The 225,066-nt window shown below is 41.7% G+C and overlaps 3 protein-coding genes and 1 long non-coding RNA gene across 5 annotated transcripts in view; 1 reads left to right on the top strand and 3 right to left on the bottom strand.

Annotated features, from left to right (window-relative positions):
* Window positions 1-15,106: 15,106 nt before the first annotated feature.
* Window positions 15,107-22,972, bottom strand: LOC146961877 (uncharacterized). The gene is made up of 3 exons (XR_015035226.1): window positions 22,852-22,972; window positions 22,089-22,184; window positions 15,107-21,549 (listed from the first exon to the last, which is right to left on the bottom strand). It is a non-coding gene; the product is annotated as an uncharacterized LOC146961877 (long non-coding RNA).
* Window positions 22,973-25,921: 2,949 nt separating this feature from the next.
* Window positions 25,922-33,958, bottom strand: ddx1 (DEAD (Asp-Glu-Ala-Asp) box helicase 1). Its single transcript, XM_085770819.1, has 26 exons — window positions 33,910-33,958; window positions 33,737-33,788; window positions 33,526-33,589; window positions 33,410-33,439; window positions 33,176-33,272; window positions 32,899-32,946; window positions 32,675-32,758; window positions 32,443-32,526; window positions 32,278-32,354; window positions 32,114-32,186; window positions 31,930-32,006; window positions 31,721-31,835; window positions 31,352-31,490; window positions 31,031-31,091; window positions 30,760-30,858; window positions 30,514-30,603; window positions 29,947-30,135; window positions 29,748-29,799; window positions 29,431-29,577; window positions 29,221-29,312; window positions 29,061-29,133; window positions 28,843-28,915; window positions 28,431-28,473; window positions 28,227-28,322; window positions 27,245-27,365; window positions 25,922-26,461 (listed from the first exon to the last, which is right to left on the bottom strand). The coding sequence occupies exons 1-26, from the start codon at window positions 33,923-33,925 to the stop codon at window positions 26,331-26,333; spliced, it is 2,223 nt and encodes a 740-aa protein (XP_085626945.1). The 5' UTR covers window positions 33,926-33,958; the 3' UTR covers window positions 25,922-26,330.
* A 13-nt stretch (window positions 33,959-33,971) lies between these two features.
* Window positions 33,972-182,169, top strand: nbas (NBAS subunit of NRZ tethering complex). Of its 2 annotated transcripts, none has more exons than XM_085770806.1 (53): window positions 33,972-34,358; window positions 34,931-34,982; window positions 35,542-35,578; window positions 37,777-37,854; window positions 38,544-38,591; window positions 39,849-39,892; window positions 43,694-43,827; window positions 45,190-45,323; window positions 49,347-49,445; window positions 51,284-51,422; window positions 51,520-51,585; window positions 51,697-51,825; window positions 52,270-52,333; window positions 52,851-53,044; window positions 54,820-55,095; window positions 60,565-60,690; window positions 61,029-61,180; window positions 61,343-61,474; window positions 66,899-66,977; window positions 69,124-69,228; window positions 69,740-69,876; window positions 73,130-73,216; window positions 74,473-74,626; window positions 78,822-79,007; window positions 80,732-80,905; window positions 81,339-81,472; window positions 84,610-84,672; window positions 86,313-86,435; window positions 86,538-86,640; window positions 86,818-86,895; window positions 87,036-87,190; window positions 91,603-91,715; window positions 94,063-94,176; window positions 97,659-97,772; window positions 99,952-100,109; window positions 102,005-102,088; window positions 103,705-103,881; window positions 104,577-104,690; window positions 105,884-106,007; window positions 110,677-110,753; window positions 111,893-112,030; window positions 121,264-121,487; window positions 121,725-121,835; window positions 128,224-128,474; window positions 132,807-133,147; window positions 135,032-135,256; window positions 138,630-138,832; window positions 142,705-142,794; window positions 143,925-144,108; window positions 163,686-163,825; window positions 168,692-168,839; window positions 169,882-170,016; window positions 181,021-182,169. In XM_085770806.1, exons 1-53 carry the CDS (start codon window positions 34,266-34,268, stop codon window positions 181,294-181,296), a joined length of 7,116 nt encoding a protein of 2,371 aa, XP_085626932.1. In that variant the 5' UTR covers window positions 33,972-34,265; the 3' UTR covers window positions 181,297-182,169. The 2 variants fall into 2 exon arrangements, with proteins under 2 accessions (XP_085626932.1, XP_085626933.1); XM_085770807.1 differs by having other exon boundaries at window positions 34,148-34,358; window positions 86,313-86,432; window positions 86,535-86,640.
* A 42,040-nt stretch (window positions 182,170-224,209) lies between these two features.
* The window catches only part of lratd1 (LRAT domain containing 1), a 2,497-nt gene continuing 1,640 nt past the window's right edge, over window positions 224,210-225,066 (bottom strand). Inside the window, exon 2 of the mRNA XM_085770928.1 lies at window positions 224,210-225,066. This exon is cut by the window's right edge and continues 946 nt beyond it. The gene's annotated coding sequence lies outside the window, so the exon portion shown is untranslated.

Raw genomic sequence — 225,066 nt, 5'->3', positions numbered from 1 at the left:
TTGTTTCTTCAGCTGCTTGGTAAGAAGCAGACAGATCCTTTTCAGGCTTTTGTGCCAAGCAGTTTGCTTCTACAGAAACAGTGTCGGTCATGTAATGTGGACCAGAATGCTGAAGGTGGTCAAGGTCAGATTTGTCCTGACAAAGTTTTAAATTTCTGTCTTGATAACATTTGGGGCAATATTTTGGATGAGTAGATTCATCCATAACTCTCGAGTCAGGGAGCTCAAAAGGCATGTTCAAAAACTGGGTTTTGTTAGTTTTTAAATACGTACTACAGCTCCTTTCAATTTCAAGTGCAAAGACACTACGGCAAAGCTCGTTGTTGAACTTCAGATGGAAATTGTACTCCAATATCTCTGTGATGAATTCTTTTTGGGATGACGCCAGTGCTGCAGCAAGAGTGCTTATTTCAACCATAATGCCATTGGTCAGAAACTTGGATGGATCAAAATTTTGTTTTATTCCAGATCCCACATTGAAATCAATGCCTGCTTTCTTGCATCTGGAATAAGAGTAAAGTGGACAATGCTCCATATGAGGAACTGAGAGGATCTGTTTTGTTTGATTACTCCGCAATTTCCACATCAACAAATTGAGTTCATTATGATGATTATTGTCAGTGGAACTTCCCACACTTTGGTCAATCGTTGGAGCCTGGGAAGACGCAGTACTACATGTATCTAAATTTGGGTACTCCTTGTAGTCCATCACCAGTGATGAGAAATCTTGGCTTGTGTGTTTTAATTTCTTGAAACCTCCTATATTTGAGAGATTTCGGTGCTCCACTAAAATAGGAATGCGGGTGAGGATAGTTTTACAAAGGTCGGCGTCTTCATTTTGACAGTCCAGATCAAAGTTGTGTCTGAGGATATCCAGACAAATCTGATCAAATGTTCCACACAACTTTTCTGCAAAGTTTGTCACTTCAGTCATTGCTCCATTTGTCAATTTGTTGATGTCAAGTTTTTTCATTTCTTGACTGGAGATTACATTGAGCTTCAGACCAATGTTCTTGCAGAAGGGATAAAGGTCCACTCTGTGTTCTTTAGTTTCAGCATGTGGATCGGAAGAACATGTGGGAGCAACATCACACTCTGTTGCACTAGACGTACAGCTGAATTCAGGTGTAACACTGCCCATGCTTTGATTGGCCATGTTGACTGATGAGAGAAAATCAGGAAGTTCAAAAGCCTCTTTCGAAAGTTTGACTGCATCTTCACAATTTTTCAGCTTTCTCACTCTGTTCATGAGTTCAGATGCAAAACTTTTCCTCTGGTCTTCACTGCACTGGCCAAAGTCAAAGTTGTACTCCAGAATCTCCTTGATGAAATCTTCTTGAGATGAATTCATTGCCAAGGCAAATTTAGAAATTTCGAGCAGGACAGAAGTAGTCAAAGAGTCGACACTGAAGTTTTGCTTTGGGCCAAATCCAACATTGTATTCTAGGCCTAATCGTTTTGATATTTCGAATGTGCCATACTGTTTGTCTAATGAGAAAAGGATTTGTTGTACACGGTTTGCACGCAACTTCCACGTGTTGCTCTCTGTTTCCATTTCCTCTTCCTCCATGTCATATTTGAATGGCACATACAAACATGGCATTGGAACCTCTGTCTTCTCTTTACCCCCAGACAGTCCTCTTTGATCTAACTGATCTTTAACTGTTACAGTTGGTAAACAAGAGGAAACATCAGTGGGGGTGAAGAAAGTTTCATGTGTACCTACACAACTTGACTCTGGGTCACTGTGGATGTCAGAAGTTGTTGGCTTTTGTAAGTCATCTTTATTGTCATCATTTTCTGAATCTGTGGCTTCATCTGAGTCTAAAGGACACACGTAGTTGCAATCATCCTCCACTGTTTGACTGGTACACACATTGGAGTGATGAGACAGTGCATTTGTCTCTTCCTGTTCAGCATCTTCTGGTCTGTGCCGTTTAGTGACACATTCTCTTGTTGTTGAAAGAGATCTTTTTTCCTGTTTATGTTTTAGATCAGACTGATTTATTTTGCTCAGTCGGAAATCAAACAGACGGACTTCCACTCTGGGCAGAGCTAATCCTTTTTCAAAGATATTTTTCTGAACTGAAAATGGCTCACTTTTAAACTCAGGACTGATTTTGGTACCAGTGGCGAGAAGTTGCTTGTCCTCTTCCTGCAGCTGTGGGGTTGGGAACCAAACTTCATTTTTTTCCTGTTGACTGTCCTCGTTGTCCATCTTAGTCTGCTGGTCTTTTCTGCATGTAGGTAGAGGGTAAACGTATTAATGACACAAACTATATCTGAGCCTTCAGTTATGCTCAATGTAAATATGATAGCATCACATTTATCTGATTATAATATTGAATAGTTTAGAGCAGGGGTCCCCTCCCCAAACTATGGCCCAAGGCCACGTCCGGCCCACCTAAACAATTGGAGTGGCCCACTTAATAATCCCAAACAATCCCTCTCAGCATGGCCTATTTTTTAAAATTGCATTTTGCATTTGATGATTAATGTTGTGTTGTTGCTACTAGGTACGCGTCCTGCATCCCTGACACATTAAAATCTCAAAGGACAAACTCACTATCCATGCGTCCCGGGGACCCGTGTTTAAAATCACAGTACTATCTAGAAAGGAAAGTTGATGTGGCCCCCCACCGAAAAAAGTTTGGGGACCCCTGGTTTAGAGTGACAGAGAGAATTTGTAAAATTGTGTGTCTTATTGTAAATGTATTTGGATATTTGGAATACTAAAAAACAACAAAAATATATGTCATGTCATCAGTCATTATGTTGAGCCTTTAAAGGAACTTGAGGCAGGATCAAGTAATAAGACTCATTAGCGATACAACGACCGTTAGGGTAAATGCAGCCAGGGCTCGACACTACGAGCTCCTTGTCGCAAATGCGAGTAAAAAACAGATCAGTGCGAATTGTGAAATGCAATTAGTAGCACGTGTGCAACTACCGAATTTTACCGTTCAATAAATGTTTTATGATGTGTTGCGAACGTTTGGAGGTTGTGGCCGGTTGTGCACTTGAATGCTGCCTCAGCTGAAAAAAAGAGACTGCACGCGGAACCAAACCGAAGCGCAGCGCCCTGAGCGGAGGCGGGAACTGCCCATTGGTCCGACCTCCCATTGGTTCGACCTCCCGTTACTCCGATAAAATCAACCACAAGTCAGACCAATAAGAGGTCGAACCAGTGGGTGGTCCCGTTAGTTCGAACTGTCATCGCTACTTTGTGACAAGCTCTTCCATTGATAGGAGCATGCAGCTTTCTCTCTCTCTCTCTCTCTCTCTCTCTCTCTCTCTCTCTCTCTCTCTCTCTACGCACATCACACACATACACGCGCGGCCCAGAATATCACCATATTCAGTCAGAGAGCCAGATCATGTCAGATCGCGCACAACCATCATAAATGCTGATCAAGATGTGTAAACTGATAATCAAAGCCCCCCCTCCCAGAGTACAGAGTAAAAGAAATACACTTTTTTTTCTCCTCCCCCCTCCGCTCGAGCATGGCTGAACCTGGCCGGCTTGAGCTCACTTCACGGGCGCGAGGCTGCTGCAGCCGCTGCTGCTGGCAGCAGACTGAGAGAGAGAGAGAAAAAAAAAGTAAATTTGGCTTTGGTTAGGTTCAGGCAATGAAGAAAGGAGTTGGTTAAGTTTAGTAAAAACAGCAGGTAGAGGCTAGACAGGCTGGAAGCATAATGAGCGTTATATGTTATTAATATGAAGTGCTTGTTTTGCAGTTAATTATGCACATGATCCGTTTGATCCCAGAAAGGAAAAAAGGATCAATGCGCAGCCTTCGTTTCCTTTCTGATTGCTTCCGTCTGTCTGTTCGGAGTGGGAGAGAGAGACAGAGAACCCAATCCACCTGTCTGTAATGGAAGTTTGATTTGATATGAGTGTCAAGGTTTAATTACGGACACCAATGAGCGCGCAGCAGTGCGTAAAAGTCGTGCGTAATGACAGCTCCTCGTTGGTGCAACACAATAAACTGCACCTCTTCTTCCACTTGTGTCTTATTGACAGGTGGAGCCTATATGAATAATGATATAAATGCATAGTGAACGGTAAGAATGGAGAGTTTGACTAATAACTAGTCCAGTTCGAACTAATGAGGACCTCCCATTAGTTCGAACTCTCATTACTCCGATTGTCGGACCAATGGGAGGTCGAACTAATGGGAGGTCGAACCAGTGCCATGGACCCGCGGAGGCAGTTTCAGATCGGCGCACATGTCAACCGGTCTGCCCGGTCACATCTGGCGCTGTACGCTCCCTGTGTGACCAGCCAAGCCCCCGCGAAGGCCCCGCTCCGCCTCCGCGGGCAGTGCGTCCGTACACGTAGTGTAAAGCGAACTCGTTCATATGCTCACAACCCAAAGCAACGCCGTAGCCGCGAGCACTCGGTGTCACGGCGATGTTGTTGTTTTTTTATTCCGTGCATGTCCGTGGAGTTGTGCGCTGCGGTTCTGTACGTTGCTGTGCCAGGCAGCTGTTTCCCACGGAGCTCGGCCCCGTTTGAACGGAAGCCCGTACTGTATGTGAAAAGACGTCACGTCCGCGGTGTAGAATGTGTAGAAGAGAAACACACACCACTGACTTGAATAATCGGGTCAGACAAATGTAAACACACAAGGCTGAACGTCACTGGACATGTCTGTTGGGATTACACAAAAAAGTAAAGTAAGGTAGAGCTGTCAAGATGTATGCAGTATACTGTAGGCTATCACTAATTTCCAATGTACAGGTGCATTAGAATATCATGGAAGAGTTTATTAAGACCTATGTCACTAATTAAATTCAAAAAGTGAAACTAACTAACACATTATATAGGCTACTGTATATGTAGACCTGAAATTCAGTATTCCCAAAAATGTAAATACTACAAAGGACCTTTTATTTATTTTTTCTTTAAAGCATTTTTAATATAATGTTGTCCATGTGCACTCAATACTTGGCTGGGGCTGTTTGATTTGAACTACTGGAAATGTACTTTTCCATGATATTATAATTATAATTGAATGCACATGTATTATGTTAATGGTGAGTGTCACCGCTCTAAGATCTTTTTTGGTCCTGACCCGTTGGCATCCCTGTTAAAAAGCTATGAATTGAACTGTTTTGCTTATAGATAGATATCACGTGACGTCACACAGCGTTCGCAGCCGGTCACAGCGCCATCTTGGGTACCGACTTCCAAAGGCAGTCTATGGGCTGTGACCTAATACATCCATGGCTGTGACATCAAATCTCACAAAAATAGTGGATAAACCTTTTTTTATTACATGGCTCTATTGAATGTCGTATTCCGATAATTTATTGATATTTCTGATATTTATTTACATCTTGATTTTGCATTTAACAGTCTGTTATTCCTGTTTAACAGATCGTTGCTAAGTAAATACACTAGGTAGGGACGCCGCTCTGATCAGCGCAGCACAGAAAAGAGAAACTATGCAGGATATTTACTTTCTGTTTCATTTTTTACCGTCATTAAACAGCTTGGGAGACATGTACGCCAAGGGAGGCTGCCTCACTCTACTGAGTGTGAGCGGCACGTACGTTCATGTTGCTTTCGTGAATTGTAAACAAACAGACGCCCCCTCGGTTTTAGCGTCCAGCAGTTCAGCGGCTAATTCACCAGCAGTAACTGTACCGGAGAGGCTCAACATGAGCTTCATTTGAGGAATAAACAGCAGCTTTTACCTGACGGGAGACCGACGCCTGAGCTACGGTAGCTAACAGCTAGCAGCTAGCAGGTTTTTACCTACTTTTCCTCTCTCTCTCCCTCCCTCCCTCCCTTTCTTATACACGCACACACGGCCCAGGTTGTCTGTCATATCTGTTGTAAACCTTGTAACAGCTTGTTGAGTACAGTTAACACTATTGTTGCTTCGGTTTGAGTGTGGATTAATTGTTAACGGTTTGTGATAACGTAACTGTATAGATGGCGTGGATTGTGATGAGAAGGTGTTGCACATATTTTAAGACTTATCTGTGCAAACCATTGTGCAAAACCTGTTTGTTGTGCCTTTTTGCGTTATAAGATGATTTGCCGAATTCTTCCATTCCTGCAGCCTTTTGTCTCAATGTTAACGGTGGCAAAATGTCGAGATATTTTATTACTTTATGAAAATAAATGTCTGTGAGTTAAAAAGAAGTGGGCTACGCATTTCTGATTTGATTTGGCTTTTCGTGTATTTGGAGGAGAGACAGAGCGAGCGAGAGAGAGAGAGAGACGAGGAGAGAGAGAGGTCCGCTGGGTGAGCTAGATTAACTTTTAACGGGAGAGAGAGCGGCGCACCGCGCTGTCAAAGATCGTCTCAGCAGAAATGGTGTGTGCTTTCAAGGCAAGGCCATCAAAATGAGAAATATCCATATCCAAACTACATCAGGCAGCAGTCATTTCTGGTCAGAGAGGATGTGGCTGCACTGATCTGAATAGAGGTTAACTCAGTGTTCGGTACCCAGCATGGCGGCGGCCAGGTGGAACGCATCGTGACGTCACCTACTGATAAGTATCTATTGAGAGTGAGGAGTCACGTGACGATGGTTGGCCATGATGGAAGGAGACGCTATCGGTTGCCAGGGGCAACGTCATTAGAACAGCACAGAGACGCGACTAAATTCTAGCTCTTTTTTGCGCCAACAGATCAACAAATTACTAGAAAGAATAAGGAGAAAGTAAATCACTAGGAGCAGTTTTTAACACAGCAGTGATTTCCGGCATTGTAAAACAGTAAATTACGGAGTAGACGATTTTGTTTTGCCCATAGACTAGTATGGCTTTTGCCACCGGAATCCTTCCATCATGGCGGAGAAGGGGGGCGGGGCTCTGACATGGATGTATTAGGGCTCTGAGCTGTGACGACAACTCCTCACTCTCAATAAATGCCTCCTCATTGACCTCATATCACGTTATTATTTATAATTATTTGTGTGCTACTAAAATTATTTGTGTGCTACTAGATTTTTCAACTTAGTAGCACACGTGCTACCTGGGAAAATGCTAAGCGTCAAGCCCTGAATGCAGCCATCAGTCAAGCTGGAGCGCGCATGAACTCTCCACAGCAGTGCAGCTGATGCTGTGACAGTGACACTATGGCTGAAATGGAAACGGCATACTATACCAGTGTTTCCCACTAATAAGCCGCCACAGTTTTGTTTGGGCCCGCCACAGTCTCTCACAGAAAAAAAAACAGCGTTTCGACTCTCATATCTGCCAGTCAGCCCCTCCACCTGCCGTCTCTCTCGTGTGCGTGCAGGCGCACCGCACGTACACACACAGACATGGGCACATAGGTCGCGCTTGGCCGTTAATAAACGGTAAATGCGCTATACCATGCTCATTGTACAGTGCTCAATTTACCGCGACACCCAGAGGTTGACCGGGCATCAGGTCAGCACACGGCCAGGGCTTGACGCTTAGCATTTTCCCAGGTAGCACGTGTGCTACTAAGTTGAAAAATCTAGTAGCAAACAAATAATTTTAGGGGCACGATGAAAAGTTACCAAATAATATGTTTTTCTTTAATAAAGTGATATGAGGTCAGTGAGGAGGCATTTATAAGCAAAACAATTCACTTTACAGCTTTTTAACAGGGATGCAAACGGTCAGGACCAAAAAAGAGAGAGGTTGTCCTTTGTAATATTTACATTTTTGGGGATACTGAATTTTAGGCAAGGCAAGGCAAGGCAAATTTATTTGTATAGCCCGTTTTTACAAACAGTTTGTCTCAAAGGGCTTTACATGGCATCATAACAACATCCTCTGCCCTTAGACCCTCACATCCACTAAGGGAAAACTCCACATCCACTGAGGAAAAACTCCAGAGAAAACCCTTTTAGCAGGGAAAAATCGGAGAAACCTCAGGGTGAGCAACAGAGGAGGGATCCCTCACCCAGGACGGACAGACGTGCAATCGTTTATAAATAAATTATATAAACAGTTTATAACAGAGAATGTGGGAGACATGGAAATGTTAACGACAGCTGAAGAAGGAAGCTTCTGGTAGGCAAGGGTGGCAGGAAGAGCAGGCCAGCTAAATGGGAGGACTGGATGGTCTTCATTTAATGTTAGCCATAATTATTACTATTAAAATAAACTGAATAAATAAAGACATGAAAAGTTAACCTTCCTACGTATGATTACATATACAATGTGTTAGTTTCACTTTTTGAATTGAATTAGTGACATAGGCCTTCATAAACTCTCCCACAATATTCTAATGTAGGCTACCTGTACATCAGAAATAATAGAGTGATAGGTACAGTTATGGTGCGTTCCAGGCAGGCTTTTTAACCCGTAAGTCACGACTTCAAGTCACCAGTTACGAGTTTGTAGCGTTCCAGGCAAGTTACGAGTTACGAACTGGGAACTGGGAGTAGATCGATCTAGTACGAGTTCACAGGTGGGAAGTTACGAGTTTGACTGTACATTCTAACGGGTAACCATAGGAACAGGTCGGAAAAATACGAGTTACGGGTTGCCTGGAACGCACCATTAGGGTTGGGTATTGTTTGAAATTGAACGATTGCGATTCCGATTCCACGTTTCTATTCCGATTCCTATCGATTCTCAATTCCGATTCTTCTAAAAATGGGGGTTAAAAAAGTCTGCATGGTCTAAAATGAGGGAGCACCTGAGTCATTTTTCCCACAGAATTTAGCAGTATAGTATGTAAAGTATATAAAGTCCTACCTTAACGGTACTGCATTAAATGTTTTCTTGCACATTTGTCCCACACGGTCAAATATCTGGCTCTACTTCACGCACACTGTCACAAGTGTGACAAATATATCGTGTGCAAGGGCAGCAACATGAGTAATCTCTCTAAACAGGGAGTACAGTATTTGATTTGTCTTAGCACAAGTAATACATTCTAAACTGAATGAATATGTTGTGTCAACAAAAAATGTTCCAAAATATAGCAATTCATGTTCTGATGTCCGGATCGATAAGCGGAATCAATAAGAATAGAACAAACTCTGCAGTAGTGAAAAAGGTGACAACATACAAAACTAAAACCCTATTCATCCACTTCTACTACCCTGATTGACATACAAAAGGTGACTGTAGCCAAAAGGTGACCAGTTTGCAGGTGTGGAAGAGAAGTCTGTGTCCCTATTAACATGTATCGGCACTGTTCATGGCGCTTTTGGTGTGAACGCACAGTAAGGCTTGGAGCATATTGGAAAATATACTGTGTTGAATTTGCAACTCACCTTGATCAGCTCAGCTGTGACTTGCTCCAACATCTCAGGGCCACATTTTGTACTGGCGTCTTAGATATCCATCCAATCAGTGATGGGATTGTGCTGGTTTAACGCAGCCCTGAATGAAACACAATTTTGATATTTGTCAGTTCCCCCGCATATTGTTTCCACAGAATTCATAAAAGACTGAGAACAGCAGTAATCTTATTCCTGACCAATTTTAATACACTGTATGGGAGACGATGGACCATAAAATATGTTGCAAAATATTTTGTCAGAGAATGAGATTGTGATATGAGTCAAGATTTCAGTTATGATGGTAATTTGTGTGCTATTAATTTGAGTCTGACAGAATTAGGAATATGTGCAATATGTAAAAAAAGGTAGTTCTACATTAAAGACCCCCTCCCATGAAATTCGTGTTTTTCGTGCTTTTCACATGTTCCTGTGGCATTTTTCTTATGTTAGAGGACATATCAGCAGAAAAGGAAGTGCAAAATTGCATTTCTGAGTTTTTCTGCCTTCAAATTGCTGTGAACCAATGGCAGACGCAAACTGGCCGTTTCAGGGAGACTGGAGCTGACGTGTCACAGCTCCAGGGGAGGGCACTAGTAGGGCTGCACGATTATGGCCAAAATGATAATCACGATTATTTTTGTCGATATTGAAATCACGATTATTAATCACGATTATACATTATGTTAGATAAAACATGTTTTTATTGCACTTTCTATTTGAAACAAACAATAGGCTATGTGAACAAGGCTTTCAGTTCAAAATAAAACGTAAAATAAAAATAAATAATAGCCTAAAATAAAATTTACCCAAGACAAAGGGCTAGCGAAAAATAAATGCCATTGCAGAGTGCAGAGGTGTCATTCTGTACAGTAGCGTACAGATACTTGTGTAAAAAACAAAAAATAAAAAATAAATCTGGTAGAAGTAGCTGCTGATTCAACTCCTTTACTCAAATAAAAGTAAGAAAGTACAGGCTCTGAAATGTAATTTCAAAGTAGGCTATAGGTAAAAATAAATTTTTGCCATCAATGATACACAGAGATGTGTGGGCAAGAGTCTGTCTAGCATGGACCAAAGCACAGCACCGACGGTTCAGCAGCAATTTGGAACGAATTAAAAACATTTAATGAACAGACCAAGTGTTTTCACACAGGCAGCGTCCAGCAGGTCGGCCTAGCTCAACTGTGCTGCCACCAAAACGGCCATAGATCGCCGTTACCGGCCGTTATGATCACGGTCGGAACGTTTTATTTACACAACGTATGTAATTAACAACAAAACGGCCGCGTGGGGTGACGGGGTCTCGGTCCAGCTTTGAGATCATCCCGCAGCGCTCGCTTGTTAGTTAGGCAGCTTCATGGAGCCCTGACCTCTCGTTCGCCCCCTGGTGGTTGGCGGACTATTGGTTGAGAAAGCGCTTGATTTGATATGCAGCACAGCCCGTTTTTTTACATGTTAATAATCGTGACGATCATCTTAATTTAATCGTGGCAGCCAAAATCGTGATCGTGATTAAAATTCGATTAATTGTGCAGCCCTAGGCACTAGTGCTACAAGCTCCCGCCCCGCTCTGCATCTGGCTCAGAGGTGAAAGGCTTGGCAGCTCGGTGGAGCTGTCAAGGTATAACAGGTATAGCTCACCTGGTAGAGCAGCTTCCACTGTGAGCAAGGACTATGTTCCAGTCTGGGATCAAATCCCAGTGTGGAGTTTTACGCTAAACGCGCTGAATCTGTAATTGTACAATGTCCAGCTGTCAGCAAGCCAGGGGTGGGGTGCGAGGCTGGGCGGGTGCAGAGCAGCGCAGTCTCCGCCCACCCTCCAGAGGTGCATTGCTAATGAGCATTGCTAATGAGCTGGTTTTAAAATGACCAAAAAGGGTCGCGGGAGGGGGACTTTAAATGGCTGTAGGATAAAGGAGTGAAAACATTCTGAATAAAACGTGCATTCAAACTGATCTTTTTCAAGGGGGCTTAAAAGACTGTTTTGGAGATGACCCTGTCCACAGCACAGTTACACTGATTGGCTCCAGTGCCAGTTCTCCCATCTGTGCTCCCAGCTGGCTGATCTGAACTTACTGCAGGTAATACATGGACAAATTAAATACCTCACTTTAAGCAGACAATACAATAGATGTGTGAACAACAGTTCAGGGACACTCAACCATCAGTGCCAGTAATGCATCCAGCCTCAGGGGGCACTAGTCCACCACAGTCACAAGAACAAGACATATCACAGGAAACTGACTTGGAAAAGGCAGGCTTACAAACAAGAACATTGGTGAGTTTGCAAAAAACCAGAGCCCCGATCGAGGAGGGAGGCGAGCCGCTCCGGTGTGACGCCTGTCTAGGTGCAGGTGATCTCCACAGCAGAGTTTCTTGTTTTTTGTCACCGGGACCTGTCAGTCGGGATCGGGCCAGCGTTTCACATGCCTCCATATGCCATCAGTGCTGACGGTTATAAAGTTGCGTTCACGGCAGTAATTGGCAATTATTTCTCAAACACTTAGCCTATGTTTAGTAAACTGCAAGAGCATTTCATGAGATCGCTGGGTTGATGATGATTTTTTCTTTTGCCCGTATGCAGCTCATAACATGCCACCATAAATCACAACTTGGTAGAGGCTCGCCATATCATTCAAAAAGTACTGCACAGGGAATCATTTATTGTGCTTACCTATGTTTATGTTTATTAGACTTCCATTAGCTGCTAGGCTTTCCAGCAGCTACTTTCCCTGGGGTCTTGATCACACAGCAACTGAAATTATAATACAATACACACTTTCATTAATACATTGACATAGTACATATTCACAACCATTAAAATACAACACACACATCTCAACACAAGACATAAAGAAACAATCTCACAACACAATTCAAACAGACACTCACAAACAACTCTAGACTACAAGAACACAAAGACACTTGCTCAAAAGACAGTTCTATACAAAAACAAAGAAAGGCACTACAGCCAACATCATGGCACCTCTACATACTCATGAACTTCATGACATCACGTTCTCAAGGAGCATAGTTAAGCCATACAGTTTTATCCTTCCTGGGTAAACAAAAATAATTTTAGCTTCTTCTTAAAGCATACAATGTTATTATCCAAGACCAAAAAAAGTGGTAATTTATTCCATGCCGCCATTGCCCTGTAGTTTAATGTCTTCTGTTTTAAGTTTGTTCTACATAATGGTAACAAGAACTGACCTTCTGTCATCTGCTTCGTGAAATGATTGTGTGTGTCTGAAAAAAAAGATAAACTTCTGTGCAGTATTTCTGGTGTTTTTGTCATGACTAATTAAAACCAAGCGAGCCGCTTTGTTCAGGGCCACCTGAGGTCTAGTCATATTTCTCGTTGATGTATAATCCAAGTGTGTCAGCACTAGTGCTTGTACTATTTGTTTAATAGTCTCTTTTACAAGCATGAGTTGTAGGTAATAATTTTTATGATGTATCCTGGTATTTCTATTTCTTGTACCGTTATGTATTAATATACAATGTATTACTATCTATTAATTGCTACTTTATGTGTTGAATCTGGTGTGTTTATTGTGCCAACTGCTGTTGTACACTGAATTGCCCCCTTGGGGATATTAAAGTTAAATCAATAATGAACTGATTAGGTATGCATTTCCTACAGTGTTGAATCACAGCCATACCTCTGCTCTGCCCATGTTCTGCATTATCTGGTCCACTTGTTTATTCCAGGACATTTGACTGTCGACAGTAATCCCCAATAATTTCACTTCTCTTATTGAGTCTCCTATCTTGTTTATTTGTCCTAAACAGCCAACAGCGCGTATCACTACTGTTATATTAGTAAATTATAATTTTAAGGGTCTAGGGCATGTAATGTCTACTCACGTTCTTATATTTTGCCTCCCTCTGACCTTTCCAGATCCTCAATTCTTCTCACCATCTTCCTTGTGGAGGAGACCACTGATGGAATGTGGAGTCAGAAACATTTGTCAAACATATGTTCCACCATTTCAATCATTTATTTTTAGATCATGTTAATCTAAAATGTGAAGAATGTGAAACCTGAAAATACATTTGTTCAATTTTGAATAATTTACGGTATTTTTTATTGGGGGGGACAATTCATGTTTTTTCGAGGGGGGTCTGCACTCTGCACAACCTCCTGGTGGCGGGAAATAGGTATTGTTAAAGTGCCCAAGAACTGGCATATTGGCGAACGAGTAAGCGCGGTGTTTTCAATAATTTAAGGACATTTCTAGCTCACCCCCTCGTTATTTGCATCATCGTTGACCCTTTTACAGATAAATATTAACACAAAGTAAAATAAAAACAAAAAAACAGTTGTCTACAATCCAGAGTCAAGTCTAGCAGCTGAACACTCTGGGGGTAGCTGCTGAAAGAGGTTCATGAATGGCGTATTTATATCTATAATATCCATGCATTCTCTCTCCGCCATGACTGAAATAAGACGAGAGGCTGAGGTAAACTTACAAAACAACGTACAGCCACTTGGTCTCCCTTGTTAACACATGCGTGGTTTCTACACTTCTCGTTTTGCTCGACACTGTCGGACACGACACAAAAAACAACAGGAAGCAGGCCCATCTTCATCTTTTTACTGACTGCTACAAACCGATGCATGACGCCCCCTACTGCACTGGAGTGTGCATCGTCATGACTTCTGCTTACTCAAATAGTTTCAGATAAATAAAGCTCTCTGGATCAGTACCTCATTTCCCCTATTTTGAACAAGCCTTTTTACTCCACTCAGTTCCTACATTTATTTTATCTTTATTCTACCAGGCAGATTGCTTGAGATGTTTTAAAAAAAATCTCTTTTACAAGAATTATTATCCTACCTAGATCTAGAGCAGGGGTCTTCAACGTTTTATTTAGGACCCAATTGATGGAGAGATGGACCCCTGGCTACATAAAATTGTGTATTAAACTGGGCCCAGTGCCACGTATAAACATACCTTGTCATTGTGCATTCACTACTAAGTTTTTCAAAAAAAAAAAAAAGATATGATAATCATGCAGACAAGCTATTCAAATTGATGTTTTTATTTGAAACATAAATAGGATGCCCACATGTCCTTGAAAACCTGGAAAATGGTTGATTTTTCCAGTCATGGAAAACATATGGAAAATGGGGGAAAAAAATCAAATGTCCTGGAAATGCTTGAGTTATCCTGGAAAATGATTTATCATATTAGTCTCTCTCTCTTTGACTTTTCCAAATAAGAACCTTGCGAGAAAACTAGCAATTTTCTGTTGATCAAAAGTTATCATATAATTTCTAAGCATGTAAGAGAATATTTATTTAGAGCCATAGACAGCACATAAATATAATATGTAATAATAATGATATACTGGTATAGCATTATTATTACATATCAGCTGAAAATGATTTCAAGAAAAGAGTGGGAACCCTGATAAATGTGGAAACTAAAATATATAAAACACTGCCTCATTGACCAAAAATTCCATGACCCCCCTGTTGAAGATCTCTGTCCTAAATGATGAATGCCAGATTGTCGGGACTTCAAAATAAAAGTTTCTTCTACTACTATAACTTTCCCAACATTTTACCCCTTAATTTAGGAGGTTCCTCTAACTGAAGAGGGAAAAAAAAGATAAATTAGTGGATAATAAGAAATAAGACTACAAAATGAACACTGACATGTAGGAGCCGTCAACCTTGTCTGTTTGTCTTTGTGTTTGTGTATGTGCTGTACTTGGACAGTTAAGTAGGTGATAAATACCACTATCATCTGAGACTTTTCAGAACATGTAGCCTATAAATATGATGTTGTAATTGCTCACATTGTCTGTCCTCATCTACCCCTGCCTCACTGAAAACAAAAAACAGAGATTCCTTAGCATTCATGCTATCTTTTTTCATAAAAATAATCTCATTAAGACAAGATGCCATTCTCAAGAGAGATCTGTTTAATTGGTAGGCATACAAAATATAGACAATACACAATGCAAGGAAATGTTTGAGAAACTTAAAATAAAAATGGTGGCGACTAAGACAGCAACAAATAATACAAATGTCTATCAAGATCTAGATAACGTTTATCATTTTCCTCTAGTGTCTCTCTTAGTTGGCAAGTGCATTAAACTTAATGCAGTGACACATTCATTTCGTTGACAGTGATTTTGACAAGTTAAGAGGACAGTTCTCTAATTTTTATAAGAAAATATTCCTGTCTCATAAAAAAATAAAACAATCAGCATAGCATTGAAAATAACATTGTACAAAGCAGTAAAAATGCATACATAAACAATTTAGTGGAAACCAAAAAAAGCCCCCCCCTCCCTCCCCGCTAGATTACAGTAAAATAATATATACCAAGAAGTCCAGTGTAGCAGTCCACAGTCTGAGTTTAACAAACATATCAAGAACCACCATTTAACGTTCAATCAAATCAAAGGCACTCTCCTTTAAAGAAATTGAGAAAAAAAAACACTTGTCACTTTTTTACGAACCATTCTTTCAAATATTAAGATTCTTGTTCCTCTTTGATGTGCACTTTCTCTTCCTTGATCAATGTGCTTTCAGTGTCTTGACATATTGTTATTATGGAGTATCCCTGGGATTCTGCTGCTTCATCTGGGATTTCATACTTGACAGCCTCAGTTTTAATTTCCTTTTTCACTCTGCTCTCAGCTAGAATAGCATACCCTGCAGATGCATGTGGTTCAACCAAGTTGTAGTGCTCGGCATCATCAGTTTCTGTTTTAATGTGGTTTTCTGACATGACATCTTCAGTGTTCGATTCTGTTTTCACACTGCTCTCAGCTAGAATAACGCATCCTTCAGATATTTGTAGTTTAGCCACATTGTAGGACTGGGCATCCTTTGTTCCCGTTTCACTGTGGCTTTCAGAAGTTGGACAAATTATTAACAAATTATATCCAAGAGAAGCGACAGGTTTCTCTATTTCCACACTGACTGTTTCTAGTTTTGTTGTCCCATATTCTGAATCATCTTCCTCCTTTTTGATCTGAATGTCTGCCCAGAGAGGAACATCATCACCCCCACCTACTGGACTCATTTGCATAAGTGTCGCAGGATCTACTTGGGAATTTGTGTCCTTCTCATTGTGGCAATGTACCTCATTTGTTCTAATATCAATTGGGTGGGCTGAAATGACATCTGGGTGGTATCCCAGTTGCTGAATAGCTCTACGTTCTTCATTTGTTGTTACAACTGATTTTTCCACAGGTGATTTTAGCCTTCTCTTATGTTGTTCCTCTTGTACCACTGCTTTCGATTCTTTCTGTTCAAACACAAATGGCAGTTCGAAGACCTCATTCGCTCTGTGCATATATTTCCGGTAGTGTTTGGTCATGTTTTTGACTTTGGCTGCAGTAGATATAGAAAATTCCCACCACCTGTGATGTTGCGAGCTTAGATCAAAGTTATAGTCAAGGATGTCAGCCAAAGAGCTTGGGAAATACACTCTCGCTTTTTTACATAAAAATTTATAGATCTCCATCACTACAGCTCTAGTCAACAAGTTTAAGTCCAGTTTTTCTTTGTCTCCAGATTTTGATGTCACATCTAAGTCCAGCCCTATCTCTGTGCAAACAGGATAACAGTCATCACTACCATGTGCAAATCTCTTTGATTTTACAGCATCAGAGTTATTTTTCAACATTGCGGCTTCCTCTTTCTTTGCTAGAAGTGCTAGCTTTCTTTTTTTGGTTGTCTCCTTCCTTTCATTCTCCTGTGTGGCAGACTCTGCTTTCATTTTCCTCACATCGCTATACTCTCTCTGAGAATAGGGTTGAAAATCAAAAGGTTCATTGAACCAGGTGGGCCCATCACCGGACAGTGGCAACATCTTGCTCAACATCTGGGAAATATTCCTGTATCGGTTGTGCGTGCCAATGTTAAAGTTGTGTTCAATAACGTCATTAATCAGCTTATTTTTTGTGCCACACAATTTTTTGGCAAAAGCAGTGATTTCCTTCATAATACCACGTGTCAACACATCGGGGTTGAGTTTATCTTTTGGTTGGTCTTTGTCCACCAATAGGCTTAGACCTACTTCCTTGCAGAACCGGTAAGTGTCCATTATTACCTCCTCTGTTGCTTGGAAAGCTGATGACAGGTCCTTTGTTGACTTATGTTCTGAGCTGTTTGCTTTAGAGACTGTGTCAGTCGAGGCAGAATTTCTGTCTTGAGAACATTTTGGGCAGTACTTGACTTTCACGTAAATGTTTTCCTCTATACATCTTGTATCAGGAAGCTGAAAAGGCATTTTTAAGCATCTGTGTTTGCTAAGTTTGAAATTAGAAGCATGAAGTCTTTCTGCAATTTTCTGTGTAAAGGCATCTCGGCAGTGTTCATTGCTGAAATTAAGGCACAAATTGTATTCCAGTATCTCTGTGATGAACTCCTTGTAGGATGAAAGCAGTGCTGTAGCAAAAGTATTGATTTCAAGCACGATGCCATTGGTCAGTAATTTTGGATCAAGCTTTTGCTGTATCCCTGATCCCACATTAAAATCAATGCCCAACTTCTTGCATCTAGAATAAGAATAAAAAACGCAATGTTCTCCATGAGGCACTGTGAGGATCTGCTGAATCCGATTTTCCCGCATTCTCCACATCAATAAATCAAAGTCATTGTCTTGTTTGGTGTCAGTGGAACTCACTGCATTTTGCTCATTGGTTGGAGCCTGTGAAGAGCCAGCACTACATGCATCCGAATTTGGGTTGTTCTGGCAATATGTCACTATCTTTGCGAATTTCTTTACCTGTTTTATTTTTATTTTCTTGAAGCTTGCTACGTTTGATAGACTTCTTTGCTCCAGTATGAGAGGAATTTGTGCAACAATAGCTTCAGCAAGGTCAGAATCTCCATTTTGCTCATCAAAATCAAAGTTGTGTCTGAGGATATCCAGACAAATCTGATCAAATGTTCCACACAGCTTTTCTGCAAAGTTTGTCACTTCAGTCATTGCTCCATTGGTCAGTTTAGAGAACTTAATTTTTTCATTTGGTTGACTGGAGATTACATTGAGCTTGAGACCAATGTCCTTGCAGAAAGGGTGGGGGTCCACTCTGTGCTCCTTAGTTCCAGTGTGTGAATCAGGAGAACACAAGGCAGAGGCATCACACTCGGCCATTTCTGATGAATTGCTGACTCCAGGTTTGACACTGGCCATGTCAATTGATGACACCAGACAAGGAAGCTCAAAAACCTCTTTTGAATATTTGACTTCACTGTCAGAATTCGTAAGTCGTCTCACTCTGTTCATGAGTTCAGATGCAAAACTTTTTCTCTGGTGTTCACTCCACTGTCCAAAGTCAAAGTTGTACTCAAGGATCTCCATGATGAAATCTTCCTGGGATGAATTCATTGCTAAGGCAAATTTAGCAATTTCGAGCGGAACAGAAGTAGTCAGAGAGTCAACACTGAAGTTTTGCTTTGGGCCAAACCCAACATTAAATTCTAGACCGGTTCTCTTGGACCAGGCAAATGCACAGTACTCTTTTTCTTGGAAGGAAAGAATTTGTTTAATACGATTCACACGCAATTTCCACATGTTGTTGTCCATTTCCATTTCCTCTTCTTTCATGTCATATTTGTACAGCACATTTCTTGGAATCTCCGTCTTCTTTTTATCTCCACACAGTCCTTTTTCATTACACTGTCTTCCAAGTGAGAAGTTCACCTTTGAGTTTACAACTTGTATACTTGTGGAACAATCAGTGGTGGCGGGCAAAGGTTCATGTGCACCGAGACGGCTCGATTCTGATTCACTATGATTGTTAGCACTTGTTGGGTTTTGTAAGCCTTGGTTCAGACTGATCCTTCTGTAAGTGGGATAGAAATCCTCACTTCTCCGCTCATCTTTTTTAGATTGCAGTGTCAGTTGTCTTTTTGCGCTTGTCTCTTTCCATTCATTTTTCTGAGGAGCACCTAGCTCTTTCGGTTTACTCACATTTTTCTGATCTTTATGGGGATGTGGTTGAACAACAAACTTGTCATTGAACCATGTGGGCCCACGGTAACGTTTTGCTACTGCTCTTATAAACAGCGCTGCAGGATCTACTTCATGACTTTGCATGCCAATATTAAAGTTGTGTTCAAGCACATCATTAATTACCTTAATTTTCTTCCCACATAATGTTTTTGTAAAATGAGACACTTCCCTCATAACTGCCACTGTCAATACACTAACATCCAGTTTACTTTTTGGTTTGTCTTTGTCCACAAACAGGCTTAAACCTATTTTCTTGCAGAGTGGGTAACTGTTCATTATCGTTTCCTCCGTTGCTGAGGAGGAACTTGCTTCTGCAGAGACTGTGCCAGCCATTGCACTAGGGTGAGAATGAATCATATTCCCAGGATCAGATTGATCCTGAAAATGTTTCTGCTTTCTGTCTTCATAACATTTTGGGCAAAATTTATATTTTGGATAAGTAGTTAGATTCATGATTGTTGAATCTGGCAATTTAAAGGGCTTGTTCAGGAATCTCTGTTTGCAATTGGTAGTATGACACTTCTGAACCCTTTCCAGAACCTGCTGAGCAAAGATACCACGGCAGATCTCACTGTTAAAGGTAAGATCAAAATTGTACTCAAGTATCTCTGTAAGAAACTCTTTTTGGGCCGATCCCAGTGCTGCAGCAAAAGTGCTTATTTCAAGCATGGTCCCATTGGTCAGTAATTCTGGATCAAGATTCTGTTTTACTCCAGAGCCAACACTGAAGTCAATGCCTAATCTTTTACACCTGGAATAAGAATAAAGTGGACAGTGTTCTAAATGAGGCACTGAGAGGGTCTGCTGAATTTGGTTAGCCCGCAGTTTCCATGGCCATAACTTCAGCCCACTTTCTTTCTCGTTCAAAATGGAACTTCCTACATTTTGCTCTACTACTGGAGCCTTGGGGGTGCCAGTACTACATGTATCTAAATTTGTGTAATTCTGCCAATCGATTATAAGACTGGAGAAATTTGCCAGTGTTTCCTTTACTTTCTTTGAGTCTGTTATCTTTGAGAGATTTTTGTGGTCCCGCAGAACAGGAATTAGAGTGAGAATCGTTTTAGCAAGGTCAGAATCTCCATTTTTCTCATCAAGATCAAAGTTGTGTCTGAGGATATCCAGACAAATCTGATCAAATGTTCCACACAGCTTTTCTGCAAAGTTTGTCACTTCCATCATCGCTCCATTGGTCAATTTGTTGATGTCAAGTTTTTTCTTTTCTTGCCTGGAGATTGCATTGAGCTTCAGACCAATGTCCTTGCAGAGGGGATAAAGGTCCACTTTGTGTTCTTTAGTTTCAGTTTGTGGATCAGAGGAACAGGCAGGAACAACATCACACTCTGTCCTTGATAAGCTGCTGACATCAGGGTTGACACTGCCCATGCTCTGTTTGACCATATTGACTGACACAGGACCAGCAATCTCCCTTGAACATGTGAATGCATCTTCATTGTTTTTAAGCTGTCTTACTTTACTCATTACTTCACAGACAAACGTCTTCCTTTGGTCTTCGCTCAACAGGCCAAGGTCAAAATTGCACTCAAGAATCTCCATGATGAAATCCTGCTGGGATGCATTCATTGCTAAAGCAAATTTTGCAATTTCAAGCAGAACTGAACTATGCAACGAGGCAACACTGAAGTTTTGCTTTTGGCCGGATCCAACATTGAACTGTATGCCCATTTGTTTTGATTTGTGGAATGTGCAGAGCTCTTTGTCCACTAAGGAGAGAATTTGTTGTACACGGTTTACACGCAACTTCCAAAAGTTGCTCTCCATTTCAAATTCCTCTTCCTCAAACTGACATTTGTCTGCCACATTTCTTGAAATCTCTGTCTTCGCTTCTGCATCATTCTGAAAACTTGGGAAACAATTAGCAGTGAAGAAAGGTTCATGTTTGCTTAGACAGCTTGATGCTGAATCACTGTGGATGTCAGACCTTGCAGGAATTTGTAGGTTATCTCCAGTTTCATAATTTTCCGAGTCTGTAGTTTCGTCTAGGTTTAAAGGACCCACGTAGCTGTGATCATTCGCCACTGTCTGACTGGCACACAAACCAGTGAGATGAGACAGTGTGTTTTTCTCCTCTTCTTCATCCTGTTCGGTTTTGCATCTTTTGGTGACAGGTTCTCTTATTGGTGAAAGATCTCTTTTTTCCTGTTTAATTTTTAAACAAGTCTCCCTTATTTTGCTCACTTGTTTCAATTGTAGAGCTCCCGTACTTGACACTGTGCTGATGTCCATTTTTCTTTTGCCATGCAGACTGCTGATGTCCCCGTCATCCATCCTCAGTGATCTTCTCGATCTTCTATGACTTACTTTCCTGTATGTAATTGAAGGGGAAAATGTGTGAATAATACATAATACATCACATGATATGTGAAATAAATTTCACATATCATAAGCTTCTTTTCAGGAGATTACGTATAATGATTTCCTAAAAAGTAATGTGCCAAACCTAAATGTATTTCATTTATCTTAGTAATAATATGGACACTGGACTTAAGAGCAGCCAAATGAATATTATAATAATGGCATTAGAAGTGCATGCAGCATGAAAAAACTGAAAACCTGCTTCTATTATATGGGCTTAAGTGGCACTTGAGCAATAGGAAGCTCCTTTAAATCTAAATAAAGCGGAACCCTAATTAATGTTTTTGCTTAGGCTTGTATGTGTCCGACTATGTCAAAATGACTGCTAGAGAAAAGGTCTATTCAGCCAGGTTATGTGGATGAAACCAATTTAAACCAAGGTTCAATCCCATCATTACATTCAAAATGCCAAAGATCACATAATTTAAATTTAGCAAGGCCACTCTCAAAGGGAAATTAGCCAATACATTGCAGACTCAAGATACATACCTTGTTAAACAAAGTGAGTTTTGCCAAAAACTCTGCTTTCCAACATGTCTGAGCCACACTTCATCACAGCCATCTGTTAATGGTACTGGTGGAGACCTGTGTGATCAATTTTACATGTACATTAATACATGCAAACAGCATTTGCATTGCACTAAAAATTATGAACAATAGCAGAGTTTAACATTGACAATTATGGAGAAAACTGTGATTGTTTAGCAGTCAATTGAAGTGCAGACAGAAATGGAGCAATCAGATCCCCACCACCACCACCCCTGTTACGATGTGACGGGCTGAAATTATCATTATAGGTAGAAAAGTCATTAAATTACTGATGTGCCTTAAAGGGGAAACACTGTATGGCATATTAGATAGATTCTACTTAACAGATTCTATTTAACATACTATTTGATCAATTTACCAACTCCATTTCTAATTTTTCCATTAATGATGCATGCTATGCACACACACATCACTCATCACTATTGGCCCAAAACCATCAAAAAAGACTCTGCAGCTGCTCAAAACAGGCACACAGAGAGACTTATAAGCAATTCCGCAAACATAGAGATAAATACGCATACACACAGGCGTAGATACCGAGTGAGGAAAAAGTTTGCTAGCCTTGGCAGATGGTTGCATGTCTAAATAACTGTATAATTTAGTGAATAAGACATGTCAAAGTCAAGATCACTAAATTGAATCCAGTGTGTACTGCTGTGTCAGCAACAAGGTCAGCTCTCTCTAACCCTTCAGGCCGAGCTACCTTTTATTTTCTTCCGTCTCTCCAGCGATGTCTTCCACTCCGGGTTGATCTCCTCAAATCCTGGCTGAAAGGAGGAACGAAGGATGGAGGAACCAAAGAAGAGGGTAGGGGAAGAACGAGAGAGGGAGAAGGGGTGGGAGGGGGGTGGAATTAATCTGCTAACCCTGTTTACACTTACAGTACATACACAGTCACACACACAGTCACACACACACACACAGGAAATAAATAAAAAAAACAAAGATTTAGGAGTGAGTTCCTCATCCCCACAGCACTCTGAACGTCAGCACGGTAAGAGAAAAACACAAGTATAGCCGTGGGGGAAAACAAGCCGTTCCCCCAGCCCGCTATACTGTGAAAGCACAGCATTAATTTAAACTTTTGTCTAACGCTAGTCCGCTGTTGTCTTACTTTGAATCACTTGTATCTGCTGACAAAGAGCTATATGAAAAAACTCAGTACAATCACTGTAGATTGTTGTCCGTACATTTTTAAAGACTGGCTCGAACTCAATGGCCCAAAATGTCATTCCCGGACATCTTGCCATCTTAGTCACCTGGGACAATATCAGTTTTGCTATCTATACAATGAATTAAATATAACATAATTTCAGTATACTACCTGACACTTAAAGGGATACTTCACCCAAAATCAATAATTCACCAATTCTCTATTCACTGTCGTGAATAGAAAGGAAGCTACTATAACAAGAGATTAAAAAAAATTTCGAATAACTTTTCAATGTCACGGCTTCAGGATTTTTTTTTTTTTTAAGTATATTTTTTGGCTTTTTTTGATAGCACATAATGAGATAGACAGGAAAGGGGGAGGCAGAGAGGGGGAATGACATGCAGGAAAGCTCTGCCCCTCTACATGGGGCGGCCGCTTTAACCACTGCGCCACGCACCGCCCCGCGGCTTCACGATTTTGGTCAGTTCGGATGGAGGTATTTGGATGTAACGTTATGTTTTGGACAATTGGCTTTATGCACAGCTCCACTACTTCCTGATCTTAAGTCAGCTCCTTTATTTCCTGCCTTACATTATTGGACAAACTGATTAATTCAGGTGTGTCTGACCTCACAACAATGGTCAGACACACCTGGATTAATCAGTTTGTCCAATAATGTAAGGCAGGAAATAAAGGAGCTGGTTAAAGTCCAGGAAGTAGTGGAGCTGTGAATAAAGCCTAAAAAGAGCTCAAAGCGAGGCTACTCTGTAAGAGCCATGGGGGACAACAATATATACAGTACAGGCCAAAAGTTTGGACACACCTTCTCATTCAATGTGTTTCCTTTATTCTCACTTAAGGCACCAAAACTATGAATGAACACATGTGGAATTAACAAAAAAGTATGAAATAACTGAAAACACGTCTTTTCTTCTTTGTCTTCTCTTTCTTCCTCCTCCTCCTCTATCTCTGCCCCCACCAATTCTAGTTTCTTCAAAGTAGCCACCCTTTGCTCTGATTACTGCTTTGCACACTCTTGGCATTCTCTTGATGAGCTTCAAGAGGTGAACCTGACCTGAAAATGGTTTTCACTTCACAGGTGTGCCTTGTCGGGGTACATTAGTGGAATTTCAGTGAGAATCTACAATGTAAATAGTCATGAAAATAAAGGACATGCATTGAGTGTGTCCAAACTACTGTATATATGATATATAGCTCTTTGTCAGCAGATAGAAGTGATTCAAACTAAGACATGACAGCGGGCAAGGTTTAAAATGCAGCGCTTTCCCATTATAGCGGACGGGGAGAAACCATAGGAAGAACCTCCCCCTCCCCCACGGCTCTTACAGGAAGTAAGTGGGCGTTCCCATGGTTGCAGAGCTTGGACATAACGTAACGACAACACGGCCACCTACTGTCGGTCCCTCGAAAACTGCGGCTGAATCTCGCCCGTAAAATCATCACCGTTCGTCATATTTGCACTGACACGGCTCCCAGTCAACAATTAACCCACTTATAATGTTAAGAGTTTGAAAAGAGCGGGGGAAACTTTCTTCTCTGGTTTTGGTGTTTATGTGTGGCAGGCAGCGTTACAGCGCCACACAGGCCTGAGTATGTACTACAACGTTGTGAGTAGTTTACAGTGGATCCGTGTGCATGCAGATATTTCTGGAAACGATGCCCTGTTTACGGAGACTTTTTCCCCCAAAGCTCAGTTTTCGTGTGGATAAGGCCTACATACACAATCAGCGACGAAAACACGTGCAAAAACCATTGCAAAAGTTGCCACCTAGTAGATCGGCACTTCTGCACCTCTTGCACACACAAAAAACACTAGTAACGTTATAATATGTATACAATGGGGTTGAAGCTAAAATGCATGAAAATCAAAGCACCAACGCGGTCACGTGGCAAGCCAGGCAGCCGTAACGCGAATGGCGCCCAAACATCTACAAAACTTATATATAAACGACCAACCAGCACAACACCGCTCAGTGTCGCAATGCATCAACATATAAACGTTATACATTCAGTATTTCAACACAAAAGGCCAATTTAACAATCAAAACAATTACAAAAGGAAACCACACTTATTTACACGACTTACCCTCAGCCATTGGGAACAAGACTGGAGTGGACGGCAGAGAGGGGAGGGGCTACGGAAACTCTGGAAGTACAATAAGAAAGCGAACTTTTAATGATTCCCACTGATTACCACCTATGGTTACCACTAAAAAACTAGTATCTCGCTCGCTACTAGACCCTCCTCCAGAGAAGAACGAATAAGAATAACACACAAAATCAAATTCACTTTATTAAGACTCAGTTACATCATGCAGTGTGCCCTTGCTTGATGTATGATGAATGAATAATGTGCTAAATTCAGAGTTTAAGGTGTGTTTGTAGTAATTTGCATTAGGTATGTTGTCCCACAGATTGCCTTGGTTACAAGAGGATGTCTAAAAACATTAAATAACTGTAATAGTGTAAACAACAGCTATAAAACTGTGAAAAGAAACCAATTTTCTTGTAAACATTTCCCCATCACCTCATGAAATGTTGTAAAAAAAAGTACTACTTTTGAGTGGTAAATAAAGAGAGGAAAGATGCAAATCCAAACTGAGCAGGCTACGATTTATTTCAGAAAAGAAAACACCATGCCATTTAATAACCATGACATTTTAGCCAATTACGCTATGGGTAAACTGAAACATTTCATGCAGCCGTATTAATCAACAATATACAAAATCAAACAAATTCTAAATGAGGGATCTGATTATTCTCAAGCTGCTGACTATACTGGAGTTTGACATACCCAGTGAAATGTTGGCATCTTTAAACCATTGAACATACAAAAAAAATCCACAGTTATGTTAATTATGAGATATTGGTGGGAACAGAACTTGAAATATAATTTCACACTGCTGCTTGTACAAAGATTTAGAATCATGTAGCTACAACATGGGAAAATGTCCCATTTTCTTTATTCTGGATAAGCAGCCTACAGCATTGTGCTAGTTGGGGTGCGTTTAGAAGGCTCTGAAAAGCTGGTTTGGCATGTATCCAAGGTGGAGGAAGGACGTCTGAGCTTCCCTCTCAAGGCCGGCCAGCTCCTGGACTGTTGGTGCTAGTACATCCACGTGACCCTTGTAGTTACCACCTGGGGAAAAGCGGCAGATTTGGTGTTTAAGTTCAACACAAATAGTGGTTCCCTCTATGACAACAGTACACAGCTTGAATTTGAGGGTGTGCAGCTCTTGAGTTACAGGCAGGTAGGGCTGGGTTTAAAAAAACGACTTTCGGATTAATATCGATCTTCATTTTAAAGATCTGATATCGATTCATAAAATCCTTAGATCAATCTTTTTATGTTTGCCATTTCCTGTTAGTTAGTCAGATTATTTAGTATGAATATGAAATTAAACATGAAACTGTACTGAAGAATTGCACTGTTAAACTTCTGGAGTGGTTCATGTTAAATAAATGTGCATAATGTATGTAATGTATGCTTTTGGGTTAACTTTTAATGTAGCCCAAATGTTAATATTTTTAATAATGCACCAGGTAAGAGAGTTTCCATCCTTGTACAATTTGCAGCATTAGTTCTGTGAATCTCTTTAATAACCATGCAAAATTGGTACTAAAACTGAAATTACTCTAAATGAATCGACATTGAATCGAATCAGGACCTTGTGAATCGGAATCAAATGGATTCAGTAAATCAGTAGCGATATCCAGCCCTACACGCAGGTGAGAGTATCGCAAACCTGTATGCACGAGGTCTTGGCTTCTCATGCGATTAGATTAGTTTTGAAATGGGCACTTCTGAGTCTGAGTGACACCACATGGACTATGTTTACAGTCTACGTAAATAATCAGTTCATCAACCCCTTCATCTTTCATGTCATCCCGGCCCCACCCTTTGTCACTCTGTCGCACATACCTCCCATAGCCCGGCGTTGGCCGTAGGAGACCTTCCCATCAAACTCATCTAGAGGGACTTTGATGTCTGGCTCACACTGGGTGATGGTGCACTTCAGATGCTCCTCGATGTCTGACAGAAGCTGTGGTCAGAGACACAAACAGAAGAATGGAATCACGTCATACTATGAGAGGGAAGAAGTGTGTGTGTGTGCTTGAGCTTTCAATGGTATAAAAAAGAAACAAACTTTAAAGCAGAAGTAAGCAATATTTTTGTGTTAATATAAGTCTTAAATAGTTATATCTTCCCACAGCAATCACTTACATAGAGTGTTTGGACCGAAACACGGGTCTGTCAGTCACTCTGCTCTGCTCTGAGCCGAGGAGAAAACTTTTCTTGTATCCTACAAGTTTTATCCAATGAGGAGAGAGAACGGCATGCAGGGCTGTGTGTGCAGCCAAGGGATGCGCGTGAATGTGGTAACGTAGGCACGAGGACCAATAGATCCATGACGAGGGCGGGGGCTGCTAACTCCATCGGCTGACAAGAAGTTATGGTGCGTTCAGGGCAACCCGTAACTCGTGTTTTTCCGACCTGTGAAGTCGTACCAGTTCGATCTGGTACGAGTTCACGGGTCGGAAGTTACGAGTGGCCGTTATAGTGCACTTTCACAGGCATCAGGTCGGAGAAACGCAAGTTGCGGGTTGCCTGGAACGCTACAAAGTCGTAAGTCGTGACTTGAAGCCGTAACTTACGGTTTCAAAAGCCTGCCTGGAACGCAGCATTAGCCAAAACGACCAGATCGCTTACTTCTGCTTTAATGCCACCTAGGGTTTCACGGTAACAGTATAAGATTATACACAGAGACACCCCTTCAAAGCCAAGGGTGGCATTTCTGCCAGGATGACTCATGCATCTGCTGCCGCAAATCACTTGAAAAGCAATGGTGTCATCTTTCAACCTTAACTTGTCTAAAGAGTTTGCATAATGCTTTCATTTTCACCTCTTTCTCGTTGTACCAGATGGTGCAACCGCCGTCCTCCTTCAGTCGGGTGTTGTAGCAACCTCTGCCACGGTTTGCGCAAACATGATACCACACCTGCACAGATTAAAACATGTTTAAAACATTTTCAAAAAAACAAACAAAAACAAAAACACACACTTAAATTAAATAAATACTTCAATGGATTTCTATCATCCACCCTACCTTCTCTTTTTCCATTGCAACTAAGGAGATGGCCAGGCCCATTCTATGGGTTGAATTCAAAAGAAACGATTAATTAAGTCCACATTGTCTGTCGGCTGAATTGTTAAAAAAGTTATTTTTCGTGCTTTTATATCTTTAATGAACAGGACAGTTGGAGAGAGACAGAAAATGGCGAGACAGAGAGAGGGGGAATGACATGCAGCAAAGGGCCGCCAGGTGGAACCGAACTCAGGATGCTGCAGTGAGGACTACAGCCTCTGTATATGGGACACCTGCTCAACCCACTGAGCTATATGACGCCCCGTGACAAGTTACTTTATGTGAAGATTTCAGGGTGGAAATGATGATGAAAACAAAACTGTACAATTAGGAAAGGTCAAGTAAATGATTCCAACTCCTTCGGTTAATTTACCTCTCCGCTCTTCCAACTCTGCCGATACGATGGACATAATTCTGCTTCTCATCTGGCAGGGTGACGTTAATCACTGGAGAAAAATACATGAATGCTGTGAGAACTGGTGGCAGGGAGGGGGGTAACATATATGAAATACAACACATAGTTCTGCTGTAATAAACATTGTTTATAATCAGCGTTTGAAAAGGTATGAACATCTCATATGTTCGTCTTACCGTAAGGAACTCCATGGATGTCAATCCCTCTGGCAGCCACATCTGTGCAGATCAAGAGCCTCACCTCTTTTCTCTGGACAAACAAGGAAATGTTAAGAATAGGAGGATAATATGACTTCGCCAGATCATCACAATCATCGTTACGCTTTTGTTCTTTTACCTTGAAACGCTCCAAGTTATTTTTCCGCTCGTTGGGTTTACGATCACCGTGGAGACAAACACAAGATAACTGGTGGGTTTTACTGTCTGGACCTGAATGAAAGAAACCAACACTGAGCGAGGACGCTGAAATTGTTCCCATTTTTTAAAACTCCTGTATCTTGATGGCTGAGAAGTAACAAACAATCTAATTGGCACTGTTGCCTCCTACCTCCTCCCTGCTGAATGAAGTACTGCTCCATGTTGTCACAGTCGATCTTTGTGCGACAGAAGATTATGGCCTGGTCCATCTTGTGTTCTTTGATAGCCCTCACCGTGTATTCACCCTTCAGCACCTTGATGGCTTCTGACCACATTTCTAAAATGCAACACACACACTTTTTTTTTCATTGATGCTTCATTCATAGCTCTGAAGGGAAAAAAAACGCCTCGAGGTACATCTCATCTATTAAAAATGTTCAAAGGCTTGGTCTCAAGAGTAATGACAGGGAGATAAAATCAAATATTAAAAAAATAAGCTGGTTTTACCTGCAGAACTGCCTCCTGGTCTGGTGTTATCTTTGGCATGGACTTCATCAGTCTACCACCAGAAACCAGATCAAAAAAGAAAACGTCTGTCAGTGTCAACACATCAATCTGAACCCAGAGCTACATTCATGAACACTTCAGCACTTTTGATAATGAGTGCTGCTTTTTAAATATCCTTGGCCCAACATGTGGGACTCACCCGGATGTGGTTCTTCCCCAGGCGCTCCCACAGACGATCATTCTTAGGGTTAACAGGCACCACCACATGGTGGACAGTTTCTGGAACAGAGTCCTCCCCCTTCAGATCCACCCATGTGGGAAAGTGCATGATTCGCTCGGACAACTTCTTCACATCAAAGGAATGCAGAGTGGCTGAGCATACAATCACCTGTCAGACAAGGTAAAATACTTTATCACCTTCAGATGTGTAAACAGCATTTTCTCACAAATAGTTACTAAAAATCAGGAACTACTAAAAAATGTTTTAGATATATTATTTATTATTAGATGTAGTTTATTATGACTTATAATACAAACACAGAAATGCTATTATAAGCTGAAATATACGATCTGTGATATTTACTTTCTAACAGTTGAAATAGTACCGATTTGGGGTAAAAAAAGCGATTTGCTTTACTATGACTATGAAGCATATTTTGTCCAATGTGCAAATTGCTTTTTTTAGCTGTATGTATGATGCAGTATGACTACTCTAAGTAACTTGTTCAACTGTCCCACATGCAGCTTAACCAAGGTGAAGTGTTACCTGCAGTCTTTTGCCATCAGAGGTGACCTGTGGGATTTGGTTATAGATTCTGTTGATAAAATCCGTATAGCCTGCGGACAGGAGGCCATCCTGAGGACACACAGAATACAAATGAGTTGTTAGTGGCATCAGGGACATCTATGCTGTACAATCTAACCATAAGAACAGACAGTTATTAAACATGCTAGGCTGTAGACAACTGCTGCCTCTGATTTAAGAGGGAGCAGAGGAGTTTTCTGAACATACACACTCATCCAGGACCAGAAAGCGAACTTGGGACAGACTGAGTTTTCCTGTGGATATGAGGTCGTCCAGTCTGCCAGGTGTTCCCACGACAATGTCAACCTGATGAACCGGAGAGCAAAGTTAGCATGTAGAGGATAAAGAATATTAATAGATGGAAATTGAGCAGAAAATGACGAAAATAATAATAATAAAAAAAAAAAAACAGTTTGAACTCCACAGGTAACAGTGCCTTGAATCAACTGAGTAATTGGAGATGGTGCGTATAACATACCCCTTGTTCCAGAACAGCAAGCTGCTCCTTGGCAGCCACACCACCAATCACCAGCAGTTCCCTGCAGTGACAAATTGTTCAGTTAGTCCCTGGTGCCCACATTTATACTTGAGCACTAGCTCCATCTACTGGTAGAAAGGTGGAATAACACAGTGGGAAAGGCAGGTAAATGTAACACACAATGAAGAGGTGCAGTAGTGTGGAGGACTGTAAAGGAATTGATGCAACACATGTTTGATTTTCATATCATAAAATAGTAAAAAATCACATTTTCTCAATATATGTGCCAGATAGTGTAAATGTCAGCTCAGTATAACCTACCTGAGTTTGGGGTTGTCCACATATTTCTTGAATTGTTTGACATTGTTGAAGGTTTGCTCAGCTAATTCCTTGGAAGGCTCAATGATCAGGGCTTTGGGTGCATTGGATACTGCCTTCACCTGACTGACTTTGGCAGTGCCTGCGCAGAAAGAAACAGGACAAAAACCATTGTGACTTCATTTTAATCTTTTTTTTGTTGTTGCTTTATACAGAATTTGTACCTTTACTTATTTCTTATTTTATCGTGGAAGGTATTCATGCATTATTTCTCGAATTTGTCCTGAACATGAAATTCTCTGGCTACGTTTGACTCTCCTTTCTGTATATTTGGTTTGTTGCACCTGAAATCAGGTTTCACTCATCATGTACCTGTCTGAGAGGATTTCGCTGTGTGACCCTCTGCCGCTTGACTCAGGGCAACAAATCCAGTCTTTGGAGGGTTTTTAAAGTTTTCGCCTCCGAAGTTGAACTTCAGCTCTGCATTCTGCCAGACAATTAAAGGAGCAGTTAAGTATGGTGTCCATCAGACACAACGTGGTTTCTTTCTACCAGTATTTCAAATGATTCTCTAATTTTACCTTCAGCACACAGGAGGCATAGAAAGCCTGATTCCTCAGATTTTGAGGGATATCAAAAGCCACACCGAGATCATTACCTGGAATGAGAAAGAAACACAAGCACTTTGTTATTTGACATCAACCACGGATGTCTAACATAATGTACATTTCATGTTACTGAAAAGTAGAACAACTGAGACAGCACCATTTTTGGAGAAGGAAATCTGGCTATTGTCCAAATCCAGGTAGCATCCAATAGTGTCATGCATGGTAAATTCCTGCAAAAAAGCAAGAAAACAAAGAGTTACTTACTGTGTAAATTATCCTCATATTTGTTTACAAATCTCAATAAAATGATTTCTCTGTCACCTCTCCATAGCTGTCAAACTGCTTGTTGTTTGATTTCTTTCCAGTTCCTCCAAAACCAAAACCATGCTTATCAGTTCCTGTAATGAAAGGATTAAATTACTGAGAGTTTATTTTAGCCGTTACATGTTATGCAAAATAAAGATTGTGAAGAGTAGAAGAGCATACCCAGGTCCAGTGCTGCCTGAATGGTGGACCATCCGATCCGACACAGGCCCTGATCGTGGCATGTCACCTCATAGTAGTACTTCCCTGAAACACATGGAGAAAGACTAGTGACTTTTTCAAAGAAATATATTATCAAATAAATATCTGGTTCACTATGATGAATCTAATCCTAAATGATCTTGTTTTAAATCTCCACCAGCAGTGTGTGAAAGTATCTGTGTGCATTACAGACCTTTGGTGACGCCCTTTGTAGAGCGGCAGCCATGCCACTCTTTAAACTCCCTGCTCTGACAGCACAGACCATCTGGACCAATTGCTGGACAGGTAAAATGACAAAGTGACAACGAGGAGAGGTCAGGGAGAGCTTGAATACATATACAACCGCACTTTTAAAAAAAAAGGTTAGACTGCCCTCCAGTGTTGTGTTATGGCATCACATGATTAATTTGTTCTTACCAAAGGCTGTGCTGCGGTCGTAGGGATTCATCTGCCAATTGTTGAAAACTTGGGAAAAAAAAGACATAAGTGTAGGAGCAGGTCAAACATCTGCCAGGCATAGACAAATAATACATTCATAACATATAACTAATCATCAATTATGATTCGGGCCAAGCAAAGTCAGACCAGATACATTGTTACAACATCCACACATTTTAGATTTTATATAGACACACAATACATGTTTAACTTGTTATAAACAATTAAGTCACTAATAATAATGAGGTTATCTCACTGGCTCCACCAGTCTTGATGGAAGCTTTGCCCTTCTTGCCCTCCTGATGATCCTTCAGGGTCTCATACACGATCTGGATCACAGGAATACTGAAGGCCTGAGGATGACAAGCATTATAATTGAGTGTTTTATGGTACTTGACCTGATGTACTTTTTACAAAAATTAAATTAAATTAAATGTGACCTGCAGAGGTAAAGTTGTGTTGTGAAACTGTGTGACTCTCAAATACTTACACCCGTTTTACCACTACCAGTTTCTGCTGCCTAAAAAAAACCCAAGAAAATAAGATTGAATGGTCTGCAAATGTATACGCAATTTATAAGAATATGAACACATAAGTTAGACATACCATAAGTACATCTCCTCCACCAAGAATTAGAGGTATGGACTCAGCCTGGATGTCAGTGGGTAGCCTGAAATCCAATGATTGAAATACAAAACATCAGTGTCAGTGGTTAGATTAACAGGCAAAAAAAAAAACTCATTGGCACAGATCACATTATGATGATTTGGCAGAACCGATGTGCACGTCCAGCAGCCGGTCCACCCGAGTCACTTACAGCCAGTCCAACTCCTCCACAGCCTGCCCAATTTCAGGCATAACCCCCATTTCTGTGGAACAAAGGTCATATTTAATTATTCTGTACGCACATATAGCTTTTAAAAATCGTTAGGCACTGAAGTCAAATACGTATGCGACTTCAATAAAATGAAATGGAGACAAATTTCTTACCAGAAAACGCTGCCATTGCTGCTGCTACGAATACAACCCAACCGGATGTAACGTGTTCACAGTTTTCGGCTCGACGCAGCCGGGTGTAACTCTTTTAGCGGTCCCACCTGGCAACATCATAACCATTGGTTCCGGATATTTAACAAATCTTTAAAAAAAAATGTGACCACTAACACGGTTTGTTGTGTCATGTGTATTTCACACGTTCATATGTTATGATTATATTATGGTACGTGTGGTAAAGATGTAAAACTTTTTTTCTCTGCGCGATTCTATACAGTTTCCAAACGCGGTGGCTTGATTTATTTTGTCCCATGCCAACCGCCGTAGACTTTTGACAGCTGGTTCAGGTAAATATGGCTGAACAAAACCTGATTGAAGACGAAGATGAAAATATTTTATACGACTTACTCGTTATCACGGAATGGCCGCCAGAAACGGACACCCAGGTAAGTCTAGTTTCCACTTACCTATGTTCAGCCCGCCGTGCAAGCCCTTTAATGGACATTTTATGTGTAAAACTCACCACCGAAAGTTAACTGCCATTAGTTGTATGGGCTCAGCCACGCAAAGCCACGTAGCACAAACATAGCTGCTTTTAGTTTGCTAAACAATTAAATTCTCACACCACACTGCAGCGGAGTGTAGCTTTCATTTTGCACCACTATTCGTAGACATGCACGTATATTTCACTTAATTCTACGTTTATTTACATAACTCACATTTCAGCCCCCTTAGCTAGCATACAGAGTATCTGCCTTGTCTCCTGTAACGTTACATGTCCCCACACACAACTTTAAATGAATCCATTATTCTCATAACCCGTGTGTGTTTGAAACTTTTGTACTTTTTCGTTGATTTAATCTGTGAAATGTGCTATACAAATAAAAACTGCACTTTAGTTGCTTAGATTGGAAAATACATTGTAAATAGTTAGGAAGTGAAACTGATTGCAGCTTGATTGCTGGGGGAACAAAATGCATGAATGGTGAGCTCACCTGTGACTTTCTATCCTTTGTAGTTGCGAGGCAACAAGGAGCACAACACCTCACTTGTTGCAAAAGCTGTGACAGGTAAGTTCTACCTTCCCGCGTGCTGCGTGCATAAGAAGGCACTGAACTTTACCAAACACTGTGTGAACAGCAGTAAATTTGATTTTGGCTTTGGTTTTTGTAAACAGTTTGCTTTGACAAGATTTAAGTGTAGGATTAAGCAAGCAGTTTCAGATTCAGACTCAAGCAACGTTTTTAATCCCCAGAGGATCAGCCTTTTGCCATTTTTACACAGTTAAGTTATATGTCAGAGGCAACACAGTTATGTCAGCATGGACGTTAAGATAGTGAGTGGCTGTATCGTCAAATACACAGATTTCCCTTCTCAATTCTGCAGTGGAAATTGCCAGATATGTCGATGACCTGTAGTCCTAGTGTTAATCCTAAAAAGCACTGCTGTGGTAGACTACTTTTGATTGCATCTGGGTAAAGAGACCGATCCCAACAGCTGTTGGCTCTGTATTAAACCCAGTCCCTTTTTTTCTAATGAAGAATGTGACAAGAGAATCTCTAATCAAACCTAATCATTATCACACATTTATTGTAATTCTGCACACTCACTGTGATGAATTTCTTACAGGGCCATTCCGCTTAATCCTGCAATATCTGTGGTACAGGTAAGTTCATCATCATTATGTCGTATCCAAATTAAGGCTGACAGGCCAGTCTCTCCAAACTTACCTGCTGATATAAGAAGCTGTGTTAGATGGTTGTTTATTGCTAATATGAATTTTCTTAACAGATGTACAGTATGTGGCTATATTCACTCTTGACTGAATCGCACAATCAATATAACACAATTATTTCTTTTAAACATGGTTAACATGTTTATATTTAATTTAGGTGATCAAATGTAAATGCAGTTTGTGCCATGCAACCAAGGTCTAACACCATCTGTTATATAAAATTGATCTTACCTTTAGAACTGTACAAAAAATTATTTGGTTTGATGGTTAAAAATTTGACAATTACACAATGCTTTTGGATTCAGTCTTATAAGACGTTTGTCTCTTCACTTTATAGCATAACACAATTTATGGCAAAGTTCTGCTGCACAAGTGTGAATATTAGTACTTAATTACTACACTTAATTGGGTTTGTCCAGTAGTTCTCACACTAAGTGTTATAAACAAAGCTGAGTGCATTTGAGCTGCATGATATGAATGTGAAAATAAAAAAATAGTGTGCTGATGCCATGGCACTGAAACATTTATCATTAAAGTTCAACACGGCTCCCTTTCATTAGTTTGTTCCCCCATTATTAATAATATATAAAAATTTTGGGATGGGCGTTTTTTTAGCTTCTGAAGTGGAGCATTCACCGACTCAGTCAATCTCTACTTTCTAAAAGTTCTTGCACCAAAGTTTCACAGAAGCAATTTTTTACTCAAGAAGCTTTCTTAAGATGTTTTATTAAAAATAAGAATTAATTTAAAAATACTGACCTTGTTGCATTGCGCAGTAACTGATTTAATGTGTTAACAGATGGCTTGATGTGGCCTGTAGTGAACTGTGTTGTCTAACGCTCTAGCATCAGTCCCTGCTTATCTTGTCAGCAGGTGGTTTGTTTGTACCATCAATAACCTTCTTAAATATTTAAGAACTCCTCTGGCCATTCTCAGCTCCATTTCTTTTTTGGTGGATGAAAAAGGGAACTGGAGTTTTATTTGAAAGAGCCAGAGAGAGTAGGCAGGCTGTCCCTACACCCACATGCTGTGACATTTTCTTCTGTAGAGGGGGACAAGAGAAATCTCTGGTAATTTTGTTAGAATTGCCAGAATAATACAATGCAGTGTATTAGTGTCCAACAACTGTTGTTTTCCCTTCTATTGCACAGAATCACTGGTACCAGCTGCGCTAAAAAAAATGTATTGTACTGAAACTGTAATGAAACACTAAAGTTTTAAAATTTAATTTCAACTAAAAAATTAAGAATTACTTGTCACGATTATATAAAGTGGAGTAAAACAAAGAAATGAATTATTTAGCTTACCAAATCACCAACAGTAGCACTTAAAATAGCAAATAATAATATTTGAAAGAATTACTGAGACCAATGCGATACATTTTTTATTTACTTCAGAGCTATGTTTTTGACATTTGTGTGAAAAAGTAAATTCATGCATTCAGTTCAAGTAGGTACTGCATGTAAATCAATTAAATTCTAAAGAATGAAAATTGTTTTTTAATGGGAAAATCAAATTCAACCTAGTTCCTTTTGACACTCCGTTATATTAATTAATACTTTATTCTACATTCACAATTACAAACTGGTCAGTTGTCAGAGTTCTGTGACTCTGATTGCAACTGTAATACTGTTTAATTATCTATTTTATTTTTGGCTACATTTGTTAATTATTGGATACTTGTTTCTTTCTATGACTTTGAAATCATGAAGAGCTCTAATGGATATAATGGAAAATTGAATTAAAGGGTAGTATAGGCATCTATAAGCTAGATAGCTTCAGCCTGCACCTTTTCGATCTATTTATGAACTAGTTGAATGAATGATGGTTTTATGGAAGGTTGACTGACTGTGATTGATGCTCAACTGTAAATAATTCAGTGTAAAAGATCGAATAAACTCCTAAACTGCAGGCACAATAGGTAAATTCATTGAGAAGCATGATGTCATTCGCAACAGTGTGTTTTAAGGGGAAACTCTTACAGTAACTTTAAGTATCATTGCCAAAATTCTGCTCGACAAAACTTGTGGTAAACACAGCCTCTGTTTATTGGGTTTGAAACATTTTAACGTCTCGAATTTCTTTGTGTTTTGTTTGTTTGTTTGTTTGCTTGGTCCCGTGACTCTCAGCCCCTCCAGCTCGTCTCTGCCTCTCGGTCTTGTCCACCTGGCAAACAAGCAAATCAACTGGCAGCTGGTGCTCGCAAGGTGCAACACACACACACAAACACACTCACACACTCACACGCTCTCTCTTTGTGATCAATATCTGAATGTGGGCTACTTTGTTGCTGACATGCACTAAGCCTTGCCCCCTCCTGCCCCCCCACCGCCCACCTGCCTTTTGCGTATCCCCCTCAACCAATCATTTAATTGTGCTCATTATAAACAGACAAACCAAGAAGAAAGGCGCTCTTTAATTGGCTATCGATTCAGCTCCCTGTAATACAGTGTTAAGCGTGGTCAATTGACGCTGGCTGCAGATGCCCATTAGTTTGATGTTCTTGATCCTTCCATTTGGTTTCTGTCCACCCGTACACCTTTCTCTCTGATTTCATTCCCTCTGAAACTATCTTTGCTCTTTTTAATGCCCCCAATTATTGTAGTTCCTCCTCTCTTTAAGACATCCAACCGCTGCTCTTGTCCTAGACTTTGTTTTTTCCATCCAAACTGCATTGCGACACAAACTTATACACACAGAAACATTCTTTTGTAGGCCTACATTGCTGATGCTAACTTTTTATCTTCCTTCATCACACAGTCTTTATTCCAGCTTGATTTATATTGTTCACATTGACATTTGTTTGCTTTCCCCATTTACTCTTCTCATCTTCTGCTCCCTCTCATTTGTCTGTTTCTCTTGTTCATTCCTGACCAGTCTCTTGTTTTCTCCTCAGTAATGGCAAACTCTTGGCAGTGGTTCAGGACCAGTGTGTGGAGATTAGGTAATTATTGAACTCCATCCCGCTGTTTGAGGCACTCAATCTGTGTGTGCGAGTGATAGAGAGCCTTTTAATTAATGGGGTGATTTATCACTTCTCTCTTACAAAGTGCAGCAGTCTCAGCAGTTTTTTCCCCCCCAACGCAATCAGTCACAGTAAAAAATATTTGAGTCAGTTTAGCATACCCTTAATACCTCAGGGAGAATAAAAGTAGTGTTTCTTTATAGTGTTCCTAAAATGTTTTCATTCACGTGTGTATGTGTGGTAGAGAGAGAGATAGAGAGCAAAGAATACAGCAGTATGTTTGTGGTTATTTTGAGTGGTTGTAATTATTTTCAGACACAAATCCAATTTCCTTCTTACACAGAGAAAAAATTACTCACTCAGCAATGTGCTCTGTTGACACAATATGATGCTTTAAATGGAGCAAAATTGAAATGAAAATCAATAGCAATGAACCTGGTATAGAAATACAGCAGACAGTATTCAGATCATTTTTTCCCTCAGTTTATTGTGTTGTAGATTTATTTATTTTTTTAACGATAAAATAGCCATTTATACCCAGCAATCTCAATGTGATATAGTGATGCCTTTAAAAAAACTAAACAAAACAAAAACCTTTTTCTGTAAAGAACCAAAACTGAAATGAATGTCACTTTCTGAAGTCTTACTCTCCGGCGGCAAACAAAAGACAAATTTGACTACACAAAGCCTCGGATGAAAACATTGTTCTCCTTTTGATATCTGCATGTAATTGGAATTTAAACATTTAAATATTTCCACGATGTTCGCTCAGCTTATAATAGTTTTTTGTTTGACCTATTGTTATTGAAAGCAATCAAGTCTCTCTGCTAATGCCTCCATCACTGTGTTTGATATTGAAGGTTTTTCTCGAGTACTTTTTTTCCTACAATGCTGTCGTTTAAACAGTTTTACAGCCTCGCTTCATGGCATTAGTTGGTGTGAGTGGGTGTTAAGTCAGCTCAAGGCCTTATCCACCGCTTTGTTAAGAGTCTGTCTAAACACTGTCTACTCACTGTCTGCTTTATCCATTGAGCTACTTGAGTTGGCAGGCTATCAGTGGCTGTTATAACCCACCTTGTACCAGGTCCTATCAGGCTACGTGTGTGTGTGTGTGTGTGTGTGTGTGTGTGTGGTGGCAGTGGCACCCTCGGGTGTGTGTATAATTGTCGTGCAGTGTAATGACACCTCTTTTTCACTTTCTTCTTTTGCCTCTATGTGTGTGTGTGTGCTCCACAGGTCTGTGAGAGATGACTTTGGTTCAGTCATTGGAAAGTGCCAGGGTAAGACCCCCTCCACTTGTTCTATCAATCACATACTGTCGTTTACAGCTAAATTCCCCCATACGGCACCATTTGCTTTAAAAATGTGATGGCCGCTGTTGTGTAGTGCAGGCAGAGCAATGATTCATAGACTGTCAGGCAGAGGTGGAGTTTTCCCTTCAGTCTCAGACAGCATAGAAAGAAACGCAAAGTGTTCAGCCCACATTTGATTGTTAACCTGTAGATTTAATTTACACGGTGTCTGTTTCTGTGTTTATGTTTGTATACATCTACCCCGAGTTTGTTTCAAACTGAAATATCGACCACGGTGGCTAATTGGAACGTGCGAGAGAGAGGGAGAGACTGAACCGCAACAAAGATAATCACCCTCATCCCGTATGCTGCCACTCATTAAACACAGTCTCACACAAGCTGATAAAAATAAATTGCCTTGATTGTTTGATTAGCTATTAAAATGGTCTGCTGTTTTGGCTGCAATTGCTCTAAACTTTCTCCCAAGTTCAGATGGTTTAAACATGATACAAAACAAAGTACAATACTTAAAGGTGTTTCCTATGAATGCACTTTTTTTTTTTTAAACTTAAAGGGATAGTTCAACATTTTGGCAAATTGGCCCATTGCCATAATCCCTATAGTTTTAGGAGTAGGTTCGTTACCTTTAATTGTCGGGTCAAGCTATTTTTAGAACGGCGGAGCAGAGCCGTGAGCTGCTCAGAGCTATGCTACGGAGACTCATGGGATTTCTTGGTTTCGCTCATCAAACTCATCAAATACACAATCCATCAACGCCAAAACGCTCTCGTGGACAAGTTGTGACCTGCACATTCACCACGCTATGAGATAATAACAGAACGTTACGAGACAGAGTTGTTTTCGAGGTAAATTCATGCAAAACTGCTGATGTGTGTTTCCGTCGGGGGCAGTTTTTTCGGCAAGCAGTCTCTGCATTTGCCTTGAAAACAACTCTGTCTCGTAACGTTCTGTTATTTTCTCATCGCGTGGTGGATGTGCAGGTCACAACTTGTCCACGAGAGCGTTGTGGAGTTGTTGGATTGTGGATTTGAGTTTGATGAGGGAAATTAAGAAATCCCATGAGCCTCCGTAGCGTAGCTCTGAGCAGCTCGTGGCTCGGTTCCGCCGTTCTAAAAATAGCTTGCACCGACAATTAAAGGTAACGAACCTACTCCTAAAACTATAGGGATTATGGCAATGGGCCAATTTGCTAAAATGTGTCATGTGTCATGTAAACATTCATAATCATATTGACATTCATTACATTCATGGTGGCGCGCCCCCATATGTCCAAGCAGTAGATAAATGTAAGATTGAATGTCTGCAACAACTATACAACTTTAAAGCCACTGGTGCAGAATTGAAGACACAGCAGAAAGCAAAATCAGCCAGCACACTGGAGTCTCCCCCGTAGATCCAGCAGGAAGACATTGTATTCGGGCTGAAACTAACAATTTGAAGCCATCAGGATCGATTCAAGAATCAGAAACAGAAGTCAGAATCGTTTGAAAGAAGCTATTATCACAAAAAGTCTGAATCTGCTTGAAAAGCTTCAAACTTCAGAACACTTTTCTTTTTGAATGTATGCTTTTCATTCACCTTTTCTGAACATACACTGGTGTACACAAACACATCACAAAAGCAAAGTCAGTAAAAAAAAACCTCAGAATGAGGGTGTTTTCTGAGAGTGTTTTCTGTCTTCACTTTCTTTTATTCTTTCTTTTTTTCCTCGTTTATTTTTCATCGTTGTTCCCACCCTTTTCTGTGTCTCCGTCTCTCCCTATTTTTGTTCTGTTTTGGCTAAGCCGTTACTATGGGCCGTTGCTCTAATGGTTCATAGTGTGGGTAACGGTAGCCCCTGGGCCTGTGTAAACCTGAGCCTCCCTCCTGTTTTTCATACCATTTCATCTCTCTTTTTCATGTTACTTTTACTTCATTTCATTTCACGGAGATTTGTCCTAATGGATTTTGCTGTGATCCTGCCTTTTAATGGCATTTGCTTTTAATGGAGGAGCGTGCGTGCGTGTGTCTTACAGCGTTTGCCCATGCATGCCTTTGTGTGTATTCATCCCCATGCACGCACACGTTTGCTGCATCCACACCTGTGTATCGTTCTCTTGTCTTTTTGTCTTCCTCCCGCCCTCCCTCCCTGTCTGCTCCTGTTGCAGTGGAGTCGTCTCCCACCCCCGTACATAATTCATAAGTGTTGAGCTCTGATAAATGCATCTGCGAGGCTTTAGATAGAAGGCTTCTACTGGGTCGTTGGGTGTAATTTCCCCCCAACTTCCGCCCCCTACCATTGCTAGGAGTGCAAAAAAAAAGAAAAAACACACACACACACACACACACACACACACACACACACACACACACACACAAAACACAGGACAGTAGCATCCAATTTTCCAGCTACCCAAAAAAGCCATCTATGTGGAAATGGAGCCCTCTCAGCCACAGAACATCATACTGTATACAATTCATAATAGGAAGCCGGAGAGCAAGGGAGGCTGTGCAAGAGTGAAATAGAGGAAGACTGGAGCAAAAGAACAACAACAGAGCAGAGGAAACGCTTGGTACCAATGGCTCTCAAAATGGCTCCATGTTTTTGTCTGCTCCTCCTCAGCTGAGAGTCTCAAAGGTGTGTTAAATTGCCCTCTTCCTCAGATGCTCCCTGATACTTAAGCCTTAAAATTTGGGGGGAGCTATTATTTCTCTCAGCGGGTGCCCGATTCATTGTTTTCTCTCTCTCTCTCTCTTTGTCTGTCTCGCCTCCCACTTCTGTCCCTTTGTTCTTCATTTAAAATTCTAGTCATACAATATCCGACGCCTCCATTTGTTTGCAGTATTGCCCACCAAGGGTTGCTGGCTGCGGCGTTATTCGGCCAAGGAATTTAATACAATAAAAGCCAAGAGGACTGTTACGCGATATCAACAAAAACATAACTTCTTTTTCATAACTTCATTGCTGGGCATATACGACGGCATCTGTGGTGGCATATGTTACACACTGATATCCAAATGCAAAAAAAAACTCCTCTGCCTAATGTTGTATCTAGTTGTAACTATACCGAAGTCTTCCATTCAGCTTGCACATAGAGATTGCGTCCAATCCCGCCTCCCTCATACTATTAATGTGTCATAAGATAATCAGGTATTCACAACAGACTCTGGATCAGAGACCTGCCAGACTGGCCCAGCCCTTCTATCAGAGGCAGCTATGACAGCGAAGCCTTGAGAAAGTGCCAGCAGGCAGAGATGTGCTTTATCACAGCGATATGGTTACACTCACAGCACTGCTGAGCCAGCAGATCGGTAAAACAGTGGCCTATACTTCAACAAAAGCGGGATTTATGATCCCTCCCACCCTCCCCCACCCCCACTCTGCCTCTCTTCCTCTCTTTCAGCCCCCCCCCTTCCTCCTCCTCCTCCTCCTCCTCCTCCTCCTCCCGTCTATGGGAGCGACAGTGTGTGCGTGCATGTCTTTGAGAGACAATTATTGAGATGTATTACTGTAGCTATCCTTCATAGATGAATTGGATAGGTCCTTAGACACACCGTGTTGATGTATGGCATTAGCTTTATCCTTCTTCTCCCATCTGTATTCATCATCGGCACGCCACAGAACACCAGGGGATTATTCGCGGAGAGTTTTCTCATCTGGTTTAATAGGAAATCCTCAGCTCCCCGAATCTCCTGGCTCTTCGTTCCACTTATCTCGTCTGTCTTTTATATGTGTGAACTTTGAAGTCTTCTTTTCTTTTTTTTCTCCCCCTCCCTCTCCCGTTACAGTGCCAAAGGATCCAAACCCCCACTGGCGAAGGGTGGCGTGGAGCCATGACTGCACCCTGCTGGCGTACGCCGACAGCACCGGCACCGTGCGCCTTTTCGACCTCATGGGCAGCGAGCTGTTTGTCATCCCGCCGGTAACCGTTGCCCCCGTCCCTCCTCCTCCTCCTTCTTGACGTCATCAACAACCTCTGCCCCCTCTGTTTTTTTTTTGTCGTTGTGCATGCACTGATGCTAATTATAAGTGATTAGATCAGGCGTAGCATATTGAATCCCAGCATTCATTTGGCTTCCTTTCAATGTTATCTTCCTTCCTACATATTCACACAGGATCTGTTCAATTACAGTTTGATGCGTCTAATTTGACTCATTGTAAACCCTCCTTCATTTGACATCAAAAAGCGCTGCATGGGCTGATTTTATTGATGTGGTTGTTTGAATCAAACCATTGGACAGGGGAGTACAAGACTTGATGCTGTGCTACAGCTGATTGGCAGCTTTTCAGTGACACACTTATTAAAATTCAGACATCCATAATCTTTCCTCTGTAAGTTGGGCCGTGCTCTTCTGTTCCAGTGCAGCATAGATTTATTGGGCATTTTAACTGCCTGTCACATTTTGAAGAGAACGTCTCCCTGTCAGACATCCTCTGTGCTCTTTCTTTCTCTCACGCCTGCTTTCTAATTCATTGTCTGTAACTTTTACTTCTCCCCCTCTTTGCTTTTGGTGCCCCATTCCTCTTTTCTTTTTTTTTCACATGCCTGCTCTCTTCCCCAGATCCTGCTTTCTTTCTCTCTTTCGTTCTCATCTTTGGGTCTCTCAGTAGCTCTCCTCAGTCTGTCTGTAGCCCCCCTCCCCTCGCTTTAATGCCCTCTCTGTGCCACACAGTATCATTCCTCCCATCCTATCCATCATCCCCTTCCACTTCTCTCTACCCGTCCTGTCACAGACTATGAGCGCAGACACTCGTTCTTCTCCCCAGCTGCACTCATCTTCTGAAGTCTGTGATCCTCATTCCTTCAGTGCGCCTCTGCTTTGTTATGCATCTACGGTGTGCCTGCACACTTACACCAGCAACCCCCTGCTCGGCTGCACTGTTTCTCTTGTTTGTCACTGTTAAGTGCACACACTGGTGCTATTTCCGGAGATGATAACACAGTCAATTTGACAGAAAGTGTGCATGGATGAAAGAAATTAAAAATTTGCCTCATCCCTCCTTCCCTCTCCCATCTCTCTCGATTTCCGTCTTTCTTTCGCTTTCTCTGCCAGTTATTTTTTGTTCCCTGTCCCATCAGGTTCTTCCTTTATCTGTCTATTTTATGTTCTTTAACAAACACTGTTGGTTTGATGTGATTTTCGTGTTTGCTTTTGTACAAACTTGGTTCAGGCCGCAAAGAGATTACACGCATTTCTCCGTCTTTTGATTCCTCCCACCATTTACATCAGTCCTCTCACGCTGCCACTGACTTTTCTTTCTCATGTCTCTTCCCTTGATCCAGGTGGTGAGTTTTCCTGGGGATTTCAGCTGCGCGGTGGCCGGCCTGATCTTCTTGGAGTACACGACCAGTGCACAGTGGTCGGCTGAGCTGCTCGTCATCACATACGGCGGCGGGCTCAAGAGCTATCTGGTCAGGTGAGAAACAAAACTCCTCACTCAAAAAAAGTATGTGAGCCCTCTGGAATTAAGTATAAGTATAGGTATCCGTAGGTAATTATAGACGAACATAATCTTCTTAAGATAATAACACCCAAACACTTATAATCCTGCCTGTTTTAATTGAAATTAAGCATTAAATATCCCCAGTCCTGATGGGAAAAGGTAAATGAACTCTTGGATTTATCCGCTTGCTCAAACCTCCTTCATCACTAGTCATCCCCAAACAGCTCTTCCAGAGCAGCTCAGTGTTCAAGAGGAGGTTTGGACCCTCTGCAGTAGATTCACTTTGATGTGTGGAGTCATTCAGTATGTTGGAGTTCTGTCCTTGTCCCAGTTTACATGCAACAGGGAAAATCAAATCATTTACGGAGTCCGCCTCCTCAACATAGGTGGCGATATGTGTCGTTTCAGCGGGTTAATACAGACCCCTGTCCAGTTGACTTTTATGTCACCGAGTAAAAAACTGAAAATAAATAACTCCGGTGCCGTGTTTCGGGCTGAAAATAGGCTGTACCCTATACACTCAATCAGTGCTGACGCTGCTTTTTTCTTTAAATTCTCTTTGACGGGTTTGGGCTGGCTTCTCTGCTACACTTTGTGTCACCTTTACTGTTGTGGAGCATGCACACGTCCAGTTTAACTCCGAATGAGAGTCCTGCTGTATCATCTTCTGCTCAGCTCCAGGAAGTGAACGGCCACTCTGACATCAATTTGTAAAATACCTTAATAAACTAATAGTAAAACTAAACATGTCCTCCTCAGCGATGGCGAGCTGTTCAGGCCCAGAGGCAGCAAATGTAGCGCTGTGTGTTTTCTAACAAACAATTCACCCTCAGCTTCATCAAAACACAAAACGTTTTAGTGGTGTTGGAAACAGATTGTGTTTGTTCGTAATTATAACTTAGATGATGCTCCAACTATAATTTAAGATTGTTACATTAATGTGGATCATTTTGGTGGGTTGAGTTCCTCTTTCTTGCCTGGGGTTGTTTATTAGTCAGCGTCAATTTCTTCAGATCTTTTCAGGGCGATTTTGAGCAGTTCTGTTATCCCCTGATTTAAATGTGCCCACTTCACATTCTTTACACGGTGCTTATTTTCAGATCTAACACTTCAGCTTGAATTTCAACTGCACACAGTTCTCACACTTGAACTATCTTTAATGCTTCTTCTTTTACTGACACTTGAAATGGTTTTGACACTTAATTTGTCAACTCTCATGTGTTCATCCTTAGTCTTCAACTGCTTTCAGGGACAACTCAATTCCTCTCACATTTTTGTGTCAACTAACATTTCGGCTGCTTTCATCTCTTTCTCTTCAACTGAACAGTTCATCAGCTTTGAACTTTTTCTCTTTTCTGGCATTTCAACTTCTTTTACTCCTCGCATCTCACCTGACACTTCAAAGGAACAATAACAAAAGAAAACTTCTTCGAGCTCTTACCCACACAACTTTCATTGTTAACTCAGAGTCTTCTCCAGCTGCTTTCGGTGCTTTCACTTCAGCCGACTTCAGCGCTCACTTTATGTGTTTGCACTGGTCCCGATCCCTTTCAGGAATCCCACTTCAACTGTCGCTCCTAGCTCAGTTTATCACTCTAAGTGACCGTTCAAATGCTGCTGACTGACATTTCAACTGCTGCCTCTGCTTACGCTCCAGCTGACGCTACATCTGGTGCTTCAGCTGTTTTAATCATTGACAGTTCTGCTGCTTTCATCTCTTCGTGTCCACAGTTGAACTTTCACAGCTTTAACACTCACTGACAATTCAACTGCCCAGGGGGCATAAACTTGAAATTACACTTTCAAATGTCGTCACCGATTGTACTTCAGCTTATTTCAACTGCTTTTCTCTCTGAACTTCAAAAGACACATCCAAGTTGAAGTTAATAGTCAATGCTTCAACTGCAACTGATCCTAGGGAGTCGACCTAAACTATCATTCAACATCTCCTATAAAATTCAAGACATTTTAACACTTTTTGCACTTGTGATGTTTGGCTTCAAGAACACACCTCTTACTGACTTAAAGCAGAAATAAGCGATCTGGTCGTTTTGGCTAATGCTGCGTTCCAGGTAGGCTTTTGAAACCGTAAATTACGGCTTCGAGTCATGACTTACGACTTTGTAGCGTTCCAGGCAACCTGTAAATCGTGTTTTTCCGTCTTGTTGCCTGTGAAAGTGCACTATAACGGCCACTCGTAACTTCCAACCCGTGAACTCGTACCAGATCGAACTGGTACGACTTCACAGGTCAGAAAAACACGAGTTACGGGTTGCCTTGAACGCACCATAATCTCTTGTCAGCCGATGGAGTTAGCAGCCCCCGTCCTCGTCATGGATCTATTGGTCCTCGTCCCTACGTCACCACATTCACGCGCATCCCTTGGCTGCACACACACAGCCCTGCATGCCGTTCTCTCTCCTCATTGGATAAAACTTGTAGGATACAAGAAAAGTTTTCTCCTCGGCTCAGAGCAGAGCAGAGTGACTGACAGACCCGTGTTTCAGTCTAAACACTCTATGTAAGTGATTGCTGTCGGAAGATATAACTATTTAAGACTTATATTAACACAAAAATATCGCTTACTTCTGCTTTAATAGTCAGCACTTCAGCACTTCAGCTATATCAAATGTTCCAAAGTTTTTTCTTTATAAATGTTTTTGCTTTGCTAATTTTGTATTGCTTTTACCTGTTTAAGATCGAGCCACTCACCTTGACACCTATAGCCATCCTGGGCAGCCCTGTTATTTTCTGATTTAAATTCATGTACTGTATAACCTTTACTGAACCATGCACCTCATTTGTGGGATTAGATGCTGCTTTCTTGTCCATATGTAAAATGTTCACCTCTCTTTGAATACCAATGCCCTCGCTTGCCAGTCTTCCAACCTCCCACACAAACACACATTTTGAATATTCGATTAATGACATTTGATTTTGCCTGCGTGTGCTCGCGAGAGTCTATGCCGGTGCTTTCCTCATGGCTGCCCCCGCTTCCTTCTTTTTTAATTTAGCATTATATCATATGGCATTATTTCAGAGATTTCCCATTTCATTCTGTGTGATTGCTTGCTGTAGTCACACAGGTGTGCTGACACTCCGGAGACACGGGATGAGATTATGAATGGGTGTTCAATCCCCATCAGTTGACATCCTGCAAGCCACACTGGCCTCCCTTTAATTTAAATGTGCACGATGATTTTTGTAGAGAAGAGTTGAAAGTGTTGATTTATTTTTCTATTACTAGCTGATAAATGGCGTTACAGCCTTTGAAGCCATCAGGGTTTTTATGTGTGTGTGGGAGGAGGTAATTAAGATGTGTGAGACATTTGCACCAGATTTACTCTGAAACTACTGGCTTGTTTTTAAAGGTTCATTTTCAGTATGGAGCTTATACTCAGTCTTCCTTTTCATATGACTGCTTTCCAATATTGTCGCTCAAACACTTTGAATTAGAATTTCAGAATTATAGCTGAGCCCTGACAGTAAGTCATCTCCCTCTCTCTCACTGTGCCATTGCTCCAGCATGTATGCGTGTGTCGATGCACGTACGACTGCTTTATTGTAGAATTTACACCGAAACGTTTAGAGGAAGCTAAAAGGTGGAAACCCTGCAAATCTCTATGCCGTTTCCTCTGTGCTCTCTTTTCTGTCCGCCTTTTCTTTACCTCCGTCTCCCCTTCTCTCTATACAGTTTGCTTTGCAAGGAAACATTTCCCCAATGAGAGATCCAACAAATTACACAACAAATTACATGACATCTCCTCTAGTACCAATTTAATTTAGATTGCCCACTTAAATTAGATTATATATTTTGCCATGCCTCATTTTAATTGCCGTTGGAATGGAAATTGCTCTGTCATCTAGCCCCAAAACAGCTTTGTCGCACCATTAACATTTCCAATACTAGTGTGTTCATGTTTTGGTTGTTTATGTGCTAGGGTTCATTTATAGGTGACTCGTCGTCCAAAATTTCTTTCCCTCTCTCTCTCTCAGTGTGGGAACCAATCAGAACTTTCAGGAGAACCACAGCTTCAGTTTCTCTGCCCACTACTCCCATGGCATCACGTCGGCTATTTACCACCCAGGCCACCGGTAAGTACCACATCACCGCCGCATCAGCCTGGAGTGCTTGTAGAATATATTTAAAATAATGAATATTTTTGAAAATGAGCATTTTCTTTTCCCCAAACTTTAGCTTTTAATCTATCAATGTCAGTGTAATTACTGCTTGTAGCATTCACTTGACACCCTCAGATATTTCCTCTTGTGGTTGCCACAGTCTAAGCCTCCTTCTATTAGAAAACTGTTTCATCAAAAGTGTTTTTCATACATTTGTATTCAGACATGCTTATGCATCATTTGAATCAATTTTTATCCTTAAACCCATTGCCGATGAAGCAACGTGACGCCATATACGGCTTAAATATCAAGATTTGAAAGTTGCTGAGTGATTTCAGACGCTTTCATCATTTGACATCTAGGGGCAATATGAGTACACATTACATGTCGTCAATATGCTCGTAAATATGTATTATATTGATTTATGTGCTAACACAGAGTTTGAGTTTACTGCATTACAACTCGCTTCAAATTAAACTTTTATTTTGTTTATTTTGTTGCTTTGCAGACAGGGTATGAGGATGAAATACATAGCATATACCATAAAACCACTACCAGATAAATCCTAAAAAGAGTTCTCATACAGCCATTTCTGCATAGGCATAAAATGTTACATTATGAAACGGGGCCAAAAGGCTTACTCAGGAATAAATGAAGCAATCACTTTAATGCAATACCTGCAGGAATTGACTATAGCCATCCACAGTGTCCTTGGCCCTCTTCACCACTTAGCAGTCAAAGGTTTCGGTTAATTATGTCTGGCTCACACTCCCATGACCTTACTGTTTTCACCACGCTACCCTAGTCTGCGCAGACCAGATTTAGTTTGGCTTGTGAAGCTTGGTTTGGCAGCTTAATGGATTTTGGCAGCGACTGTCAAATGTTTGCCAACTGATAGATGAGATGAAACTTTAATGATCCCTGTTTGAAAACTGGGTCAGCAACAGAGAGAGCAGGCTAAAGGTAAGAAAAATACGAGTTGAGCAGCTGCGTGTAAAAAAAATAAGTTCAGCAGCTTAATCTACACATGAAAATAGGATAGACAATATTTGTCTATCAGTGAAAATATGATATATTTCATGTTATGAAATGCAAAGATGGGATTGCAAATGCTCAGATAAAAATTCCAGATGTGTGATGATTAGGCATTATAATCTTTTTATGATCAGAATTACAGGCACACTTAATATAGTGCATGAATGTCCAGATGTGCACCAGTACATCATCTGTTTTAATGCAGCTGGAAAAAAACCTGCTGAATAACATTGTACAGACATGGTCGTCTATGTCAGACTCAAGCTACTATGGTAGATTTTTATCTTCTTTTTTTTTTTTAAAATCAGATTACAGACTCACCATCAGTTCTTGGCTCTTACTGAATGTGCAGTCTCTCTGCACCAGGGGGCAGTGTTGAGCTGGAGAGCACACTGCCCCCCCTCCCCTCAAGTTCCCAGCCGCTGTCGCATCTGCTCTGTTTCACTGCAAAGGCAAACCTACAGATCACTGTGGTCATTGTGATGTTGTTTGTGTCTTAACTGTGTCTGGCAATTGATTTCCCAATCAGACTTTTATCTCTGATAAATAACTTTTTTAATCCACTACTTTGCTAAATGGCACTTGTGTTGTGTGGACGCTCACAATACCTCAGCTTGAACCCAAGATTAAAGATGACCTCGCAGTGACCACCAGCTTAATTCCCTTTCCTTGTTATGTAGTGCTAATTGATCTGCTGGGGCATGATCATAGAGATGGTAACTAATTGTGAGTGTGTTTGTGCGTCTGTGCGTGCGTGTGTGCTTGTTGTTTTTCAGATTGCTGCTGGTCGGAGGCTGTGAGTCGGGGGATGACAGTACGTCCAAGGCCTCTTGCTGCGGCATCACAGCCTGGAGGGCTCTCTCCGGCTCGCCGCACTACAAGCAGGTCACCAGCTACGAGGACGATGTCAATCCAGTGAGGAGACCCCGCACTAAATCGCATTTTCACACACACACAAGTACCCGCACAGTATCTAACACACGCTCCTATCATCCTCTGTGTCACCTGTTAGAATCAGAAGAGAGGTTTCTTCAGGATGCCCAGCTTCAGGCTCTTTTCAAGACAAGTAGATGAAAAGGTAGCGTCCCTTCTTCTTTCTTTTTTTCCCCCTCATTAGCAATTAACTATTTAATTGGAGGGACCAAGGGAGCATTTTCTTAATGAAACGACCTGCGTTTGTGTCATCCAGGACGCGGTGTTTCGCATGAGCCTGAGCCCCGACGGCACCCTCCTGGCTGTCATCCACTTCTCAGGTCGTCTGTCTCTCTGGGACGTCCCCTCGCTCAAACAGAGGGCCACATGGAGCCAGGACCAACAGGTGCACCTCCAACTGTGTGACTGTGTGCCGTGTGTGTCCTTGCATGACGTTGCCTATGCAGAATAAATCTATGTCCCAATATTTCGTACATTAGGTGCTTGGCTGACTGTATTAATGTAATCTCTCCCTGGCCCAAGTGTGTGTGTGTGTGTGTGTGTGTGTATGTTCACATTAAACATTAAGTGAGGTGGCTTAGGGAGAAGTTATATTTGCAGAATATTTTTGCCGATTTATGTAGCATGTGTAGCTACATGTTCTGCTTCATTGCTGGTCTGAGCTACCAGAGCCTCTCTGTGTGTGTATGTGTGTTACTGTGTATGTACTGTAAGTGTAAACAGGGTTAGCAGATTAATTCCAACCCCCACCCACCCCTTCTCCCTCTCTCGTTCTTCCCCTCCCCTCTTCTTTGGTTCCTCCATCCTTCTCCTTCGTTCCTCCTTTCAGCCAGGATTTGAGGAGATCAACCCGGAGTGGAAGACATCGCTGGAGAGAAGGAAGAAAATAAAAGGTAGCTCGGCCTGAAGGGTTAGAGAGAGCTGACCTTGTTGCTGACACAGCAGTACACACTGGATTCAATTTAGTGATCTTTGACACGTTTTATTCACTAAATTATACAGTTATTTAGACATGCAACCATCTGCCAAGCCAAGGCTAGCAAACTTTTTCCTCACTCAGTATCTACGCCTGTGTGTGTGTGTATCTATCTCTATGTTTGCGGAATTGCTTATAAGTCTCTCTGTGTGCCTGTTTTGAGCAGCTGCAGAGTCTTTTTTGATGGTTTTGGGCCAATAGTGATGACAGCTGTGACAGCTTGTACAAGCAATAATCCATGTATGAGTCTCCATCTCATGCATGACAAGTGATAAATTTGTCCACAGGTGTAGATATATTTCTGAAGAAGAGAAGGAAACCAATTCAAAAAATGTCAATATGGGTAGAAGAAGATTCAAAGATTTGGGGTTTTGGCTTTCATCAAGCATCTCTGTCACTGTCCTCATGTCTCTTCTCTTCGTTACCTGTCCCAGATAAGGAGCAGTACTACCCGCTGGTGGACGTGAGCTGGTGGAGTGACAACGTGTTGATCCTGGCTCGCTGCTCCGGCTCCGTCACCGTGTCGTCGGTCAGGACGCTCCGCAACCTCCTGGGAAAATCCTGCGAGTGGTTCGAACCCGCGCCCCGAGTCACGGCGGCGCACGACGGAGGCTTCCTCAGCCTGGAGGTAAATGTCAAGACATCGCTCTGCATGTGTGGTTAAGTAAACAGATAGAGGGGGTTTGTAGGAATGCATGCGAGGCTTGTGTAAGCATCTCACAGCACTAGTCATACATTATAAATCCTCAGGGCTTTTAGAGGCATATTATAGAATAGGGGACAATTGTTTTTTTTTTATCCTTTCATCCATTTTCTAAACTGCCTCTTCAGTTCAGGGTCACACAGGCTCGGATGCATCTGCGTCTCAGCAGCACAGTTAGATAAAAAGGGAACACATTGGACAGGTCACAAGTGTGTTATGGCGGTTTAAAGTCTTTTGTTTATATTGTAAAAGACAGAGAAAAGTGCATTCGAGGACACCCTTTCTGATGCAAAGTGAGTCAGTTGTACAGGAAAATCAATCGGCGCACAAATGTGTACATCGATTTGTGATAGACTGCTCGTACTATGAGCTGATGTAACTCCCCGAAGGACAACACATTCTGACAAACAGAGATCTCAACCTCAATTGCTGTGTTTTTATTCACGCAGACCCATTTCACTTGTTAACGTCAGCGTATGAAAGCATGAGCATGTGCATGTAATAATAATAATAATAACGATGGTGGAAAAGTGTGATGATGAAATATGTTTCCTTGCTTCTTTATCCTCCCACAAAGACCCTGATATCACATCACCCCTCTCTTTTATTTTAGTCTTTGCTTCTCTTTGTGTTTTTTTTATCTGAAAGCATTGGGAGAGCAAAAGAGATACGTCTCTTTACCAGCCAGCTGCCAACTTTTGGGGAAAGGTTTCATCAGCCTGCCTCAGCATGGTTGGGGGGGGTGCTCATTGCTGTATCTCCAGCGGAGTGTGTATAGAAATTATCTTGAAGATGAGCCCTGCATTGTGTGTGTACACCTCCATAGATATGCAGTAGCGTAACCTTCTCCTTGTGTGTAGGATAAGCCGGGTAGTGTGTCAGTGCAGCACCATGGAGGCTACCTCACCTCCTCATTGATTAAGGTGCTTAATGTTTTACAGGTGCTAAATGTTTCATAAAACCCCAACCGAGAGCAGCGCTCCGCTGGAGGGGCCAGCATTTCATGTTTTCCCTAAAAAACCCACATAAATAAATAAAATGATAAAAAAATATAAGGACTCGCTTCAGCAGTGGAGATGGAAAAAAGGGCGTATCATTTTTTCACCAACCGAGGCAATCACAAGACTAAAGAAGAGGACAACACAAGCAGAAGAAACTACTTTGACAGCTTGGATTTAGATTTTCTATCGAGCAACTTGACCTTGCTGTTGTTTTGTGCTCGGATAGCCTGCTGATCTAGCACGAGGGCGTGAAATTGTGTGGAGTGTGTTTACCCAGAGAAAGCAGAGTTAGATGTAAACTGAGCTGCATTGCATTACATGCTTCATTTTTTATTCTTTACTTCCTACTAGAAAATAAAGTGTCCATACTCAGCCTCACAAAGTTGTCCTGGGTGAAAACATACGTCTGACTTCATCCAGATGGGTTCTTCTGTTTTGAAGCCCTCACTATGGTTTGGATGAACAAGGCATGAGTCTTTTGCTGTGGTTTAAGGATCTCTTCTATGTTTCAGTATACTGTCATTCAAATTTATATATAAAGCAGTTGTATAATTTTTTTTTCTTAATTTTACATCATTCTCTTGTGCACCTTCATTTTGCTTCTTTATTTCTTCTGCTTCCAGCCTCCTCTTAATTTTTTGCTGTCTGAGTGTGCCCCCATCCTATTTGTAATGCCGGATTTTGTTATTTTTGTCACAGTGTGAGGTGAAGCTTGCCCAGAAGCGTGGGCGTCTGGAGAGCAACCTGAGCGGTGGGGCCGGTGAGGATGAGGAGGGCGATGATGGAGGAGACTCTGACTCAGACGACGAGTCGTCAGCCAAAGCCCGCTACTTCGGCTACATCAAGCAGGGGCTGTATTACGTGACGGAGATGGAGCGCTTCGCCCCGCCACGCAAGCGCCCCCGCACTGTGATCAAGAACTACCGTCTGGTCAGCCTTAGGTCGACAACACCAGAGGAACTGTACCAGAGGAAGGTAGGAGGCCGACACAGCTTGTATTAATATTAACGTTCACATGCACATGCACATGCTGATGATCAATCTAAATGTCTAAAAGTGTTTAAGGGATAGTTTTGGCAAATTGGCCCATTGCCATAATCTCTATAGTCTTAGCAGTAGGTTTGTTACCTTTAATTGTCGGTGCAAACTTTTTTTAGAACGGCGGAGCAGAGCCGCGAGCTGCTCAGAGCTATGCTACGGAGACTCATGGGATTTCTTGGTTTCCCTCATCAAACTCATCAAATACACAATCCAACAACTCCAAAATGCTCTCATGGACAAGTTGTGACCTGCACATTCACCACGCTATGAGATAATAACGAAATGTTATGAGACCAAAAAACTGCCTCCGACGGGAACAGGCATTAGTGGTTTTGCATGAATTTATGAATTTGCATGCTATTTCTTTTCTAAAAATAGCTTGCACCGACAATTAAAGGTAACGAACCTACTCCTAAAACTATAGGGATTATGGCAATGGGCCAATATGCCAAACTATACCTTTAAACTCAAGCTTGATGTTTATGAGGACAAGGGCTTTGACATTTGTATCCAAAACAGAGACTTCCTGTTAGGCTTGAATCCTCATTGTTACATGACACTTTAAATGTTGAAAGTGATGATATAAAGGGAGAATAATGAGAAGCCCATGTTTAATTTCCCATTCCGTATATGAGAATAACCTCAGCCTGTATATCTCTATCTTTCTTTCGTTCATTTTCAATTTTGAGAGAGCTTATGCAGCCGCATGCTTCACTGCACCGTGTTTGTGCGACCGCTCCAAGTGCTTCTGGTTGAAAATCTCTGAACTTTTCCGAAAGCCGCTGATGTCGTCACCGCAGTTCTCGCCCAGGGGGCCAATCAGATGGGTTTAGACTCAACACCCTCATCTCCTAGTAAATGGAGGAGAAGCATATTTTGGCTATTTTGTCTACCAGCCAGGGGCTTTAAAATCCGTCTGACAGAAAAACAGCACACAGACAGACAAAAGCACAGTAGTGACAGCACATCGGTCAGACTCTGACTTGAGATGGAGATATGTTGTCTAGATCTAGAAATTGTCATAGAGGGTTTCAGGGTGGAGCAGTGGCTGCCTGTGTGGGTTCTCTCCGGGGTTTTCCGGCTTCCTCCCACATCTCAACGACATGCGCGGTCAGCTGAGTGAGTGTGTTGTTTGTCTCTATATGTCAGATGGGATCGGCTCCAGCCTCCTCATGACCCCTGCATGAATAAGCGGTACAGTGGTATTGTCAATGGATGGATGTTGTCATAGAAATAAAACCCATGTGCAGCGCTTTGAGGAAGTGTTTGGACAAATGCAATGCCAGGGGAAAAAAAACGCCACATGGACAGACACACACCCTTACCTGAGCTGGTCAACGCTGTCATGACCAGTCAGCGAAGAAGCCTCTTGTCACAGAATGCATATTTCATAACAGTATTTCCTAACCTGTGCGGACAGGAACTTTTTTTGACAAGTTAGGTTGCAGTGTCAGTGTGGTAAAAAAAAAAAAAAAAAACAGTAAGAGGGAGGCAGTGTCTCCACTTTTGTGGAGAAAATAAAGAATCATGTTTTTGTTGCCGTTTACTTATTCATTGCAGCATACACAACGAAATGCTTATGTGCTTAGGCGACAAAAGCTTTCGACTGTGTTCATGCTGGAATGCCTTCATGTTTGCATTTGAATGTTCTTTCAGCTCAGCAGTCTAAACAACAATCCCACTGCTGACATGCACTTCTCTTTCTTACACAGTATCATAAATTTATTTTGCCAAAGAAACTGATATTATCCATTTGGTATTTTCAAAAATGCCTCCTGCCTAATTACACTGGGCCTTTTGTTCGGGCTGACATAACATCCGACTGATTCATGAGTCACTGTAGTGCCAGCAGTCAAGTTTTAAGAGCAGTTCTCAATTGCCTTCAATAGAGGATATCGCGTTAACCATAACTATTTATTTGTTTCTTGCCACTTAGCAGCAACCGAAGGATGTCGAATGAGTATGTTTGGTCATTGACTGAATTATAACGTGGCTGATCTGCAAAACCGGTTCCCGACTAAATAAATCCTATGCCAGTTCAGTGAAGTGCTATTGTTGTGTTGGATCAGCTCCAGAGTGCTGCTGAGGAGAAATGAAAACCAAGCAAGATGCTCAGTCTGCTTTAAGGCTATTTCTCAGTCCCAGGGGGTTTTCTGAAATGCTAATTGCTGCATTAGAAATATGGCTGTTGTTGCTACTCACTACAAATTGCTGCAAAGACAACAACATGCTCTATCATAAAGCACAGCGAGAGGAGTGGTATCGGCTCTCGACGGTCCCAAGTTTGAGCATGGTTCATCAGTCATTTTTATGACCCATCATCTGCTGCCTTCTTCATCATTGTCATCATCATTAGATGCCATTAGTCATCACCATCAATCCTAACAGTGGAGAGTTACAAAGTAATATATCATTATTATCTCTTTGTAACACTTGGGACTGCAGTACTTCACCAGCTGCTTCTGCTGCTGCTCTCCTGTGAGCTTTGTTGTTTTTTTCCCCCCTCCACACATACAACATGTGGGCGTGTGAGTGAAAGGGAGGAAAGGTGTCTGCACATATGTACCTCCGGTTTATTGTGTGTCAGTGCCTACACGCTGCTTGTGTTAGATCTGTACAGTTTGACTTCTCTACACTCCACACATCAGCGCTCTCTCACTCACTCACTGTAAAAGAGACTGACAGAATAACTTGATCTTTCCTCAAAGATCCACCTCAGTCAAGGTTGCAGTCCAATTGGCTGTGAACGGACCAGAACAAGCGATTCCGGGTTAGGCCCTCTGGTCAGCCTCTTCACGTGTTTAAAGGTTTTGATAATGTGTTCAATGCCCTAACCTGTGGCTATATATGAGGAGCGCACTGGCAGGGCTGCTAACAGTTTTATTAGCTGGATCCAGAGAGAGATGGAAGCAGTTTTTGATGTCCTCCTACGAGAGGTTTCACTGTGTGGGGTTCTTATTGCCCTCGAGGAACCACAGTCTGGCTAATGTGTTGCTTTGTACTCCTACACACAGAAAGAGATGGATACTCGGTGTGTGTTTCAGCCGGTGCGGTTTGCACACATGTACTTTAATACACATTGTGTGGGCCTGCATGAAGGTGTCATGATGTTGCGGGATCAAATGATTTTGTGAGACACAGATATGACATATATGTGCTGCCAGACTAATTTATTGTTGATGATAATACTGGCAACAACAAAAACAAAAACAATAGCTACCTCCAAATATATAATATGGAAGGGGAGCAAGAGTAGCCTATAGCCATATGCTAATGACACTAGTTGCAGGGCTCTCAAGTCTCACACGCATTTCAATCAGTTCACACCCTCACACGCCACACATATCTCACGCTGAGAATTGCAGATTGCTCCGTTTAGTCCATCCATACAGCTGGCTTGAATCAGCGACCAATCAGCCAATCGGAATATTGGCTGAGAGTCCAGCTGCATCGGGTCCAGGCTTCAACACCAGGATCGGACCGGTTCGGTCGGGTCTTTGAGAAGTTTTCTAGCAGGAATGAAGCAGCTTAGAAACTTTGAGAGGTTTTCCTACATTCACAAGAACTTGCAGAAAATAGAACCGCATTGAAGTTAGTTTTAAGTTGGATATTGGCGGTTCTAGTGTGAATGTAGGACTTTAGAAGCCGGAATATCACTTCCTCTGTCTGACCAAATGGGGACAACAGCTACGTCCCCACTCCAAGCTATAAGTTCAAAACATGAGAGCCCTGTAGTTAAAGCAGAAGTAAGCGATCCGGTCGTTTTGGCTAATGCTGTGTTCCAGGCAGGCTTTTGAAACCGTAAATTACAGCTTCAAGTCACGACTTACGACTTTGTAGCGTTCCAGGCAACCCACTCGTGTTTTTCCGACCTGTTTTACCGGTGAAAGTCACTATAATGGCCACTCGTAACTTCCGACCCGTGAACTCGTACCAGATCGAACTGGTACGACTTCACAGGTCGGAAAAACACGAGTTACGGGCTTCCCTGAACGCACCATAACGTCTTGTCAGCCGATGGAGTTAGCAGCCCCCGCCCTCGTCATGGATCTATTGGTCCTCGTCCCTACGTCACCACATTCAGGCTTTAAACTTTAAAACTTGTAGGATACGAGAAAAGTTTTCTCCTCGGCTCAGAGCAGAGCAGAGTGACTGAGAGACCCGTGTTTCGGTCCAAACACTCTATGTAAGTGATTGCTGTCGGAAGATATAACTATTTAAGACTTATATTAACACAAAAATATTGCTTACTTCTGCTTTAAATATATTTTAATTTGCTTCATTTTGATCCAAATGGTAACAGATTGGCATGATAACATGTGCACAACAACAATGCTAAAAGTAAGGTTGGTAAAACACTTGTCGCACTCACTCACTCGCTAACATTTTCTCTTCATCACCAAACATGCACATTTTCACCACCTAAGTAATCCCCATTATTAAGTTTTTAATATGCACTACTTTGGTTATTACCAAATACCTGCCTACCTGACAAACAAATAACATTTCTATAAGTCTCACTAATATTAACAAATTTTAGCATGCTAACATGCTAATGTAAGTTACTGAAAATGATATAGACTTGCCTGCAAAAATACCAACATGTTAGTAGTAGGCTACTATCATTAGCATGTTAGCTAGCAGAAGACTTTTGGTCTTTGTCCTTATTTTTTTCCAAAGCAGCATGCAGTTGGCGATTTAAATCCCAATGTCTGACACATTTTTCTTAGTTTAGGTTTTCTCCAACTGTCCATTTGATTTTCTCTATAAATGTGTTATTCCTCTTAAGCCATGAATCTAGTTCCCTCTGTCAGAGACCAAATTCAAACTGTCACATTGCTGCACAGATTGAAATCATCTGCGCATTGGAGCTGTTCTTTATTCAGCCTTTGAGTATTCATTGAGCGTACTCAGGATTTCCAAAGTGCTGTAGCTTCTGCGCAGGCTCATTCAAACCTTAGCTTCTTTGTCTGTGTTATGGAAAATTGACCAGTGAACTTTTCTCCTGTCTCCTTCCTGTTATTTTCTTGCTTAGAAATCTGCTTGAAATTCCATGTGGTTTGAAAGCATTTAACGTATTTTATTCATTTAATTCTGTGAAGGTACACGGTGCGTGAAGACTGAATCAGTAATATACCCTAGGGTTGATAATTGGATATTAAATAATGCGAAGAAGGTACCTAGCAGAATATTAAGTGAATTAATTGTTTTGGAACCTTTAACTTAAATTTTAACATCAGAAAACAAACTGTGCTGGCCAAACTACCTGTCAAATGTATTGTTCTTTTCATTTTACAAATGTTAGGATGCATCACGTAAAATAAATGTTAACATGTTCGTATTTTCTAATTGTATACATTTGCTACATACATACATACATGTACTTTTTTGTTTGTCCCACAGATTGACAATGAGGAATATGGTGAAGCCCTGTCTCTTGCCCAAGCCTATAATCTGGACTCTGACCTGGTGTACCAGAGACAGTGGAGGAAGAGCACTGTCAGCATCGCCTCAATACAAGATTATCTGGTGAGATATGAAAGAAATAAGGGAGATAGGTATGAGGACACGAGGGAAGGGGGATAAGGGATGGTTAAGAAGTGCGCGAGATGAAGAATGGTATCAGAGTTGTGGTGTTTATCACAGTATATTAGATGTCTAGTAAGAAAATGCAGTAAATGTGTTTGGGTGAGTGGGAGAAGCACATGCTTAAGTGCAGCACAGCCCCCTTACTCTATTTCACGCATCATTTTTACCAATTTGTAGCAAATTTTCACACCCTCCCCTCCTAATTCTGTATCTCATTTTATCCCATAATTTCTTCTGAACTCATTCCTGCTCCTTCCATTCCCTACATTCCAACCCAGAGCAAGATCCGCAAGCGGTCATGGGTGCTGCACGAGTGTGTGGAGCGAGTCCCGGAGAATGTTGATGCGGCCAAGGAGCTGCTGCAGTACGGCCTGAAAGGAACTGACCTTGAAGCCCTCATCGCCATTGGAAACAGAGAGGATGGGGGCAGGTAAGGCATGCCTGAGCGCACACCAACGCAAACCTCGCGCATACGTAGTCTGTAAATGACAAAATGAGTTTTGTCAGCTTTCTCCCGAGGCTCATTCTGCCATGTTATGTTTATCCATACTTGCTCTTTAACTAGGTGTGATTCCTTTGCTCGCTCTCACAGGTTTATCATGCCAGGCGATGTTGACCTCGACGACCTGCCTTACGAAGACATGCTGTCGGACGATGAGGAGCTGGACATGAAGAAGGAGAACACCAAGAGGCGAGAGCTTCTAGCCAAGGTCGACTTTAGCAGGTACATGTCCAGTCAGATGGTCGGTTACTCAGCTCGGCAATTCAGTCGGGCAACAGATGATGGCAGGAAGTCACAGCAGGCAGAAGAGCTGCCAATGTTCAAAATGTACAAAGAAGAGTGGCTGTATTTGAACAAAATCACAAGGACTGACTGGTGGTTACAGACACCATCCTTCAGACTTTTGGCAAACACCTGCATTGCTGGTACAAGTTACCAAAGCCTGTATTTAGGGCTGCAACTAACTATTATTTTCATTATCGATTAAGTGTGTTTCCCAAACAACAAGATGACGTCCTAAAAAATGTCTTGTTTTGTCCACAAACCAAGAGATACTCAGTTTATTGTCAAAAAGGAACAAAGAAACCAGAAATAACCACATTTAAGAAGCTGAAATCAGAGAATTTTGACATTTTTTCTTAAAAAAACCCAAACAGATGATTCGATTATCAAAATAGTTGACGATTCATTTAATAATCTATTATTGTGCGATTAATCGATTACTTGTTACAGCTCTGCCTGTATTTTAAACCCAAGCCCTTTGCAGTGTAATTCTTCTTTACATCAAACTGCTGGCAGCTGATTGTCAACTTTCAAGAGAAGTAACTGAAACCCTACACACCAACACCAGCTATTTAGTCTCTAAAGTAGTTGTTGGGTGAGTGGGGAAACCCCACCAAGTGGTACCAGACGCTGACCCCTCTGAGTTGGCAGGTTTTCGTGTACTGTAATGTAAACAAAGCCTGAATTAAGAAAAAGGGAGATTGTGGTGAAGGTATTTAAGGTGCAGGCAAGGGAACCAGGAGGAAATGGGAGAGAAGGCTGCCAAATTTAACACTGATTGTTTGATTAGGTCACACACCAGAGAGGGGCTCATAAAGGCAGGGACATTAATGAGGATGAGGGAGAGTGAGAGGGAGAAAGCGTTGGTAGAGATTAGTGGGTAATCTGCTGGAGGTAATTTATGCCTTTGTTGTCGAGTGCCCAGGGAAAGACTAATGAAAAACCCTTTAGTGATCACTAATCACCTCTCATACACACACACACAAGCACACACAAAGCTGCGAGTACACACGATGCCCATGTATCATGACACACTCTCAAGCTTAAGTTCATGCACGTTAAGCGCACACACATTAAAACGTCCAAATATAAACACAAGAAAATAAGAATTTAGTGAAATAAATGATGCACATTGAAAATGCAGATCCATACTGTGTTTACACAAGCCAGCATTGTGCATACAGGTATTTCAAGCTTCAGTAGCTGGATTGTGCCGTCTCTATTGTTCTTCTCGTATCAGTTACTTAACAAGTGAGCCTCCGGTCTGCATTTGAATGAGGAAGAGCAGAGGCAGGGTAATATAAATCCTTTGTAACATCGGTCCCACAGTTCCCTGTTTAGATTTTCCTTTTTCCCCTGTTTGCCCGTTTGATTTTCTCTCTGTTTAGCTCATTGTCTAATAAAACTGTTTAGGTTCATTGCAGACCTGCCGTCCATGGTAGATAAAGTAAAGATGGAGGATAAGAAAAAGATATAAGAGGGAGTAAAAAGATCGATAATTTACAAACATTAAAGGAAAAGGACCTTACATAAACCTCAATGATGACCGTCCTTTAAATATACCTATTTTTCTCCTTTCTGTATCTTTTAGTCACACGAGTCCCCAAAATGTGTTTATGGGGTGTGTGTGTGTGTATATGTGTACGCGTGTGCGTGTGTGTGTGTGTTAGGTGCAGTGAAGCCCTTCACTAATGGATCTAACCATGTTGCCTTGAGGCCTGTGGCCAAGGCCCAAGACAGATAATAATTCTCTTAATTTCTTTTTAACTACACCACCATTACAGAAATGGCTCGATATCGATCACAGCTGCTCCGACCACGTCTGTGTGTGTGTGTGTGTGTGATTCTCTTTTGTGTAGATAAGGACTGTATTTAACCACCGACTGTCACACTGAGTGAATCTTTTGTACCTACATATGTTTTGAGGTTGTCAGTGCTTAGTGTGTGCATGGAGTTGAAAGACTCGTTTAACCAGGACTTTTTTCTATCACCCAGTCAATATAATGAAATAAAGTGTGATTATTCCTCTCGCATCAGTTTAAAAAAAAAAGAAAGGGAGCAAAGACTTTGTAACTTTTGGACAGTTCTCCAGGAGAGAATCACATTTCCTATAATTGGAGTCAATCCCACTAAATCAACTTTCACTCTAAGATACTAAGGGGTTTTCATTCCCCTCTTAGTTTTAAGGACCCGATAAATTGATGGATGCTAATATACTCCAGCCTCTTTTGTTACTTCCAGCTGCACTCCTATAGGCAATGTGTTGCACTGCATTCACTTATCCCGAAATTTAATGTCGCATAAAATACAGACTTCCTCAGCACTTGGTTATTGCTGGGTTTTTTTTTACTCCTAGCTGTCACACACCCGACCAGCGTTGTTTGTCTTGCATGTTTTAAAACTGTCCTCTCGACTGCATGCAGATAGTTTTATCTTTTAGCCCCTTTCTCCTCAGTCTGTGTGTCCACAATAAAGTATAATTCAGAACCCGCCAAGGGCCATTATAACTGCTGCTCCAGCTCTCTGCATATAACAACAAGATGGACAATACTGCAGGGGTTTTGTGTGTGTGTGTGTGTGTGTGTGTGTGTGTGTGAGAAAGAGAGAGAGAGGGAGATAGTGAGTCAGACAAAAAAGAAAGAAAGATGGGGTGGAGGAGTGTGACGATGGTTGTGCAGTGCGCTGCAAGGTGTTTATGGTCATATCTGATCTGATTCAGACCTCAATCAGAATTCTCATTTTCTCATTTGCTCCAGCGTTGGTCTTGTGTGTGTATGTGTGTGTGTGTGGAGGGGGGGCAACTTTGCATGCTTTTCCTGTGTCATCCATGTGCAGGTGAAGGCATGAGCCAAAGTGTTTTTGCCCGTTGTCCAATTTTGTCCCTCACACTGTGTGATAATCGCTTTTATCATGCACCGCATTTCTGTGTGAGCGTTTGTTTCTTAGTGTGTGTGTGTGTGTGTGTGTGTGTGTACATACGAGAGTGTCGGCCTGTTTATGCATTTCAATCTCTGTCCGGTACAGTCATATTCAGGGTGTTTGTACAGAGATGGAGGAGCAATTCCATCTGATTGTAATAACCTGCAGTTCTGATAGCTTTCATGCACACAGATGCACACAGATGCACACACACGTTTTGAAGCAATCAGGTTGCAGTCTCTTTACATTAAACGGCATGTGCGATGATGTGTAACAGTCTAAAGCAGAGTTCAAATTGTGCACATTACGTCCTAAACCTTACAGCCCCTCAATCGCCATTTAGATGTGGCGCAGTGTGTTTGTTCATTCTGGCCCCTTTCTTAGCCATGTTTTCCCCTTGAGCCACTGTTTATTGTAAGGGCAATTCAGGGAACCAATATAAACCTTTACAAAGGTGCAGGCGCTCTGCTGCCCTTTTAGTGTACAGCCGGGTTGCCCATTTGTATGTGTAACAGTGTACTAGCCACGCTGTTTATGCTGTACCTCGGTGGAATTCAGCTGCAGGATTAGCAATTTAGAAGCAAGAGGCATGGACCTGAATTGAACATTCAACCACCTCTAACCTGTTTGAGGCCATTTCCACAATATGACCTCCTCTGAGGGGAAAAAAAAAAAGTTTAGGACTTTTAATCAGTGCCTGTTGTTAGATATCTAACTAGTTTGGTTCCATAGGATATTTTAAAAATGTGTGCATTTCTAGGATGGTGATAATGAGGCAACAGCCACGTTAGCCGCTCTGGTTGTTGGGCGCAGCAGCACCACTGTGACCCATATGCTAATGTCACATAATGACAATGCAAAAAAAAAAGTTATGGTAACACTTTACTTGACGCCTATCTCTTTAACCATACTTATAATGCGTTATAATGCAGTTATAGCACTGTATAACTATAGTTATAAACACTCATAAGTGATCATAACACTTTATAACAATAATCTTAACACACTATAAAGCATTTTATCATGACTTATAAGGTCAGGTATTATAATACGTTATAATTGTTAGTAACTCGCTGACAATGCCCACAACGATAATGCATTATAAATATAGTTATAATTAGCTTATAAACGTGTATAACTATCATTATAAACACTCATAAATGACCATAAGGCTTTATAACAATAAGCATAGCACATTACAGAGCATTATAACTCTATTATAATACCTGACATTATAAGTCATGATAAAATGCTTTATAGTGTTTTATGATTATTGTTATAAAACATTATGATCATTTATGAGTGTATAACTATAGTTATACAGTGCTATAACTGCATTATAACTCATTATAAGTTTGGTTTTTAATGCATTATAGAGACAGGCGTCAACTTTTACTGATTTTACTTTTCATCTAAGAAACAGTCTCAGAGTAAACTAAGAAGTTTGTCAGAACTTCACTCAACCAAATCTTCAGTGAACATGTCCTGTCGCCGCTGCTTTCTTCCTCTGAGACCATTTTTGTTTACGTAGAAGTTTATGATTGAGCCATCATTCAAACCCCCGAGAGGGAAAAACACTTCTCTAACATCTCGTCTCATCTCCGCTCCATCTCTCCCCTGCCACGTCCTCTCCTTCCTCCATCTTCACTTTTCCTTCTTTGCTCTGAAGAGGCAGAGCAAAGCAATAATTACCACCAGTGTGAGTGCTAAGCCGCCACTCTTTGATGTGCCAGAGAGTGTGTTCAGCCAGTGTTAATCTCTGTTAGCCTGTGTAGAGGAACCCCGATAAGGCCTGATAGCGCACTCTGTAATGAGGGATTAGGGATTAAGACAGCAGAGGAAGGGTCAGCTCCCCTGTGGTCTCGCTGCGGTTGATCCAGGCCAAGTTTTTGGGCTCGGACGGTGTATGTGCTGAAGAGTGTTTTATGTGTGAACGGGTGGGGTGCACATGGCCGACTCGCAGTAGTTCTCAGCCTTGTGGTTCCTCTCCCTTGGGTGTACTTTGAGTGACTGAATTGTAGGTAGATCCCATATAGCCCAGTGCCTTGGTGTTTGTGGTCATTCAATTTATTTATGGTCGTGATTAAATGACTTTGAAAATGGATTCCCTGGGCAATCACTCACCTCTCAGACAACTAGCATCCCATTCATAACCACTGAAGGGTTCTTATGGTCATAAGGAGTTTGAAATTGATTAGGTCTGGAGGGCACCATGTGGTATATAGTAGTTAGCAGGTGTACTGTAAAGGACAATTTACAGTTAATTCAAAGCTAGAGCGTGTGTCAGTGACTCAAACCAAAGTTTAATTTGACTTGGGAAAATAAGAGCAAAGACTTTTCAGTTCTGGAGGTCTGTGTCAGTTGTGGTGTTGTGTTGAAGTGTTTTTTGCAGGCAAACAGTTGATCCGTGTGTGTCTGTTTGTGTGTTTGCACATGCATGCTCAGATTGACTCTGGAGCAGAAGGAGCTGTGTCGGAGCCGACTGAAACTGCTTTCCTACCTGGACCGGCTGGCCACATATGAGGTAATAACAATCTCTCACTATTATTGAAAGACACTGAAGAAACCCTGGAAACTACATAATTTGAAGACATATCAAATTTGTCTAATTTAACTGAAGATTATATTCATTTTTGATTTATCTGTTCTTTGTTTGTTTTTTTCCAAAGGCACCCAGTTGTCCACAGTGATTCAGTTTAGTCAGTCTCAGTTTCCAAATCTGAATCAACCCATAGGTGCATAAATCCACTAATCCGGAAATTAAACACAGTTTACTCATCAACTCTGGAGCTGTTAAGCCAAAGTACACTCACTGCAGTCGTGTGACAGAAGAAAAAAAAAAAACCTTTGATTCACAGTTACACACATAAAGCATGAGAAACACAAGCTGTTGTGCAGAATTTGTATGGAGCTGAAAAAACATATAAAACATATATGTCTGTTCCACCGTACGCCGCATGAGATAGATGCCTGAAAAGCACAGCTGAAAAACATAGATAGATCTATCTTCACGTCGATCCCACACAGGGCAGTCAGCCCACAAAATTTCTCCTCACTTATCATGGCTCCACAGTGTTCAGTGGGTGTAGAGCAGAAGTAATTGATTGGATCAGCCTTCTACCTGTCAGAGGTGTGAACCCAGTGTGGTGCTCATTGCAAATTCATGATGCGGCGCTTCCTTTGTATCCTTACTGTCTGTCTGTGTTGAGATGAAGATCAGAAAATAAGCATCAAAACAGACAAAAAAATATATAAAAAGTGCAGTTCATGTTCAAATACATGTGTTGATGGTTTCAGCATCTAGCCGGTGGGCCCAGCACAGTCTGTTTGGATGTTTTCCAGACTGATGCCTCATTATGAAAATTAGATTTAAACCTCATAGGAAGGAGAATGTGTCTGAAGTTCTATCAACAACCATTAAAATGATACTAATGCTCAAAATTATAGTCACTAAAGGACTATATTATGTGTTTACATGATCAGATTTCATGTTTTTGTTCAACAGTCTTTATTGCTCAGTGTTTACCCGTTGGCAACTCCATGCTTTCTCCTTTCATATCCCATCAACCAAAGCACAGAGTGCCTTTCTCGTCTGTTTTTCAGTCATACTTTCCTTTAACCTGATTAATCTCATTAGGAAGTAGAAAGAAACTGAAAAGTTGATGCACACATGAGCGGCATTTTAAGTAAGAAGACTGCGAGAGAATTGAGCGGTTGGGTAATCTGATCGCTGAGGGAACATTCTTTCCCAGCTTTGACATAAGAAAATGTGGTTTTACTATTATACTAATAGGCCGACAGCGCATGGGCGCCAGTGCAGCACAGATAGATACCTTCTTAAAGTGAACTTGAACTTTGAGACTGGCAACTACTTAACACTCCAGATTTCAGATTTACGATGAATAGTGTTAACATGCACACCCCTCTCATCCACAGTAAATCACAGATGAATGGGACCATACTTCCTCCTATGCTAGAGAGGAGAGATGAGATTTTGCCCTGCTAGATATTCAACTCAGACAGAATGACGTCTCTCTCTTTATTCGGACATTGTCATGGTAACTGCAGCACTTGTCAGATTCCTTTTGCCCCAATCCATTTTCCCTGGCTGTCTATGAATATGATATTAGGGTTTTTATCATCCCGACTTGGGCTGCTCAGTCTGCATACGGCCCATTCAAAGGCTATCCATCAGACACACACGCAGCCTCTCACACACACACACACACACATACACACACACACCTCTATACAAAGACGCACACTCATGGAGGATGCTACAGAGATTTAATGCACACAGACACACATAAATCCTTCTAAGCCAAAGGCCAGGACAACAAATGTTCCCTCCTGACATATGCGTATGCACATGCACACACTCGCATACCTTCCTCATATATTTCCAACTAAAAGGACAAAGCAGTTATATGCCAGAAAGTTAAATAGCATCTCTGTTGATTTTTTGCCATAGCGCACTCATTTTGCAGTCGTTTCTTTTCCTCCGAATTTGACTTTCTATCCGCTCATCACCATTCTTCTTTGGAAAGATGACTCTCTGCGTCACAGTTTTCTTTTTTATGAACCATGGTTGTGTTCCATCTTACGCTTTCCCTCCCATCCCTCTCCGTTTCCCCCTCCCTCTCTCTCTCTCTTTCACTCACACTTTCTAGGAGATACTTGGCGGCCCTCATGCAGCAGAGCAGAAATACGACGCTGAGTTCTTCAAGAAGTTCCGCAGTCAAAATATTGTTTTGTCAGCAAGAAACTATGCCAGGGTAACATCAGACTCTCACCTCCTCCAAAATCTCTCACTAACTATCTCACCTCATCCTTTTGTTTTACCAATGTGCACCTCCATGGCACTGATGTGACGTATACATTCATTTGGTAGTTTGTAAAGGGACGCCTTGCAGTCCAATACAATACAGTCCTGCATTATATCTTCAATTCATGATGGTTGTAATGTTCAGTTTTGAGTTTTAAATGTTTTAAAGATGTGATGACTTTGATGATAATTCTGGAGGCTGTAGTTTGTGACAGCGATGAACTGTAGTGCAATATACAGAAAGATGCTTCTTTTCTTTAGTCAACCTTTACTAAATTAAGCATATTCCTCTGTATGTCTCACAAGAGGGCTTTTGACCTGTTTCCTTTTAAGTATATTGTATTGAAAGTTACTTTAGTATAAATAATTACATTTAGATTTCCATCAACTTTCTGATATAAGTCTTAGTAATGTCATTAAATAATCAGTGTTTCTTACACCCTACATTTGTTTGTCTGCAGGAGAGTAACGTGCAGGCTCTGGACATTCTCTTCACGTACCATGGAGCAGATCTCCTCCAGCACCGGCTTGCTATCCTCCACAATTTCCCAGAAACCACCTCTCCACACGAGTACACCATCCTGCTGCCTGAGGCCTGGTGAGTATCATTTTGAAACGTGTTTTAATGAGAAGGAAACATGACATGGATCATGCAGCCGAGCTGCAGTCATCAATATCAAGTCGAAGCAAGTTTGATATGTGGAAAGTTGAAATAACATGACCAGAAAATTGGACTCACATCTTGTGTGAGCAGGGCGAGGATTTATATTTTCTGAATTCCTAATTTCACCACTTTATATTCTCAACAGTCCTCAACATTTTAATTTACACTAAAATATGGAGACAGAAAACAGTAATATACCGTTGGGTTGGTAAACATGAAAGCACTTCAAAAGCACTTGAAAATTCATTCCGAAAATGTTCGAAAAATTACACTTGAAGTCGAACTGTTAAACCTGAATTCTCTGTGTACAACAATTCACACTGTGTAAATAGAAACAGCGGTGTGAGAACACAAGCACCACCACAGGGACACGCATCCTCTCTGATGTCTGAAACTCAACATTTACACCTATCTGGAATACACAAATCTCATTTTTCACTACATCGCAAATTAAAATCAGCCAACACTGGAATCACATCTCTTTTGGAGTGTACAATCAAAGGTCTTTCTCACTTCTTCTTCTTCTTCTTCTTCTTCTTCTTCTTCTTCTTTGTTCTCACCTTCACACAGCAGAACTGTTGTTTTCTTCCTGCATCCTTGAAAGACACACACACACACACACACACACACACACACACACACACACACACACACACACACACACACACACACACAGCATATTCTTACATTACACAGAGTACACACAGCCACAGCTTGGGGCTCCAGCTTTCACTCACTTGCACACAAAGCAATTAAATGAAAGGGAAGATACTTAAAGGGATAGTTCAACATTTTGGCAAATTGGCCCATTGCCATAATCCCTATAGTCATAGCAGTAGGTTCGTTACCTTTAATTGTCGAAAACAACTCCATCTCGCAAAAGTCCATTATTATCTCATAGTGTGGTGATTGTGCAGGTCACAACTTGTCCACCCGTTTCGGCAGAAGCCCTCTTCAGGGTAACGAACCTACTCCTAAGACTATAGGGCCAATTTGCCAAAATGTTGAACTATCCCTTTAATTGACACTTTTTTACATTTACATATAAAATGTAAACATCTTGAAGTGATACACGACCAGCCCTAACTATTACAACTGTGGCTTTTGTCCGAGCTTTTGCTGCATAGTTCATTTCTACTCTGGTTATGAAAGAACTCTAAAGGAGGGGAGGAGTGTGATGGAGGGATGTTTTAGCAGGGAAGAAATAATTCCTCACCGCTTGCGTTTCACCAGTAGAGGTGACACACTTCTCTTTTCCTCTGGTCTTTTCTCCCCTTCCTCCACCGTTCCTACGCATACATGACCATTTAATGTATTCAAATACCACATATACATTTCTACAAATAAACACATGTACACAAAACCAAGTCCCCTGGAGTCATGAGCTGAACAACATATACCATATAGAAATAATTGTTTATATGATTCTCACACATAAAACACACACACACTCCACCACTGCTCCCCCCCCTTTTTTTTCATCAGCATCATGTCTGTGTTTGTAGGGAGGTCAGGTGGCTGTGGCTCTGCAGTGAGCATCCATCATGGCTTTGCCGCTGTGGGGCAGTTTCCTATTTTCCCCAGCCTGCGAGCACCAACTGCTGCTCCAACAGCACTTGCTCCTACACTGCAGCAGACGGAGCCAGCTCAGGCCATCTGTTTTGGAGCTCACCCGCCTATATACTAAAGTCTTGGCTTCGCTGGAAGGGGGGAAAATATCCTCCTGTAATATTGATCAGGTCTTGGAGGGGACCTCTAGATGCGTGGAGGAATGCATAATAGTATTGTTTTGTTGAAAACTTCGCCTGTAGCTCAGAGAGGCTCGGCCAAGTGGAAATGAAAATAAGCTCAAATGCCAAGTCCAACTTTGCTTTGCATCTCCACTTTCCCGCCGCCCCGCTTCCCTGCCTCTCCCCGGCAGAGGAGTAGATTAGAGGAGCGGGAGTGGAATAATTCGTCCCTTCCATCGATATCCGAGCGCTCACGCTCTCCATCCTCTAACCTGGCTGTCTTTAATGAGGAAAGAGGACCAAGGACTTAGGGAACGACAGGAAAAAAAAGAGAACGAAAATGCCTCCCCTTTGTGCTGACATTTTAGAGGAAGCAGCGAAGCCTTTTCGATCTCTGTCATTCCAGAGTTAAATTTCCTATCTTATTGGATGAACTTGGGTCGGCCTGTTTGTAAAAATTCCCCCATCCCTCTGTCCCCTGACATAAATCACATCAGCTACTTGGACACTTCTTATGTATTTTGTGATTGGATAGAATTTATGGCCATGTTGAAAAGCCGCCGCAGCGCGTGTGCACTCTGCCTTTAACTGCACCAAAGCTATAGATGATTTGTAGCCCGCTCTATCTCCTTGAGTTTTACAACCGCAGTACATATTTTTCTGTCTACAGACAAATAGATAACAAAAATAAATGCATTAATCCTAGAATAAGAGATAAAACCGCTTCTGTTCACTCCAGTGTTTTGGTAACGGTAGTGCGTGCGTGCGTGCGTGTGTGTGTGTGTGTGTGCATGTCTAAGTGTCTGAGTCTTGTCAGCACTGACACACGAGGTTACAGAGTCATTCTTCACTTTGGTTCCTTTCCTTGTGTGTTCCCTATTTATCTTGCTCAGACCTGTCACAATCAAGGAGACCAGGAAGAAGTAAAGCTTAGCACCAGCCTGGCATTTGGAAAATAAAAGTCCTCGCTATTTACAACTGAAGAACGACAAGGAGCTCTTTTCCAAAGTTCTTTGACTTGTTTATTGTTGTGCTTTTGTTTTTTGTTTCTTTTTGTTGTTTTTTTGTGTGTGTTTTTCCCTCCACCACTCGTTTCGTTCCTTATTATGCCCCGTTGTTTCCATTTCCCATATGTTTCTGCCTCTCACCACAATTTTCCTGTGGTTTATGACCATGTTTAGCCTGCAACAGTAAATGTCTCTGCTGATTTATCAGGTGCCATTACAGGTGGTTGGGAAGGTGCGGTGCGGTTTATTTTTCGACACCTGGTCTTTGCACTGTTGTATGTATGTGTGTGTGTGTGTGTGTGTGTGTGTGTGTGTGTGTGTGTGTGTGTGTGTGTGTTTTCATATTTGCATATTTCTTTAATCACTCTGCTCTTCTCTTCCTCTGTATCTTTCTCTTAATTTGCATTTTCTCTGCTTTATTCTTTGTCTCTTTCTCCTTTGTTTCCTCAGCCTGGATGACAGAGGTGAGTTGGTGTTGATTCCGTGGGACGAGCAGAGACACAGAGAGACGGACTGGTGCGAGGCAGAGGACTGCAGGTAAACCGTTAACATCAATCTGGACACAAACACACTTCTGTTGTGGCATGGCACACAAAGCATTGTAAGAATTCAACCTTGGACAATACTTGGACTTGGACAAATCCTGATAAACTCTCTTTGTGCTTATGGTAATAAAGCCTCTCGTAGTGTAGGATGGTTAAAATTCATGCTCCATACAGGACAGATGCTTCTGCTGGCATCGTTATGTAAAACAAAACATGACATCCTATTATCCAAATGTTAAACAGAACCATAACAAACTAATACCAGATCTTGTTCGCTGCCAATTTATGCCATTTGCCTACTTCTGTTGGGAGGCCAGTTTCATTTACTATTTTATTTAGCATGCTCTTTTTTTATATTTCTCTTTGGTGTAGAGTCATTATATCAGTTGGCAGTTGTGGTATGCTTGGCCAGGAATAACAGGGTGAAATTTTGATACTGTGTGGAGTTATGTTGATGCCAGCAATGTTTAAGACTGTTTAAGACAATGTTAATGACATGTTTTGTCACCCACACCTTCCTTTTGTTCATCCTCCGCTTCTCTGTGTTATCCTCTTTTTTCCTTGTTTTTCTTTCTTCTGTTTCAGTTTCCTTTGTCCTCCCCTCTCCTTTCCCCTGTTTTCTATAACCCCTATCTACTCCCCTGGAAGGATAAGGCTGGTGGTGCTTTGTATTTTTGTTGTTCTCAGCAAATCCCACGAAAAGACCCACAGTGTGTTAGTCCGACTATTAATACTCTGTGACCCTTTCTGTGACCTTCAGCCCACTGACGATAGAAATCTTAAAAATGGGTCATGGAGGTATTACTTTTCTTTTTTTTAAGAATGTAAAATTATTTCCTAAAACAGCTGGGAATGGTACTTTTTAAACTTAAATCCGACTAGACTAATTAGTGCATCTGTTGGGGACTATGTTCAGCTGTGGATTTGACGCTCTTGAGAGTATTTCCATCAGCAAGACAGTGTGTGTGGCATCGGCTCTAAGCAAATTGCAGTGCCTATGTGTTCACACTGTTAAAAAGGGACATGTCACCCAGAACAACAGTGTGACTCAGTGATGTGTTTTTAATTTAAGTTTCTGGGCAACAATAAGAGCTCTGTGGTACCGAGGAATTAGGCATGCCAGTCACAGATGGAAAAGGAGGAGTGATTCATTGTCGATTTTGGTCTTTTCACAGGATTTGTGTTTTTATCTCCAGCCTTCCTAATACTCATGCAATCCAAACTTCCCTTCCTCCATGTCTTCCTCAGAGCGATGCTCGACCAGCACCTGTTTGATGACGACAGTTTTCTGTACGAGGAGGTCTCAGGGCTGCTCAGGTTCCGCACGGACACTCCCTCCATTGACCTGCTGACCGACTGGTACCAGAGCAGAGCCCAGGATATCGAGTCCTGCTCCAGACAGGTATGAACACCCTCAAGTCTTGACAAATGATGGTCAAACATCCGCATACTACACCGCTTTACACCTCCGACCTTTCCCAAAATCAACAATCCGATATTCATTTCTGCGTCTTGCTGTGATTGGTGGTCCCGGTGTGGTGTGGTTTTTTTTTTTCACCCTCTACACACAAACATCTCAGTCGCCTTTATTGCTGGAAAAATTGAGTGTAACACCTTAAATGAGGATATATGAAAATATGTGGTTTTGTTGCCCCCCCCTCACCCCCACCTTTTTTTTTTTTACGCACATTTTTTTCTCTGTCCTTGGATTTGTCTGTTCGAAACAAACACTTTTTTTCCCCTCTAACACAATCTGATAACACTTCTTCCAAACTTCTTTTCAAATGTATCACCAGCTTTCTCTTTGAATCTTCTAATTGTGGCTTGAAACTGAGGAAAGCTCTGTTCAGACAGCTGGCTGCCATGGCGACAAGGGAAGTGTTTCTCAACAACATTTACCACCTGCACAGAATTATGTTTTTTTTAGTTGCCCTCGCTTTAACCTTGCAGTTAGTTTATTTGTCCCTTGTTAATGATAAAAAAAAAAAAAAAAAATCAGCACCAACTGGAAGAAATTTCTCTCTTAAGGTGCAACGTTGCACACCCTGCTGAGGCTGCTCTCAGGATCTGTGTACTTAATTGAAACTTACAGCAGGACAGCAGCAGAGAGGAAGTAATGGACATCTGGCAATTGGGAGGATAATTGCCGTTGCACACTTCTTTTCTTCGCTCTCTCCTCTTTGATTGGAGCAGAAAAATGTGACAGGCTGCGATTCAGACTGCAGAAGAGATGTTGCCAACCTTCATCAGTCAAGGTCACTTTGATCCTATCTGTGACAGTCATTATCATATTTGCCATATGGACTTCTAATGAAGAGTAACCAAAGCTTCTGTCATTTGCGTTCTGTTGCTGTAACTGAAAAATATGACTTGATGGGACTTGTTTAGTGGAGTAATGGGATGTAACCGCTGGAGCTGCCCACTCTCTCCACCCACACCATCCACGCCGTGGCTCTAGCCCCCCACCCATCCCTCCCCTCTTTACCTCCTTCACAGTGATGGATCAAGGTTGTCACTGTGCTCTCTTTGTCTTTGTGAAAGGACTAACTGGGGTGCACTCATATCTTTCCCCTTCATTTCTCCATTTTATCCCTTTCGCTGGGCGCGAGGAGGATGGAGGAGAAGAGATTTGGGGGTCCATTGCTCATTTTTGAAGACAACTGGGGAATCGCGCCTTTCATCATCCACTCAAGAGAAAGAGGGGAGACTCTGGAGTGTGTGTGTGTGTGTAAAAAGGAAGTCTTTGTTAATCTCTAGGAATCACACCAGCTCTCTCTTTCAGTCTTTCCCTTGTTCCTTTTTAATTAGACCTCATCTTCCTTTGCTCTCTGACGCGTTACTCCAGGAGCCTCTTGGGACCATCCCTAACTCTTGTGTCTCCTTGCTTTTTCACACACTTGTTCCTCTCTCTCTCTCCCTCTTTCTCTCCCTCTTTCTCTCTTACACACACACACACACACACACACTCTGAAATGCGACAGAGAGAGAGAGAGTGCGAGAGAGACATTGGAACAGCTCTGTTGCCATTTTCTTCCTCCACTTGTTTCCTGCCTGCCTTACTTTTTCATCTCATTTGTTCTCTCTCGTTTGCACCCCCCTCCCGTCCCTCATCTGGCCGTGTTTATGCTTGGAAGAGTGTTTTAATGGAGGAAAATGGGGTTTGATTAAAAGGAGCCACATAAGAGGAAGCATGAGTGTTCTGAGCCAGTCACTGAGCGGCAGGAAGCGAAGCGCTGAATGGGAAGATTGACAAGATGACTCAGAGAGAGAGAAAGAGAGAAAGCAGAGAATAGAAATGCAACCGAAAGAAGGAATAAGAAAGATAAATGCTGGGGGAATGCTACCACCCTAGTTAGCTTACGGTGTATTACAAACATAAAGAGAGGATGACAGCACTAACAGATGTTGAGGTAAAAACAGAAAGCAATCTCATGGAAAGAGCTGTCTGTGGGAAAGAGAACCATCAGATATGAGAGAGGGGTGAAAGGATAGAAATGAAGGATATTAAAAGTAAGTGTTATCTGAAACACTGCTGGCAACAAAATGGTACAAAATAAGAGGTTGGCTCTGTCTGGAAAAGCAGACAGAGAGGGGCAACGGGCGCACTTATGGCGAAAGGCCAGACTGGGAGTTCAAATGAAGACCAACCATGATGACTGTTGCACGGTTATATTACAAGGTGGGAGGAAAAAGAGAAGATGGTCCAGAAAGAAAAAAAAGAGCCTAGTTAAAGAGAAAATGTAAAAAAAAACAACAACTTACGTTTAAAATAAAGTAAATAAAATAAGATAGGACAGGCAGGAGAGACAAGGAAGGATCAAATAGCTGGAAAATTAAACTGAAGACGACTTGAATCCTCTGAGCTGGTGGCGAGAGGGAGGCAGAGGACACTAGTTGTGTTATAGAGCAGGGACTGACGAGGGGAAGGCATGGAGATGAGTTGGTAATTAAAAAGTGTGAGATTTAAACATCTGAATTGTCTGCGATTAGCTGGGGAGTCTGTCTCTGGAGAGCGGGGAGAAAGGAGGTGGGAGGAAAGGAGAGAACAGGGAGGATCTTTACTCACAATTAGATCAATAGACTTCTCTCTCTTGTTGTATCGAATTGCTCAGGCTCTGACTCAAGGTGAGTTGGGTTTTTCCTTGTCCGTGCGCATGTGTGTGTGTGTACATTTCACAAATTAAGGCATTTATTTGGCGAGCAATGCTTTAAGATAAGCTGAAGATGACGAACTTCTGTTTGTGTGCCTGTACAAGCAAGACGCAGCGCTAACCGCTGTGTCAATGGGCTCTCCTTCTCTAAAAGGTGAAGAGAAAGCAATCATCGCTACAGGGCCTAGTGGCATCTGCTATTGATTGGCTGGCATCCACAGGTGGCTGAGCATTGATTGGCTGGGCGTTCTGCCAGCATAGAGGTGGTCGGATATCGATTAGTTGCTCTTCTGGATGGAAATGTATTGATTAGAGTAGCGGGAAGCCCAAACCCTTCCCTCTTTTATTGTCTAAAGACTAATGATTGGATATTAGTAATGACTGATGGGTATTACCTGGTTTTGGAGTAGTAGGGGTGTTGTTATTTTGTTAATGTCATAGAGATCTCAGCAGCAGTTTTTCAGTGATGTGCCGCATATAAACAGTTTCTTCTTTCGCCTGCTGACCGAGTATCTTTGACTTGGTTAAATGGGGCGGAGGAGGAGAAACAAAAGGTACATCATGCACAGTACATACAACACTACAAAGAACAGCAGCAGTTATAACCACAGAGGGAATTGTCATTGCTCCATTGTTACAAGTTGTCTTCCCTAAAAGGCCAAATCACAAAAAAGAGGATTTGGATGGGTTGGTGTTAAAGGTGAACTATACAGGTTCAGTCACTTTTTTGGTGTTACGGTTATTTTTTCCTCTACAGAGCTCCCCCTACAGTTTCAGAATGCATATTTTCACCGTCTAAAAACTCACAGCTAACCCTCCTCCCTCCATGTGCATTTGTTTTCAATGAAGACGGCGAGTTTCGTGGAGTGATATCTACCGAGGTAATGTTAATAAGAGATCACGGATTACCGAGCCTGTTTGTGTTGTAGTGTCGTAAAGCAGTCCATGTTTCTCGCTAGACGAGATCTGGGACACCGGGTTGGAGGTGCTGATCTTGCAAGGTTGGTTTCCAGCCAAGAGACGCTAGGAGGAAGACAGAGAGCCTTCATTCTTCCTGTAACAAGTCATTTAATCATTACAATGACTCCAAAGCTGTTTAATTAAGGTGCAGATCTTGCATAGTTCCTCTTTAAAACCGTGCAGCATTCACCTTGGTTGCAGGAGGCTGCTTTCACCTCGGTCCAGACTGAAAAATGTATGACAAACTGTGATGGATCGGCATGAACATTTGTACACATGTTCATGGCATTCAGTACATTTGCAATGCATGTGCACATCCATGAGCTTTGTGAAGCCCCTGGGGTGGGCTTCTCTGTCTCAGCCTTTCTTATATATATGTTTACAATACACATTTGCAGTCTCACAGAGCCGCTAATGTAGTTGTCATCGCCTGAAACCGCTCAGCATGGTGTCATCACTCACTGACATTACTCTCCTCTCCGTCAGGTGGACTGTGCCCTGTCACTGGTGCGTCTTGGGAAGGAGCGGGAGATCCCAGGGCTGGAGCTTTTGTGCGATGACTTGGTCACCATGGAAACTCTTGTGTATGAGACATCCTGTGAACTGAGCCTGACACTTAAAGATCTGCAGCAGTTAAGTGACATTGACAAGCTCTGCCTGCTCATGAAAAATGTAAGTGACATCATTTTCACATTTCACATTTCACATTTCAAACCTTTTTGCCATTACCTGTTTCAGAATCAGTAATCTAAGTGAAATTCATTTGTTATACGCATATTCTTTATCATAAAATTAATCAAGTACGTGTGATTAAATATTTGCATGCTGCTGTTCTCACTGTTATCTTGTTACTAATATTACACACCCTCCTTCTTTACAATGGCGACACATGATGTTGATGTGTCACTGGCATATTGCCCTTTGACATTTATTTATACGTATTCTCTCTCATCTCTTCATTTATTTAATCTGTATTTCTTTTTAATAATCTCTGCTGACAAAATATTTCACTTCAAGTTCCATGTGGTTACTTTTGAAGAGCTAATTTCAAGTGTTGCTATTGCTACTCTGAATTATGGGATAACAATAGCCGTTTAATTGCCAGACTAGATGAAACACAGCAGCTAATGTCGGTTATGTAGTATTAGCAAAACTTACAAATGGCTCCTTTAATCCTCGTTCATTGCTTAAATGAACATAATGTCTGCCAACTGCCACTTGAATGGGCAACAAAGCAGAAAAGTTGTACAGTTTAAAATACTGAACAGCAGCGCTGCAGTAAATCATATTCATCCCTTAAAATCGCTGACATTTGACAACACAAACTTTCCATCCAAAGGCAGCAAGAGAGCTATGAAAGGCCGTCTGCAGCAGGTAGTACAGTTACAAGTCCCCTTGGAGTACATAATATGAGCTGTCCTCTAAATTGTCTCTAATAACTGCCAGCTTTAGCCTGCAAGGACCACTGCCAGTAGGATCTGCCATACAGGCAGGCAGCCAGCTAATGTTGTTGACTGCACTAACACATGCTGTTTGACTGGTACTCCCTTTGGGTGCTGCGTGAGTGTGTGTGTGTTTGCGAATGTTTACCAAACTCGCCTAGATTAAATCTCCCTCTTTGCCTGTGTCTGATGTCTTTCTTTATCAGAGGCACAGTACAGCAAAGTAAAATGTTTGCGTGTGGGTGTGAGAGTTAGCATTTAGCTTCAGATTTATTTATTTTTAATCACATTGTTCCTACGGATCTTATCTTATATAGTCAGAGCTGAAGGTGCAAGGCCTGCAAACTTGACATGCATCTCTCTGTACAATTACAGTAAGAGAAAAACCCACATACTTTTACTGGAGCTATTATGGTTCAACTTCAGGTTTAATTACATGGTATAATTTCCTGTCAATGTAATTTGAAGTACTTAACATTGTTCTGAAAAAAACATTGAAACAAAACAATCTCTAAATTGCTCCCACGTCGGTTTGCAAGTATTGTTTTCAATTTAGTTTGCTCATTCAATCAATACTTACACTGCTGCTGTATATGCGAAGTTTTCAAAAGTATGTTACTGAAAGACTCTGAAAAGACTTTTATTGAGGCCAATATGGTATTTAATATTCAAGATTAGTATCATGTTTTTTTTTTTTTTTTAATTTTCAGTCTTTCTATTACAAGATAATTTACAAAATGAATGATGCGCAACAAAGACACAGAGGTATGGTAATAAAACGGTGCTGAAGGTTAACCTGACCTTTTTGAGTTTCATTTTGTCAATATTAAAGATATGATATAACTTTACCAATATGTCTCAAGAGACGGTAGGCAGTGGCTGCTGGGGAAAAACAGAAACAATACTTATGTATGAATAAGCTGCTCTTCTAAGTGAATGTCTTTCTGTCACCAGTCTAACAACGAGCGCTATGTAAAAGACGCCTTCCAGTGGATGGTGCCGTTCCTGCATCGCTGCGAGGGGCAGAAAGAGGGAGCGGCTAAGTCTCTTCTCCGCGAGTACCTGGTCAGCCTGGCCCAGCAAGACCTCAGCCTGCCCCTCATCATCTTCCAGCACTCCAAACCTGACGTAAGTGTCCAAACGCACACTGCACACGCGTGCGCAAGTGTAGAGGCCGTCACACTTGGCCGACCATAAACGGAGGGGCAGCAAAAATGAAAGCACGCACTCTGTCTCCTGCTGTTTGTGCCATGTCAGGGCCGGTGTCGCAGCCCTGTGCTGTAAATGTTATATTTATGACAGCATAAGGACGCAGCCAAGGACAGGTCTGCTGGCTATTAGAAAACATGCAGCACACACACATACACACACACAAATGCTCAAAGGGAAGAGAATGCTGTGAATGAAACATGAACTCACTGTGTGTTTGTGTTTGCACATGAAGACCGCAGGGTTAGACATGACTTTATACACACACACTGACCTCTCCTCTCCTCCTCCTCCTCCTCCTCGTCCTCCTCCTCGTCCTCCTCCTCCTCCTCCTCCTCGTCCTCCTCCTCAGTGCCAGCAGAAGATCGTCGGGGATCCAGACCAGCTGATGGCCGTTGCCCTGGAGTGCATCTACAGCTGCGAGAGAGATGACCAGCTCAGCCTCTGTTATGACATCCTGGAGTGTCTGCCGCAGAGGGGCTACGGGTCAGACATGCACACAAACACCAGGCGTCACGCATGATCACACGCATTCAAATGGTCAAATATCATCTAATTATGTAAAAACAATAAAGCAGCTCACCTTTTGTCTCATCCAGAAGAAGACACTGGTCCCACCCCTCCCGTCTCCTCCCTTTCCCTCCAGCTTAATTTTTCCACCCCTCTCCTAGGACATGTCAATAAATGGACCTACAGTATCACCTCTGTTTCTGCCTGCCTCCCTCCCTCTGCACCTTTCCTTTCCCTTTTTCTTCTCTTTCTTTGTCACGCTTAATTCTGACTCCACGGAGCCATCAGTTAGCCCAGCTTCAGTTTATGCTGCAGTCTGCTACCTCTCTCTCCTCTGTGACACATTTTATTTCATATGGCAAGAGGTCCTGTTCTTTAAGTCTCTCATGAGGCTGTGTGGGTATGCACTGCATTTGAAGCAGGGTGAGCGATAATAAAACACTTGCAGGAAAAAAGAAAGAGCACAAAGGAAAAAAGTCTTGATAAAATGGGACCTGTAGAGTGTCGGTGTAGCTTAAATGAGCTAAAATATCACGTTCTTAGAAGGATTAGTCATCCTGTGTGCACCGTAATTGGACAATTGAATTACTGCTTTAAGGGGTGGTTGCGATGAAAATAACAAACTTTTTAACAAGTTATCGTTTGACCTTTTCAGCTGGCTCACATAGCTTGCTTTACAGTACCTGCGCTGTGATGTGCCTTGCTGTGATAATATGTATTTCCATGACGTACTCACAGCAGGGGATAACTGCATTCAAACAAGGTTTTATAGTAGCGCTTAGGAATAGAGCCACTATAAACCAAGGTGTATGAGGTCAAACTGAACAAGCCTAATGCATGTGACTAACGTCCTGCTATGCTGGTTCAACGCTAATGAGCTATCAAGTGGTGTGTTGCTCGTTTATAATATAGACTTGTACGTCTAAAGATTTATTTCACTTTCAAATTAAAAGAGTCATTTAGTTTTCTTTCAGTTTTCCTCCACAATGTTGGATGGTGTAATTGCTGCATTGAGCTACTGTTAATGCGAACAAAACTCTGTTAGGATACTATTGACACAACTAACCCTTTTTATGGACACCTAAACGCTAATAACTTACTTCTGTGTTATTTTAATCATTCTGTTCGTTGTGACTAAACAGTAGCTTGTGAAATATTGGCTATCTAATGCTAGCAAGGTGATAATGTTATTATACATCTCTGTTTACACAACTGTTAGCAGCAATGAATTCAACATAACAAGAAAGTAATTAGTGTTGCTACAGATATGTAATAATAATCTTTGTGTCTTACTATGACTTTTTAGGGTAGTTAACTAGCTTGACATGAAGTGCTTGTTTTATGCTAGTTGGCGCTCGTTTGTACCTAGCTATGCTTCTAGTTTTGTGTTTTATTTGATCATGGTTAGGAAATGTATTTCAAGATAATTTAGCTGTCATTCCAATACAATGAAGGCGAGTAAAATTTTTGTGGCTCTCACAGTTATTGAATACTTCAGCAGTTGTCTGTATGAAAAAAAAAACAAAAAAAAACTCTGAATAATGTAGAGAGTTTGTTGTCAACAGTTTATGCCAGAACCACTTCCCACCTCACAAAAATACTGCAGTTGCACTGGAAGAGCCTTGCAGGGCTTCAGAAAACTTAGTAAGAGCAGATACACAACACCAATCATATGCTGCTTCACATTATTTCAGTGTTTAGAAAGATAAAGAGCTTCTAGGTGACAGTGTGGGAAGAGAAAGCAGACATAATAGCAGAGGTGGATATGCTGTAATTTTTTTTTTTTCATTGTTCTGATTCCGTTCAAGAGAAGAAGTGTAGATCATCTCACTGAAAACATTTATAAACTGAGGTTTGTCAGTTATCAAATAGATTGTGTTACATTTCCCTGGTCACTGAACCAAAACCGGCAGAGACTGAAATCTTCAGTGCTATTAGGATGTGTTCTCCTAATTGCCATTTAATACTGGAGTTTAGCATTTGAGCTTATTGCCAGCTCAAGACAGGTTATTAAAAATATGTGACTGCATATACAGTAATACTCAGACATATTTCTTTATAAGTCAGTAGGCTACCACACTGCATTTCATACCAAGCATTGCATACCAAGCATTGCACTAAGCATTTCACTTTCCCAGACAGGCTTCCTTTCTGCAGTGGTTGGATTAGCAGTGCTGCAAGGCTGTACAGTATATGCAATGCATTCAACTTCACATTTCTCCCAGGAGTGATTTCTCCGACTTACTAAGCTCCAAAATTGCCACCACAGCCTAAAATATCACAGATTTGCCAGTGAGGAGAGAAACGACAACGGAGTAGTTTCAACCCAATTTTGTGAATTTCTTTTTTTTCCCTTCTTTTTTTCTGTGAGACAGCTTAATTAGGTCTAAATCTGCTCAGAAGAATGAAACATGCGTTCACCCCGGGTGTGTATGGAAGTGCAGAAATGGGCAGGGGATTAGAGGGTGACAGAGAGAGAGAGTGAGAGAGAGAGAGAGAGAGAGAGAGAGAGAAAGGGGATGAAAGAGAGGAAGATCAGGAGGTACAGCAGCAGAGACAGTCAGAGAAGAAGAGTGATGCTGAGAAATTGGTTGAAAATTCAAGATTGTGTGTTTTTTATAAAGTAAAAAGGAAAGAAAAAAGGGTTTAAAAAAAGCAGTAAAAGCAGACCAACACACTCATGCACAGATGTGGGCCGGGCTCTCACACACACACACACACACACACATGCACACACACTTCCGTGCACTCAAAGAAGGTTGTTTCATCCGGGTCAGTACTCTAGTGGGGGACAGGCCAGTCTGACCCAGAATCTATTGCCTCAAGGCAAAGCATCATGGGGTTTTATTTTTAGTGCAGAATCAGTACAACCTCACAGTGATACCACACACACACACACACACACACACACACACACACACACACACACACACACACACACTTACACACACACACACCATGCATATAGTATAGATACACGGTGTATTGTATAAGCACACAGACACTTGCTCACTGTGCACATTCCTTTATGGATAAAAGAATTCTACTTGTTCTTAACGAAACCAATGCTTTTCTGTGTGTGTGTGTGTGTGTGTGTGTGTGTCATCTTGCAGGCCTGAGACGGACATCACCGCCTCCCTCCATGATCAGGTGGACAAACTTGAGAAGCATCTCAGGTACATCAACACACTCGCACCATCCTTGAGCAGTTCTTCGCTCCCTCACTCGTCTGTCTTCTTTCATCGACCGATCATCACAGTATCATTTTCCAAACAGGAGCCTGGTTCAGATTCTCAGATTTGTTGCTTTTCTCCTCTTTTCTCTTACAGTTTCATGGTTACGTATAATTGAATGTCTTTTGGTTCTGGGCTATTGGCTGAACAGAACAAAGATTCAGTCTGGCTCTTCATCCGTACATTTCTGTAGTACCCATTTTTAGAGAACTTAAAGTGCTGAAGCAGCCCTTCAGTTTCTTGATTAACTCTGCATTGCTTGGGAAATGTTCACTTCGTAGTAGTGCTTATCACTTCCCTCCCCATTATGGACCTGATAGAAAACACACACACAGACTTGCCTACACTCACGTTCGATATCAAAGGACCACCATCTATCCCATGGTATTCCAACAACCTCTGGCAATTCTTCTGTTACAGGTCAAAATCACCTACGTCTCTCTCTCTCTCTCTCTCTCTCTCTCTCCTTCTGTCTCTCTCTTTCTCATTCTCTCTTCTCCACCCCTCTCCTCAGGGTGAACTTCTGAACACAGAGAGGAAGAGGGAATAAGGGGGGAGGAAGGGCGGGAGCCTGAAGGCAATGGGAATATGGATGATGATGAGGAGGAAGAAGCAGCAATAAGAGAGGCTGCGTTAGAGCTTAGTGTTGGCCTTTATAGACAAATATCCACGCATATTTACACACAAGCACACACAACCATGCACAAACACACCCTGGGGAGCTTGGGAGAGTGTGTTCATGTATATGAAACATTGTGACTCACTCACATACACACACACACACACACACTCGCACTCAGATGAATCAGGCAGTAAATGTGAAGTGTCTGCTCTCCGAGCGCCTCCAGAATAAAAGCTGTTTTCAGCTGCTGCCACTACCACTTTCTGGCACATTAATATGTGTGCAGGGAACATGCAGACACTCCCACATACGCATTCACACTCAAGCAAATACACACGGTTGTAAATATCAGGGCTTGTTGTCTGTCTCTGTCTGTATTGCTCACACACACACACACACACAGCCACACGTAGACGTAACACACAGGCACCTGTTTACTATGGTAATGAGTTGCGGCAAAGAGCGAACATCTGTAGCAGCACGACCCTGTTGAGACTGGGGGCGCCATGCTAATCCCACACCATCACACACATGCACGCACACACATGCATGAACACACACTCACTCTCTCACCTGGTCATATAAGATTTCCATTGTTGACACACTCCTAGATGCACACAAACACTCTTAAGAAGAGGTGCTGTCTTATTGGTGCATTTTATCATGTTGCTCTTCAGTCTTACTCTACACTTTCTCCATCTGCGCTGTGGCTTGCAAATGACTCCCTGCTGCCAAAATAATGAACAGCTTAGAGCGCACACTTCTCTGTCTTTCTCCTCCTTACTCTCCCTTGGATTTTTTACATTTTTTTTCAGGTTCTCTTTCCCCACGTTTCTTTCCTTTTGGCATTTCCCGATGCCTTCTGCCGCCAACCGTCATGTCTGCTCGGTGTGCTGAAAGAACACGTTGATTCATGCGACTCAAAAATGTACGTCTGTTTTTATGTGCTTACGCTTCAAAGTGTGGTGGAGGTACTGGAGAAGCATGGACTACAGAAACCCATCTCATATGTGAGGAACAGCCAGAACAGCGAAGAGGAAGCCCACCAACTGATGGTCAAACTGTGCCGCCACACTGGCCGCAAGTACGAAAAACACACGAATACACGTTCATACGCTATATCCTTCAAGATCCCATTAACATTTTGTATATTATTTACACGTGTGTCTATGTGTGTTTGTTCTAGAAACCCTCCAGTAAGTGAGACAGTGTGGAAAGGACTTCTCCAGGATCTGCTTGACATGCAGCAGAACGTTTACACCTGTCTGAAACAGGAGGCATGTCACCAGGTACTGCACATCTCACGGTGCCCTTTAATTCACCTGTATGCCCCCCCAGTTTACACATTAAACTGCATGTTTCCACCTCTTCAGCCTGCATTCAAGTGTAAATTAAATAAAATGACTTTCTACCATGCATCAAACAAGGTTAACCCCATCTCCTCCTGCCCCCTCTGATTGCATTAGGTCTTCGTTGAGTCCTTGCTATGCTCAAGTCGTGTGGAGAACGTGCGATTGGCAGGGCAGCTCATGCACTGCTCCAAGGTATATTGAATATTATTTCGCGGCTCTGCCCCAGGGTTACACTGATACTCCCCACTGAGGTCTCCAAATATTAAATCACCCATAATGAATTCTAATGCTGCGGTCTCATTGATGTCTTGATTGTGAATTAATGTTTCCAGGTCAACCAGGATGTTCCCGTCAGCTTGTCATTCAGGGGTAAAGGTTACGCTCGGAAGGTGGCCTACGACAACAGTGTGGAATTAGTGTTGGCTGCTGCCAGAGAGTACTTCAACTCCTCCACAACGCTGACAGACCCATGCATGGACCTCGCCAGGTGAGGAAAGGACTTTTTAAAGGAAAGATCTCCATGCTTTTGAGGGCTGGCTTGGAATCTCGCATCTTTAAGGGAATAGTTGAGGTTTAGAACCTGACTTTACATGTGTTTTTTGTATAGATTAGAGTTAAGGTAAGTGTTAGAAATTCAGATTTGAAGCAAATGAATGAGTTGGATGCAATTTCCATTCAGACATGTACAAACACTGCCATGCAGAAGTGTTCGTACACCGTCTGAGATGGTGATCTTGCTCATTGGTGGATGACTATGTTTATATGTTTACAGTACGTGGCTGGCCAGGGGGCAAAAAAAAGAGTGATGGTGGCTGCTCATGTTTGCTCTCCAAAATTATGTTAAACAAAGTTTACACCAGTTATTTGTGTGTGTGGCTGGTTTCAAAGTCTCAGAGGGGGGCCAGTGGGTGTCTAACCTTACCGTCTGTTGCGAGTGGGGAAGTGGGACAATAATTGGGTCGTCATTCATTTATAGCAACAAATACATAGGCCCCCCCTCCCCTCCACACTCTCGGACAACATCATCCATTGTGCAACTCCCTCTGTGTGTGTGTGTGTGTGTGTTGCACGTGAATTGGAGGTACGAGACAGAAAGTAGCTTCTGTGCCCCGATGCTCTGAAATTAATAGTCCGTACAGACTGGCAGCTTGTGTCCTTAAGTTTAAAATAACTGCTCCACAGACACACATTTTATCCTTTGTGCTAAATACCAAAGACACACGCATGCTCGGACAGACACACAAACCGCACCTGCCCGTGTCCTGAATGGATGTGGTCAGTGGTGCCAGGCAGGCAGGCGTTTCCTCAAGGACAAAGAGACTTTCAAAAATAACATGGGGATCCCCTCCAACTACTGAAGTAAAGAGATTTCAGTGAACTAAGGAGAGACAGAGCACACACACACACACACACACACACACACACACACACACACACACACACACACACGGACTGAGAATTGTTAAATTACACAAAATAAAGACAGAAACATCTAGCTTAGTTTTCGGTCCTTAGTGAGGAAAAGTATTTATGACTTTATGACTTTATTTTCAAAGGATAGCCCCTAGAGATGTACCATCTCATCAAGGGGATCCTTATTACCAACAAAAATGCAAAACAGCTATTTAATTCATATTAACCAGTATTTTTCTAATCACAGCGAATCAAATGACTGTGTGTGGTGTGAACAGGACCGCATGTAGCGACAACCCCACAGAGAATTATTATCCCAGGCTGCGGTTCGCTTTGGTTCTACTCTTTGGTTTCAGCTCATTATTTTGGTTTTTACGGCCAACAGCTTTTGTGTTTTGGTTCTTTTTCACCGCTCTCGTCATCTCTGTCTTTTTCAATAAAAACAGAAAGATAGACTCGCTGTATAATACCTGTGAGGTACCAGATGGCTGACAGAAGATGTTAGTGACAGGCCGGTGAACATAGCGGAGCATGTAGGTGCTCAAGAGCCAGATATTTCCCTCAGGAGTTGGTGGAGACCAAAAAAGAGCTAATTTGACTCAGATGCCACAACAAATAAATGTAATGTTGAAGTGACTCTGCTGGGTGTGCAACTTGTTTCGGGTCTCAGTGTTGTGTCGACAGTTGCAGGTTCAAGATTTGACAGATAAAAAGACAAATAGTCTTAATTTTAATGTTCTTTCTCTTCCTGTTTCACCAAAAATAATTACATATTGCTGGGATGGGGGGTATGATATTTTGTTTTAAGCTATAGTGCTCTCGCGAGTTGGTCCCAAGGAGTTTTTTCCGACATGCATGTCATTACCAGAGCCGAACAAGATAAATAAATCCATCATTCACAATGTTTTAGTAGAATTGACAAATTGACACTTGATAGACTGAGAATCTGTGCACTTTAAATTTCCATTCACTTTGAACAGTTCGTTTCAGTTTTACTCTTTAACAGGCTTATGTATTCCTGTCGGAGTTTATGTTTGCAGAGCTGCTCATGCAGTGCAAATATCACGTGAATATATAAACTAAATATCAAATATGAGCTTAATGTCATCCACTGTACCAAAGTGACATAAACGTGATTAAACTCAGTGTTACTCAGCGCTCGCCCACTTAAATTCATTCAAAAGGTTAATCTGTAAATTGACTTGTACAAAAGTTCAAATGTTTTTGAATATGTCATGTTGCAACCAATCTATATGATAAGAGGATCACACAGTCTGACTTAGTGCCTGAAGATTAAAAGTTGTATAGATAGATAGATAGATAGATAGATAGATAGATAGATAGATAGATAGATAGATAGATAGATAGATAGATAGATAGATAGATAGGGAAAGATGTCGAGATTTCGTAACAATTAATCAGAAAAAATGGGGAATAAAAGTCTGATTTGAGTCCAAAAGGGATGACGTGGTTTGTTGCTGGTTGTCTCTGAGGTTTGAAAAAGCTCATCTCGCAAGACCTTGAGTAAGAGATAGATCGATGAAAAGAAAGCAAAGGTGGACTGGTTTACAGATATAGAAACTGCTTCACTTATATTAACTTGTGCTCTTGTGTGCATTTATGTAGTCATCTGCTAATTAAAGAATACATAGGCTACTGCTGCTGAGCACTTTGTGACTCTTGAAACTGAAATGGACTTTTTCACCATTGTCTTTTCTAAGGCTTTCTCCGTGCACAAACACACACACACACACACACACACACACACACACACACGCCTGCAGACACTTCACAGCATGAGTACATAATCAACATGCCCTCTTTCCGTCTCTCATTCGCCCATCCGCAGCCCTTTCCTCTCTTCTCATTTGCCAGGACGAACCTCTTGTTCCTGGCAAGAACACCAGCCAAGCTCAGAGAGTGGGAAGCTGAGAGTTTTACAGAGTGTGTGTGTGTGTGTGTACACGTTAACTATATTGAGCCATGCTGTTTATAAGATGTATGGTCCAGATTACTCAAATTACGCGGATAAGGACCCTTCTTCCCAGTTAGCTGCCTTTGTTCACTCATGTGAGGGTTAGAGGGAACTGTGTGTGTCGTTTCCTTGAGTACACATCCCAAGGACAAGTTCCTGTCCTCTCCACTACTGAAGCTGACGTTATAGTTCCTCTTTAAGATGCTGCTTTATGTGGGATTTATGTTATTTAAAAATTAATCATTTTATTATTTTTTTCCCCCCCTCGTCGCTCTGTCTTTGCTGTATTTCACTTTGCCGTATAATTGTGTGATTAAAGAAAAAACCCCAGAAAATGAGTGTATACTTGCGTTTTAAAGAGACACACATACAGTATACTCTTACATTTGCTAAGTGGTGTTCTACATAATCCTATTAAGAGTAATGAGTGTGGATTGGGTTGCAAGAGGAAACTCCCCTGTTGTGGATCTGTCAAATTAGTCTAGACTTTGTACATAAATCGGTTTGAGTAGCGCCGCTGCGTTTCTGATCATGATGTGGCTTGAAACTCTTCACAGGCTTGATAACCACTTTTTTGCAACAGCTTTGAAATTTGGTACCAAAATAAGCAACAACAACAAAAAAAACCTCTTTCAGTCCTTCCTTCTCAGTTTGTCATGCAGTCAGTTCAGTGGTTCCTGCTTTGCAAACAAATTCTGCAATACTGTCAGATTAAATGTAAGTGACCTGTTTTAAGTGCCAGCGCTCATGTTTAAACCCGATTCCTCTGATGTAGAACAAAGTAGATGATTTTATTGCCTTTAACTTCACCTTTGCTTGCTGATAATGAAGGCCATAGTTGCACTTTTTAGGAAATAGGCTACACCTTTTTTTTTACTTTCTAGCCTACAGTTTGAAGATGAAGATCAATATATATCGCTTATATCGTTCCATTTGGTATGAAGCTATAGCCAGCACCCATTTATCCTATCTTCTTATTAATACTTAACGTATAGTTTTTGTATATATTAAATATTTATAGCAGATATAAATTATTAATTGGTGAGCCTAAGAGGTGCTGATAAGTGGATTTTGTTACCTTCAGACAGAGCCAGACCTGCTGCTTCCCCTGTTTCCAGACTTTGTACTGTACTAATCTCAGATAACTAGGTATGGTGTATTCTTCTATTTAAAAAAAACAACAGATATATGTTATTAACTAATGTGATTATTAATTAATCCTCCCGTCAACTCTCCATAACAAACCAGAGCAGCAAATTTCTCAAAATGTCAGACTTTGGCTTCAGACATCCTCTCCTGGTTTCTACACTGTCATCTGATTTGTTAGATGAATAGTCCAGCTGATCGGTAATCGTCTGCTCCCTTTCAGTTGATTTATTCAGTACAACACTTAAAGTATGGGATGTCATGGCCCGACATCCCATACTTTATGTTGTACCTTGTTCTCTCCCTCAGGAAGCAGGAGTTAAGAGTCATAACGTGTTGTTTTAACCGCTTGTTGTCTCTGCCAGGGCGTGTCTGCAGCTGATCACAGACTGCCCTCCGGCCATCCAGGAGGAACTGGACCTCATCAATGCTCTGAGCCAACTGGAAGATTTCAGTGTCAGCATCCTCCCGCTGCAAGGTACAGTAGTGACGACAACTGTGTGCGTTTGTGTCTTGGAAGAAGAAAATGTCAGCGTGTGTGTGTTTTTAAGTTACTGAATTGGTCGTCTGTGCCGTTCAAGGTGTCATTCATTCAGGTGTTTTTAAACTCAGGACATGTAGAGAATATAAGGATGCCGACCCACACCTCCCTCACCCAACCTGTCTCTCTCCCTGCTGTCTCTTCCTCCAGCCCTCCATATGTCACTTCCTCTTGCCACTATATCTAAATATATGATTATTTATGGATCAACTGTTGAGCAAACAACATCTGCCTGATGGCCTAATTAGGATTGAAGTGTTTGGTCTCTGCATGTGTGTGCTCTCCTGCATACACACACTTGTCCTTCCTTTTTTTTTATATATATATATATATTTCTGCTCCATCTGTAAACGTGACCAATCAGCATTCACCGTCGCGCTCTTTCTCTTTCTCTCTCCTCTGGCTTCACATCCGTACCCTACTGGCATGGCTCTTCGTTAAAGGAAACTGTGGAGCTAAAATGAACCGGCTCGGCCCCTCACCGCCTCAACTCTGAACCGACGTGTTGTTTGCCCCCAAGGCCTCCACTGCCCACTCCCCCCTCTTTCCCCTCGTCAAACTGAGCCGCCAGCATAAAACCACTGTGACAGAGAGGGCCATACTCTGCCACCTCTCTCCCCGCCTCCTGTCTCTCCTCTCTCTCCTCTCTCTCCTCTCTCTCTTTCCTTGCATCACTTATTCCTTAGTTTTTTCCCCCCATTCCTTTTTTTTTTTACCCCCTTAGCCTCATTTGTCTTTCCCCTCACTCCCTCCTGTCAACTTGGATTATTTTTTCACTGCCCACTTATTCCTACCTGTGAGACAAAGTGAGAACAGGAGCGGGTTTAGGAGGAAAGTGGGAAATAAAACATAGAAAGAAAGACATTTCTGGTAATGTTATTTTATAATCGCGACATTTTTGTGTGGAATGTTTTTATTTTTTTTTATCAGCGATTATTGTGTAAGCCCATTTCTAGTGCTCAGTACAAGGGCACTACGTACTCACGCACACACATGCACACAAACACATTATTTTCCTTTTTTTCCTGAGAAGTAAAAGCCCCATCCTGCACACACTCCGATGAACGCAAGTATGAAGTGAAAGGATTTGATCACAGGTAATCCATCTTAGGCTGTCTTCTGCAGCCCTCCTCGACAGCCTGAGGCGCTGCTTCTTAGACACCACCCGCCCCAGAATCCCCTCTAGGCCTCGCCCAAAGTGATGCCAAGCCATAAAGATCCCCAGCATGGTGCCGAGAGAGCACGGAGGCCTGCAGAGACACTAAACATGCCTTTTCTCAGGTTCTCAGTGCAGACTTGGAAAAATATGGAAATTCATTTTTCAAAGTTTTTATTTTTTGAACTCAAATTATGAAAGTTTTAAACCTGTCAACAACAAAAAAAAAATCAATCAGTACCAGTGAATTGGCAAGAACACATACTGTATACTCCTAGGTGTTTGTCAAATTAAATTCATACACTACAGTTAATGTCAAATAACAAGTACTGGTTGTCACACATCATGGAACTGTGTCGACTAATACAACACACTCAGTAGTCAGTTTATTAATAGCACTTTGCTAAAACTAATGCAGTAACAGTCCTACAATAAACGCAACCTAATAATCAGACTTTAAGTGTGATTGACAAAGTATAAGAGACATCTCCAGTATAAAAGTAAGTAAGGTGGATACTGGATACTATAAATAGGTTGACATGAGTAAAAAGAAAATTATAATCTGCATTTTTATTCATATTTATCAGTTATTTTCCACAATTCAAATTTGATACATTGTTATTATTTCTCCAAGGACTGCAACCAAAACATATTTTAGGAATTTAATCTACTCATCATATTTATTTCTTTGGGTCTAGAAAATATCAGCAAACAGTGAAAGACAGCCATAACTATTGTCCATGTCGTCTAAGGAGATGTTTGTCTTGTTTTGGAGCACCCAACATCGTAAAAGGTTTTCAGTTTCATCTCAAACTCAAATAATGAAAATGTTTAAAATGATGCAAAGTATTTCAATCATCACGGTGGAGAAGATGCAGCCAGAGGTTTTGCATGTGAAATAACTTACTAAAGTATCTGAAGCGTTAACATTGTTTCCAACTTACTGGCATGATGATCCCTTATGTTTACCCTGCAAAAATGTATTTGCTGTGTAGTGTGCAAACCTTTTATCATTGTCTTGACTTGTTTTCACTTTAGATCATGTTTATCTGTAACTTGAATAGAACAATTTGCAAAACATATCTGACACTCCTCCTCCTCCTCTTCCTTCTTTGTCCCTCTCCCCAGTGCGACTGCGATCAGACCGGCTGTCTCTCATAGAGGAGTGCGTCGCCGAGTGCTCCACAGCGTACAGGCAGTCCACCACTCTGCTGAGTCTGGCCACACTTCTCCGAGTTGCAGGTAACCTAAGGATCATTTATCGACACCACTGACCTCATCACGTCATCATTTCCTCCTCCTTTTTTTCCCGATTTTATCATGTTAAGAATGTGTTTGAACATTCAATGAAGCAGACTTCTTTCTTCCTTGGTGGCAGCTTCATGACAAAGCTCATGAGATTCAGTGAGAAAGGACCGCCTACACCCGGCACAGAGACGTACCCCAGTATGCGTGGGTACTTTCAATGAGCGCACTGACAGTTCTCACACAAGAGGGAAATTCATCTTCATGAGCGGTGTTGCAGCTTGCAAGCAAAAATCCATACTAAAGCACTTACTCTCTCTCTCTCTTTCACACACATACACACACAAACACACTCTCTCACGCACTTACCATGAGGCGCTGTGCAAATTTCATCTAAACTCCTTTTCTGTGCTCAGATTTCATGTTTTTATCAGTCAGCGGCAGGTTCAGCGTGAGGCCATTAAGTCGCAGGGATGGGAATTGTTGGATTTCATGTTGATTCTGATTGGCAGCTGATTTTCAGATAGCGACTCTGTCAAAGTTAACTTCCCGCTCTGTTGTTGGACCGTTTCATCCTGTGGTCAGTCTTGTCCCCGCTGCAGCCTCCACACTTAGCCTTTGATCCCGGTAGAGATTTAAATTTCAGACTAGATGTTGTGATTTCTTCAACTGGAGCCTTTTCCATCTTAGAAAAATGCTTTGGGTCCTTGGGATTGTTGCACCTAGAAGGCAGCCAGTGTTTGGCCTCTTTGAAGTTCACTTCTTGATGTTGCTTTAAAAACTCATAGATAAAAGTATTGATCCTCAAACATCTTTTAAAAGTGGTATACTGTAGGCTGGCAGGGGGCTTGTTATGGTATGGTTTCTTAGACAGAGCTTTTTGTAATGACAAGTTAAGTTACTTCAAACTTTAAATCATGTTTTCATCTTTTCTCATCTAATGTATCAATTTCATGTTTTACAGAAAAACTTTTAAAAGTCGATTAGCCTCTTGCAGGATTGTGGTTGTTAAGGAGGAACTCAACTGAGAAGTGAAATGTAATTGTATTTCGTAGGAATAGCTATTTTGTATTTCTGCTGTTTGTTTTATTTCTACTTGTAGTATATAATCTCAGCAGCATTGAAAACGGCTGGGTACAGATGGTTCTGTATGTATACCTGCGAAATTAAGTAAAGGTTGATGATTCGTGATGATGAGGATGATGAAACTGAACCAAGGGGCAGAATTTAATTTACATCTATTCCATGATCTGGCAGGTATTTGACTATGAAGCATATGCAGAGTGAAAAGGTGAAGTCAAAATATTTGGATCAATTCTCAGTGCACTTTGAAACCATTTACACTTAAAGAGAAATCTTCTCTTGAAGCAGCATCACAAACCTTGCCAAGTAAACCTCTGACGAATCTCACTGAGTTTAGTAAACAGATTTCATCTCTTTGAGCTGAACACTTCTCTCATTAGGAGTTACTGTGATTATTACCGTCTCTTGAATGAGGAAAAATGTTCACGTCAGTTTCCATGTGATAACTCCAAATGTAATTTTCCTACTTTTAATTTGTTTTATTTATCTCTCGTATCTCCCCCTTGGATTACAAACTGCAGAACGCTATCACAACAAGCTGTAAACACTGAAACACACTGACCAGCAACGGTACAAAATGTTAGATGTCATTTGGCTGATTTTAAAATTCCCTTTATGAAATTCTTTTGGAAGTTTAAAAGTATATATCGGTATTTTGTATATTGGGACCATTTCAACTGCCAATCCCGTCCTTCAAACACAACTTTAACTCAAACTGACAACTTAAGGGAAAGACCCAAGATGCCATCCTATTACTTCTTATCCCCCAGAATGACACGAACATTTCTGTCAGTCTGTCTCCAAGTTTGTTTAGTCTTTCTTCTTCAAGAACATGAGCTACGACTCTTCTGTGCCCGTCTGTTGCTCTGTTGCTTTCCTCTCTCCTCTGTCCTCTGTCTCTAAACTCTCGGAGGCCTGTCACCAGCGAAAGGAAACCTGCTAACCGGCCTCGTGGCATTTCTGTGTCTGTGCTGCTCACATTCAGTCAGCAGGCAGCTCTCACTGTGTGGTTTCGAGAAAAAAAGAGAAGCAGAGCAAGATGAGAAGAGGAATAAACAAATTTTTAAATAAATAAATGCAGGGGGGAGGCTTTTGAAGGGCGCATAGCTCCGGGGCTCTGTGGTGAATATTTAATGCAGGTATCACCAGCTCACTGGTTTAAAAACCCTAAGGGTTTAGTTCCTGCCTCGGTCTACAGAAATGCTCCGTAAATCATTTAGTCTTATGGGGAATGGGCAAGAGAGAAAAAACTTGTTTTTGTCTGAATGAATCAATAATTATGATACTTCCAAATGAGAATTAAATTGTGCTGACTTGGAGAGGATGCTGATTATCTGTAAAGAACCGCAGGAGATCATTTCATCGCAGCTGAACTCGAGTGTTTTTCTATTTGTTGTTTTTCTGACATTGCTCACCTTTTCATCCCTTCCTTTGATTAGTCCATCAAGGGCAGGTAAAGGCTTCAATTGGACTTCCAAGATATCTGATTTAGATCGGCCTGAAATAAGGTCAGGGGGATGTCTTGATAAAAGCATTTGCTCTAAAAGAGCATTGGCATGCTGACACACACACACAAAACACAAATAAACCTCCACTATATTGAGGTCTTGACGGCTTTTGAAGACATCCTTTCACCAGTCACCCTGAAAATATTTGACCAACACCTCTTTCCCCCTCGCTGTAAACACCCTGTTTCTATATGTTGCTCACTCAGTCAACACACACACACACTCGGGCCAGTCCAGCCAGTCCAGTGGCATCGCATTTCTTCACCTCGACCGCCAGTTCTTTGATCTTCAGTGTACACAATTTTTTTTTCTCAGAAGTCCTGTTTTTGCCCAGGCCTCTTTTGATCGTCCTGTCCTCTCCTTTTTGTTTACTGAGCTTCCACTGAGATCAAAGGTGGTTCTGAGTCGCCACATGAATGTTAACAGCACAACCGATCCCACTGACACTAAGATATCAAACTGAAATGTATTCCTGTTTAGCGAGACGGCAAGAGGGGCTTCTTTTTTTTTTTAATACTCCCTCTTTGAGATGATCAGACATGGCAATAACCTTATTTATACTAGACATTGATTAATATGTAGACTCTGGCTTAGTCTGTGGTGCTGCTAATACATTTAGATGTCCCTACGTACCAACTCTGTGCCTCTGTGTGTGTAAGAATGTAGTCAGGTGGAGATTTAATAAGAGGTTTATTAAGGCAGATGTTTTTACGTGATATGCAGGATTATGAGATTTGCTGTGTTAACTTTGACATGTTGACAAGATTAAAGATTTCTCAAGATTACAAAAATACATGTTGAAAATACAGAACATTTTCATGTCTGTGGTTTTCGTCTCTCCAGGGCTGACGTCTGATTTAATGAATATCTCTATCTCTGCGTGTCCAGGAGACGACCAGGCCGCGAGGAAAGGCCGGGTGCTGACCCTGCTGGCCGAACAAGCTCTGCAGTGTCTGGACTTCAAGGCCTCGTACATCCACTGTCAGGACCTCATGGCCGCAGGTTGGTAGATGACACGGGAAACCTGTGATCGCAGCACACGCAGCCAGGTGGTTGACAGAGGAACCACAAGGTGCATTGAAGCCTGTGGAGAAGCTGATGTGACCTTCCCTCCTGCCGGCCTCCTTTATACTCAATTATCACCTTTACACGAGGGAAATGCTTCCCCATCTGCCAAACGTACTGATCACACCACATCACATCTGTCTGTCTGTCTGTCTGTCTGTCTGTCTGTCTGTCTGTCTGTCTGTCTGTCTGTCTGTCTGTCTGTCTGTCTGTCTGTCTGTCTGTCTGTCTGTCTGTCTGTCTGTCCCTCTGTCTGTCTGTCTGTCTGTCTGTCCCTCTGTCTGTCTGTCTGTCCCTCTGTCCCCTCTGTCTATCTATCTATCTATCTATCTATCTATCTATCTATCTATCTATCTATCTATCTATCTATCTATCTATCTATCTATCTATCTATCTATCTATCTATCTATCTATCTATCTATCTATCTATCTATCTATCTATCTATCTATCTGTCTATCTGTCTATCTGTCTATCTATCTGTCTATCTGTCTATCTATCTGTCTGTCTGTCTGTCTGTCTGTCTGTCTGTCTGTCTGTCTGTCTGTCTGTCCCTCTGTCTGTCTGTCTGTCTGTCCCTCTGTCCCCTCTGTCTATCTATCTATCTATCTATCTATCTATCTATCTATCTATCTATCTATCTATCTATCTATCTATCTATCTATCTATCTATCTATCTATCTATCTATCTATCTATCTATCTATCTATCTATCTATCTATCTATCTATCTATCTATCTATCTATCTATCTATCTATCTATCTATCTATCTATCTATCTATCTATCTATCTATCTATCTATCTATCTGTCTGTCTGTCTGTCTGTCTGTCTGTCTGTCTGTCTGTCTGTCTGTCTGTCTGTCTCTCTCTCTGTCTGTCTGTCTCTCTCTCTGTCTGTCTGTCTCTCTCTCTGTCTGTCTCTCTCTCTGTCTGTCTGTCTTACAACAAGCTCCACCAGAGTCAATGGCATACAAGTATGTTTCTGAAAACATTACACTCTCTCTCTGTGTTGCTGTTTTTCAGCCCTTGGATAGCTCTTTCAGTGAACTAGCTACAGTATCACGACCTTGTCTGGTGTGTTTGTGTTCTTTGATCTTTCTTTAAGTTGTTTTTACTTATGGTTTCTGGCATTTGAGATTTTTTACTAGCTCTGAGCCTCTTACACCCAAAAAATCTAGGTTGAGTGATTTTGTGTCTGTTCATGCACAAGAAACAATCACTGGGAGTACGATATCGCAATAATATTCCAATCTACTCCGTCTTCTCCTCAGACTTTTCCTAAAGGGATTTAAAGTGGTCACTGAGATAATGATATTTTCTTTCTGACCCCGTTTCATGTTGCGTCTCAGAAAAATTAAAGTGAATAGAGTTTCACAGAGTCCTCCCACAGCACTGAGTAACGGGAGACAGTGCAGATGAGAGAAAAAAGGTGTCTCGGAGAAAGGGAAGGTGTAATCAGATAAGCGCCGGTGTTCTCTGTCTGAGAACGCGCCGGGAATAATTGAATCTGTTTGTGAGAATGAAGTCGGGGCAGCATGTTGGTTTTTGACTGTGATGAAGCTGGAACAAATGTAGCGCAGTTATTACGATGTGTCTGGCTGATATTTTTCTTCAAGGGGAAACGTGTTGCAGACTTAAATACGAATTAATATCCCAAGGGCTCGGGAGGTTACGCTTTATTGTATATGTCAGATCTCAGCTTTCCTGCCTTTGCGTTTCTGTCTTTAAATTCTTCGAGTTTGTACAGTACGAGTGCGGTGTGCTCCACTCTGTGTGTTGTGATGTGTTGATAGGCTTTCGTCTTCTCACTGATTAGATTCCGGGTGGAATAACAGAGATGGAAGGACTACGACTGAACTGAAAACTATTGTCGCTCTTCTAGATTTTAAAGATTTTCTTTGTGTGAGATGAGAGCAGTTTGTTTCTACATTGACAACTTGACCTCATGTCTTATATCGTTTTCATGGATTATTTTATAGTGACTGCTGTTATCTAAGTACTGCAGACCTATTCGCTCTATTTTAAAGCCACGTCGTCATCATCTTTCCCGGCCTCTCCTGCCTGATTTCACTTCACTTTACCTCCCGTCCTTGTTTACCTCCACCTGTTCCTCCTCCAGGTTACAGTCCAGCGTGGGAGGTGTGCAGTCTGCTCGGTCAGTGTGAGGGCTACGCAGATCTGAAGGCCCGGCAGGAGCTTTTAGCCTACTCTCTCACCCACTGTCCCCCAGACAGCATCCATGCCCTCCTAGCTACCTCCAGTGACCTGCAAACACAGGTAAGCCTCTGGTGTACCATTAAGGTTTGATGAATATGGATTTTTATGGAGGAGTACTGATTCTTCTGTATATTTTCCCTTATATATTTTGCTTTGCGTGACAGTGAGACTTTGAATAAAACAGTAGATCCATAAATTTGAAGGTTATCTGATGCCCAAACTCACAGAGCACACCAAGCTTTATGATAAGCTTGACACAGTATTTTTCAACTCTGGAAAGCCATCACTGTGGACATTATTTTATCTTGCAAAGTAATACGTACTGATGAGTGAAACTCTGGGCCGATGTTTAAAATAACAGTTTGGCTGATGGCTGATGCTGGTACCAATGTTTTTTCTTTGTTGTTTATTACTCTTTTGTGTAAAGGAAACCAAGAAATCTTCATTACCTACAAAAAAAAGACATTTTTGTGAGCTTTGGAGGCATGACTTCAGAGAGAAATCTGAGGAAAGGGGCTAGGACTTTTGACGTGTGGCCTGCTCAAACCGTTTTTCCAGGATCTCCAACCCTACCTTCAACTTTAACAATTTGAACATGAACTCTGGCATCTTGGCGGAGTCACGCCCCCCCAAAAAAGAGAAAAAATTACATGCTTCTGGGAGTCATCACAATACTGTATGCCATCGAACAGATAATCATCAACATTTGCCACTGCCATCAGTATTTTCCGATGGCTGATGGCCAGTCAATGAGGCGAACTTTGACTGATACCGATGTTCAGCCGATGCTGGTGCATCCCTAGTAATACACCATCTTCAAAGTGCAGTGAAATTGTAGTCCAACAAGGATTTCCTATTAATCTGTAGTATCCTTATGGTCATTATGTTGAACAATTTTCTGTCCAGTTTACATTAAAAATACAACGGGGGTCAAGCATCTCAGGCTGAGAAGCAGAGGCTGACAGAGTGCTTTCCATAGCTAGTATAAAAAAAGAGTTGTTAAAAGGCAGACCGGGGAAGGAATTAATTTGTTTACGAAAGGAACTGGATAATAACTTTTCATACTGGTGAGAAAACACATCACATCAACCTGACTTTCCGCTGGGAGGCTGATATCAGGTATTTTTTATCTTACAGTAAAAGTGGATCCTTGACGAAGACCTACTGTTTCTCATACAGTACTGTTAACCAGAGTATCAAGGGGTCACATGAAGTTTCACATGATGGGACTTAGGAAGGAAAAATACATGTGCCACAAAACTTTGAAAAATTTGAACCTTTTCACCAAATTGAAACTGTTGAGTTCCACTCCCATCGAGCTGACCGGCTCTCCCTCTCCTCTGTTGCTCACCCTGAGGTTTCTCCGATTTTTCCCTGTTAAAAGGGTTTTCCATGGAGTTTTTCCTCAGTCGATGTGAGGGTCTAAGGGCAGAGGATGTTGTTGTGATGCCATGTAAAGCCCTTTGAGACAAACTGTTTGTAAAAACGGGCTATACAAATAAAATTGCCTTGCCTTACCTTGCCTTGCCTTGCACTTTGTCAGATTTCTAAAGAGAAAAAAAAAGTATTCAGCCAAGGTAATGCAACTCTACTTGCTGCTCATACAGTAGTCATCTGCAGCCTTTGGGAAGAAATCCTGAGTATTTTTTTTGCTTTTATTAAGATGTACAAAAACATGAACAAGGTGGTGTCATACCAAAGAACATACAAATGCAATACACACAACAAACAACGTAAAATATAAGCCTATCCTTAACACCTCATAATTAACCTGTATACAGTAGATTCTCAAGTGAAGTCAAAAATAGATAAACAACAAAACACACCATGGTGAAAACGTCCTCCTTTCACCTGAAGCAGTCAGATTGTTTGGCTGGAGCAACAGGTTGTATAAGAAAATAACAAATCTCATCTCTTGTTTTCCTCCTCCCTCCCTCCCTCCGTCTGTCCTGCAGGTTCTGTACCAGGCAGTTAACTATCAAATGGAGCCTGTTATTACAAACAGTGGACGAGAGGCTGATGAGACAGACTCTGTGAAGGTTTGTGAGTGTGTTGTGTTACATCTCAACATGGGAATGTGTGCGTTTTTAAAACAAAAATCTGTATATTGATATGCATGCTGTTCACCTGCCCTTTTTGTTTGAGCTGTCTGCTCCTCTGTCCCTGCGTGGGTGTGTCTCTGTCCTTTTTTCGTTGCGTTTGTGTGTTTTCCTTTTGCTCCATATTTGATGAGGTGTAAATCTAGTGTTAAGGTTGCTCAGCTCCTTTGGTTTATTTATGCCTCCCCTTCTCCTCCCCCTCAGCACCGCCAGCTTTATGATGCCTTGAGTGGGTGTTAATGTTTCATGACTTGCATTGCATCCCCTTTGTGTGCGGATGGGTGCTCATTTGAAGCTGTCTGTTGTCATTTTATTGTTGTATTGATGTTCCTACTCCTCACCCGTATATTTAAGCCCTCTAGATGTGTGTGTGTGTGTGTGTGTGTGTGTGTGTGTGTGTTTTTAACAAACATCTTGAGTCCATGCATGTTTGGGTTCCTTTCATTCTCTGACCCTCAATCCCCTGCCGGATAAAGTATTGATGAAAGGCACTAAACGATGCTCAAGGCTCAAGCCCACTGACTAAGGAGTTTCTTTCCTATCTTTATTCAAGAGCATTGTCCTTCATTTTCAGAGCATTATTTTTTCATTTCATGTTCAGATTCTGTAATGCCTCTCAAAGCCTCGCCCTTTCTCTCAAAATATTCCCATCCCGATCTCTGCTCCTGGTCACAGCTGTTTGTCTGCACTCAGATATACGCTGGTGCCGCAGAAATGTCCTGAGCTTTGGTTCGAGACTTTCTCCTCACACCCTGTCTGCTCCTGTGCGCTCACAGCACTTCTGGTCTCAGACTTCTGCTCCCGCTCTTGGATTTTTGGGAATTAACCTTGTCTAAAATCCCCCAGCGGGGCGGCAAGGAGGTGCAGTGGTTCTCAGCAGGACGGCACCCCTGGGTTGTCTGTGTGTATATGTTAGCCTTATGATTGACCGGCGACCTGTCCAGGGCGTACCCCGCCTCTCGTCCTTAGTCAGCTGAGATATAGGCTCCAGCTCCAGTGTGACCCTAGTGAGGATAATCGGTACAGAAGAAGAAGATGAGATAAATTCCCCAGCCAAATGAACGCTAGATGTGACATTGACCAGTTAAATTGTTGGTGCGTGTACTTTTCTTGTCATGATATTAGTGCTTTACCTGCATAATACTCTATTTTCTTCAATGCAGGGCAGGGGGAGCATTGTGCTGCTTCAAAGGTGCATGTTGTAATTCACCTGCATGGTACACAAAATGACCAACACACAGAGCCCTGCACTAATTGGAGTATTTCTATTAACTACCTAAACAGAAAAAAGCAAAAAAAAAAACACTTACCATCATACCATCATATCTACCACACTCATCCTAGAGAGTCCTCAGCTCAGAACTCCTCTGATGATGTTTTTCCATGTGCAAAGTGAAGGTGTTAAGAGGCTGCTTTAGTATTTGTATTGGATGAATTCCAGTTATAAAGGCTCCTGTAGCAGCCACCACTGCAGAGACATCAGGCTGATAAATTAGAATAACATGGCTGTCCTATTTTTGTCCATGCTGTCATCGCCGCCACCTGCTTGGCCCTAGGCCTGTGCACCCACTGTGGGCTCCCCTGTGGGGACAGCGGGGGACCTGCTGCACAGGACTACAGCTAAGACCATGGAAGTGCTGACCACCACAGGACTGACCACCAAGGCTGTTCTGAGCGCGGTTAGCGACCACCGCTGGTGGAAAGAGTCGCTCAACTACCTCCGGCCGCTGCATGTAAGAACACTTTTTGTCTTGTTTTTAATTTATGTGATCGGCGGTGAAGCTGAGGACAATTTACCACACCAGGGACAATAAAGTAACTAACGAGTGAACTAACTAATGAGCTTGTGGGTTTAAATGTGTGTGGTTTGTGTGTGGTGTGGTGTGTGGTGCTTGTATGTGTGCTTATGAATGCATAATCAGTAGTGTACTGTAAAAGGCACAATGAAGAAGCCGACAATAAGAGTGCAGTTTCTCTTGATGTATTTTTTTAATGTCTGTTTTTACCCTGTGTAGCCTATGGGCTGCACAGTGTTATGTGTGCGTGAGAGACGCCGAAGCCCCCCCCCCCCTCAATTTCTCACACACTGTTGCTCACAGACTTCATAGTCTTCATCCAAAAACAACCAATCAAGAGCTCATCTCTTGCATAATTAATTGGCCCGCCTATTGAATATTGCAATATCTGGCTGTTGCTGGCGGCTGAACTGGCTCAGCGGTCGCCGGGCTGGAGATTGATGGCGTCTCTGGTCATGGCAGCCTTGTGCGATGGTGACGGCGGGAGGAGAAAAGGGGGGAGGCGAGACTCGTGGTCACGGGCTCCTAAGGAAAGTGAAAAAAGCGCAGAGGATGTGAGGTGTGGGACACACAGAGATGACAGTGCTGTGGGCATGTTGTGAAAATTTAATGATGTTTTGATGGCTCCTCAGGGTCAGGGAGCAGGAGCCACCAGTCAGGATGGGGCGTGTGAGAACTCCAACCTGGAGCGTCAAGGCTGCAGCCCCTTTTATCGGGAACTCATTGAGGATCCCTACATGGACCCGGTGAGTGGCTTAGGACCAGTGTGGCTCAGGACTCATTATTTTCCCTTCCTCCTTCCATTTCTGTTGTTCTTAATTCTCCTTTTTACCTCAGGCCACCTTCCTAAATTATTGCAAAAATGCCTGAGTAGCTTTATGACTTAAGGCATTTAATTCGATTTTTTTTCCTTCTTCTCCTATGACTTATAAATTCCTCCAAAAACAGTGCAGAGACCAAATGAATATTGATCTCAGCATGCGATTTTAATGCCAGAAGCAATTTGGAACTTTGCTTTCCAGGAAAAGAAGGATTCACTCAAGACTGATAGTATGATAGCGAACAAAATGAGAGACACGGTGAAAGATATAAACCACCAAGAGTGGAGGTTCGGGATGTATTCGATGAAGGGGGAGACCATAAAAAAAAAACTAAAAGAAAGAATGTTGACAGAAGGAGTTATGGAGGTAGAAAAGAACAAAAGTAAGAAAAGGAGTAGTTTGACCTTTATGCCTAGAAAATGGTCGCCCCGGGCTATGACTGGGCTTTTTACTCAGAGACACAAATCATGTGGATAGCTAAAAGAGTGGACGCGAGGGGAAACAGAGAAGGACGATACATCTCTTCTCATGACATTTTAATAGGCCTCTCCAAATCCTTTCCTCTGCTCCATCTCCAGCCTTCATCCATCTTCCATCATCCATCCACCAATAATGGCTCCCCACGTCCGTCTGTCTATGAGCCGGCTGATCAATGGGATTGGTTTTTACCTTAACAGTTTCGATGAAGGGAGTCGGGTGGGAGGAGAGGCTGATTGAGAGAGAAAGAGAGACAAATGCAACAAGACGGAGCGAGAGCGGCGAAGACAGACAGGAGACATCCGGTGTTCAGGCGGTAGCTCCGAGGCCTGAAAAAGCACCAACTTCATTGTTCACCTCTCAGACATTTGAGAAATCGCACAGCGTGTAGGAACTCTATAAATGAATTATAAAAAGGCCTGGTGTCGAAAAGCTTTTTTTTTTTTTAGCTCTGCAGTTCATTTGTTTGCTCAATCTGTCATCTGTCCGACTTCCCGGGAATTAAGACCCTCGCTCACCTTAATCACATCTCCCTGCACAATTTCTGATCTGCTCTCCCTGCTGCCAGTGGGGTGGGGGGGTGGGAGATTCCTCTTGTGTATGTTTTATGCATCTTTTCTGTTCTCCGTTTGTTCCTGTAGAATCAAGACGTGTATTTAGCCTACAAAGACGTGCCGCAGGAAAACTTTGCCGAGGTTTTGCTGAGAACGGGCAAACTTGCTGAGGCCAAAACTGAAGGAAAAACCCTGTTTCCTGCTACAGAGGGTAAGCAGAACAAGCCTACAGTGTGACACAGTTTTACACACGAACACACACACACACAGATTCTTATACAAATTAAGAAAGTGTAGTGTGAAATGCTGCAGCCTCTCTATTAAAACAACCCAATTTCCAGACAGACTAATCCCAACTCAAACCTCACATTATTCTAACAACACTAAATGTAGGAATGGAGCAGAGTTTCTGCCAGGTTACTTGATATTCAGTTTGAGTCGCTGTCTCACACTTTGAGCCGTTTTTCCCACATGGCTCGTGTCAAAAAATCACTTATAAACTGTAGCGAGCTTGTTTTCAAAACTATTTGAGCTGCGTGTTACGTGTTGCTGCTGAAGCAGTCTTGACTGAGACTGGGGTGTGATGGAAATAAAACTGAACTTCTCCTGCACGACAGACAGACCATATTGTTCACCATCTGCAGTTCCACATTTTTTTTTTTTTTTCTCTCCTTGATTTCCATTCACATCACAGTTGCATAAAGCAACAGTGCCTTTCCCATTGTTGTGAATATTTCTGAGGATTATTCATGTTGTTAAAATGAACTCCTTTGGAATTGTCAGTGGACAAAACCATATTCATCATGTGAGGGAATAAACTCCTCAATATCCATAATCCATAATTCCCCAGGCTGTTGTAATCTACACTTACTGAGCACTTTGTTAGGAACACCTCAACCAATCATTTGGTACCGTCGGTGTTTGATGTAGAAATCATGCAGATACAAGTCAGGAGCTTCAAATAACGTTCACATCGAACATCAGAATAAAGTAGAAATTACGATCTCAGTGACTTTGACCATCACATGATCGGCTGCTTTTGAGTATTCTCCAGGGATTTTCACGCATTGAGTTTTTACTTTTGTGGTGCAAAAAGCATCCAGTGAGCTTTGCAGACACAGAAGCTACAAGGTCACAGAAAGGTTGTGTACACCTCTGGAGAACTGATGTGATGTAATCATGTTATCATGAAGCAGATCTCAGTGTTTCATCAATGCTACAAAGAACTGAGGCTGTTTTGTGAGCAGTTGGGAAGCCCTATCCATTACTAGTATGCTGTTCCTAATAAACTGCTCATTGAGTGTCATTTCCTGATTTTTGCTTATTTGAACCTTCATCTTATTTGCCAACATGTTTTTTTTCTTTTGCTTTGGTGTCCAAACTGTGAAGTTGAGTGTTTGAGACAGTGAGTGAGAATGATTTAACCTGAGCTGTTCCTCAGTGCTTCATCTTCTTGTAGTTGCGGTGTCCCCCACCTCACCCCTCTCCTCCTCTCCTCCTCTCATCTGTCTAGCCACGGAGACCCCGTGTACTGGACTAGGGGACAACACGGGGGGGAAGAATAGCCTCATACTGATTAATTAATGTATCTCCACGTATCCCACAGCAACAGTAAATAATGATGTGTCACCACTGCCATACCGGAGAGATAGCATCAAGTCAAAACATCAAGGCCACGCTGCGTGATGGATCACAGCAGCTTCACCAGGATCGATGCAACTACAAAAAATACAGAGCAAACAGATGTGTGTGTGTGTGTGTGTCAGAGTGTGTTCGAATACTAATTCATGGACACTAAAGGATGCAAGGCACACACTTTATCCATGAAGTGCTAATGTGTTGATATACATTCACACATACGTTCACACACCCATGTGTTCCACCAAACCCACGCTCCGTCTTCCTCCGCACCACTGTCGTTCAGTTGAACATCTCTCTTCTTAAAAGTCACCTTCCCTTCGGAGCTGCTGCGGAGTGCGACGTGTCAAGAAAGAGAAAAGCCTGTCTGGACGGCATCGCGTCCGATAACAACCTTCGATTAATGAGTCCCCGTATCGGCCCGCCACGCCGCCTGTCCTCAAAAACAGACTAGGAGGTGGCCTTTAAGAAAATAAATACATTGATTTTCCACCTGCCCCAGATAAGGTGGAGGTAATTAATGATGACACAGGGGGAAAGTAACTCAATGGGATTGAGCTGAGTAAGGTGCAGACATGAGCACTTGGTGTGAGGAAACACATACACACCTATTTACACACACAGTACGCAGTGCTGCCATTGGCCACACGTTGACCAGACCATAATCAGTTGTTTTTCACACTGCTTGCACAGTTGAAATGGTAATAAGTCACTGTCTCACCGTCCCGCTAACAATGTGCCCGATTTAGCTGACACAGGACCACAAGCGTGAGTGTGTATGTATGTTTGTATGTAGACACGGACGTGATGTCTCTTTATCACTCTCTCTGTTTTTCTACCCTTACACACACACACACAAGTAGAAATATTGTATGCTTTTAAGTCAGGGTTATCTTCTCTGTGTGTGTGTGTGTGCGTGTGTGTTTACCCCTCTGGTAATTCCTGTCCCGATGGTATCAGTAGCTTAAGAGAGGCGTGTAATCAGCTCATTCTGAGGTGTAGCTCATTGAAACCCGGGAGGTAAGAGAGGAGGGGAGGGAAAAATGAGAAAGGGAGGAGGGTGGGCACTCAGTTTAAGAGAGCTGTTATGGCTCTTTAAAGTGGTGCATCACTCCACCTCTGTTAACACACACACAGTGAACGTCTAAAAAGTACGTGGCAGGTATACCGGCCCATTGTGTGCACATACTGTATGCATATTAGTGTGCATTTTGTTCTACAGTGTATATACTGTACTGTACGTCTCTTCCTTTGCCCCCCTCCCTCCCTCCCTCCCCCACGCCTCCGTCTCTCTCCCGATGTCCATGCTCTACTTTTCTCTGTCTGTTCCATTTTGTCTCAGGCTCTTATCACCAGCACAGGCTTTTGTTCTCCTTGGGTCTGAGACTACAAAGTGATTCTGTCTGCTCTCTGCTTCTCTCTGCTCTTTCCCTCCCGCTTTCTCAGAGACACTGAGTGAGTTAGTGAGTGATTAACAAAGGCTGCGTGTGTGTTTATAGTTTTCATCCATCTATTTTTCATATATTTTCATATGGTGTGTGTGTGTGTGTGTGTGTGTCCACGTGCACTTGTGTTTTAATGTCGTGCCCCTGAGGCCCCACAGTTTGTGATAAAATTGCATTCTTTTGCCCAAAGTTCTTTCCAGCCTCCAAATCCCATCAGCCTTAGAGGCACTGAGAAAACGTGGACTGTGTCCCAGTTCCATAAGACACACTAATTCTAAACAGGATTTGAGAATATTTTGTTCACATTTGAAAAGTGACAAAATCAGACCAGCTTGTGTGCGTATTCGACAATCCTTGATTTTAAAATATAAATATCTTCCCACAATGCAAATTATGAAGAGCGGAGATTCTCACAGCTGTAGAACATTACAAGTAATTGTAGACGGTGGTGATGAGAAAATGTTTGGAAAAAAAACATGTTCTCTCTCTCTGTGAGGTTTAATTGGCAGTCGCATTTCGAAGTTGCAGTTTGATTCATGTATGTTTTCGCATTTTTTGCATAATTTCCCGTTAGCACAAGATGATTAAATTCATTAATTGCACAATTCTGCAAAAACAGCTCTTTTTTGGCGCTTTCCACCATATTACAAAGTTTTCATTTGTCATGGGGATGCAACTGTACTGCGAGTAATGACTATTTCTCATTAATGAATAATCCTCCTAGTTATTTTCGTGATTAATCAGTTGTTTGTTTGGCACGTAAAAGTCAGCAAATAGTGAAAAATGTTCATGAGGAGTTCCCAGAGCCCAATGTGATGTTCTCATGCATCACGGTTTGTTCACATAGTGATTCTAAACCAAAACAGATACAATTTAGTGTCGTAGAAGACAGAAAAAAACGGAGTATGGGAATACTTAGTTTATTTCCCAGGTCATTTATTTGTCATTTATTTAATATTATAGGCTTTTTCAAAGATCTAGTAAGTTAAAAGTTAGTTAAGGTAAGTTGAGTCAATGTTAAATCATTATTTCCAATGAAAAAATGATCTGTGATGTCTAAGTAATATATAGTCTATACAGATAGTATGTATAATATAATGGTTTTGGGGTACAGCCATGTTTTTTAGTGAGAAAATATATTCAGTCGGCAATATGTGCTCTTTCAGATCACTGGTTCAAACAGACAAGTCATTACCAATGAAACACAGATCACTTGATTTCTATAGTCAAACTCCTCTTCCTGTTTCTGCTGTTGATACATATGCATAGGCTGATTTGGCATTGGGACAATTCAACTTTAAAGTGCACTTAAATGAAGTTTGGACTCATCTGGAGAGCACTTATTAGAAGTGGGTATGTACTTACTCTGTGAATAATAAATGGTCTCTCTATGCAAAAAAACCCTGCAGGTACACGTATGCATGCGCACACAAACACACACACACACCTGTGCACAACCACCCCACTTTTGTACACAACATATGCAAACGCACGCACACGCAGACATGCTGCACACAATAGCCCAGAGAGAGGATGGACAGAAACCCAGAACTCAGGGGGGGTTTTAATGATGCCTCTTGACTTTGTCTTCTACCCCTTTTCTTCTCACCTCTCTCTATTTTTACCTTCCCTCTCTTTTGTATGGTCCGCAGAGAGGTGTATTCTGACAGCCGCTGTCGTCTGTATTCAACAAATGTGGGATGAGACTTGTCCGAGGGGGGAGGGTTGGTTGTTAATCCTCAGTTCTTTAGGTAAAGTCTTTTCTTCCTCTTCTCTCTCTGTCTCCATCCTTTCCAGTTTTGCTACAGCTGGCCAACGATGCATTTCCTAGGGACATGATGCTGGCTCTGTCCTACTTACTGGCCCTGCCTCAGGTAGGTGGACACAGTCATACAACACACAGATACAAACACACAAAGAGAGCTTTATTTTAGACACATACTCTGATCTCAGTAACAATATATCTGAGATTCTGACAAATGGTTGAGTGATTTCATATCCTCTATTGATTTCTGACACGTCTAGATGAGCTATTGTGGATGACAGTTTATCATCAATGTGTCAGAGTCAACTTCAGACTGAAGGGTCACCAAAAGGATGTTCCTCGTCATACAGTACACATCATATTCCAAGTAGCCACATGTTTCCCCTTAGTTCAGTCAACATTCACACGTTCCACAAACAGGGCCACGTCACGTTGCGTCTCCCGTGCCAGCTGTCAGAATAAGAGTCTGATGCTCTAATAGCGAGGAAAATGAAAACGCAAGACAGACAGAAACCCTATTGCGAACCGCAATAGATTGTGTTCAAGTGGAGGTCGTGAAATCCCTCATGAGTCTTAACACTTGCCGCATCGCCGGCGAAAACACTAAACTGCTGGAGTGGATATTACAGAGATATTTCCTGGAGAGCTTGTTAGCTCCAATCGGATTAAAGTGATGTTACTGACAAACTGACTGACTGCGTGGGAACTGCATGGGTTGACACGGCACCATGAGAACCGACCTTTTTCTTAAATCAGATTTCTTAAACACCAAAATCGAGATTCTTCAGTGTCGGTTCATGTGTGGCCTGTTTAGAGTTGCAGAAAAACAGGTTCATTCAATGCATTTGCTGCAAAATCAAGCCTTACTCCCGCACTCACATCAAAGCTCTGTTTATTGGGTCAACGGATCGGTCGGATCGACCTTCATCAGGACCGACATTTTTCAATTGTTGTGGCTTCCTTTTTAATACTTCAGTACACCACAGTTGATCACATGTGCAGTAATTAGAGGAAGTAGCATCATCATAACACTAGAAAGCAGAGAAAAGAACTAGATACTCAACACTTAGAATATTGATCCAACAGTAGTAAATGCAAGACCACAATAAAAAAACTTGTGGCAATCTAGAAAATTGCCATTCAATGAATTTGTCATGTTTTTCCCTTCTCTTACAGCCAATATTGAAGTGAATATTTAAAATGCATCTCTTATACTTTCTTCTCATGTTTGTCCATTCATACATGCAGGTCTTGGACGCCAACAGATGCTTTGAGAAACAGTGTCACTCTGCCTTGTCGCTCCAGCTGGCAGCCTACTACTACTCTCTCCAGCTCTACTCCCATCTCAAACCCTGCTTCAAGGACAAGAACCACACTCTGTACCAGGTCAGCGCTCTATAGCAGCTTTGTGTGAATCAAGGCGATGGGTACTATGCTGACCCATTTTGGCTGAACTACAGCAGCAGCAGCAGGTCTCGGCTTATGAGCCTGAATGTTGCTGACTGATCAGGTTACACCATTGGTCAGCCAGATGCTGCATGGCTAAGTGTTGGAAGTTTAAATAAGCTGGGGGTGTTTAAAGTCAGTGTTGCCAGCCCATGCCTTTGTTGCTAAATTTACAGACTTTCCAGTCTTTCAAAAAAGCAGCTGATGGAGAATCCAGTGACTTTTTTGCAAAACTTTAGCTGTTTTCTATTTTGAAAAAAAAAAACTATGTTGTGAGCAAGAGGCTGCACATCTCTTTGTGTCTCCTGTGTTCAGTGAGGAAAGAGGTGAAACAGCCATTTCTTAGTCATGCAGAGTCTGTGCTCTGTCTGACAAAAAATAAAAAATGAAGTAAAAAAAAAAGGGCTGAAAACTGGCTGATACTAGTCTGAATGCAAATACAACACAGTGCGGTCAGGAGTATGCTGATTATCATGTTACATAATCTAACAACAATTTAGCGAGTTTTCCAGCAGGCTTATAGCTACTTTTCATTCAAAGCAGGGTAAAGAGTGTTTTCACCCCTGTCCTCAGTGTTGCGCACATTCACCATAGATGTCCCAGTCATAAACCTGGTTTTGACCTGAAGTAGTTGTAATTAATGGCAGTTGATAAAAATCTTAAATTGTCTAAAAGCTAGAAATCCATATACGTAGATGACCCAAAATGCCAAAAAAACAAGACTTAAAAGTAACAAGCAATATCTGAAAACAGCAGGCATTTGGCGTACAGATAGGAAAAAAAAAATCAAAAGTTTAAAGCTGTGGCTTCAACCCAAAACATTGAGCTGTTTTGAGCAGATTGGTTTTTGAAGAAGTTTCTTGAAACCTAAGAGGCTTGGTTCAGGTTTTAGCTCTTTAGGCAGAGGATTTTTTCAGCAGGGGACCATCAGCACTACAGCAAAACACTGTGTTGCTCATGGTTAATGTGTGTCACAAGGTAATAGGAAGGTGTTGAAGTGAAAATGGGAGGGTGGGTGCATATGTTTTGACAAGATCACAGTGCGCTGAATGTTCATCCTTTTAGTGTTAAGGTTTAAACAATGTCTTAATCATAGCAGCAACTAAAGCAGACAGTTTTGCATAATGGAAACGCTGTTGGACTCGTTGGATTATAAAGTTTTGACTGTGTCAGTTGCAAATGAAATGTATCTGTTGGAAACGATGCCCGGCTAATGTAAGGTGGGTTTTTTTGCACGTTAAGTTAGAAAAAAAAAAGCCAACACATAGGCCGAGAAGAGAAGAACAAGTGATGAGAATATAAAAGTGAGAGGAGGAAAACAGCGGCGGCAGAGGAGAAGCGACAGGGGTGTCTGAGGGTGATTGGTGGAGAATAAAGAGAAGAAATGGTTCTGACCTTTTCCTTGAGTGGACTGTGGCTCTCACAGGTTTTAGTCCAGGTGGAAGGAGGGGGAGGTAAATTGTTGAAATAAAAGAACGGAAGCAGGAGAGAGGTCAGCAGAGGAAGTGGATAAGTGTGTCCCAGTTGACATTCAAGGTCAAGACTGTCCACAAAAACACACACTGGAGATATACTACTACACACACACACACACACACACACACACACACACACATTCGTCCTCTACGCGCTGACACACTGCATCGTAATGGCAGTAATCAGTGCCCAAGTCCATTAACTTAAAATATATACAGCTCTCTCTTCCGCTCTACTCTTTGGTAGTTGTACTGTAATTTTTAGCTCATTTCTTCTTTTTTTTATCTGTCATTTCCTTTGAGTTCTTCTCCTTTTTGCCGTGTTCTACCAGAGAGAGTGCTTGTTATCGTTGTGTTCCAGGTCTTGCCTTCACTCAGCTCTTAATGATGAGTTAGTGGCAACTTTAACTCGAACACTGATGGAAGCAGGGGGGAAGAAAACCTTTCAAACCTGGATTTTTCTCCTCTCCTCCACTTTGTCCCCCCCCCCCCCCCCGCCCGCCCTCTTTTCCTTGTTTTTTTTCTGTCAGTTAAGTTTAAAGAATTGCTTTGTCGGCGTGACAGTTGTGTTTTCAAGTGTCTCCGTCTTACCTCTTTCTGTCCACATTCTGTTGCTCGTTGTGCGTACCGTTCCCCCTCCTTCTACACTCTGTGTAGTCTCCCTCCCCCCACGTAGGCCTGTCTCCCTCTTGTCGAATCTCGGGGCCTCTCCATCCACAATACTATCTTGACTGTGCATGCTTTATACATTTCTCTTGTGCTTTCTTTAGCTCCCTCGCGTTCCCTTATCTTTTAAGGGCACACATTGTACAGCGTGCGATATTTAATTTCAGATACGTATGACAGGATATCTGAATTTTGTGCGTGCGCTCGCTTTGCATTGCAAATGAGTCCGACAGGAGAAAAAAACATGTCATACACCTAAACATGTGTTTTTATTGTTTTTTTTCTATAAATGTATGCGTTGCCTCGTCTGTGAGGATGCTTTTGTTTGTTTTTGTGTAAAGTGTAGCTGCAGGGTAACATGTTCATGTGCACAGAGTGTTAGATCGGTTTTCATGTGACAGCGGGTGGTGTGTGTGTGTGTGTGTGTTTGTGTGTCAAGCTGTCTCCGAGTGTTTCCCAGTAACGCTGCGTCTCAATAACTCTCGTGCTCCTTCAATTCTCTCGTCACTATCACATAATTTCATACCCAAGCAGTAAGACACCAAACACTCAGCGACTGAAGTCATTCAGTTGTACTAAATAGCAAGAGACGTCTCTGAGGGTTTACATGAGGTGTTTGATGTGTTTTTAAGGCCTCAGTCATCAGACGGTTTCCTCGCTGTACCGAGCATGTCGCAGTTTTGGAAGTGAAGAAACTTTGAAACTTGTGATGAAGGAAACAATTAATTAAATTATCTTCATTTTCACACCATGTTGTATAGAAGTAAAACACCTATCACATACATTTAATAAAAGTCACTGGAAACACACATACCATACTGTACATACATATTCATACATGTCTCCCGCAGAGACGTCACATCTCATACTTATGAAGCCTTTGACATTTTGTAGGATTTAACACTGCATCAGTTATACTGTTAATTATCGCAACAGTTCATACACTTACACATAGGATTTCTTGTCACTTTTTGACAGTTCTGCTAACTTCAAAACCTTAACGTTTGTCATAGTTCCACTATAAATGTGAATGTATAAATGTGAACGGGCAATTACGAGAGAACCCTGAACATTTTTCACACGACATACTGTATTGTTGCAAATTGAGTTTCTTTTAATTCCTTAAGATTTGATGTCTGTCATTTTACAGCCGCCATATGTCACCTGACGAGAACTGTAAAGGGATAATTCCCCGTAAAGACTGTGCCAACAGAAGATGATCCCTAGATCCCAGTGTTTACCTTTGTGAGAACAGTATTATAATAATATCCCATAATGCCTAGTGGAAATATGCTTTATCCTACCCTTAATACCCTTGAATACTGTTAAAGACACCTTAAGTATGTTTGCTCTGGCTGTTGGCAAATACACTAGTGGTTCCAGAGTCACTCTAATATTTCCAGTTTTCCAGATTATTACGTAAGGGATAATGTATAGTTCGGAGGTTGTTATGGAGAAATAAACCCCGACAGGTTGTATGGAACCCCGACCAACTGTACATTATCCCGCTTATTACACGGTTTACGAGTGAAATAATTAATTTGAAACATAATGTTGATCAAAATACGACTTTCATCGATTTAAAATTGCATTATCGAATCTGCAAGACCGGTCACTTCCGCTGTTTTGCCGAGCCTCCTCCCGTTCGTGCATTTGAAGCCTTTGATAATCAATCAGTGGATCGATAGATTACCATACACGTGTTAAGATGTGTGTATTGTGTGTAGTCGTATCTGTCATAAACAAGAGATTAACTTTACTGTTTACGGGGTGCGTTTGTGTCGCGGAGTCGCAGTGCCACCGAGACGAGAGGAGAGCTGACACCGGGTCAGAGGCTCTGATGCAGGTCTGGTTTCCAGCAGCGATGTGGAAGGAGCCTCCACTCTCCTTGTAACAAGTTACCAGTCATTTATCTAACATCACTATTAGTCCGAAGCTGTTTAATGACAGTAAAAATGAAACACAAGGTAAATATCCTGCATAGTTTCTCTTTTCTGTGCTGCGCTGATCAGAGCGGCGTCCCTAGCAACGGTCTGTTATACTTGACGACGGTCTGTTATACAGAAATAACAGACCGCAGAACGCAGCGCTGGACCAATCAGAGAGCAGCATTCAATAGAGCTGTGTAATAAATTGTAATATTACTGTAGTCGGTCTGAAGGTGTCACCACTCTGTGTTAATGCTGCGGCTTTATATCAACGAAACAATAAAGCTGTTTCTGTTCCAGTGTTAAAATACAGTTTTTTCAACTCTACTGTAGTAACTCAGTTCTCCACAGCACGCAGCTCCGTGTGCGTCTCTTGAAGAATCTGTCGCCCACTATTGACTCTCAAGATCTTTAATGCTGCTTCCCCATCCGATTACACCTCCGAGCCATGTTGGAGCAGCATCGGGCTTGGTGACGTGGAGGATGGGTTTCCATTATTCCCCAAGGCAAAATGAGCGGCTTTCCACTTTCGTGCACGGGAAGTTTTCATTATAGCAGCCAAAGTGCTTGTTTGCAAAATAGAAGCACTCTTTACCGTAATTGTTCTTACTGGTGCTGTTTACACGAGATTGCACAATAGCCCGTGTTTATGTAAGTGTTGAGGTCTGTTTACCTGTTCTTGTCAATGTGTGAGTATTTCCTGTGTTTGTGTGTGTGTATGTGTGCAAGTGAGTGAAATTGCTTGTGCTTAGCATAATTGTAGCTGTGAATGTGCAGCCACTGTGCTGCAATGTGCTGAGTAAAGAGATTGAGGTTTTTCACTCGACCATTCATCTTTGCCTGCAATGGAGTATTGATCACTCACATCTCTGCTACACACACGCACAAACACATATTTATAGAATACACAATTGTAGTGTGGACACACAGAGCATGACTTTAGAGTTTATCATGCAGAAAAACTGCTTAGCTCTCTGATTATCTCATTACAACATTTAGCTTTATAATTAAGCACCACAAATCACTGTTTAGGCGCTTTACCTGCAATTTATACATTGAGATGGAGTCAGTGAATAGGAAAAAAATATTTCCACTGTTATTAATAATGTATCTTCGTTTTTTATTCTACCTCTGACAGTGTGGGTGCAGCGTTTAGTTTTCTAGACTGGGAACATAAATCACTCAGGTTTACCAAATCGCTCAGCAGATAGAAGTTTTATTAGCAGAAAGTTTTCCTAATACAGTAGCAACAAGATGACTTGATAAAACAGCACTTTGCTTACAGATACAGTAGTGACATTCTGCATTGCCTGCGATCTTCGCCAGATGCTTTTCAATTCATGGCCACAACAGGATTCAAGCTGCCGTGTGCAGGAGCTGACCTTGAAAGCGCCGGACCAATGAGCCAGCTCCCTGTTGTTGAATTGACTGGAATAATGAGGCAGACTGACTGAATGACTTTCCCATCATCGGAAAAAAAAAGCACCACACGTCCAACGACTTCTCTTTCCTCTTTTTTTTTTGTACAAATTGTACACTTGTACAAATTGCACCCTCGTACCACAATCATTAGCAGTCTATATTTTACCCATGGGAGTCCTGCAGAGCCGAGCAGAAGCAGAAAGGCCCCTATTAGACAAATATGCACTCTAAATGCACTGTTGCAGGAGACTGGGAATGTTTGAGACCAAGTAGTCTCTCTGAACCTTTGAGTAGATGCACTGGTTTGACGTGCTAATCTGCCCCGGCTCCTCTTGTTTGTTGCTTTGCAGTCTTCTTGGCAGGCTTGTATCTCGCCTGTGATCAGTCCCCTTCATGGTGTGTTATGACCCACAGTGCAGCCGAGCCTGTTTATGGTGGTGATTATTCCTTTAAAAATGGTGCCCGGTTCCTCTCCCCTGTGCATTCTTTCTAATTATGTGCACATACTGTATACACCATTTGCTGAATTAGTGCTAATGAGGCCACTGACTGTATAACTAAGTGTTATGCAGGACATAAACACAGCTCATTAAGATCATTACAATCCTCCGTCTGTAGAGAACGAAGGCATGACTGTTTCTTCATAACATCAATATGACATTTAACACACAAACAGAGAGGATGTTGTCAAGAAACCAGGTGAGGTTTAGCAGGATTGTGCATGTGTGTGGCACTGATGATCTAATAACTTGCAGGCAATGATATCACACAACATCTTCAGCCATTACTGGAAGTAGTTCTTATAAATTAAAACAATTTATTACACCAATCATACAGCCCTTGAATTAGATCAGGGCTCATACAGTAGGTTTGGCTTGTTGCCTCTCTTTTGGTCCACTTGGGTTCAGACTGAATTATCTCTGCAGTTATTGCACATGTGTTGCCTTTAAATTTTGTACAGTCACTCGCGGTTCCCAGGGGATTTTAAAAAGGTTTTTATGACGATAACAGCAATTACTGGATAGAAAATAAATCTGCCGATACAAATTGTATATAACATGTTAATATAACATATTAAATTTCATGGTACTAGCAGTCAAAGAGAGGTTTACACAGCGGCCACCTCTGCAGGTGGCACCATGGATGGCAGAAGGGAAAATACCACTGTGTGATATTTAGCTAATCACAACAATAAAACTGAGTGGCTCAGAGACCTACTATGACAATATTTATTTCACGTGTTTAACCAGCCATCTTTGGAAAGAGGCAGAACGATTTTTGATGGGCGCAGATACTGGAATATAATAACATGGGAAATTAGGATCGAAAATGAGAGAACAAGCGTGGCTGAACTGATTTGAGACCAAGACGCTGCCTTTTTATTTTTACACTGCTCCCTCTTAAGAGACATCACAGGAAGGAGGAGAGCAAGGAGAAAAGAGCCTGTGGCAGCAGTGGAATAGCTGAAGGGGGAGTTTGAGAGAGTTGGCTTCCTCCCAGCTGCATAACATCACACACTCCCTTATGCAATTATACTTTACATACAGTTTATGCATTCTCTTTTTGAAGAAAGACTAGAAGTGTCTTTTCAGATGCCTTGAATTTAAATAAGCAAGTAATTAGATAAGATGAAGAGAAAAAAAGAGGGATGCGTGTTGTCTGTGCTTCATTTGCTGACAACTGGGATTTCAATGAATACTTATTGGAAAGAAAAGAGATCCCTGAGTAACGGAGGAAGGGGTTAAATTATTTTTGAAAGATGCGAGAAAAAACTATCGTAAGTAGCGTTAAGGAAGGATATAATCCAGATAGCCAGAAGGACAAAGTACTGCAGATGAATGACAGAGTGAGTGAGACAGAGAACGCAAACAGCATTTCATCATGAAAGCTTTATTTCAATAAAGTTCTTCAAACATGGGCCTGTCCATCACACTTCACACGGACTTTCTTCTCTCTCTCTCAGTGTTCTCCCTTTTGTGTCATTCTTCCTCATCCAAAATGGTGCCAGCATTATCAAATACAATCCTCCTTTTTTCCCCTTCTCTCCTCTCCATCACTTTCTTCCTCCCAACTTCTATACTTTCCACACTTTTATTACTCTCTCCTCTCTACTTCTTCTCCTTTTCCGTCCCCGCTTTTTGAACTATGAATCTGCCACCGTGACTGCCGCTGTGGTCACATCTAACGACGCACACATGCACACACACACACACACACATCCAGGCTGAGACCGGGAAGAGACAGACGCACACACCTCTGTTTTCGAGCTCACACATTTCCAGCAGCCATAATTACCTTATGCAAATAAGATCAACAAATAAACCATCTCATTCTGCTGGGCGACAGCATATAAGATGCCAAAAACCAAATTCAGGAGCTCATTTAATTAGAACAGAGGTGATGAGAGAGATACAACATTTACCTACCGTTCCCTGCGCGTGACACTCTCACAAATGCGTATCCACTGTCTTATTCCCCATAGGCCTGAATCACAGAAGCAATTATGGTTCCAGGTACAATTACCCATATTTTCTCAGCGTGTAGGAAAAAAGGGCGCATATTGAATAGCCTAGATTTAACTCAGGTGCAGTTGTCAGTGTCTTCCTGGAAGCAAACTTTGATGGAAGGAAAGCCAGGCTAGTTGGTGTGCCCCTGCCTTTTTCCACAGATTTTTTGAAAATTACAGCCATTTTTGAAAATTGCCTCATTAGTTTGTCACGGCGAAGCGGCGGAGGGCCTGTGAAGTTTTATATACCACGCAGTGCAGGGTGTTTGAAGCTCTGTGTGTGACATAGTTAAGTGATAAGCCTTAAGGGCAGTTTGCTTCTGGTCAAACCTGGCTTAGCGGTGTATCCAGGGTTGCTCTATGTGTAAGGGCAGCGTTTGAAAGCAAATTAGTGGTGAAAAGACAAGAAAAGAAGAGTGAATCAGTAAAGAGACCTTTTTTGTCAAGGTTGGATTTCATGTATATTAAATAAAAAGGGTATTTAGGCAGTTGTAGCATAACCTTCTATTTTCAGTTTGCCATTATAGAATATTGAGTATAGATTCACGAAGGAAAAATTTTATCTTTTTTTTTTTTACATTAGTACATGGCTGCCACACAGTATGTACATCTAATTTGAACACTTTTCAAAGCACCAAAGAGATTTGGTGATTGTCATTATGAGGAGGAAGGGTTTCATTTTTCATCAAATCAGCTTGTTTAGAATGAGTTCTATCTCAACAAGCAGCAGAGCATCTTCCCAACAGTCCACCCTGTTGTACCAGTATGTTCCTACAGTAGCCCAGACTGGACAAATGAAACACTGGCTTCACACACTGGCTTCATATTCTTGGTTTATAGGCCACCATACAGTAGATTTGCATTGATCTTCGGAAAACTAAGGATGAGGAGAGGGATATTTACTAAATCCTACACACTGATCACACACCGGTCCTTTATGTAGCCAACATATTTATTTCCTTACAGCAAAGGGCCAGGGAAGGGATCTGCCTGTCCAGTTTTGTATTTGCTTTTATTCAGACGAGTGGCCATGATAATAATTCTCAGGATTACCAAATTTTTGCTTTTAGCACAATATCCATCCAATATCCTTTTACTCTGCAAAGCCACCAGCATGAAATAACACATTCAGCAGCTGTTTGTGTGGAAATGTGAGAATTATTCTCTTCTTCACAGGCCGACCCGAAGGAGTTGATTCGATTGGTCACGCAGCATGTGTCTGCGTACTCGGGCTGGCCAGAGGAGCTGCAGAAATTGATCAACCAGCTGCATGTTTACAACGAACGCCTCACAGACTTCACCCAGGCCCAGGTCTTACAGGGGCTGGGCCGCGGTGTGGATGTCCAGCGCTTCAGCTCCGACTCCCACTACAAGAAGGAGACCATCCTCGGCCTGACAGAGTAAGCAGGGGAGGGAATTAGAAGAATATCCTGCCAACACTATGTTTCCTCAACTGAATCAGTCAACTCTGCAGTTGAATATAATAATTCCTACATTTTGTTCACTAGTTAGTAGGGTGTGCTTTATTTGCATCGTTACCATTATACTATATGAGTGGGAGTGAGTGTCCTCTCTACATCAGTGCTGTGAAATCTCATCATTATTTTCCTCCTCTCTGCTTGTGTGTATGTGTTCAGGACACTGGATGACAGTGTGTACAAAATCGCTCTGTCTCTGGCTAAGCGTTACAGTGTTCCTCTGTGGGAGGTCTACATGACTCACCTGGAGTTCCTCTTCACGGATAGCGGGTACCTACACACACACACACACAGCCACAAACAGCCAAATACACAAACAGAAACACCACTACACAAGCTCTTCCTCAGCTGTTTAAATCTCATTTCACTCATCTGTGTTTGTCAGTTCACATCATTTTTGTCATCTCATCATTTGGAAACATTTAGGCTGTGGATGTGCATTTGAAATCCACTCAGATTTTTTTGTGTTTTGATAAACGTGATAAAACACATATGGCATGTTTGTTGTTTTATTTGTACCCTTTGACCCTTGTTTTGGGAAAAAAAAGTGAGAAAAAAGTCAATTTAGGTGGCGTTACAAGTGTTACAAAAAAACTCACCTATATGAAAAAATATACTTTAATGTTGTGAGTACATGTGTGTATAAGTGTGTGTTTCTGTTTTAGAGAGAGAGGGAGAACGTGAGAGTGTCAGAGTCTATTTCCATAATTTATTTGCTCTCTGACTTCATAGCTGGGGATCTGACTAGCTCTGCACGTTTCCTTGTTTTAATAGAATGCCTTTTCAGCAGAGTCGAGGTGTGTGTGTGTGTGTGTTTGGTGCACACATGTGGATCTGTGATAAATATCCCTCCTGTCGTATTCTGATATAAGGAAATGGTTTATGGACTCCATTTAACAATAAATTACAACCTATACCTTTTAAAACCCTACCGCACTGTGTGTGTGTGTGTGTGAGAGAGAGAGAGTGAGTTTCTACTAAAAATCTTGAGATCATGACAAATGTGTGAAGAATATTCATACTATAATCTTGACTAGAAGCCGCTGCAGTATGCGTATTGATTTAACACATGGATGCATGCAAGGACTGTTATAAATAGATATACATAAAGCAAAATGGGGAAGACCTCAGGAAGAAAAAAAGCATGCATTTAGAAGCATAGGTGCTATATGAAACTTAGGCTTTTATTCATCCCCAGGAAAAGTTTAGCCTTGTATATACTATACCTAAGTTCTGGTGCCCTGTAGCTCTTGAAAAAAAGTTAGTATGCTAATAATATGGTCAAAGGGTGAAATGCATAAACGTGTTCTGGCTCATATGAATACAAATTGCCACTTTGCTTCCACAGTTAAGTATAACAAACACACAGGATGGAGAGAAAGGTCATTAGGTAGAGAAATACCCTCAGCGTGATTCAGTGTACGTAGGGAAGGAGGAGCAGATGGATGGAGGAAGAAGAGATGGATGATACGACCAGAGTGTCCTCGAGACAGTCCTATTAACACAGAATAAACGCTGTGGAGGAATCAATGCACTGCTAAACACCGCCGTCGTCAGCTGTTCTCTCTCTGCATGTAGGTCTTTGTAGATTTACGCTGGAGACCTCTGGGACATGAATTTCAGCCAGTTTCTATTGACAGTTTAATGACGGCTAGTCAACCATTTATATGACCTGTCCCAAACTGAAGGGTGCTGACGTGCTCTCAGAGGAGTCTCCTGACACTTCACTTGTTGCCTGTGTCCATCTTGTCGAAGCTTCTAAATATTGCACCGGTCGCTCAACCAAACCGTCCAGATCGATTTTATCGATATTCAGTTTCAACGGCTCCAAACTCCTTCAAAAATAATAATTTTTGCTTTGCCAACTGAACATATGCTGGACACAAAACAGGCAAAATGTCCACCAAAATATCCCCATCTGACACAGCTTGTTTCTAACGTTACTGTTACCAACTCGTCTTGCTGCGTGTGTTGTTGATTTATTTTGGTTGAATGGATAAACCTTGGATTACTTCAGGCAGCGTACACAGATAATGTGTTCCACATCAGTTGACAGATAATCCACAAAAACATGAGGTTTGACATTTCAAACAATACAGCTCCGAGCTCATTTCCGTCCCAACCTGGGCAGCTGCTGACCACTTGTAGGCCTACTGCTGTTTTCCACAAATCATTATTTTTTGCCCATGATGAGAAATAAACAGTCCTATGTAGCACCTTCACCCTCTGATTCATTTTAAGATGCATTTTGCTTCTATAATAATGAGCAATCCTCAGAGACAGAAAAGATGCTTTTGAATTTCATACCAGCTCTTTTGAGTTTGGTTTGGTGACCTCATCTGGCACCAATGTACTATGTATAAATTACATTAAACATTGGCAGTGTTTTGTACCATATAAGTCCTAATTGTTTGGCTTTAAAGCTGCCTAAATGGTATGGTCGTATCATGTGTAACACTGCAAGTTAATTACAGCCTCTGTCTGCTATTCTTTCATTGCCAGGATCCAAATACTGACTGTGAAGGCACCTCAAATAAACTGAGTTCTCGTTTTCTTTTATAAAATCTATTTTACTTGAATCGTACTTCCACTTTCCACTTAAATCTTTCAAGGACCTTGTGGTAAAATGTGCAAGTTATATCAATACCTGCAATGTATGAGCTATATATGTAATAAAATAAGAATATTACTGCAGTTATCCCTGTCACAGCAAAGCTCCCCCTCCTCACTCTGTCACTGCAGTTTTACCTCAGCTGATTTAAATCATGTTGCGTAATCTGTTTTATTTTTCATTTAGATAAATATGAATTATTAGCGAGTTGATTTTCAGTGTCCTTTATTTCTATAAATGAGACTCTGTTTTGGCGCATGTACGAGATTGTTGACATGCTGCTTGTCACCTGTGTGAAAACACATGCTGTTTTCCGCATTATACTGTTGTAGACATATAACATTTAATTATCTCAAATATTACAGCAGCCCTGTGTCTTGCTGTGCTGTGTGTTTATTTGAGTGTGCTCCGCATGCTGATGAGTTTCCCTGGCTGGAATTAAAAAAAGAAGAAAAAAAAGAAGCACATTTGCAGCTCTCTCAGGGAATGTGTATCTTGCTGTTGTTAAGGTTGGGTACAGTGCGTTCTGTGTTTACCTACAGTTGGTACTGCTGGTTCTGCTGTTTAGGGATTGTTGGTGTGCTACACACTATCTGTAGAAACTCAGCAAGAGCATGACCATGACCATGGCCTAGAGCTGTAAGCATGCTTCTTAGCGTTATAGGGCAGAACCACAGAGAGCGGGACCTCCCGGACTGACAAATACCACCACATAACCTTTAGCTGAGCGGTGCTTTCAGTTGTATAAAAACAGTATTTCTGACTGAATGGAAACAGATTCTTCTTTAAGTAGGACATGTCACATGCGGTACGGTGCATGGGCGTTCGTCACTTCAAACGGAGCAGTCAGTCCTTATATGAGATCAGCTCCTTATTTACCTTCTGCACTCTAACTTCCTCATACTAGCAGTGACAAATGGCTATGTTGCTTTCTCCCTTCACCATCTCGGCTTCTACCCGGACTGTGTGTGACAGTATTTTTGGAAGTGACATTTAGTATGCTCCGTGTGAACATCAATTTCTTGTCTGAAATTGAACACATGTAAATATAGCTAGCAGATGGGCTCTAGGTATGGCAGTGTCAGGCAGGCAGTCAGTTTGTCCACCATGTTGCTGAAAAAGGCCATCAATATGTAAATTTGTGTGGTACAGTAGCTGTCAAAATACCTGCAAAACTAATGATATTCACACCACCCTCAGCTGTATTCCTGTTAAATGCTAATAGAACCTATTAACATGCACACTAGCTGACCACGGTACAACGTGATGAGAGAGCGTCTTATTCAGTATTAACCCTGATATGATCTTTGGCAACGTGGACTCATTAGCTTTGTAGCAACTTGTTATGGTTGAATTATCCCCTACTTTAATAATATAGTTCATCCTGCCCAACAACATTGTTTCTACACTCAGTGAAAATATTTTCCTCAGGATTTGGTGGTGGAGACCAAAAACCGAGCTAAAAAAGAGTGAAATAGACATGAATGCTAATGTAGTTAAGTATCTGGTGTAAAAAAAAATCACAAATATTTCTACAGCTTCTTTCCATGTTCTCAAAAGGGCCAAAACTCAGTTATTTCAGGTTTCAAATATGTTTAAAAATTTTAGCTAAATTAAGTTTTGGTTTTATACATTGGGGAAAAAGAAGGCTAGAGTTGCATATCTTATGCGTATGGATGTGATTCCCTTAATGACTGTATAATAACAAACGTGTGGGTTTTTCTCCACAGTGAAATAGTGAGTCAGCTGTGCAGAAAATTTCCATGTGCAGTGGTCCTGTACTAAACTCTACAGTACAAACGCACTTTTAAAACCCCCTGCTGGACCATAATTTGTAAACAAATTAGCAGCTCAGATCATTAAAAGAAATTACAGCTTGCATAAATCCAGACAACAATGATGTGCTGAATAATCATCCCTGCTCCACCAAAGCTCCCCTAGAGTTTAATTCTGGCTGTCTGATTACCATGGTAATTAAATATGCCTCCAAATTTAAGAATATTTTGAGCCCACTTTTGTTAAGACGTGGCATAGGAGACAACAAACAAAAAATATGGTAATGTTAGATGGGGAAGGAGAGAGGAGAGGAACAGCTTGGAGAATGAGGAATACTCAACCGGATTAAATCGCTTCCCCGCTCAAGCTTTTGAAACAAATAAGAAAAAGATTGTAATGAGAAGCTCTTGATATTACAGCCACATGAACACAACTGAGATGGGTTTGCAAAGTGTGTGTTGCATACAGAGGGAAGTGCCACCAGGCGAGCTGCGGTAACCAAAGAAGCGTGCAGTAGAGTAGTAATAAAACTATCAGGGACAGAGATGCTGGAACAAAAAGCCGTGGAAAAAGAAGAGAGGAGGTGCTCACAACCTGAGCCAAGAGAGCCAATGAACACCTTTTGTCAGTGGTTTGGGACGAAACACTGAGAGGATGATGACAGCCCGGCTTTGAAGAGCTACAGTGACACACTCAGCACAACCGGGCACAAACCGCTGCTCACAGCTGTCTGTGTTCACGCCTGTTTGCACTTGCCAAGGAAAACTCATAACCCCCCTCAAACAGTCCGAGTTGGACGAGCCGTTGCTTTCATTCGCCGTTGTTCTGATGCCTTTTGAATCACTGTGGAGCTGATGTGAGAAAAAAGTGAAACATCAGAAACATCGATCAGCATCGCAGGCCGCCTGTTTGTCTGCGCATTTGGGAAAAAGACGTGAGGGGAAAGTGATGGTGAGAATCTTAACTCGGAGTTGACTCCTCTCTTATTCGAGCCCCTGTTGGGTGGATGATTAGAGTTATTTACATTATTGAGCTTATTGTGAGCTGCTGCGCCGCTGTCGCTGGCTATATTTTTTTCATTAGTGAAAAGCCTCCCAGGCAGCTCTGATGGAGAGCCCAGAGGAAACGTTGTCCTCTTTGATGTCGTCCCGTTCTGACAGATAAACAGACTTGCACTCACATTAACACACTCGCAGAGAGCCGCAGATTACTCAAAGCACCTCGGTGACTGCCAGCAACTACTGTAGCTTTACCTCCCCTTTGCCTTTTCCTTCTTTGTATCTCTCCTTGTCTAACTTTTGTTCATGCTTCTCTGAGAGTTTCTTATTTATTTATTTTCCCCCCTCTCTCCAGTTTTTTTGGTTGTTCCTTTTTTTTTTTTTTACTCGTCCTCTCCTTCTCCAGGACACCTGCTGCTGTTGACTTCTACTTCTGGCAAAGCTTGTTTTCTTGAAAGCAAAGGAGCGCTTTAGTTGTGCACAACTTGGAACAAATCACTGAGTAGATATCTGCATGTCTTTTTGCCCCCCCCACTCTAGGAACCCAGCATTTCACCCTCATCTTCAATGCCTTCTTTCCTCTCTATCATTTTCTCTCTGTCTCGCTCTCCTCTCTTTTCTGTCCCAGTTTTGGCCCTTTTTTTTATATCAGAGCTGACCAAGTTCTTCAATGTATTCTCAGTAGTAATCTATGAAACACTCCCTTGTTTTTTTCCAAGAAGTGTAACTTCAGTGATAAGTCCACAGATTGCCAGGCTGTTTTTCCACAGCTCTGTTCAGATATGGCTTTGCAGCAAACAGTCTCCAGCGCTGGTTGTCTTCTTCCTTTGATTTTTCTGTTGATGGAATTTGGGTTTTTTTTTTTTTTGTCAGTGTTTGCTGTTTTGTCTTATCTTCTTCAGGCATGGTGGCTATTGCTGCTCATGTGAACAACTTAGATCTTCATATGTTTTTATCAAACAAGTCGCTGTTGCAGATGCCAGAAACTTAAAAGTGTTTCACATCCTGTAATCCAATGGGTTTTTTCTATGGAGAAGACATATCTCAGACAGCAGGTGTTTACAACAGCAACTGTAAGAAGAAAAAAAAACACTTTGAAAGCTTTGAACTTAGGATAGGCTGGATAATTGTGATATGTATTTATTGGTATGAAAACTTTTTATATTACTTTTCATGTGAAATTGTCAACAGTTAAATTTATTGACTCTTGTGTTTTTTTCCCTTCTCCTTCCTCTCTCTCCTCCTCCTCCTCCTCCTCCTCCTCTTCCTCCAGTCTTTCCACCAAGGATATTGAGTCTCGGAGTGACTCCTTAGGTCTGTTTCACACTTTGAAGTGTGACCCTCAGGCCTTTTACTGCCACATGACCAAGTACGTCCTGCCAACTGTGGAAGGGACCGACCTGGGTCGCCTGCTCTACTATTACACCCTGCTGGACGCTGCAGGCTGCCAGCCGTACGTCACCACAGCTATCAAGCCAGACTCCCACGTCAAACTGCTCAAGAAGCTTCGAGCCGTTGCCAGTGGTGAGATAAGCACCGTTTCATTTTTATTTCTCTGTCATTGTAATGCAGATGGCATACAGTAGCTGCTGCGTAAGTAGAAGGTGGTTTACAGCAAGGTCAAAAGGCAGAGATAATGTCTGTTACAGTAGTATCACCAAAACACAGCCTCATGAACCTGTGAAGTTTGCCTCTAAAATCTGATCCAGTCAGGCCTGAATCCAGTAATAAAGCAAACTACAACCATTTAATCAGATCAATTTAATAACTTAGTCTTGCTTTAAGACTGTGTAATTTTCTTTACTTATGAATCAAGAGGAAATTTCATTTAAAAAGGGAATTAATTAGGTCTTGGTCTACAATACACTGTGTAGAAACATATAATTTAGAGTAATACTATTCATAATGGCACAGAATTGACAAAACAACACCGTTTCTGAGAAGTAACACGCAAAAGAGCCCTTGGATACGGAGGATTAAAGCAGCTCTGTTGTCAGTGGGAAATCAGCCATAAGCCTTTAATGTCAAGGAATCAGGTCCAGTGTTGAGGACTTGAATATAATCCCTCTTGACATGATTGATGACTCATGGACCAAATTTGACATTCCTTCTGGCTGGTAGATAACCTTTGTGTCACAGACTGTCATGTAAAGTCTTAAAAAAAAAAAATACAAGAGCTGAATGCGTAAATCCATGTCACATTTCTGCTGCCAGAAAAAATTCTTAGATTTCTCCACAAGTGACAAATGAAATACTCCCGATGACACACACATGTACACACATTATCTTTTATCTCTACTGCTTCTTGTCATTTGATCTTAACACTCCTTTTCTTTCTCCTCTCAGCACTCGTGTAAAAGTGTCCAAAATTGAAAGTGAACCGAATTAAAACAGACATGACCATTCACTTTTACTTTTAAACAACAAGGAAACCAGTCCACCTCTGTCACTATGCTCCCTGAACAGAAACAGCATCACAGTAGGATGCTGTTTCCACTCACGTTCCTGTGGATGCACCCTCTCCAAGGGCGTCGTGTCCAGGTTGCGGCGTGTCACCGGTTCACTGCTCCGGGCCAAAGTGCTCAAACTTTTTGTTGTGCACGGGTGAAGGTGGTGTCACTACTCGGCGAAGTTCAGTAAAGTTCAGCCGGGTGTCAGCTGTGTTTTCACGCCTCGCTTATTCCTGCTGCTCCAGATAACACCACAGCTTTTACCAGTGACACATGTCACCGTACACACACATACACAAATCATATACACACACCTCTGAGTCATCTACATCAAGAGTCGAGTGCAATTTAACATTAAATAACAAAAATGGACTTTACATCTAAAGTGCCACTGTCGCTGCATTTCATTTTCACTCCCACACTGTTACCCAGCACGCATCACTCACTTCTGTTTATTAGCTAACTGTTTGCTAAGGCCCTTACTTGATTATTTCAGCCTTTTATTTTCTCTTATGGCAGTAATGCCTCAGTAATTCTTATAAAACAGTGGGTCCTTGATATCAGACGGTGGCACACAAAAGCTGCAGGCTGAAGTGTTATAGGCAGAATTTTTCACATGAAATAAGCTAAATTCGTCTCAGTGAGGTGGCTGGAAACATGGTCTCTGGTTGACTGCCAATCTTAAAGATTTGGTGTGTGGTTTAAAGGAGAACTATGCAAGCCAGATGGCTTTTTCCGCTGTTATATATCATATACGATGTTATGACGTGTTTATCTGTGTAGTCTTAGCCGTCATAAACAAAAAATTGCCGGTTACGGAGCGCGTTTGTGTCACGCAGGGACAGCGGGGCGGTGACTGAGTACAGTAACTACACCGATATTACAAGGTTGGTTTTCAGCCATGAGACACCAGGTGGAAGGCAGAGAGCCTCCATTCCCACTCGTAACAAGTCACAAGTCATGTAGTTAACTATCACAATTAGTCCGGAGGTTTTTAATTAAGGTAAAAATGTTGCATAGCCACGGGAAAAATCCTGCTGAGTTCCTCTTTAATACTAAAAGTCACAAAATCCTGCAGGCAGTGTTTTAATAAAGAAGTCAGGCAATAATTGGCTTTTCTCATCATTCTGATCTGATTTGACTCTGCACACAGCATGAGTCTGCAAACAGCAGAACACAGAGAAAGGAGTTGGTTACCTGGCTCAGAAACGGGAGGTTTGCAGTTTGTTGCCCGCAGCTCACCGGGCTGCTCCTTCTCGTTACATTAGGCTCTGCAAAATTTTCAAACTGATCCACTGGCATGAAATGACAAAAAAAAAAAATGCTATTTTAACAAGAGTGGTGACTGCTAAGCCTAAGCATATTCAATGCCTGAGACCACTTAATAGGGAAATTCAAGCTGTGTTTTGCCAGTTTAATGTCTGTAATGTGAAGCTGCTGCAGGAGGAAATGTTCTGTTTGCATTAGCAGTAACTTAATACAGCGTTTCTGGAGAAATCACAACAAACAGCAGAATGGGGCTGATTGATTGAACTCTGAGCTTCCACACTGTGAAACACTACAGTGGATGTTGTTTTGTTTTGTTTTTTTCTCACACAACATCATATAATATTATTAATATTGTTAGTTAATAATGCCTAGTGGAGCCTGGGTACTATTTTAGCAATGAAGATATTCTTTCTAATGGTGCGGTTGTGATTTAGAAATAAAAACACTATAAAACTCATTTCTGACACTTTTGCTCTTGACCATTTGGAAAGACTTGACCGGAACACCACTCACTCACCCGCCTTTTAAAAAGCTAAGTGTCTCACTTGCTACGGCCCCATGCATGGCTGTGACTCATGTGGGGATAAACTACAACTGGACATTTGCTATTTAACATTGACACACACATGCACTTCACCAAATCGATGTATACTCGTGTACTGGTACATACAGTACTGTCCACTGACATTGTGACATTAACACTTACAAACTAACACTCTCTCTCTCTTTCTCACACACACACTTATACACATACACTCATGTAACTGTTGAAACATAACCCACACATTCACACTCCTGCAACTGACACGCAGGATGTTGCTGTGTCCCTCGGGCCGCCAACTTTCTACAAACGCTCTTCCAACTTCGAGACAACCGCACTCAAAGTGACTAATTTGCAGTCCTGAACAGACAAATCTGATCCAACACACACACTTACAAAGGCTTTCGGAGACAGGTGGTGCGTGTCCGATATTCGTCACGATATTAGACACAGTACCAGGTGACTGTCTGTGTTGGCTCTCCTGGTGAAGGGGATGAGACGCCGCTTGGGTGTGGAGCAGACGGAGACAGAGAGAGGAGTGGGTGGGGCAGAGGAGAGACAGACAGAGAGAGAGAGAGAGAGAGAGGGAGTACATGTGTAAGTGCATGTAACTCTTATCTGCAGTTTAAGTGTCCGTCTGGGCCTGTCTGAAAGTATCGTCTGTGGTGTGTGTGTGTGAGGGATTCCTAGCAGCGTTGACAGAGCCCTCCCCACAGGCAGACCGGTGTTTAATATTTAAAACCCAGACAGGCTGCGGTGTTGCCACAGTAATGTGTCTGTCTAATAGAGCTGGAGAGCAAGAGCACGCCACCAGCCGCTCTTCTCACACAAACACACACAGGACTGAAGTGGTAGGAGATAAGATGCACATGGACGGATCCACAGACAAACTGTAAACCCCTTTGCATGCAGACACCGACCGTCGGCACCACTTCTGCACCCAGGTCACACGTGTTCACCGTTGTTTACTTCAACCCTTAACTGTCGACTGTTATTCATTTCTCTTTGTGCATTCCTGCCATGCGATGCAATATTTAACATCCGACCCATTTAAGATCAACGTCATTAAAATTCAGAGTTCAAATATCATATAAAAACAATAATACAATATATTCTGTATATGAAATTCAATTTGAAATAGGACTCATTTATACATTTATACAGTTACATGTTTAAATTCAAGGCTTTTCACACTCATTTATGTGCATAATGCCTGTATGTACAGTGTGATATTTCTGAATTGTCGTATTGTGTTGAAACGTGTTATTTATTGTTATATATTCCACAATATAAAGCTTAACATAAAAGCTGACCTTGTGTAAATCTCCTGCTGAGCTTTTGAATATTCTTCCCTTGAATACACCGACTGAATATGTGTATTGTTTGACACTGCACAACCACAACAAATGGGGCAAAGTGCAGCAGAAGGTCATGTGCACAAGGACAATGAAGGAGCCTTTTACTGCACATGTTATTTTCATTCATGTATTTTCCACTATTAGCACAACGTTTGGATAAAAAGTAAATTTAAAAAAATGATCTAAAAATGTCAGTATTAACATAAGGCTTAACAAATGTCCATCTCCCTCTTTAAAGGCTTAAACTACCGGAAACTGACGGATGAATCCTTGGATCCACTGACCACTCTGCAGCCAGTTCTGACCAGTCAGAACGTGCTGTCCATCTCCAAACTTGCCAATCGCCTGCCTGTCCCCGGTGGTGGAGGGGCCACGGTGTCCCCCAGTGCCGTCCATGCGATTTGGCTGCAAAAGCTGTTTTGGAAAGGAGACCCCCAGTTGCTGAAACGGCCCCCGCAGACCGACCAAGACTACCTGCATGCTTACGACACCTGTGCCAAATATCTGGACCGGCTGGTCCCCGTTGACGCCGTCGGCTTCCTGGATAACGTCACCTTCTCACCCGATGCAGCCCAAAATGTAAGCCCAGACCGGATAAACTGTTTGCTCTAATCCCAGCTATTCTCTTGTATGAATTACTGTATTCCAGGCAGACAATAGTGTCACACAGGACAGCATTAAGGAGGCTCTATTTTCTATTAGACAGGAACTGGTGGGGTTTGGGCGGACAGACACTCAGTAATTGCAGCACAGAAGGTAGCTGTTTCCAGGCTGCCTCCCAGACAGGAGATATACTGTGTGAATTGAAAGATTGTGGGGATTTTCAATCACTACATCAAAGTGTCGTATCCGTAACCCGATACCTTTCATTGTGCGGCTGGTCGTCTTTCACGCCTCCGGCTAAATTTTTAGGTTGTCAAAAAACCCACTTTCCTAATTTCATATATATATAATTCTGCTCACATCCACACTCTGTCGCCTTAAAGCACATACCAGTCATGATTTATAAAAGAAATTATAAAATTGCAGAAGAAATGTCAGCCACATAATTACAGCACTCTGAAAAACTGTCCTGCAGAGGACTTAAAGTGCCTCAGTGCACCTTATCAGTAGTAGCCCTCTGTTTTTTTGTGTTTTTTCTTTCTTCTCACTGGAGCCCTGCCACCCCACCTCTCCAGACACTTGCCTTTCTGCTGTTTTGTCTTATGCCCCTTTCTCTTTCCCTGCAACTCCAAGAGAGCTAATTGATCCCTCTCTACTTCAGAGCCAATTAAACTTCAATTCCCAACAGGCACTGTTTTCCCACTGTGCTTTTTAACATGTAGATTACCTCTAAGAGTCCCTCTGTCTGTTCCCCTTAACCCTCACCCTCCTTTTTTCCCCCAATCATTTTGAACCATCAAATGGAAAACCTTGACCCCTCTGAGTGTTGGGAATACATCTGACCTTTCACACCCACGGATAGATTGATCCTTTTCCCACAAGGCCAAGGGGCAGATGGATGGCCTGGACTTATCTTACCTCATACTGGACATATTTTTGAAGGGAAACAGAAGGTTGGCATTTTCCCCACTCTGAAGTATTGATCTCAGATAGCCTCTTTAGTAGAGGCATCCTCCTTTCTTCCACCTCCAACCTTTTTTTTCACACTTTTTCCCAAGGCTTTGACTGATGTTGGCTGTGAAATGCCTATATCTAATTCTATAGGCCAGAGACCGCCTCACATACAAAACAAGAGACTACTTACAGTACAGTACTGTACAGCCTCACACAAAAAATGCATACACACACTTAACCTTTAAAGAAATTCTTCCAATTTTCCAGGAAACTTTATTTGAGTGATCAGCCTGTCCTGGCAAAGTGTCAGTCAGCCTGAGTCAAGATATCTTGCAAATGCAGTAGTGTGAGTAGCATGTGTCTGAGTGTGCGGATGAGGAAGCTGGAAGTGTGAAGTTGGATGATTTTTAAGTGTTCTCTCGGTGTGAATGTATGTGTGTGTGTGTATCGTGTGTGTGTGTGTTTGTGCGGGGCTTGTCGGTGCCTGTGTGCTTCCATGCAAGAGAGTAAAACCTCCTACAGCCAAAGGCCCTCTCTTCTCCCGATGAATGGTTAACCTGCTCTCACCGAATAGAATCAATTTCACCGGGCTGGCAGCTATGATCTCTCTCTCTCACACACACACACACACACACACACACACACACACACACTTCTCACGCACATGCACACATAGTTCTTGATGGTATTTTGGTGCAGATAGACGGGGTTATACCTGCCTCTCTTCGACATGTTAAGTGTGAAATTAATGTGCATAACCTGTGCACCTCTCTCTCCTTCTTTTTTCTCTCTCTCTCACCCTCTTCGTTCAATATGACCCTGATCCCCTCCCCAATTTGCCTTCCTTCCTCCCCTCCTCCCCCCGTGTTTTCCATTTTGTCCGTCTCCATCCCATTTCGTCTCCAGCTGAGCATCCAGTCGAGGTCGGAGGTGATAAAGCGAGCCACCAAAGCCCTGCGCCAGCTGGCTGAGAAGAGCAGGAAGAGAGGAGGCGACGGGAGCGGGGAGCAGGAAGGGATGGACCCAGCAGGGATGACTTTTGATGAGGCTCTAGCCCACCTGCAGCAATCACAGGCCCACCTGGACACTCTGAGCCATGCCTTCATTCTGTCACTCAAAGACAGCCAGCAGGTAGACCCCATCTGCCATTTTTAAAAAATCGTTTTAAGAGCAAGAAGTCGTGTTTCTGTGGGTGGTTCTGAACACACAAAGGCTCCATAGATATGGAGATTTCCCTGTTGCTTCATGTAAATGTTGATAAAGGTCTAGGTCGACGTAGGCAGCACTGTGATGAGCGATCATTTCAAATCAGGCAGCTTTGTGTAAGAAACTCATAGAAACTGGATTAACACGGTAAAAAAAATACTATAGTGACAGTGGATGAATACTGCATGTGCTTCCTCACCTTATAAAAGTTGCAGAAACAAACTTAGTTTGGACTTGATGAATGTCAAGAAAAAAGAAATTCTGGTAACTTTATAACTAAAAGGACAAGTGCTTTTTTCTTTTCTTTTTTTTGCTTTGGATAAAGCAAATTATTTTATGATGTAACATAAGGCAATGCCCTGAGGCATGGCTAATCATCCACTTGGAGACAATTGTTAATTTTAGTGTCTTTGTTCTTGTTAATGATGAATTGACCAAACATCCACTGATTTACAGTCTTGCCACACTCACACCCTTGATCCCTCTCGTATCGTTTCCTCGTCTGTTCATGAGTTCACCTTTAGTTTGACACACAGGTTCTGCACTTTTTGGGGGGTTTCTGTGTGTGTGTGTATGTGTTGTATTCTGGATTGGTTCTGCTCGACTAAGCTCTTCCCAGCCTCCCCGGGACCAGTCAAGGATACATTAATGTAAATCTATGGGTTTCTATGAGCCCGGCCGTATGGCTGTATATACAGTACATCCTCCATGCTGTATCTCATTAAGCAAAGTCACACTGACTTACCCTACTGTCACCTTTCTCTATGTGTGTGCGTGTGTGTGTATTTGCACAAAATAAACGCTGAGATAGAGCGGGGACGCTATGGTTTGGCGAGCCGTGTGTTGCTATGCAACCATGACATACCCATGAAAACTGGTCATTTCTGAACCCCACACTGTGCAAGTTAATAATATTTGGCCCCTGTTTTATCTCTGTTTAAAAGCACATACCCTCCTTAATAGAGAGGAAGATATAAGAATTACAAGGCAGAGCTGTAGCCTAAAGTCACAGGCGTGCACGCACTCACACTCACACACACACGCTGCAACCTCTATAATGTAACTTCCCTTCCACTGGCGCAGGATGCGATTGTATCCTTGGAGATAGATAAAAAGGATATAAGAACCAGGAAAGGGCAGATGGGTAGAGAAAGATAGATAGACGGAGCCTTGTAGGCTCTGTTTGGCCATACTGTGCTCATTTATCAATGTAGGAGACCAGCGGCGGGGAATAAAAGTGGACCGTGGAAGAATCCACCACAGGCACCTTGACCTTCCATGAGGACAGCAAATTACACACTGTGCAGATGAAAATGTGTCAATACCCTACCCCTAGAAAAAGCAGTGGTGGGAATATCTGTTTAAAATGAACACATTAATTAACTTCTGCCCTTCCATACAACAATATTCAAGTCTTCTGACAGAGCTCCATGAATTTCCTTCAACTTCCTCCAGCTCTTCCAGGTGCTCCCCCCCAAGGCCTGCTGGGAGATCCAACCCTGCTCCATGTCCCGGGCCTACCTTAGAGTTTCCTCCTAACTGTTCATGCCCATAAAACAGAGAAAAAGAATGAGCTAAGGGGCATCCCCACTAAACGCCCAAATTAGCACACTGGAAAAGCCTCATGCTGCGACATACTGCTTTGAATTGCCATAACTGGTGCCTCTCACCTTTGATCAGTTGGGAATAACAGTGGCCATGTGCTTCATATTTTAAGAGACAGCTGTGATCCTACACCTGACACCTAGACTGACTCACACTCAGCTGCTGACTACTACACTTTAGAGATCACAGTGAAGCCAGAAGAATTTCGTCATCTACAAAAAAAAGCAGTCATACCGCTCAGATGTTACACACCAGGCACCTTTCAGCTGGGCCTTGATATCCTGCACATGAATACGAGTGTCACACCTCATGAATGTATGATGCTTGCATCACAAATATTAGGAATGAATGACATTTTACATGAATATCAATATCAATAACCTTCCCTGATCTACCCTGTGTATAAATATTACAAACAGGAGAGGTGAGAAGGGGCAGCCCTGTCGGAGTCCAATGCCGATGCTGACTGTGCTCGACTTAATGCCAAGCTTATCAACGTCTCGCATAGATCATACAGGGGATCAACCAAAGGACTCACCCAGCACCAGCATACAGAATACTCTGAGTGAAGAGATTATTCTTTAGAGAGTTTTCAGGTTGATTTCTTAAAGTTTACCATCCTGAATATCCAGAGACACCAAAAGAAATTCATGATATAGCTACATCTGTCGTTACTCCTTGCCAATCCCTTGGAAACCTGCCACACGCCTGAGTTGTCACTTGACTGCAGACTTGCCCAGTCTTGATATTCCTGGATCTTGGGCGCCCACCTGGTAGAAATCATACTATCTATGAGCTAAGGCAGAGTCCATACTGCAGTGGCCTGGGTTAGAGTGGCTTCTCTCTCTCCACCGAGTTTCCCCTCTGTTACTGTTAGTATAATAAATAAGCAGAAAAGTCGAAAACAAATCTTTTTTTTTTTTTTTTTAAGAAAAAATGAAATTCCTAGATGTCGAACTCTTGAGTGAGACTCCTTTTCTGCGAGTGTCAACAAGCGTATTCTTGTGTTGCCTCTACGACCAGCAGCAGTCTCATTCAGATTACTGTTTGCAGCTGCGATTAAAATGAGAGTTTTGAACAGTATCTGTGTTGATTCCGTGGGGGAAAAGGTGAGAGTTGTGCCTGTTGAGAAATAAAATCAATTTTGCAAAGAAAACAATGAGATAAAAGGACAAATTGAACTGAAAATAATTTGAAAACACACACACACAGGCACACACAACCAACCAAGTGCCATTTCCAGGTTGAGATTCTCAGCGCTTTTTTATTAGAAGAGAGAAAAACAAGCAAGAGGGAGCAGGGCAGTGGAGAGGGTGAGCGGGTTCAGGCCAGTGTTGCCCTCTGGGTTAATACCTGCAGAGGAACTTCATTCACTAAACTTTGCACTTCCTCCGCCACACCACACTTCTTTCACTCTGTTTTTCCTTTTTCTTCAGTCTTCTTTTGCTTTTCCCCCTCCCACATCTTGTCCTATGCCATTTTCCTCCTACATTATTATTGGTGTGTCTCTTTTTGTTTTTTAGAATGTTTGAAAGTTTGTTTTCCAAGGCTATGCATCATGTATATTATAAATTGAATTATATTAGTCTACCTCTATACTGTTCGCTTTCTTTCTGTCTTTTTTCCCTATGCAGTATTTCCCCCTGTCGACTCTACCACTCACCATCACTCTTGTTTTGTTTCTCAATTCCAGGAGCAGCTTCGGGGTTACAGTCAACTTTATGATTTGTCACGATCCGAGAGGTCAAAAGTACAAGAGCTGGCTGTAACCATGGCAACTGATGGGCATCCTCTGGAGAGCATCGGAAAGCTTCTGAGCGTGGCTGTCGAACCCCTGGATCTGTCTGTCAAAACTGTGCTTCGTGATGCAGTTGTGAGAGTCGTGGCCGCACTCAGGTACGATCTACCACCTCTCTCTCTGTCTATCATGCACACAATAGAAATCAACATTTCTGATGGTGAACAGTCTTGTCACCACTAAATAACTCCCCTTTGGTTCTGCTGAGCATGCACAATGACACACAGTGCAGCTTCTCTGCTGAAAAATACCGTATGCTTCTTTGGCTTTGTTGCTACAAGTTAGCTAAGAGGTTTGCTTTTGGTTTCTTGTCTGTGCCCTACCTATGGAAATGGAGCCAGGGGGTAATTAGCTCAGCTTAGCAGAATTACTAAAAGCAGGAGGAAACAGCAAGCCTTGCATTTGTCCACTCTTGAAAAAATAAACCTGCTAACACCTTCAAAGCTCAATAATTAACTAGGTAACAAGTTGATCAGTACACACAGAACTAAACATATCAGTAACAATTTAATTTACAGGCCATTAATTATATGATAATGTCAAGAAAAAGCCAAGAAATAACAATTAATTCTCTAGAAATAATGGTCAGTTTCATAGCAATGTCGAGAAATATAGCCAAGAAATAATTGATTGCATAGAAATAGTCCAGAAATATCGGTCAATTGCAAGGACTATGCAAAAAATCTTGCTTTTCCCGAAATATTCAAAGCATGAAAAGCATGTGTAATTTTTTACCTAAAAACATGACATTACTATGAAATTTATTCTAGGCTATTTCTTGACATTAGTACAAAATCAGTTGTTATTTCTTGGCTATTTCTTGACATTATCACATAATCAACAGCCTGTAAAGTAAAGGGTTACCGAAATATCTCAAGATCAATAAGTCGCTGCTTCAGTCGAGGCGCTCCCAAGTCAACTCGCATTTTGTGTGTCAACTCCCAACGTTTTATTTCCCTTAGCGGGCTCACAGTGGACACTGGTGCTCCTGTGTGCATTGCGAGCCTGCTAAAAAAACCTTGATGGAAGTAGAGACAGGTGATGGAAACAGAGGGCAGCGTGAGGCAGGGCGCCGCAGCTCGTTTCTGTTGGCTGCTCCGATACTCTTAGCACTGGTGTCCATCTGACAGCGCTGTCAGTAGCACGGCAGAAGACACACTCTGCTGTGTGGTGGGATTTCATAACAGAGCCACAACCAAGATGCCATCTCCTTCTCCTTCTTCGCACTGTGTGGAAATTGGATGTTTTCACATCCCCGATTGCTGAACAAACACATGAAATCATGACTAAAACATGAAACACATGTGCAGAATTAGGAGGCTGAACAGTCATTGCAAATCCGGGGAGGTGAATGATGTATTGTATTTCTACTATTTGTAGATGAGGTGTAATAAAGAAAAGATAACAGTAATAACGTCGAGTGTTCATAAAAACGCAAAGTATAGATAAGAATAACATGAATCAACGAGCAACGAGCACCTGAACAGCTTACACAGTGAAGATGGCTCAGACATCTCCTGCTTTATATTCTACACATGCCTCTGCTGCTAGTCTTTACTTTTGTGGATATCACAGTTGTTTTCACTGGGTTATAAATCATGGATGGTGTTGCACAATGGTAGGCCCCAATGTAAGCCCTGAGTTGTTCAGAAATCATTTAATAAAAGGGCACTGGTAGAAAAAACAAAACAAAAAGAAAAGGTTTGTGCAGTGCGTGCTACCGGTGATACCACCCACTGTGGCAAGCATATCAAAGGTAAGAAAACCAGGTTGTCAGGTTAGTACATGTAAATTGCCTTTTTCCCTTATTTTAATCTCCTTTGCAGCCTGTCAAACAACATTATCATCTGCACCCCCCCTCTTCCATACCTGTCAGATTATATGCATAGGTATGTAGAGGCTGTATTTTTAAGTCAGATTAAGAGAAGTATCTATATCCACATCAAACGGCTCAGGCTCAGGGATTCATATTCTAAAACACTGAGGGGCACCCAAACACACCACCTACTACCTGATCTGTGTTGGTTATCTGGAAATATTGTGTGTGTGTGTGTGTATTGGTCCACTTTGGGCCCAGCGTGTTGGTGGGGAAAACAGTGTCAAAACAAATGCCTGAAGTGTTGAATTCAATCTACAGCAGCTGCATGTGGGAGTTGGGCTCGCAGCATTTTATTGGTGTCTTCCTGCTCCCTGCTTTCAAAAGGAATGGAGAAATGATTCGTCCATGTGTGACGTGTGAGGAGCCGCTTGTTTTTTGTTTTTTTTTACGAAGGGAAGCAAGTCGCTTTCCTTTAACATACATAACCTAAATGCAAATTTTACCACACACAAAAAAAAGCATACATGAGATTAAATGCGAGGCTTCTTTTCACAGCAGTGTGTTTGTCCTTCATGCCCTCCTATGCTAATACTAACAGACACATGAGTGAGGTTTTTACAGAGAAGGGCCTAGATATCATCGGGCCATCTGATTGGCTTGACAAATGAGTGCCAATTGCCTTGATTATATTCCTGCCTCATTTCCTGCTTCTTTAAGGATGCTCAATGGTGCATGGCGCAGATACTGTAGGTGTTACACACAAACTTACACACATACTAGAAAACGCCCGTGCACTCGCTCACATAGACACTCACATTTGTAGTCAAGCAGACATGTGGCCACTCTCCCTAATGAACACACAAACACGGACACTCTTTCCCTGCGCGCGCTCACACTCGTCCCCTGTCTCTGATATATTATCTTCCTATAATTAATGCAGCCTGATACAGCTGTTCTCTTGCAGATCTCACTCAGCTCCCACACCAACGCACACACTCGGTCTGTGCCCATGCGTTTGTGCGCGTGTGTGTACCTTGTGTATTCACTGGAGTTCTTTCTTTCTGTGGAACGTGTCACTCAGTGTTTTCTTGCATATTCATATGCAAGCATTCAAGTGTGACTCTGTGTGTGCGCGGATCCCCTTGTTTGTGTGCGTCCGTTGTTTCAGGGCTTTCTCGAAGCATTGCGTTTGGCAGGTATGAATGAGCCGGTCTTGTTTTTGTCTCTCTCTCTCTAAGCCTTCAGTCTGGTACAGCAGGCATACCTGAGCCTCGCACTAATGGCCGTCTTTTGTAACTGTCATAACTATTCTGTGTTTGTGCGCCTTTGAAGAGAAAATGTAAGTGGTAAAACGCAATAAAGAAAACGCTGTGTCGTCTTTTCTGCCTCGTGCTACATCATTTGTATGTCGCGCGCATGCATATGTGTACCCTGTATGTGTGTGTGCGTGTGTGCACATGTGATGCTCGGTGAAAATCTGTGTGTTTACTTGTGTGTGTGTACGCGCACAAGCCCAGGAGCAAAGTGGAGTTGAGTCGAGGGAAATCACCCTTTTTCCCCCTTTCTGTCTTTGTGAAAAATGGCCCTTCTCTTGCAACATACACACACAAACACACACAAACACACACACTGCAGCAGAAGCTCACAGCCACACTAGGAAATATACTAATGACGCTGCAGAAAGATCACATATTACCTTTTCATGCTCACCTACTATTAACTGCCATTAAAACTCTCCTGCTTTGTATTTGGAAAGCGTTTTTCTTTTTTTTCTTTTCTAAACCTTTTTTTTTTCATCATCGCTAAATGATTAAATTATAATATATCTATTCTGGTGAATTTCTCCGACATGCTCACAGAGCCCATGAGCTTATTATGTTGGAGACAGGTTTAAATGTTTTTCTGTTGCTTTATGTCTCCAGGACTTTAAATAACTTCATGATGATTAATTTTTACAAAGCTGTATTTGCCTCAGACACTTGCTGCCAAAAACTTTTTCTTTTTTTTTTTTGACTCCGAAACACTGTCCCCGAGAAGGAAGCCTTTGATTTCTCTCTTCTCGCAGTTCCCTCGACATTGTGGTAATTTGAAAATCTTATCTTAATTAGCGTATTATGTAAGATGATTGTTGTGATGTGGTTTGTTTTTCAGCGGGGACCCAGACGCCCTGACAAATTACTCACAACCCCTGAGGGTCCTGGAGGCCATGGTGACCGCTGTGCACAACAACGTCCAGAGTGGGTAGGTTATCTACATCTACACAAACACACACACACACTCACAAATGATAAACACTCTCACTATACTTACAGACTTTCTCTTGGCGGTGTTCATTGTTTTCATTGAACAAAAGTGTCCTCATAGAGCAGAATAATTCAGATAATTTGATCTCAAGCACATGTGAATCATCTGAATGCGTCATCACGCAGGCTTCTTCCTTCACACTTTCCTTCTTTTCTGCTCCGTTCAAGGCCGGAGATTGAGACCTGCTGAGTGTCAAATATCAGTAAAATGTCTCCTCGATAGTCGAATCAATAAAGAGATATGCGCCAAACTGTTTGCTGGCTCTTTTCCCCTTTTTTGAGAAGACAACATTTTGACACAGCACCCGTCCCTGCTCTTTGTGATCATTAGCCAAACAAATCAAAGTAAAACAATGGATCTGTAACAGAACAGCCTCTGATCATCTACCTTTACTGTAGTTATGCACACAGCGACGCCACCTAAGCTTCTTCTCTTTGCTGTTTGAATTAGCGCTGCAACAAATTGTTGCCATTATTGATTATAACTTAGTTTACTCTCTCGATTCATCATTGAGTACAGTAAAAAGGTTGAAGCCTGCCCATCGCGGTTTTCTAAAGCTCAAGGTGACATCTTCAAATCTTTTATCTGGTCCAACCAGCTGCCCAGATACAGAGAATATTCTGGTTCATATCATAAATTGCAACGATGCAGTGAATGTTTTTTTGTTTTTTTTGCATGAAAATTGATCGAAGCTTCTCAGTTGTAGTCTGGAGGGTTTACTGGAACAATAACAGTGTTAAAGACAAAACGCAATTTGTTTGAATTGGTTTTGATTAAGTTTGGATTAGTGTTTCTCAAATTGTGTCTACAGTACATTGTATTTTGAACACGGTGGATGTCTTTTTGTGAAAAGTTTTTCATTGTAATTGTTATGGTGGTAAATCCTTTGTGTAATTTTTCAGCTTCAACAAAATATGAGTGAAACAAACTTCATTTAGATGAGACCTTCAGTTTTTTTTTTTGTTTTTTTTGTAATAACCTCTCCACCTCGCCTCTCCATCTCTGTCTCCTTATCTCCCACTCACTCCACCTGTCACCTATCGCTCCTCTTTACCCTCCTCCCCCAGCGACAGCGCGGTGACTTCAGACGACCTCCTGGCGTGGCTGCGTCCGTTCTGCGGAGACTCGTCGCTGCCCGTGCGGCCTCGGATTGATGTGCTGCAGATCCTGGAGAGTAACTTCAGCCTGCGAGACAGCGACGTCCGTCTGCTGCTGCTCTACAGAACTCAGGCTGTTCTCAAAGACAGAGAGGTAACACGCACAGATGCTCTCACACATGCAGCTATGACTCATCGGGCCCCCACTTGAGAAACAACTTTCATCCCAGGCGCTCCCAAACACTGGTACTTGATCTGGAGGAGGCTACAGATGTCTGGGTACATATAGATATATATATATATATATTTAGTTTCTTTGCTCCAAGGTCATAACATCAAATGCTGCGCCATAAAATTTTGAACAGCTACTAGCAATTGATGAGTGGAGAGAGGACTTCAGGGGAGGGAGAATGGAGTAGAAATGAGGTAGTGTTGACGTGAAGAGGTGGATCAATTACTCACTCACCCCATTAGGAAACACGCAAATGTTGAGATACATTCCTATTATGTAACAATAAGGGGCCTTAGGCTGTAAAAAAAAAAAAAAGGTCAGTGTGGTTCTGAGAGGATAAGTAAGATGTAGTTAATGTCAGTTTAAAATATAAATGTAAAGGAGCTGAGATGATGATTGGTTTTCATTAGAAATGGCCGACTACCAGCAGGTGTTTCACAGTTCTCTATTCAAATTTTTAAGAAATGAGTTAATACTTTTTCTCAGAGTAGGATTCACTCTTGCCTTTTTTGTGTTATCTTATAAGAAACATTTCTTTCTCTGTTGCCACAGTCGTGGCAGACCGCTACACAAAAAATAGTTGTATATTTATAGAACCAGGAGAAAGTAAACAAATCTGTGTTCTTGGAAAATCTGATTCAAAATTTCATTTGTGCATCTAAAATGAAAAGATTCTGAGGATAGATACAGTATGCTGTATGTATGAGAAATCAAGGCCATGGATAAGAAGCCTCTCCGGTTTAGGATAACAAGACTATAACATGGCAACAGGCCAATACAAAGAGAAAGACGACATCATTATGTCCCAGTGATAATGTAAGTGTCCAGGCAATGGCGACCTGTCCTCCTCACGTCTAACTAGTGGAAATAGATAAATTAAGACTGTCACACACACTTCCTAAATGTTTGCACATGCGTGTATCTGTTGGTGTGGATCTGCCTGAGCCCTCCTCCCTCTCTGGTGTAACCCACCATCGAGTGGATAGTCATTAAGCTTCCTGACTGACTAATTAATGACTCGAGCTGGTTAATTAATGTGTAAATGTATGCGCACAGCCCAGGGCCATTGTCAGCGCAGGTAGACAGGTGTGTGGGCCCGGACTCTTTAACTAATTGGGTGCACTACCGACATTTGGCAGGCTCTGGCGATACACACACACACGCACACACACACACACACACACACACCTACAGGCGGACACACACATGCACTTTCAAGGGAGTGTACACCCAAGGGATCAGTTAATTAATCTTGTAAGAGAAGTCTTGCTGTAAGAGCGAGACTCATTTCAGATGAAGTGCCACTTTCTCTCGTCTCTCCCTAAGGCAACCGAGAGGCCTTTAAATGTGTGAACAGGGGGTTTTGTAGCCAAATGTCTCATTTAACTTTGATTAGTCTAAAAAAAAAAAAAAAAAAAATTGTTTGCATAGATTTTTCATGTCCACATCTGTACCGACATAAACGCAAAGCTATACGCACAAACACATTCACGTGTGTTCACTCTTTGATTTATAACACTCTGTCTCCTAATTGGAGCGACACACACACACATTGTTTCCACTGGCTGTTGCCCGGCTGAAGGCTGTGGTACAGTAATCATTGTTGGCTCGGCTGACACCATCCGCAAACAGAGCTGGTACTGATGGCTGCATGTTGGTTCCCTGAAGCCACGCCAGAGACTCACTACGGCCCCTCTCTGACCTCATCATGTTGGCTTATTGCCGGATACACAGGGGGAGGAGGAGGAGGAGGAGGAGGAGGAGGAGGAGGAGGAGGAGGAGGAGGAGGAGGAGGAGGAGGAGGAGGAGGAGGAGGAAGTGGTGAATGAAAAAAGTCGGATACAAGAGTGAGAGGCAAAGAGGGAAGGAAAGAAGTTAGTATTGTTCCCCCTTCATCCCCTTGCTCCCTTAACTAATCAGCACAAGTCCTTTCTTACTGTGTCCCACATGTTGCCCCAGACACACACACACACACACACATATTCACACAAAACAACTATAGCCATCCTTCACCCGCACACTTAGCCCTCCTGTGCAGGGCGCATTTGCTTATGCACACTCACACAAACAGACTGCCTGCTGTGATTTCCATGACAACCGTGCTGTCAAGCCACGGTTTTGAGAGCGATGCTGATACCAGTAGTATGTTTAAGCCGGAGTTTCTCTCATGATTCTGTTTCCGCCACCGTCTGTTTGCTGTTCTGTCAAAGGCGTCTGATTAGTGATCAAAGGCAGCTGCAAAATAGTTATATTCCCCCTCACACACCCACAGCGACACACGCACACACAGAGCTGCGCAAAAGTTCCTGCATTTACAGACACACATACACAGAAATACTTCATATTTATATATATACAGTATATGCGCCGTGTGTATATTTTGATGCAGAGAACAGATGTAACCGAACAACAAGGTTGAAGAAAATGTCACTTTGATCTTAAAGATCAATCCCTCGTCTCTTCATCCTCCCTTTATCTTGCTGTGTGCAAAGTGTGTAGCTTCACCTCTCTACCCTGGCTCTCTTTCCTCAAAAACCAACAATACTGAAAAGCTACTGATGAATCAAAGGATGAAAGTAAAAACTTACATCACAGAGTTCCCAGACCTCGTAAGTCTTTATTTAATTGAAGCCGTTTATTCATTTGCAAATTAAAAGACAGGAAAAATAAGTATTTTGGAAACAGCGATTTCACGAGTGAACATAAAACAAAATGAGTTTATTGATAGAGTGTGAGAAAACGAAACAGGGTTGAATCCACAAGCTTTTGTTTAATCGTGTAATTATTCAGGATCAAAATAGCTTCATAATATGCTTGGTCACTAGACATTGATAAATCACAGACATTAGGCCAGACGTATGCTGTATTCAACAGTCTCCTTTAATTCCTCTTAAAGTCAGGCTCAAGATTGATGTAGAAATATGGATGTTGTTTACTTTACAACAATGGGACTGATTAAAAGTAAGGAGTTGGGTCTCGGAAAATACACTCTGGCTTTTGGGGGAAACCACAGCTAGAAACAATAATGTCACAGTGGTGCTCTGTCACATCGAGCCATTTACTGCCTCTGACCTGTGACCGCTGAACACTTTCAGGATAGTTCAACATTTTTTTGGAAATAACTCTCATAACTAATTATGAAGCGTGTTATCTTAGTTTAGCTTATCTTGGCATAATTAGCCTGACTTTACCCGAAATTCTCCAACCACCACCTTCTAAAGGTCATTAATTCACTTTTTTTTGAACATCTCATTTGTTTTGGCCGGTTTCCTTTATCAATCCGATATCATCAAGAAGAGCCAGGTGACGTGTTTCCCTCGGCCAGGCTGAGCTCACTGTCTGCTGGCAGCGCCTTTAAGTTTACCACACAGAGAGACCAGAGTGGTATCAATCTTCTTGTCTAACGCTCAGCTAGAAAGCAGATAAGAGCTTCTCTCAGAATGTCAAACTATTCCTTTCAAGTTCAAGCGAATTACCTTATAAATTGAAAGCTTGCTAATGCTATTATAACTTTATCTGATGGGTTGCAGCTTGTGTAGCGTGCACCCTGCACTGTACGCTAAATTTGTATTTGTTAGGTTCTTGCTCGCTGCTCTTCATTTTCATCTGATGAGCTGCCAGCAGGCTCTTAGATCTCTTTTTTTTGGGGCACTTTAGTTTTTATTGAGAATTTTTCCTTTTATACCGATGTAAAACCAAAGTTTATACAGGTAAATACAAAAATAAATAAAAACACATGGGAGGTAGTGTCTTAGCAATTTGTCCATATTCCCATTTTCTTTTACTCAATCAAGTCTTGTGCTTTGTCGCTGTTCGGTATTGTTCATCTTATCCATTTGTTTTCGAACTGTAGTCTTAGGTGGTGCATCATTTTTTCCATTATGTAGATTTCCTCTTCAATCTGTGTCCATTGAGGCTCTTAGATTTCTGACCACAGAAATAAAGTCAAACTACCTTGTTTAAAAATAATGAATAAAAGTGACATTCACATGTTTTCTAATTACAAAATAACACGCACCAGCCCTAACGCATATTCATTGTCAGATTTGAATTTAAGGTACAGTATCTGTGCATATCACAACACATGTACCTCAAAGGTTGAAGCAGCTACAGCTTTCTCCTTGTTTTCCTGTCTCCTGATAACCAGGTTGCGTGTGCTTCAGGCGTCATTGTATATTCCTACAGATCTGATTCACTCGCTGTGTAAACCTCCATCCTTGCCTCATTGCCTCGTGTGCGCGTCTTTGACAATATGTCAAGAAACCCTCTGATCCGATGTGTTCGGATCTGAAACGTCTCTCCGCAATGGCTGTCCAAGTCTTCTCCTCCCCCACTTACACGTCTATGCATTACTGTGTCGCACACACTCACCAGCTCCAGCTCCAGCTCCAGCTCGCCTCGCCGCGATAGGAGCAGACGAATGCCGTTAATGATGAATGCTGTTTAGCCCGGTGGTGTCCAGACTGGGTCAGGCCAGGCCGTGTCAGTGGAAAGGCCACTACATGATTCACAGCCCGCCGCTTCACACACATTCATCCACACACACACACACACTCAGTGATGATGGATCAGAAGGAAACACAGAGAGAGAAAATCAGAGAGAGGAGCGAGATAATGATGGATCAGACACATCAAGAGAGAGAAAGATTCAGAGATGATATTGAAACAGAAAAAGGGAACAATAGGCCACTTGCCATTCCAATACATCATCTTTGTCCCCTCTTACTGCATCCCAGCACACTCATGCACACACACACACAGAGAGAGACACCCTAGAAAGGGGAGGTATTAATGAGCCCATTGAAATGCTGACATTTAGGTAGCGGGGGATGAGAGGACGAGAGGGTGTGAGAGGTGAAGTCAGGGATAGATTTTGTGACTTCATTCTGAATGATTAGTCATAACAGCAGGGCGTCCAAATGTCACCACTGTCAAAACTGGACAATCTGTTTTGTCAGTGCGCATGTCTGCATTTGTAAACTGTGTGTTTGGCCTTTATGTCATTAATAACAATATACTTAGGGTTATTTCTTTATGGTATGTCACAGGCAAAGAGGTGACAACCGATAGCAGAACATGTGTGGGTGCATGTGCTTAAACTGCATGTTTGTGTATGTACATAGATGCTGGTTAATGTAATGACCTCTCCTGTGCCGTAGACTTGATGTTATTGTGTGAAGGTGATAATTACCGTGCTAAATCCCACGGCGGTGCTAACGTTAATGCCCTCAACACACACACATTAAAGGAAGGTGAGCCTGGTCATTGCATCAAGGTCTTCACACCTGTGTGCACTCTAAATGTTGCAGAGCATAGAGGAGGGGGAAGGTTGCCCCGCACGTGCGTGTGCATGTGCACAAAAAGTCATCATCCGAGCTCATCAGCAGTGATCGCTGATTCATGCTACAAGTCCCTCTCCCCCTGTCAATGTCATGGATCATTTGCCGTGACACACTGTTTTTGTGTTGTGCTGTTCGGCCTTGCAGTGCACCGTCTATCTAATATGGATGAACTGAGGCGAGCAGAGCAGAGCAGAGCAGAGCAGAGCAGGCTGTGTACTGAAGTTGCTCTCTGTCAGCTTCCAGTCTATAGCCACAGCCCCACCACCACCATGTTAACCCCAGCCAGGCCTTTATTTGGCGTTTCCTCGAGGCATATCTTCATTTTCTTTTCATTTCCACCTTGTCTTGTGCTTTTTTCCCCTCCTCCTCCTGAGCTCTCCTGATGGTTGAGTCGCGTTTTGATTTCGAAGTTGTAGATTTTCAGTTAACTTCAGACAAAAATATCCCATTTATTTCCAAAGGGTGCTGCCCTTTCTTCCGCTTATTGATGATTCTTGTTTCTGATCACGTCTCCGCTTCGGATGAATTTGGTTCCATGCAGAGTCGCACAGGCCCAGGGTAGAGCACTTCCTCGCTTCCTTTCCTGTTTATAGTCATTGTGATACTTTGAAAACCCTGTAATGCTTCTGTTCTTTTTTATACTTTCATAGTGTCTCCATTTGTTGGTGGTCTTGTTTCTCTCTCCACGTTCCACCTTTGTTTCTCTTTCTGTAGAGAGTCAAGATAGTGATGCTCACTATCCACCATTTCTGGACATAGTGTAATGAGGGAGAGTGTATGCACATTGCACGCATACACATGTACAGACAGAATCCCAAACAGATTAGTCCACAGCTGGTAGTTGTGTACAGGTTCTTACAGAGGATATTAAAAGCATTAAAAACTGTGAATATTTGAATTGTAAGTTTGCATTAATTTGCGTATTATGAAGATAAGCCTATAATACGCCTACATTTTCTTTAGGTTTATGACTGTGTGCATTTCCCCTCTTGCTATAATGTAACACATCCCACTCTGATGTGTTTTTAAATATTAAGGCCGTCATTTGAAGAACGCAAAGCCGTGGTGCCAAGATGACGCTCAGCTCTGACACATATAAGTCTGTGAAAGGAGACAAAAAGAGCGGCGCAGATGGATGGTACGCTGTTTTGTTGTTACTACAATATTTGTTTGATATGACAGTAATACAAACATAGACACAAGTGGGAGTGTTGTTGCTTGACAGAACAATGTGTCGCCATTAGGCCCCTGTGGTGCTCCCAGACACACACATACCCACATACACTATGACATTGTCAAATGGAAAAAAGTTGGAAAGAGAAGTTCTGGAGCCAGAACTTCAGGATTCATCACACTGGGGATTGTGTGGTAACTAAGAAAAAAAAGTGGGAGCTTTCCGGAGGTGAAGGCCAGGTGAGGAGAGGAAGCTGTACAGAGGAGCAGAGAAAGATTTGTCTGATGAAAGTGAATGAGCCTGGACTGGAGGGAGAGAGTGATACAAGAACAGAGAGAGAGAGAGCAGAGTCTCTTTCCAACTAGATAAATAATACATGTGATGGGGTTGAGGAATTGAATGGCTGCACCCTAATGCAACAGGTCAGGAGTCACAGTTGTGATGGTCAGGCCCCCTGCAATATCTCCACTTGTTTTGTCAGTTCTTCTCCATCCCACTTGGCTCCTCGTGAAAACTTTATTTATCCTGTGTTTTTAACTCAGAGGCGGGAGAGAAGGGCACAACACTTTGTTCGCTCCGTGGGCTCACCAATGATTCAGTCCAAAAAAAAACAACTACCAGACAGTAGGCAGCACGAAAAAATAAACAATTGAGAGGATGAAGAGAAAGAGGCAGACAAGAGAAGAAATAAGGAGAAAAGAGCTTGAGGGCAGTTGAAGTGATGGGAGTGGGCAGCAAAGAGCCAGAAGGTAGGGAGAAAGATGGTAAAATCAGAGATGGGAGGGGGAGGAGGAGGAGGAGGAGGAGGAGGAGGAGGAGGAGGAGGGGGGGGTGGTGGAGCTCAGCCACCTTAATCTTTTTTGGCAAGTTCTTTGCTGCTCGGTGGCACCAAGTAAAGGCTTTACTCAAACTTGAGATGATTCAGCCTGAGCGTGTGTGTGCGTGTGTGAGCATGTGTGTGCGTGTGTGTGTGTGTGTGTGTGTGTGTGTGTGTGCGTGTGTGTGTGCGCATCCAAGCTTAAACATGACCTCACACCTCCATCTGAGCTCATGTTTAAAATGTGCATAGTTCAAATTTAACATTTAACGCGTTTAACTTATTCACATTGTTATTTTATGTGAGCTCATGTCAGCCCATGATTTGTGTGTGTGTGTGTGTGTGTGTGTGCAATTGCAAATGCAGGTGGTTCAGTATCTTCCCTTCTCCTTGGCCTTTCTCACACTTTGAATATTCATCAGCCTGTATATTAGCATGCATGCATGATGAAGACGAGGTTCGAGCCTCTGCACAAATGGCTTTAATATTAAAATATACTGTAAAGGCTGCTCTTGTGTGTGCGCTTAATATGGATGTCTGGCGCTGAGGCTTCATGTCAAGCAGGTGTGTGTCAAGATGGTTTCAAGCTACGAGCTTGTTCTTTCCTCCTAACCTTGATCAGCTCTTTTTGTTTTTTTTCCTAACCACTCCCCTTCTGTCTTTTGTCTTTGGAGCCCCCCACCACCGCATCTCTTATCTTCTCTCCCTCCAACTCTGCTTCCTCTCTTGAGGCGTGTACCATTATGTATACTCTGGTGTCATATTATACAACGTGTATCCACCATAGACTTCAGGGAGAAAGCGAGAAAAAGCACAACAAATAGAATGAGAGGGTAGAGAAGCTGTATTTGTTTGTCATCGCGCTCATCTTGTCATGTCATACTTTGCATGCACAAGGGTGTGTGTGTGTGTGTGTGTGTGTGTTTGTTTGTTCTCCAGGGGTGTGTGTCTTTATCTCTGTGCTTATGTTTCCCCTGCATGTTTTATGTGTTTCACTTTCAAGTCGTAATAAACTCCCTAACCTCCTACAAGCCCCGAGGCTTTGCCCTTTTGGTGTTTGCTTCTCTTTGCTCTCATTCTCGTCTGAAACCTGCACTCTCTTATCATGCCCGCTCACTTCCCAGGCATCGCTCATTCTCTCCCTCGCTATTCCTGGTTCCTCTCCCTCTCTCTCTCTCTCTCTCTCCCCTTGTGAAGTGTGCGACCTCTGCAACTTTATTCTGCCCGTCGCTGGGGACATTAGCCAGAGCAGGTCAATGAATATTGATGAGCTCATTCAGAGTGCAGTCAGTAAAGGCCAGATACAGAGATCTCTGAATCCCACAGCTCCGCCGGTACTCCCAGTCCGATACACTGACATGCCCACATCCTGTGTTCTCCCTCCCTTCCCACTCTCTCTCTCTCTCTCTCTCTCTCGCTGCCTTTCAGGTCAAGGACTGAGATAATTGCCAAGTCACAGAGAAGATTATCAGGCAGATTTGTTGATGGGGGCGAAAGTTCACTAGTGTTTTACTAACAGCTCATAGAAATTCAGGAAGAAACTGCACTGCTTTGAGTTAACTGAGAAAGGCTAACAAGCACATTCACTTGATTGGTGCAGTGTTGGCTGTGATACAGATACTTTTGGAGTAGACGCAGTTTCTCAAGAGTAAATATTTGGTCGGAGCTCAGTGATGTTTTTTTTTTTTTTTGCTTTTCTCTTAATATTAATAACTTGATTTAACATTTTTAAATTTATTGTTTTTAATTAAAGTAAGTGAACTGCTATGCTGCCACCCAAAGACAAAACACAATATCTATGCATTTTGTTGAAACTTCAGTAAGACCACAATCTTAATCATTAATTTCATAAGCTTTTATCTTTAAATGAAAAATGTGACATTGACTAACACAGTGTTTTTATTCCTTGTGCAATAAACGAGGCCTGTTGTTTTGGAGAGAAAAAAAATCTAGTTAAACTGCAGCAAAATGTCTTGTGTAGTTCAGATCCCTAATGGACCCTAATGAAATATTCACAACAACCGGTTGCCACGTTGACAGGAGGAAGGAATACTGGGTTAAGTGTCCACCTTTAAAACCAGTTCTCCAACATTTCCCTTGTGGGACAAACATTCACAACATTTTAAGATTCGAGTAATTTGCAATAAGTCGTGACAGGCCTTATTTTAAAACCTCCAGAAAATAATTACCTGACCAAGGAGCTGGATAATGGCCACGTTAATTTAGCAAACTGACACCATTAAATGATGAAGTTGACTCGGGAGCATTTTTAATGCCATGATATTAAAAAACAAGAATCCCTTTGCCATTTATCTTGCCCATTTGATAGAAAGGTGAAATTGACAGGGTTCACCGTCAAGATTGGCAGAGGTAATAAGATGTGATGAGGGAGAGGGAGAGAGCTGTCAGCCCAGACAGTGATAGTAGCACTGATCATTAACCTGTCTACCATGATGTTGCACACGGGGGTGATGATTTGCTCACCGCATACGTCAACAAGTCAGCCACAGGGTCAGCTCTTGTCAGATACGAAGACATGTTCTTGAGGTCTGCATGTGTGTGATGTGATAAAGTAACAGGTGTGTAAATGGGGCTTTTGTTGAGGTTATTTTCAGCTGCACTGACCAGATGGGAACCCACTGTGGTTGTGGAGTACAACAGTTGTGTGGGGACCAAAATGCTGTGTTTAAATGGCTGTTTGATGGTTAAGATGTGATTGTAGGATTCAGATTAGAGTGAGATAGTAGTACGTGTTGGGGTTAGGCATCCAGTATTGGTGATTAATGTTAGCGTAATGGGGGGTGGAAAGTGTTTCGTATCTATAACAGGTCCCTATGAATGTAGTAAGACAAGGATATGTGTGCGTGTGTGCGCATTCATGTGCATTTTATGATATTGACGGGTGTGCTCTACCAAGAGAAGGGGTAACATGAGTGTCATTTTCCATTACGTGGTTGTTTCATATCAATTCCCTTCCATTACTGGGCTGTTTTGAAAGCAATCAATACCAGAGGCCTGATAGAAAATTCCCATGGGCTTCATCTAAATTTATTTCCAAATTATATTCCCAGCTGAGAAATTGTGCATTTGAAAAGGTTTTTCTTATATTGCTTGCAGCAAAGAAGCTATTATCTGGTAGTACAATATAAGGCTAAAGGTCTGTCTGTCTGTCCACGCTAGCCGAGTGGCTCCATAGATGGCAATGTGGGACTGTTGGTTAATCAGTGTACTGTACCGCTCTGGACCAGAGTGAAATATATCAGCTACCATTGTCAAACACAACGACTCACAATTGATCAAACTTGTTTCTCATGATGTGAAAACCAATAGTAACCACTACAGAATGCAAGAAGACAAAGAGTGATCATTTCTGATGACATTCAGACTGTCATAGACCATGAGGGACCCTAAAGGGTCCAACCAAACATCAGTAGATTATCTGTATCCATGCTACAGTAATCCAGAGATTTTAGACAAGACAGGTAGAGTACTTTACTGTACTGTTTTATCAATGAAAGTTACTGTATATAAAAATGTTCAGATCATTACATTCATTACATTACAGATATTCTACACATTCACTTTGTGTAGATTGCATGACTGCCATACTGGGGTGGAGGAGACCTACACTACGTGAAGTGTAAATAGGACAAATGTAGCATGTGATGTTGATGAAGTGCTGTGGCCTGACCCAGCTCGAAGACCAGATGAAGCTCAGTGACTCTGTGATCAATTGTGTACAGTCATACGCCATACATTTTCTACCCTTTACATTGCATTAAGCTGTAGGCTTTCTGTATTAATCAGTTTTGATTTGATTTGATTTATTTGTCAGTAGAAAAGAGAGAACCCGTACAGTTCCCACACACTCTGAAAGCACAGGTGGAGAACAAGAACATGTCCCACCTAAAAAAACTGAGGAGGATCACACAGAAAAGTCCAAGACTTATTTCCACTGTGGTCCTCCGCTAAGACAATCCAGGCTAAGTAATAAAAGCAACAACATCAGACAATACTTGACAGTAGTTTACAATACATATTCAATACAAATTTGCAATACACGGTATGGTTTTGCAAAAAGAATCATGTGAAATTGTGTTTATTATCATATTTTGAGGTAGTATGTATTGTATGTGATTATGTAAAATAGCACATACAGCAACAGTATGCTTATGCTAGGTTGCCCAGCCTGTAGTGAACCTTTATCTGGACTATTGTACTTTATTCCCTTTGTGCAATCCATTGGCAAAATCTGCCACAGGCTTTTTCTCAGGCAGTCATATAGAGGTCAAAGCTGTGACCGTGTTGTTCAGACCTGAACCTCTGATGAGAGTTAAAAAGTTCAAGTGGTAATTATTCAACTTTAAACAAACCAGAACTCAGTGCTTGACCAGCGGCACTGATTGTTATGTCTTACAAGTGCTGCGAGTTGTTCCTCAGACATCCCCTGCTGATTGTGAGTGATTGAGCAGTTTGTCTTCAACATTTTCCAGACTGGAAATAACTCTGGTTTTCTGTTTTGATTAATTACAGCCAAGCATACATATGCTCTGTAAGCCAGGTTGATCAATCGGTGTAATCTTCTGAGTAGTGTCTGATAGTCTTTGACAGCTTATCATCTTGACTGTAATCGATGTAGTCACCAGACGACTGTATAAACAACTGCAGTGCATTCAGTATATACAAAGCCTTTGCTGCTTGACATAGTTAGTGTCTGTGTCACTGAGGGTTTTGTGTCAGAAAACCGTTTGTTTCTTCTAATATTTGCGAAGGCAATCAATAATTCGAAGGGGGTAGGTCATATCCTTTATAAACAACAACTGTGGATAACCCTGGACATGATGTACCAGTTAGTCCCACAGCACTTTTAATATTTCAGTGTGTCAGTCAAAAGTAAACTTTAATTATGGCCATTGTGCCTTTAGCACTCCCACTGCCCCTTGAAAACCTTTCAACCTTCCAAGGTTGCTGTGTTAAATGACTGCACACTTGAGGTTTAATATCTCAACCTCATCTCATGCATTTGGTTGAAATAACACAAAACTGTCAACAATTAGTCTCCGAACAGCACATGATCTGAATCCTGATGGAAATATTTGAAGTAGCTCTCCAAGTTCAAACTTGTGATAGTACACAAATAATGAATACAAATTTGTGTTATCATTAGTTCCCCTAAAAGCTTGGGGTTGTTATTGCAGGTTCAAAGATGTTTTGAGTCTAATTAATCTGGAAGATTGTTTCATTTGCATGTGAAATTGTCCAATTTGAGGCAGACTGAGGCAGTCATTTTAAGCCTTACAACAACAACAAAAAAACAGTCTACAAAAGTTATTGCAAATTCCTCTTTAGTTTCTTCCCCCTGTTGATGTACATAAAATTAACATGCCGTTATGTAAATGCTTATTGTTCTTGTGCTGCAGAATATCACTGTGTAGAAAGCTATATCAGATCCTAGGAAATGTAAACACAATTAATAACTGCTTGTAAATCCGTTATTTTAAATATCAGTTAATGATGAAAAGTTTAACAATAGACCTCTATTGTAAACAGGTTATGTGGCTTATTTGAGATTAATGAAAGGTGTCACAAAAAAAGAAACCCATAACCACTGCTGCTTCCCTTCTCTCTCATGCCATCCGCCTCATTTGCTTTAACTCCACCTCAGACACTGAAAGCATGTCCAAGGGAGAGTTCTCATTACAAGTGGGGTGAGATTTTTTAAGCAGGCCACTAATTTACACACTGTGACTGACACTTTGATCCCAGTTTTCTCATTAGATATCTTGATTGTATGATGCTACAGTAAAGTGCCTCAGGGCACAGACCAAACTGGTGCTTAGATAAAAAGGGCTAGGGCAGCTGATACACATATAATATTTATATATATTTCTAATCTATTAGCCATGCAGTATCTGAGAACACACAAAATTACAAATGTAGTCTATAATTAAAGAGCCCATGTGTACTATCTTAGTTCTGTTGGTTGAAAATTAAATTGATCACGGGAAGCAATTAAAAACAATAGCTTAATGTCTATATGATAAAATAATATCTATATGTTCTTTTATCATTTTAGAAAATAATGACTGCTATATAGGACAACTACATACAGTATATAAGAAAAAAAAGAGTGCTTAATTAAACAGAATAAAATAAAGTGAAATAGGGAAGCTTGATTTAGTGCAGCTTTAGCATCTTGTGAACAGTTCTCTAAAGCCTAGAAAAGCTTATAATGCTCTGTCAAAATACTATAATTATCAATTCACAGGTTTTACATTTTGGTTTATAAAGGGATAGATCTTTAGTGGATTGTAATTTGAAACTTCACAGTTCATTTCCACGGACTAACTAACAATTTGGACTTCAAAAAACACTTTTACTTACTTTCTACGAGGCTTGTTTGTTTGCTACAAGCATCAATGGTCTTTTAGCTATGGCAACAACAAGGGCCAAACAATAAAAAAAATCAGTTCATCAAGCTTAAAGTATGACACCCACTGCGCTCCATGTAGCTGAGTACACCGAGCATTCCTCAGTGATAATTACTGGCAGAGAAGCCTTTCAGCACCACGGACAGAGCCCATTTAAAGCCAATGGTGTGTTATGTGTTCTATAGAGACGAGGTGAAAACAGCTGCATGTTGACAAAATGAAATAAATGTCAGTCAGCTCCTTCCGCCAGGGTGGTAATTACTCAGAGCAGCTCCGTGGGGGCTTGACCTTGAACATTTATGCTGCATTCTGTAACCTACACTGTAGCCTTTCAGGCAGGTGTCGACCTTCAATCAAATCTCTGGTGAAATATTTATAATGGAAGAAAACACTATAATTTCTTTCTTTTTTTCCAATCTCCTGCTAACCTTTTATTCTTCTAAACCCTTTTGGGCGTTTTCAGACCATGAAACATGTTTCTGTTTGTGTTTTTTCTTACAGTGCAGAATTGGAATTGGTAAAATTACAGTTTGTTGCTGTTTCTCTGAAGGCCTTACATTGTTTTAGGGAATGCTGTTTATTTTTATATTTTTAGGAAGCATGCTGTCTGTTCCTGTGAGACAGCTGTATGATCAGTACCAATTTTGTGTTTTGACAGGTTGTTTTTTTATTGTCAAGTTATCTTACCCTATAGTACGTCAAGATCTATTATACTACTCAATCTCCTTTAAAATTACTCTTTTTTATGTAGGTAAATACAGAGATACAGTTCCTATCACGCAGCCCTACATCAAGCTATTTTAGCTTTGTCTCCTGTGCATTTAATTATTAATCATCAAACATAACATGAAATAGAATTTTAAAAAAATCAGAAAGGGCTCAAGCTCCCTGTGGGCTGTAAATATGCACACGTTAGCGCTTAGCTGTTGTTGACAAACATGCTTATTGTCTGCAAATAAAAATACCTCAAAGCCTGGCTGGGGGCCGAAATCACTGGATGCACCTCCTTAATGTTTCCTCTTGAAGATTTAGAGTATAGAAGGGCCAGTCTTCATTCACCCCCCTGTGTCTATAATTATCTACAGTATTACCTTCAAGTGTCACCTGTGTGTTGGAAACGGTTCCACACTGGAGCACTTGGATGTGAGAATGTTTATTTAGTGAGGGAGTTTATTCCTTTAGGAAAGATGGCGACATATGGAGGAAATGATTTCACAGGAGTTTATTGAAGCTCTGTGTCAGTTGCATTCAGCTGATTGTTTTTGATTGTGTGTGCACACCTGCGTGTCAGTTTGCAAGGTCCTTATTGAGTGTGTGTGTGTGTGAGTTTCCCATAAAGGAGTAAAAGGAGTCTCATGCCAGCAACTCTCAGGAGGAATAGATGACTCCACTTTTATCTCTCTAGTCTCTCTTTTGCTTGCATGTGCACGCACACACACGTGTACAGTTTTGTTTTATGAAAAGAAAACAGATCATCTGGACTTGTCTTATTCAGTCTTTTAATACTTCATCTTCATTTCTGTCCTGTGTTGAACTGCGCGCACGCAAGCACGCAAGCGCACGTATGCATGTGTGTGCTGTCACCCACGTGCCTTCTGACAGTTTTTGCTCTGCATATCGATTTAGCACAAAGCAGCTCCCATCTCTCTCAGTGTCTTTCTCTCTCTCTCTTGCTCACACACACACTTCCTCTCTTTTCCCCCTGTTTTATTATCATATGCTGATTGCAGGGTTAGACTGCATTGCAGTTTTTAATCACCGGAGAGATACCCTGACTACACAAGCTTTTTTGGGGGGCAAACTACAACACAACTCTGTAATTTTACTCTTCACCCTATATAAATGTGCACATGACTGATTCTGCTTCTTATACAGCTTTATGAAACCTCAGATTTTATGACTATTTATTCAGTCTGTTTGGTTCAAGGTGAGGGGAAGAATTATATCATCTAAGTTCTTGGTTAAGAGTGTGCGTACTGTGTGTGTGTGTCCAGTTAAACAAAGATAAGGTACGGTTGAGCACACCTTACTAAGCCTATATTGCCTTTGAAAAGAAACAAGGTTGAAAATACTTACTGGTTCATGAAAAGATCACAGCAGCTGGGGGAAAATGGGAAAATGCAATATCCATTTTACAGTAACACTTTACGCACATCCACCAAGGTGCACACAAGACTTCCACATCCACGGACTGTTTCACTTTTTCCCCTGTGTTACAGAGAGAGAGAGCGACAATGCAGCTGCTGGTAGCTTCTAGTTGTCATGTTTCATTTACTTCAGCCACTGCTGCGCAAGAAGACTGAGGCTAAAGATGCATGCTACAGGCAACAAGTCAGCCTCAACACCAGACAGGGGAATAATGAACAATGAGCACAGAGCTAGTTAGTCCTCATAGTGTGGCTATGTTAAGAAAGAACGTAACATTTAGACTTGTTTATCAGTTTAATTTGTACGTATTTTTCTCTCATTATGTTTTTCACTTTTAACCTTTGAAGAGAAAAAAAAGCTTTTAGCACGAGGATTAACCAGTGTGGGTCGGGAACACATTGTGCTATTTCAGGTAACACTGATTGGTGAGAACAGTAATAGCATCCGGGATCAGCCGCCCGCCACACAGCTGGAAACATACAAACTCACCCATTTTTTCGTGAAGGAAATAAAAGAAAACGCTCCATTCTCTTTAAATGCTGATAGTCACTCTCACTGGAGCTACATGTGTCCCACTTTGTGTTGCATGTTGAGAGATGTGACGATAGACAGGCCTGCTGTGTCTACTTTAGATAACAAGCAACGAAAAGACATTCACTATTTGGAGAGGAGGTTTTGCAGAATGATTAATTATCTAAAAGCTCCATACAGGGAAGTGGTGATGGGCCATAAAATACGGAGTCTCAGTTCACAAGTATACTCCGCTATTAGCATTTATCTTGCTGTCCCGTTGACTGATGTTGGCGTGGACAGATGTGGAGGGAAGAGAGGAGCTGAGAGTATGTGAAAGCTAGAAAAGGGAATTAGATGAAAAAGTAGAGAAAGTGTAGAGAAATGGATATTAATATACACAGAGGTGGACAGTTAGGTGGGATATAGTATATTTAGGTGGGCTGGTTTACAGAGAGGCCGATCTCATTTGTCAGCACTTCTCTGCTAAGCGTCGTAGTATTGGCTGACAGCTTCGTCCCTCCTCCTCCCTCTGCCCTCGTGCCCTCGTGCCCCCTGTTCTTTGTACAACACCACAGAGGAAATGTTGATTTTAATCATGAGGCATAATTAATTACCATCTTTCCTTGTTAAGAAAACAAAAGCCTCAGAGCCACATTGTAATTAACAGCCATTTAATCTGCGGTCTACTGTAGGTGAGTTTTGATGAGTGTGTGTGTGGTTGTGTGTGAGAAAGAAAGACTGCAGTTGTATGAAGTGTATTTGTATGTGCAAAGGGTACGTATGTGGATATGTGTGTGCAGTTTGCATCGTGTTTTGTCTCGAAAACATGCAATCAGAATATTATCAGGGGATCCCAAGAGCATTTCTACCCTCCCATTCCCCAAGAAGATGGATATATACGTTGCCATAAAACTTATAAAAGGCTTCAATAGCTACGGTGTTCAGTATTCAGCGTTCATAACGCAGTAAGGCCATAACAATGATGAACAGGCTTTGGGTTGCAGTTTACATTCACTGATGGATTTGAGAGCTTTAGATTGCAGTGAGGGCTTTTTACAGGTAGTTAAGATTCCATTTCTGTTTCCCAAATGACCTCCATTTCCAGAGGGTCCTGAGCTTCAGCTTTGCTCATTTATTGCTCCATCCCCCGTCGTACGGCGCTTCACAACAGCACTAAGCACGGATCTGCTGTGCTGCCACCGATTTAACCTTTGCTTTTATGCATAAATTAGAGGTTTACTGCGACTAATGTCTCAGAACCAGCAAGTAACTGAAGCTTATTAAAGACACCGGCTGATGCGAGGAGTGCTTACTAAACATTGGACAAGTTGTAACACAGTAATAACAGTGTAATAACAAGTGTTGATAATTTCTGAACATTTATATTCATTTAAAGATATATGCCACCATCAAAATGTCCTCAGGCATCACCGATTGGATGGGTCTGTCACTCCATGACCAGCTCAGTTTTCATGGCCACCAAAATAAGAGCCTCTTGCCATCATTTGCATTCTTATAATAAAAAATAAAAAATCCTACTCTTGAAACATATTTGTCTGCTGCCAGTAGTTGCCATGGAGCTAGCAAAGAGGGGGCTTTATTCACTTAGTTTGCCTGCACAACAACCTATACGGCATGGAACAAGTCACCTGTGGCCTTCCACTGTGGCTTTTTAGCAAATATCCCCTGGGTATATGTTTGTTCAAAGGCCTTGTAATCCAGTTATGTCGAGGCAACATGCACATGCAGTGGGCCGTGTGTGTGGTCCTCGTGGCCTCGTGAGCTCCAGCTCCACGTAGAATTTTGGCAGTTGTGCATTTCTGCAGCTTTGACTACTGCTGTCAAGTCATTTGTAACAGTGAAACTATTTTATTTATGCAACGGGGGGAAAGTTTTATGATAATTTTGTCGTCGAGTTCGTGGGATGCACGAGAATTAATGTGGTGGTCTGTAGCGTTTGAACACTGCAATTTTTTTTTATATGAAAAAAGCCTTAGATGGTACACCAACCAAAACGCTCTATGAGCCCACAATTAATCCTCCCTAAGGAAAAGTACTTACGGCCTCAAAATACATTTCATTAAATTGTTGTTAATTGGAGAGCTTTATTTGCTTGCCCAAGTATGAGTACTTTGAAGCTGGACCAGTGCAGATGAAATCTCTACTAAACCCACTTTATTACTCTCCTTCATTCAATTGAAAATCAAGATTTAATGCAGATGTAAGTATTTACTCTTGGTGTGTGTGTGTGTGTGTGTGTGTGTGTAGACCTATACGCTGATAAAATATCACCAGACGTTACATCGAAATCCAGCCATGAATTTGAACTGCGTTTCGTGCGTCTAGCTCTCTCGTGTTCGCGCTTGCTCGTACATGTGTGCGTGTGAGCGTGACAGAGCCTGTCTTTGCAGCAGCCATGCTTTGGCAGGTTGTAGTTTTCCCCTCAGAAATCAGCCGCTCTCTGAACTGTTAAATCACACTAGAAGCCAACCTTTGAGAAGAAAATTAATTACTTTCCTTCCACCTCCTCCTCCTCCTCTCATTTTTTCCACATTAGCCCACACTCATTCCATTTCATTCTCTTTTTCTCACACTCTCTCCGTCTCAGTCTCTCTTTTCCTCATTATAGCCTGGAATAAGTTTAGCCAAAGGTGACGTTTTTTTAGGCTAACAATGAAACGTGCCATTAAATGTTAGTTCCTCTGTTTGAAGTCTGAAGGCTTTGATACTGGTCTAGATTGTGTGTGACTGCACAGTTCATTCCGGTCTTGCTTCGGAAGAAAAGTCTTGCTCACTCTGCTCGACTACAATCATTGCAAGTTTGTAGAGGGCTTGCTCCATTTAAAATCAATGAAAGCTGCTCGCCTGTTTCTGTCGTGTTTCATTGGGCGGTGTCTCAGTGGACGATTGCTGACATTTATCATCATCTTCATCCATTGACATTGCGCATGTAGCGGGATTTTGAAAAAACTGAAGTTTACTTAGAGTTTACACTCTTTATCCACCTAATTTGTGTACAGCAGGTCTTTGCTTCCTGTTCTCATGTTATTACTCCTCTGCTTCCTTTCCATCAGGTCCAGATCGAAGACGTGGAGAACGAGGACAAACGATACGCTCTCTTCCTGGAGCTGTTGGAAGCTGCTCAGAAGTGGGAAGACTTTCAGCTGCTCATGCTCCTCCTGCAAGCATGGCCACCTATGTTGAACAAGGAAGTGTAAGATGAATACTTTTCTCCCTGTTCTTTGATTATTTAAAGTTATGGTTTAACATATGCACTATGCAGAGACTTACGTAAGCGCACCCCCCTCCCCCCAAATGCCCCAACTATTCCTGTGAGCACCTCTAGTGCTGTTGTTGCTTACTTATGAATTGTTAAGTTGCTGACAACACCCTGTTAACAATTAATTAGCAACTACATTATTCACAACTCCAAACATACATAAAAAACCCTCATGTCTCTATAGGCAGATCTTTTGGCAGCTCATCTCACCACAGTTTTCTCCCTGTTATGACCTCTCCACCCTGAGCATGTTCAACGAATATCACTTTTAAAAGTAAAAAACTGTGAGTGCTGCTTCACTAGTTGAAGTCAAAGCAGCCTCTTATTCCGCCCTTAAACAAAGTGATGGTGGGTGTGTTGTTTTGGTGCTTAGCAGTCGACCACAGACGCTATCAACAGGGTTTGTACCGCGGCTTGTTTATCACTAAAATCGAGGACATTAATGTGTTAATAGGCAACTTCTGTGCAATGTGTTCTTACTTCCTCAAGTGTGGCTCTAATCACTCGGGGGGCAGGGGGGCGGCACGTATTGCACATAGACTTTTAGAGTTGGAAATGAACACAGGCGTCCTCACAAAGCTACAGGCTCCGGGCTTTTTGCACCAGCTGGCGTCTTATGAGCCTCAGCCAGCGTTGGCTGTATTATCGATAAGTGCCTAATGATGTGATTGCTCTTCTCCCGCTCCATTGTTCTCGATTAAAAGTGAGCGATACTCCAAGGACCGCTGAGACAATAGAGGGTTATGCTGTCTGGAGTTTATCCTTCCAGCTCAATCAAAGCAGACAGCGTTTCAAATGGTTTCGATCAGCATTTTAAAGTTTTGCTCTTCTCTGGTCGTTGTTAAAAACTTACAAGGACATGCACGAAGCTGGGTGTAGGTGAGTTAACTTTACCGACTCTGACAACAACTGTTGATGAACATGAAGATTTACACATTACATTTTGATTGCTGATACATCAGTTTAAAACTTCAACTTCAACTTTATTTTCCCCAGAAGGAAATTTGCTTTGCAGGCAGTTAAAAACATAAAACATAGGAAGCACATTCACACAAATGTCGATACAACCCTGAAATGGGTAAGTACACAAATACCCTGGAGGGCAACTGAGGGCTGTACTATTGTTACATTGTTGGAAATAGAGTGTGTCATAACTATTTCTTAAAATTTAAATTGAGTTGAGTAATGGCTTGTGTTGTAAATGAATTTTTCAATCTAGACCAACACAACGTGGCTGATACTTGAAATGTCTCAGACACAGACTTGCAGGAATCAGGAATTTTATTAACCATGGCATTATTGACCAGGATGTCAAACCAGGCAAGACAAGGCAAAAAAAAAATGTATATACAGTACTGTATATCTGAGATGCTTGTCTTTCTGCTGGCACATTGTGAGCAGCCTTGAGCCCCATTTGGACCAAATAGTTCCAGGTAATGAGGGGCCACATGAGGAGGACTGAAGTAGATGGCAAATGTTTGCACATCTATTTGCATTTCCACCACATACGTATGACAACCTGTGAACATTCACGTCCGCAAATAGAACACAACAGTGATTAAAAGTTACCCAATTGTTCCTTGTATTTACTGCAGAGAGACACTGATGTTTGAGTGGATGCAAAGACGTGCCAATATTTGATGGTTATTCATTTCCGCTCTAAAGCGTAACCACGCTGAAACAATTAGCAAATGCTTTCAGCACATTTGGACCTGCTTTTTCTTATTCATTTCCACTTTTTGACTTTGCCAGGGAGCCGACAACACAACATTGAGAAATATCCACCCTTTGTCATATTGATATTAGAGTCACCCGGTGCTGTTCTCGGTGTGAATGAAGCAGTAACACGAGGTGGCTGCCTGATGGAGCTTTGTTTGATCAATTAGCCGCATTCAGCGGGAACAAACTGCCCTGACAGTTCCTGGACCATCAGAAAGCACCACCCGGGGAATGTGACGGTACTTTGGGCCAAAAAACTGTGAGACAAAATAAGACTCCTGAGTTCCTGAAATGGCTCCTGTGCCCCTGGAACAGTTTCTGCTGTGGAAACAGGCCATTGTTAGATGCACAATCATCGCTCCCACTCTGTTTGAGCCATTTTCAGACAGATATTGTATCGACTAATCCAACAGAGCAGCTTAGTGCGGAGGTGAAAACTAAATTACCGAAAGCAAGAAAATTGAAAGTTTTTGAAAATTAGGGGTAAATGTTGTATATCAGTGAACGGAAGGAAAAGTGTTTCTAGACAGAGTGGAGAAAAGTGTTTTGTTTATAGTGTTTGTCAAGTAGAGTCGTCTCCGGGCTTGTGTGGAGTCATTGTCTCTTCTGGCACAGTGCATATTCAGCTGAGGCGCGGCGGGGGAGATAGGATTAGTTTGGACAACACAGCTGCTTCAAGTTCACCCCTGGATTTCGCCGACACTCCGCTTACTTTGTGAGCGTAGCAGCTGTAGTCAAACCACCGCCGCCGCCGCCGCTGCTGCGTCAGTCAACTATGATCATCTCTTTTAACTGCAGAACGAGCTGGTGAACTGTGTTTCAGATTTAAATGCAGACATAATGTTGAGTACACACTCAGCCTCTGATTACAGATTCAGTTTTTTTTTCTTGTCCCTTTAGTTGTCCTCATTTAAATTGCGCAAGGTAATTTGCTGCGAAATGCATACATACACTAACTACGCTGTAATGTGCCTCCTCGAATCATAGGAGCCTGAAATTGAAGTCTGATCTGTGTTAACTGTGCGTTTTATATGCAGCGGCTGCTGTATCCGGCTCTCGTAATTTGGGACACAAAACTCAGAATAACTTAACCTTCAAGTGGCTCATTTAAGATGGTGAAGACTTGAGGGGGTTCTATCTTACATGGTTAACCTTTACCACTCGTCTGACTCAGCACTTAATCCTGGTTAGGCCTGGTGTGTGTTTACTGTGCGGGTGTGTGTGTGTTTACTGTGTGTTAGTCTGTAGACTGAGGATTTGTTCCACTAAGAATACAACTGGCTTTTTCTTTTTTTTTTTTTGGAGCTATATTGAGTGTTGCATCTCAAAAGCTGATCCTTTAGTCTGTCTGCATAAACTGAGTCATGATTCAAAGCACGAAAAAAAGGGGGCTGGCGGTGACTCACACACTGCACCCCATGATGGATTTGAAGAATGCACACTCATACTGTAGTTGCATTCATCAGTAACTCTCTGCCCCCCTTCATTTAAGAAAAAAAACAACAACAAAAAAAAGGAACAATAAGTGGTGTCTGTTTACTGCTGCGGTCACGTCGTCTGTAGGTGAAGGAGTTTGTCCGGATGAGACACACGCCCGTCCCCCCCTCTGGCAGCAGGATGAAGAACTGTCTTCTCTTCTGACAGACACTCACAGGAGTCCTGCTGTCTGTCTCTTCCTCATTTGCAAATTCTCTCTATTGCTCATACGAGGATTCTAGTTGTTTTCTTGCAGATGCACATAGACACTGAGGCAGGATCTTACCACAGGGCCTGCTACCTCTGAAGTGCCAGTTTAGGACACACTTCAGCAGCCTAATCTGACCTCAGGCTTCAAACCACTTGAACATTTCTACTTCTCATCATATAAACAAGGATTCTTCAGCATGTTATCACCTCCCTTTCATCATGTGACAACAAATCATACTCCTCCTCTCACCTCCCATCTCCTTCCTCCCCTGTCTGTTAAATATTTAATGCACTGCTAGTCATGTAGATCACATATATATAACTTCCAGCAGTGCCGCCGTGTAGCCGCCTATTTTCGAACCACTGGAAAACACATGTTCCCTCCTTTCCAGTGGCGTTTCACTGCTTGTTCCTGTTGGATTAATGATGATATTTTCCTAACTAGGGTTAAATAATTTTTCCACCATATACAATATGAATATGTAGAGCTACACAAATGCTCAGAGATGTGATTTGATTCTCTTCCTGAGGCGTAGCACAGATACAATGAGACTCTGGCTTTGCATTGACAACTGCAACCTCCATAACCACTGACATTTGTGCTAGCCAGGATATATAGTGGCTTTAAATTAGTACTGACTGCTTGCCATGCTGATGAAAAAACTAATAAAACCACCAAGATATAATTAACAGATCTTAATTCCCTCTGTGATTTCCATGTTTTAATTTAATTTTTCTTCTCCGATGCTCAAATTGTATTAATAAAGATCCATGAAGGTCGTACTTCCTTAGCAACTCTGGCATTTGCGGGCCTCGGTGGGAGTTAATCGGTTGCTCAGGAGGCATTAGCAGCGGTCTAGAGGAGCTCATGAAGAAGCGTGTAAACACAGTGACACTTCTCACTACTGGCAGCTGTTCCCCCGGTGTTCTCGCTGAGAGGGAGAAAATGCAGCATGTAGGTGTTTAATATTAACTGCTGCAGGAGTTTTGTGGTCAAACATCTTCCCTCCTCGCTTACATGTCAACGTCAGAATTCATTAGATCGTCTGCAAACCTCTTGATAATTCCGTCTGCTTTCACGCCCGCCTGTGATTTGAAGGCAGGTTGACGCCGTTATTCTTACAAGGCTGAGTTTATTATTCATAATCCACATTTCCATACAATACAGCTGTTGTAACCCACTCACTGTCGAACAGGATTACCACTACAAAACTGCAGAATTATTAATGTAATAATATTTCTCAAATTTTATATGATATTGTTTGTTTTAAACACTGTATAGTATGTTCCAGTATACAGGCCTATGTACACATGTGCTTCAGCCTGTGTTTTCAGCACAAGACTATACATACATCTCATATTCACATGCAGGCCTGTCTCCATCTCTATCTGCAGGGCAGAGTCCGAGCGTAACCCCTGGGTGGTGCTGACCTCGACCATGCTGACCCGCTGCCAGGGGCCAGAGGTCAAATTAGACCTGGGTCAGCAGGTAGTTGCCATGGTGAGGAGCCTCTATAACACGAAGCACAAGCTTCCTGTGCAGGTAATCACGATCAGATTATATTCCCTTGTGTGTTTTTTTTTAATGAAACGCTACTTAACCTAAGGAGTGGATCAGATTAGTTCACCTTGTTTTCTTAGCGTGTGATCGCAATGTGATTGGCTGAATGTGTGAAAGGTTAACGTAAACAGACCAATACCACTTCCTCCACCACTACGATGCAATAAGGATGCAAAAAAATTCACATTTTAAAGTGAAATCTCGCTTCAACGCATAATAGATCCACTAGGATGATTCACCATCACCTGGCTTGTTTGCTCTCAGTCTATCCTCAGCACAGTGCCACCGTTGTGTCCCACATCTTATAGTAATACAGCAGCTTGAAGCTATTAAGCACATAACCCATAGCAACATGTTAGCATCAGCTCAGTGCTTTTTGTAACGTGCTATAGGCACTAGCCGCTCTTTTCTATCTGACGGCCACTAATGCTATTCATGCCCTGCTGAGCAGCATGGAAGTGGTAAGCCTAATGCCATTCTGTATGTCTAGCGCCAGCTGACTGTGATATTAGTTTAGCGCTAATGCTATTCAGTGTGAATAGGCTAGTGTCCGCCTGGCTGTCTAATATTAGTATGGGAGGAGGGAGGGTGGGGGTGAGGGGGGGTGGAGGAGGAGAAGGAGAAGGAGGCCTTTTACTCTCCTCTGAACAGCTTTAATTTGAATCTGCTGGAATGAAACCGCCAGAGCATGGGGGAGTCAGATTGCATTGTGATATCCATATATTACTGGATGGGACTGCAACAGGACTGTGCGTCAGCCAAGGGACCGTGTGTGTGTGTCTATGTGTTGGTCTTTTTAAAAGTATTATGTGCCTGTGTACAGTATATGCACATCAATTGACCTTCGGTGTTCTTCGCCTACTCTCATCCCGCTGTCGACTGCTCCCTGTTTTGTTCCCTCTCTTGTTTTTTTCACTCTCCTCTGGTTACATTTCCTATTTTTCATCCATTCATCCATACATACGTCTGGACATTCACATATCTACCCCTTCTCCTCCCTCCAACTCTTTCTTCTCCTCTCCAGTGTATCAAACACATAACCACCCTGCTGCTCCAGAACCAGCCGAACCTCCAGCAACCTGCGCTCAAACTGATGGCGGAGAGTGGTGACGAGGAGCTGCTGCAGCTGACTCTTGATCAGATCAACAGCATGACGGCGGTAAGTGTCATAACAGTCGTCAACTTAGATGGACACTGAAGTTTGTTGTCATTCATACTGTCACTTCATATATTTATAGTTTTCAAAATAATTTAGTGGGTCTTAAAACTTTCCAGAGCCACAAGTGATGTCTTCAGCTACTTTATCTTGTTTAACCAACTACACAAACACCCAAAAGTTTTCACTTTTCATTAAAAAAAACTACATAAAGAACAGCAAAGAGCAATAAATCCTTACATTTAAGGTGTTGGAATTTTAAAGGTTTTGACATTTTTGTCTGATAAACAGCCCAAAAGCCAAAAGAGAAGAAGAGTAATGAAGGACCGCCAAGAGGAGCAAAAAATTATTAATCCTCTTTTACTGCTACAAAACAACATTTAAATAACCCAGTGCTCATCCTCTTGCTAACTGTCCTCTACTTTTGGAAAAACCACTATCAGATAGGAGAGTAATCGTTTTAAGGCTGTGTGGGCCGCTCTCCACTTTTCCTGATCAGATAAGCAGTTGTCACAAAGTGGGCCTCTCAGGCCGAGCAGACCCTCTCTTTGTTCCTAGATCAGATAAGAGAAAGCCTCACTATTACACATATATATACCAGTGACAGAGACCCTATTAAATGAAACATTAAAGGTCCTATATTGGTACACCTGAGCAGCACGCTGCTTTTATCGCACAGAGAAAAGAGAGCAGGACTGGTATGGGGGGGAGGCTGGCTGTTGAAGATAGTGAGAGAAAATATATGTGATTTAGATGTGGGAAGAGAAAATCAAATGGAGGAGGGTTGGGAGAGAAAGAGAGGAATGATGAGATGGGGAATCACAAAGACGGGGCAAATGTATAAAAATGTAGAAGTGACCATGACTGAGGTAGAGAGGACAGAGCAGGGAGCACAGCCTGTGACTCAGGAGGAGGGGGGGGGGCAGAGGGAGACAGAAAAGATAAACGAGTTAGAGAGTTAGAGACGGGTTATATGAATAGAGTACGACAGGTAGTGTGTCACACTGCTTTGAGAAATAATCTTGCTTCTGCCACCTAAGAGCTGAATGAGCAGGGACGTGTTCAGAGCAACACAGAACAGCATTCGTCTGCAGATAACATCAAAAGAGCTGGAGAGAAATCGTCTTACATCTAATACATCTGATAATGTGTTGGCTTGGACTCAGTGTGGAGCTGTACGCGTGTGGCTGCTATACGGGTGTGTATTTGTCTGCATGTGCATTCCTACAAGTGTGTGAGTTTCTTTTTTTTTGCCTGTGTGGGAGTCTGTTTGCCAAGGTGTGTTTTATGTCTGCCATATTTTGCTATTAATGTGTTTTTCAGTAGTTTTTCTGATTGCGTGAGAATATTTACAAGAAGCTTTGACAACACGGAGGTTCAACTATTTCTTTACCTACTCATCAATCCCAGTCACTCAGCTCTGGAGAACCAATCCAGTAGCAGCTCTGTCTTTATCTCCAGTTTTAAATTTAAAAAACACATGCACACATCACACTGCTCCCAACTCATCACAGTCATTTATATGTAAGGGAATATGAGGTGAGGGGATTGCTGGTTCAGCAGTTTGCAGAGACTGAATGAATGTACCTGCCACTTGGTCTGACAGTGGGTGAGTTTTATCAGTGCATCCACACGCTGGGTTTGGCATCTCATCCTCCACCCCAGCATCATGACATGCATGTGAGTGGACTGTAGTGTGTGGTGTTCACAACACTGACAAAATTACACTAACACTATTTGGCTCTCAAGGCAAGTGTGTCTGGGTTACTCTGGGTAGTTGACATGCATCGCTGTGAGCAGTTTTCAAAAGACCTATTTCTTTGGCACCAAGTGGTTTGTTTGTGTAACCAGGAAAAATATGTTGTTGTTGTTTAAAAAAAAAGAAAGAAAATCAAGTTACTTTATAAAAAAAGTTTATATTTCTTTTTTTTTCTATTTATTTATTAGCACATGAAAGATGAGAGTAAGAGAAAGAGTAGAACAACAACAAAAAAAACATACAATGTATACAGTAGATATAGAAAATGTGCTGGAGAAACAAAAAAACCCTAAGGGCTTGTCAAGTGCTCCTCCTTAGTTACGTATATACAGTTACGTATATACAGTATATATTAAATGTATATAAAATGTACATGATTTAGTAATTCAGCCCTTTATTATCAAGCAGGTCACAGTGCTGCCTTAAGCCTTGTGTTTCACACATTTTTCACCACTGCGAACAAATTCATGCTGATGGAGGAGGACGACACTCAGAGGCTTCTTATCAGATCTACAAATAGCCTGCACTTGTCTGCAGCTCGCCATTAGCAGATCCATAGATCTTATCCAGGGAGGATCAGAAGGACCGATTTAGTTGAGCTTGGTCGATGAGAAATTCAGTCAGCGTACTGAGGAAGCTTAACCGTTAATTGACTATTGTTATTATTCAAACCTTAAAGCGTTTCATTGAGGTTTCCTCTTTTGTCACAGTTTGTTTCACTCCAACATACCGGAAGAAATTAATTCATCACAGAAAACTATGGGAAGGATTTAAATGCCACTCATTTCATTTACCTGCCTTTGAATGTCTACGTTAACCGGCCTGAGGCTAATTTTGGCCACAGTGCACCAGAAATTTATCAACTCAGGCGTTCTTGATTAAGTACATGAAAGCAGTGTGCCAATCTGAGTGACTGACAGGTCTTATCTGCAAGCGCTGCCCCACTGGTCGGTGTGTTCCCTGGCACTTTGCTGTGTATCTGATATCACAGACCAGTGTTCACATTATTTCACTCAGAATCAACACTTTTTTTTTTACATAGAATCGATGCCCCTGAGATTATGATTTAGGAAAAAAAACCTGATTAATTTTGAAGATTAGTTTTTAATTAAACTTGTTTTACAGAAAACTAGTTGACGCTGAAGTAAATGAAAAAATAAAGTAGTGTGTGAGATGTTTATTTTTCTTCACATTTACTGCGTCTTCCTTTGATGTGAAAGGTTAATGGGTACGCTCAGCTCGGTTTAAAGAGGCCTCTGTGGGCGTTGGAGAAGTGAAGGAGGGAGGAAAGGCAGAAAGAGGTACTGTAGGAGCAGTGTTGAAAGATAAACAAAAGGAGCAGGTAATGCAGGAGAGTTTGGTTAATGTTAATGATGCAGGGAACATACAGTGCTGGTTTTTCACTTCTTCTTAACTTGAAGCAGTGTCTTTCCTCAAAGTCACCTGCTCCCATCTTTTCTTCTTTTTCCTCTCTGCTCCTCCTAGTGAAGATGTATGAGCTGCGAAGGAGCAGAGGGGAGCAGTGGAGCAGGGAGCCAGGGGTTAACACCAGCCTGAGTAATGGGAGACAGAGATAAGGGGCAGATAAGAGCTGTCCTGCCAATATGAATGAGCTGTCAGTGCACCATGCAGCATATATAGATCCTGCTGCATGCAAGCGCAAACACACATGCATAAACAGCCTCTGTAAATGCTAAATAACCTCTAACATGAGCTCGAACTGGTGGAAAACTCCCTTTCTGGTAGATTTTAGCTGACTCATTTCAAAATTTGAACAAGTAACATCTATTTATTGTATAATATGTAACTATTAATAATAATTAAACCCTCTGTACGGAGCTTTTAACTGGATATGCAAAAGTCTCTGGTTTCTGCTGATGTGCCTCTGTTACTGTACCTACAACAGCAAATGAGCCCATCAGTGTGAAGATACGCTACTTCTAAGTAGTCTAATTCTATACCTCTGGAAGGCATGGTCGGGTCGGACCACTGGCGAAACGATATGAATAGATACATTATGCTGCGGAAGAAAAAAAAAAAAAAAAAAGCAAGTCCCGTCTTCTTTCCGACGTTTCCAAAACAAATCTACACGCGCCGGCCAGACACGTCTTCATGACATTGGGAAATGCAGTCTTCATTCCGCCGCTTTCGTCCACAGGGGCCGCCAAAATCAACACTAAATCAGTGTTGTCCGTACAGGGGCTTTAATATAAAATTAGAAAAACAATACAATGAAATTATAGCTGAAGTTACAGGGTATCAACACATGGCTAAGTGGTAAACCATTAACTGTTCAATAATTTTCTGACTCAGCCACACCAAAAAGTGCAGAGGACAACTACTTGTATGAGAGTCGTGTGTGTGTGTATGTAACATACACAACAAGCATGATTTAAGACTGTGGCTAAAGCTGCACACCTCAGCCAAAAAGTCAGCATTCTCAGCAACTGATGATCCACGCAGCAGACGTGGCAATAAAGACACAGCATTGCTTTTGTATCGCTGAGCGGAGCTAGTTTGTAATTGTATTAGTATCTGTAGACAACAAAAGCCTTTTAGGATGAAGGCTAATACTAACTAATAATCATATTGGATAAAGTTGCCAATGTGTAAATATCCAAAAATCCAATAAAGCTCAGAACAGAGCTGCCAATATTATCCAGGCTAGAATCAAAGACAGTGAGGAAATACAAGGCAGTGGATATGCCTGTCCTTTCAATGCTAATATAGCTTTTTCTTTTGCTCCTGTCCTCTGGAAAAGTAAAAAAAAAACAAAAAACAAAGACACCATTTCCTCCTCCACACACCTTCTAATATATCTGTTCCCATCTTTGCTGTTGCTCCGACATGCAGGGAGAGCCGCAGCTTATCTAGACAATGTGTTGTTACATTTGCTGAGCTATGATTCAATAACTGGTGTTATGGATCAGTTGGTTCATTAATCAACTGCTCCACCTTTCTCATATTCCCTGTCACTTTTAGCATTTATCACTTGTTTTTTTTTTATTTATTTGCATGCATGTCTCCGTGTGTGTGTGTGTAATTAGGTTAAAAACCACTCCAAGGCCTCAACGAAACACAAACACCTCGTCTATCTGCCCGCTGGAGTGAAGACAACAGGCTTGCGGGTTGTGTGTGCGGTTGTGTGTGTGTGTGCGTTGATTGAGTGATTATGTGTCTAATTGCTTGTTTAAGTGGGCTTGTTTACAGCTTTGGTGCCATATTGGACCTGTTAATCTCGCCGTGTTTGCCTTCAACTCAAGAGCGTTGATCCCTGATTTGCTCACTGTGTGGATGCGTACTTGTGTTTGCTTGTGTGCGTCACAGCCCACTTTTATTTTTATTTTTTGGCTTCACGGCCTCTTCTACTGTCACTTTCAATCACGTCGCGCTGTAAGCAAGGACTGTTTGGTGTTGTGTGTGTGTGTGTGTGTGTATGTGTATGTGAGAGTGTGCGCACACAGTTTGTTGCACCACTCCAGCCTAGGGACAGTTAGGATGGAGAGATGGGGAGAAAAAGAGCCTGAGGAGAGAAAAGGATGAGAGAAGGAGGAATGGAGATAGTTGTGTGTTGTCTGGCATTCCAAAGAAGCTTTATGATTTAAATGATAAAAGAAGGCTTGGCCATGCATTATGTATTAGGCATTGTACGTGCACGGTAATTCCAATTAAGCTCTCAGCCGGGTTTAGCTCAAGGAGAGAGGGGAGGGGGGAGAGAGACATATACAGGAAATGAGAGATGTGCAGAGCAAGGATAGAAAACAAGGGTGTGAAAAATTGACCAGACCAATCATGCGACGTTTAGAGGCCACTGGAAACACGCAGGAAACACAACCTTGGCCGTCTTTCACAGGACGAGACGGCAAGAAAGAAAGAGACAATAACAAGTACGAGAGGGGGGTGGACATCTTATGGTCTCAGTTTGATGTGTCAGTTCTCTTGTCACGCTGAGCGTTTGTGCATTTACTCGCAGTGCACGGCGGCCGCACGCGCACACACACCTACACAGAAGAAGCCTCTTGTTTTCGCTTCACCGACGTCAGACAAGGTGTTGCTTGAACCTTTAGAGAAGACTTTTAACCTGCCACACACACACACACACAAACACACACCCCTGCGCATATAAATACGTACACCCCAGGACAGGTTTTCAAGGCCTCCCAGCTGCGTGGACCTTTGAGAGAGAAAGGAGGGCATGATGAATGTATTCCCTCCTCAATCAAATGCTATTTGTGCTGAACTGTTTGTAAAGGCGAGGCCTGACAGACCGCTGAGGGAAATTCAAAAAGTCAAGAGTGAGGAGAGGAGGAGCGGCGGAGGAGGGAGGAATCACAGGTGGATGAAGAAGACGGTGTGGATGGAAACACAGCTTTGTGGTTAACTGTGAAGTAGAAGTCGGAGGATCGAGTCGTAACCGCCGTTTTACGTGATAGAAAGTGATGTCGTAGCAAAAGATTTACACCGCCGGAGTCTCCCTGAACGGCACACTACAATTACTCCAGATCCACAAATCAAAGTGGTAACTGTCATTGACTCCCATTAGGAAACACAAAATCACAACACGCCTCAAAAAGCAACGCGGCCTTGAGTGAGTACAGGCTGCGTTCGAGTGCAGTAGATAACAGGACCATCTCCTTTTCTGTGGTAGCCAGTCATTGCTCATCCTGGACCACACTTAGCAGTTTTTACAGCACTTCAGCTGTAAATGTCTCAAATAACTAGAAGATAAATTGTTAGTCGGTAGATTAGCATTACGACTTGAATGGGGGTGCTAAGTTGCTAGCCGGGCTCCTGTAAAACTACAAACTATTGATTTTACAATTCAGTTTTGCATTTTGCAAACAATGGATATGAAAGTGGTGTTGACCTTCTTGTCTAACACTCTGAAAATAAATGTGTGTGTATGTCCTTCAAAATTCAGAATAGTTTTTTTCAATTGAATGATTTTAAGCAAGCCATAATTAGAATTTGAAATTAGAAATAGGCCTAACAATGATATAAGATCATATCGAGTTGATTGTAAGTATTGAATTATCACCTCCAACATCCGTGCTTTTATGGAGTTTGATGATATTAAGAAGTGTAAATTAGTTATTAGATTAATGAGTTTTGTCCTTGAGTAACTACATCTCTCAGCAGTGCAGTGAAAATTCCTTATCAATGTCTTTAACTTCACTTAAGAATAATCCTTAATATCCTTAAGAAGGATAAGATTTTAGATTCAAAATATATGTATATGTATAGGTATCTGTCATCTCAACTTCATTACACTCAGCTCTATATCGTAGCCTGCATACCGCAAGCAGGTGTTAAAGGTGGATGAACAGCAGTGCGAAATGTGACAGAGCTGTTCATGCTGTAAAAAGGACATATAGTTATCTGCTGCTCTCTGATATCGAGATTCCCCTCCATCCTTCCATCTCTGCCTCTCTCTTGACATCTATTTACAGCTCCACTGTCAATCTGACTGACTCCAGACTCAAATCTGCTGTCTCTCTTGACACCGTCAAACAGTAATAGCCCGGGAGGTGCGCGCGTGTGTTCCTGTGCGCGCGTGTGTGTTTACAATACGTGCGTCGTGATCCTCTCCTGAAATTGGACCCGGAACACAGCGAGAAGCCTGGATTCTCGTCCTCTGTAAAAGAATCTGTACGCATCTCACGCTGCCCAAACTCACCGCAAGTGATAATTTATGCATGTTTGTTGATACTTTCTAAACCCGTCTCCTCTGCAGCCCTGCAGGTGTGATATCTGAAACATCCTCGGCGGTTGCACCTGCTCTTCCCCTCCCTGGTGGTTAGCGACACAACTCAGTCAGAGTGTCACAAATATGTTCAGCGTCTAACTTTTGGACGACACCTGGTAGAGCTATATAGGGTTCATGTGTGCGCCACGAAGAGCAATGTGTATTGTGTAGGTGTGAACTCTCATCACAGGCACATTGTGAGTCATTTGCATGCGTACATGATTATTTGTATAAACCTTGATTACATTAAAGCAGATAACAGCGGCACGGCCGTTTCGGCTAATGCTGTGTTCAAGGCAGGCTTTTGAAACCGTAAGTTACAGCTTCAAGTCACAACTACGACTTGGTAGCGTCCCGTAGTGTTTTTACCGTCCTGTTGTCTGTGAAAGTTCCCTATAACAGCCACTCGTAACTTCCGACCCGTGAACTCGTACCAGATCGAACTGGTATGACTTCACAGGAAGGAAAAACACAAAGTACGAGTTTCCTTGAACGCACCATGAGTTAGCAGCCCCCGCCCTTGTCAGGTCCTCGTGCTACGTCACCACATCACGCGCATCCTTGGCTGCACACACAGCCCTTCATGCCGTTCTCTCCCTCATTGGATAACACTTGTATCCCACAAGGAAATTTCTCCTCGGTTACAGCAGAGCAGAGTGACGGAGAGACTCGTGTTTAGGCTGAAATACTTCATGTAAGTGATTGCTGACGGAAAATAGGACTATTTAGGACTTATATTAACAAAAACATTCCACTGATATCTGCTTTAACAGCCTCCGAAGGCAAAGTATAATGCTAATTTAATGCATGTTGGATTCTAGCTGTCGCATCAGGCTCTGGGGGCACCAGTGTCAGTCTGTTAGTCCACAATGTGAATCTAGCTTAAACATTTAACAATCTATCTATCTTTTTATGTGGGCTTGTTATGCCTTTATTTGATGCAATGTGAGAGAGAGAGAGAGAGAGAGAGAGGGAGACGACAGGCAGCAAAGGGCTGCGAGTCAGATTAACTCCTGGGCTGCTGCAGTTGGGACTGAGCTCATGTGGTACTGTGGGGGGCCAAGTTTTAGTTGTTTGTTTTTAACGGAAGCTGTTGAATTGATTAGCATTAAAAAGTGAATTGACTTTTCACTTATTGAATTTATCCAATACTTTTTAAAACCTGAAGAAGAACAGAATTCCCATCAACTACAGCTGTATTTATATTTAGTGCTAATTAGCACATGCTGACACACTAAACCAGCATGTTCAATAAGATACTGTAGAGCATTATGCCTACTAAACACCAGCAAGACAAGACTGTCATTGTGAGCAAGTTAGTTTGTTGATAATAGCATTCAACTCAAAACACCACGGTGCCTGACACCAACCTCTGAACATCAGTCCAACAGCTGAGTGGGTCGATTTCAAACAAAACACAGGAATATCTGAAAGTTTTTGGAACACCACACGCAAGTAAACAGTGTAATGATTGATTTACAACTTTGTATTACAGTACTGGTTGTACCTGCACAACATTACAGCTGCACTGACTTAATGTCCAGATAAATGGGTTTAATATTATCTGCATTGACTGTTAGCTTGTTTATAGCGGGTCTAGAGATCTAACAGCTTGCTTTTTTGTCTGACTGCTGCATGCAGTGTTATCACAGCTGGTAGGGGTGATAGCCAATAGATAAATTGTTTTATTATATTATATCAGGGAAATCTACATTAATTGTTCTTTTACCTGTCAAGTTTGATATCATCTGTGTGACATTAAGCTTGAAAATAGGTCAGTGTTCACTGCAGCTCCAATGCAGCACATTTGTTCGGTGTCTCTGTTGGGGCTCCAAAATCAAAAGTTTGAAGCTGAAGCTGCTAAGTTGTTTTGAAGTGCCTCTCCTTGGTTCTGGTGCGCATTCAGTCCTTGGAAACATTTGGTGCATTTAAAAATGTATGTATCTGATGCTTTCAGTGCTTGTCTCTCTCTCCGCTCTCTGGCCCGCTCCCTCTGTCTTTCCCCATCATACATTTTCCACACCCCTAAGCCCTCTCGTCTCCTTTGCCTGTCTTTCCCTTAATTCTCATTATAACTGGATGACCTCCTCATCCACGTCTGTCTCCAGATTGAGAAATTCTCTGTCTGTCTCCTCGATGCAGCCCCCCCCCCTCCTCCCTCCGCTGGCTTGTCATGACTCATCTGGTTCCCGTCTCTCAGTGTAAGAGAGAGATTAAATCATTAGTCATGCATGGCATACTGTATCTCTTTAAGTGTTATATGTCACCCCTCTGTCCTCTTTTCTTCCTGTACCAGAGCTGCCATGAACTCGTATTTAAAGGGTGAATACGCAGTCACATCCAGAACGTTTTGTCAGAAACTATGGATCTTGGGACAAAGTGATGAATGGTCTTTGTCGGATCTGTTTGCGTTAGTTATAAGTCACAGTTATTTTATCTGCCAAATGCAATAAGTCCACATGTGGACAGTGTCATTGTCAATGACAACATCTGAATGTCTCTCAACTCTTGTGTGAGATATTCAGATCCACTAATATCCGTCATCACAGAGTGGAGTGATCCTTTGGAAAGGGTTTTATGTTTTTTTTTAAGGATGGATTGTCCTTGGAGCAGAGAAAAATGCAGCGAGGCCGAAGCAGAGATGAGAGATTTTAGAGGTGAAGGATAGGAATTCATCTGGCTCTGTTTTCCCTTCTCCCTACTACAGAAGAGAAGACATGAGCTCCACATTTATAATTGATCTGTGTCAGCTCCAGAAATACCCCAAAAGGGACACACACACACACACACACACACACACACACACACACATACATAATACGTGTATCGTTGAGTAAGTGCAGGCTTAATAATAGAGACAGCAAACAGGTGCGAGTGAGCAGAGGATGTTGGGCTGAGTCAACGAGAGAGGCAGAATGACGGCCTTTCAACCCCAGCACTCAGCCTTGCTTCTCCGTGGCCTGTAAACCACTCACCGCAGCCCCACCGGCGTTTAGCGGTTTGAATTTGCATCAACTTCATTGATGTAAAGAGGCGGAGGGTGGGATAAAAAATATTACGTAAAGGTTTGTTTACGGCTGTGCGAACCTGTGTTTATCGTTTTGTGAACGCAGCCTCCCAAAGCTGAAAATAACAGCAGAAAAAGAGGACAAAGGCGGTGGGAAGGGCAGCGGCCAGCGGGTCAGCACATCTTTAACCTAACTCTCTGACCTCATCGGGTTTCTTCAAGCGTGTAACACTGTAATTACACAGACTGGAAGTAGTGTCCCAGCAGGAGGCAGCTACAGTAACTGTTGTTGTGTTTAGAGGAGACTGGAGCTGCTGACTGATGTGCTGGTTACCAAGCAGAGACCGGCCGCACGTTTGCCAAAGTTGCGCCTGTTTTTTTCTTGGCACATGCTCGTCGCTTCAGGATGAGCTCGGATCAAAAGTCAGTTTCTCCTGACTCTGCTGCCACATGTGTGTTTACACTTTCTCTCTCTCTCTTCCCTTTCCGCTCCAGGAGACGGCCTCTTCCTGCGATGCTGAGCTCCTCTCGTTGCTCCTGGACGCCCGGCTCCTGGTGGGCTGCGTCTCCTCGGCCGTCTACCCGCTGCTCAGCTCCCACATGCTGTCCCACCAGCAGGAGCGGGGCTGGGACGTGGAGAAAGCCGCCGCCGAGCTGCTGGCGGCCGGCCACAGGCCCGAGGCCGGCTCCCTGCTGCTGGCTCATCGCGGAGCCCACCAGGCTCAGTTCACCTTCAACTCTGCCTTGGCCGTTCTCAAGAAGTGGCTGTGAGCGGTGGGAGCATGAGGGGGAGAGGAAGGCGGGGAGGCAGTTTGGACGACAGCCACGGACCACGGTGATAAAGGAGCTTTAGGGAAGGAGAGCGGGAAGGTGTTGAGAGAGCAGCAGAATTAGATTGGATTGAGATCTGAAGAAACTAGCATGAAGGCAGAACTGAAGCGATCTCCGGCTGTACCTCTGCATTTTGTTCTGTAATTGGGTTTCCGGTTCATCAACTGAAGACGCGTCAGCACCAGCTGCAGTGTCTCCCTTTAAGGTATAAGTGCGGGTACCTTTTAATAGTGAAACATCTGCTTCATTAGAAACACACACAGACACACACACGTTAATAGATCCACGAACCTCTGCTGTCTCTCATTCACGAATGCATGTTCAGACTGAGGGCTCAGATCAGAAAACGCACTGACTGCTTTGCGTTTATTTTTGTGTGTTTATATGTGTGTGTGCAGCGCGCGCCATCCTTTTGTGTGATAAAGTAATTGAGCAGTAGCCGGGAAGCAGTGGGTGGAAATTAGCCTATTGTTCCGTGACAGGTTTGCCTCTTTGACATCCCATCGTTAAACACCCTGCCTCTGCTCCATTGTTTTCCCCCTAATAATGTCTAATTAATTCCTTCTAAACAAATTATCCCCGCAGCTGCCCCGCGCCCTGTGTGTGTGGGCATGTGTGTGTGTGTAGATGCACAAATTCTCTATACGAGCGCCGACGCCCCAGCGATATCATGTAGAGTTAATGATGATGAGAACTAAAGGCATGTGTGTGTGCTCACGCATGCAGCGATGATGTTGTCAGCGTGGTGTGTTTCACTTTTTAAAGTACAGGTTTCATTTTCTCCCACCTCTCAGAGCTGAAATAAAGACAAATCTAATGACATGAGAATGAGTCCCGTTCTCTTTTTTATTGTATTGAATCTATTTCTCTCATAATTGTGTTGCTGAGCGGATAACATTCAAGCCCATCCAAACTTTTCAAAAGATGTCTCAGTGTTTGTTGTGTAAGATTTATATATACGTATATTTATCGTTGACCTGGTGAGCATTTTACAGAGATTACTTTTTTTTTTTTAATGAATGGGTTTTATAAAGATTCGAGTCCCATCTCGTAATGAATGCACTCAAAACATTTGCATTGTAATTACAGCATTTTCACGTTGTTCCAAGATAATTACAGCCCTCTGCCCGATGTGTATTTTTACTCACTCTCCCGATGTACTTTTTGTTTTATTACACAATCATTTCAAAGCAGTTTAGTAAAGTGTTTTCACTGGTCAACAACCAACTGCTTTCACCTCAATATCTGCTGCCACCAAAAGTATTTGGTATTTGTTTTTTTCTGTTGTTCCCGACCCAACCATGTTTTTAAGAAATTTGTGTCAAAGGAACGATTTGGAAAAAGAAATCCATGTGTGTAATTTATCTCATTTGTCAAAGCATTAGAAAAAGTAAACCTGTCCTATCAAAGAGGAACATTACTATAATGAACAGTACACAAGAATACACAGTTTGGATGTTAATTAGGCAACATGAAAAATATCAGCTTTTTCCTTCTGAGATTTTCAGAAAATCTTTGCAGATTTTTATTATTTTTTTATTTTTTACATTTTTTATTCAATTTAGTTACTAGAGAGGAAGAGGAACCAATAAATGCCATCGCCGCATGACAGGCCCTGAGAAAACACTGTATTTTCTCTCCTAGCTCTATTGGCGCCTGCATGAGCTGATTGTGATAAAGTGTTTGCAAAGTGCAAGTTATCAGTGCTGCGTTCACGTCTGCAATGTGCTTTAGTTAATTATCCAGATGCAGCTTGTTGAAGACTAGCTGTAACTGTACTTGATGGCGACCGTATGGAATTGTGGCACCAATGGCTTCAAGGCCCATTTGAATCTGTTCAGGCAGTAATAAGCAGATCATGTTTCCATATTTGCTTGTTAACTTTCTTCTGCTGCACTTAATCCCTTAATTATGGAATAAACATAATGGTTTCTGCATGGATTTTTTTTTTTAAACAAAGGGACTTCTTCTGCCACCCCCAAAGACAAAATACAAGGAAATTTCTTCAAATTTCTTCTATTTATTATGTTTTGTTTGAGCACCCAAGTGGTATCTGCCTGCCTAACCCTCTGTCATTTGCAATACATTTAGGCAAGCCAAAATAAGAATATATATTATTTCTACATTGTGAAATATTCACCAGTAATTCACTTTGGCAGGCAACATTTTAAACAGCTGCCAGAGTGGAGTAGCTCGTATCCCTGACAGGCCAGAAATTGAATAAAGGGGCTGTGGCTCTGAGGTATTTACCCTGACAGCAATATTGCTGTGTTTCAAGCCCATTCATAAGGGATGGGTGTAGGGGGTGGGTGGTGGAGCTATATATCAAACAAGGGAGTAATGAATCTCCCCACCTGTTGAGGGGATAGGGGGAAATGAGACAATGCTCGTGTCAGTGATAGGTCACAAGAAAATACAGCTAGACACAAAGCTATCAGATGGCTGCTTTTTGCAGGCCTGGCTGTGAAAAGGAAGTGCCAACAACATTATACTATAAGGTGAAATAATACTGAAGAGATTAATGGGTCTATTTCACAGCCTACACTCATGGCTCTGTCATTCATGCTGCTCTTGCAGTGTCAGACTGATAGCTGAAAAGATGAGTGTGATTTCCAGACGTGAAAGTACACTTTCGTTCATTTCCTTGTGTCAGAGACAAGTTCTATCGAGCCTGCTGCAAGAATTCAATCAGTCAGGTTTGTTCACATACCCTTGAGCTACAGCATTAGTCCACTTTTTGTCCTGGCCAGCATGAAATCAACTCATTGTGCTCAACTAACACGATTACATGAGACCCTGTTGTAATCAGTCCTCAAGTGGTAAATCCTGCAGTCATTAGGTTGATCAAATCAGCGCCACTAGGCACACACACACACACACCATTTGGGTTTCTGCTCTGCAGCAATCTCAGGTAGTGTATCTGAGACTATGTTTGAACAAACTTGGGTTAATGTTCAGCCAAAGCTACTTGCCGTCAAGGAATTATCCAAAGACACTGAGAAGAGCCATTAAAGTAGCTTAGAAGAAAGAAAATATCATCCAGAAATCTGGATGAGGGAGGCTGGTAGAACATTAAAACAACTTCAAGTGCACATATTGATAAACAGAGAGATTAGAATATGTAGAAAAAAGAAGGGGGAAAAAAGCAGGGGGACGAGGGAGGGCGAGGACCAAGTGGATTAGCACTGCGGTGTTTTCACTAGCGAGGTGTTTTGACCTGTCTTGATTAGCAGCGTTGATCCCCATAAACCCCAGGGAGCATTCTTGTGCTTGTTTGCTTAAAACACACACACACTTGCAATACCAAGCAGCTTCTCAGTGGCCATCCACACAGCCGCTGCATGCTAATTCTCAGCAGCAGATCTAATCTTTTTTTTTTTTTAGCAAAGTAAACACTTAAATGTGAAAAGTTTTGACACTTTCTTTCAAACACAAACACCCTGCTTTTTAAAGCTAATACTATCTATGGTTTTAAATTGACTGCAGTGTTTTTATTTTTATTTTTTCTGTTAGTTTGCAGAGCTAGCAAAAAAAAAAAAAAAAACTGGGGTAAGCTATTTAGCTGCAGCACCATATTAACTCGGTCAGTTATTACATTTTACAGAAACACCCAATATTCATAATAAATTACATTCAGATTAGCTAGTAAGGGGTGCCATGACAGAGCTAAGCTGGCATTCAGCATATGACACAACTCCAAACCAATGATTGCGTTGTATCTACTGTTTGCTAATATGTTCATTATATCAGCAATCAAATCAAGGGGATTATATGTCAGTGGTGTGTTCCAGCTTGTTTCCTGCTGTCCATTAAAAAAAAAGAAAAACAATATTTAAGATTTTATAAGGATAACATTTCACTATGACGTCTATTAGCCAGGCATTAGTCATCTTGAGGTATGGATTTTGTCTTTGCTCTTTTGCCTTCTCCTCTTCGCTCTCTCTATCATTTCAGTGTCCAGCTGGCCCACTTCCATCCCTGCACTGCCAGATTTAATCACAGATTGACATCCGATGGGCTCAAGGTAACAGGCTCATGAGAAATTTCACTCCAGGTCACGCATTGATATTTTCACTGAAGCAATGGTCTTAAGGTTTTCAGGACCACCAGAGATTCTTGATTCTATCGACTCACATGACTGATGATGTTACTGATTATTGATGATAGTGAGGTCTAATCAGCAAAGACCTTTAACATATTTCTCAGCCTCTCTCAGTTATTCTCTTGTGATTTTTCTTCTGCAGAAACTCCATTATCATAATATTCATACTTTTAAGAACTCCTAAAAAGTCAATGCTGACAAAGCCATGCTGAGGATAAAAGGGCTCCTGTCGGCATAGATCTCAGCCTTCAAGTTCCCTTTCAGCTTGCACCACCCTCTCATAATTACCTGACATATAATTTCACTTTTATTGACTTTCATCTTGATTGAGCATTCAAGTCAGACCTCTTTACTAACCTATCCCTCATTCACATAGAGTAGGCTACTGCCTTACAAGAACCACACACACTCAGATTGTGTGGACAGATATTAACATCTTTACTTTTTTTTTTTTTTTACACTTTTCATTTTACTCTTGCCATTGATTGTCACTGTTGCTACAGAAGGAGGAATCATAATTACTGTACACTTAATGATGGAAATGGCAAGGTCTTCTTTACACCAGCTGACTTTCTAATAGACTTACATATTGAGATGGTCTTTTAATGAACGTGTTACTTAAAGCAGAAGTAAGTGGAATGTTTGTGTTAATATAAGTCCTAAATAGTTATATCTTCCGACAGCAATCACTTACATAGAGTGTTTGGTCTGAAACACGGGTCTGTCAGTCACTCTGCTCTGCTGTAAGCCGAGGAGAAAACTTTCCTTGTATCCTACAACCTTTATCCAATGAGGAGAGAGAACGGCATGAAGGGCTGTGTGTGCAGCCAAGGGATGCGTGTGAATGTGGTGACGTAGGGAAGAGGACCAATAGATCCATGATGAGGGCGGGGACTGCTAACTCCATCGGCTGACAAAAAGTTAGCCAAAACGACCGGATCGCTTACTTCTGCTTTAATGTGATTTAGTAGAAATGTATCCAGTCGCCAACTCTGTTTGTGCTCATGTGCACGGACAGACTGCAAGCAACTGTGGGAAATATTATGGTCTACCTCCCTTACGGCTGGTATTTGGTAAACACAGTGTCGCAACCTGTCAAGTGTCAGCATCCTTTTTTTTTTTATCTGTCAGACAAAACTCTCTGTGCAGGCAGTATGAGCCACAATCCATCCAGAAGGTGAGAGAGAGAGGGGGGTTGAGGAGAAAAGAGAATTTGTGTCCCCCCAGGGGGGCACTGAATGAGACGGGATCTTGCAAACTCTCTCCTCTGCTGAGTGGAGGTTATCTCTTTGAAACAAGGCATTTAACTTGTGCCTACGAGTCCTCTGTGGAGTCTGCAGTGTGAGAGGAAGAGAAAGGAAACATGAAAGGAGAGAAAGGGGAGTAAAGAAAAAATAGTGTTTGCATTCCAGGAAATCCCTCACATGCCTTTTAACTTGTCAACAGACTGAATCCTGGGAAATCATTCATTCTCCAAAGCCATGTTTGTTTCCTTTGCCTCTATAATTTTCATCCATCCTGTCTTGTCTGTCTGACCTGCAACCTTGCCCCCTACAGAATGACTGTCTGTCTACCAACCTCTATACTTGTAATACACTGAAATACATATGCAGAAGCCTTCATGCCCTTCTTTCAGACAGGAGTGAGGCAGCTTTCAAAGGAGAAAACTGTAGATCTGCAGCAGAGCAGCAATAGAGATGGGAAATTACTGAAGGTCAAAAAACAAAGTGCTAAGAAAGAAGAAAGATTAATAGAGGGTTGGTGGCAGGTAGTGCTGCAGGACATGCATCATATGGGAGGATTTCAGTTGAACAGACAACTGCTAGATTTGCTTCCCTTTTTAGACCAGAAAACCCAAACTAACAAGAACAACAACATAGTTTTGCCTGACCTCGTCAGCCATAGCATTCAGCACCTTTCCTTATGTTTCTGCAGACTTTTAATGAGCTGATTGCCAGTCCAAGACTGAGGCTTTTAGCTTAGCTTAGCATTAGTTGGCAGTCAGTCAAACTTACTTTCATATGTTGGGAATCCTCTCTTGGCTTTTATGTAAGTGTTGCTAATATTGTTGAAAAATTGCTGTTGCATATGACATTGTTGCCTCTATTTTTGTTACTGAGGGCTAGTTAGCTAATGCTTGCATTTTTTTGGAGATTTGTTGAAGCCTTTGTTGCCTACCTGCAAATCATATTTGTTGGATTTAGATTGTGTTTGTCCCTTTTTTGTGGGGTTTGCTAATGACCATCGCTAAATGATTACTTAAAGATGGTGCAATGGTTTACAGTACTTATTATCAACTATTGGTGAGAAAGGGTTTGGTGAATTCAATAAAATTATGAATGTCTTCTCTAGCAGATGGGACAGGGAATAAACTGAACAAGACTAGAGACCTTGTACATAGCTGGACTGTCTATGGTCAGATCCTAATTTTATAACTGCAATGTTGTCTCAAGCAAACACGTCTTCAAAGACAAAGATTGCATGTGAGTTCAGCTGTATTTACTTATAAAATGAGATAAGATCAATAGAGATAGACTATATATCTTACTCTCTCTTCTCTCACACTACCCAAAGCCTCAATCTGAAAAGGTTTAGCTATACTACTTCCAACTCCACTACGTATCATCCTTTTATTAGAGGGAGGTTTATGTTTCTAACTCCCTCTGTTTGATGTGTGGAATTGGTCATAGTGGTTGTTACAAAGCTTCATTACTGAGGACTTCTCTCTCTACCTCCCTCTCTCCTGCTCTGTCTGCTCATTGTGTCTTATGTTTAGTTACTCCTCTGCCTCCTCCAGTAATAATGATGCATGTAATGAAAGTAGTTTATTTGCCATGGAGCCGAGGCTCAGTGTGTTGGATATACTCCAGCTGGGGAGACCAGAGTGGATCTCAGTAGCCTACTCCAGTGACTGTGCTGGAAATATCATCACTCAGCTACACAGTCACTCATCAACATTCATGAAATCAGTCTGTCTCTGTCATTTTAGGCAGATCGTATCATACTGAAGTATGTTCAAGTGTTTTTTAATTAGTTATTTCAATGCTTTAAATCTGTAGTGTATGATTGACAGCTTTGATTGACTCACGACTGTGGTGACTGGGTATATGGTCGGGACTTCGATACCGTGGCTTTACTCTACTGCACAGTCACTGACTTCAAATGACACCAACAGAGCAAGATGGCAGTTCATATTTCCACAATATTTTGGCTTCATTTTTGTACAGTGGGAGGAAGTGGAGACGTGTCATCCATCTCTATCACCGAACCCAATAACAGTCTCTCTGTAACAAATGACCTGCATTGAAAGGGTTTCTGTCTCAGTGATAATGTTTAAATCACTGGAAACTTGACATCTGTAGTGTGAAAACAAGTGAAACATTTTGCCAGCAGCTCCTCTCGTATGTTGAACCGTGGCAGAATGAGGCCGCGGCTAAAAAGGAAAATGACATGTCATTCAACAAATTGATGAAACAAGTTGATTTGCATTGGAGACACAATGAATTTAACTCCCAAAGCTAGTAAAAAGTCTGATGGATTGTAACATTTAATAATAGATCAATATGCTATGTTTGCACATTGATTCTATAGAAGCAGTTCTGTGCTGCCTTTGTGAATACTACTGTTAGAATAATGAGAGAAATGAAAGCAGCCGTACTTTGCATTATAAAAAGAGCTTGAGATTGTGGCAGAAAAAAGTCTGTGCACTTGAGAAAAACGTAAATGCACCACCAAATGTTTCCACAACACTTGTTTCATTACACCAAGGATGGGAAAAATTACAGTAATGGATTTTATTTCACACATAGGGATCCACACCCCATCCTCTTTTACGGGCACACGCGTATTCACATCCTCCAAGCTGTTACTAACTGCCGTATGTTTCTCACACTGACAGGTTGTTCAGTTGTTTAGCAAATAAAGAGGGAGAGCCGGAGAGGAGGTGGAAGGCTGGTTTGTGAGCTGGGACAGCGCAGTGTGGGATGGAGTGCAAAACCGGGGATCCAGAGTGACTGGAGGATTGTTTGTGCACGTCTGAGGACGGAGCTGAGGCAAGAAGCAACACAGGAGCTGGAAGGAGAGAGAGAGAGAGAGAGAGGGAGAGAGGAACTGAGCCGAGCTGCCAAAACAATATGAGTAGTTGTATATCTATATTGTCGAGTGAGCTCTAAAAGTTGTGCCCAAGGTGCTCCAACTGACTACTGTGTAATACTTAAAGCAGAAGTAAGTGGTCCGGTCGTTTTCACTAATGCTGCGTTCCAGGCAGGCTTTTGAAATCGTAAATTACAGCTTCAAGTCACAACTTACGACTTTGTAGCGTTCCAGGCAACCCACTCGTGTTTTTCCGACCTGTTTTACCGGTGAAAGTCACTATAACGGCCACTCGTAACTTCCGACCGGTGAACTCGTACCAGATCGAACTGGTACGACTTCACGGTCGGAAAAATACAAGTTTCCTTGAACGCACCATAACAGTCCTCGTCCCTACGTCGCCACATTCACGGCGTCCCTTGGCTGCACACACAGCCCTGCATGCCGTTCTCTCTCCTCATTGGATAAAAACTGTAGGATACGATAAATGTTTTCTCTTCGACTCAGAGCAGAGCAGAGTGACTGACAGACCCGTGTTTCAGACCAAACACTCTATGTAAGTGATTGCTGTCGGAAGATATAACTATTTAAGACTTATATTAAAGCAGAAGTGGTCCGGTCGTTTTCGCTAATGCTGCGTTCCAGGCAGGCTTTTGAAATCGTAAATTACAGCTTCAAGTCACAGCTTACGACTTTGTAGCGTTCCAGGCAACCCACTCGTGTTTTTCCGACCTGTTTTACCTGTGAAAGTCACTATAACGGCCACTCGTAACTTACGACTGGTGAACTCGTACCAGATCGAACTGGTACGACTTCACGGTCGGAAAAATACGAGTTTCCTTGAACGCACCACCAACAGTCCTCGTCCCTACGTCGCCACATTCACGGCGTTCCTTGGCTGCACACACAGCCCTGCATGCCGTTCTCTCTCCTCATTGGATAAAAACTGTAGGATACGATAAATGTTTTCTCCTCAGCTCAGAGCAGAGCAGAGTGACTGACAGACCCGTGTTTCAGACCAAACACTCTATGTAAGTGATTGCTGTCGGAAGATATAACTATTTAAGACTTATATTAACACAAATATATCACTTACTTCTGCTTTAACACAAATATATCACTTACTTCTGCTTTAATTCAATTTGATGTTTGTATTACAGTATTTTCAAATTTGCACAAGAAAATCTCAAATTCAGTCATTGTGTGGTGGTCATTATGGGATATTGAGTGTGAAATGATGAGAGAGGAAATGTATATTAATAATTTTATCATGTGGCTGCAACATGTAAGTAAAAGTGGAAAAAAGCTGAAGGAGTCTGAATGCAGTGTAATGCAGTGTATATTATATATTTCAGTCCTGCTGAGAAATGTGTGGAATTAGGGAGGAATGGAGCAATGGTGAGAGTCTGGGTAATACTTCACACTCAGTGGAGTAAAAGTTTCATCAGCAGCGTGTGTGTGTGTCTGTGTGTGTGTGTGTGTGTGTGTTGGTGGGTGGGTGAGTGGTTCAGGGAGCATACAGCTACCTGTGTGTGCGTGCATGTATTGTGCTTGTACGTGTACACGACAGCCACATGTGTGCTGAATATCAATTGTCTCACTTCTCTATGTGAGTATTTATTTGTGTGTGTGTGTGTGTGTGTGTGTGTGTGTGTGTGCGGCATTTAGTATCTCTTCTCCTGCAATCAGAGATTCATTGATGTCTATCTCCTCGGCTGAATGTAGCAAATTACCTGCTTTGACACAGACTGTTATCTTCTCTGCTTCCAATGTTCGAGCTCGGCTACATGTCGACTCAGCCTAACACCACCAACCCGCAGCATCTAAACACACACCACGCACGCAGTGAAAGGTGGAGTTTACAGGACCTTTGCTTCCTACCTGAGTGTAGGCAGGATGATTACAAAAAACCTTTAGAGAAGGCAGTATACGGTTGTGTGTTTTTCATCTATTTGCTCTTTGAGAATCTTGAATCTGTGAGGTCTCATAGTGTCACTGATCTATAAATACTCAGAAAGTCATGATACAAGACATTTGGTCGCCATTGATATCCAATGATTATACAGTAAATACCGAATTTGATACTAAAGCCAAAACACAACACAACACAACAAATGCAAAGTATCACCTGTCAAGGCAATGTTTTTTATTTTCTACAGGTTGCGGCAGAACTGTCACTGCATTTGAACTTGCCGCTGTCATTCTCTATGTTGTTGTTGTAATTGTTTGCTCTGCATAACCTCTTCCTCTCATCAGGTTTGATGCCAGACCAGGATGCTTGTAGGGTTATTATTCCGCCCTCGTCAGCCCCCAGAAGAGTGTTTCTGACATCTATGGTACCTACACTACTGTAGAATAACAACCACCATCACATTTTTAGAATAACAGCGTTGACTTGGTGCTGAAGTATAGTAGCTCTGGTGACATCCCTGATATATTCAGCATGTTAGTTGGATATTCTTTATGCTGTTTGTGAAGGCTACATCGATCAGCCACGACACTGAAACTGGCAACTGGAGAAGCGTACAAGACACAAATGAAGATTTGTTTCATATGATGACAACTGAGGAAGCGTGTGTGATGCAGTCAAAAGCTCCAGAGGAGTTATTAAGTGGATCTTATGGTGATTTTTTTTTTCTTCATTCCCACTGTGACACTCCAGTGTTAATTCTTATAAACTCAGTTTGGCTCAGCAGTGCTTGATTGAGGAGATCCCAACATTTGCAAAGAAATCTGAGGGGAGTGTGCCTCTGTGTGTGTGTAATAATATGCACAAGGCAACAAGAATAATTCCAGTCCACATCACATTATGCAGTCATAAAAACATGTAGCCTTGGGTCTGAACATTTCAGTCAATGTAGACATCACATGTCACCAGTAAAGGACTAGAACATGTTTAGGCATAAAACACTTTCCCCCCAAACTCATAGGTACCTGTAATAGGGAAAATGTTAAGCGCTTGTGACTAACTCAGCCAATGTGCTTCATCAAGATGATGTAAATGAATTGGTCGCAGTGCAAGAAACCCCCAAATTGTCATCATATTTTAATAAAATATGTTTCTAAACTATTTGATGGGTAGAAATTACCCTTCCCCAGCTGAGTCCCTCCCATAAGAGTAAATTTGCTCATTTATTTATTCATTTCATGTCCATCTGAAACCCATCAGTTGATTTTAAGGGTCTTTAAAGGGTTAATTTCCATAAAGGTAATAAATAATCTGTGTTTCTATGGACTCTATGATCATCAAATATATACACCCACAACTGTGGAGCAAAACTTTTCTAAACAGCCCAACAAAATGACAGACAATTCAACGCTAACCCACAACAGCAGCGAGAACAGGCACAACAGGTGTTTGTATTTCTGAAGTAGTCAAGCCAGAGGAGAATGAGGCAATCAGTTACCATGGTGATAGTGGAGGAGGAGGAAGAGGAAGAGTAGGGGAGTGGTGGTGGTGGTGGTGGTGGTGGGGTCGCTGAACAGTTTCGTTTGGAGAGTGTCACTTACAGGCTTTGATGATGATAAGGGCTGCTGCCGGGGTAAACAACATCAGAGCGTTAAAATAGTGAGAGAATTGGGCACTCCAGAGGACCAGGTTGCGTTCACTGACATCTTTTTTTCTCTTTCTCCCCCCACCTCCTTCCTACTTATCCCTTTTGCCTCTCTCTCTCTCTCTCTCTCTCTCTAGCCCTTCACACCCCCAACTCACACACAAACACTCACCCATCAACCTAGGCTACCTGCTACTCGGTCTGCAGATGTCCTGCCGGCCTTGTGATTAACAGCAAGGATCGTCGTAACCATGGCAACGCTCTGACACACACACACACACACACACACACACACACACACACACACACACACACACACACACACACACACTTCCATGTGTGGGGTAGGCATTTGGTCCAAAAGAATATATAGACATATACGTATATGTAGCCTACACACATAACCTATACAGTACTGTACCTATACAGCTATACAGTATGTACATACATATACACATACTTTTACACATACATACATACATATAGTACATACATACATACATATACATATATATAGAGAGAGAAGACACAGGGAGAGAGAGAGAGAGTGACATGTCTTGTTGTTGTTGTATGTGTGTGTGTGTGTGTGTGTGTGTGTGTGTGTGACCTTATGTTTGCAGGGGTAAAAGGTGGCGTTGCTTATTGGATGCTCTTTTCGGAGGCTGTGACGTCCTCCGGGGGTTCGTTGATGCGTCACACAGTGAACGGATGTCACACTGCCAATGGATAGATGTCATCAAGCTTGCTCCAGTGAGTGATTCTCTCACTTTCACAAGGCGAGGAAGGGTAAGGGGTGGTGGGGGGGGGGGACGAAAGGAGTGATGGACTGAAAACCAGTGAGGCAACAATCACAATGGCAGGCAGTGAAGCCTTTGAATTCCTTTGAAATGGCAGATAAAAAAAAGAAGGGAGTGTAAAGAGGGCAATGAAAGGAGAAGAGGAAGGGGAAAAACACAACAAAACAGAGATGAGATAACAGTCCTGGTAAATGCAGAGTGGGAGGATGATCCAGAGCAAGACGAGCAGAAGTGATAAATTAAGAAAGGAATATGGCGAGAACTGCAATGGAGATGCAGGCATAGTGAGAGGGATGCGTGTGCATATGAGTGTGTGTGTGTGTGTGTGTGTAAGAGAGAGAAACGACTGCTGAATGAGCAGCAGTGTGTGAGTGTGTGCGTGTGCAAAAAAAAAAAAAGAGAGAGAAAGATGAGACAGAGAATGAGCGAGAGGGAGGGTGAGGGAGAGATGAGAGCAGTGGAGGATGTTGAGCTGAAATCTTAACTAACAGAAGCGTTGGCACCACACTGAGAAGAAGAGCTGAAACCAGACATCAGGGCTTTAGGCTAATTAAGAAAAGAAAGAAGTTATGCGTGTGTGTATGTATGTGCGTGCGTGTGGACGTGATGAGTGTGTATTCGTCCCTATGCGAATGTCAATGTAGATACAAATGTGTTTGAGTATGGGAAAAGAGGAAAAACAAGGCGTTAGTGCTTGTGTATGTGTGTTTGTGTGTATCCGATACTGTAACTTTGTGTTACCTCATGTTACCTAAGATAACTTCCTTTACTTTATCTGTTCTCTTCCATATTTAGCAGCCTGTCTCAATCACGCTTTTGTCACATTATGTCAATCTGCTTTCTCTCTTTGTGTGTGTGTGTGTGCGTGTATTTTGTGCATATCTGTGGATGTTTTTATCATCTTAATTACCCAAAGATATCCATCTGTCAGTGCAATGAGCTTTAGAGATCAGGCAGCAAAACAATATTGTCTCCTTGTTAGTTGGGTCATAGTGCTGATTACTACTCAACGTGACTGAACTGCAGTTAGGCTGCAATATCATTGTCTCAGCATTATGTAAACTGGATTTTATACTGTTTCTACAGCGTTGTCCTGATACTATCGGCCATTGTTTCCATTAGTTTTGATAAAACTTTACAACTTTCTTGCTAAAATCTGTCAGCAGAGTGACGTCATCAGAAAAAAGTCCGCCAACCTGAATAAGAAAATACGTTTTTTGTCCCTAACCCAGGATACCGTCTAAAAGACCACATCCAAAGTTGGTAACATGTGTGCTTAATAATGCAGAAAACAACACTTCCTCCATTTCCTTTGTAATTAGTTCCAAACTGTGTTGGCCTTTCTTGAAAATATGCTTGTAATTTGCAGATAATTAACCAGCTGTTTTAAGAAGTTATTGGAAAAGCGTCAGGGGAAATGGGGCCTGTAAAATAAAATTACCTGAATTTCATATTTTGATGATTGCAACTTTGGAAAATACCCACTTTATATATCACAGAATCAAACTGAAGAATTCTAATAACTTTTGCTACACCTAAGAATACAATTTTGACACAATACTAAAATAATTATCTTTTTTTTTTTTTAGGCTACCATCTTTTTTTCATTATCTTTTCACAGCCACTATAAACAAGATGAATGGCAACAAATTACTCTTTCAACATACTGTACATGTGCAAAAATGAGTACTGTTTCAAAATGAACCTATAATTTATAGAGATTTATCACCAAAAATGTACGTCCTCATGCCTCATAAATTCAGGTGTCAACTTTAGAATCACTATACGGATTGTTTTAACAATCAAAATTAAAAGAAATAGACGCTGTAATGGACCCTACAGTAAATGTCAGATCATCCCCTCTCTAAAATGTTCAAACAGTGATTGTCCTTCCAAGCGAGATCTACTGTGGTACATAAAACAGTGTGAATTCAAAGAGCAACTTAACGCCAGACTTGAAACAATGTGTCACTGCCTCCCTGTGTCTCAGCTCCAACCACACGCAGCATCACAGATGGGCTGAATGGTTGGGTGTAGTCAGAGGTACGCCCTATTGCACCTGTAACTTGTGCACCCAGCGGTGATGTCACAGTGTAATTGCACACCCTAGAGTGCAACAGCAATCAAAGGGTGTTGACCTGAAATAATTCAAACATGAGGGGATCAAAACAAAAACAAAAATCCCACCTTTTTTCACAAATCAAATTCAATTTCAGGAAAAAAGAAAAGACTATTGGAAAATAAATAAAGATAAACAATGACTTGTTCTGGTTTCAGAGGAAAATATGGTGTCGATTAAGTTTGAAAACTCTAATTGAGTTCAGCCAGATTAATGCAGCTCTCCGGTGTCTAATTAAGTCGACATCTGTGGCGGTTTGTGTACTTGTTAATTCATCCCTGCAACAACACACATTATTCTTGTGGCGAGGCCCTTTCCGATACCCCAATAATCAATAAAAAGCTCACTAATGGATGACACACCTCCCTGCTGTGTATGCATTAAACTGAAAGTCTCTTGTTCTTAACTCTGTCTCTGTTTGCAATCACTGAGGACAATGAGGATTAATTGTCTGATTACAGCTTAATTGAGCCAATGCCTGTCTTCATACACAAACAACACCGCAATGGACACAGTAATGTAAAAGCTTTCTGTCAATTTATTCATCCCATCTCATCGCCATAGTAACTAAATGGAAAAACATCCCAGATTGTCTCGTGTTTTGAGCAGTAACTTCACTGACTGGGAAAAATAAGATGCCAAAAGCAAGTAAACAGTAATTTTATTGTCAATTTATGAAGCAAAGGCGGTTGTATGAGCACCAAAGGCACAGTCTGCATTCTGCACACAGAGGTACTGTTATAGTACCTCTTTACTTTTGGGAAACACACCACTTGAGTGTCTCTGGTTGAAAGCCTGTGCTAGTCCCTTTAATCTTTGAGACCAACAGCTACTGTCTGGACTGTCCATCAAGCGAATCACTGTGCGCTTTTTGCCCTGAAGATACTAACACGTTTTCACTGGATGTTCTGACCAAGGTGTAAAGAAGCCTGAACCTGACACACCAGGGCCTAGTCAGAAACTGTCTGGAAAAAAGATCAGGCATTTAAAAGAAAAATGCTTAGCATCTGTCAATCACCCAGAGAGATTCGGCATCATTTCCATTTATTTTCTCTACCATGGCAACCACCACTACTAAATCAAACTCTGACCGAAGCCAAAGAGAGAAAATGTCTTACCCATGAGAGACCTTCAGTGATTTCTCTGCTCTTCTTTTAAAGAAAAAAGACTCTCTAGTTCTGATATCACTAATGTTATAGTAGCATCTGTGCTAAACTCTGTAGAAGCAGCCAGTGACAAATGAAGTCAAATGAGGACAGTTCCTATGGCTGTTTCTAGGCAATCTAGTCAATATCTGGTAGATACCACAGCCCATGAATAAATAAATAAATAAACAAATAAATAAATAAATAAAATGAATGTTTTTATGGACTTGAACTGTGACATTGTTCTGAATACTATTGGAATGCAGTCCGCTGCTGCAACACTGAGGAGAAAATAAAATGCAGTATACAGCATTTTTAAAATAAATATAAAAAAGCACCATTTTACTTAATCATCATGTCCTCTTTTGCTTTTAAGCTAATTCCAATTATTGCAGCATTATCTTGTCTATCTACTTTTATGAATCACTGTCTACATCACAAATTCCAATAAAATTGTTCTATTTAGCAATAACATACTGTAAATGAACTAGAAACCTGATGTACCCTGTAACTGCAAAGATAAATATGTGTGGTCTATCTCAGCCAGCGGTGCTGCTGATTAATAACCAGCCATCTCTCTGTTTGCCCACGCTCATGTTAACACATGGCATTATAACACACCCCACTGCAAATCAATGCATGTTCACATCTCAAACTTAATCTTCACTGGCTGTCAATCAATGGGCTCAAACGTAGCCTGCTCGCCTGATTGGTTTGGGGCCACGGCCTCGGTTCCACAGGGAGTCACAGCCAATCAAAAGGTGTTAACCTGAGATGATTCAAACATGAGGGGATCAAAACAAAATTTTCCCACCTACAGTATTTTCACAAATCCAATTCAATCCTGGTGAAAAATGACAATGTGCTGTCTCAGGAAAAGAGATAGGACTATTGGAAAAAATAAAAGTAAAGTGGGACTCTGGCTTGTTATGGTTTTAGAGGCAAATATGGTGTCGATTAAGTTTGAAAACTCTAATTGAGTTCAGCCAGATTAATGCAGCTCTTCGGTGACTAATTAAGTTGGCATCTGTGGCGGGTTGTGTACTTGTTAATTCATCCCCTCAACAAAACACATTGTTCTTGTGGTGAGGCCCTTTCCAAAACTGCACTCGTCAATAAAAAGCCCACTAATGACTAATGATGACACTTATCTGTGAGCACTAAGAAGGACTGCATTCAATTATTTGTCTGATTACAGCCTGATTGATCCCACGTCTGACTTCATACACAGACAGCACAGCGATGGACACAATAATGTAAAAGCTTTCTGTCAATTTACTCCTCCCATCTCATCGGCATAGTAACTAAGTATAAAACCAACCCAGATTGTCTCATGTTTTGTGCAGTAATTTCACTGAGTGGGGAACATAAGAGTTCAAAATGCAAATAAACTGTAATTCTATTGTCACTTTATGGCAAAGGCGGCACAATCTGCACACAGAGGGACCGTATTACCTTTCTGCTATTGGGAAACCCACCACATGGGTTTGTCTGCATGATTGAAAGCCAGTGAAAGTCCCTTTAATCTTTGAAACCAAAGGCTGCTGTTTGGACTGTCAAGCATACGTGTGTGTGAGCGAGAGAGAGAAAATGGGGAGAAATCAGACGAATCAAAAGCAACAACAAGAACAACAGGTGTGTAATATTTTCAGCGGGTGCCATGTTTCCATTTCCGTTACTGCACTGATATGTGTGAATATGTGATTAAGCAGTATACATCTAAAAACCCTGCGTGTGTTTGTGTGTGGGTGTGTGTACGTTTTTAAGTGGATTTTCGCTAAATGTATTCTCAAGTCTTGGCTGGCTGAAAGGATGATGACTGTAATCAAGCAAGTGCCTTTCCATCACACCAAGCTCAAATGCAGCGATGACATTTCCAAAGGTGCATGCTAGATGGAATATTAAAACACAATGTCACGCCAACTCTTTTAATGGCTTGTCTTTGTGCCTTAAAAGCCGCTTGACATTTCCAATCAGGCTCCCCGGCGGTTTGGTTTGGCTCTGTGAAGTTTTGCTAAAGTTTAATACGTTGCTTTTGAATTTTACATGCTTTATGTGTGTTTGTTTCTTTCAGTTCTGCCAGTAATGGCAAAATGAGCTCTCGCTGAGGGAGGCAGGCACACATAATTCATCTCTCTGATGGTAGGAGAGATTATATGATGAGTTAGAAGAATAAATGATTCTTTTGTAGGCTTTTGATGGCAGATGAAAAAAAAATGTGTGTAAGAGTGGAGGTAGAATTAGAAAGACCACAAGGAGAGAAGATTGGACATAAAAAGAGAAGGAAGTGTGTGTACAGTAGGTAGGTCAGCATTTTTTCATCACTCTATCAGCGTGTTGACTGAAATGGAGCAGGACAACCCCTCAAAATACAGTTGCACACACGCACACACACAGACACGTACTTCCTCATACCTGCCAGTGTGATAGAATCAGAGGTGACAGCATACACACCTGCCAAAAAAAAAATCCCTTGGGTTTTTCAGGTAGCGAGTAAACCATCATGTTTTGTCTCAGTGTGCTGCATTATTCCCCTTCTTCTCCTCCTTCTCTTTTTCTCTGCAGCAGCTGTTGTCCTCCTTCCTCTCTCCATCTTTTCTCATCCCCGAAGCTCTTTTGCCTCAACGAGTCCGGTCTAGGCACCGGAGACGTGCTCGGAATCAATTCTCTGATTAATACAGGAGACAAACACAATTAAAAATTGATTTGTAGCTCATTATTGACCAATGTGAATAATTAACCAAGGTCTCAAGAACGTGCGCGCAGGAGTGTGTTTTTGCGCAGGGCTCTATGTGTGTATGAGAGATTTTACTGCACATTCACATATTGTTAATACCATATTCCGCTTTATAGTGAGTAGTGACCACTTGCTATAAAGCAGCACGTACACACACACACACACACACACACACACACACACACACTCAGCTACTGTAAATCTTTAATGCTAAATTAACACTGCTGGTGCTGTGTGTATATATATATATATACACACTATGTCTTAAATTCCCCACTGTTAATAAGTGTTGGTTTTTACTGGGTGCTCAGAAATCTTGATTGTTCTCTCTTAAAGCTAATGTGGCTTTTAAAAGTTCAGTTTTACTAAAGTGTTAATGTCAGGTGTTATGTAATTTCACACCACGCTTATTGACACTGACAAAAAACACTGTCAGAGTCTGTTTAACACATCTGCTCTTACAATGCGTGATTCTGAAGGTGATGTGTGTGTTGAAGGGAGATTTTAACAGGATGGATTGTTTCGTCCATTAAGTCATTACCCACAATACAGTGTCTCTCAGTCGTCTTGTTTGGCAACAACACTGAAGGATGAATTTTGACACTTTGCTCCTGCAAACACAGACAGCCAAATTGGTTGATGTGTGAACACTTTTGCTGCTTCAGTTTCATTTAGAAACATTTTTGCTCCGTTGTTTGCGGAACAGGTACCAAATGAAAAAATCGACACTGAATTGATACATGCTTTTAGGGAATCTCCAAAAAGGCTGGATTCTGGAGTGAAGATACATGTTAATACTGTCTCGCTGCAAGATCTTTGATCAATCTGGTTATTCTTTCTGGTGAAGATGTCCTCTGTTAACCAGGTGGGCTGAGTTTTGAAATGTGTTTAGAGAAAGTGTTCCTTCGTGTTCTCTGTCTCTCAAGTTCTGATTTAAACAAACCAGGACTTCATCCATCTGTCTCACCTCACTGTCGCTTCTGACAATTTCCACATCCACCTCCACACAGTTACCTATCATTGTGTTGTCATTGCCTCCACCATCCTATTATGTACAAATGGAGGAGAAGGTTGACAGTTTGTCAGGCCAGGGGAGATAAGATGGCCATTTAGCAGGCGTTTGCTCTCCTATCGTCTGTCTAGATTTAATTATACTGTTAGCTCTCCTCCAAGGAAAGGCTTTGAAGTCACTATGTCAGGAGAGCTGAGAGACTAAATGTGATCTGTTATACCGGCAAGTGTACTGCGTTGGAGCTTTAGGGAGTTTTAGGAAGGATTTCAATGCACTGCAGCCTTGCAGTTTTGATTTTTTGAAATTAATAACCACATATAATGAATTCATTATTGTACAGAATTAAAAGCTGCCCTCGTAGTTAGACCTTGATTTAATACAAATCTGCCAAATCAGAGCAGCTCCAGTTCTGGCAGCTCAAGGGGAGCACCCCTGCAGAGCCTGAATGCAGCACTCCCATCACGATAGCACAGTCTGTAAAACATGCGCAGCAGTCATCGCCGGAGGCAAAAGAGGAGTGACCCCTCTGAAATGTGACGATATGATATAGGCAGCGGGGCGGGGGTATGGTGTAATGAGCAGGGAGACCATCCTTCAAACCAAGGACCTGAGTTCTGGTAGACACCCGGCTCCACTAAAGAGTCCTTGAGCAAAGCACTGAATCTCCACTGAAAAGAGAATTTCCTGGAGGGGATCAATATTCATTACTATGGCTTGAGCATCCTTTTCAATCAAGAGGAAGCAAAGAAAGTATGATTACACTCACAAGGAGTGTACGAGTGCATAATTTTCTTCACATGAGCACATGTAATATTCTGGTGTAAAACTACAGACAGCGTGGTAATCTGAACTGTGAGAGCCGTGAGGGAAATGGATGCAAATTCTAAAATTGTCCTGCCCTGCACACTTATCTGTTATCAGCTCTCCGTTGGTGCCCTTTCCCTCCTTTTTTCTTCTTCTCCTCTTGTATCTGTTGTTTCATTAGACCCCATCTAATGTTGCTTTTGCTCTTTTGGGCCCAGCTCCTTTTTCTTTTCCTATCAGTTGTTTGCCAGGCGGTGAGTCTGTGAAAGCTGTCTGATTTATAGCAGCATAGGGAGCCATGCTGGACAGGACTCTTCCACTGGGTATTCAGTAAATGTGTGTGTGTGTGTGTATGTATGTTTGTGCTCATGTGTGTAGAAGAGAGAGGAAGAGTCTGTTTGTGTTGGTATAGGGAAGATAATACAAAAAGTTGTTCCTTTTATTTTGGACCAAACACAGACACGTGTTTGTGTTGGCGTCTCCTAATATGGTTAAAGGGCTTTGGAATTAGTAACTTCTGCTTGTTGTTCTGTACCCTGATGACCCGTTTTTATAAATCTTACATTCAATTGGTTCTGACATTTTCTTTCATCTGTTGTTTTGGTCGTTTGGACACTAAATACAAAAATGCTCTGTTAAAAATAGTGAATCAGCAGTAAAGTCATTGGTGTCCAGCAGAGTAACCTGTCTGTTTTGTATAGTAGTAGTCAGTTGATGGCAAATCCCACACGTTCAGACCACTCTCTTCATCAGGAGTTTCAGTTCCTCCCCTCAGTTAAGACCAACAGATTCAAACACTCATTCACTCCCACAGCCATCACTCTCATTAATGCAGGGGAAAGGAGGTAGACAGACACACTTGCACACTTTTATTTACTTGTTTGTCCATTTGTGGCTTTCCCTAGGTGTTGCATTTCACTGTGGACAATGTTGATAATGCCACTGGTTGATCATATATTATTGTTACTATGTTGAAGTATTTTAGCTTTGATTCATTGGTCGTTTTTTAGTGATCAAGATGGCAGGACTGTTGTCACAGCAATGTGGCTAGCACAAGAGTGTGTTTCTTTTGTATGGATTTTATTGTGGCTTTGATGTTCGACCTGTAATCATTGTTGTGCTGTTGAGCTTATTGTTCAGGTGTCTGTTGTGTCTTTTATGCTGCAACACAAATTGCCCATTTCGAAATAAGTTGACTTGACTTGACTCTTTGTTGCTGTAGTCCATATTTTGTATTTGCATGTTTTTGCTCACTTGTGATGTTTTTTCACTGGATGAAGTTTGAAAAAATTACAACTTGTAGTCAATCACAGTTAATCACAACTACAGAATAAACTTGTCCTGGTCAAGTTACTCCCAGAAGATCCTTGTTTTGCCGTTTCCTTAGTCCACAGTGTCCCTGTCTATCTCTCTGTCTCTGTCACAGTCTCAATGTCTCAGCTACACCCTGAACCCTCACTAATAGCACTGTGTGACATCACGTTACCTTGATGACGCCAAAACATGTTTTGTGTTATTGTGGTTTAAAGACATGATGAAACCATTTTCTCTCATCCACTTCAGTCACTGTGCCCCCTGCACCCTACCACCACTGCCCCCCCACTGGGCGAGGAGCTAACCTGACAAGCTAACGTTACGGTAAAATGGTTGCAATTTTACAGAAGTCAGCAATATGTCCTCAGTATGCCAGTTTTCTTTTTCATCTTTGCTGTCAAATTCAAAATGTTTCCCCATAACACTGCTCTCATGATTCAGCACAGTAAGCAAAGAGAAGGATTACAGTAACAGCACATCATTATTACTGTAGGTTTGACAGTGCTTGTTAGAAACAACTCCCAAAGAGTCTGTTAAAGTTTTGAACGCATCATTACAGATTGAATATTCAAATTAAAGGAAACCCCTCCAGAACTTAAAGCTGTAGACTGTAGTGTAAACTTTTACTGAAAAAAACCCAGAGTGAAGAAGAGACAGAGACTGATAGATATAGCCTTACTGAATAAGATTGATACTTCTCCTAGTGTCACCTCCATACAAGAGACTCCACATTCATCATCTACATGCATGTGTGTGATGCTCTGCAAAACAGTGAACATTGCTTATGCTTTCTTTTGCATCTGTACATTTCTATGAGTGTGTGTGTGTGTTCATACTTTGCTGACCTGATTCGTGGTGTCTTTCAATGTATTTATCTGTATTAACATTTACTGGTATTTGTGCTTTCATGTCTTCTGTGCTGTTCTTCAATTCTTTCTTTTCAGGCCAAATATTTTCTCTCTCTCTCTTTCTTTATGTTTTACGATATATTGCATCATTTTCATGGTTTTCAAGGAGACTTAGTGTACAGCTTCTCTGTACACTAATTGGGATACAAGTGCACGGTCTGTCTGTCTGTATACCTGCCTGTTTTCACTGTCTGTCTGCTCGCCTGTCAGCTGATCTACGTTGCCGCTCGTTCTCTCTCCGTTTCCAACATTTTCTCACAGTGATATAAAGGAACCAAAAGGTGCTAGGTTGCTAAGGTAACCAGTCTTCCTATCATTCCAGGATCTATCACAAGTGAGTTCAACAAACCAGTCAGAGGTTGAAATTGGAAAAAAAAAAGAGTCATGCTTGCAGTAAATGATCCTGGAAGAATTTTACAATGCAGAGATCAACAACATAGTGGCAACACAATAGCGGTGAGAATTTCTCAAAGATAGATGTTTGTATCTAAAGCAATATTGTTGTCAAGGACAAACACTGGCACATGGGTTGATTTTTCTATTTCATGGATTATTATTTACATAGTATGCGGTATGTTTTAAATGGTATCTGTAACGGTGGTATGGTATGGTATCTGTGTTACCTATTCTTTGCCTTTACACTTACAGTAAATCAGGATAGTATTGCAGGCAGAACTCGGACTAAATGGCAATTTAAAGTGGCATTGTACAGTATGTAGTTATTATTGTTGGTAAAAGAAAATGTAACACTAAAGGTCACAGAATTCTGGGTGCAGCAAAGCAAACTACTGTTATGTTGGTTTAGTGAAGAAATTAGGTGAAAATTGGTAGTTCTCCATCAGAGCAGCTGCGATACGATTTTACTGTATGCCACACATGGGATAAGTCTGCAAACAGCAGGACACAGTGAAAGGAGTTGGTTACTTGGTTGAGGAGTTGTCGCCTGCAGCCCTTTATCTAACAGCTCTCCACGGCTGCTCTTCCTTTGAGTCCTTTTTTCCCTGCAGTATTTCAAACTTATCCACTGTCAAAATATAACCAAATGACCACTGCCTTGTTTTAGAGAAGCATTTTTCTTGAATGACAGACAAACACGTGTGACATTTCCTGTGATTTACCCTAATCCTAACAGTTAAATATTTTAATGGTTAATCCTGAAAATATAAATGTTGCAGTAGGCCAAAGGGTCAATCACCATAGTGTTGCCTCATTTGATGAGAGATAGTAATCTAAGACACTTTCTCACCTGTTGTATATATTAGTTTAAGGAAACATAACTTGTTTTATCCAGACACATTGGCAGTTTTAATGCTTTCTGTGAAATTCTGCCATATTTACTATGAGAAATCTCTACTTACAGCAAAAAAACAGTTTTACAGTAAAGGCTCACACTGACTCTGACCATTTGATCACCAAAATCATTCTTATTTCAATCCAAGTTGACATTTCGCCAAATGGGAACAGACCCCCATAACCTTAATCCATACCCTATAACCATAACCCTCAGTTTTTGAGGCGTTCATACATACTGTAAGTATGAAATCAAGTTGGCCTTTGGCAACTAAATCCTAATCTGTTTTTCCTTGTGTCTACCAAATTAGAAGAAGGCATGACAGAGATAAACCAAGCCAAAACTGCGGTGGCCATAACCTTGACCTTTGACCACCAAAATCTACTCAGTTCTTCCATATGTTCTAATAAAGGTTTAGTGCCAAATTTGTCAAAGGAAACAGCTCAGTAGTTCTGAAACCAGCCATGTGAGTAGCTGCCAAACTTCTGGCCCCACCTGTTTTGCATGAGTAAGTGAATGTGGTGGGTTGAGCACAGCTTCCTGCTGAGCATCTCTCTTGTGTTCAGCCCCAGTTCAGTGACTGCAGAATTCAAACAACACAAAGCTGGGTCCATCAAAGAACCAAAGAGTCAGACTGAATCTGAGCCTTGTCCCAGAACAAGATGGTCCACTTTGATAGACTGACACACACACACACACACACACACACACACACACACACACACACACACACACACACACACACTCACGATTTCAACTCATTTGCATTAATTGCTTCTGACAGATTGGGCCCGACTTTTATCACAGCAGAATTGGAGTGGAAAGGAGGATAAAGAAGTGAGAGAGGAAAACATAAACACCAACAGTGACCTACAAATGAAATGGTCTAATCAGATTTGGTCATTTTTACCAACACATTTAGTATTATAAGATCTCCATTTAGGTTTTGCAGAGTCCCACTTGTCCTATAAGACCACTGAACACGCAGACACACATAGACAAAGCACACTCACACACAGAGACACACTAGGGCAAAGTCTGGCAATGGTTAGGAGTTAATCAACCTGTTTATTGCCCCTCTGTGACAGGCTGGTGTTTTTGTTTTTATCTCTCTCCCCTTCCTTCATCCTTTCTTCCTCTAAGATCCTGCTGCGGTAAAAATCAGACCCAATCAGTCATTCGCAGAAGCAATTAACTGCAATTGGCCAGGGCTGAATGGGGATTTTATTCCACAGTGTGTGTGTGTGCGTGTGCGTCTGTGTGTTAAAGTGTGTGAGCTCTAGTGACTTTCTGTGACTTATTGCTTTCTCAGACATTCATTCAGGAAAATGCTATGTGTGGGCTTGTGTGTTTTTGTTCCTGAAGAGACAGGTGGATCATCGCAGGTCACAAAGTGTATGAATATAAGCTGCTGCATGTTGAATCATTACTGTGTGTAACTTTAACAATTTCCTTGACTTAATTTTTCACAGTTAATTCAATATTTAAGCTGAAATGCCTACTTTTACTGAAAGTTATTTTACCAGCCTCTTTTATTATGAAAAATCTCTGATTCCAGAGCATACCGAAGGGCATACCAAAGGGAAGAAAGTAAAGTTAACAACGCATTAAAAAACACACAAAACAATAATAATTAGTTTCAGGTATTGCATTTAAACCCAGACATTGTATAAGTTGGAGGGTGGGGAGGGTAGTGGCATGCACTTTTTCTCTGCTGATGATATTATGTCTCTGAGGGTTTAAATTTACTGGTAATTGCCTGCTAGCGTGATCTCTGCTCCGCACCTCCAGGGGAAACCCTAATCAGTTGTACACTTGTCAGCTGTTAGTGTAATTCCTTTGCAAAACAAATTAATTACTCTTAAAGAACTGAAGGTTGAGAGCTGCTGTGGGCATCACTGGGATGAAAAAATATTGAAAACTAAAATAAGATTAAATTATTTTTTCTTCTTCTTTTTTTTCAATTTTCTTTTTTCTTTCGATATCTGATTTAATTAGTTTAATTAAATTCAAACTCTTACTTAAGTAAGTTTAAAGGCCAGCTGGGTCTTATATTAACTGCAACTCACAGAGCAGCTGTTGATGTTCGATGAGCAAGTGCTGACGGATAAGTACTGTATGTGTGTCGAACGCAAGTTGACCGCAGCTACTTACTGTCGCCTGCCTTTTTGTGTTTGTGATTTCTACCATGTCTGTAACATGGTTCACAGTTTTTCTTTGGTTCCACTGTGTTTCTTTTGGTTCTATAGAGACCTCCAAGGTCTTGATAAACTCTGAATGTGTGTCTTTTGTTGCCCATCTTGTCTATTGTCACTTGTGTATGGAGTTGACCTCCAGTTGTGGATAAGGAAAGAGGGTACTTTTTTTTTGATAGCTATACAGAATATATTACAGTACAAAGATTTGGAAGATAGCCAGTTACTATTTTAGACTGTTGAAAAGCTCTTCTGGGAAGTGGATGGGATTTTTTTGTGCTGAATCATGGTTTTGCACAAAAATGCCAAAGTGCGTGTGCATGTGCCCATGATTGTGTGTGTGATTTACTCGTCTGCTTTAATGTTACACCCTGCTTTGTGTGTGTCTGTGTGCGTCCTTTGCCCTTCATTAGAGATGCAGAACCGCTCTATTTTTGTGCCTCACATTTCTCATCAATATTTTACTCCCTCTCCTCCTCTTCTCTCCTCTTTCTCTCTCTCCATCTCTCCTTCTTGGGCATTAGAATAAGGTTTTATCTATGCTTCACCACACACCATTGAAGGGCTGGCTGGCTGGCTGGAATCCCGTCAGGACGATATGAGTTGCGTCTGGCGCTATAAAAAAAAACTGCTACTGCCAGATGGTTGCAAACAATCCTTTTGCTATTTGTTTTCAACCTGTATTTACTCAACGTGGGTTGACAGAGTCCAGTATATGGCTACACACTTTTCAGCTATCCACACAGGAGTTGTCCAGTGCAACCAATCTTTCTGACACGGGGTCATTTGGCAAATTCATCGGAGCAATGGTGGTCAAGGGCAGGTCAACTGGTTATAGCAGTTAAATATAGTTCTGTCCAATTCTCCCACCAGGAATGTCAAATCATATTCCCCCTGCTGAGTCAATTCCTGCCGCCCCATCAACACTAATGACACTATGTAGACAGGAGGAGACAGAGGGAGAGTTAAAAGAGCAGAGACCCCATGTAGTGCAACATAATAACAGCGTGCCCTCCATACTGATGAGCCATGGCAGATGCTACAAATGTAGCTGAGGCTGCAAACGTTTAACCTTTGAACGGACGTATCTGCAGGTGGCACCGTTTCAGTTTATCTCCCTGTTCTCTGGCTTTTTGCAAGGGCAAGTCCAAGCTGTGAGTGAGAGATGGGCTTTGTTTGTAACACTTTGCTTTTTAACAGGTCAGTAAATCCTTTGTACTTTTCATATGCTCCTGAAAACTTTCTTTGTTTTCAAAATAGGACTGAAAAATGAATAAAAAATATTATCAAAATTGCAGGGGCAGCATTTTTCACATCTTAATCACATCTTATAGTTTTTTTCCCCCTGTGAACATGATACCATTTTAACCGAAATTGTAACTGATATTGCAATTGTGCTAGGCTTTTTTTTTTTTTTGCATATCATTTAGCCATAATTGAAATGATAACATGCCATTTTTTTTAAAATTTCAATTAAATACTAGTTGAAGATAGAGTCAGTGCACAGCGGGTGGGCAAATATTAAAAAAATGTGCAAATTTCAGTCACGCATATGAGTCAACATGAAGTTCTCATAATCAGTGATGAATCACTGTTTACATGAGTCTAAGAAGAAAAGTTTGCTAAAACATTCCCTCTGGTAATCAACAGTGACTTTTAAACACACCACAGTTAGATTAAGGTAGCAATCTCGACTATCATTTAAATAATTGTGTTTAGCAGCAATGCAGCAAACAAGGAGGTTGAACTTGTGACCCACTGATGAAAGTACTTTAATATTTAAATCTTTGCAGTAGGTGTGATTGTGACAGACCTGCAGGTGATGGACTTCACCCTTCACCTTCTCTGCCAGGTGACCAACTCCTTTCACTTATACTAGCATAGCTGCTCACAAAGTATGGGAACTTATTTCTTGATTTTTTAATTAAAGCCAGAATAGTTTATTTTGCCATCCCCAGAATTATCAAGTCATCAAGGACATGAAGTCATCGAAAAGGGTGGGTGATGATCCGTGACTCAGTCAAAGTCTAATCAAAGATCAAGTCCTAATTTAAATTAAATTTTACCCGTGACACTTCTTTCAGTCTGTTTTTTTTTAAGACCATGAGTCTACAAAAGCCCATGATTGCTGTATTGCCGCTTATCACTTCTTTCAGTACTATGTTTTTCCTTCTCTCCTCCATATACTCAGGGCATTTAAAAGTTGTACTCTTCTCTTCTGGTGACAAAACTTGTAGTGTCAAGACTCGTGGCATCTGTTTGGCTGTAAATAGAGTCTGGTTATGTCTGCAGGAGACCAGGGTTCGAACCCCACAGTCCATACCAAAAATCAAAACGCAGAGGGCCAGATTGACATCGGCTACACTGGCATAAAACAAAAGACTTTAAGACACAAAAAAAAATCACACATCGTTGGAATCTGTAACGATGGTAACCAACTAAAGATTAGTTTATGTTATGAGCTGTTGTTATGTTAGCACGGACAGGCTAACACTAGCTTAAACAAGCTGATGGTAGCCTTTGTGAACGCTACAAGTGGCACAACAACATTATAGGACAGTGAACAACTGAAAATTACTCACCATGCTGATCTGCATCAAATACAAAACATTCAAGTCAGTATATTTACATATAAACAAAATATATGTATTCAAAAACAAATAGATTATTCTATGGTCTTTGAGGTTTTGTAGATTATTTAAAAATGTCAAGATTAGATTTCTCCCATCATCTCAGCTGCAGACGTGACTCACATCATGACATAATTGAATCATGATCCCTGAATCAGAAATCACAGTTTCAGTTTAGTGAACTGATTTAATCCAATTAATCAAATCACTAAACCCAAACGTCTGGCAAAGTCCCTGCATATGATAATGTTTCTGTTCCATATAAAATGTCCAAATGTAATTGTATCCCTAAATTATGAGGGCAAGTGGGGCATTTATTCAACTCTGCAAAAAATTGTATTATATTTTGCGGTCATTGTAATAAATTACAGCAACGTTGTGAGATGAAACGCCTAATGCTAAAATGTTCATGCTTTATTTATAAAACGCTCCCACCTACCTACAGTGGCCTGCTGATAAAAAAAAAAGCAACTGATTGTTTGCTAATTAACTTTGAGGCCACTTTTGAAAATCTGGCTGTGCTCCAGCTGTGTGTGTGTGGTAGTTTTTTTTTTCCGGTTTATGTGTATCAAAATAAAGGTGTCATTATAGAGGGCATTAGCCTCTTTGCCTGCCTTTATTAAGCCACACATGAAGGGCTTTATTTCATCAGAGCTGACACCCTCCCCAGGAATCATTTCTTTTTGCAATTTTCTGCTCGGTTTCATGTTCCATTACTGGCAGATTATGCTTTTTCTCTGTCTTGCACATACACTCATTTATGGATGAGCTCACTTCACACACAAACACATTTGCAGCACTTACACACATACACACACAGCTGCACACACATATTGTGAATGCTCATGATCCCATGCACTATTGTTACTGGACCACTGGTTGCTGAATGGTGAATGGGAGCTTAGAGGAGAGGACAGTAGTTAAACCAGCACTGAATTGCTTTCTTTACTATGAAAGTAAAATCAATTCCAAAACCTATTACCTGTACGGATGATTTAAAGGCACTTTGTGAAAGGAAAGGTGAGTTTTTTACTCCCTATTTCATCCTAATTTCTCTCTATATGTTTACCTGTGTGTGTGCAGTTTTTGTGTACAGGGGAGATTGGATTATATTGACTCTAAAGGTGCTGATTCAGATCATAGGATAAGATTCGTTTAAAGGGCTTCTCCACACTAGAGGCCCGATGCATTGGTAAAGGTTTAGGACCCAAGAGCTCTTGAAAGAGGCCCCCTCCACCTTGTGTCAAAATGGGTGTCAATATCTATCCTGCTGGTCATGAAAAGAGAAATAAAAATACAAATAAACCACCCTGACTGTGAATTCAAGCAATCACGTAAACACCTTCTCTTCAAATCTGAAGTCGGTAAAAGAAATAAAATAATATATTAAAAAAAACATTTTTCTGACTGTCACTTAGCTGCAGTGTTTCTCCCCATCCGTTTGTGTTTTGCTCACCAGCCACCTCCGGCTTTGTTCACAGTGAAAACACAGACATTTATTATGTTATGATAAATGCCAATGGGGAAAAGTGTTCATGAACTGCAGCATGAAAAAGATAACCATGAAAAGAAAAATAATTAGCCATTTTATTGTTCCTTTTTTATCAATTAATTTATTTGCTTAATGAATGATTTCCTTTTTATGTTTCATCTCATTATTGAATTGTATTCTCCATATTGTTTACCTGACACAAATGCTGATAAATTAAATTGAATGGCACTGAATTAGTCACACGTGTTAATGTGTTAAAATGCGTGCATATATGTGCATGACATTAAAGCTGCACATTTCAAACAATTTAAAGCCATAATATCAGGGTTTTTTTTCTCTTCTTTTTAAAAAAAGGGATACTCAGTGATGATTTCTGGTTATTTCATGATACTGGCTGGGTTATGTAAAACAGTTGGCTCTGACAGGTAAAACAACAGGTTGTCTTCCTCTTTCTTAGTCACTGTTTAACTCTGGACCTGCCGTCTGTGCCATTGTGTATAATCATGATAGACTTATCTATGACAGAGTTTACAAACAGCTTCATTCATCAAGCTTCTGTTTGTCTTTATAACTGTAAAGGTGACTCGTAGAGTTCGCTCTCCACCTGAGGTCCCTTGTTCACTGTGCGAGCCTACTCATTAACAAAAGAGGGAAATGTGTTGTAGGGGAGACCGGGGATGGTTGTAACAAAGGGATTGTTGTAACAGCATCACTTTTACCAACAAGGGATAACATTAGAGTGATGTGATCAATATAATGTGCTATCACTCCCTCACTGATATTGCATATGAATTTGAATGGCTCTATGAAGAAGTGTGTTTTTTAGGTCAGAAACTAATCTTTTAGACCAAATCCAAGTTCTGACTGGTATCGATACCGTTGTCGTTTGAATTAGGTAACTTGTATAAGATGAAAGAGCAGGTTCTTAGGTAAAATGTGAGTCATTTCATCAATGTTTATATCACACCACCATGCCGGTACAGCTGGTCAAACAATGACTGACAAGGGGTGGGGATGGTTGTGACACCTTTTATCTTTGTTGTTTTATTAAGTGTCATTAAGTGTCATCATCTTTCCTGGAATTTTACCCGGATTATTAGCTGCTTCTGACCTCCTGCTGAAGGTTTCCATTCATACACACCCTTCATTGGTATTATCAGAATATGTTCTTTAATACAGCTTTCTAATGTTAGGATCCACACCACTGTCACTGCTTATTTAGCCGTCAGTGATGGGGTTTCTTTGTTAATACTGAACCACAGGAGGATGCCTTAGAGTTGGAACATGCACAATAAACTTACATAGATCCATATTTTTTGGTTTGGTCTCAGTTTATAGTTTTTAATCCCACTGTTACAATTTACCCCAAGTTGTGTTACAACCTACCCCGGGTAGGTTGTAACAGTGGCACTGGCACTCCTTGCATTTGACATCAAATAGTGAATTCTGTGATGTAGTTTAAGAAGTTCAAGGCACTGCTACTTGTAGTGGAGAAATTAGGGTATTCTGTGTCAAAATTTGAGAGCCCTACCATGAACACTATGCAAGTTATATGAGCTGAGACAAAAAATGTTACAACCATCCCCGATCTCCCCTAGTCATTAGTTATCCTTAATTTGTACGCATCCTTTTTATATTTTGTCAACCTTTTGTAGACTCAAACTCTGGAGAGTTTTGTTTTAGTCAAAGAAAACGATAGCCTAAATATTTTAGTCTACCTGTAGTTGATGAAAAAATTTTAGACTTTCCTTTTAGTCATCATAACCTTTGTTGACAAATATGTTCTGAACAACATGTGTGTAGTTTTGGTCAAGGTCAAGAATGAACTTTTAAATCAAATTTGCTTTTCAAACGGAAAGAAAAATGTTTTTTTGAGCGTCTGGTTTGTGTTGTGTTATTCATTTTAAGCAAAACACTCAGGTATGCAGTCTGGTAAGAATGCAACATCAGCAAATCCTTTGCAAACCAAGCCTTGCAATGTGAGTGAATCATTGCTATGATATTAATTTTCAGTTTGATACAGAAACAAGAAAATCTCACACAATGGAGGAGAAGCCTGGAATAAATCCCCTCATCCCTGCTGTTAGTCTTGTGCCAGAAAGGTGTTGATCTGTCTGTAATGCTGTGGGCCTTAGCTGTAATTTTGTGTTTTTACAGGTGGTACGCTAAATACATTTGTGCAGAAAATACTTGGAACCTCTTAAGACAGCTGGCTCTGGCACAAACCCCTCTTACATAGCACACTGTGCATTTTAATAATCAGTCGCTGATAGACTACATTTAGCTGCATGAACCAGATTCTGTCCTGTGGCAATTGTGTTATAGTGTGGAAACCATGTTAACCACTTAAACATAGACACATTTGTCTAAAGGTGACTCCACTCACTCACTCACTCACTCACTCACTCACTCACTCACTCACTCACTCACTCACTCACTCACTCACTCACTCACTCACTCACTCACTCACTCACTCACTCACTCAGCAGTGTAGCAATGTCCACACCACTGTTGTTAGTGGTTACGGCTTTAAAATGAACATATCTTTAGCCTACGTAACAGCTTCATGTTAGGTTACCTCACTTTTTGTCATGTACCTAGAGGTGTCTCTGCAGTTTTGTGGTTTTTCCCTCCCAGTAATCCTGTACCCTCTGGGCTTCTGTCCCCACAGTGCCATGCTCTCACCTTTTCTCTTGGCGGGTTTGAAATGAGTCAAATGCTCTGCTGCTGCAGTCTTGTTGTATGTTGTCCGAGCTCCTGCAGCAGCTGCGGTGTTAAAATGTATCCAGCAGCTCGGTCCAGACTAGCTCTGTCGGCGGTGCGTTCATGGGAGTCCACGGGAAGATGATTCGGACATAGAGGAGGAGGAATGACAGCAGCCATCCAGTGAAAGGAGGACATTTGGATTATGTCATCACTTGAAGCAACAGTAGACAGTATACCATTTCATCCCTTTTTTTTCCATCTGTGAAAATCTGCAGAGATTCTGTGGACGTTTTTATTTTTTAACATCCTTTTTTTCCCAATCAAATGGAGATGTATCAAGACTTAATGTTTACTAAATCATTTTTGACACATCAGTGTCTTTGTCATGGGAAAAAAAGGTTGTCAAATGATACATCATGAATCAGATTTTTTCCACCATAGATTTAGTCTGCTTTTGATTTGACTTTGTTTATAATCAACTTGCCAACTATAGTATTTAGTTCATCCATTCAAAAATATATAATGAATGATATAATTAAAAAAAACAAAAACATTTTCCCCATACATACTACTTATATTCTAATTTCAGTGCATCTGTGTGCGACTTTTCCAGCATGGCCTGCCAAAAAAGAATTACATGTACTGTAAGTGGTGTTGCTCTGGGAACACATACATTAGAAAGAGAGGTTATTATCTGGAGGCGTACAGACGTTGTGAGGAGGAGACAGAGCAGAGCCTGTTCTCTTGGTCCCAGTCTGGTGTGATGGTGGGCGAGAATAGAAACCACGACGCATGGGTCACTGAGAGGTGAGAGTGAGAAACAGGAGAGTGCAGGAGGAGATGAGAGGTGATAGACGCCGCTGAAATGAGTGTGGAGGAATCAATGGATGAGAAAAATACCAGGAAAGGCAGCAATTTGAGACAGTTTTAGTGATTTTATAAGACAAGTTGCAAATTGTGTTTTTTTCTCCACCAGGTTATGTGTCATCAGTGGAAATATGTGGGAGAACACAATTGTTGTCAAAAATAGTAGCTACTTTTAGACTGGATGTGTGTGCTTGAGCTGTGTTTCAGTGTGTGCATTAAAGGGATGTACCCGAACTCGAATACGTTATTTGGAAGTACACGAATAATGCTTTGACCCAGAATAATTTTTCTGTCCGAAGTTTCTCCTTTTTTCTAAAGAAAAAGAAATGTTTGAATGTGTGTTTTGAGCATGATTTTGAGCCAACTACAGGAGATTAAAACAAAACTGAACAAAAAATGTTGGTGCACGTTTTGAGCCAATCACATCTATGCACGAGACACTGCCTGTTGGGTTTTGGTGAATACAGCCTTCAGGCTCAGTCCCTTATGTTATCGCAGAGGAGCACATAACCAGGTGACTCTGGTTCACACTCCAACACAGTGGGTGGCGGTGATGCACCTTAACGGGAAAATAAGCGGCTATAAAACGGTGGATAAATTCAGTCATTCAGTCCGATTACGTTTGGAGAGTCTAGAAGAGTCGTACGATTAAATTATGTTATTCCTGTTCTAGTTAGCCGAGAGTTAAAGCGGAAGTTAGCCGGCTAGCTCAGCGGAAGTCTCTAGTGTGCCCACTTCCGGTTTCTTCCCGAATACGAATAACGAATCCAAGGTTTTTTTTAAAAAGCCTGAATCCGAACTTGAATACAAATAGTGCACTGGCTTTACACCCCTAAATGCATTATCTGTGCTGCTGCCACACTTTGGCAGGTCTGTGAAATGGACTGCAATCGTTTATTTTGAGTGAAAGTAGCACTCACACATTCACACACATATTTCTTGCAGAAGAAGTGTGTGTACATAGGTTGCTCTATGATAAGCATTTCATTAAGCTCAGTTAAACAACTTTGGCACTAATAGATGAGTCTCTGTAATGCTATGAGTCATTGTCGATCTTGTCATCCGTAAACCTGTTTGTACTGGTGCACACGACTGGCTTTGATTGTGTTCATTAAAGATGTTTGTTTCATCTTTGAATTCTTTTGTTCGTCATTTTACAGCGGAGGAAACGTCTTTAAAGTTAACTTGCAAAAACACTGAGCTGTTCCTGTCTGCCGCAGGTTAGAAGACGGCCTCCTCTTTTTTGTAAGATCAGATTCATGACCTTCATTTTTTTGGCAATTTAATCTTGAAGATAGTGACAGTGTGTCTAATTCTTCCCCGGGGAAATAAAATCATTAGAGCATCACTTTTTTTTTTTTTTTTTTTGCCGAACACGTTCCATTGAGGTCACTAACTTGCATCACTCACTCAGTCACTCAACAAAACTAGGTATTTGTCTGTGAAAAGATGTGACTGCAGGCTTTTATATTTGTTGTTATTGTAGTTTGGATGTTGAATATCATTTTATGCATATGTAGTGGTGATATGTGTGGGTGAAAATGTCCTATGTACTACTGATACAACTTTTATACATGGGTAATAGGTCAAATCTGCATCCCACTTCATACACTGACTGGCCACCACTAGTAAATTACAAACTTTCATAGCAACCTAGTGAACCATTCCATGTTGAAAAATGGCATACATTTCATTAAACCGGATTAATTTGCTGTGGAATAGTGGATAGAGGCAAAAACAATCTGCCATGCCTCTATGATATCATACAAAATGTATCAATCAATCAATCCATATACCTTTCTTTACATTTAGTGGCATTCAAAGTATAAAGGGTTGGTTGGTTTAAATTGGCCTTAAACAAAATCCTTGAGTGAATTACTGAGGAACTACCACTTCTATGGTGAAGCTTGAAAATATTCAGATATTAATTTTATTGCTCAGCCTTATCACTGTAATTGCTGTATTGAGCTAAAAAAAATGAGCCCTGGTCCTGAATATATAAACACAAAACACGGATCAGCTTCATGCTTATTCATCAGCTTCTCACCTCTTAAATAGTTTCAGCAAACCACAAGTGATCTGTCAAATGACCACATGTTTGTTGAGCAGCTGCACTCATGAGTTCATATCTAGAGAGAAAATGAAAGAGAGAGAGAGAGAGAGAGAGAGATTACCACAGTCCTCACACGAACTTCTGCAGAGAATGAAAAAGAAAGAGGGGAAAAAAAGGATCTCGATTCAGTCTCTTCCTGTGAAAATGAATTCACTGAGGGCATTATTCAACAGTGAGCAATTGTAAAAGATGCAAGTGAAATTTCCTTGTGTAAAGAGAAGCGTTAGGAAAATGGTAAAAGATAAACCTTTAAGTGAGGAAGTACTCGGGGAGTTTAACCGGAGTAAAATCACAAACGTTAAGAGAATGACATTTAGTGGTGGGTTATTCGGAGCAGGGCAGCCAGGAAGGTTGTGAAATGCTCATAATGACATTTACAGTAACCTTTTCCTGTGACTTTTTAAGAAGGGTTAAAACCACAGAGACGGAAAGATGGGGCTATGTTGGGTCTTTGCCATTAATCAAACTGTGATTGCGCCATGCCACAGCCCGAGGGCAATTTCTTTTCTCACTCGTTAAAAAGTGAGGAGGAGGATGAGGAGGAGGAGGAAGAGGAGGGTCACATACATTTAACAGTCAGTGCTGCAGCGTGGAAGGAGTTAATCATTTGACCACTCATGCCAGGGCTGGGACGTGTGGCAGAGTGTCTTTGAGCCAGACTACGTCCTGCTGCTAATTCTGACCTCCACAGGGGAGTCGAAGCAACTCATTACCATTGATAAAAATGAATACAAAGCGCACTCTCTTGTTAAGAATGTTCTCATGGAAATTCAGGTTGCATGAATGTTTTATCATCACCAAATTGCTCATTATTATGTACAAATGTGTTTTGGAAACTATGGCTATGCACATTAATTATGAAGAAAAGCAGCTTAATGGAGTTGATTTAAGGGAAGGGAGGCTGCTTAGAAAAACACTGACTGTAAAAGACCTGAGAGCAAATGTGATCAGACATTTACAAAATGTTTGCGAGCGAGACCTACTGCTGGCAAAATGAAAGGAAAATGCCTTCTGCGGTCAAAACCTCTCTATCGTTCCTGTCCAAATTAGATGTCAACTCACAAATGCCATCCTCAAAACACCTGAATCCCATGATATCTGACTCTTTCTTTCCCATCCAAAGGCAATCTTCATCTGTGGTGCTAGTGACAGAGCTGCTGGGGCGCTGAGAGTACATTTAAAGGTAATGTTTGTAAAGCTGCACTGAATGAATGACCGATACTCCGACAACCTCTGAAGCACTTGTTGACAATATGCCGCTGACATTTAGCAGCCACTGCCTCCTCACGGAGGTGGAGAGGCACTGATGACAGAGCAGTGCAGCTGCACCACACCCTCATATCCTGAGGCAGTTGAGTCCCTAAACTCAGTGAAACACATCAAATGCTCTTAGAATAGAAAATGTATGGGCTGTAGGAAATGGTACTGCTGATGCTGGTACTCAAAAAGTTGTTTTTTTTGCCACTGACCTTTAAGAATTCATCAAAACACAGATCTCAACACTTGCAAAGACAAAACCACTGACTTCATAAGTTTGTAGCAGCTGCTACAAACAACTAGAAAAGAGACAAATTAAACTTTACAAATTTAGATTCTACAAACAAAACGTATGAGTTTCTCAAAATTATGCATGGTTAGATTCAAGTTATATTAGCATCCTCTCAATCAGCCACAGTGAATCACTGCCTACAAGTAAAATAATCTGTAATACTAAACCAGCAGCGAACAATGGAGCTGGAATGGAGCCAAAAGTAGTGAATTTACCTTTGATACTTCCTGTATATTTTGTTGCTAATAGTTGTGTACTTTGACTTGTGATGGATTGCTTTTACAACATAGTAGGCCTATTGTTACTATCACTCAAATTAAACAAAGAAATATAGGAAGTACATCCACACAGTTACCCTGCCTTGCACAGAAAATAAAGCATACCTTGCAAAATATGGAAACAAACTCTTTTTAGCGTTTTTGAAGCACATATTTCAAGCTGTGACTTTAAAGTTGAAGTAAATAAACAACTGCTGAGTCCGACACCTAAACCACCGTAGGCAGGTGCAGACAAAGGACAAGAAGTTTGTTTGAATAGAGGCGTGTATTTGCATGTCAGTAGTCCACCTGTTGTACCTAAAGCTGGGCGGGGGTGTTGTAATGCAGGTTGTTTGCAATAGGATGTGTTTATAGTATTGTCCAGTAGAGGAAGTGGGTATAATAGCTGGTATTATTTGAGTGTGCTCCATTTTAACACAATCATCAAAGCTTTGACTGCATGTCCCAACAGAGGAGGAATTTCTCCTTTTTTTTGAAGTCGTCCCTTGTTGGGTGTATGAAAACCTGCATCCTCACAAATCACATTGACCAACACAGAAAAGCACTTAGCTACTGTGTCTAGTAAAAACATCACTGAGTCGACTTGACTTATCTTAGAGATATTGTTATTTCAGTTTCACTTCTCATGTTCTAGATACAGTGTTTTAATGCATCAGATAAAGGTAATCTGTTTGTAATGTTATGTAAAGCAAACACTAGCTAGGGTAAAGAGGAGAACTTCTTGACATTGCCTCATTTAAGTGGCAGTCACAAAGACTTTAGTCCCAGTTGAGTTGGCAACACCTGTAGTTAGTGGTGGTTACAGCAGTAAATGTGGTTTCATACTACAGGTCACAAAATTCTCAGGGCTGCAAAACTATGCTAGTTTTCAAAAAGAAGTCAGACATTAATTATCCATGATGCTGTGAGAAACTGAGTCGGATTTTATGCCGCACACGGCATGAGTCTGCAAACAGCAGCGTGCAGTAAAAGGAGCTGTTTGGAAGTTGAGGTGAGCAGCCTGCAGTTCTTCATCTATAACTGTGGCTGCTCCCTCTTGTTCCATTAATCCCTGTAATATTTCACACTGTCAGAAAACGACCGTTGTTTTGTTTTGTAGATGCATTTTTGCAAGTGCTAAGCTCACCAAGAAACATTTTGCATTTCCTGTAACTACTTCATCGTAAAAGTCGACTCAAATTCTGCCACTTCAGTGCTTTTAATGTGAAGCAGCAGCTTTGGGAAATGTTTGGTTTGCATTTTCTCACGTAATATCGGACACCCATTTCTTAATACTGTGCATGTGTAAATATTGCAGTACTTTCATCAGTGGGACATAAGCTCAATTACCACTGAGTTACCTCATTCAGTGATATATACTGAATTAACAACCATTTATTTAAATGGAAATATTTGGAATTGCCCCTTAGAAAGCAGAAATCTGATGAAAACACTAAAACCAGTCTAATAGTTCATCTCTCACCTCCCAACATCCTTCCCCTGTTTGTGGCTCTCATTTGCATGATTCAATTCATTATTCACACAGGGGTAAAAAGTGCATTTGGATATTTACAGATTAAGATAAACACATCAAATGAACTACTGTGTCCATGTTCATCGCAGTGTTGTTGTATTGTCCAAAAGTATGCCTCACAGCTGTGCGTTTTAATCGTGTTTGTACAACAATGGATTTGTATGGCACAGAATATGGTTTAATCAGGCTTTGGCTAAACACACAATTCTTGATAATAGGATCAATTCATTGTTAGTTTTTTTCTTTTCATTGGATTTGTTGACAAAAAATGGGAGTATTACCAGATTTATCCTTTAAGCCTTATGATGTGCAAGAACTTTGTTATTTAACTGATATTATAGTAACGCCATGACAGAGAGGGATGCTGCCTGTACTGTATAGGCCATTGTAAAGAATCTCTGTTCAAGGACCAACAGTGTGCAGCTCGGAAAACAGACTCTTTGTGTTTATACCAACCTATTACAGGTTTAATCAATCACGCACGAAGATGATGCTTTGAGGGCACTGATAAGCAGGTCTAGTTGGCCATGTAACTCAAATTACAAATGTGCTGCAGCGTGTAATCACTTTTAAATGTCAGTATCTGGGTACAAGTTCAAATGCAGAAATGCAGAAATGCCTCACATGATGTATGCAATGTGTTTTTTTTTTTTTTTGTACAACAGATGTTTAGAGGAAACCATTGTTGCCAGTTCTTTAACAGCATGTAACCCATTTACCACTGCCTCATTTCCATCACCAGCTGTGTATCGTCGCCACCGTTGAATAAAAGGGCCCATCCTAAAGAACGGCAGAGGAACACAAGACATTCAAGTCTACTGGGAGTCCAGACTAGTGTCTAGATTAGAGGGAGATCCTCTTAAAGGCATCGTGCAGACAGGATACTCTGTCTTGTTCCCTCCTCCCCAGAACATCTCCTCTGAGACCACTGATTTAGCTGGCAGCAGGCTAGCTGCGATCCGCTTTGTCTAGATGCGCGCACACACACAGTCACACTGAAGAAGAACCTCAGTGTGAATTGAATACATCCATGCCACCGCACAAAGAAACAATAGCTAGTCCCCAGTGAGTCCATGTGTGTGTGTATGTGTGTGTGAGAAAGAGAGAGAGAGAGAAAGAGAGGGAGTGAAAGATGTAGTTGTCATATGTTTGTCTTACATGAGTAACTATTAAGGCTAACAACTAGCTTTGAGCTTTGGAGAGTTTGCAACGTCTCACACACACAAGACCTTAGTGGATATATGGTACGACAGAGGCTGGAGTTTCCCTAGTAACAGTGTTTACCTTCACACTGTCGCTGATGGATACAAAGATGCAGACCTTCATAAATATACATGCACACAGCATATGGACGATACACACGCACATGCACGCACGCACACACACACACACACACACACACACAGCGAGTCGTCTGAGCTCACACAAACAACCTGACTCTCACAGCTATGGTAGTTAGGTCTCACACTTTCACCCACTCACACATTCATATATAGTATATAGAGCTGAAACAGAAATGCACACACACACACAATGTCATGTCAGATGGTGGAAACATCTCCTTGAGCTAACAATAACAGTGTGGTGTGCATTATCTGCCTGCAGCTCTCTCTCACACACAAACATGGACACACAATGGTAAATCTTTCTTTGAGGCTTATTAGTCACAGACCACAAACACACATACAAACTCTCACACCAGCTGCCCCACTACCCTGATTTTTCAAACTCAGAGGGGATGTCTGACGCAGGCACTCACTCACACACAAACACACACACACCTGGAGCAACCTGAATTCAACATTGAGCCTGTTCAAATTCTCCTGAACAGTCATAAGAAGAAGAAAGCAGAGGGGTAAAACAGAAACAAATGGATGTTAATCCAAATCAACCAGGATTACATGTTTGTTTATGTGTTTGAATTATTGAACTAATGTCTAATTTTGACTAAACCTCCTAATTTGAGCCTGAAACCTCAGTGCGAACACTTCTGGTTTGCGTCTTTGCCACTGTTTCAAAATGAACTGAATTTTAAATTACCTTTGCCTTTGGATGGAAACAGTATATTTTTGGCTTTAGTAAAACAATGAGCAGTGAGGGGAGTCAAGCAATACGGAGCAATAATGAAGAAATAGCGGCCAACAGGGGCTAAAGAGAATTAGAGGAATGGGAGGAAACAAGAAAGGAAATGTGTCAATATATTCACAGCAAATCCAAAAGAATAAAGTATGTGGGTCAATAGCAGGAGAAAATCTTCTGAAAGCACATTTACAAGATCCACAGCCTCATTAGTCTGTATGTTGACATGAGGAATGTCTGAGAGCTGAGATTGTAACATCTGTGCGCGCGCGCACACACACACACACACACACACACACACACACACACACACACACACACACACACACACACACACACACACACAATGGACAGGAGACCTGCCTCTGATTGAATACGTCAGTGAAGCAAACATCAGCTACATCAGACAAAATCAGTCCCAGCAGAGACAAATACACATGGTAGAATCCCAGCATGCATGCTCCTCTCTCTCTCTCTTCCTCTTTCTCTCTTGCTCTCCCTCACACACACACACAATTACACAAAAAAACAAACTCTTTGTCTAACTCTCCCCTCCAGCTGGATTCAACTGAATCAACCGCAGCTTTGTTGTTTACGACCACACGAGTACTTGGAGGTGAAGATTCAACCAGACAAGCTGCACAGTGGCATTAAAAACATGTTGAAAATCTCTTCACCTCCACATAAGATACTGTATACACACGCACACACACACGCACACACACACACACACACACACACACACACACACACACACACACACACACACACTGACCGTGCTCTCATGTCTACAATCGCAAATGAATCACAGCAAGTGCAGGAAGCTGGCAGCCTGAACAAAGACACACATTACAGCAAAAACATTTCCATGAATCTGCTCCCTGGTCCTTTCAGACTCAATTACGCAAAGGCAAGGGAGACGAACGCCTTAATACCAGTGAGGTGACTGATCCCAGCTTCACTGGCACTACCACAGATCACAAGCCAAGGCAAGCGGCTGACTCTCACAGCAGAGGTGTAGCAACATCAATCCAGGGATAAAGCCACCGCAGGCTTGATACAACGCATGTGCCACAATAACAGTGTGTTTCTTCACGCTTTATTCACAGTGCAGATGGAGAATATGCGCACAACTTAGTGAGCAGAGCTGCTGTGAAGAATCAAACACACATAATCTGGAGAGAGCAACATGCCTGTGAGTTGTGTAGCCTAAATGTCAGTGAGAGTAAAACCCACACATGGAAAAATGGCCTGTGGCCAAACACTGCATGTTCCTATTGAGTCTATACAGCTGCCTATATACTGTAGCTCCCAGATCCCATATGGATTTTTCATAAAGCCTTTATAGGCTTGATGCAGATGACCATTTTACTGCCTCCAAATACTGTGGAGATATATGAAGCCTATTTGGCTTGAGGCAGGTCAGGAGGCACCAGAGCATCAATAATTCATACATCTCAGTGTGTGTGTGTGTGTGTGTGTGTGAGAGAGAGAAAGAGTGAGAGATGGTATGTTATTGTACAAGACCAAAACAACACCTGCTAGACCAAGTGATCATTTTCATATTTCAACCTCCATTTATTTGAACCAAGAAAAGAGATCAGGGTTAAATCCACTAAACTTAAATACAAAAATAAGGGACTCAAATTGAAATCAATATATGAATACAATTTACACATACATCCAGTGCTGTTGATCAGGATGACAGCATTGTGAAAATGACAATACTCTTGATATGGCAAAAAAGGAGAGATTGAACAAGCCAAAATGCTTTGTTTAGGCAACTGCGTAGCCATCTGGGACTGTCAGAGGACTATGAATTAGTGGCTTTGATCTGTGTGTTATGGTCAGTCCCGGTCTTAAAGCTAACAGTAAAAAAATAGAAGGGAGACTTTTCGAGAGCCACCCCAGATCCTATCTTTCATCTTTTCACCCCACATCTCTCCCTCTCCCGGTCTCACCGTCAGGTCTGCCGCAGCGGGCGCCCTATGCAGAAGAGATGGGGCCAAATCCATTTTTCCCGAGAAATTAAACAGAAAAACCAAACCGAGCCGTGTGCGCTTATGTGCGGGTTGTACAGGTGATTTCGCTGTTCGGGGCAATGGGTTTAGTAGAAATCGTGTGTCCCACTCGGCACGAATTCTAATCTGAAGGGGCGTTGTCTGTTTATATGGCCGCTCTCTTTCAGTTTTCAACACTCTGCAATTTGATGGGGGAATTCCACAGAGCGCCTGTGGTCCAGACGCAGCCCGGGGTCCATCCCTGACTGACAAGACAGAGAGAACAAGACAGACCAGTCCAAAAAAAAAAAACCAAAAAAAAAACCAACAGGTCCTTTTTGCATGTGTGTGCGTCTGTGTGCTTGTGTGCGTGTATGTGCGAGTACGTTTTGTGTGCGCAAAATCTGTGCGTC

The sequence above is a fragment of the Trachurus japonicus genome, chromosome 24 (assembly GCF_045865225.1).
Source record: "Trachurus japonicus isolate A0001 chromosome 24, Traja_1.0".
Lineage (NCBI taxonomy): Eukaryota > Metazoa > Chordata > Actinopteri > Carangiformes > Carangidae > Trachurus > Trachurus japonicus.
Note: the sequence above shows the minus strand (reverse complement) of the source record. Positions and strands in the feature narration are given on the sequence as shown.

Coding starts and splice junctions, on each gene's coding strand:
- ddx1 (XM_085770819.1), bottom strand. Junction 32,947..33,175: donor CATCAAGACTGGTGGAGCCA/GTGAGATAACCT, acceptor TTTTTTCCCAAG/TTTTCAACAATTGGCAGATG. Junction 29,800..29,946: donor TGGGGAAGAACCACATCCGG/GTGAGTCCCACA, acceptor TTCTGGTGGTAG/ACTGATGAAGTCCATGCCAA.
- nbas (XM_085770806.1), top strand. CDS start 34,266: ATGGCTGAACAAAACCTGATTGAAGACGAAGATGAAAATATTTTATAC. Junction 51,826..52,269: donor CATGGAGCCAGGACCAACAG/GTGCACCTCCAA, acceptor TCCTCCTTTCAG/CCAGGATTTGAGGAGATCAA. Junction 61,181..61,342: donor AACAGAGAGGATGGGGGCAG/GTAAGGCATGCC, acceptor TCGCTCTCACAG/GTTTATCATGCCAGGCGATG.